The sequence below is a fragment of the Pan paniscus genome, chromosome 3 (genome assembly GCF_029289425.2).
Source record: "Pan paniscus chromosome 3, NHGRI_mPanPan1-v2.0_pri, whole genome shotgun sequence".
NCBI lineage: Eukaryota > Metazoa > Chordata > Mammalia > Primates > Hominidae > Pan > Pan paniscus.
Genome location: NC_073252.2, coordinates 8614302 through 8877955, shown reverse-complemented (window position 1 = coordinate 8877955; position 263654 = coordinate 8614302). Strand labels below are relative to the sequence as shown.

General features: G+C 51.0%; 3 protein-coding genes, 2 long non-coding RNA genes and 1 pseudogene across 13 annotated transcripts; 2 read left to right on the top strand and 4 right to left on the bottom strand.

Moving 5' to 3' along the window:
* Positions 1 to 916: 916 nt before the first annotated feature.
* GPR78 (G protein-coupled receptor 78) lies at positions 917 to 11599 on the bottom strand. Its single transcript, XM_008969494.5, has 3 exons — positions 10307 to 11599; positions 9310 to 9423; positions 917 to 4904 (listed from the first exon to the last, which is right to left on the bottom strand). Exons 1-3 carry the CDS (start codon positions 10972 to 10974, stop codon positions 4595 to 4597), a joined length of 1092 nt encoding a protein of 363 aa, XP_008967742.1. The 5' UTR covers positions 10975 to 11599; the 3' UTR covers positions 917 to 4594.
* Positions 11600 to 78812: 67213 nt separating this feature from the next.
* LOC129397676 (uncharacterized) lies at positions 78813 to 82431 on the bottom strand. Its single transcript, XR_008625296.2, has 3 exons — positions 81895 to 82431; positions 80691 to 81432; positions 78813 to 79856 (listed from the first exon to the last, which is right to left on the bottom strand). It is a non-coding gene; the product is annotated as an uncharacterized LOC129397676 (long non-coding RNA).
* A 139-nt stretch (positions 82432 to 82570) lies between these two features.
* TRMT44 (tRNA methyltransferase 44 homolog) lies at positions 82571 to 150604 on the bottom strand. 5 transcript variants are annotated; one of them, XM_034951963.3, is made up of 11 exons: positions 149986 to 150604; positions 144822 to 144936; positions 141543 to 141762; positions 139381 to 139449; positions 138418 to 138525; positions 136599 to 136670; positions 127335 to 127441; positions 125865 to 126048; positions 123079 to 123511; positions 120168 to 120284; positions 82571 to 82904 (listed from the first exon to the last, which is right to left on the bottom strand). In XM_034951963.3, the coding sequence occupies exons 1-11, from the start codon at positions 150602 to 150604 to the stop codon at positions 82891 to 82893; spliced, it is 2058 nt and encodes a 685-aa protein (XP_034807854.3). In that variant the 3' UTR covers positions 82571 to 82890. The 5 variants fall into 5 exon arrangements, with proteins under 5 accessions (XP_034807854.3, XP_063459787.1, XP_034807853.3 ...); XM_063603717.1 differs by lacking the exon at positions 82571 to 82904 and adding an exon at positions 94362 to 98766; XM_034951962.3 differs by lacking the exon at positions 82571 to 82904 and adding an exon at positions 114822 to 115847.
* Positions 87461 to 89729, top strand: LOC134730252 (uncharacterized). The gene is made up of 2 exons (XR_010111908.1): positions 87461 to 87654; positions 89203 to 89729. It is a non-coding gene; the product is annotated as an uncharacterized LOC134730252 (long non-coding RNA).
* Positions 150605 to 150652: 48 nt separating the features above from the next.
* ACOX3 (acyl-CoA oxidase 3, pristanoyl) lies at positions 150653 to 235936 on the top strand. 5 transcript variants are annotated; one of them, XR_010111907.1, is made up of 19 exons: positions 150685 to 150779; positions 174925 to 175082; positions 175469 to 175702; positions 176542 to 176616; positions 177089 to 177178; positions 180938 to 181081; positions 185207 to 185295; positions 191568 to 191664; positions 194098 to 194280; positions 196484 to 196606; positions 198762 to 198882; positions 201467 to 201589; positions 201915 to 202028; positions 209610 to 209725; positions 215906 to 216080; positions 217421 to 217488; positions 220234 to 220320; positions 224142 to 225763; positions 226472 to 235936. XR_010111907.1 is itself a non-coding variant. In XM_003816442.5 (18 exons), exons 2-18 carry the CDS (start codon positions 174939 to 174941, stop codon positions 224259 to 224261), a joined length of 2103 nt encoding a protein of 700 aa, XP_003816490.1. In that variant the 5' UTR covers positions 150653 to 150779; positions 174925 to 174938; the 3' UTR covers positions 224262 to 235936. The 5 variants fall into 5 exon arrangements, 2 of the variants coding, with proteins under 2 accessions (XP_003816490.1, XP_008967744.1); XR_008625081.2 differs by lacking the exon at positions 150685 to 150779 and adding an exon at positions 163017 to 163183 and having other exon boundaries at positions 226475 to 235936; XR_008625080.2 differs by lacking the exon at positions 150685 to 150779 and adding an exon at positions 163017 to 163183.
* Positions 198091 to 198200, bottom strand: LOC134730330 (5S ribosomal RNA; annotated as a pseudogene).
* Positions 235937 to 263654: the final 27718 nt, after the last annotated feature.

Sequence of the window (263654 nt, the reverse complement as noted above, 5' to 3'; positions counted from 1 at the left end):
TGAGCTTTCCAGCCCAGGTCTGAGGGCGAATTCAGACTCCATGCTTTCCCGAGCCCCAGCTGGCAGTGCACAGTCCCGGGGAGAGTTTTCCTCCTCCTCCCTGAGAGCTGGGGTGGGGACACCGTGCCTCCTTGTTGTCCCCTGCTGTGGCAGGCTTAGTTCTCGCGGACGCTGAGCATTCAGCCGTGAGTGGCCCACCTGTGAGGGTGTCTCCTAGCACAGCCCTCATTCTGGGCTTTTCCTTCCCAGTAGTACCTAAAACAGACAGTTTAAAATCAACGGCATTTTAGATTTGAGGAAATTGAGTGCTAGCTTGTGTCACTTTTTAAGACTCGGGGAGAAGAATTTGGTCATCTTTCCTGGAACCAGCTTCTCTCTTCCACAGTTAAGTTGGAAGGGACAGCCTCTAATCCACAGCGTCTCACCCACGAGGGCCCAATCCACCAAATGGTTCATCAGGGGCAAATCACAAGACAGGGTTAATCGTTCCCAGGGGTAAAGAGGTATCCAAGTCATCCCTATCACACCAAATCCCCAGACACTGTCCAGCCAGCCCAGCGGGCAATGGGCCACGGAGAGAGGACCCAGCCACACCTGTGCAGTCAAGGTGGGGCCAGTGAACCAGCAGGTGTGGCCAGAGCCAAGTCTGCAAGAGCACAGCCCCCGGGGCCGGGTGTGTGGTCCCATGGGGGGTGCCCTGCAGGACAAGTTTCTAGGAGAGAAGCCACTTTGTGTCATCAGAAGAGCACAGACTCACCGCTCAAAAGAGCGGCCCACCTTGGGGCTCATGAGGATGGGGTGGGGTCAGCATGGCAGCCGGAGGAGCCCGTCAGTCGTTGGAAGCCTGCTCCCCAGCTGGACATGGTGTGTGCATGCCGGCATCCCCAGCACTTGCTGCAGAGCGGGTGCTGGGGATAAAAGTGGGTCTGACCCTGTTCCTACCCACCCTATGGCTGGACCCTTGAGAGAAGGGTGCTGGGGCTGTGAGCACCTGAGGAGGGAGGGTTGTGTCTGCCTCGGTCAGGTGGAAGGAATTGGCTAAGCAGAGGAGGAGGAAGTACCAAGAGAAGGCCCAGAAAGGATCCAGGCCCCCTGGGGAGAGGCCAGTAGACTAGGGCACCCAGTACTTTAGCCCGAGGCCACGTAGATAGGAGTGGGGAGCAGTGAGGACAGAGAACAAAGGGCCAGCAATGCCAGGCTCAGGAGCAGAGACCATAGCCTGGGGACTTCTCAGGGCTTCTGGCAGGAACACAACCTGCTCTCAGCTGCATTTCTGGGAGCTGGCTCTGCTTGGTGGAGGGTGGGTGAGAAGAAGGACTGCTTCGGCAGGGACCAGGAAGGGTTCTGGAGGCTTGGCTATGGATGGGTGCCCAGGTGAGGCAGGAGGGCGAGGGTCAGCAAGCACAGAGGGGACGGAGAGAGGGCTCCTGGCTCAGAACCCCTTCTGGCTGAGTTTTGTACCCCATGTGAACAGGAGGGAGGCTCAGGAGAAGCAGATCATGGTCTCAAAAGGACAAGAAGGCAAGCTGAGAGAGAGGACTGTCACTCTGGGCTCCCACAGGGCCTCCCTCTGCCTCACCCGTCATGGAATGCTGCAGCCCTCTGACAGATGGAATCAATAAAAAAACTCCGGTCCCCCAAATAAAATAAATGAGCAGTTATGTCCTGCAAGCTCCCTGCCAGCCTCACAGCCCCCATGGCTCTCTGCTTCCCGCCCACCCATGGGAAAGCCTCCCAAGCTTGCAGCTCCACCGTCAAAACAACGGGAGAAGGCTCCCTCGCTCGCTGCACACAGCGCAGGGCCTAGCCTAGAGGTCTTGGAAGCCCAGCAGGGGATTGCCTGCAAGCCCAGTCATCTAGAAAGCTCTGCTATCCTGGTAATTGGACTGTGGCTAATGCACGGCAAAATTCCCTCCTTTCCATGGAAATGAGACACCCTCTGAATAAAATGTTTATTGATTCACAGCATTCTTGAGACCCAGCATCATTCCACAACACGTTTAAGTGCACACGAAAAATATTTTTCAAATTTAAAAAAAAAAAAAAAGGCCACAAGCCTAAGGCAAGGGATAGTCCAGTGTGGGAGCCACATGGGCTGGCAGAGAAGTGCGGAGGGAATGCCCTAAGATGCCTGCTCCAGAGCATTCCATGGAGCTTCCGAGGAAGGCGAAACATGACAGCAAGCAGTCCCCGTCTCTAAAAAACAGTGTGCCTCCCTCTAACCATGGTGCCTTCCAGCAGGGCAGGGTGCACGCGTTTCCTTGAGTGGCTCTAAAGTAGTGACCAAGGATTTTAGCCTGGCGGAGATGCAATAACACAGAGTGTAGGCCCCACTGGCTGGCAGGCTGCTCGCACCTGGGGAGCTCCCAGGGACAGGAGAGGGCTCAGCGAAGGAGCTCACAGCCTGGGCTCCAGAGCTTTAAATGGGGAACAACCTGCTTCTGCTGTGCAAGTGCCTGCCCTTGTAAGCACAGGGGCACTGGGGTGCAGCACGGTCTCGAGTTCACGTGCCCTCTGTGAACCAGGGCATGACGCCCACCTGTGCCCTCTGTGAATCAGGGCATGACGCCCACCTGCCCCACCTCCTGCCTGGAACCCCTGGGTTTGATTGAACTGGCCAGGTCTGTATTTTAATGATTTTAACTGCTTCCTGACCACATACCTATAGTTGTTATTATTCCAAACGATAATTTGTTTTATTTGAATTACACTTCATGAGTTATACACACTTTTAAATTTATCCTTTTGGGGGAGGCATTGGTGAGTCAGCAAATAACACCTAGTTTTGGCTGGGTGTGGTGGCTCACACCTGTAATCCCAGCACTTTGGGAGGCTGAGGTGGGCGGATCACTTAAGCTCAGGAATTCAAGACCAGCCTGGGCAACAAAGTGAGACCTCCATCTCTACAAAAAAAAAATACAAAAATTAGCCAGGCATGGTGTCCCGTGCCTGTGTCCTCAACTACTCAGGAGGCTGAGGTGGGAGGATGGCTTGAGCATGGGAGGCGGAGGCTGCAGTGAGCTGAGATTGCACCACTGCACTCTAGCCTAGGCAACAGAGTCAGACCCCATCTCAAAAAGTTTTTTAAAAGTATAATAATAACACCTGTGTTTTTGGGGAAGAATCTGTGAAGCCACCTCAGCTGGGTTCTCCACCGTTAATGCCAAGAGCAAGTGACAACCGCGTGTGTCTTTGAAGAATTCAGCCTCTGGAAGGAAAGAATTTGATGTCCATACTCTCCTTGCATTGCTGGCCTTGGGTGTAGGGTGTCATGATACAGGCTCCACGCCTGCAAAAGCCCACGGTTCAAGCCCATCAGAGAGTCCCATGAGGCAGGGGCCTGAGGTCTTGCAGCCCACCCTACCTCTGCAGGGGATGTCCCTGGGCCTTGAAGAAAACAGCAATGACAGAGGCTGAAGAGAGAATCGTGTCCATTCATTCACTCGCTCACTCATTCACACACACACCTCTCCACCGGGCGCCGTGTGCACTGTGCACCTTTCCCCGAGCTGTGAAATAGGACAGATGTCACAAAAGTCCTCAACACTGTCCCATGGGGACATTCAACGACATTGATGGTGGGTGCTCCCACCGGGGAATGGCACCCCGTGATTACTAAACTGGGGGTGATGCACACCGCTACTCAGGGATGCTCCACCTTCTCTTGGCTCCCCCAGCACTGCTGTTGGGGAACAAGGGCCCTCCCCATCCCAGGCCACCCTCTCTGGACACCTGGGCCCTGGCTACTACTTCAATCTCTTGACCGTCTCATGTCTAAGATCCAGAGGCCCAGCGGTGGCCTTCAGGGGGAGGAAACAGAGGTCACATGCTCTGATGATATCTTCACCAGAAAAGGCTCTGAGCACACAGACTCCACATCTTCCGCAGTCAAGATGCCAAACCCCTGGCAAACCACGGAAAGGAAGGCAGGAGACAGGCTCCATCTGCGTGCCCACACACGCAGTCACAGCGGACAGGCCTGGAGCTGGGGACTTCTAGGCTTCTAGAGATGGGCATGTCCCAGGGACTGCCCGTGCCTGCCGGGTCCTGACCACAGACTATCAGATGTGAACTCTGGGAGCCCCCAACCAGACTCCGCCCCAGCATTTATCTCCCAAACCTGGGCAATGCCGAGAACAAATCGGAACAATGCTAATAACCAGGTTGGAGAAACAGGTGTCCACCTGGGCTGCAGAACAGACCCTGAGCAAGAGTGACCACCTCACCCACATGAACAGCAGTCACTTACAGCACGCCCACGAGTACCAGATGCCACACAGGGCACTTCCCTACCCACTGTCTCGAAGCATCGCCATGACCCCAGAACAAGGGTGAGGAAGCTAAGGTTCAGAGAGGAAAAGCCACTGTCCCGGGGCCACCCAGCGGCCAGGCAGCCGAGCCCGGAGCTCTCCTCCGCCACTCCTGCTGTCCACACCCACATCCGGCCCTCTCCTCCTCCTCCTCCTGTACTTCAGCCTCAGCTCAAAGTCAAGCCACTGGTGTCTGGGGGTCCCCAGTGGCATCTCTGTGGCAGGGCCAGTGCCCTTTCCACAGGGCTTCTTAGAAGGTGGGGGCGATGAGCCCTGCCAGGCCCTCAGTGTGTCTGCTGCAAGCAAGAATCATTCTCTGTGTCCACAGAGCCGTTGTGGGTGGACGCTGGGCGCGGGGTTCTCTTCAGCAGCTGGTGCACCACGCCGGCCACATCCAGAGAGCTGTCATGGGTAGATGCTGGGCGCGGGGTTCTCTTCAGCAGCCGGTGCACCATGCCGGCCAGGACTTGGCGGAACGGCCGGCGGAGCAGAGAGTACGTGAACGGGTCGGCCGCCGCCTTGCTGTAGGTCAGGCACTTGCTGAGGATGCCCCACTGGGCGTTCACGGTGACGAAGGGCACGAGCTCCGCCAGCCTGTTGGGGAAGCGGAGCAGCTAACTCAGCCACAGTGACAGCACCTGCCATGCACTCACGCTCCGGGGGAAGGTGCTAGAACCATACTCAAGTACATACCGCAGCCCTGATGCTCACCAGCCAGGGGGCTCTGCACCAGCACCCTGAGCCTCGGGCTCCTCTTCCTAAAATGGGATTACAAGGCCCAGTCCTGGGACTGCGGTGCAAGCCAACATCAGCCCGCATACCACACAGCAGGTGCTCAGTAGGTGGCAGCACTGCCACCGTCACCAAGGCCTTCTCCCACCATCCTCACACTCAGCTCAGTCCACCCACCTGCATGTACACCTGCCGCGGACACCTGCACACACAACCAGCTACCGAGGGAGCCATTACCACTACCAGGTTGCAGACCAACACACCCCAGATGTGAGCTCTGGGAGCCCCCAACCAGACTCTCCTCTGGCATTTATCTCCCAAACCTGGACAATGTTGAGAACAGATCAGAACAATGCTCATAACCAGGCTGGAGTAACAGGTGTCAACCTGGGCTGCAGAACAGACCCTGAGCAAGTGTGACCACCTCACCCACATGAACAGCAGTCACTCACAGAATGTCCACGGGCACCACACACCATGCAGGGTGCTTCCCTACCCACCGTCCCGAAGCATCACTCAGAGAAGCTCGAGGGTGTCTCTAGGACCACCAGGCACACAACTCCCATAAGAAAGGCTCAGTCTCACATTCTGTGTCTGAGCCCAGTGCTTTTCTGAAATCAGATTAGAACTCAGAGTAGAAGGGACTGGGCTCTGCGTGGGGGAAAGCAGCAGGGGGATGGACCTCTGGGGACTCTGATGGACCCCTCCACTCTCAGCACAGCCTAGGGTAGGGGCCATGGAGTCAGGACAAGGCTTCTGACCAGCGGCAGCACAGCCTTAGGTGGGGGCCACAGAGTCAGGACGAGGCTTCTGACAGCTGTCACAAGCACACATGCTGACCAGTGGCAGCTGTTCCACCTCCCAGTTCCTGGCTTTGAACCAGGGCCCCCAAAGGCCAGGGCTTTCCCCCACAGCCTGATGATCTCCCAGGCAGTGAATTTCTGTCCCAGGATGTCCCACCCCCACTCAGAAGGACTGCAGCCCTGTGATTTACAAGTTTGGCTGGGTCACTCATTAGTTTGGACCACCCACAAACACAGCAGCTGCTGGGGTGCAGCAATGGATCAGACTGACTCCCTCCCTCCAGGGCACCCAGTCCGGCGGGATGGGGATGAGGAGGCAGGCAGGCAGCCACCTCAAGCTGAGGGGCAGGGCCAGAATGTAAGGACAGAGAGAAGGTGAGGGGCACAGCCAGAGCAGAGGCATCCAGAATCCAAAAATCAGGGCAGGGACACAGATCCAAGGCAGTCATGGCTCTAACCACCTACCCCAGGCTGCGGTGAGAATCCAGTTACAGTAAGTGATAGTCCAGAAAGGGCTTTGCCACCGGCCAGCACACACACATCAGGTACACTGTCACCCCCACATACAAGGAGCCCACCATCAGGCATAGACTGGAGACTGGTCACAGCCAACCATCAGGCAAGTGGGAAGGAGGGTCCTATCAAAGGATCTGAGGAGGCTGGCATTTCTTTCAGCCACTAGGGGACTGGGCTGCAGGTGAGTAAGAAAGCCACACACATGCCAGAGTGTCTATCCCCTAGTTAAGCCACGGTGCAGGTGGAAGTCATCAGAAACACCCAGCTGACGCTGTGTCTGGAGCCACACTGGGACCAGAACTCATGTATCAACTACCAGCCATGAACCTGCAGAGAAGAGGGCTCGCTCACGTGTCCACTGCTGCTCAACACCTTGTGACCGTATCCATCTGCCCTCCCCCCTCCCCAGTAGACCACAGACTCCACAAGGGAGGGCTCTGTATCCCTGCCCTCCTGGTCTCACTGCCGCACACCCCACGGGCTTCATCTGCATGACTGATTGAGTCAGTAAAACTCAAGAGTGACAACCAAGAAACAAAATAAAAATCCCATGTCCCCCATCTCCTTTACCTACTTTATCTACATGAACTGGCTCAAGGTGACTTGGAGTTATTTCTAACCAGATTAAATTCACCTTCTAGATGTCCACAGAAGAGTCTAACAATGCAGTCCAGTTCTGAAAACAATTCCCAGGAGAAGAGCTCTGAAATATTTTTAGCAATTGCAGGACAATTGGAATGAGTGCACTACCTTTTAAGGGGCAGCACGGACAACACACTCCTGGATCTCTGACTTCCTGTGGGTTAAGCCACCAACTGCATTAGAACCTCATCCACACACACTCAGGAGTGAGGTTCTGATTCGGTTCACTCCTATGATGTGAGAGGCACCTGTCAGGCAGGTCCGTCCAAACTGGTCCAGCTGTGCTGCTCCCAGGCACCAGCCCTCAAGACCCCTCCCCCACTGAAACACCTGCCTGGTCTTGCTGACCTGCATCTCCCACCATCAGAATCGAGAGGAGCTTGTGTTCCATTTGCTTTTGTAACTGCATGACCAGGCACAAAGCCCAGCTCAGAGTAGGTGCTCATTAAATGCTTAGTGAGTGCACAAAGAAATATATAACCTCATTAGTGCTATATTGTACCCACATTTTTCACAGAGAAGAGAGCCTGAGCTGCCCAGATCCCAGAGTTGGTAACGACATTGTGGAAACAATGCTGCAAAGGCAGGCTTCATGACTTTGTTTGGGATTCTTCCTCTTACACTCATGTGCACACTCATAGCTATGCATGCTCACACACATGTTCAGGGCATTGTAAACACGCAGGAAAATAAGAGTTACACCCATGAATCAACATAATATCATGGCTGAGTGAGCCAGTCTCACTCATCATTCATTTAAAATTTCAAAACTAAATGCTGGAGCTCTTGAAATTTTAGCACTCACCTTCTACACATATGTACATGCATGTGCATGTATGAATACACACATGCATGTGTGTATACACATGAACCCTCACAACATACACATGCATGCATGCGCAGGCACATGGGCACACATACACACAAACATGATAATCAGATAAATAGCTGGTTCCCGGGAGAAGGATGCTACAGTTTCCCCATCCACACTTGTGCCCATGAAGTTTCCTAAGAACCAGAGGCCTTTGCCAGGTTTTATGTGAGGAAGGAGGATGCCTGTGATCCACAAGAAACCTGGCTCCCTGTCCCTAAGCCAGATGGGATCAGTGGCGCCAAGAGCTCGTGTCCCACGTGCTCATTCTGAAGAGCTCAGAAGGAACCTGGCAGGCAGGAGAGAGCTGGTGCCACTCAGCATGGGCACTCTGGGGCCTTCCGGGTTCCTGGGACACAATTGTTTCCCCCCCACCACCCCCCCCAACAACATATCTAAGCCACCCGGTAACCTGGGAAGACAAGCAGTCATCCGGGACAGGCTGGCAGACCTTGTAGGGCATTAGATAGCAACCTCAGGAGGACCCTACACAAACAGAGCCAGGATCCTGGTACTATACTCCCTGCTGGCTCCCTCCCCTGGGGTGGGGACCTGGGCCCCTTGAGGATGAGGGCCATGGACCCCTCCCAGGAGCGTCTTCCTTCAGGGCATCCTCCTGCTATGGCTCAACACATAGGGTGGAGACCTCCCAGACAGCCTGAGCGCTTCAGGGGCCTGGCCAGAAATTCCATGGAGATTCCAAGAAAGGCAAAACGTGATAGCAAGCAGTCACCATCTCTAATAAACAACGTGCCTCCCTCTAACCACGGTGCCTTCCAGCAAGGCAGGGTGCACACATTTCCTTGAGTGGAGCTAAGGTAGTAACCAAGTGGCCGAGTGGGTGACCCGGGAACCCCGGAGGCAAAAACTACAGACTCCCCTGCCCCTCAGCACAGCACTGTGATGATGGTACCAGCAGGCCCTTTACACACACTCTTTCCCAAATTACCTGTGACTCCAGGTAATTCTGACCTGACAAGTACTCAGGCCAAGGTCTCCAGGAAAGAGAGAAGCAAAGAGAACACTCACCTGGCAGTGTTACTGCCCCGAGGCTCCAGCTGGAGCTTCCACCCAGATTCCCGACTCCACGCCCAGGAGATGCGGAGTCTGAGGCCTGAGTTAGTCCCAGGTTGCCTGATTTTGAAAACTTTCTAGGTTTAAAGAGCCAGGTGCTGATTCACAGACCCCATATCTGCCTGTGCCTGGACAAGGAGAGTCTCCTCATTTATAGGACAGGTTGGGAGCCAGTGCCACCTCCCTCCCAGGATCTTTCCCAGGAGCTGAAGCACAGCCCTGAGCCCGTCAGGTGTGGAGGAGGGTCCTCTGGTGGTGGCCGCCCTCCAGATATCTTGCTGGGAGACCTCAGAGGCCTACTCAACTGAGGCCAAGCCCACCCAGCTGTTCCCACAACAGGAGCTGGACTGCCAGGACCCACCTGGTCATGACATACGGGGCAAAGCAGATGAGGAAGGTCGCAATAGCAATGCCAATCTTCCTGGTGGCGCGGTGGCGGCGCCGCTTCTGCTGGATGAGGCAGCGCTGCCGCACACTGTGGGGACAGAGGACAGTGGTCAGGATGATGGCAGGGTGGGGACAGAACCCAGGCCCAGAGCCCAGGGGCTGAAGTGAGGGCAGACAGGAGGGTTTCAGGAGGATGTTTAGCCTGGAATCTGAGGAGGAAAGAGGGATGGGGGAGAGAGAAAGAACAAGGGGTAGGCTTGCTTTTTTGTAGGTGAAATAAAGGAAGTCTGGAAAAGAAGGGCCAGCTCCTCCTCCCTTCCCTCTGGCTCATCCTTCTCCACACAGAGGCAACTGAGGCAGGCTGCTGATGGAGGGGCAAGGCTGGGGCCCTCAAGGAGGGAGAAGTCACGTGGCCTGCCCACCCCAGGAGCAGGAGAGCCTCTTGGGTGTTCTGTGGGGGGCCAAGGGGGAAAGGGGAACACCTACAGGAGGTAATTTGGAACAATGGCGACACCAGCTAGAGATTCAGGAGACAAATCCTGCCAAGTAGTGAGCAGAAAGCATGGGGGATGGACCCTGCTCAAGACTTGAAGCCCAAGTCCATGCAAGGGCACTGGGTCAGCAGTGGGCAGAAACAAGCAGATGCCTCAGACCCACAGCCATGCACAGGAGGGGTGTGTCTGGCCGCCCACAGCAGAGCCCGCGGAACCCCTCCCGGAGAAGCACACCCCACCGCTCTGCGCAAAGCTCCCTGTGCACTGTGAGCACATATCCCAGGAGGCAGAGGCCCCCGCAGTGTCTGCACCAATGAACCAACAGGAAACCCCTGCGAGCAGCGTGCAGGGGCAGTGCTGTGGCTGGTGAACTCTGGGCGGAGTAACGGTGGTGATGCCCACAGGCTCCTCAAGCCAACTGCCCAGGGAGCGCCCAAGTCCCTGGCCTGGGCCTGTCGGCAAGCACTGGGCCAATACCTGGGGTGCAGGTCGGCGAGCAGCGCGAGCGCCTTCATGGTGACGGTGTCCATGCGCTGGCAGTGGCTGCGTGCCACCCGGTGCACCTGGAGCGAGGTGAGGCAGAGCACCGCCAGCGGCAGCGCGAATCCCACGGCATGGAGCGTGGCGGTGAAGGCTGCGAAGCGCGGACGCTCAGGCTCGGGCGGCAGGCGCAGCGAACAGGACGCGAAGGCGCTGCTGTAGCCAAGCCACGAGCAGCCAAGTGCAGCGCCTGAGAAGGCCAGCGACTGTCCCCAGGCACAGCCCAGCAGCAGGCCGGCATAGCGCGGTCGCAGGCGTCCGGCGTAGCGCAGTGGGAAGCCCACTGCCAGCCACTGGTCTGCGCTCAGCGCCGCCACGCTCAGCGCCGCGTTGGACGCCAGGAAGGTGTCCAGGAAGCCAATGACTTGGCATGCGCCGGGCGCCGACGGTGTCCGCCCGCGCATCACACCGAGCAGCGTGAAGGGCATGTCCAGCGCCGCCAGCAGCAGGTGGCCCAGCGACAGATTCACCAGGAGGACGCCCGAGGCTCGAGTGCGGAGCTCAGCGCTGTAGGCGCAACAAAGCAGCACCAGTGCGTTGGATAGCAGCGCCACGGCCAGTACCATCACCAGGAGACCCGCCAGCAGCGCCTCGCCGGGGCCCATGGCGCTAGCGGCTCGCCAGGCACCCTGGGGTTCTCATGGCTCTGCTTCGGGCGCGAGCCTGGGAAAGTGAGGCGATGGAGCAGCTGAGCGGCGCGCCCACGGCTTCTGGGAGGTGCAGAGCCGGCCAGCAAGGTCCAGAGCAGCGCGAGGAAAGCCGCGGCAAGTGCAGGGTCCGGGGCACCCGGGGGGAGGGCGTCGCTCTGCGGAGCAGGAGCAGCCCGGGGCCGCCCTGGAGGCAGCGCAACCGCGGTGCTGTCCAGGGTGCTGAATGCTCTCACCGTCCCGGCAGGACTGTCCTGAGGCTGAAGCGAGGCGCAGGGGCGCGGGGCGTAGGGGCGAGGGAGGTCTCTTTCCTAACACTGTATCTTTCCTTCTTCTCTCCTCGTGGCGTGGCAGGATGGGACTCTGCGCTCTTCTGTTCCGGGCCAGGTCAGTCCCTGCCCTGGTCACACCTCCAGCCGAGCCTTCCAGCCCTGGTTCGCGCGCAGCTGAGACGCCAGCAAAAGCCACTCAGTGGATCCTAGGCAGCACAGCCCTCGCCACGCCTCTCCCTCCAGGCGCTGGCACCAAACTGGAGCGACCTGGTGGCTTATAGGGGCGGTAGGGGCGGGAATGAATTGGCAAGAAGCTGTGCAGGCGGGGCAGAGGGAGTGACGGGGCGGGGAAGGGGGCGGGGGCTGCCCTCAGGACTTCCTCCCATCCCCCAGCCTCAGCCCAGGAACTGTGACTGCATCGACGTTTGTTGAAGCAAGAAGAGCGACAAGAAGTGGAAACAAGGTTGAGAAAGGCATGGGGGAAGGAAAGACAAGAAGAAGAAAAAGTGAATAAAAAGTGAAGAGGAAGTGGGGGGAAGAAGAGGGAAGAGGAGAGAAAAGCAACAGAGGGAGACAAAGAAGGGGGCACCTTGGGAGGACCCACCCAGAACTGGGTGCCGTAAAGAAATGCCTGTCCTTCACCTGGCTCCTGGAGCCCCGCGGTGCGAGGCCTCTCCCACCTCCGCCATCCTCTGTGGTGGCTTCTGAGCCTTCTCACCCAGTGGGAATCTTCTAATCCATTCATGGCCACTTGGCAGGACAAGGATATGGTGAAGCCTCCTGGAAGCTGCTTCTTCCAGGAAGCTTTTTGGCATTTTCTCCCCAGTGGCAGCCACAACATGACAGAAATGAAGGGCAGACGATTGCCCACCCCTCCCCACACCCACCCTCACCTGCAGGCTCTGCCAGCCCTTTCTGAGGGACAAAGGGTGGCTGGTGGTGTGGAGGCTCACCCTGTGGGCCTCTCTTGTGCCGGTGCTGCAAAGTGGCCAAGGGAAAAGCCACAGGTGCACAACTGGCATGCTGGGGCACCCCTGGTTCTGTGCCTTGGGCCTCACATTCTCATCTGTCACATGGGGATATTCATAGCCCCACTTAAACCCCTTGGGCCTCACATTCTCATCTGTCACATGGGGATATTAATAGCCAGCAATAGCATCTGCCTCTGGTGGTTGCTGTTAGGGTTAAATTGGCCAACATGCACAAAATGCTGAGGACATCCCAGCAGGCAGTGAAGGATCAGAACACAGTCAACCTTTATTAGGGGGTCCGTCTTATACGTGGGCAAAGGAAGTTTCATTCAAGTGTCTGTGCCAAGTCCCCATAACTACAAACCAGGAATGCCGAGATTCATACCTCAGTCCTTCTGGCTCTAAGTCCAATGTCCTTGTCATCCAGAGAGGCCATTACACCAGCTCCAAGCCATTGCCATCCATCAAATGCAGAGGCTTTCTCTCTCCCCATTTCTCCCTGGCACTCCCACAAACCTGCTTTCCAATTTTCACCAAATTAGACCTTGCCTGAAGCTAGAGCAGCCACGTCAAAGTTTTCCTGACATGTCCAGGAAGAGTGGGCCACTCTGCAGCTTCTGCAGGTCAGGCAAGGTTGCAGGTGAATAGCTGGGACAAAGTGATTGTGATAGTGGGGGCTTGAGAGCAGGGGCCTCCCCCAACCCCTCCAAGGCTTCTGAGCGACCATGTGCAGCTCTGGGGAGCGGTGGAGTTATCACGTGGCTTCACAGGGAGACTTTGGTCTAGCCACTCACAGCAGCCTCTGTCACCTCTCAACTACTCCAAAGGGAGACAATTCCACTTGCAGGGGAGCAGAGAGCATCTCTTCTGAGACATGAGCATGGGGAAGCTCCACCAGCCTGTATTATGAAAGGCAGGCCATTCGCTCATCTGCAAGGATGTACTGGACAACTGCATGAATGAGAAAATGTGTGTGGTGAGATCTCTGGACTCTGGTGAGGGCACCTTGATAGGTCTAGATCTGTTCTGTTTGCTGCTCTCCCCAAAGCCCCAGTGCTTCTGGCCTCAGATCTTGCCAGCCTGGCTGCCCCCCTTCCCTGGGTTGTAGGGGGTGGTTTTGAACCCTGTGGTCTTATCGGTATAATATCGTTTCATCTTCTTACACTCAAATCTCATTCCTGATGAAAAATTTAAATCCTCTGTAGGGTGAAATGCTGGACCTAATCCTTTAATCTTCCAAAAAGAAAAAGTATATGAAAATATTAAATATTTTCACCACTTCTTTAAAAAGTAAGGCAGTACTCCTAACTATGCAATCCTGCCCATTCTTGCTGAGATACGCATTGCAATGATAAAGTTCAGGATTAGTCCCCGAAGGCTCCTCCCCTGCCCAGTGATAGTTCATGGTTCCCCATTGCCTATGAAATTCCTTAGCAGCCCCTCCAAGTCTACCTACATCTGGTCTTAGCCACTCATGCTGGGCCCTTTGCTGTTGCTGTCACTCACACACAGACACACACATGCACACACACGCACACAGGCACACATGCAAGCACACACACACTCACACCATCTAGCCACATCCCGTTTACTCATCACCCATGCACTTAACCCACATTACCTGACTTTGTCTGTGTTGCTGACTTGGCCTGAATGCCCTCTCTGTACTTTCCTTTTCATCTACTCCTCTAAGACAAAGCTCTGCTAAGCCTTCCCCTGTCAGCCAGGGAGAGTCACACCTCCTCAGAGCACCTTCCGAGACTTCCATCTCAGCCCCAACAGAAGTGCTGGGCTGAGATGAAGTGCAGAGGCTGAGATGCCACTGCTGCTTAATTAAAGTGAATGGCTTAACTGTTTCCTTATCTGAAAAATAGGGGCAGGAAGACCCATCTTCGAGGGGTGGGGTGAGAATTAAATAAGGTTACATTCAATAGGTGTAAAAGAAATAAGCTTAGTACTAAAGCAAGTTTAAATAAAATCAAATGAGCTCAGTTAACCATTATTCTTTTCCCGCTTTCCTCATTTTTCCTCCCCAGTTGCATGTAACAAGCTGTCGGTGTATATCTGTGGAAATGAATTTGTCATCAGTGATAGCACTGCAATATGATGTAATTGATACAATTCACTTATCTCACAAAATAAGCTTGCTGTTTCTCCTGGGGGGGCCAGGGTGGTTGTGTTGATCAGATCTGACTTTGTCCACATCTTCTCTCTGCTCAACAAAGTGAAGGAATCAAGCCTTGTGTGATCACCACAGTCTGCTGTAACCAGCATGTTCTCTTCTACACGCTGGGTGCCCAGTACATCCTTGCAGATGAGTGAATGGCCTGCCTTTCCATAATACAGGCTGGCGAAGCTTCCCTGCGCTCATGTCTCAGAAGAGATGCTCTCTGCTCCCCTGCAAGTGAAATCGTCTCCCCGTGGAGTCACTGAGAGGTGACAGGGGCCGCTGTGAGTGGCTACACCAAAGTCCCCTTGTGAAACCTCCTGACACCTCCACCACTGCCCAGAGCTGCACACACATGGTCACTTAGAAGCCTTGGAGGGGCTGGGGGAGCCCACAGCTATCAAGCCCTGACTGCAGGAAAGCAACTGGAAGGAACAATCTGGCATGTTAACAAAAATGATTGCTCATAGACAGGCGGAAAAGAGAAAGGAGGAAGGTGGAAAGACAGGGAAATGAATGAAACTTCCAAAAACGGGAAGGCAGCAAGTGCGTGATTCTATTCCCCTACAGCAAAGTCCTGTGCGGCCATTAAAAAGCAGGTGTCAGCCCAGCATGGTGGCTCATGCCTGGAATCCCAGCACTTTGGGAGCCCAAGGCAGGTGGATCAGGAGTTTGAGACCAGCCTGACCAATATAGTGAAACCCCATCTGTACTAAAAATAAATAAATAAATAAAATACAAAAATTAGCCAGGCATGGTGGTGTGCACCTGTAATCCCAGCCACTCAGGAGGCTGACAGGAGAATCACTTGAACCCAGGAGATGGAGGTTGCAGTGAGCTGAGATCGTGCCACTGTACTCCAGCCTGGGCAACAGAGCGAGATTCCATCTAAGAAAGAAAAGAAAAGAGAAAAGACAAGACAAAAAGGAGAGAGGGAGGGAGGGAGGGAGGAAGAGAGAGAGAGAAAGAAAAGCAGATGTCCCAAGGAAAAATCCCACTGTGGATTGTTTAGCGGAAACCACTGAGAACACTGGGACCTCTGAACAAGGTATGGAAGCACCAGATCCTGATGCCAGGCCACCAGTCATGGTCACCAATGGCTGATGGAGCTAGGAGTGGTTGGTTGTTTTTCTGTGTCTTTACACTTTCCTGTGACTTTTACATTTTCTGTGAGAGCACGAAATGCTTTGAAAATCAGAAAATCACTCAGGAAGAAAAGCCTAGATCAAGCACTCCATCTGGAGGCCTCACCATCATGACTGGATTTAATTTTGTTTTCCTGCCTTGGAGCATCTTAGTTTTGTAAAATCCCAGTCGAAATTATCTTCCCAGGAGGAGGGAGGAAATGTGGAGGGGGGAAGAGAGAGACAGAGAAAAGGAGAGAGAGAAAAGGGGAGGGAGGGAGAGAGGGAGGGAGGGAAGAAGGGAGAGAGGGAGAGAGAGGGGGAGGGAGGGAGAGAGAGAGATCATGAGCATGGAATTCCTTAGAATAGCAGAGAGGTAGGAAAGTATTACAGCTGGCAATATTATCCACACACTTAGAAATCACACATGCCCTCAGCAGCAACACATTCCCACTAATTCCTCAATGAAACACGGAAGGGTCCCTCAGTGCCATGGAGCTGGGACCTGTGACTACAGGGCAAATAAGATCTGTCCCTGTCTTCTGGGAGTTCACGGCCTGGGGGCCAAGGGCAGGCCAGAAACTGGGCATGACTCCTCCAGGTATGACTGAGGCTGGGGGAGGCTCCAGGCTCTGGGGGACCCTTGGGCGGCACCTGACCCAGCCTGGGTCTCCCCAGAGCAAGAGAATTTTGAAGGACAGCAGAGTTTGACAAGAAGGGATGAGTAAGAGATTATCAGATGGTAAGAAGGAGGAAGGGGTCAGCGGGAAGCAAAGTTCAAGGTTGTGGACTATGGCCAGGGCAACCCCTAAAAAACCTGGAATGCCAGGCTAAGTGATTTGGGATTTGTCCTAGAGGCTGTGGGATGTCAGCAAAGGCTGCTGGCAGGGGCTGTGTCCTGACCTTTCAGTCTGGCAGCCCTGGAGGCCTTTGGGGTCTTGGTCTGTGCAGCCTGAGCTCCTGCTGCTAAGAAGCTCTCAGCTGGGAAGGACCAGCTCTGCACTGGCCCCACCCTGTGTGAAGAACCCTCCAGAGGAGAAAGGGGTTTGTGTGGGCTGGTCCTAGAGTCTCAGCTGAAGGTCACGAAGCAGCCCGGAGCCCTGCCTACCTGATCACCTGCACGGGGTCCCTTTATCCTCAGAGACAACCCTGCAGCCAGGGCATCATGCTGGGCCACTCACCTGGCCTCCTGTCCTCCTGAAGCACCTGCAACTCTGGAAAGCTGTTCCCAGAGACAGCCCCAGTGCAGGGAGCCAACTGGGCCCCTTGGCTGCTCTGGCCTCAGGGGTGGCCCACCCTGGCAGACCTCCTGCAACAGGAGGCTGAGGAGGGAGGCCCTAGCCTCAACCAGATGGAGGACATCAGGATGGAAAGAATCCACAGCCAAGGTAAGAGTGTCTCCTGATACTTGGAAGAAAACTCTGGCACTAGGAAGGAAAAGGGTTCCGGCTGAGGAGCCATTCAGGCCTGGGTTGATTCTGCACCTTCTCTTCTGAGCAGTATGGCCTCATCCTCCCTGAGCCTCAGTTTCCTCATCTGCAGCGTGGGAACTCAGAAGCTTCCCCACAGGGTTGGTATGAGGATTAAAAGAGGCATGAGTTGCTGGGCACATGGCTCATGCCTGTAATCCCAGCACTTTGGGAGGCTGAGGCAGGCGGATCACTTGAGCCCAGCAATTTGAGACCAGCCTAGGCAACATGATGAAACTCCATCTCCAGAAAATCATGTAAAAATTAGCCAGGCATGGTGGTGTACAGCTGTAATCCCAGCTACTCAGGGGAGTGAGGTGGGAGGATCACTTGAGCCCAGGAGGTTGAGGCCGCAGTGAGCCAAGATCACACCACTACACTCCAGCCTGTGCGACTAAGCAAGACCCTGTCTCAAAAAAAAAAAATTTTTTTTTTTTTTTTTTTTTTTGAGACAGAGTCTCTTTCACCCAGGCTAGAGTGTAGTGGCATGATCTTGGCTCACTGCAACCTCTGCCTCCTGGGTTCAAGCAGTTCTCCTGCCTCAGCCTCCTGAGTAGCTAGGATTACAGCCGTGTACCACCACGCCTGGCTAATTTTTGTACTTTTAGTAGAGACGGGGTTTCACCATGTTGGTCAGGCTAGTCTCGAACTCCTGACCTCAGGTGATCCACCCGCCTCGGCCTCCCAAAGTGCTGGGATTACAGGCACAAGCCACTGCACCTGGCCCCAAAAAACATTTTTTTAATAAATAAAAGAGGCATAAGTGTCACCACGAGTGTCACAACCGCCCCCACAGCAGTCACCCGGAAACGCCGATGCTCAGACAATGCCACCCACGGTGCACTCACAGAGGGGCTGCAGCCAGGACAAAGGAGACCCACGGGCATCCTTTCATCCACTTATTCCACAAGTGCTTGCCCCTCTTATGCGCCAGGGCTGAGCCAGGAACCGGGAGGTTGATGGCTGCCTCCACACCCAGGGTGCAACAGGGGCCTGGAGAGAGGGGTGCAGGTAAGGCGCAGCAGGCCACAGAGGAGAGGCCATCAGTTCTCACTGGGCAGTCAGAACAGCCTAAGAGACAGGCTCTCCCTTGGGTTCAAATCCTTCCCCTCTTCCCCTCCCCCGCTGCCTCCTGGACGTGAGTGGCCTCAGGCAGGGAAGGTGACCATCTTTCTGCCATCTTATTATCTTTAGTGTGGGAAGAAACTTCTCCTGTCTCTCATGGACGCCTAGGCACAGTAAGTGTGACATTTACCATGAGAACAGCTAGGATTCTCACTAGGTAGAAGGTAAGGGAAACCATGGTGTATCTTTAAGTAGGAATCAAGAGACACAGGGAGGCCTCCATGGCCACAAGGGCCCACTGCTTGCTTGAGGCGAGGCTGTGGGTCCCCGCAAGGTGCAGCCCCTCCACCTAGGACATGGCAGGCCCTGTCAGAGCAGAAACCACCTGCATCATGGTTCCAGGGAAGAAGCTGGATGGTGGACCTAGGTGGCACACACCTGTGGTCCCAGCTACTCTGGAAGGCAAGAGGATTGCTTGAGTCCAAGAGTTCAAGGCTGCAGTGAGCTATGATTGCACCTCTGCACTCCAGCCTGGGAGACAGAGCAAGACTGTGGCTCAAAAAGAAAGAAAAGAAACTTGGTTGAAAATGTGAAGAAAGAGGTTGGGGAGAGGATGTGTGAAGCTTCCCAGGAAGGCTTCAACCTGAGTTTAGTCTTCATGGGAATAACATTTTAAATAAACAGTCCAGTTGTTCATTTAGGAAATGCTGGTTGTAGGTCTGAGGACAAGATGGATAAAACCAGGGTTTGTCACACGACATAAACATGTGAAATGCACCTCTGAGGAGCCTAGAAGGAGCCTACCACACACCTGGTCTGGACAGGACACATAGCCTGGGCACAGGCAGTGCCACCTTTGGCAAAAATGTTTCCAGACATCGCAGGTAATGGTAACACATTATGACCTCCACCAGGAATCATTCTCGTGATACTGGGAGCAGCCAACACTTACTGGGGAGGCCTTCCCATGCGTCACCTCCTCCATCTTCCCAGCAACCCGGTGAGGTGTGGATTCCACCTGCCCAGTTGCTGTGAGCCGTATCTACTCACCACGGCTTATATGCAATGACTGGATGAAGACACAAGGCAAACATTGTCAACAGCTCTTAGAGTGCATTGGACATTTCACCTGCTTAACCCCATCTGATAAGCACCCAAACAATGAGGCAGGTTTTTTTTTCTTCTCAATTTGCCACTGGAGAAACTTGCCCCCAGAGAGACCAGGGGGCTGGCCTGGGGCCACAGAGCTGAAAGGAGCCTGAACCACCCCCACTGTTGGACTCCAAGCCCTGGACCCTGCCCTCTGGCGCCAGCTGGAATCCAAGCAGTCATTAGGCGGGCCCTGCCCACCCTCCATGCTGGTGGCCAAACTGGGAATTCCAGTTGCTGAATTGCAGCTAAGTTGCCTGGAGAGAACTCAAGCTCTCCCTGTCACTCTGCACAGCACCGATTATTTCTGCTTCAGCCACGGTTGGGCATGTCCCCAACAGTTTTTCAATTCTTTGCCTGACAGATACAAGGAGACACCCCAGCCAGAAGGCCTGTCCCACGGCCTCCATAACTGGCCCAAAGAGGACACCAGGATGAGGAGGCGGATAATTAAAACCTGGAGTATAATGACTGCATGAGTCAGGCCTAATTACACTCTGCACTGTGGCTGGTGACTCAGGGGTGCCTATGGGAGGCAGAGCACCAGCTTCTGTAGCCAGCATCTGGCAAAGCGGTCCCGACCCTGGCTCAGACACTGGGTCACTGCATGACCTTGGACAAGTCACTTCATCTCTCTGCACCTCAGTTTCCTCTTCTGCAAGACAGCAGGAGCCATCTGCTTAGATTATCGGGGGTGGCAGGAAGAGATAAAACAAGTTGGAAGCAGCCCAGGCTAAGCATACAGCAGGTGCTTACTAAGTGTCCCATGGTATGGAGCTGCAGCCAAGCATACAGCAGGTGCTTACTAAGTGTCCCATGGTATGGAGCTGCAGCTGGGCTGCCTCAGTCACTGAAGGTCAAAGTCACCAGTGGAATTTGGAGATGGGTCACACTGTTGAGTTGGTTCACTGGATGCATAAAGCAACATACTCAGCCCCTTGGTTACTGTTACCTGTAATAGGTAAACTAAAAGTCAAATGAAATGTTGGGCCTGGGGTGGGGAGCCTTGAGGCTGGACCAAACTCAGATATGGTCTGTCTGGGCTCAGATCACCAGCCTCAAAGCTATCCACAAAAGGAAAAATTAAGCCAGGGCAGCAGAAAGTACCTCTGAGACCTGTGGGTACCAAGAAGACAGTCCATGTGGAGAAAGGGAAAAACCAACTAACTGTGAAACCCAGAGGGTGTGGTGTCAAGGAATTGTTCCATTTTACAGATTGGTATCATCAGCTTCCTGTGAAACTTTTACTAAAATGGGTTGTGAGAGTAACTACTTCATGGACAGTATCTTTAATTTTAAATGCTACAGAATGAAAGGGCACGTTTGGGTTGATGCAGGACCCACAGCTCACTATTGAACACTCCCTGATCAGTATATGTGATCCAGCTGCACAGGAGGTTATGCCTGAGGCAACGGCCAGCCTGTCTGACTAGATGAAAGCCACCGTGGAGTCTGTTTACCCTGAGAAGGGGACTGCCCAACTCTTCCTATAAATGCCAAGTGGAGCACCCCAGATGAAGCAACTGATATGCTTCATATACAAGCCATGTGGGACTGGCTTTATGATGACCAGGATATTCACCCATAGAATATACCCATTACCCAGGTCATGGTAAATGCTGTGGTTAAGGGGGTCCCTTCTATGTGGGCACCCCAAGTGACATTACTCCTGCAGAATCAAACAACAATTTAAGAAGTTCTCTCAAATTTGTTGTTGTAGAGCCGAGTGTGGTGAATCACACCTGTTATCCCAGCACTTTGGGAGGCCAAGGCAGTTGGATCACTTGACGTCAGGAGTTCAAGACCAGCCTGGGCAACATGGTGAAACCCTGTCTCTACAAAAGATAATTTTTTTTAATGTTGTTGCAGCTTTCTTTCAGATCCTAAGAAAATATGAGGATAATTAAGGTTTAAAAAATGGGAAAGTCAAAAGCATGCCAGGTTTTCTAGTACTCCAGCTGGTTACATATGATGGTCTGTTCTTGTGCAGATTTTAAACTGATAGGCAAATTTCATCAAGAAAAATTCAGAGCACAAAGTTGGACCTGCGACTATAGGTTTCCTAAGTTCTCTGCCTACTGCTCTATTTTCTTTTCTGCCTGCTTTAAATCTGCCATCACCTTTCTACTGGTGTTGAGATAACAACTAGTTGGCGTCTTTTTTTTTTTTTGCATACTGGTGAGTTTGTATTGATATCTCATGGCTAGAGTTCTGAAGTAAAAGCTACAGGATCTTTGTATGTATGTATGTGTATGCTCAGATGTGTTTACTTGTATGTATGTATGTTATGGCCACAAGTTACCAAATTGGCTTAAAAATAAAAGTACTCATAAATTAAGTAATAAGCCCTAGTGCTTTTCAAGTTAATATGACTTAAGTAAATCTTTTATAAATAAGCTGGCTTTAAAATTATTAGTAAAATAAAATTAGAGATGTCTTCATAATTATCAGCATATCTTATTGTTTAAGTTTATTGATCAGTTTTATATTTATCTCTGCTAGATAGTATAAGGTGTCAAGGTTTGGCATGAAGGTTATAAAACTATAAATCCAGCCTGAAGCCAAATGACCCTTGAATAACTGTTGATAAGTAAAGTATTTAATATTATTTATTTAATGAAAACAGCTAAATCCTGAGTTATTGGCAAAAATCCCATTTATTTAACCTTAAGTTTCTCATTTAAGTAAACACCTGATATTCACAGGCTATAAAAATGGTTAAAACAGGAAAATAACTTTAAATAATGACCATCCCAGTTTTCATAAGTAATCTAAGTAAACTATTAAAAATAAAAATAATAACTAATTAGGTAAATGTAATAGAATAAATACCTATAAGTAAGCTGGGTGCGGTGGCTCATGCCTACAATCCCAGCACTTTGGGAGGCCCAGGTGGGTGGATCACCTGAGGGCAGGAGTTCGAGACCAGCCTGACCAACATGGTGAAACCCCGTCTCTACTAAAAATGCAAAAAATTAGTCAGGCACGGTGATGCATGCCTGTAATCCAGCTACTTGGGAGACTGAGGCAGGAGAATCGCTTGAACCAGGGAGGAAGAGGTTGCAGTGAGCCAAGAATGTGCCACACTGCTCTCCAGCCTGGGCAACAGGGTGAGATTGGGTCTCCAAAAAAAAAAAAAAAATTTATAAATAAATTTATATATAATTAAGAATCTAAAGTCATATTAAATATTCATTAAAGTTTTTAAAAATTATATTACAGTAAAACATTTTTCAAAAAAAGTGTTATTAAAAGGAAAATAATTTTTGTTTAATTCAAAGTTTATGAAATGAAGTAAAAATAACCGGTAAAAAAGAGAGATGTAAAGAAAGTTATACATATATGCAGGCATTTTTGGCAAGAAAGTTTAAAAGAAAAATAATTTTATATGAGAAAAAAATTTCGTATGATAAATTTTTGTCCTGAAATTAAATGACTGTTTAAGAAAAAGAATGTTTAGGATAAAATGGGAGGGCCAGGCATGTCATAAATGGTTTGTGCAAGTCCTAATAAGGTTTATAAAAAGAGAATTTATACATACATGTGTGTTTGTACGTATATATATATATATAAACTTTATGTGATTAAATTGTCTATAAAGGAGATTATGTATAATAGTCTTTCTACAGATTAGGCTTTGATATTAAAAAGCACTAATACGGCCTGGCCAATGTGGTAAAACCCCGTCTCTACTAAAAATACAAAAATTAGCCAAGTGTGGTGGCAGGCCCCTGTAATCCCAGCTACTCAGGAGACTGAGGCAGGAGAACTGCTTGAACCTGGGAGGTGGAGGTTACAGTGAGCTGAGATCCTGCCACTGCACTCCAGCCTGGATGCCAAGAGCAAAACTCTGTCTCAGAAAATAAAAAAAAATGCACTAATACACTAAAGAATTGGCTAGAACAAAATTGTCTTAAAGTATTGATTTATTCTTAATAAAATTGCAAGAGATTTTAATTTTTAACCCAAAAGTTCAACTTTTATTGCGTGTTGCTCATAAACCAAAAATAAAATTCTAAGCCCCCCAGCTGATGGACCCCCGACCCCTAGTCAGTGAAGGGCATTCCAAAGAAACCTGAAAAACTAGCACAGGCCATGATGAAAAGCAGGCTGGACATGCCTCATAATACTCTCCTCCGTTTGGAATTCGAGCACTGCTAACCAGCATTAACATTAAAACAGAGACTTAAGGAGGACAAACAGACTCTTTATAGCAATAAGACACCAAATTCCAACCTGACTCTCGCCTAGCATCACGAGAAATAGCAGGCCCTGGAAGAAACTGAAGTATTTTACCACAAAGAACATTCCTTTGACATACTTTGAAATGGCCCTACAAAGCTGTCTCTGGTGGAGAAAATCTGCATCCTGCAGAGAATCCCCTTCCTTCCCAGATCTTTTCCCTGATCCAGGAGAGAATTAGCTAACAGTCTGGCACCTTTTCATGTCTGATCAGAGCTCTGGAGCCTGCTACCTGGAGGCTTCATCTGCACCATAAAAACACCTTGGTCTCCACAATCCCTCAGCTTAACACAGACACTCCTTTCTATTGATTCTAGATCTTTAAGTCAGAATCCTAACTGTTTAAACCAATTGCCAATCAGAAAATCTCTGAATCCATCTAGGATCTGGAAGCCCCCACTTCCAGTGCTCCTGCCTTTCCAGACTGAACCAATGTATACCTTCTATGTACTGACTGACATCTGCCTGTAACTTCAGTTTCCCCTGTGAAAGAAAATTAAATCTGGGGACCCCCAAGTTCACTTAGCTAAAAGGAAGAGTCAAGCTGGGAACTGGGTCACGCAAACCTGCCTCCATCTTTTGGTTCCTGAATCAGATGGCTACAGGATGAAAAGCTACCAGCCTCCCCCATATTTTGCCCACAAGTAAATTCCTAGTGAGCTGTTAAAACTTCATCGTGGCAATGCAAATTGATAGCTTATCTTTACGGGTGTAGTCACACTGGCCCCCCACCCCACCGCCAGACCAAATGCATATCTGATTGCTCCCCTACCCCATTTTGGTTTTCTCTTATGTAAAATGCAGTTTCCCCACATTTTTCCTTCGCCCCTTTTTTAATGTGAAAACTGAGCTTCTCAATATCCCACCCTTTCTCCTTTAAATTTGGAGCCCTCAAAATCATCTTCAGAGAAAGGCATAGACCTGTCTCCCAGGCAGATCCTTAATGTTGGCAAATAAATCTCCTAAAATGATTGAAACTTGTCTCGTCATTTTCTTCGACTGACACCCTAAAATGCATAAAATCAGACTGTAACCCAGCCACTTCGGGCACTTGTTCTCGGTGCCTCCTAGGGCTGTGCCAGAGGGACATGATCCTCACATGTGGTTCACAATAAATCTCTTTAAATATTTTACAGAGTTTGACTCTTCGTCGACATGCTGTTTTTAGCTTTCTCTCCCATTTGAGAAGGTCTGAGATAATCTCTCCCCTTCAACTTTTTTCTCAACTCCTCTCACTTTTTTACTCAGATTCTAACTATTGTTGTGATCTGATGCTAAAGATGTTTTATCTTAAAGGTCTAAAGGGAATTTTCTTTTTTTTTTTTTTTGAGACAAAGTCTCACTCTGTTGCCAGGCTGGAGTGCAGTGGGGCGATCTGGGCTCACTGCAACCTCCAATACCCTAATTTAAGCGATTCTCCTGCCTCAGCCTCCCAAGTAGCTGGGATTACAGGCATGCGCCATCACACCCAGCTAATTTTTGTATTTTTAGTAGAGACGGGTTTCACCATGTTGGCCAGGGTGGTCTCGATCTCCTGACCTTGTGATCCAGTCCGTCTGCCTCAGCCTCCCAAAGTGCTGGGATTACAGGTGTGAGCCACAGTGCCCGGCTCTAAAGGGTATTTTCTTCTACTATAACATTCTGTACTCTTTGCTGTTCCTGTCTAAATCATTCTATGAAACCCAACACCTTCTCTTATGACCCAGGACACACACTTCCTGTGTCTAATTAATTCAAGTACCGTTTTCAGTTTTGACTTGCAAGGCCAGCTAACTGGATTTCCCATAGGGAAAAAAATCACACTGCAGAAGGTGGGGTTTTTGTTTTTGTTTTGGCTTCTGGTAACTGGCCTAACAAACATATTTTATGTTTTGGGGTTTGTTTCTCTGTCGCCCAGGCTGGAGTGCAGTGCTGCAATCATGACCCACTGCAACCTCCACCTCCCAGGTTCAAATGATCCTCCCACCTCAGCCTCCCAAGGAGATGACATGACAGGCACATGCCACAACACCCAGCTAATTTTTGTATTTTTTGTAGATGTGGGGTTTTGACATGTTGGCCAGGCTGGTCTCAAACTCCTGGGCTCAAGTGATCTGCCCGCCTTGGCTTCCCAAAGGGCTGGGATTACAGGCATGAGCTACTGCGCCTGGCCATATTTTACGTTTTATTGAAATAATTCCTATGTCATCATTATTAAGTTTTTTATTTGCTTACCAAAACTGAGATTTAAAAAAAAAATTCTTATGTCCATGTAACTTTCTGTATTGCTTATTTATTTTGAGACAGAGTTTCACTCTTGTTGCCCAGGCTGGAGTGCAATGGCCAATCCTGGCTCACTGCAACTTCCACCTCCCAGGTTCAAGCAATTCTGCTGCCTCAGCTTCCCACGTAGCTGGGATTGCAGACACGTGCCACCACACCTGGCTAATTTTGTATTTTTAGTAGAGATGGGGTTTCACTATGCTGGTCAGGCTGGTCTTGAACTCCTGACCTCAGGTGATCCACCCACCTCGGCCTCCCAAAATGCTGGGATTACAGGCATGAGCCACCAAGCCTGGCCTTGTATTGCTTTTAAAGTCCTCGTGCTGTTAAGTTACAAGGATTTGATGGCTGGGTCCAAAAGGACACCAAGACCTGCTAAACCTTAAACACTGACAGCAGTTAAAGTCTCATCTTCAGACCCAGGAGAAGATGATAATCAAAATAAGCTGCATTTATGAGAAACAGGGCCAGAAATTAAAACCGTTCAACCTCTCAAGGCCAAGGGACTATCATGGAAGAGGCGGACGCGTGAGATTGTAAAGACAAATTTTGAGACATAAAGTTAAGTTCAGAGTTTCTCTACAAATTAAACATTAACATCAAACGCACACTGATGTAAGACCAGTATCTGGGCCTCTGTGTCAGATTAACAAGGTTTCTGGGAGCATTAACCCACTCTTTAATAATAATAATAATAATAATTGTATAAATACTGGGGATTAGTTTTTTTAAATAAATTTAAAAAGTAAAAAAATTATAAAAGATTATAAAAAGGTTTATAGAAGGCCAGGTGCAGTGGCTCACGCCTGTAATCCCAGCACTCTGGGAGGCTTAGGCAGGCGGATCACGAGGTCAGGAGATCGAGACCACAGTAAAACCCGTCTCTACTAAAAATACAAAAAATTAGCTGGGCATGGTGGCAGGCGCCTGTAGTCCCAGCTACTTGGGAGGCTGAGGCAGAATGGCGTGAACCTGGGAGGTGGAGCTTGCAGTGAGCTGAGATCGCGCCACTGCACTCTAGCCTGGATGACAGAGCAAGACTCCATCTCAAAAAAAAAAAAAAAAAAAAGTTTTATAGAAACTAGAAACTATATCTTATGGTGAAAATAAATAAAACATTTGTTTATTTGATTAAATTTGGCAGGATAAGTGATATATTCATGTAGAGGTAAAATTTGTCTTTCTCTCTTCTGAAACAGATTTCTGTGTAACTATCCTTTGAGAAAACTAAACAAACAAAAAGAAGGGGGCATGGGGGGACCAGGAGAGAAAGAGAGAGACAAATTTAATTGACTTCATGCTGTCTTCATTAGGTTGTATCGTTTGGGAAAGTAAGCCTTCTCTCAAAGAGTAAAAGTTTTTGCCTTTTTAAAAAAAAAAAATGTTCGAGTCAGCACTATATCTAAATAAATGAATGATACAATGACCTGTGACCCTGTTTTGTGATATCAAGAGTTTTAAACCTTTGCTGTTTGACAAGCTTTCCAGAATTAAATGATTAATTCAGTCTTTTTGACCTCATTAATTATTTTGATATTAAGTCCTGAAGTTCAAAAGAAACATATTCAGCTGATTTGGTATGTTAAAATTATACAGGAAGCAATGTTGAATATGAAATGGTATTTAACTTTCTTTGGATTATATATATATATATATATGTGTGTGTGTGTTATTAGTATGTGTTCCTAAATTGTACCAGATTCCTGTGATTCTGGTATATCTCAATATATGTTATCAGTAGCAATTATGATTATTATGTTAAATTGTTGTATGCCACAGAAATAACCAAATTTCCTTGTCAATTATGTCTTTAACTACGGCTGTTCTAACACTTTTGACATCCACAATAGTTTTACTTTAATCCTTTCAATAGCATGGTTTATAATCAGCTATAGAATTCTGAGAAGTACTCTGATAACTTTAAAGATTGTGCCATTGGAATAGAGATAAAAACTTCCAGGGTCCTCATAAAGAGCTGATGTATTCGTGAGGTTTCCTGACCCAATACCAAGCAGAACAGGAGTTAATTGCATGGACTGAACTAACAGTAGATTGAAATAATCTTTTTTTTTTTTTTTTTAAATGGAGTCTCACTCTTTTGCCCAGGCTGGAGTGCAGTGGTGTGGTCTTGGCTCACTGCAACCTCTGCCTCCCAGGATCAAGCAGTTCTTCTGCCTCAGCCTCTCCAGTAGCTGAGATTACAGGCATGTGTCACCACACACCCAGCTAATTTTTGTATTTTTAGTAGAGGCAGGGTTTCACTATGTTGGCCAGGCTTGTCTTGAACTCCTGACCTTATGATCCGCCCGCCTCAGCCTCCCAAAGTGCTGGAATTACAGGCATGAGCCACCATGCCTGGCCTGAAATAATCTTTTATTTATTAGTTTTTTACACTAAATCTCGCTCTGTCACCCAGGCATGAGTTCAGTGGCACAGTGGCTCACTGCAACCTCCTGGGTTCAAGTGATTCTTCTGCCTCAGCCTCCCAAGTAGCTGGGATTAAAGGCACCTGCCACCACACCTAGCTAATTTTTTTGTTGTTGTTGTATTCTTAGTAGAGATGGGGTTTCACCACGTTGGTCAGGCTGTTCTGGAACCCTCAATCTCAGGTGATCCACCTGCCTCGGCCTCTCAAAGTGCTTGGATTACAGATGTGAGCCACTGTGCCTGGCCTGAAATAATCTTTTATGACTCTTTGTTTAAAACATTTGATTATTTTTGTTTTGTTTTTCTTCTTTTAAGATATTTACACCCTTAAACAATTAAGGTAAATTTTTATGAGCAAAATTTAAAACATAATTCCTTTCTCTCTACTTAATTTCTCCGAAATTTGAAAACTCTCCGTCGGTATTCTTAATCTATGGCAATATAGTTATTTACATGGGTTCAATCAGAATTTGTTCTATCTTATAGCAGGACACAATTGGAGACACTGGGTATTTTACCAAGGCTTTGCTTAGAATGACATCTTCAGATTGCCTTGAGAAAATGAAGCTGACCTATAGAGCCAATAAAAGCCCCTTGAAAAACTGGCCTCATACCTTGTCCTTTACAGGGTTCTGACCTGTGGCGGGTAAGAATGTCACTTTCTGACAGGCCCAGGATCGTTTTCTTGGGACCTCGAAAAGAGAGGAAGTCACCCAATTCATACAGGTATCTGCAGGCACAGATAAATCCTTGGCTGGGCTCAAGCCTTTTGGAAAGGTCTAATCTTAGATTCCTTATGAAAAAGTTTCCAGCCAAGCAAAAATTTTTTAAAGCCTATACGGCAGATAATTCTTGCTGCACTTTATGCAAATAATCAAGCTAACTATAATTAAACTAAAACGTAATTTTACAAATAAATTGGTCCTACTATGATTTTGTCTCTAACAAAATTGAGGAATTGGAAAGAGAAAAATTATGTCTCAAGAAAAACTATAATAGACTTGTTATTAGATTGTAGCCTTGTCCAGGATTTTTCAATTTTTATTATTTTTCTACAATTTGGACTGAATCCTAAAATTTTTCCTGGCTACAAGTCTCCAGAATAATATTTTCAATTTTTTTCTTTCTTTTCATTGTTTTCCTTTCCATTTTTTCCTGATTTAGAATCACAAAAAAATTAAAGCGGTGCCTTTAAGCCCTGTGAGCTGAAGCTAGACAAACCTTGAAAGACAATAACAGCAACCTATTGATATATTAAGACCTAAGCTACTTTCATCCCTGCATACTGACTGACGTATGGACTTCAGAGGGATATGGCCTATGTCAGTTTTCCAGGATTGTTTTCCTTTTTGTTGTTATTCCTCCCATTCTTTTTCTCTTTTCCTCCCCTATTTTTCTCTGTGAGACTCGAGACTACATAACTTACTAAAAGTCAGCTTTCCTAACCACCTGGGACCTAAGCCATCTCAGAATAAACCATCCTAGCCACGAGAGACATCAGACAAAACCCAAGACCAGAGACTCAGTGTTCTTCTAAGAGGCTTTCTTTGAAAGATTTTTTTTAATGGGGGTGGGAGGAGAAAAGTGAAGGGAAAATAACATCTTGAGCACAATTCACTATGTCAACTGGAAGAACATTAGTCTGAAAGCCCCACTGTGCAAGAAGCTGCCTTTCCTCTTGTTCCTAAGCAGATAGAGAGCTACAGATAAAAAGTTATTTACACAGATAGCAACTCTATGAGCACAAGACAAATACCTAATTGACTATTTCCATACCTGCTCCCTTTCTCTTGCAACGTAAGGATTCACTAATGCAACCACACCCTCCCTTTTTCCCCTCCAGCCTGCTTCTCCCTTTTAAATATTGAGGCCCTCAAAATCATTTTTGGAGAATGGCACAGACCACCCACTGTTTTTGTGAATCTGTGTTTTCTTCTGAGAGTGTCCTTAACCCTGGCAAAATAAACTTCTAAACTGATTGAGACTTGTCTCAGACACTTCTTGGTTTACAAGGATGATAGCAACAATGGTGAGGGTGGCGGTGCTGATAATGGTGGTGATGCTGGTAGTGCTGATGGTGGTCATGAAGGTGCTGCTGGTGGTGATGATCATATGCAATAATAACGAGGGTGATATTCACATTTAATTGTCCTCACCGTGTCCCAAGCCCCATGCTAGGAGTTTTTTTTTTTTTTTTTTGAGACAGAGTCTCACTCTGTCGCCCAGGCTGGAGTGCAGTGGTGCAATCTCAGCTCACTGCAAGCTACGCCTCCCAGATTCAAGCAATTCTCCTGCCTTAGCCTCCCAAGTAGCTGGGATTACAGGCGCCTGCCCCCATGCCTGGCTAATTTTTGTATTTTTAGGAGAAACAGGGTTTCGTCATGTTGGCCAAGCTGGTCTCGAACTCCTGACCTCGTGATCCGCCCGCTTCAGCCTCCCAAAGTGCTGGGATTACAGGCGTGAGCCACCGCACCCAGCCTAGGCACTTTCCTGTGTTACCCCATGCAGTCCTCTCGCCTAGCCTATGCAGTAGATATTGTTACTACCTCTATTTTTGGAGAGAGGAAACCAATGCCCAGGGAGGATGAAAACCTCACCCAAGGCCCTGCCTGTGGCCAATGGTGGAACTGAGAGACACGGCTGTTTACCTCCACGGGCTGTTGCAAGAACGCCTGAGGTTAGGTGGGAAAGAGGCTGTGTGAAACGCCAAGCCCAGAGGCCTTCCCTGAGGACGGTCCCAGAGAAGGGGAGGAGGGTGAGAGCAGGAGGCCCCAGGAGGGGTTCAGACGCTTCCAGCAAACAGAGCAGAAAAGCTGGTTCTTTCACACCCAACAGACTGACTCAAAGGTCAGAGCGAGATTTGATTCAATGTCTTAACATCCATCATGCATCACTCAATAAACATTTACTGAGAGCCCCACACAGAGTGGTGAGTGAGTCTTAGGGAAATCTTCCCGGCTGTGCCAGCGAGCCAGGCTGGCTGCAGAGTCCTGGGCTCAGCGGGCCCCTCTTCGCCCCCAGACAGCTCCTCCCCCGGCAGCCCAGCCTCTTCCCAGGGGGAGCTCACTCACCTCCAGCCTCGAACCTGAGAGAAGCCCAGGCCCGGTGGAGAAGCGATTTTACTTACCTCTCTCCAGCTCCACGCACAGTACCCCGCATTGGTAACTGGACATGGGCTGCAGTGGAAGTATTCACACTGTGGAACCGACAGACATTTCCAACCAAGGCTCCTGTCCTGCGGGGCTGGTTGTTCAACATCTACCAGCACAGCACTGTCCAGGCCCTGACTGTCCCCCTAGCTGTGGCCTCTGCAAGGCCAAGTCTGGGGACCCTGAGGCATGGAGGAGGGGTGTCCGAACGGCCTGCCTTAAGCTGCTGACGGTGTTGAGGCCCCACACGGCCCTGCAGCCAGCAGGCCAGTAGGAAGGACAAGACCCCAAACCAGATCCGTTTCCAAAGTTAAGGCTTTGACGTTGATTGTCCTCCATCTGATGCCACAAAGCCAAACCCATGCCAGGACGGATGCTTTTCCATGGGAGCGAGGGAGGGAGGCTGCCTCTCAGCCCCTAGCACAGAAAGAAACTAACCATCTACCAAGCACGGCTCAGGTGCCATCTATTCAGATGGTGGGGCGGGGTGCTGAGGCTCAGAGAGAGTGAAAGGGTGAAAGGGTTTGCGGAGGGCCTGCCTGAATAACTCCAGCCTGTCTGACACCTGTGCCCTCGGAGAGACTCCCTAGATAAGGCTAGAGACGACCTCACCTCCTCAAATACAATGCAATGCCACCTGGTCCACTCTTCACCTCTGGGCTTGTTTAATCATGGGCCTCCCCCTTTAGAGGCAGGGATAAGGGTTTGAACTTTGTGGTCTCTGCTAGACTCTGAGCCTTTCCAGAGACTGCACATAGTAGGTGCTCAACAAATAATTGTGGAATGAAAGAATAGTTGAAAAAGCCTAGTTCTCACAGCTGGATTATGACGATGGTATCAGTCAGGGTTCAACCAGAGGAGCAGAGCCAGTAGGAGGTTTATCACAAGGGATTTATTGCAAGGAATTGGCTTAGAGGATCACGGAGCCAGTTAGGCGAGTCTGAGGTCTATAGGGCAGGTCATCAGCGGGGCTGGCTGGAAATTCAGATGGGCTGCAGCTGCTGCCCCCAGGATTGATTCCACTCTTAGGCCTTTCAACTGGCTGGATCAGGCCCACCCCGGTGATCTAGGACAATTTCCTTTAAAGGCAGCTGATTATGGACTTTAATCACACCCACAGCTGATTATGGACTTTAATCACACCCACAGCTGATTATGGACTTTAATCACACCCACAAATACCTTCAGAGCAACACCTGGATTCATGTTAGACTGGATACCTGGGCTCATCGCCTGACCAAGCTGACAGCTAAGACCGACCCTCCCAATGCCCATCAGAGTGAGCTGAAGGCACAGCTCGTCAGCATCACCACTGCCCCTCACTGGGTGCCTGTTTGCCTGCCTGTCTCCTCTCGCGCTCCTTGAGGCTGGGGTCTGTGAATTGGTCTTCCCTCAATCCCAGGAAGTGAGCATGTGCAAGGGAAATTTGCTGCCCCAAAACATGCAGGATGGTGACTGCCTCGCCCACAGCCCTGCTGCGGGAACCTACAGCCTGGGAGAGACAGATTGGGGGTCTCTAATTTGGCTGATCCTGTGGTCGGTCGGCACCCCTTCCTGCTGAGGCTGAACCAGCATTTCCAGGGGCCCTGCCATCCACGCCACCAGAGATCTCCCTGAACTACACCAATTTCTCTTTCCTCTCTTCCCACCCAAACTCACCTGTCCAGGATCTCGTCCCTGAGGCCTGGCTCTCTGCCGGTCAATGAGGGGCGCAATGTACACCTTCACAGAGAGCTTCAAGACCTGATCCACGGCATGAGGTGTGCAGCGTGCTCCCGACTTGGAGCCAAAAGACCCAGCTTTGGGCAGGCTCTGCAACCTGGGTGAGCCCTCACCCTCACTGAGCCTCAGTGTCCCTGTCTGCAAAATGGGGGAAGCAGCACATCCCCTAGGCACAGCCCGACTCTGGAACAACAAACGTATGCCAAGATGCCAAAGATTCTCACCCGCCCTGTGGCTCGGTGCTGGCCAGGGAAATGGGGGCCGAGCTGTGGCCAGTGAGGGCTGGGCCTGGCTCCACACTCAGAATGATTGAATTCTGCATGGTGGCTCTGGCCGGGCTTCCCAGACAAGCCTGGGTGAGTCAGGAACAAGGCAGGCCTGGGTGGGGCTGGGGGAGGGCAAGAGTGTACAGCGTGTACAGCATGCCACCATGGCCACCATGGCCATTCTAACAACACCTCCCCAGCATGGCGCCCCGCCTCTCCACTGCCCCCAGATCCCAACTCCCACCCTGCAAACGTGGAACAATGGGAAACTTCACCCCCTTCCTTGGGGCACAACTGAGGCTAAGGTAGAGAAGGCGACCCGTGACTTCCTGGAAGGCCGGGAAGCAGAGAGCCCAGCTGACCCTCACTGCCCTTCCACGAGTCCCAGCACTGTCCCTGGCCCATTCTTCATCACTGCCGCCTCTCAGTGGGAAAGCCAGCCAAATTCTGTGCCAAGCCAGGAAGCCAGTCCTGGGGACAGGGTGGGCGAGCTAACAGGTAGGTGGCACCAAACATGCCCTGCCTAATCAGTGCCCCCCCACCGCCCCCCAAGCACACCTGAACCAGCTCCCAGGGTCCTCAGGCAGGTGCTGGGTCACAGCAATGATCAAGGAGGGGTGGCCTCTGGGGTGGACAGACAGACAGACCCGGGCACAGGGAGGTGAGGGATCAGGAGGGGCAGATGGGAGGCCCCCAGCCCAACCTTGAGCATTGGGGCGAGCTCTCAGTGGGTGGGGCCTGTGCCGAGAGCTGTGGGCCAGGGTGGGAGCTGGGAGCAGGCTGGAAGAGTGGCCTTGGCACAGGGAGCGGCATGGGTGCCAAACACTGCTGTGGTGGGCTGGGGGCAGCTCGAAGCCTCTTGTTGGAGCTGGATTCCCAAAGCAGCGGGTCCGCGGGGGCAGATGCTTTAAAGGGTCCTGTGCTGAGCGGAGGGTGTGTGGGAGGGGCACAGGTGTCCCAGAGCTGGGGAAGGGCTGCCCCACTTGTCCCGAGGAGAAGACGCCAAGGGCCTGAGCCCGGATGTGGCAGGGAAGGAGGCTCACAGCACCCACTTCACAGATGAGAAAACTGAGGCTGCCAATGGCCCCTGCCCATTTTGGCTGCCTTGTGATCATGTTGGCTCTGGGATAAGTAACCTCTCTTTCCACATGCCATGAAGGGTTGGCACTCTGAGTACCTTCTTCTTTTCACTAAAAATTCCCTCCCAGAACCCACTTTCTGCTTCTTCACGGGACCCGCTGGCCGGGCCTCCCACCACAGTGAGGAGCCACGAGGGTCCCCTAGTTGGATGCTCAGGTCACACTGCCCTCGGACTTTCTGCACAAAATGCTCAGGCCCCTCCCCACCTCCAGGCCTCGGGACCAGTCACACAAGAAGAACTCTCCAGGTTTGTTTGTTTGTTTTTATAAGAGGAAAAAAATACCCAACAGAAAACTGACAAAGTAAATGAACAGGAAATTCACCAAAAACAAAAAAACGTAAATACTGTATACAGATGGACCATAGCAAAACTGTGTGAAAGGTGGTCGCGGACAGGCGGGGTGGCTCACGGCTATAATCCCAGCACTTTGGGAGGCCAAGGCAGGTGGATCACGAGGTCAGGAGTTTGAGACCAGCCTGACTACCATGGTGAAACCCCTTCTCTACTAAAAATACAGAATTAGCCGGGCACGGTGGCACATGCCTGTAATCCCAGCTCCTCGGGAGGCTGAGGCAGGAGAATGGCTTGAACCCAGGAGGCAGAGGTTGCAGTGAGATGAGATTGCGCCACTACATTCCAGCCTGGTGACAAAAGTAAAACTGTCTCAAAAAAAAAAAGTGGTGTCAATGTCCTAGTCCTTAAAGATAGGGAAAGAAGAGACAGAGCTCTTCACCATGAGGTTGGTAAAATTGCCTCCCGATGGTGATGGGGAAAATGGACACAGGTTTTTCACTTGCCCTGCCGGCAGGGAGGGGCAGTCTGGGCATTGATACTAAAAACAGGCTTATTATCCTTATGCACAATTTTAAATCCATTCCGCAATCATTTATTGAGTGCCCGTAAAGTCTGACAGCTGTTTGTCCAGGCATTTAACACCGAAGAGCCTAGCATAGGAGTCCAATGCTTTGGATGCATAGAGGACGGCAGTGTTTATATAACACACACCTGGAGAGTGGATTCCCTGCCAAGGAAACACCAGGAGCTGTGAGATCCGCGAGCCAGTTCCACATTCATGGGCACAGGAATCTGCCTAGGCTTATGGAGTTGACTTAAAAAATAACACAGGAGATCATACATGGCACATCATATGATCTCACTATGTGTCCACATCTGGGTGTGCACGGGAGGGCTTGGGGTGTGGAGGGGTGTGTGTGTGGAAGGGGGTAACCTTCATGTGCCCAGAGAAGACCTTGAAATCATGTTCATCAAAAGACCAGCGTCCATCTCTCTGGTCATGGGCCTCCATCGATCTCTTTTTTCCTCTAATTTTCTGTATATTTCTTTTTACTTCTTTGATATCCCTTCTTTATGATATCCCTATGCCTTGCTTCCTAATGATATCCCTATGCCATGTTTTAAAATAAAAATGCTATTTTCAAAACAATTTTCTGTTTAGTTACCCCCAGAGAACTCGTGGAAAAATACACATCAGCCCTCTTAGGTATTTTCAGTCTTGAAGAACAGCTTGAAATGATTTCCTCTGCAGGCTGGTGACAGGGCTGGAGTGCCCATGGCAGGCCCCGCCAGCCTCCCCTTGCCAAGAGACACTGGATAGGAGGGAGGCAGTCACAGGTGGCCACTCCCAGCAGCCTCCCTCCTGGGTGCAGGCCTGCCCCGGGGGAACCCAGGGCCTCCAAGCACCAGAGCAATCCTTAGGAATTACAGGTGGCCCTTGAATAATGTGGGGTTAGGGGCACCAAACTCCTGGGCAGCCAAAAATCTGTGTATGACGTTTGACTCCCCCAAAACTTTGTGTGTGTGTGTGTGTGTGTGTGTGGTTTTTTTGTTGTTGTTGTTGTTTGTTTTTGTTTTTGTTTTGAGACAGAGTCTTACTCTGTTGCCCAGGTTGGAGTGCAGTGGCCCAATCTCGGCTCACTGCAACCTCAGCCTCCCAGGTTCAAGTGATTCTCCTCCCTCAGCCTCCCAAGTGGCTGGGAGTATTGGTGCGCACCACCACGCCCAGCTAATTTTTGTATTTTTAGTAGAGACGGGGTTTTGCCATGTTAGTCAGGCTGGTCTTGAACTCCTGACCTTAGGTGATCTGTCTGCCTTTGCCTCCCAAAGTGCTGGGATTACAGGCGTGAGCCACCATGCCCGACTGACACCCCCAAAACTTAACTAAGAGCCTACTGCAGGCCAGAAGCCTTACCAATAACATCAATAGTCCCTGAACACAAATATATACTGTATTCTAACAATGAAGGAAGAATCTGACAATCTAGCTTTAGCGAAAACATTAACAAAATCATAAGGAAGAAGAGATGTATTCACTGTGGAATCGGGCCATCATGAAGGTCTTCGTCCTCATTATCGTCACCATGAGCAGGCTGAGGAGGAAGAGGAAGAGGGCTGATCTTGCCGGCTCAGGGGTGGCAGAAGTGGGTGAAAATCCACGTATAAGTGGACCCACACTGTTCAAACCCATGTTGTTCAAGGATCAACTGTAGTTAAAAATCCATTCATTCAACACACACCGTGGAGGCAGAGCCTGTGCTGCAGTGAGGCTGGCCCAGGAATCGGCAGCGCCCTGGGGGTCGCTGGGGTCGGGGAAGGCTCCTCCAAGCCTGGTCGAACACAGCCTCGCAGGATGCATGGGGCTTTATGGATGGGCACAAGGAGCAGGGGAAGGCCTCGCACAAAAGCAGATAGCACCAGAGAGCAAGGGACACCAGGGCGCCACAGAGGATGTGGAAGGCCAGAGGAGGGAGTCAGAGGTACCCTGTTTACTTAGGTGTTAGTTTCCTATGCAGTGTAAGGAATGATCAACTTCACCCACTCCACATCCACGTATTCATTTCTGCAGGGCAAAATCTGGGCAGGGCTCAGCTAGGTCCTCTGCTCAGCATCTCACGAGGCTGCAGTGATGGTGTCCGCTGGGTTGTGATCTTATCTGAAACGCAGGGGCCTCCTCCAAGCTCTCAGGCTTGGTGGAATTTGGTTTCCCACGGTTGTTGGCAGGGCTTGTTCTCGGCAGCTAGAATTCCTGCCCAGGTCCCTGCCAGGTGGAGCCCCATTTTCAGAGCAGCAAGAACGGTCTCTCCTGTAAAATCACTCCCTCCTGGAGGAGCCCCGTCGGTTTGAAGGCTCCGATGATTAGCCAGGCCCACCCAGGATAATCCCCCGTTCTTAAAGTCCACAGTACCAGGAGATAACCTAATCACAGCCGCCAAATCCCAGCAGATTCACAGCAGGCCCACATCCCCCGAGGGGATTATACTGGGCAGTACACTAGGGGGCGTGATCTTGGGGCCATCTCGGAATTCCTCCTGCCACAGTCATGGCTCAGTCTTGCAGCCCTCGCTCCCTGCCAGGTGGCGTCCTGAGCATTGCCCTCCTAATGGTACTTTGAGCACTTGCCCAGGCTTTTAGTCCTCTGGTCATTATTTGCAGAATTAGTCAGAACTGCCAGTCGGGCCCAGTGGCTCACACCTGTAATCCCAGTACTTAGGGAGGCAGAGGCAGGTGGATCACCTGAGGTCAGGAGTTCCAGACCAGCCTGGCAAACATGGGGAAACCCCATCTCTACTAAAAATAGAACAATTAGCCAGGCACGGTGGTGGGTACCTATAATCTCGACTACTCAGGAGGCTGAGGCAGGGGAATCGCTTGAACCCAGGAGGCAAAGGTTACAGTGAGCTGAGATGGCACCACTACACTCCAGCCTGGGTGACAGAGTGAGATTCCATCTAAAAAAAAAAAAAAAAAAAAGAGAACTCTCAGTATTTCTCTCTGGCTGCCCCTCCCCTTCACAGCCACATCAGGAACAGGAAAAGCTGCTGCCAATGCCGTTGGCCTAGCCATCCTGCCAGAGCTCCAGGGCCAGGAGCCAGGATCAGAGGGGATGCAGTTCCAGGGAACCTGGCCCCCGGGATCCGCTGATGAAGACGCTATCCTGCACCCTCCCTTCTAGCCACCTGCAGCCCCAAGACCACGCTGGCTGCCTGGCAAGGTCCCCAGAGCTCTCTTCCCACCTCTCAAGAGCTGGAGACCTCCCGGGTGGGGTGGCTGATGCAGCTGGTCTGTGCTGGGCACCAATGCTCAGGTGGCAGCTCTGGCTACAAGGGCAGCCTAGCCTGGGGCTCTGGCCTTTGGGGCTCACCCCTGGCCCTGCAGCTCCAGAATCTAGGCCAGGCCCAGCCCTGCAATTCTTGATGCTATAGCTCATGTGCACTTGGAGATGGCAGATGCCATCGCTCGTTTTACAGGTGGGGAAACTGAGGCCCCACGGGCTGTTTATTTTCTCATGCAGGACTCACAACCACCCTGGGAGATGGCACATGCCCCTTTTACATGTGGGAAGCAGAGTCCGTGCTGGAAGAGAACTATGGAGGCTACAGGTGAGTTATTAGGACAAGGACCGGGGTCATCCTTGCATTCACTCAACAGACGTGTGCTGAGCATCAGCTCTGGGCTTGTACCTGCTGGGCCTGGGGGCATAGAAGCAGATGCAGCGCAGTCCCCAGCCCCGGGTTACCCACAGCAGCGATGCTGGCATGTATGAGGCAACGGAGGCTGGGCAAGCTCCTCAACCAGCAGCCTAGAAGCACCTGCCAAAATTCCAATTATCACCTGGGGTCCCTGCATACCTGGCACCAGGCAGGAGGGTGAGAAGACCCCTCCTTGGGTCATTTAAAGGCACCATGCCCAGAGAGACCTTACTGCCAACAGGCCTGAGGCTGTCAGGACCCAGGGGGAGCACATGCCCCAGACTGAGGAAGGGTCTGCAATGGTTCCCTAGAGGTGAGGCCTGGTGGAGAGTCAGAGGCAGTGGAGAGCGGAGGCTGGGGTGGAGTTGGGAGAGCACTCCAGCTGAGGGAATGGCATGTGCAAAGACCTGAGGTTAACAGGAAGAAATTTAAGGCTATTAGAATGAAGGAATGAATTACTATACCAGTAAGTGAGTTCCCCATTCCTGGAGGTATCTAAGCAAAGGCTGATGTCCAAGAACAGGGACAGGACCTGCAGCTGGACTGAGAAGCAAGAGGACGGAGCAACAGAAGCCACAGATGCTTCTGAGGGTTTGAGTTGGACAGTCGGGAGGATGGGGATGCCCTTGGCAGGGAGAGAACTCCAGGAAAGTTGCAGGCATGAAAGGGACTTAAGTCATGGGCAGCTGAGATAAAGCAGAGAAGATGCCGGAGGAGGCTGGGAAGCATTTGGAAAGAAGTGCAGCCGATTAGAGCCACACCCCCAGGAAAGGGGCCCTGCGGTCCAGCCAGCTGGGGGTGCAAGCAGGAGTAAACCCACAGCCTTCACTGTCCCTTCTCCTACTGCATTGCAATCACCCACTCATGTGGGCCACCACACTGAACTCTGGAGACCAGGGACTGTCTTAACACCACCATGCCCCATCCCAGGCCTGAGCTGCTTCCTTGGAAACCCCAACATTAATTCACAGTAATTAATGTGAGCCCAGAAGCCACACCAAAAGTCTTATTCTTCATTCCCAATCAGGAGATAGACAGCTTCCCAGGCTGCACACTCCCACTCCCTTCCTAGGGCAACTGGCATTCTTAAGTCAGGTCCTAGGCCATGGGTGGCCACCCATGGTGCAGTCCTTCCAACAAACAGACTGATAGACATTTCTTACGCCCATCTTATGCAGGGGGTACTTGCATGTCAGTCCTGTAATGTGACAGCTAAAATCAACACACCAATCAGGATTTGGCTCTGCTGCCTATGAAGAGAAAACCCAAATAAAATAGAGGTTTTGTCTCTTGCATATGGGAGTCCAGAGGGAAGAAATCCAGGACCAGTAGGCAGCTCCGTGGTCATCAGAGATGCAGACTCCATCCTTCTGTTCCACTATCCTTGAAGAGTAACTTACATCTTCAAAGTCACCTCCTGCCACAATATGGCTGCTGGAGCTCCAGCCATCACATTCCAAGTTCCAGGCAGAAAGCAGAAAGAAAGGGAAGGCAGAGGGAAAGGATATATACAAATAACCTGTCAATGGCCGGGCACAGTGGCTTATAATCCCAGTGGCCTGTAATCCCAGCACTTTGGGAGGCCGAGGCAGGCAGACCAACTGAGACCAGGAGTTCGAGACCAGCCTGGCCAACATAGCCAAACCCCATCTCTACTAGAAATACAAAAATTAGCTAGGCATGGTGGTGCATGCCTGTAATCCCAAATACTTGGGAGGCGGAGGCAAGAGAATCGCTTGAACCCAGCAGGTGGAGGTTGCAGTGAGCCGAGATCATGCCACTGCACTCCAGCCTGGGCAACAGAGTGAAACTCAGTCTCAAACAAACAAACCAACTAACAAAAACAAATAGCCTGTGCTCCTTTGAAGATTTCCCAGTAGCCACATTCAGTGACTCCCATTACATCTCTTTGACCATCCTGGGTGACCAGGGAAGATGAGGACACAGTCTCTTAAGTGAGCGCATCACCACTGGGCTGGTCACTTGCTGCTTTGCTCTCTGCCTCATTCCTGCCATGAATGATCAGAACCTGTGCACCCCTCAGCCTCCCAGGCCAGCTGGCCTCCGGTTAGGGTCCTGCAGTAGGACGGGGAAGGAGACAGGGGAACTCTCCTGCTCTTTCCAGTTCTTCACGATGTCTCTAGACACCCGCAATGGCAGCAGCGATGTCCTTGATAGTGGCTGCAGCTGGCCAAGGTAGCAGCTTTTCAGTGGCCCCTGAACTGGGCCTGACAGCATCTCCACCAGCAGGCCCAGACTCGGGGTCAGCCCTGCTGCCGCAGCAGCCTCTGATGTTGGAGCATTCCTTGCATTTCCTCTCGCTCCTGCAGTCTTTTCAAATGCTCTGACCACTGCACTGGACTAAATCCCACCTGCTTGAAATTCTTGGATGGGTTTCTGCTTTCCAGGCTGACAGTGGGGCAGCATAAAATCAGGATTCTGTCAGAAAGAAAGAAGGGGGGCCAGGCAACGAGGGAGCAGCTCCCAGTCTCTGCCAGTCCAGCTCAAAATACAACTCACTCTCTGAAAATGGAAGACCCAGGCGCACAGCCCACAGTTCTCATGGACTCACTTATTAGGAATGAGAGGCTGTACCTTGAAAGGAGGTTAACCCAATTTATGGGCAAAACTTAAGGCATGCAATTTCCCTACTGTAGAAATCCCTAGAACATGCCTTCACAGAATGTCAGGGTTCTTCCCCTTGCCATGAAAAATAGGAATAGAAAAAGAAATGTTTTTCCCATGCTAGTCAGCAGGGAAGGTGGCATTAGACTTGGGAACATGTCATTCCTCCAAATAAATCGGGCAACGATGGGGAAGTTAATTTCTTCAAACAGGTGTGCTGTCTTCGTCCATTTTCTGCAGCTATAGCAGAATACTGCAGCCTGAATGACTTATAAAGAGCAGAAGTTTATTTGGTTCCAGAGGCTGAGAAGTCTAAGGGCATGGCGCTGGCATCTAGTGAAGGGTCATCCCATGGTGGAAGGCAGAAGGTGAAAGGGAATGCAGGAGACAGAGCGGGAAACGGGGCCAAACTCATGCAAACTCCTAGAAAGCTCAGGCCAAAAGGCTGAAACCACCAACCAGGGTCCCCAGTGAGGGCAGCTGGCAAAGAGAGAAGCGTGCAGTAGGGTGGGAGGGGGTGTCCAGCCAGGCTCAGCCCCAGGAACAGGGCAGATAGAGCCCACTCCTAGACCCTGGGCCTACACTTCTGGCCTCAGCCTCCCTGCAGTGTGTCCCAACTTGGCAGCCTTTATCGTTGTCACAGCAAAGTGTTGGCAGCAGGTGGGGCAGGGACAAGGGAGGCCAAGGAGGAGGCCACAGCAGGGAGGCTGCAGAGCCCCTGGCTCACTGCTCACGGGAGCTAAGCCCACTGTCAGGTTCTGGGGCAGCCACTGATAAGGGCTAGGCTGTGATCTGAAAACTCCATGCACCTCCCTGACCCCGGACTCCCACCCTCACATGCAGAGGTGGCCGCCGGCTTTCAGCCTCACAAGGCGAACCATCACAGAGCAAGACTGCTGCCACCGACGGGCCCAGAATCCTGCCACCTTCTGGGTGGTGCTGATTCCGGAACCAGGAGCTCTTCAGTGAGAGGCCGTGTCCTCTAGGTTCCAGGAAAGAGTGTCTGGGGACACTTCCTGGAAGGCAGCAGGCCCAGAAGCAAAGAAGCTTAGGCAGGAAGGGCCTGCAAGGTGCTTTCATTCAGCCCTGCGTGTTTTCTCACTCAGCAAACCCTGTGTTTGGGCTCTGGGGGCAGGACAGAGAGCCAGTAGGTCATGGGTTCTGCCTTCTCCTGTCCAGCCCTGATGCCTGCCAGCTGTGGGGTTCAGGCAGCCACTCTATGGCACTGTCATGGGAAAAAGGAGGTACAAGCTGCTCACGTATTAGCAGAAGCTACCAAGCCCCCCAACACACCGGAGACACGGGAGATGCGACCACTCCCTGGGCCCGCCAGTCAGCAGTGCGCAAGACGCATCCGCCAGATGGCACCGCGTCAGAAAAGAGCAGGTGTAATGCGGGCTTCTGAGAGGGGAAGCAGTTTCTCTTGGGAGGAAAAGAAGGTGCTGGGCACAGGTGAGTCACCTGCATCTCCTACCTGTGCAGTGGCGGGGCTGGTAAGGACAGGAATTGTGGATGGCCCTGCTCTGTAACTCCTGCCAGTTTTCATGGTGTAAACACTCTCATCTTGGTCAACTCCAAGCTTCCAACCATGACACAACTGCCTCCCCAGAGGTCTGAGTCAGGGGTCTCCAGAGAAACGGAACCAATACGAGAGAGGAGAGAGGAGAGAGGAGAGGAGAGCGGAGAGAGGAGAGAGGAGACAGATTTTTGTATGGGAATTGGTTCCTGCAGTTATGGAGACCAAGAACCCCCACAATCTGCCGTCTGCAAGCTGGAGACCCAGGAAAGCAGGTTGTATGACTCAATCAAGTCCCACAGCCTGAGAACTGGGAGCACCAGGTGCCAAGGACCGCGGGCAGGAGGTGTGCACGTCTCAGCTCCGGGAGGCAGAGAACCACTGCCTCCCTCCTCCGCTGCCTTGTTCCCTCTGCACCCATAGTAGATGGGATGATGCCGCCCACACTGGGGAGGGCCATCTTCTTTCCTCAGTTTCCTCATTCTAATGCTAATCCCTTCCAGAAACACCTCTCAGGCACCCAGAAATAATGTTGCACCGGCAGCTACCTGGGCACCCCCAAGCCCCAGTGAGTTGATGCATAGCATCAGCCTGCACGAGACATTCCTGAGCGTGTAACAATCCGCTCTAAGGCAGCGGCCGACCCCAGCAACCACTGCCTGTGGGAGACAGAAGACAAACACCAAGCCTTGTTGGGCCCACCCCAGACAGCCCCAGGGTGTGTGTCCAGATGCGCCCTCTGCCCCCCATCTCCATGTGTGGGGCCTAACGTGTGTGTGGCACCAGGCATGCAGTTGCCTCTAGGGAGCCTGTCTAAACCATGGCATGTCCTAGACACCTCCAGGGGCCATGCAGCTAGAGGACAAGGAAGCTCACAGGGCAGGTCCCGCTGCCCCCAGAGGGAGTCCCTGCTTTTCCTTGTCCTCCTCCTGATCTCGTGGGAATGAGACTCCCCTGCTCTGAGAGCCTGCAGGCTCTGCTAGGCCCTGGGCCAGACACTAGCCTCAACGCCACCTCATTGGCCATCTCAGCCCAAAAAAAGGCACAAGCCCATTTCACAGGTGAGGAAATAGAGGCTTTCAGTGTAACCGCTCAAGGGGTTCACCTTGCCTGCTGCCTACACAGAGCTGATTCATCAAGACAGGGGAATTAAAAGAGAAAGAGTATTTCATGCAGGGCCAGCTGTGCGGGAGACCAGAGTTTTATTACTCAGATCAGTCTCCCTGAGCATTCAGGGAGCAGAGTTTTTAAGGATAACTCGGTGAGTCGGGGAAGCCAGTGAGCCAGGAGTGCTGACTGGTCAGGGGTGAAGTCATTGGGAGTGGAGGCTGTCTTGTAGTGCTGAGTCAGTTCCTGGGTGGGGGCCACAAGATCAGATGAGCTAGTTTATTGAACTGCGTGGCGCCAGTTGATCCATCAAGTTCAGGGTCTACGAAATATCTCAAGTGCAGATCTTAGGAGCCGTTCAGGGAGGGTACAACGAGGCACGTTTGACCCCCACTTCCTGTCATGGCCTGAACCAGTCTTTCAGGTTAAACTTTAGAGCACCCTGGCCGAGGAGGAGTCCATTCAGATGGTTGGGGGATCTTGGAATTTTATTTTGGTTTGCAACAGGCTACCAAATCCTCAAAATGGCCAAAGAGGGCGCCATTCGCCCATTTTACAGGTAAGGAAAGTGAGATGCAGTGAACCTGAGGTCGCAGGACCCGTGTATGGAGTCCCAGCCTCCATGTCCTCATGGAAGCTCAGAGGCCCCCTCTCTGTGCCCTTTCCAGGGTCTTCGCCTGGCCTCCTCTTCCACACCCTGAGTTCCCAAACAACTTACCCCAAGAGGGGGTGTGAGAGATGATTAAAACCACCATCCTCTCACAGCTCAGTAAGCCAGGAGTCAGAAACCAAGGTATGGCAGGGCTGGCTCCCGCGAAGCCTCTGCGGGCAGGCTCCTTCCCGCCTCTCCCTGCTCCTGGTAGTCCCAGACGTCTCTTGGCTATGGCCACACGGCTCCACTCCCTGCCTCTGACTCCGTGTGTGGCCTCCTCCTCCCTCTGTGTTGGTGCCTTCTTTTCTGTCTCTCATGAGAACACTTGCCATAGGATTTAGGGTTCACCAGATCATCCTGAAAATCTGAGACAGGTCTCAGTTACTTCAGAAGGTTTATTATGCCAAGGTTGAGGATGTGTGCCCGTAACACAGCCTCAGGAGGTCCTGATGATATGTGTCTAAGGTGATGAGAGCACAGTTTGGTTTTATAGATTTTAGGGAGACACAAGACATTGATCAACATCTGCAAGATGAATATTGGTTCAGTCTGGAAAGGCGGGAAGACTCCAAATGGGAAGGAGCCTTCCAGGTTGTACGTGGATAAGAGACAAATGGCTGCAGTCTTGTGAGTTTCTGATCAGCCTCTCCAAAGGAGGACTCAGATCTGCATTTATCTCAGTGAGCAGAGGGGTGACTTTGAGTAGAGTGGGAGGCAGGTTGGCCCTAAGCAGTTCCCAGCTTGACTTTTCCCTTTAACTTAGTAATTTTGGGGCCCCAAATCAGTCTCATCACATCTGCAAAGATCCTTTTCCAAACGAGGTCACGGCCACAGGTTCTGGAATGTGGATGTATCTTTAGGAGGCCACCATTCAGCCTATGGACTGCAAGCGTATCTTTCCAGGTACAGAAGGACAAGATCAGAAGTCACCTCTCCGCCTGTCCTGAGCCGGATGCACAGCTGTCCCCTCTCCCCCTTCTCTTCACTTGTTCACCTTATCTTACATAAAATGTACATTTACTCAGTCTCACAAGAATGTCAGCATCTGCCTCACTGCCTACCCCTCCCACTTTCCCTCTCCTTAAGTACTCCCTTCCCCTTAAATACTGAGTTCCCAAAACCTTCTTTGGAACGTGCAGGTCACAGATGCTCCTGGGACGTGTGTTTTCCTTGGGCGTGTCCTCACACTTTGGCTTGTGAGCCTCTACTGATTGAGACCCCTGCCCCCGTCACTTTTTGGATAAATGAGGACTCAGCTTCAGCACACGGAGGTGGGAGGAGTCCACACAGGTGTGTTATCCCATTAGCCACAGAGTCCTGCTCTTACCCCACCCCTGGAAGGGAAGATTAGGCTGGAAAAATAAATATTCCTGGAAGGAAAGGCATGTTGGGCAGGCCAAAAGCAAGGTGGGGAACACAAGGGGAGGACGGAATGCATTTCATGAGGGATGGCTGTGTCTCCTGCCAGGAATGCCCGGCAAGTCCTGGCCACCTGGGGGACAAGGCGGAGTCTCAGTGGGGAGGGTGGGGAAGCTGTGGTCCTCAAGGAAGCAGGTAGAGTGAGTCGGGGGGTGTTCTAAAAGGGAGGTCTGGGATGGCTTTGCTGAGAAGGTGATGTCGAACAGAGAACAGAGGAACTGAGAGACAGCACGGGGCTGTCCGGGGAGGAGAAGGACCCCCGTTAGGGACACCCTGGGATGGCCATGTGCCGGGCTAGGGCGAGGAATAGCAAGTGGCCGTGGTGGGCAGGCCGGGGAGGGGGCGCCCCAGGAAGCCAGGTCACGGAGTTTTAGTTCTTCCTCCAGAGATGCAAAGCTTCAGGGGGCTTTAACAAAGCAGGGGAGGCTCAGAGGACCTCAGTGAGGCCGTTGCCGTAGTCCTGGGAGACACAGCAGATGCGGGCGCGGTCAAGGCCCTGGTGGAGTCCGGATGTGGCCAATCGCGCAAGCAGCTGGGAAAAGTCCTAAGGGAGCAGCCATCACAGGAAGCCGTGGGGCCGCGGTTTGCTCTCTAGGCGTTCGAGGAATCTCCAGCAGCCCTTTGGGAAGCAGTTATTGCTCTTTGCCACCGACCTGGGGCTGCAAGGACCAATTCCAGCCCAGCGACCTGCAGACCCTGGTGCCCCCACTGCCGGGGACACGCTCAGCTCCACTCCCATGTAAGCAGGGCAGGAAGTGCAAGCCAACTGCCCTGGGGAAAATAACACTGGGGACAGTCACGCAGAGCAGCGTCATCGCCAGACAGCCTGACCAAGGCGGTGCTGACCAGGATCTGGGAGCGAAGAGTCCCCCGGCCCCCACCATGACTGCGCACCTCCACCCACCTAGGCACCCAGAGTCCAACCCGGAGAATCGCCCTGAACGCTCCCTCCTCAGTGCCCCCAAGCAGCACCAGGCCCTTCTTGTGTTAAATGCCTCAGGTTCCATCCCCCACGCCTCCCAAGAATTTCTCTAGATATGCACCCAGACTCACTCCTTCTATTCTTAAATCCCATCAAGGATTCTCTGTGGCTTTTATAAGATCCAAACCCCACCGCGGGGCTTATGAGGCTCCATCTGACCAGGCCCTGTTCCCCTCTCTGCCCCCACTCCCATTCCTGCCACAGCCCCCCAACCACAGGACCTTTGCACTTGCTGTTCCCATCATGAGCCTACTAACTGTTCCCTGCCTAGCTATGCTGGGTCTCCTTCCAGGCCTCAGGTGACACCTCACTTCCTGACCCTCCAGGTCTGTTGGAGCCCCAACACAGGCTCTCCAGAGACATCCTCTTTCCCCCACTCCAGCACATGGCCTGTGTGGTGTGGGCTGTTGGCAGCACAATTCACAACGGTGGGTTTAGCTCTCCTCTTACTGCCAGACTCCAGGAGGACAGGGGCCACACCTGCTTTCCCAGGTCAGGAACGGAGCCTGAGATGTGTTAAGGCTGAGACTGTTTATTTTAAACCATGGAAGCAGCAGCTGCTTCTGTGCAGAAAGGGATGGAAAGTCACCTTGAAGCTTTGCCCTCTCAAGTCACCTGAGCAGGCTTCCTGGGTCATGGAGAGGTGGGTGCTGTTTACCTCCTGCCCTGTGGGAGGGGTGCAATAGAACCTTTTAGGGCCCTGTATTAGTCCGTTCTCACACTGCTATAAAGAACTGCCCGAGACTGCATAATTTATAAAGAAAGAGGCTTAATTGACTCACAATTCAGCATGGGTGGGGAGGCCTCAGGAAACTTACAGTCATGGTGGAAGGCGAAGGGGAATAAAGACAACTTCCTCACAAGGCAGCAGGAGGAAGTGCTGAGCAAAGGGGGAAGAGCCCCATATAAAAACATCAGATCTCACGAGAACTCACTCAATATCACGAGAACTCACTCAATATCACGAGAACTCACTCAATATCACGAGACCAGCATGGGGGAAACCGCCCCCATGATCCAACCACCTCCACCTGGTCTGTCCCTTGACATGTGGGGATTATAGGAATTTGGGGGATTATAGGAATTATGGGGATTATAATTCAAGATGAGATTTGGGTGGGGACACAAAGCCTAACCCTATCAGTCCCCCAAGGTAGACCCCAATACTATCCCTTGCCAAGCTGGGGGCTCGCAAAGGAGGTGCAAGGTGCATAAGAAACCCAAGGCCTTCCAGAGAAAGGGCCTGCACCCTAGGTTGTGAACAGGGTCATCGAGGGGAAGAACCGGAATGACAGGTGGACATCCAGGTTAACAGGAGCCGGGTGCTAGACAGGAATGCTGATGCTTCTGCCCTGGGCTTCTTCGCAGGCTGGGGTCAGGGCAGTGGGGACAGCCATGGGGTCGCAGAAGCCCATCGCCTCATGCTTTAATCAGTGACACTTCCCCAAGGGACCCACAGTCCAGGAGGGGAGGAAAGTGGCTCTCCTGGTGCCTTGGCAGGGCAGGGGCGGGGAAGTGGGTGGTTTGGATGCGGAGGCACCTCCCCACGCATCCTGCGGTTCATGGCCTGTGTGCCCTGCCCGTACCAGCTCCAGGGGCCTGGGGGAAGAACCCCAGTGTAGTGTCCATCACAGCCTCACTCTTCTGGGCTGGGACTCACCACACTGGCCACTCCCTGTCCAGGGCTGTCAACCCATGCAGGCAGGGTCCATGTTTTGTCCCTTTGTCCCCACAGCCCTGCACACCATCAGCCTGACTCAGTGCTAAATGCATGAAGGAACTCATGACCTCAGAGCCCAAGGAAGTGCGTGCGTGAGACCTCCTGGTGCTCTGAGAAGCTCAGCTATACAGACACTGCTCTAAACGCCAGTCCTCAGCTGCGTGCCACTACACTTATGATCGCTGCACTTGGCAGGCTCTGTGTTCCAGATGCTGGTAATGAAAGTGCTTTGCTTGGTCACCACTCAGGGCCCAGGTGTGCAGGATGCAAACTATTCTCTCTGCAGGGAGTGCCATCCCACTGCTCCAGACCATTCCAGGCTGCTTTGCCCCTCTCCATTCAGAACACAGGGCCTTGTGCACAATCACCTGGTCAGCTGGGAATCTCCAAACACAGACACACATGTGTGCGCATGCACACGCACTTGCACCCAGGAGCGGAAGGGCCCGGAGCTGCTCTGTGCAGATTTGCAATTCCCTCATGAAGTCGAGCCACCGTCCCTGCAGCTCTGGGACCCCTACACTTATCTGGGGGTGTCCATCCTTCTCCCAGGACCTCAAGGCCAGCACCTCAAGGCCAGGGCACAGAGCCAGAATGTCAACCCAACAGATATCACAGTCAGGCTGATATCCTGGAAAAGCCTCCTCCTAGAACCTTTCAGCCCAGCTCTGCTGCCTATCCATCTTCCATGAGGCTCTGGTCACACTGCCTGGCTGTTTCTCCTTTCTGCTGCAGGGTCTTGTCACCCGCTGTGCCTCTTGCTAGCACGCACTGCCTCCCTTTGATTCCCCATGTGACCACACTGCGTCATGCTGTGGCCCTCAGCTCAAGGATCACCCAATCAAAAGCCCACTTTTGAGCACCTGCACCTCTCCCGGCCACCCTCATCCATTGGATCACCTTGATTTCATCATGTTGTGGCCACTATTGAAATCATCGTAAAGCATGTTCAGCTGGTTACTCTGTCACCCCAAACACAAGAGAGCAGGCATGGCCCATCTTATCTTCCACTGCATCCCCAGTGGGCACAGAGCGGGCTGCCAGTGAAAATTAATTTTTTTTTTTGATAGAGTCTCACTGTCACCCAGGCTGGAGTGCAGTGGTGTGATCTCATCTCACTGCGCCACCACACCCGGCTGTCCAGTGAGATTTCTGAGTGTAAGAATGAATGGATGAGGCCATCTGTCATGCTTCCCTTTTCATTCCCAACACTCCCCCTTTTCTATGATCCCCATAAAAGTGAGCTCTGGCCAGGCACAGTGGCTCATGCCTGTAATCTCAACACTTTGGGAGGTCAAGTCAGGAGGATCACTTGAGCCCAGTAGTTCAAGACCAGGCCTGGGCAACATGGCAAAACCCCATCTCCACAAAAAATACAAAACTTAGCCTGGTGTGGTGTGTACCTGTGGTCCCAGCTACTTGGGAGCCTGAGGTGGGAGGATCACTTGAGCCTGGGATTTGAGGTTGCAGTGAGCTGTGATCACACCACTGCACTCCAGCCTGAGTCACAGAGTGAGACCCCTTCTCAAAAATAAAAAATAAAAAATAAGAGCCCTGTATCATTTTTGTGCTCCGACCTCACGAAACAGAGGCAGGGACCTGAGTCCATGTGAACCGGCATATTGGGAAGACCGCTCTCAGATGGGCAGGGTTACTGGATGAGGGGTGATTTGTACCCCAAGTCACTGCAGTGGGTCGGTCTCTGGATGGGGTGCTGGAGTCTCTGGCAGCCTAGGATGGCAGGCAACTCAAGCTGAAGACCCCGAGCAAGGAGTCGGGGCTGGGCACCTGGGCAGGCCCTCCCCACCCCGTGCCTCAGCTTCCCTGCTGTAAGGGGTGGCTTCAGCCAGGGGACTTTGAGTGAATGGGGGCCCAAATGTCACCATCTTTGGAAAAAGCTCTTAGCACAATTAATTTAAGGATCTTGAGATGAGATCCTGCTGAATTGTCCAAGTGAGCCCTAAATCCAGTGGCCAGTGTCACTGAGTCCCGGGCCCAACTGGGGAAGATGCTTGGAGAAGAGAAGCAGGCCCGCAGTGGGGAGACCCTGGGAACCCACAGGCGGAGTACAGGGATGCGGCCACAAGCCGGGGAATGCCTGGGGCCGCCAGAGGCTGGGAGAGGCATGAAATGCATTTTCCTGAAGGCCTCTGCAATGAACCAACCCAGCTGGCAGCTGGATCCCAGAGTTCCAGCCCCCAGAACACACATCTGCTGTTTGAAGCCACTCTGGTGGTGTTTTGTGCGGCAGCCTAGAAACGTGGTCCAGATGCTATCAAGTCTGAAATTCTGGGCTTCTGTACCTTAGAAAGGGACAGATGGATCACACGGGGGAGGTGACATACATGGTGCCCACAGCCCCAGGCCCCGCCCCTGCCCCACCGGAACCTCTCTGTGCCTCAGTTTCCTCCTCTGTAAGGCGGGGATAATAGCCACCATCTTTCCCAGGGCTGCTCAGAGGATTGTGCAAGAAGGCGCAGGACTCTGAGAACTCCCGGCATTCTGTAACCGGCTGTTACTGTGTTGTTTTTTCTTGTTTGGGAGCAGAGAGATGGATGTGCTGACTCTGAAACCAAATAAAACCACAGAGGCAGAGGCCTTCATCGCAGGCGAGGAGTGCGAGGGCGTGTTCAGGATCCAACACTGAGTTAAAGGGAAGCAAGAAGCGAGACAGCCGCCCAGGCCACCCCGGCTTCCTCGGCCTGTGTGTGCACGAGCTGAGCTCATGGGAGTGTGGGTGTCTCTATGCCTCTGCATACCCAGAGACAGGGCAGGAAGTTACTTTCTCTTTGAAAGGCAATTCATACTCTCCTCACAGTGTTTTTCTGTAGTTTCCAAATATCTGACAGTAAATGAGCATTGTTTTGAATGTAGGAAAAGCCCCCTCAATCAAACATTATCAATGAGCCTGTTCTTGTAAGAGCAGAGAGAATTTTCCATGTGGCAGCAAATCTCACTGGGAAATCCCCAGCATCTCTAGGTGGATGCGGTAAGCCCCAGACACTCTTGAGAGTGGCAGTGATGTGCACTGGGCTAATGAGTCTGCTCTGCAGAACATTCGAGGGCAGGTGGTGCCCCAAGAACCCAGCCTCATGGGACCCCAAAGCCTTCTCCTCACTTCCTTCTCCTCTGATGAAAGAAAGACCGAGGTGCCAAGCAGGTGTTGGCTCCTGTGCAATCCTACACATACTCCTTTGGTGCAAACAGGACTGGGGGCAGCTGGAAACCCCCGGGCACTAGGGCATCCCATGTCAGGCTTAAGGCAGCTCAGTCACTACCCTCTGTGTGCACAGAGGAGCTTGGCACTGGAGCTTGCCAGGGCTCTTCTGCAGTGGAACATTCACTGCTTCATCTTCATCCATCATCCACACGTCACTGGTGATGCTGGGTCCCTTCCTGGGTGCTGGTGGCACAAAGTGACCACAGGTGATCTCTGACCTCAAGGGGCTCCCATTGAGTAGGAGGGACAGATGGGAGACCCCTCAGGATAGCAAGGACACCGTGGTGCTGACGTGATGCTGGGGATGGCAGATGAGTGTGTCTCAGGCTGTAGACACTGTGTGGCACAGCTGCTGGTGGTCTGGGAGCCAGGACAGGTTGGAGCCGAATTTCAGCAAAGCCGCCAGGAATTGAATTCAGTGCTCATGACTTCACTCTGGGGCTCCTTCCAGCTCTCCTGGTGGCAGGAACCCAGAAGGAACTCACACCTATCAGACCGGACTGCATGCCAGGCACGTCATACGTCATCCTTTCTGATGCTCACGATAGCCCTGTACAGTTACCATGCCCCTCAGGGTTGTTAGAGAGAGGATCAAAGAGGTTCTGCAATGTGTGTGAAGTCCCACACCGCCAGCAAGTGGCCGTGCTGGGGCTGGAACCCATCTACACCACTGCGGAGCCCATGGCCATGTCCTGGAGCTATTCTTCCTTCTGTCTGGTCCCACCTGCTCTCAGTACCCATCTTATACATCCCCAGAAGTTTTGTTTTCATCAAACGTTGTCTTCAACTCATCCCATGACCCACTGGCAGAGGAAGACAGAGGCCTGAGTCACCGGTGAGCTGGCCACTTGGCACGGTTTGGCCACTGTCTCACTTGTGTCCTTGAGCAAGCCACTTGCCTCTCTGGGGTGAGGATGAGGACTGGAGTGAGCACTCCCCCTTCTGCCTGCCCCACATCCAACCATATTTGCTGGGACCACAGACATCTCCTTGGGAACTCATCCCTTATCATCACCCACAGTCTTGATGAGGTATCAGTGAGCCTCTGCTGGCCTGGCTGGGAGGGGCACACAAAACTCCCCCTGGTCCCCCGTGCTCCCTCCCTGGAGCACAATCTGGAGGCAGAGAACACAGAACACAGAAGTCACACTCCAGCCCTCCTGCCTCCCTGGGGCCCTGCTCTCACTCTGCTCTCTTCAGACCCTGGTCCCGCAGCATCTCCCGCACCCCTGCAAGGGCTCCAAGTGCTCTCAGTACCTTCTTCGTTGGCTCCAGTCAGCCAGGGTCAGCTTCCGTTACTTGTAAGTGAAGAACTCTGATGGGCCGAAGGGACAAAGGTTGTTTCTGGATCTCAACTTCCTCGCTCAAGAACTTCAGGTGGCTTCCCACTGCCCTCGGATCAGACCCAACCTGGCCTCAGATTCCCCACTTCTGTCCCCACTGCTGCTCAAGCTGCATCCTCACCCCACACCTGACTGCAGACCTGCCCTGCATGCGCCCTGGATGCCGCCCTCTGCTCTCACCACCACGTCTTCTCTCCCTGGGCCTCCCAAATCTAGTCCATCCCAGGAGGCCAGGGCTGTAAACCCAGGGTTTTGTCTTCCCCATTCCCATTCCACAAGGCCTTTGGGGAAGGTTTGTCCTGAGGTTTGCCAGATTAAAGGCAATAAAGAGCCAGTCTGAGCAAGAAGAGGCCTTTTCTGGGGTCTCTGGAACATTCCTCCTGGTATCCAGAAACACGTGGCTAATGATGCTGACACCCAGGCAGGGTTTGGCCCTGGGCAATTGGGCCGGGGTCTGATCCACAATGACCTCCAGCTCAGGGGACATGTCACCTGAGAATTTGCCCTTCCTACAAGCCAAGACCCCACCTCACCCCACCTGCCGAGGTTCTCTCAGCTCCCCTGACAGCTTCCTTCTATCAGGAAAAGACAGGTCTTCAGCCCCTACGAGGTTCTCAGCTCCCAGCCCCCCTGACAGCCTTCTCCTATTAGGAAAGAACATGTCTTCAGGCCCTAGGAGGGTCTCAGCTCCCAGATCCCATGCCTGACTAAGAGCAGTGGCGATGGAGCATGCGGCGTGACAAAAGGTCTGCAGGTGGACAGACAGGATGAATGGAGGGGCTGGAAGCAGGCAGCCTGGTTCCTGGTCCAGGAGTCTCTGTGAAACCATTGCCACTGACCTCCTCACTCTGCCACTTTCACTTTTCGATTGAGTCATTCCGCAGTTTGAACGTGTGCCAAACTTCAGCAATCACAGGAAGGATGAGAGCTCTTCTTGGCCCCAGCTCTCCCTTTGTCCTCTGCAACCGATTACATTACACTCGGCTCGGCTAAACCAACCTGAGCAAGCATGGGAAGGGTGGGTGGATGGTCAGTGTTCTGGAAGGATCTCCCGAGAGTCAGCAGAGCTGAGCTAAGGCCCCAGCTCCACCAGCACAAGCAGATCTCCCAGGCAGCTGTGCTGCCTCTGCGTCCCAGGAATACCTGTACTTTCCTGCCTCTCTGCCTTTGCTCAGGCTGGGCCTTCCACCAGACTGCCCTTCCCGTCTCCATCACTGGACCTTTCCTAGATATGAAACAGGTCCCGGCCAGAGGTGATGGCCCCTCCTCCCCTTCTTCCCCCAGTACTTGTGTGTGCCAGAAAGACCTGGATGTGCCAGAAAGACTTGATGTTATAACATGGGGCCAGACAACTGATGTCCTTTCCTTGATCCTACAGCAAATCTGGGACAAAAATTCTATTACCCTCATTAATGAGAAAAGTGAGGTGCAGAGCATTTACCCCCCATGGCTCAGCAGGTGCCTGACTGAGGCAGCAAAGGATGGGTGCCGAGACTGTCTGGCCCCTGCCCTGTCTGCCTTCCCTCAGTCAGTACCAGCCCTCGGTTTAGTTCCTGCCACTTCTTTATCCCACACGTGTTCAGTGGGAGCTGGTTCCTGGGGACTGTGCTGGATGTGGGGCACCCAGGGTGAGATAAGGCCAGCCTTGCTCCCATGCCTCCCTTGGAATGGTGTTGGAGGCCCATGCGTGAATAGGCACTCGCGTGCTGCCAACCCGAGGACAAGCCCCAGCCATAGTGGACAGTTGTGCTGGTTTCTAAAATCACCCCCTTCTCCCATGGGGTGTCCCATCGCCCAAGGACAGGGCGATGGTGACCCTGTCCTTGGCCCTGGTGCCATTTCTCTTGGCTCTGATTAGCCACTCTTTCCACGTTTCCATGCAGCCGTTCCAGGCACAACTACTGCATGCTCTGGGTTTGTGGGGGACACAGAAATTACTCCTTTCCTTTGTAGACTTTATTCCTTCACAGGCAACTAGAGGACTTGGGGGGCTACTTTCAGCTTGATGCCTACCCTCCCCATAAGAACAGGGCCTATTTCCCTGGTTTACAGCTCTACCCTCAACAAGCCAAGCACAGGGCTTGCCCCAAAGAAGCTGCTTAACACACACTTGCAGAATAAATGGCTAAGAGTCGTGGTCTTTAGTCTCCAAGAGTGCATGGTCTAGAGGGATGACAAAATACAGACACATCCCTGGGAGAAGCAGCCGAGCCAGCTGGCATCACCCTCCAGGGCCTGCCAGGGCTGCTGCTGAATTGCTGGGACCTTGGTTTTGGCCAGCCATGGTCCTTTGGCTGGGGTCTGCAGTGGGGAGCTCAGTCAAGGGAGGAGAGAAAACCCAGGGGGCTTCCTGTAAGAGCTCTCTCAGGGGCCTTCCTGTAGGCCCAGAACCCTGGGCAAAATGAAAACACACAGCCTCCTGTTCAAAAAGCAGGAGGAAATCTTTATCCTTCGTTCAGAGTTATCTCTCTCTCTCTCTCTCTAAAGTTGTCATGGTGTTTTAATTTGCTATTTGATGTCACTCTCCCTTGGACATGGATGCTTACAGGGTGAGGACAGATGCAGACAGGAACTCAGGACCCTGCTGTGCAATTCAACATGCCAGGCACCTGATCCCAACTCTGACTTCCCTGCCCCTGAACCCAGGCCCCAGGGCAGAGGACAGCAGTGATTGTCAGGTGAGGGCAGGAGGCATGGGACAAGTATCAACCTATAAACAGAGGCTTGGCAACAAAAAAGAGTCAAACTGTGTAAAATATGTGAAGGGATTTATTCTGAGCCAACTATGAGTGACCATGGCCAAAGGCACAGTCTCAGGAGGTCCTGAGAACAGGTGCCCGAGGCGGTTGGGTTACAGCTTGATTTTACGTATTTTAGAAGGAGAGAAATTACAGGCAGAGACAAAAATCAATACACGTAAGGTGCACATTGGTTCAGCCTAGAAAGGTGGGACATCTTGAAGTAGGGGCTTCCAGCTTGATATGGTTTGGCTCTGTGTCCCCACCCAAATGTCATCTTGAATTGTAATCCCCATAATTAATTCCCATGTGTCTAAGGAGGGACCAGGTGGGAGGTGAATGGATCATGGGGATGGTTTCCCCCATGCTGTTCTCATGATAGTGAGGGAGTTCTCATAAGATCTGATGGTTTTATAAGTGTTTGACAGTTCCTCCTTCACACACCCTTCTCTCTCCTGCCGCCATGTGAAGAAGGCCCTTGCTTCCCCTTCACCTTCGACAATGATTGTAAGTTTCCTGAGGCTTCCCAAGCCATGTGGAGTTGTGAGCCAATTAAACGTCCTTCCTTTATAAATTACCCAGTCTTGGATATTTCTTTATAGCCGTGTGAAAACAGACAAATACACAGGTCATAGGTGGATTTAGAGATTTCCTGATGGCAAGTGGCTGACAGGGTTAAGCTTTGCCTGAAAAGCTGAAGTCAACAGAAGGAAATGTTTGTTGTTAAGAGAAGGGGGAATGTGGAAGCCAAGGTTCCTGTTATGTGTCAGACTCTCCTTAGTTAACTCTCTCCTGGATCAGGAAAAGACTGGAAAGGGAAAGGGATTCTCTACAGAGTGTAGGTTTTCCCAGTAAGAGACAAATTTGCAGGGCCATTTCAACATATGTACATTCTGGGGGTAAACTGCTTCGATCTCTTTCAGGGCCTGCTATCTGTCATGTGATGCTATACTAGAGTCAGGTTGGAATTTGGTATCTTATTGCTACAAGGAGTCTGTTTGGTCAGCCTCAGGATCTCTGTTTTCATGTTAATGCTGGTCAGTCGTGTTGAAACTCCGAAGGGAGGGGGTATAATGAGGCGTGTCCAACCCACTTCTATCTTGGCCTGAACTAGTTTTTCAGGTTTATGTTGGAATTCCCCTGGCCAAGAGGAGGGACCATTCAGTCAGTTGGGGAGCTTAGAATTTTAGTTTCAGTTTACAGGCTCCAAGTCCCCAGCACATGCTCCACTCTCCCTTAGACTTTACACATAAGACACAGATTCAAAGATAAACTGCCAACTCCAGGGCACTAAACCCCAAGCCTAGGGCCCTGTTCGTCTATGGCCGAGCCAGCCCTGCCTCCTTCCACCCCTGCCTGAGGCCACTAGCCAGCTAAGGACCAAGCAAACCCATCCTGCTGTGGTGACGGGCTATGGCCTCCCAGAGGACACTTTGACTCCATGACCCTGCGTCCTGGTATGGCTCCAGTGACTGTATATAAAAGGTGCTGTTGCCTTCATGAAGAGGGTGCGAGCTGTTTTCTTTTTTTGGCGTAGACACAGTCTGTCTATTTCACCTTCTAGTTCAGGTCTTCCACCCCTGCTGCTGTTGGTGTTCCTTTCTTATTTCCCTTTACCCTGGATCTTTCATTTAATTCTTTGAAAATATGCTATTGATGGGGCATGGTGGTGCACACCTGTAATCCCAGCACTTTGGGAGGCAGAGGCAAGTGGATCACTTGAGCCCAGGAGTTTGAGACCAGCCTGGGAAACATAGTGAAATCCTGTCCCTACAAAACATACAAAAATTAGCCAAGCGTAGTGGTGCGCACCTGTAGTCCCAGCTGCTCAGGAGGCCAATGCGGGAGGATCACTTGAGCCCAGGATGTCAAGGCTGCAGTGATCCAAGATTGCACCACTGCACTCCAGCCTGGGTGACAGAGCAAAACCCTGTCTCAAAAAAAAAAAAAATAAATAAGAGAAGAGAAGAAAATCTGCGATGGGTGGTTTTTCTGTTGTTCAGACACTGGTTTATGCTCAGTGCTTCCAGGAATGACCCACCTGCCCCTCTCACCTTCATGTCTGCACCTGCCCTCCAGTTGTTTAAGGTTCTGCCTCTGGATTGTCACTTTTTATTCTTGTTCTTGCTTTCTCATGCTTTTTACATTCATGGAATCATTGATTTTTATCCAAAGTTTTGTGTGGTTATCTCCTTTTTTCAGTTTATCACTTTGATATGTGATTTCAAATTTATTTCAGCACATTGAGCTGATTTAACATTAACACAACATTTCCCTTATTTTATCCTAATAGCTCCTTTTTTTTTTTTTTTTTTGAGACAGGGTCTCGCTACACTGCCCAGACTGGACTACAGTGGTATGACCTTGGTTCACTGCAACCTCGGCCTCCCGGGTTCAAGCAATTCTCCTGCCTCAGCCTCCTGAGTAGCTGGGATGACAGGCATGTGCCACCACGCCCAGCTAATTTTTTGTATTTTTAGTAGAGACAGGGTTTTGCCATGTTCCCCAGGCTGGTCTCGAACTCCTGACCTCAGGTGATCCACCGTCCTCAGCCCCCAAAATGCTGGGATTTCAGATGTGTGCCCCTGTGCCCGGACACTAAAATCTTTATTTCGATGTCTATTCCTGACAGATTACCTAAAAGATTAACTAAGGCTTACTTTACTTTTTTCTTCTTCCTTCCTTATCATATTTTATTCTTTCTTTATAAATGTTTTTTGTAATGAATGGCCAGTGACTTGGTTGGAATAATATAACAAAAAATACCCCAAACTTCAGCAGCTTCATGTGATGAACATTTATCTCCCACCTCCCCTCACCCCCACCCCAGTGCTGATGTTCCTGGTGGTGGGGGCAGGGTACTCTGCTCCACTCAGTCATTTAGGGATGCAGGTTATGGGGACTCTGCCATCTTGCGGTGTGGCCCTAGGTCACACTGGATGACGTAAACTAAAAATTAAATGTTAAGCCCCTCAACTGACTGAATGGGCCTCTCCTCTCTGCCAAGAGAGGACAGGGCATTCCAAAGTTAACCTGAAAAACCAGTTCAGGCCGTGATGGGAAGCGGGGTCAGACATGCTTCATTTTACCCTCCCCGCTTTGGAATTCAGGCACAGCTGACCAGCATTAATATTAAAACAGAGGAGACCTTCAGACTTTTTGTAGCAACAAGACATCAAATTCTAGCCTGACTCTAGTACAGTATCACATGACAGATAGCAGGCCCTGAAAGAAATTGAAGCGTTTTACCCCAAAATATATTTATTTGACATATTTTGAAATAGCGTTACACCTCAGGTGATCCGCCCACGTGGGCCTCCCAAGATCCCAAAATGCTGGGATTACAGGCATGAGCCACTGCCCAGCCTAACAACATAAAATTTTAAACGTCCACCATGTAACCCATAATGATGTGGCCCAGGAAGACCCAGGAAACCCTCAGCTCATGTGGAAAAGACAATCAACAGCCGCCAATACCTGGATGACCCGGATGTTGGAATTCGCTCATGAAAACTTTAAAGCAAGTGTTGCAGAAGTAATCCAAGAGGAAGAGGTGAACACTATTGAGTTCAGAGGAAAGATAGGAGATGTCAGCAAAGAAACAGAAGCTACAAAGAACCACATGAAAAATGCAGAACTTTCAAATGAAGTAATCAGAAATGTGAAAGCCCACTGTATGGGCTCAATAGTAGAACAAAAATGACACAGGAACGGGTGAGTGAACTTGAAGATAGAGCAATGGGCCAGGCATGATGGTTCATGCCTGCAATCCCAACACGTCAAGAGGCTGAGGTGGGAGGATGCTTAAGGCCAGGAGTTTAAGACCAACCTGGGAAACACAGCAAGACCCTATCTCTACAAAATAAAAATAAAAATAAAAAAATTAGCCTGGCGTAGTGGTGTATACCTGTAGACCCAGCTACTCTGGAGGCTGTGGCAGGAGAATCGCTTGATCCCAGGAGTTCAAGGCTGTAGTGAGCTATGATTGTGCCACTGTACTCTAGCCTGGGCAACAGAGCAGGGCACTGTCCCTTAAAAAAAAAAAAAAGAAAAGAAAAGAAAAGAAAGCTAAAGCAATATAATTATTCAACATGAACAGCAGTGAAGAAAATATTTAAAAATGAACACAAAATCCAACTGCCCTTCTTTTTTATTATTATTATTTTTTTTTTTTGAGATAGAGTTTTGCTCTTGTTGCCCAAGCTGGAGTGCAATGGTGCAATCTCGATTCACTGAAACCTCTGCCTACCAGGTTCAAGCAATTCTCCCATCTCAGCCTCCCAAGTAGCTGGGATTACAGGCACACACCACCATGCCTGGCTAATTTTTTGTATTTTTAGTAGAGACAGGGTTTCACCATGTTGGTCAGGCTGGTCTCAAACTCCTGATCTCAAGTGATCCACCCACCTCAGCTTCCCAAAGTGCTGGGATTACAGGCGTGAGCCACTGCACCCAGCCACCAATGCCCATTCTTGATAAAAATTCTTAACAAACTAGGGATAGAAGGCAGCATCCCCAACCTGACAGAGTGTCTGCAAAACATCCACAACTAACTTGTACTCTATGGTGAAAGACTGGGTGCTCTCCCAGTGACAGCAAGTAGAAAGCAAGGCACCCATTCTCAGTTTGGTTTACACTGACTAGAGGTCCTAGCAAGGGCAATTAGGCAAGAAAAATAATTAGAAGACATGCAGATTGTAAAGGAAGAAGTAAAACTCTCAATTTGGAGATGACACAAGCTTATATGTAGAAAATCCTATAAAAGCTACAAAAAATCATATTAGAGCCAATAAAAAGCTGAGCAATTTTGCAGGATGCAAGATCAATATATGAAGTCGGTAGGATTCCTGTACACAAGCAACACACAAGCCAAAAGTGGAATTGAGAAAAAAATAGCATCAATACCATCAAAAAGAATAAAATACTCAATAAATTTAACCAAAGAAGTGCAAGACTTATTTGCTGAAAACTACAAAACATTGTTGAAAGAAATTAAAGGAGAGTTAAATAAATGGAAAGATACTCTGTATTCATAGATTAGAAGACTAGACTTATTAGGATGTCCATACTCTTCAAACCAGCCTACAGAGTCAGTGTGGTTCCTATCAAAATTCCAATGGTGTGTTGCACAGAATGAATAAGCTGATGCTAAAATTCATGTGAAATTGCAACAAAGCCCAATAGCCAAACAATCTTTAAAAAAGAACAACATTGGGGCCAAGTGTGGTGGCTCACGCCTGTAATCCCAGCACTTTGGGAGGCCAAGGCAGGTGGACTGCTTGAGCTCAGGAGTTTGAGACCAGCCTGGGCAACATGGTGAAATCCTGTCTCTACAAAAAATACAAAAATTAGCCAACATAGTGATGCACACCTGTAATCCCAGCTACTCGGGAGGCTGAGGTAGGAGAATCACTTGAACCCAGGAGGTGGAGGTTTCAGTGAGCTGAGATCATGCCACTTCACTCCAACCTGGGCAACAGAGCAAGACTGTCTCAAAAAAAAAAATTAGCTGGGTGTGGTGGTGCACACCTGTAGTTCTAGCTCCTCAGGAGGCTGAGTTGGGAGGACTGCTTGAGCCTTGGAGGTTGAGCCACTGCACTCCAGCCTGGGCAACAAAATTGAGAGTCCAGAAAGATACCCATACAGCTATGCCCAAATGATTTTGACAAGGGTAACAAGATCATTTCATAAGGAAAAAATCTTTTTTTAACAAATGGTGATGGAACAATAGGACATTCATATGCAAAGAAGAATGAATGTGGATCCCTACCTCACATCACGTACAAAGATGAACTCACAACTCTCAAGTCCTAAATGTAACAGCTAAAACTATAAAACTCTTAGAAAGAAATATGGATGTAAATCTTTGTGACCTTAGATCAGGCAAGTTTCTTGGATATTAAACCAAAAGCAACAAAAGAAAAATTTAAATTGAACTTTATCAAAATGTAAAACTTTTGCTGCAAAGGACATTCTCAAGAAAGTGAAACAAGAACACACAGAATGGGATAAAATGTTTACAAATCATATATCTGATAAGGGTCTAGTGTCCAGAATATATAAAGAGCTTTCACAAGTAAACAAAAAAAGCACAAATAACCCAATTAAAACATGAGGAAAGGATCTGAGTAGACATTTCCCTAAAGAAGATCTGCAAATGGCCAGTAAGCACGCACTATGGCCTGAATGTTGACGTCCCTGCCAAATTCATATGTGGAAATTTAACCTCCAAGATTGTGGTCTTAAGAGATGGGCTCTTTGGGGGGCCCTCTGTTCTCATGAATTGGATTAATTTCCTTATAAAAAGGGTTTGAGTGGCAGATTTGTTCCATCCACCTCTTCTGCCATGTGAGGACACAGCAAGAAGGTACCATCTTTGATGCAGACAGTGGGCCCTCACAAGACACCAACTCTCCCGGTACCCTGATCTTATATTCCTCATTCCCTAGAACTGTGATAAATACATTTCTATTGTTTTTAAATTACCCAGTCTTAGGTATTCTGTTGTAGCCATAGGAACAGACTAAGACAGCACATGAAAAGATGCTCATGGTCATGAGTCATTAGGGAAACACAAATCAAGACCACAGTGAAATACCACTTCACATCTATTAAGATAGCTGCAACCAAAACCAGAAAACAAGTGTTGCCAAGGATATAGAGAGGTTGGAACTCTCATACACTGCTGGTGGGAATTTAAAATTATGCACTAGTATGGAAAACAGACGGGTAGTTCCTCAAAAACTTAAACATAGAGTCGTGTGATGTCCTAGCAATTCTACTCCTAGGTGTTCAAGAGAATTGAAAACATGTTTACACAAAAACTTGTGTACAAATGTTGATAGTCAAAATAGCTAAAAAATGGAAACAAATGTCCACCAACTAATGAACAGATAAAAAATTGTTGTATGTGGCTGGGCGCAGTGGCCCACGCCTGTAATCTCAGCACTTTGGGAGGCTAACGTGAGAAGATTGCTTGAGATCAGGAGTTTGAGACCAGCCTGGGCAACATGGTAAGACCCTGTCTCTACAAAAATACAAAAATTAGCCAGGCATGGTGGTGCATGCCTCTAGTCCCAGCGCTTTGGGAGGCTGAGGTGGGCAGATCACTTGAGGCCAGGTGTTCAAGACCAGCCTGACCAACATGGCAAAACTCCATCTCTACTGAAAATACAAAACTTAGCTGGGTGTGGTGGTATGTGCCTGTAGTCCCAGCTACTCGAGAGGCTGAGGCAGGAAGATCCTGGGAGCCCAGGAAGTGGAGGCTGCGTGAGCTATGATCGTGCCACTGCACTCCAGCCTAGGTGACAAAGCAAGACCCTGTCTCGATAAAATAAAATAAAAATAAAAATTATAGCATGTTCATATTCATACAATGGAACATTATTCAACCATAAAAAGAAAGAAGTACTGATACATTTCACAGCACGGATGAACATGTGTGAAAGCATGTTAAGTGACAGAAACCAGACACAAAAGGCCACATCTATTATTCCATTTATATGAAATGTCCAGAAAAAGCAAATCCACAGAGACGGAAATAGTTGAGTGGTTGCTGGGGGTGGGATGGGGGAGGAAGGCCTGGGGAGGAGCGATGATTGGCACAGGCTTTCCCTTTGGGGTGGTGGAGCTGCCCGGGAACTGGGGAATGATGATGGTTGCACAACACAGAATTTACCAAAATCCGCGGACACTTTAAAATGGATAAAAGAGTGACTTTGATGTCAGGAGAACTACATCTCAATTAAAAATACAATTAAAAAATAAACAAAGACGTATGGGATCACAATAAAACATCCAAAGTTTGTGCTCATCAGAGTCTCAGAAGCTGAAGAGGAAGTGGTTGATGCAGAAAAAAAGATACTAAAAGAAATAATGGCTGAAAATGTCCCATATGTGGCAAAAGACATAAACTGGAAACAAACCAAACAGGTAGGTAAATGGATGAACAAAGTAGGCAACACCTACAGCCCACACAGATGCTGCTCAGCACGGAAAAGGAAGGGCCCTTGGCATGGGCAGCAATGCCAAGCTCACAGCCCTGCTACCTGGAGCACTCCTGTAACAGCGGCTCTAAAGTCTCTGTCAGAGGGTTTCCATGTACACCGCATTCTCTTGTTCTTTTTTGTTTTCACTGAGACAGGGTCTCACTATGTTGCCCAGGCTGATCTCAAACTCCTGGGCTTAAGGGATCCACCTGCTTCGGCCTCCCAAAGCACTGGGACTACAGGCGTGAGCCTCCCTGCCCGGCCATGTGGCATTCTCAATAAGGCAAAGCTAAAGTGACAGAGAGCAGGTCACCGGTTGCTGGATGACGAGGGGTGGCATGGGGAGTTTCTCTGGGGTGACTAAGCGGTTCTGCGTCCTCACTGCAGTGGGGGGAGGCGGGTCACACAAATCCATACACCTGTTAAAATTCATAACTCTGTGCACCGAAAAAGATACGTTGAGAGCATGAGAATCTAAAAAGTAAAATATACAAATTTTAAAAAATTATTTTTCAACCTCAGCTCAGGAAAAGACATCCTGGGGACCCTGGATTGAGAGAAGGTGGAAGATCATCACGGCTAGGATGCTAGGATTTTGTTTTCACAAAACACACTCCATACGTGGAGGACTTTGCCGCTCACAGAGCCCAGTTCCACCATTTCCCAGTGCGTCCTTCACATCCACTGGGTGAATAGGTGAGCAGAAGTCCACTCCCCAGTGAGGGCAGAGGGGCCCCTGGAGGCACGAAGAGGAGAGTGCCCAACACGCAACCACGTGTGGCTGTCCATGGTAGGGCAGGTTCTCTGCCTCCCACATTCAGCTTTTCCTGCACACACCTCATCTACCTGGACAACCTCGCTTTACCCCTGAGGCCTGGGCTGCGGGAGGGCCTTGCCTGTGCTGAATAAGGAGGCTGGAGGGAGCACGGGTCCCTTTCTCGAGGGCACCGCCAGGGAGCTGGGTTCCCAAGGGAGTCCCAGTCTCTCCAAATACCACCCTGGATCCATGATGTGTGGGCACCACGCTGGATCCTGGGAGGGAGCTCATACCCAAGCATTTCCCCCTCAAGCTAGGTGACCTAGAGCAGCCACAGGCTCTCCCCGTGCCTCGGTTTCCTTAGCTATGAAAGTAGAAATAAGACATGAAGATACAGAAATAAAGAGACGTAAAGATCCCAGCTCATCGACTGACTCTCCCACTTCCCGTCTCTGAGATGGGCTGCACCCAGCACCCTCACACTTGAGCCTGTCGTCGGCTGGCAAGTCCTATGCACTTTTGGCAATGCATGAGTGATGTTTCATTGCCATTTACAATGTCCTCAGATTGTCAGCTGGTGGCAGAAGGAAAAGCGCCACACATGCTTTACTTGGCAGCAGTTTTTCCTCTTAGTGATGTGGAGATGATGCCACCACGTCTTGCAGTGGGTCGTGTCCAGGAGTGGAGGGCATGTGGTATTTATTTATTCTTGCAGCCTCCTGCGAGCCACCCACTATGCTGGCCTGGGGTGTAAAGAAGAAAGGCCACCCCCAGCCAGCCAGGAGATGGCAGCCCAGCAGGATGGCCACACACAGATGATGCAATTCTGCCCAAGCAGCGGAGATGGGGAGCGAGGCCCACAGAACCTGTCCCAAATGCTTCCCGTCTTGAGGCTTGGCTCCCGCTTCCACACCACTGGGTGCCTGGTTCTGCCGCAGCCCCCTTCAACCCCCCCACACCTGCTCACGTGCTCCCCAGAAGTGCCCAGGCTCACCACCTCACTGCAGAGCTGCCCCTCTGGAGCCGGCAGTTTTGCCCCTAAAACGAGAGCCTAGGCAAGCTGATCTCCAGAGGCCTCCTCGGCCCTCATGGCCCAGGAACATAAATTTTCATTTCTTATAAACTTGGAATATTTGGAATTCCACAAGTTGCCCCATTGAACTTTTCCAGAAATATTTCCCAAGCTGCAAATTCTTGGGCCTCCTTTGAAATGCATCTTCCTCCAATCCTGCTTCTCTATGCCCTTGGCCTCCCCTGAGGCCCAGAAACTCCTGAGTTTCACTGGGAGGTCTTTTGAGTGGGTCTCCCTGAGGGGTCTCCATGAGAAGCTGTGAGCTTTCAACCCCCATGCCAGGGAGACTAGGGTGATGGGGCTCCAGGAGGTGGAATCTGAAGCTCATGTCACCCTGGAAACACCTCTTCCAGGAAGGCCCCCTGACCACCACCCCTTCTCCCAGCAGGGTTCCTTGGGCCAGCACATGTCCAGCCATCTGTGGGAAGAACTAACCTACCCTAGGTCGTCTGCAGTCCTTCTGAGTGTGACTAGCACACGAGACTCACTGCGTGAACAGGTGTGTGCACACGCTCCAGCCAGGTGAGCCATCTCCCAGGGATGTGCCCGGGTGATACCGCAAGGCCAGGCCACAAGAAAGTCTCCAAATACTCTGATTTCTGTACTTGTTGTGGGCCTGGAACAAACATTTTTCAGACAGACCCCAATCTGTCAACTGTACTGTGTCACCCTGTAGGGGTCCCTTAGCTCTGTGGCCAAAGGGCCCACTCCAGCAAGGTCACCACATCCCATTCAACCCCACATACCCAGCCCCCCAGGACAGGGTGTCCTGGTAAGGGAACGGCAGGAGGAATCAGCGCCTGAGAGTGTGAGCCAGGAATAAGTGCACGGAGGGACAAGTGCAGGGATGGAGCTGTCTTTTCCTCGCTGATCTCTGGAAGTGTGGTGTGGGTTTGGATGCCAGTCCTCCGGTTCCTGTGTGGGAAGCATTCTCCCATCTGTGGTTTGTCTTTGCACCTTCCTTGTGGCACGATTCTGCACGCAGAGTATATAAAATCCTTTATGGCTTGAACTCTTCATGTCCCAGTTGAGAAATCATTCTCTCTTTTTTTTTTTTTTTTTTTTTTTTTGAGATGGAGTCTCACTCTGTTACCCACTGCACAGGCTGGAGTGCAGTGGCGTGATCTCGGCTCACTGCAGCCTCTGCCTTCTGGGTTCAAGCAATTCTCCTATCTCAGCCTCCCGAGTAGCCAGGACTACAGGTGTGCACCACCACACCTGGCTGATTTTGTAGTTTTGGTAGAGATAGGGTTTCACCATGTTGGCCAGGCTGGTCTTGAACTCCTGGGCTCAAGTGACCTGCCTGTCTTGGCCCTCCAAAGTGTTAGGATTACAGGCGTGAGCCACTGCGCCCAACCCTTCTTAACATTTTTGAGTTTTGCTTTTCACGTTTAGATCCCTGATCCACCTCAGGTTTGTTTTTGTGCGTGGCGTAAAATAGAGCTGAAACGTTTTCATTGTCCGTACAGACAGGCTATGACTCCAGCCCTATTTCTCAAAGTAACTGCCCTTTCTACACCAAATGACATGGAAAAGCCACAGCCACTGTCTGGCGAGGAACCTGGTGTGCTCTCCCTCACCTCCTCCGCTGGCCAACTCCTGTTCATTCCTCAGTACCCAGTGGTGTGCTTAGGCCTCCAGGAATGCCCAAGTTTGGTGCCTCCTCTGGGCTCCCACTAGCTCTGTGTTCCCATCTGTCAACAGCAGAAGATAAGTGGACAAGCCATCCAACCCCCTGGGATCAGCCGTCAGAGGCTGGAGCTGTTTCTCTTATAGCTGTGTGACTTTGGGCACATTCCTTGACTCCTCCAAGCTCAGTTTCCTTGTCTACAAAGACAAAACAAAGATTTTAATGTGTGTCATGAAGTTTGAGGCAAATATTAAGTAAAATCATCTTTATAAGCTTTCTGGCCTATCAGGAGGTCTTTAGAAATTATTGTTATTATGGCCCCAGTGCTGCTTGCAGATGTGAGAGCCACCTCTTTCCTTGGCTGCTTCCCCACAAGACTGAGCACTGCCTGGGCATAGGAGCTGGGGCTGCCCCCAGGCCTGCCTGTGGGGCGTTTTGTTTGCTGAACTGGGTGTACACAGCCCTGGACGAAGGCGGGAAGAAGGGAGGGTGCCATTATGGCCATCGATGGGGAGAGGAACATCGAGAAGACAGAGCAGCCTCGGGCTTGGCAGAGAAAGGGGGTTCCAGTCTACGTGGCCACCTCGTCCCTTCCAGGCGTTCCTTTCACTGTGGAAAATCAGACCTGGCACCCTCCCGGCTCAAGGCACAAAGCCCTGGCAAGTTCTATGAGGACTTCTCCAGATGGCCCGGGAAGGCCTTGGTCGCATTCTGGCTAAACACTCTCCAGCCACCCTCAGCAGCCCTGAGCTGGGCACAGAGTTGGAAGCAGCTCAGCGCCGTTGCTGGGAACAGGAGTCCTCCCCTCGGCACCACCCTGGCCTCCCCCTAATCCCCGCCTGCCTGTCACCCCACCAGGGACATAGCTGAGCAGGCTCAGCATTGAGATCTCAGCCTTCGATATCCTCTCTCCAACTAAAAGTCAAAACGGGCAACTTCAAATGTTTAAAAGGCATCAGTTTTCTCAGCAAGGTTTCCCCGGGCCCTCTCGGCGTCCAGCCCTGTGATAAAAGCAGGAGGTGGGAGAGGATGGAGACCCCACCCTGCCCTCTACTCGGGGGCAGTGACCCAAGTCCTGGGCCACGACATTATGTGAGAAAGGAGCTGGTGAGGCCGACAGAGCAAGTCAGTCACAGTGTCAGGGCCACTGGCTCTCCTGTCCAAGGGTCTGTCCTCACCACCGAGAACATTCACGACCAAGCCAGGCCCAGCTCCTGCCCTGCTCCCTCCGGCCAAACCAGGCTCTTCCTGTCAAAGGCAGTCTCTCATTTCAAAGACCCTGAGCTTTGGGGCCAAACTGTCCATTCATTCATTCATTCATTCATTCATTCATTCATTCATCTCTCTGTGCTTCAATGTCCCTATCTGCAAAATGAGCATAACCTCAGCACCCACCCCACAGGAATGCGACGTGGATTTCCTTCGTGGGTGAAATCTCAGTTAATCATACTCTCTCTTTTACCTTGCCTATGATTGGAACCTAGGGATGAAGACATCAGGCATACAGGAATGAATATAAAATATCACCTTTATCAAATGAGAAAAAAAAAAGGCTGGGTTCAGAACATTTGCAGATGTGTGGCAATGACTTCCTAATGCCACCAGGGTTAGGTCACCGCCCAGCCGCAAGCAGCACAGGCCACACAACCTCCCCGAGTGGGCTTCCCCAGGCCTGGCGGCTGGAAGGAGCTGACCACGCCCAGAGCTGGGGCAAAGAATGGAGAAGCAGCAGATACTCATGGACAGTGTCCTCCCCGCAGACAACACCCTCCCCGCCGAAAGGCAGGGCAAGGAGCAGGGCAAGGGCCGTCCAGTGCCCTGGAAGGTTTAGGAAAGGTGAGGAAACCAGGCAGAGGAAGATGCATTCTATGACCACCTTCACCCACATTCCATCCAAACAGTGTCAGGATATCAATAAAGTGCTTAGAACAGTGCTGGGAAGAGAAAGTGCACAAGGACCAATAGCTATCACCATTATTACAACTTGTACTTTTCAAGCCCTTGCTATGTGCCCAGCACCAAGCAAGAAGCTGAGGATACAGAAGTGTGCAGGGCGAGCACGGCCCTGCCCTCTCGAGCCTCAGCCCCTGGCACTCACTTCTGTGTGATGTTGAGTAAATCAGTCACTTTCCCGAACGTGTTTCCTACTCTGTCAAAAACCAGCTACCCTTTAGAGCTGTTGAAAGGATGTCATGAGATAAAGGTGTTATAACACCTGTCTTCTTCAAGTCATGTTAATCCTGCAACTTTGTTATTTTTCAACATGTTTTAGACACTTTAGGTCCGTTGCACTTTCATATGAATTTTATTTTAGTTTAGTTTAGTTTATTTTTTATTTTATTTTATTTTTTCCTGAGATGGAGTCTTGCTCTGTCACCCAGGCTGTAGTGCAGTGGGGTGATCTTGGCTCACTGCAACCTCTGCCTCCTGGATTCAAGCGATTATCCTGTCTCAGCCTCCTGAGTAGCTGGGATCACAGGTGCACATCACCATGCCTGGATAATTTTTGTATTTTTAGTAGAAATGGGGTTTTACCATGTTGGCCAGGCTGGTCTCAAACCCCTTACCTCAAGTGATCTGCCCGCCTTAGCTTCCCAAAGTGCTGGGATTACAGGTGGGAGCCACCGTGCCTGGCCTCATATGATTGTTAGAACTGATTTATTGATTTTTACAAAAAAAAGCCTGCTGATGCTGCGCATGGTGGCTCAGCATAGAAGTTCTCTTCTATTCCTACTAAGCTGAGAGTTTTTATCAAGCACAGATGTCAGATTTTGTCAAAGCTTTCTTGCATCTATGGAGATGATCAGGTGGTTTTTCATTATTAGTTTGTGAATGTAGTAAATTATATTGATTGCTTTTAAAATGTTAAACCAACCTTGCATTCCTGGGCTAAAAATGCCTTGGTCATAATTTATTATCCTATTTTTATATTATTAGACTCAATTTGATAAAATTTTATTACAATTTTTGCACTATGTTCTTAAGAGGTATTCGCTTATTTTCTTGTAATGTCTTTGTCAGGTTTATGTATCAGAGTAATGCTGGCCTTACAGAATGAGTTGAGAAATATCCCTTCCTTTTCCATTTTCTAGAAAGCTTGGGTATAATTGGGGTTATTTCCTTCTTAGATTTTTGGTAGAACTTGATAGTGAAACCACCTGGACTTCAATTTTTTTATGGGGAAGTTTTTAACAACAAATTCAATTTCTCTAATAGATGTAGAGCTATTCAGGTTATATTTTTCTTCTTGAGTGATCTTTGGTATTTTATTTTTCAAGAAATTTGTCCATCACAGCTAAGTCATTGAATTTATTGGCATGGAGTTGTTCATATTATTTCTATTTTCTTTTCAATATCTATAGGGCCTGTAGTGATGTCATCCCTCTCATTCTTGATTTTGATATTGTTGGGCTTTGCCCAAACAGGATCTCCTACAAAACAGTAATAATATTTCAAGCAGACATGCTCCATTAGCTTTTCCAATAGTTATTTCACTTTCTTCCTGGAATCTCCCAAACATATTCTCACTGCCTTCACCTCTATTTGTACCATCAGGTCCTGCATGGAGTTTTGCCCCATGGGATGGTAGTGCAAGGTAGGGCTAGGTACAACTGTATACAACAGAGGGCAGAATTAAGTGGCTTAAGCAGATGAAAGGTTTACTCTCTCAGGTAAAATAAAAGATATCAGGAGATGGGCAGTCTGGGGCCAGTGTGACAACCCCACACTGGCTGCTTCTCTCTTTCTGCTTCAACATATTTGGTATGTGGTGCCCATCTTCAAAGTCACAATCTGGCTGCCAGAGCTCCAATAACTACATCTGCATCCCAGGCAAGAAGAAGGGAAGGGCAGGGGTCAGAAGGGGTGAGCACCACTTATCTATTCCCTTAGGGAACTTTCCTGGAGTCCGCTCAGGTAAATTCCACTTGCACCCCATGGGTCCCACCCTACAGATTAAACTGCCTGACTCTGCCTTCAGCCTGGGGCCTCTTCCACGCCTTACCATCCCTAATACCTCCCTTTGCCCCTAGTACAACCCCACACCCAATGAAGCCAGGGCACCTTCTGTAACTAAGGCCCAGAGGATGGTCTTCATTCCTCTGTTCTACAGATGGGGAAACTGAGGCCCAGAGAAAAGGTGTTTGGCCCAAGGTCACTCACAAATTTAGTGGCCAAGCAGGGCAACCACAGCAGCCACTCTTCCTAGCCAGAGCTCCTTCCATTGCATTCCTTCTGGTTCTTTGAAGATGACATTCAGGGAGATTGACCAGGTGGACCCAAGACCACCCAGTAAGCAGCTGAATGAGTCATCTTAGGGTAAGTGTGCCAGGTGCCACTGAGCCCCCCAGAACATGGCTGGGTGTGGTCTTACTTATCACGAGTGATCTCTCATTCACCCCACAGGTTTGCTCCACCCTGACCCAGACCAGAGCAGAGCTGCAGATGGGGCACCCCAAGAAGGTTCCTTTTGTCTTCCTAGAGCAGGGCTTCAGTACCTGACACTGCTGACTCATGTTCCCATCTCCCAGAGTGAGGGATCTCACACACACACGCAAGTGCATGCACAAACACAGACACACGTGCACACTCTGGAAGAAGCAGGGCTGTGCGATTTTGCATAGAGGCATCTGACACCTGGGAATGAACGATTCTAATTCCACAGGCACTCACTGAGTGCCTCCTGGGCTTAACCTCTGGGCCCTTGGAAGCATGAGTGTTGGCCACAGGGCTGCCCCAACGGCACCACTGAATAGGAGGGAGTTGACAGCCCCTGGGATGGCAGCCAATTTGCCCTTCTCCTCAACTGAGATAATACTGGGACAGAAAAGATTTCGAGGCAAATGACACCCCATGCATGGCACATCCCACCCCACCTTCAGATGATCAGAGTCGGAGAGAATGGGAGAAAATATTAGATGAAGCTGCAGCTGCCTCCGTGTCTCCCCGCACCCCTGCCCATTTGACAGGGGCAGCCCAGGAGTCCCTGTCACATCTCTGCTGGGCTGGTGCAGCTAGAAGAGGAGAGGCAGCTCCCAGAGGGGCTGTGAGCAGAGAAGGGCCTGTATCGAAGGCCATTCTTTTTTTTTTTTTTTTTTTGAGACGGAGTCTCACTCTGTCACCCAGGCTGGAGTGCAGTGGTGCGATCTCAACACACTGCAAGCTCTGCCTCCCGGGTTCACGCCATTCTCCTGCCTCAGCCTCCTGAGTAGCTGGGACTACAGGCACCTGCCACCACACCTGGCTAATTTTTTGTATTTCTAGTAGAGATGGGGTTTCACCGTGTTAGCCAGGATGGTCTTGATTTCCTGACCTCGTGATCCACCCACCTCGGCCTCCCAAAGTGCTGGGATTACAGGCGTGAGCCACCACGCCCGGCCTGAAGGCTATTCTTGACCCAGGATGTGGGGACACCCTCTGACATTTCCCAGCCACCCCGTATGGTGAGGGCTCCTTTCTCATTTTGCAGAGGATGGCTAAGGTAAATTGCCTGAAATTAGCTGGGGGCATGTGAGACCTGGTACCCAATTGTCCAGGCCAGAGCCCACACTCCCCAAATCTCAGCATCTTCACTGCTGCTTCTCTCTGGGGCAAAGAGAAGCCCAGCAGCTTCCCGTCCTCCCTTCTGCCCTAATGCCCAGCTGCAGCCTGCATGGACAGAATCAGTTCCTTCTAGGAGTGCCGGCTCAGAGAAAGGTCACTTTCAAAATAGAGAGATTCTAGAATGCGCCTCAGTTCTTGGAAGTCACTTTTTCCTTCTCAGCCAAAAGAGCGAAAGCAGTTGCCCAGGCCCCCGCCCTCTCTTGTCCACGCCAGAAGTTTGTGCCTCGTGCAAACTCGAGAGAAATGGGCGCCTCCCAGCCATGGCCTACTGCTGACGTGGCCTCAAGTCCGGGCCACCACAGGGAGAAATGGGACCTTCCAGAGCTTGTGCAGGAAGAAGCTGGTCATGCCAAAGTGTCAGGCCCTGCCCTGGCCAGAGGGACTGGGCTCCGGCAGTCGTGCCTTTGGGGACTCTCTGAGTGAGGGGCTGGAGGTGGAGCAGGAGAGGCCCTCGGCTGTGCTGGTGACCCTCTCATGCTGTCACTCAGCTCCAGGGGTACGCAGACCCCACAGGGCCCCACCCAAAGCTACCCCACTGGCCCCACTCCACCCTCCCTCCCTGAAAGCCAGGAAGTGCCATCCAAGCGCCCACCCTGTGTAGGCAAGGACAGGAAGAGCCTAGCACAGGTTACTCAGGTGCATGGGCAAGGCCGGGTACCAAGCCAGGTGTGTCTGACCCCAGAGCTGGTGCCTTCTCTCCTGCATGCCCTACCCTGCCCTGAGCCACAGCCTCATGGGGCCAAAGACAGACTTCTTGAAAGGGCATAACATCCAGCCAGTCATCAAGGTCAGAGGACTCAGGACAACTAAGCTGGAAGGACCCTAGAGCCACGTGGCCTGTGTGCAGGTCTCAGATGAGGATTCAGGGGCCCAGAGAGGACACGACTCCTCCAGCCTCACACGGCAGGTTGAGGAACAGAGTCGGGACACACCTGCTGCCCCCTCCTGAACCCTGGAGACATCAAGCTCCCTACCAGATGGCTGTTGCTTCCTCTGCCCCCCTCCCTCTTCTGCTCCCTGGCACTGAAGGAGTGGCAGGAAACTCAGGAGGGCCCTGTCTTGACATGCCATGATCACCACTAGATACAAATGAACTTTTCAAATAAATTTCTGGATGAATCATTATACCAGGAAACCTTGAAAACTGCCTATTTCTCCTGGAGGCTTCTATCCTCTGTCTGGTCCAACAGCTGCCTGCAGTCTCCTTTCTTGAAAACTTGTAAATAATTCATTTGGCTGACGGGGCTGTTGACAACTATGCCAGTGTCTGCTGCAGCCCCAGCAGCTGGAACCCCAAGTCCAGCGAAGTCCCCTGGCTGTTAAAATCAGCACTGAGTCCTTAGCTCCTCTTTCAAGTCCATTCTCTCCCCAGACACTCATGAACTGGGCAATAGAGCATGGCCCTCATGAGGCTCCATCTGCACACCAATCCTTCACTGGGGTTTCAAATCAGCCAGAAGAGATATCTGCAAGAAGCTTGTTCAGGTTACACTGTTACAAGGTTACATTGTTACAACCGTACATCATTGCCAAGGCCACATTGCTCATGAGAAGATGGGTGAAACTCTAACAACCCTCTCTGATGAGTTCTGGGCTGGTGGTGTTGTTGTTTTTGTTGTTTTGTTTTTTGTTTTTTGAGACAGGGTCTTGCTCTGTTGCCCAGGCTGGAGTGCAATGGTGCGATCTTGGCTGACTGCAGCTTCAATCTCTTGGACTCAGACTCTTCTGCCTCAGCCTCCTGAGTAGCTGGGTCCACAGGCACACACCACCAAGCCTAGATAATTTTTTTTATTCTTGGTAGAAATGGAGTCTCACTATGTTGCCCAGGCTGGTCTTGAACTCCTGGCCTCAAGCCATCCTCCCACCATGACCTCCGAAAGTGCTGAGATGACAGGCATGAGCCACTGCACCTGGCCTGGGCTGGGGTGAGGTTTTTCAGGGAATGGTGAAGGGTGAGGGGCTAGAGAATTAGGCTTGTTGATTGGTCAGGTCAGGGAAGGGAGATGAGTCATCAGTATCTGGGACCATGTTCTTGGGCGAGTCAGCTCCTCCGGGGTCCTCAGGACAGCTGGCGTCAGAAGTGTCCTTGGCACGCAGAGCCTGGAGGGGTATCTCAGGGGAAAACACGTTCCCAGTGCTCAGGCTGTCGTCTGCAGAGCACTCGAGGGGGTGATGGTCTTGTGGCCGGGCCTGCGTGACTCTGGGGCCATAGCAGCAGATGGGCACGAGGTGGTGGGTTGGAGCGTGGCCACCCAGGGACGAGCGCAGAGGGCGCCGCGCTGAGTTCATTTTTGTTTCCCCCCCTCTATTCTTCCCTGGTTAATTTTATGAAGTTTACAGGGACGGTTTCAGACCCCCAGCGTACAGCTGGGCAGAACTTCCATCTTGTCGTGGGGGAGAGACCACAGACAACCATCTCACTCCCAGGAATGCAGGCGCTCAAAGGAGTGTGTCACACAGAGGCGTGGAAAGCCTGGCGAGCTCTTCGAATATTTTCAGGCACTTCCCACTTCTTATTGGACTATAACAGACATGAAGAAGTACAGATGTCATCAGAGGACAGCTTGATGGACTTTCACCAAGTGGGCACAGCCCTGAACCAGCCCCATGTCACCCCGCACTGGGGAGGGAACGTTTGAGCGGAGGCTGAAGGCACTGGGAGTGAGCTGTGTCAGTGCCTGGGGAACAATATTTGGGCAGAGGGACCAGCCTGCTCCTTGGCCAGGAGCACCCCAACCCCTAGCCCAGCCTCCGCTCCCTGCCCCGCTTCCTGCATGGCCCTCAGGCCATCCCAGGGGTCATATCCCCCTGAAAGCCTTTCCTGACTCACCCGACTCGGGTTGGGTAAGGCACTCCTCTGGGCTCCCACAGCCCTGGCCCTGCCCCTGGTGACACTTGCTGTTCCTCTGTCTCTGTCAGGCTGGGAGCAGCTTGGGAGCAAGGGCAGCATCTGCTCAGGAAATGCTGTGGATGCCAACTGCTCTCGTCATTCTATGGGCCTGCCGCAGGGGCAAAGCCAGGACAGCCCTTCACCGCTGCCCTTCGGTGGACCGTGAGTTCCCAGTGGTCAGCCCGAATCCTCCAAGACCATTTCCTCTGAGCCTAGAACAGGACCCAGAACAAATTGGGTGGTAAATAAATAAGTGAAGCCAGGTGCATTGGCTCACACCTGTAATCCCAGCACTTCGGGAGGCCAAGGCGGGAGGATTGCTTGAGCTCAGGATTTCGAGACCAGCCTGGGCAGCATGGTGAAATCCTGTCTCTACAAAAAAATACAAAAATTAGCTGGATGTGGTGGCACACGCCTGTACTCCCAGCTCCTCGGGAGGCTGAGTTAGGATGATCACTTGAGCCCAGGAGGTGGAGGTTACAGTGAGCTGAGATCATGCCACTGCACACCGGTCTGGGTGACAGAGTGAGACTCTGTCTCAAGATAATAATAATAAATAAATAAATTGAATGGTGCCCCGCCAAGTGCCCAGTGCACGTGGAGCAGGCATCACTCTGCGGCTCCACACCCTGTCTCCTCCCAACACGCCTGTGTGCTCCACACTGCTGCTGCTCTTACTATGTGGGCCTGAGCCTGGGGGCCTTTGCAGGTAACTGTGTTAAGTACAACATTTTTAGAGAAAGTATCAAAACCGTTCAACTCAGTGAATTCTTATCAAGTGGACACATCCATGTAGCGCTGCCCCCCAACTGGGTCCCAGATCAGAAACTGTAGAACATGACCTCACTCTGAGGTCCCCTGCTACTGCCTCAAAGGATGAGGGCAGCCACCGTTTCACCCTCCATCCCCACAAATGCTTTCGCCTGGCTGGAGGGTTGAGTAAAAGGTAGTGCACGCAGTGGCTCACATCTGTCATCCCAGCACATTGGGAGGCTGAGGCGGGCGGATCACTTGAGGTTAGGAGTGTGAGACCAGCCTGGCCAACATGGTGAAACCCCATCTCTACTAAAAAAAATACAAAAATGAGCTGGGCATGGTGGCGGGCACCTGTGATCCCAGCTACTCAGGAGGCTGAGGTTGCAGTGAGCCAAGATCGCACCACTGGGCTCGAATCTGGGAGGCAGAGGGTGCAGTGAGCCGAGATCACACCACTGCACTCCAGCCTGAGCAAAAGAACGAGACTTTGTCTCAAAAAAAAAAAAAAAAAAAAAAAAGATCAGAGCCTAGGCCTCGTCCTGTGGGTGCATAGTCTGCTTGGCTTGTTGGCAGTGATATGTGCCAGGTGCCCTGTGCAGAGGTGGCTCGTCCCTGCTCACCTAAGCTTCTGTTGCACGTGTGGACCACATGTAGTGCCTCCACTCCCTGTGGACGGGTGCATGGTGGCTTCCAGTGGGCTGGACTTGTGCTTTCGTGCACATATGTGTATGTTTCAGTTGGGGGTTTCGCCAGGAGTGGGAATGCCCAGGCACAGCGTGGCTGATGCTGCTAGATGGTTTGGGTTCAAACCAAGTGGTTCAAAGCATTGAACCAATCCTTTCCCACCAGCCCCACCCAAGAGTTCTGGCTCCTCCACACAGCACTTGCAGGTATCTGCCGGGAGGGTTTTGGGCACCCTGGTGGGTGTGTAGTGATCTGGCATTGCGGTCTCAATCCTCATTTCCCTGATGGCTGATCACGATGAGACACTTTTCCATGTTTATTGATGATCTGAATATGCTCTTTTGTGATGTGTCTTTTTAAAAACCTTTATCCATTTTTATGTTTGATCTACTGTTTTCTTATTGAATTGTAGTGATTCTTGATATATTCTAGGTTCCAATTCTTTGTCAGGTCTATGTACTATTAAGATCTTCTCCTGCTCTTTGACATCTGTTCATTCTCCGTGGTGGCTTTTGATGAGCTGACATTTTTCATTCTATTAGGGTCTGACTTATCCATTTTCACCTTTATGATTAGACTTTATGTTTCCTGGTTGATACGGTTTGGCTGTGTCCTCATCCAAATCTCACCTTGATTTGTAACTCCCACATTTCCCATGTGTCGTGGGAGGATCCTAGTGGGAGGTGATTGAATTATGGGGGCCAGTCTTTCCTGCGCTGTTCTCGTGATAGTGAATGAGTTCATGAGATCTGATGGTTCTAAAAAATGGGAGTTTCTCCACACAAGCTCTCTTTTTGCCTGCTGCCAGCCATGTAAGATGTGACTTGCTCTTCCTTGCCTTCTGCCATGATTGTGAGGTCTCCATAGCCATGTGGAACTGTAAGTCCAATAAACCTCTTTGTTTTGTAAATTGCCCAGTCTCAGGTATTTCTTTATCCTGAAGTCAGGAGTTTGAGACCAGCCTGACCAACATGGTAAAACCCCATCTCTAAAATGCAAAAATTATCTGGGTGTGGTGGCGGGCAACTGTAATCCCAGCTACTGAGATTACAGTCTGAGACAGAAGAATTGGTTGAACCCAGGAGGCGGAGGTTGCAGTGAGCTGAGATTGTGGCACTGCACTCCAGCCCAGGCGAGAGAGTGACATTCTGTCTCAAATAAAATAGGTTTATTTACATTTTTAAAGGAGATTTATTTAAGAAACAAAAACACAATGGAACACCTCACAGGCTACTTTACACAATAAAATAGGCAGTAATAACAGACATATTTTTGCAAGCATAGACACTCGGTGATGAGCAGACAAACCGTATTCATAAAGAAATTCCTGAGATAACAGCTGTCATTTGAAAACCCATGAAGGACACCCTACGTCTGGTGACGTGATCAATCAGACACTGATGGGTCAGCACTGCACATGCAGCTGCCCAAAGAAACAAGATCTCGAGAAATTTACCTTTCATAAATTCAGGCATACAAAAAGGACATCTCTTCATTTATTGAGGAAGTTTTGACGATTTTATGTACACACACACACAATGCTTACACATAAAGTCAATGTTGTGATAATCATTTTCATGGAGTCACATTTGTAAAAAATGCATACAACAAATTAGAACTCTCAAAGTCTTTACACAATTTGTACCTCCCATACTGGAAATTATGCAAAGATGAAATACATAGAATAACAAATTGTAAAAAATTACGTTGATAATTAAAAACAACGGGCCTGGGTGTGGTGGCTCACGCCTGTAATCCCAACACTTTGGGAGGCCGAGGTGGGCGGATCACTTGAGGTCAGGAGTTTGAGACCAGCCTGGCCAACATGGTGAAACCCTGTCTCTACTAAAAATACAAAAACAGGAGGCTGAGGCAGGAGAATTGCTTGAACCTGGGAGGCAGAGGGTGCAGTGAACCGAGATCACACCACTGCACTCCAGCCTGGGTGACAGAGTGAGACTCTGTCTCCACAATAATAATAATTTTTAAAAATGGGAAAACAACAACAACAACAACAACAAAAGAAAACTAAAAACTAAAAAGAAAATTCAACATATGACAAAGTGTATTAAAGGGATCTATTACAGGGATAGATTAGAGCAATTGCACGAGATGGTCCAGAAAGGCTGGCGGACTTTCACAACCATTGACTATCTTTGAAGTCTCTCATCTCAACGAATAGTTGCTTCTTATCCTTTAGGACATGACTCTCCTAGAATTTCATCAGCTGGAAGAAATGCCAGTGCAGGCAAATAATGCAGTTTTAAACTGAAGTTTTTGTCACTACCATACTGCCTGGCCAATCCACTTATCTGGATTTTTTTTTTTTTTTTTTTTTTTGCCAAATGCATTGGGCTGAATGGAAAAAAACAAACTTTATTGCTAACACTTGAAATGTGCTTTTAGAAGCCTCGATTGAACCGAATTCCAAATCTGTCATTATGGTTTAGGGATTCAATTAGATGTTAGGGATTTTAGACTTTAGGGATGTTGATCTTTCAGGATTTTGACATTCCGGATCGTGGCTTTTGGGATTGTGTCTTTTGGGGTAATGACCAGCACCAAGCCAGGATAACCTCCCCATCTCAGATCCAAAATCATTTCTGCAAAGTCTCCGTTCCATGTAAGGTCCTAAGTACAGGTTTTAGAGATTAAGAGGTGGGCATTTTGTGGGGGAGGGGGGACATTATTCTGACTCCCAGTCAGTGAAACTGCAAGTGCAGACCACCACGGAGAAGGGAAGCACCTCCACAACCAACCCCCAGGATCGCAGTGCTCTTAACATTTTCAGGCCTGTCCCTCTGGACATTTTTCAGACTGTGTGTGTTTTCAGGAACGGGCCCACACACTTCTGTAACTCGCTGTTATTAAAGCTCACGGCACTCCGGGCATCTGCCACATCACTAAGCATAGACACTTCCCCCACGCTGCCACGAGGCTGCCTGGGGTTCTGCTGGACCAGATTGGAGTAACCAGTCTCCCGCGGGGCCACCAGGCCGTTCCTGACCTTCTGCGCCATGCACAATTACAGGCAGCATGCTCCCAGCCCATCCATGCTCACCCTTCACCTGTGGGACTCCGGTGCCAGCTCATTCCCCAGGACATCTCAGGCCAGCCTCAGTTTCTCTCCATCCTCATTGGGTGATGATGGTCACTGCTGGTCACTGCCGTGGGTGCTCAGGCATGGGAGGAGGGGTGCGGAGTAGCAGCGGCCCTGAGGCAGACCCAGGACCTTGGGGAGCCCTGTTCCCCCTCCACCCCACGACTCCCTCCTTGGCCTCCATGTGCTAGAGCCCCAGGGCAGCCCCCCAGCTTCCCCCACCAGCTCCACCCTGCTATTCCATGGGCACCTCACACCCAACACGTCTAAACCAAATGCTTTCTCCCTCCCGGGCCCTCTTCCCCTGACACCCCCTGAGGTCCACGCCTCTCTCTCTGAACACATCCTGGTGTTCTCTTCCCCTCCCACCACTCCAGTTGCCATCGGGGGTCAGCAGAATAATTCCCCTCACCCAAGATATCCCAGTGCAAATCTCCAGGACCTGTGACTATGTTAGGTTGTGTGGCCAAGGGTCAGAGACACCATGCAGGCATGAAGGCAGCTCACCGGCTGACCTTGGAGGGAGGCCACCTGGATTGGCGGGTGGGCCATGTGATCACAGGGGCCTTCAGTGCGGAGCGAGGGCCAGAAGCAGAGCTCCATCGAAGGGGGACATGGCTGCAGAAGGTCAGGGGACACCCCATGGCCGGCTCTGAGATGGAGGAAGGTTCCCTAGCCCAGGAACGCGAGAGGCTTCCAGGAGCTGGAAAAGGCAGGGAACGGATTCTCCCCTGGAGTCTCCAGGAGGACCCAGCCCTGCCGATGCCTTGACTTCAGCCCACAGGACCTGGATAACCAAGTCCAGTGAGAACCGATCACGTGTCTGGACATTCCCACTGCTGAGGTCCTGGTGATTTGTTGTAGCTGCAAACAGAAGCAGGCCACCTCCACTGTGTGGCTCCCCATGTCTATGTCCAGCCCGGATCTCGCTCTGCAGCTGCAGACACAGGTACTCATTCTCCCTATCATCTCCACGGGGATGCCAAATCACTCAAACTCACACTCCACCCCACCTGGCCACCCCCTTGGGTGCCACACCCAGGGAGCCAAAACCTTAAGGCCTGGCTCAGAGTCCCGAGTGCGGCAGAAGCAAGTGAGCACGTCTGACATCCAGATGGCAACACCGCTGCTCTCGCTTCCCTGTGAGGCCTCGCTCATAGCTCACCCCCGGCTGTGTCCTCCTGCCTGCAGCATGGAGATGGGGTAGCTGGATGCAGCAAACAAGGGCCTTCTCCTGGTGAGAACAGCGACGTGGTGCAGGACTCCAGCGCCGCCCCTCCTGGGTGTGGTGTGGGGGCCTGGGCAAGGACCTGGGTCTCTCCAAGCCTCAGTTTCCTCATCTGTGAAATGGGGACAAACACACCACTGCCAAGAAAACTGTTGGTCCTGACCAGGCCCCTTCAGGGCCACTGCCCCTCCCCGGCAGCTGGGAGTGCCCCCTGCAAGGGAAAGTTGCCCATGGTCAGTGCCGCCCTGGCTCGGAGTTGGGGCAGGGAGCAACTTCTTAGGAAGCACCTCCAATCGCATGAACAAGAATCCCCATCTCAGCTCTGCTTCTAGGGAACCTGGCCCAAGGCTGCCCGCTTCACACAGGGCTGCCCACATGCTCCTGCCTGGGCACCTTACACAGCCACTCACTCGCCACTGCCACTCCGGGGCAGCTGGCATCTTACACATGAGGCCGGAGAGGCTCAGAGGGATCAGTGCCACTTTCTGCAGTGGACTCCCTCCCTCCCTCCCTCCCTCCCCACTCCCTTTTCCCTCCCTCCCTCCATCCTCAGGGCTGCAAAGGAACTCTTTGGTTCCTTCAAAGCCTCAGCGTTGCATTTGCAATGAATGTCCTGATGTTTTTTGGTTACCAGAGAAGAGTTGCAACTACAAAATCTCAGATGCATCTGTGTTCTCTTTTCCAGTGTCCATAGTAACTCCCAGTGTTACTCTGTCATCTGCTCAAGAGAGGGGTGATGGCTGGGCCCTCTCTGGGTCCTGCCAGCTGCCAGCCCTCCAGGGCAACGGCCGGGATGGTGCATGAGGCTGGGCTGGTCAGTGGCACTGCTGAGAAGAGGAAGGGGCCCCAAAGGAGGCGGCGGGAGGAGGAGGAGGAGGAAGGCAGCCAAGGACACAGAAGAGACACTTGCTCGGACAGCGACGTTCTCCCTCTTCACAGGTGAGCATCTGTAAAGGAAGGGAAGGGTCTCACCCCAAACCCAACAGACCAAAGCCTTGGGATGTATCAGCAAACACGGGGTTGTGTTTCTGTGTCTGTAGGCTCATGGGAGGTGCAGAAGCCAGCACCTCACACTCATGGGGGATCTGCAGCCCAAGGCACCGCAACCCCATGGCCACAGTCAGTCAGCCAGACCCCGGCCATGAAGGCTGAGGATGGGGTCCCTTCCATCCAGTCCCACGGACACTTCCGAATGTCTGCACCACTCAGAGGTGACTCTGAGCAGACATCAGGTTCAACTCCACAGCCCAGCAGAGGGGGCGAGGTGGCCAGGCCTGGCTGGGGGTCACTTGGGGAGGGGGCTTGGAGATTCCCATGGGCTCCCCAGGCCCAACCAATAACCCACACAACAGACACAACCCATGGCACCCAGACCCACCCGCAGGGCCCCGGCAGGCCAAGCTCCAGCTGCAGCCCCTGCTAATAACAAGGTCACGTCCTGAAATCCCTCCTCACCCTCCCACAGCCATACGAAATTGCCCAGGGGCTGCCTCGGGACCCCACACAGAAACCTGAGCTGTAAAACTTGCCAGATGTGAGGCTGGGTGTAGTGTCTCATGCCTGTAATCCCAGCACTCTGGGAGGCCGAGGCAGGCAGATCACCTGAGGTCAGGAGTTCGAGACCAGTCTGGCCAACATGGTGAAACCCCATCTCTACTACAAATACAAAAATTAGCTGGGCATGGTGGTGGGCACCTGTAATCTCAGCTACTCGGGAGGCTGAGGCAGGAGAATCACTTGAACCTGGGAGCTGGAGGTTGCAGTGAGCCAAGATTGCACCGTCACGCTCCAGCCTGGGCGACAAAAGCGAAACTCCATTTCAAAACAAAACAAAACAAAACAAATCAAAGCAAAAACTGCCAGATGTGAGGCCACACCTAAGCTTCCCAGGGGGCCTGGGCTTTCTGGGCTCAAGGCTCTGCCTGCTGCCGGATCCGTCACTAGGGGACAGGGCAGGGGTGAAGGAGCGGGGGCCGGAACACGCTGTGTCTCCTCAAGTTTTTCCTGGACTCCTGTCTGTACATGGAGTGACAGCCCTGCCTCCAGGTGACGAGGGGCAGGACCCAGGATCCCAGCATGCTTGCTTGTTTGAATGCTTTTTGGATGCAAGTAACAGAAATGAATTCTGGCTTCAGCCAGGAAAGAAGAAAACAGAAAGAAGGAGAAAGAGGAGAAAGGAAAGGAGGGAAAAGGGGAAAGAAAGGGGAGGGAGATGGCAGGATGGTCCCAGAACCCACAGGCAAGGATGCACGCTGAGCTCCGGAACGCCCAGAGCAGGCGCTGGGGGAGGATGGGAGTGCTTCCGGCACGCAGCCTCCCCTCCCGGGGTTTTCAGCCACGTCCCTCTGGGTACAGTGTTACTCAGCAGAATAATTCACTGCCAAGCGATTCTGGGCTTCTAAACTATCAGCCAGCCCCTCAAATAGACTTGTCCTTCTTCGTTCACTTCCCCAATGTGGACACGCCCTGGCCTCGCCTGGTCGGGGGCCCCCATGGTGTGAGCACGTTCTCTGCTGTGCCCACATAGGCCAGGGCTGAGGTGGAGAGAAAGAGCCCCCAGTGCCTGCTCGGAGCCGGCCACACTTCTGCAGGGAACACAGCTCCATCCAGCTGTGGGGGCTGAGCTGGGAAGCCCTGAAAGGTGCCTGCTGGCCTCCAGGCCCAGGCCAGGTGGGAACCTGCTGTGGTCGCAGGCCTCCTTGACCCTTCAGGCAGCAGCTGACTCCCTGTCCACAGCCAGCTGCGTTCCAGTGGGGAAGTTCCATCCCAGGCCTGTCTGATGACAATTCCACAATTCCACCCACGCTGCCTCCAGGAAGCTCTGCTGATGAGGTTCCCGTGGCCCTGCCTGTTGCAGGCGGCTGACCGAGGGCCAGCAGCCCAGCCAGCCCAGCTCACCAGGCAGCCAGCCCAGCTCACCAGGCAGCATTTCTCACTTGGAGCACGGGAGAGCTGGAGTTGTTTTTATATTTGTGCCAAGAAATGGCTCCAAGCACTGCAGACGTGGGCTCTGGCAGAGCCTCCAACAGGGCAGGCCACGCGGGGCCAGCAGCCTCCTTCCGCCCAGGGGCTGGCCCAGGAGGTGAGAATTCCACAGAGGAAGTGCACACGTAGCACTTGGCCCGCTCCCCCTGGGGCAGAGCCATCACCTCCCAGCCCGAGAGGACCCCAGGCTGAGGGGGGAAGGGGCTGCCCAGGTCACACAGGGACCCTGGAATGCGGCAGAGCCCAGCACCAAAGGTTAAGTGAGGCCAAATCAGCACTGAGCGTGGAGTGGTGCCCGGGCTGGAAGGACAGTCACTACCTCCCACCCCAGCAGGCGGCTGAGGGCTTCTTTGTTTTTGGTGGAGTCAGGATCTGGCTAAACAGACTGTTAAAGAAATGCGGAATTCCAGTCCATGCCGTTTTCTGGGTAACAGAGGGTTTAGGAGAAATCCCTTCTGCTCCACTTCTGTTGAAAATATTTCTGCACTCCAAGCGCCCTCAGCAGTGTCAGCAGGGCACAGCCCCTCAGCAGCTTGTGACACCCACGTGCCCTGGTCTCAAGGAGGTCCCCAGACATTGCACTGAGCACCAGGTCTCCTTGTGAACGTCCCCATGAGAGCAGGGAGTGCCCCTTCTCTAGCTGGTGTCCCATGTCCTCATCAGGAGCACATACTCAGGGCCACACAGCCCTCGTCCCCAACTATGGTGCTGTGATTTGCTGTGTGTATTCGTCCATTTTCACACTGCTGTGAAGAAATACCCAAGGCTGGATAATTTATAAAGCAAAGACGTTTACTTGACTCACAGTTCCACATGGTTGGGGAGGCCTCAGGAAACTTACAATCATGGTGGAAGGGGAAGCAGGCACATCTCACATGGTGGCAGGAGACAGAAGTGCAAGAAGGAGGAAGAGCCCCTTACAAAACCATCAAACCTCATGAGAACTCCCTCACTATCACCAGAACAGCATGGGGGAAACCGCCCCCGTGATCCAATCACCTTCTACCAGGTTCTTCCCTCAACACCTGCAGATTACAATTCAAGATGAGATTTGGGTGGGGACACAGAGCCCAACCATATCAATGGCCTTGAGCAAGTGTCTCAGACTCTCTGTCTCTGCTTCCTCATCTGAATGAGAGGGTGACAGTGAGGACTCCCATCTCTTAGGGTTGCATGGGCATGAAACAGTGCAGCTAGTGCAGCGGAGGGCAGGCACATTTGCTGCTCCCCTTCCCCCACAGGGCGTAACTCGTGCCCCCCACACCGGCTCCCTGTCCAGGGCCACGGAGGAACCCTGGGGATCTCCATCCACCCTACCACGTCTTGCAGATGAGGATGCCCAGGCTGCAGAGGTGCTGGGAGGTCAAGGTGGCAGAGCTGGGGCTGAGTGCTGGCCTCCCAGGGCAGGAGGCTCCTCCTGCGCCCTTGAGCCTGGAGCACCCTCCCTGCATCTGGCCTCAGTGCATCTGACTTCCCACAGGCAGAGATGCCACCTCCTCAGGGGCTGCAGGCTCCTGTTTGCAGATGGAAGATGCAGCTCTGAGGGGTGAGGAGTCACAGCCGGAGCAGCACCCAGTCAGAAGCCTGCTCCAGCCACAGTTTCTGCCACCTCTGTCCTATCTCTCCTTTGAAAGGTGGGGGACAGGGACCTAGAGAGGCTGCCAGGGCCCTCAGTGTAGCACCGCCTCTTCCTGAGAGGTCACGCAGCCAGGAGAAAGGACAGATCAGCTGTTGTTGGTGGAGGGAGTGGGACATGGAGGGGGCATTCCTCTGCGGTTGGGGGCAGCACGCAGGGGAGGGTGGGTAGAGCAGAAGGTGAGTAATGACCAGAATCAGCAGGACCCAGACCAGGAGGCTGGGGGAAGCAGTAGATACAGCAACAGGTACCCTGCGGGGGCCTATTCAGAATCCAGAGAGGTGGCATTCAGCCCCAGGGAGCTCAGGGACTGGGGTGGTGAGGCACAGGGGGCTGGCACTGGCAGGGCAGGGCTGCCACCATGGAGTGCAGTTTGCAGGTGTGGCCAGGGTGCCTGGATTGTGACAGGGGCAAGAGCAAGGGTTTGGAGCAGACCCTTGAGACCCCAGGAAGAGCTCTGCCAAGCCTCAGTGCCCTCTTCCCCACAGGGAGGAAGAAGGGAACTTCCTCCCGGGTGGAAGAGATGAGCTATTGCAGGTGGATACAGACTCGGCGCAGGTCCACACCCAAGGGATGGCAGGACCTGCGCACACTACGGACTCGGCGCAGGTCCACACCCAAGGATTGGCAGGACCTGCGCACACTACGGACTCGGCGCAGGTCCACACCCAAGGATTGGCAGGACCTGCGCACACTACGGACTCGGCGCAGGTCCACACCCAAGGAATGGCAGGACCTGCGCACACTACGGACTCGGCGCAGGTCCACACCCAAGAAATGGCACGACCTGCGCACACTACGGACTCGGCGCAGGTCCACACCCAAGGATTGGCACGACCTGCGCACACTACGGACTCGGCGCAGGTCCACACCCAAGGGATGGCAGGACCTGCGCACACTACGGACTCGGCGCAGGTCCACACCCAAGGGATGGCAGGACCTGCGCACACTACGGACTCGGCGCAGGTCCACACCCAAGGGATGGCAGGACCTGCGCACACTACAGACTCGGCGCAGGTCCACACCCAAGGAATGGCAGGAGCTCCGTACACGCTGGGGGTCAGCATGGAGCCCAGGTCTGGACACAATGAGTGGGGCGGGGCAGGAGCTGCTGGCTGAAAAGCTGGAGCTGGCACAGCTCCAGGGGAGGAGGGCAGCAGCGCAGGCCCGGGAGGAAGAGGGAAGGCAGTAAAGCTGGCGCGGGTACCTGGCGGGGAAGGGAGCAGGCACGGGCAGAGGGGATTCCCTGCCTTAGTGAATGGGGGCCATTGCTCAGCCCTGCAGGAGCTGCAGGAGACTCAGGTGGGCCATGGGGAAAGCCGAGGAGGTGGGGACATGAGCAGCATGGAAACGGCGCTGAATGTCAGGCTGAGGGGCTTACACCACGCCATGTCCATTCCATGCAGTGCAGACCCCTGATGCAGCCCCTGCCCCGCCCTGAGACCCTCCCAGCAGCCACCACCAAGATGCCCACCAACCTCAGAGGCTCAGAGGCTGGAGGGGGAGCAGGAGAGAGCAGGTGTGGACGGGTGCGGGGACTGCAGAGGGCACCACAGGCTCGGGAGCCTCGGGGGAGATGCTCTGTCCCATAGCTTGGGAGCGAGGCCAGGACAGGCTGAGGTTTGCAAGCCTTGGCACCGAGGTGCGTGTGAGGGCTTGCTGGAGACGAAGCTAGCCAGGAGGATAAGAACAAGAGGGGCTCAGAGCCTCTCGGAACTCCAACATTTAGGAGGGTGAAGGGGAAGCAACCAGGGCATTGAAGAACAGCCAGAGATGCGGGGACATAGGACTGAACTGGGAGCCAGGGCCCAGGCCAAAGCAAGAGAAGAGGAAGCTTCTGGAGGGGAATTCTTTTCCCAAGAGAAGCCCTGTGTCCACGTGACCCCCGTTGATGGCAGGAACCCTGTGTGGGCATCGGGGTGGAAAGTTCTCTGCACCTTACTGGGTGCTGACTCTTTGCTGTGTTCTCTGAGGTATGTGGCCCAGGAGCTCCACCAAACCCTCCATCCGGGTGGCTGCCTGAGATCATTCTGCAGGCTGGGGCCACAACAGAGGCCACCTCTGGGACCGAGTGCTGTGTCCCTTGCTGGTGGGTGCATGGCCCTGTGCACACTGTCAGCCCAGTGTCCTCCACACCGGGGTCCGGATTCCCACGTGGGTGATTCTCTTGCTTTAGGCTGCTTCCCCGGGGCAGATGCTTGAGCCGGTCCGACTGCTGCAGCCACAGCCTAGGGTCTGCTGGGATAGAGTGCCGCCCTTTCCGGGGCTGTAGGGGACAGCTTGCCTTGCAAGGTGAATGGAGTAGACCCTCAAGGGTGTGTGTGCAGAGCGGGAGAACACCCCTAAATGCGGCTCCTGCAGCCTGGGGAAGGGGACGGGTTTCTTTGGCTGAGAATTGTCCAGGAACCCCAGCCAAGTCCAAGTCCTCCCTCTACAGATAAGGAAGCAGAGACCCAGTGGGAAAGCAGCCCAGGGTCACAGCCAGAAACCAAACCTTGGCCTCTGCCTCTCATGTGGGAGGTGAGGGGTGGGGAACGCCCCCTCAACCCATGACATTACCTCATCCCGATGGTATTCAAGCCTGTGCTGAGTCTGTGTGTGCCTGTGTCTGTTGTGTGTTCAAGGGTGAAGAAGAAGTGGTCTTGGGCCAATCCAGAGAGTGGTGGGCAGACCCTGTAGTGGCCCATGTTCCCCACCTCCTGGCACTGACACCTTTGATTAATCTCCCCTGAGTGTAAGCCGGATCTGGGAGCTGGGAGCTGGGACCTGGGACCTGCGTCTCACCAATAGCATCCACCAAGGCAATGGCACTGCTTCCTTGACAGCCCTGAATAAGATCATAACTGGTTGTGCTGCTGTGTGTGAGCTGGCCCTGGGAGAGGGCCCTGTGGCCAGGAAAAATCAACCCCACTTTGCCAAGGAGGAAACTGAGGCACAAGAAGTCTCTGGCCAACAGCCTGCAAGGAATCGAATACTGCCAACATCCTGGTGAGTGTGGATGCAGAGCCTGCCCCAGCCGAGCCTCAGCTGAGACCACCACCCTGGCTGGTACCGTGATTGCAGCGTGATGTGACCCTGAGCAGGGAACCTTGCTAAGCTGCACTCACACTTCAGACTCACTGCACCATGAGATAAATATGTGTCCTTGAAACCACTAAGTTCGTTGTAGTTTTTTAAGCAGCTGAAGATTAGAAATATTCAGAAGCTTCCTCTCCCTCCACCTGACCCCTTGCTTCATCAGAGGATTGCAGATGTGGTCGACAAACACCAACAGGAAGCAGGCAGGGCAGGGCGTCTATTTCATGGCGGCTGCCTGTCCTGAGGACCATTCCCATGGATGCACTCAGGGCAGTTTCTGGAGTCATTCCTGGCAGAGTATTCTGAAAACACACCCATTAACCTTCAGGGCTGATATCAAAAGAAGCCCTCGTTTTATGGGTCAGAACCATTTTGGAGAATGTCACGTTATGACTCACAGAACCAAATTTATTCTCCCTCTTTGAACAAAACAATCAATAGCCCTTCTGTAAAATTCAGCTGCTGCTCAGAGGACCAGTTGTGTGTCTCCTCCTGGGAGAGGGGTTACTTCCCCAGGGACCCGGGAAGAGGTGAGAAGCCAGCTGTCCCCAGAGTGGCACCAGTCTTCTCAACAGAGAGATGTGGGCAGGGGTCAGGACCAAGAGCAACTTCTGGAACCTTCCAGGCAGCCTTCTGGTTTTTGGATGGAGAGGCTGGGGCCCAGAAAGGACAGGGGTTGCTGAGCTCACAGCAGATAGCAGCAGAGCCCGTGAGACTCCAGGCGCTGAGGGCCCCAACTGAGCACCTCCCAGCTAGCTCCCCATAAGAAGGAAGAAGGGAAGAAGGGGAAAGGAAAAGGGAAAGGGGCAAAGAGGGAGAGGAAGAGTCCAAAAGCATCTCAAATAGCAAAGGAATGTCCCATCTGCCGGAGCCTGGTGAGAAGGCCCTTGTGTGAAATCGCTAACCCTCACTGAGTTCTCACAGTGGCCAAGCGCCCGCTAAAGCTGTTAGGCTCCAAATGTACTCAACCTTCTCAACAATCCTCTGCCAAGATTATCCTCATCCCCGTTTTTCCCAGGAGGAAACTGAGGCACAGGAAGTTGAGTGACTTCCCCAAGATTGCAAGTTTTTGAGGCAGAGCTGGAATTTGAACCCAGGACATCCGGTCCCAGAGCTCATGCTGCTATTAATAGCAGCAGCCTACATACCATCTCTCAGACTTCGAACTGCAGGGGCCAACTGGGGGTGGGGTCTCTCCTGCCCCACATCCCCGGATGGACCAGGGCTCCCCTCAGGCCACCTGCCAGCTCCACCACAGGCCACCTCCCGCCCTGCACATGCACAAGCCATCGCCTCTGCTGTCACTCTATCCCCAGCACATGGAATTGCCGGCCATGCAGTAGGCACTCAATTGGATCCACTGAGCAGTGGCACGGCCACCTGCCCCACAGCTGGGGGCCTGGCAGGGCTGCATCCGGGTTTCTGGCCCAGGGCAGAGCTCCCTCATACAGTGCTTCCCAAGCGATCTCACCCCCACACTGAGGAAGTGGTTCTATCTGTGGGTGCTACAGCACAGGGAGGGGGTCCCAGCATCACAGGAAACACACTTGTCTTCCCAGCACCTTGGGAGGCCGAGGCGGGCAGATCCCTTCAGGCCAGGAGTTCAAGAACAGCCTGGTCAACATGGTGAAACCTCCATCTCTACTAAAAATACAAAATAATTTAGCTGGGCATGTTGGTGCACACCTGTAATCCAAGCTACTCAGGAGGCTGAGGCACAAGAATTGCTTGAACCCAGGAGGTGGAAGTTGTAGTGAATAAAGGTCAACGCCACTGCACTCCAGGCTGGGCAACAGAGTGAGACTCTGCCTTAAAAAAAAAAAAAAGTAAACAGTGCCCGCCAGACACTTGTGAAAGGTGGCAAGACTGGCTTCATTCAGACCCCTGGAGTGGGGAAGAGGTTCCAGGACACACTGAGCTGAGTCTCAACTAAGACTAAGGGGACTAGGGCTTTTATTTTATTTTATTTTATTTATTTATTTATTTTTTCGAGAGGGAGTCTCGCTCTGTTGCCCAGGCTGGAGTGCAGTGGCATTATCTTGGCTCACTGCAACCTCTGCCTCCCAGGTTCAACCGATTCTCTCTTATGCCTCAGCCTCCCGAGTAGCTGGGATTATGGGTGCACGCCACTAAGCCCAGCTAATTTTTGCATTTTTAGTAGAGATAGGGTTACACGATATTGGCCAGGCTGGTCTCGAACTCCTGACCTCAGGTGATCCACCCGCCTCAGCCTCCTAAAGTGCAGGGATTATAGGCATGAGCCACCGCACCCAGCTGTTTTTATTTTTTTAGAGACAGAGTCTCACTCCATTGCCCAGGCTGGAACTCCTAGGCTCAAGCAGTCCTCCCTGCCTCAGCCTCCAGAGTAGCTAGGATTACAGGCACATGCCACCACTCCAGCTAATTTTTAATTTTTTCATAGAAACAGGGTCTTGCTATGTTGCCCAGGCTGGATTTGAACTTCTGAACTCAAGCAATCCTCCTGCCTTGGCCTCCCGAAGTGATGGGATTACAGGCATGAGCCACTGCGCCCATAGGCTGAGAGCTCTCTCTCTCTTTTTAGCTTTTATTTCTTGTCCAAGGGTACATGTGCAGGTTTGTTATATAGTAAACTCCTGACTCAGGGGTTCAGGGTGCAGATTGTTTCATCACCCGGGTACTCAGTGTAGCATCTGACAGTTTTGTGTTTTCTTCTGAACCCGTCCCTCCTCCCAACCTCCTCCCTCAAGTAGGTCCCCGTGTCAGTGATCCCCCTCTTTCTGCCCACTGTTCTCATTATTTAGTTCCCACTTACAGATGAGAACACGCGGTATTTAGTTTATTGTTGGTTTCATCTTTGGTGGTGGTGGTGAAAGAGGCATGACACTAAATTGACCCTCAGGACACTCCCCTCCCTCCCCACCCCACACCCCCCCACACACATGCCCTCACCCCTGCCCACCCCCACACTCAATTCTAAAGGGAGAATAGAGAGGAAACCAAAATTGGAGGGTTGAAGAAGAGGGAAGGCAAAGGCCTGAGGCTCCGTGGATGGAGAAATGTATGGCAGGTGCAGGAGGACAATTCCTGGAAAGGGTTTGGCCAGGCAGGCTGCGGTTTGGCAGCATTGCATTTTCTTGTACAACACCTCAGCTCAGGGGCTGGGGTCACCTTTAGAGACACGGCCCAGGGCAGGGGGCCCAGGCTGAAGATGGGGCAAGTGTCTCAGCACAGTGTTGGGGCAAGTCTCCTGTGCCGGATGGGAATTCACAGCTCACCCCAGAGCCCCAGGCCCCTAGAACCCAGAGCTACATCTCAGGAGGCCACCTCTAACCCAGGCCTCCTTGATGGCCACACTCTGAAGCTCCTGGGGAACTGAATCTCCAGCCCCTCCTCCTGGGCCGAAGGCCACTGCTGCAGCTGCCCCTGCTGCAGCTGGATCTGCCCCTGCTGCACCTGGAGCCACATAACCACAGAGAGGGGAAAAGACAAACTCACCTCCCACGAGGGACCCCCTTACCTCTCAAGCTCCAGCTCAAGGGTACCTCCTCTGGGCAACTGGACCACACAGGGACCACCATTCCCCGACAAATATAGAGGGCCCCGTGGCTCTCACTGTAAAGGTGGGGTTCACTCCCATGCCCCCTGCCCCTGCATCTGCTGACTCCCCACCCAGAACACATCGCCCCTGGCATCTCCAGACAGGGCACAGTGGCATCGCTTCTACTCACAGACCATCAGCCAGACCTGTGGCCCAAGCTAACACAGGCAGCTGGGAATGAGGGGAGGTGTGGATGTTGGGTGGGTGTGGCTGTCTCAGCATGGGGCCCTCCTTCAGCACCCTGGCAGGGGGAGACACCGCATTTTATCAAATCTAAGTAAACAGCAGGAGGCATCATCCTTTCCATAACACTGAGAAAGAAAATCGCTGCCCCTCTCTCTCTTCCTCCTGCACTGGCCATATGGAGACATGCCTGCTTTCCCTTTGCCTTCCGCCATGATTGTAAGTCTCCTGAGGCCTCCCCAGAAGCTGAGCAGATGCCAGCATCATGCTCCCTAGACAGTCTGCAGAACCCTGAGCCAATTAAACCTCTTTTCTTTGTAAATTACCCAGTCTTGGGTATTTCTTTATAGTGATTTGAGAACAGACGAATACAGGAGAACACCCCTACAAGAAGGGAGGTGCACGAGGTAGAATCTGCACTTACTTGGCTTTCTGGAAGAAACTGCCAGACCGCGCAGTGCACAGGGTGCAAATCAAGCAAAATGTCATCATCTTCATACCCTGAGGAGTCAGGGGATGGAGTTCACAGCTGCCCAAACTACTGGAAATTGAGGAGAAAACCCCGGAGAAGGAGAACCCACAAAGGGAGGATCTCCAAAACCTGCATGTCCACTCTCCTGACGTCTTCCACTGAGTCTTGATTTGCACTGGAGTGGGTGGGAGTCCACAGAGGCTGGGGAGGGACAGTGAGAAGCATAGCTGAGCAAGCCCATGCTCTCAGCCCAGCAGAGGGCACAGGTTCTGCTCCCTGCCCCTGGGATTTTCCCAGCCCCCCCATGCCAGCCCCAGTGGCACAGCTCCCATACACCATGCTGTGCAGGTAGCTCAGGTGGGCAAAGGGCAGAACCCTGAGGGGAAAATCCTCACTGCCTCTCACCTGAGTGGCATCTGAAATGTTGTGGGAAATAGAGAACTAGAGAGACAAAAGAGACAGACATGGAGAACAGGAGGATTGTTTATTTTAAGGTACACACCAGCTCAGTGGACTCACATCTAGAAAGCTGAGCCTTGAACAAAGACAGAGCAGGGATTTTTGTTTGTTTGTTTGTCTTTGAGACAGAGTCTCGCTGTGTCGCCCAGGCTGGAGTGCAGTGGCGCGATCTCGGCTCACTGCAAGCTCCGCCTCCTGGGCTCATGCAATTCTCCTGCCTCAGCCTCCTGAGTAGCTGGGAATACAGGCGCCCGCCACCACACCCAGCTAATTTTTTGTATTTTTAGTAGAGATGGGGTCTCACTGTGTTAGCCAGGATGGTCTCGATCTCCTGACCTTGTGATCCACCCGCCTCGGCCTCCCAAAGTGCCAGGATTACAGGCGTGAGCCACCGTGCCCGGCCCAGAGCAGGGTTTTTATAAGCTGGCTTACAAAAGCAAAACAAAAGCAGTTAATCATATAGGGCATAGCTTTTGGACTTGCAGCTGCATCAAACAAAAAACAAGAACTGGCTAAATATAGACATTTGTAAAACATAATCATGCTTAAGAGACTAAGGAAAGGAGTAACAGTAAAGGAATTTGTCTTTCTCTTTTTTTTTTTTTTTTTTTCCCCTCAACCTTGCTCTGGAGAAGGAAGAGTTGTCTAAAGCCCATTCCTTTAGCCTTGGCTTTTCAGACAGCATTATCTTATAACTCCTTGAAGTGAGCTGCTAAATAGAAAACACTTGTTCTTTTATTTTTAGCCCTTGCCTTGCCACATTCTAGGCCTTAGCTTTTACTTTTCTTAGAGTGAAGAAACGCAGTATTTATTTTTCTTTAATTTCTGCCTCAGAATAAGTGAGAGGGAAGCCCAGGGCCCCATCACAAAGGCCTCTTATGGGCTCTTTTCATTAAAAATCACTAAACTTCTTTTAAAAATCAATTTTTAAAAATTAATTTAAAAAATTTAACCCCATTTCGTGCTTTAAAAAAAAAAAGAAAGAAAAGAAAAAGAAAAAAAAAAATCACTGAACTCCTAATTACCCTAGAGGCGAAAATTTACTGGCTGCCCCTGAGGCTCAGTCCTCTCTCTCTGAGGGAGCCACAGTGACCGCCTGCATCTGCAGGATAGATTAATACGCGTTTCTAATTAATCACACAGCTCTGTGACCCTGAGCAATTCACTTTCCTTCTTGGGGACCTCTACATCTCATTTAGAGGAGCTGCCTCTGGTTAACTGCCCAGAGGTCTTTCTACTGTCAAGTGCCCTGTAGCAACCGACAGTCCCAACTGCATGGTTGAGCTCCCGCATGGGGCGGGCTTGAGACGCAAACACCCACTCCTGCCTTCCATTTCAGCTGCAGCCTGGCCAGCAGGTGTTCCACCACCGTCTAACAGATGAGGAGACCAAGGTGCTGCTGCAGGCCGGGATGAGAACAAGGAAGTCAGAGGCTACCGTTACTGAGTGAGGGTAGTCGTCCAGGTTCTTGGTGTTTTGAACAAAGAATTGGACACAACGTACAAAGGAAAGAAGTAAAAGCAGAGATTTATTTTAAACAAAAGTACACTCCACAGTGGGAGCAGGGTTGAGCAAGTGGCTCAAGAGCATCTGTCACAGAATTTTCTGGGGTTTAAATACCCTCTAGAGGTTTCCCATTGCTTCACTCTATGCAAATGAAGGTTTCCCACTGCTTCAGTCTAGCGGCCTGTGACCCGTCTGATTGGCTGCAGGAGGGAAACAATCAGAATGAAGAATAGGCCCCGCCCACGACCAGTCTGATTGGTTGTGGGAGAGGACCAGAGTGAAGAGTAGGTCCACAACCAGTCTGATTGTTTGTGGCAGGGAACCAATCAGAGGTACTTTCATGTTTCAACTGCCAGCAAAAAAAGGAGGGGTTGAAAAGAGGTTGCCTCTGGTATCCAGTCAGCACGAATCGGCCTCAGGTTCCCTGCCTCCAGACCCGATTCTCCTGCCTCACTATCAGGCGCAAGACAATGACAGGGTCTGCGCTGAGACACGGGTGCTGCCTGCTCCTGATTCTGGAAGGAGATATGAGGCAGTGGTTTCCAAGCTTGCATAATTTGAGGGCTGCCTTTGTGATGTCGTCCCTCTCCATGCACCAAATAAACTGTCACCTAGTTAATACTTTGTATTTAGTTGACCCACTTTTTTTACTGAAATGGATTCATTTTGAAAGCTCCACTTCATCATCAATGAGAAACCACCATGCACCATGACTGGAGGGTGAAAAACAAAGGCATGCCCCCCAGACTAAACCCCAAGTGTCCCTCTGGTCAAGGGCCTCACAGGGAAGAGCCCTGCCAGGAGGCTGCAGCCCAGCGTGGAAATCCTGACTCTGGCAGTTGCTGTGTGACTCTGGGCAAGTCACTTAACCTCTCTGAGCCTCAGTTTGCTCCTCTATGGCATCAGGTCACTAACACCCCATGGGTGTTTACCTATGACAACGGATGCAAACTGCCCAAGTGCAGCAGGACTGTGAGGAACAGACAGGGGCACAGCTGCCTCCTGTTCCAGGTGTGAACAGTCTCCCTACCCTAACCTGGGGTCTCCAAATGTTCTGTCTTCCCCTGACTAAGGACTCTCATGGTGGACAAGTCAGGTGATTCCAAACAGCCATGGCAGCCATTTCCTGGATGAAAGCCTGTGTTGGGAAAGAGCAGCTGGGAGCTGGTGAAAGCACACCGTTCACCTGTGTTTAATGCTTACCATGCACTGCATCGAGATGTTTCAGTCCACCACAGAACACACCTACGACGGTGCTCCCGGAACACAATCACCAAGCCACAGGGAAGAGTCAAGCTGGGAACTGCATCAGGCAACCTGCCTCCCATTTTATCCCTATATAAGACAGCTGCAAAGACTGGAAAAAAAAAAAAGCTTCATACCTCCCTTGGGTATTTGAACCCAAAATATCTGAGACAGGCCTCAACCAATTTAGAAAGTTTATTTTGCCAAGGTTAAGGACACACCCATAACACAGCCTCAGGAGGTCCTGATGACATGCGCCCAAGGTGGTCGGGCACAGCTTGCTTTTATACATTTTTAGGGAGACATGAGACATCAATCAACATATGTAAGATGAACACTGGTTTGGTCTGGAAAGGTGGGACCACTGGAAGCAGGGGCTTCCACGTCACAGGTAGCTAAGAGACAAACAGTTGTGTTCTTTTGAGTCCTCGATCAGTCTTTCACTGAATACACAACTTAGTCTGGCTCAGTGAACCTGCATTTCTACTAAGATAAAACAAATGTAGGGCACAGGAAGCCATCAGGTAGGTATGCATTTGTCTCAGGTGAGCAGAGGGATGACTTTGAGCTCTGTCCTTTGTCCTGTACCTGTGAATATCAGCTATCCATTTACATTGTGAGGGTGAAATTTAACACAACTGTTTTAGGGTGAAGATCTTGGGGCCCACAAGGAATTTACTAGGGAACCAATTGTGAGGGAGGTATGCAGCTTTTTAGAACCTATGCAGCCATCTTATTTAGGAATAGAATGGGAGGTTAGCCTAATGTAGTTCCCAGCTTGACTTTTCCCTTTGGCTGAGTGATTTGGGGGTCCCAAGATTGATTTTCCTTTCACACTTTGTGCGTCCCATCACCCCACAGCTGCCTCACACACCTGGTGTTTTCTGCATCTCTCAGTTGCACACTTTTCTCTTGTGCCTGATTTAATCTCGTGTGGTTAGTTCATCATGGTCCCTAAGCATACGAGATCCACAGCTAATGTTGCTGGTAAGAGACCAGTAAGAGTCATTATTGCCAGTGACTGACCTGAAAACGAAATGACAAGTGACTAAGGACCACGAAGGTGGAAAATCAGAGGCGGTTATGCTCGCCAGGCAGGCAGGTCCCATTCCACCAGAGCTGTGGCCCTGATGAGCAAGGACAAAGCGACAGCTGCTGAAAGAGCCCGCCTCTGTGAAAGCAAGGCGACCAATGGAAAGTGGAGGCCAAAAGGATCCGCTGCACTGAGAGCAAGGTGACTAACGGAAAGTCGAGAGGTGCCTGGATCCAACATAGACTGAAGACCAGACAGAGGAGTGAATGCCTCTCAGCATTGTAACTGCCCAGAGGGTTCTCCTTGCCCACTGCCTACACAGAGCTGATGGATCAAAACAGGAAATTTGCAATAAAGAGCTTAATTCATGCAGAGTCGGCCGTGTGGAAGACCGGAGTTTTATTATTATTCAAATCAGTCTCTCTGAAAACTCAGGGATTGAGGTTTTTAAGGATAACTTGGTGAGTAGAGGGCCAGTAAGTCGGGAGTGCTGATTGGTCGGGTCCAAGATAAAATCTTAGGGAGCTGAAGCTGTCCTCTTGAGCTGAGTCCATTCCTGGGTGGGGGCCACATGACCAGATGGGCCAATTTATCTATTTGGGTGATGCCAGCTGATCCACTGAATACAGGGTCTGCAAAAGATGTTAAGCACTCATCTTAGGTTATCACAGGAGCAATTTAAGGAGGTTCAGAATCCCACCACCTCCAGCTGCATTACTCCTACACCATAATTTCTAATCTCATGGCAAATTTGTTAGTCCTATAAAGGCAGTCTGATCCTCAGGCAGGCAGGGACTTTGTTTTGGAAAAGAGTTGTTATTGTCTTTGTTTCAAAGTTAAACCATTGTGAACCCCAAATATCTGAGACAGGTCTCAGTCGATTTAGGAAGTTTATTTTGCCAAAGTTAAGGATGTGTGCCCGTGACACAGCCTCAGGAAGTACTGACGACATGTGCCCAAGGTGGTCGGGCACAGCTTGGTTTTATACATTTTAGGGAGACATGGGACATCAATCAATATATGTAAGGTATACATTGGTTCTGTCCAGAAAGGTGGGACAACTCGAAGCAGGGAGGGGACTTCTGGGTCATAGGTAGATAAGAGGCAAACGGTTGCATTCTTTTGAGTTTCTGATTGGCCTTTCCAAAGGAGGCAGTCAGAGACGCATCTATCTCAGTGAGCAGAGGTGGCTTTGAGTTCTGTCATTTGTCCACAAGGAATTTCCTTGTGAGGGAGGTATGTAGCTTTTTAATCTTAGTAGCTATCTTTTTTAGGAATAGAATGGGAAGCAGGTTTGCCCTAAGCAGTTCCCAGCTTGACTTTCTGCTTTGGCTTAGTGATTTTGGGGCCCCAAGATTTATTTTCCTTTCACACTGTAAACTAAGTTCCTCCCAAAGTAGGTTGAGCCTACGCCCGGGAATGAACAAGGACAGCTTGGAGATGAGAAGCAAGATGGAGTCGGTTAGGTTAGTTGTCCTTTCACGGTCGTAATTTTCTGTTATAATTTTTGCAGAGGCGGTTTCAGCACCACGGCGATCATGGCCAGAGCAAAAAGTATGTTTTTGATGTTGAAAGGAAAGGCTGGACCTGACTTTGGTATCAGATTTACTGCCAGTTCTGGGTGGTTTACATGATTTGAGGATCGTTATGCATTACATAATGTTAAGATGAATGCTGAGTCTGTGGGTGCTGATGTGAAGGCAGCTGAAGAGTTTTGGAAGCTTGATTATGGAGGAAATTTACTTGCCACAGCAAATCTTCAATATGGAGGAAACCTCCCTATTCTGGAAACAGATGCCTGAAAGGACTTTTGTATCTGCCCAAGGGGTTTTTCCTGACCACTGCACAAAGAAAGACCACGGCATTTTTGTAGAGAAAGAGTTTAACAGACACAAGGGTGGCCACGCCATGTGGGAGACTGAGTTGAGAGGTGACAGCGTGCTGGCAGTCCTCACAGCCCTCGCTCGCTCTCGGTGCCTCCTCTGCCTGGGCTCCCACTTTGGCGGCACTTGAGGAGCCCTTCAGCCCACTGCTGCACTGTGGGAGCCCCTTTCTGGGCTGGCCAAGGCCACAGCCGGCTCCCTCAGCTTGCAGGGAGGTGTGGAGGGAGAGGCGCGAGCGGGAACCGGGGCTGCGTGCAGCCTTTGGGGGACAGCTGGAGTTCCGGGTGGGCATGGGTTTGGCGGGCCTGCACTCAGAGCAGCCGGCCAGCCCTGCCAGCCCCAGGCAGTGAGGGACTTGGCACCCAGGCCAGCGGCTGCAGAGGGTGTACTTGGTCCCCCAGCAGTGCCGGCCCACCGGCGCTGTGCTCGATTTCTCGCCAGGCCTTAGCTGCCTTTCCATGGGGCGGGGCTCGGGACCTGCAGCCTGCCATGCCTGAGCCTCCCACCCACTCCATGGGCTCCTGTGTGGTCCGAGCCTCCCCGACGAGCACCACCCCCTGCTCCACGGCGCCCAGTCCCATCGACCACCCAAGGGCTGAGGAGTGCGAGCGCACAGCGCGGGACTGGCAGGCAGCTCCACCTGCTGCCCCAGTGCGGGATCCACTAGGTGAAGCCAGCTGGGCTCCTGAGTCTGGTGGGGATGTGGAGTCTTTATGTCTAGCTCAGGGATTGTAAACACACCAATCAGCACCCTGTGTTTAGGTCTAGGTTTGTGAGTGCACCAATCGACACTCTGTATCTAGCTGCTCTGGTGGGGCCTTGGAGAACGTTTGTGTCAATACTCTGTATCTAACTAATCTGATGGGGACATGGAGAACCTTTATATCTAGCGCAGGGATTGTAAACGCACCAATCAGCACCCTGTCAAAACAGACCACTTGGCTCTACCAATCAGCGGGATGTGGGTGGGGCCAGATAAGAGAATAAAAGCAGGCTGCCCGAGCCAACAGTGGCAACCCGCTCGGGTCCCCTTCCACACTGTGGAAGCTTTGTTCTTTTGCTCTTTGCAATAAAACTTGCTACTGCTCACTCTGGGTCCACACTGCTTTTATGAGCTGTAACACTCACCGCGAAGGTCTGCAGCTTCACTCCTGAAACCAGCGAGACCACGAGCCCACAGGGAGGAACAAACAACTCCAGATGTGCCGCCTTAAGAGCTGTAACACTCACCGTGAAGGTCCGCAGCTTCATTCTTGAAGTCAGTGAGACCAAGAACCCACCAATTCCGGACACAGAGTCACTACTCAAATCATTCTCATCCAAAGCTTGTAGGTTAGGGGTTTTTCAAAGGCAGTTTCAGGGAAGGCGTGGGGGTGGCCAGGTAATGGGTGCCTGCTGCTGATTGGTTGGGCAGAGATGAAATCACACAGGATCAAAGCTGTCCTCCTGCGGGCTGAATTGCCTCTGTGGGGGCCACAGGAGCAGGGGTTGATGGGTCCAAGTGGAGCCATGGGTGTCAGACATGCAAAAAGTCTGAAAAGATATCTCAAAAGGCCAATCTTGGATTCTACAATAGTGATGCTATTGGCAGGAGTAATTGGGGAAGTTGCATGTCTTTAACCTCTGATATAATGGCTGGCAGTCATTCATGTCTGTGCCTTAGCAGGACTCCTCTCCTCCCCCAGTCTGACGGCCTTCCATTAGCTTTACAAAAGCAGTTGAGTTTGGGGCAAGGCCTATTATAATTTAAACTACAGCCTAGGCTGGGTGTGGTGGCTCACGCATGTAATTCCAGCACTTTGGGAGGCCGAGGCAGGCTGATCACCTGAGGTCAGGAGTTTGAGACCAGCCTGGCCAACATGGTGAAACCCATCTCTACTAAAAATACAAAAAATTAGCCAGGCGTGGTGGCTAACACCTGTAATCCCAGCTACTCAGGAGGCTGAGGCAGGAGAATCGCTTGAACCCGGGAGGCGGAGGTTGCAGTGAGCCGAGATTGTGCCACTGAACTCCAGCCTGGGCGACAGAGTGAAACTCCATCTCAAACAAAACAAAACAAAACAAAACAAAATGAAAACAAAACTACAGCCTGTCTTCCAAAGTTAGCCTAGCCCTATGGCCCAGGAATAATTGAGGGAAAGGTAAGATGGGGGTGGGTCAGCTCAGATCTCTTTCACCATCATCACTTTCTCACTGACAGAATTTTTGCATAGGTGTTTCACTATCATCCTTAAGGAGGCCAAGTCAATGCCAGGTTTCCAGGCTTTTAAGGACTGGATACCAGCCTTGCGTGGTGGCCATGTTGCAGGCTATGAATGTGATCCCGTGCAATGACAGCCCCAGGGCCTTCAAGCGAAACAGTGAGCACATGGGGCCAGGGCACTGCAGGAGCCAGGCAGTCAGGAATAGCCCACTCCTCTTCCAAGAGGCCCTCCTGAGTTGCCGGATGACACAGTTCCTTTCAAGGTCTTGCTTGTGGGTGGTGCTGCTCCTGCACATCCTCCTCTTACTGGTGATTTTCCTCCCTACGTCGCAGTGGTTCCCCCTCCAAATACCACTCCCTTGATCCCATGGACACAGCACTCACAGCAGCTTTTAAGTCTTCCTGGCTGAGGAGGTCCTTTGCCTGGGCTACAGCTTCAGCTGAAGAGTCTGCCGAGAAGGCACTGACGCAACTGTGGAAGGATGGCATCTAGGGCTGCACCAGAAACCTTGTTTGAGCTTGGGGTTGTCAGGCCTCTGAGCCCAAGCCAAGCCATCGCATCCCCTGTGACTTGCATGTATATGCCCAGATGGCCTGAAGTAATGAAGAATCACAAAAGAAGTGAAAATGCCCTGCCCCACCTTAACTGATGACATTCCACCACAAAAGAAGTGTAAACGGCCGGTCCTTGCCTTAAGTGATGACATTACCTTGTGAAAGTCCTTTTCCTGGCTCATCCTGGCGCAAAAACTCCCCCACTGAGCACCTTGCGACCCCCACTCCTGCCCGCCAGAGAACAAACCTCCTTTGACTGTAATTTTCCTTTACCTAACCAAATCTTATAAAACAGCCCCACCCCTATCTCCCTTCGCTGACTCTTTTCGGACTCAGCCCACCTGCACCCAGGTGAAATAAACAGCCATGTTGCTCACACAAAGCCTGTTTGGTGGTCTCTTCACACGGACGTGCATGAAGTTTGGTGCCATGACTCGGACCGGGGAACCTCCCTTGGGAGATCAATCCCCTGTCCTCCTGCTCTTTGCTCCATGAGAAAGGTCCACCTATGACCTCAGGTCCTCAGACCGACCAGCCCAAGAAACATCTCACCAATTTCAAATCCGGTAAGTGGCCTCTTTTTACTCTCTTCTCCAACCTCCCTCACTATCCCTCAACCTCTTTCTCCTTTCAATCTTGGCACCACACTTCAATCTCTCCCTTCTCTTAATTTCAATTCCTTTCATTTTCTGGTAAAGACAAAGGAGACACGTTTTATCCGTGGACCCAAAACTCCAGCGCCGGTCACAGACTAGGGAAGGCAGCCTTCCCTTGGTGTTTAATCATTGCAGGGACGCCTCTCCGATTATTCACCCAGGTTTCAGAGGTGTCAGACCACTCAGGGACACCTGCCTTGGTCCTTCACCCTTAGTGGCAAGTCCCGCTTTTCTGGGGGAGGGGTAAGTACCCCAAACCCTTCTCTCTGTGTCTCTACCCCTTTTTTGCTTTTCTGAGGCAGGGGCAAGAACCCCTCAACCCCTTCTCCTTTACCCTTAGCAGCAAGTCCCGCTTTTCTAGGGGGCAAGAACCCCCAATCCCTTATTTCCACGCCCCAACCTCTTATCTCTGCACCCCAATCCCTTATTTCTGCACCCCGACCTCTTATCTCTGTGCCCCATCCCTTATTTCCATGCCCTGACCTCTTATCTCTGCACCTCAACCCCTTATTTATACGACCCGACCCCTTTCCCGCATTTCTGGAGGGTAAGAACCCCCGAACCCCTTCCCTCCTTGTCTCTACTCTCTCTTTTCTCTGGGCTTTCCTCCTTCACTATGGGCAACCTTCCACCCTGCATTCCTCCGTCTCCCTTAGCCTGTGCTCTCAAGAACTTAAAACCTCTTCAACTCACACCTGACATAAAACCTAAATGCCTTATTTTCTTCTGCAATGCCGCTTGACCCCAATACAAACTCAACAGTAGTTCCAAATAGCCAGAAAACAGCACTTTCAATTTTTCTATCCTGCAAGATCTAAATAATTCTTGTCATAAAATGGGCAAACGGTCTGAGGTGCCTGACGTCCAGGCATTCTTTTACACATCGGTCCCTTCCTAGTCTCTGTGCCCAATGCAATTCGTCCCAAACCTTCCTTCTTTCCCTCCCGCCTGTCCCCTCAGTCCCAACCCCAAGCGTCACTGAGTCTTTCTAATCTTCCTTTTCTACAGACTCATCTGACCTCTCCCCTCCTCCCTGGGCTGCTCCTCGCCGGGCTGAGCTAGGTCCCCATTCTTCCTCAGCCTCCGCTCCTCCACCCTATAATCCTTTTATCACCTCCCCTCCTCACACCCGGTGCAGTTTACAGTTTCATTCCGTGAGTAGCCCTCCCCCATCTGCCCAGCAATTTACTCTTAAAAAGGTAGCTGGAGCTAAAGGCATAGTCAAGGTTAATGCTCCTTTCTCTTTATCCCAAATCAGATAGCGTTTAGGCTCTTTTTCATCAAATATAAAAATCCAGCCCAGTTCACGGCTCGTTTGGCAGCAACCCTGAGACGCTTTACAGCCCTAGACCCTAAAAAGTCAGAAGGCCATCTTATTCTCAATACACATTTTATTACCCAATCTGCTCCCAAAAATTAAATAAAAATCCAAAATTAAATCCAAATCCAAATAAATAAAATCCAATAAATAAAAATCCAAAAATTAAATTCCAGCCCTCAAACCCCACAACAGGACTTAATTAACCTCGCCTTCAAGGTGTACAATAATAGAGGCAGCCAAGTAGCAACATATTTCTGAGTTGCAATTCCTTGCCTCCACTGTGAGACAAACCCCAGCCACATTTCCAGCACACAAGAACTTCCAAACGCCTAAACCGCAGTGGCCAGGTGTTCCTCCAGAACCACCTTCCCCAGGAGCTTGCTACAAGTGCCAGAAATCTGGCCACCAGGCCAAGGAATGCCCGCAGCCCGGGATTCCCCCTAAGCTGTGTCCCATCTGTGTGGGACCCAACTGGAAATCGGACTGTTCAACTCACCTGGCAGCCACTCCAAGAGCCCCTGGAACTCTGGCCCAAGGCTCTCTGACTGACTCCTTCCCAGATCTTCTCGGCTTAGCAACTGAAGATTGACACTGCCTGATCACCTTGGAAGCCCCCTGGACCATCACCGACGCCGAGCTTTAGGTAACTCTCACAGTGGAGGGTAAGTCCATCCCCTGTTTAATCGATACGGGGGCTACCCACTCCACGTTGCCTTCTTTTCAAGGGCCTGTTTCCCTCGCCCCAATAACTGTTGTGGGTATTGACGGCCAAGCTTCAAAACCCCTGAAAACTGCCCCACTCTGGTGCCAACTTGGACAACACTCTTTTATGCACTCTTTTTTAGCTATCCCCACCTGCCCCGTTCCCTTATTAGGCCGAGATATTTTAACCAAATTATCTGCTTCCCTGACTATTCCTGGACTACAGCCACATCTCATTGCTGCCCTTCTCCCCAACCCAAAGCCTCCTTCGCATCTTCCTCTCATATCCCCCCACCTTAACCCACAAGTATGGGACATCTCTACTCCTTCCCTGGCAACCCATCACATGCCCATTACCATCCCATTAAAACCTAATCACCCTTACCCCGCTCAACGCCAATATCCCATCCCACAGCACGACTTAAAGGATTAAAGCCTGTTATCACTCGCCTGCTACAGCATGGGCTTCTAAAACCTATAAACTCTCCTTAAAATTCCCCCATTTTACCTGTCCAAAAACTGGACAAGTCTTACAGATTAGTTCAGGATCTGTGCCTTATCAACCAAATTGTTTTGCCTATCCACCCTGTGGTGCCCAACCCATACACTCTTTTGTCCTCAATACCTCCCTCCACAACTCACTATTCTGTTCTTGATCTTAAAGATGCTTTTTTCACTATTCCCCTGCACCCCTCGTCCCAACCTCTCTTTGCTTTCACCTGGACTGACCCTGACACCAATCAGTACCAGCAGCTTACCTGGGCTGTGCTGCCCCAAGGTTTCAGGGACAGCCCTCATTACTTCAGCTAAGCTCTTTCTCATGATTTACTTTATTTCCACCCCTCCACTTCTCACCTTATTCAATATATTGATGACCCTCTTTGTAGCCCCTCCTTTGAATCTTCTCAACAAGACACACTTCTGCTCCTTCAGCATTTATTCTCCAAAGGACATCGGGTATCCCCCTCCAAAGCTCAAATTTCTTCTCCATCTGTTACCTATCTCGGCATAATTCTTCATAAAAACACCTGTGCTCTCCCTGCCGATCATGTCCAACTAATCTCTCAAACCCCAACCCTTCTACAAAACAACCCCTTTCCTTCCTGGGCATGGTTGGATACTTTCACCTTTGGACACGTGGTTTTGCCATCCTAACAAAACCATTATATAAACTCACAAAAGGAAACCTAGTTGACCCCATAGATCCTAAATCCTTTCCCCACTCCTCTTTCCGTTCCTTGAAGACAACTTTAGAAACTGCCCCCACTCTAGCTCTCCCTGACTCATCCCAAGACTTTTCATTACACACAGCCGAAGTGCAGGGCTGTGCAGTCAGAATTCTTACACAAGGACCGGATCGCATCGTGTAGCCTTTTTGTCCAAACTACTTGACCTTACTGTTTTAGGCTTGCCATCATGTCTCTGTGCAGCAGCTGCTGCCGCCCTAATACTTTTAGAGGCCCTTAAAATCACAAACTATGCTCAACTCACTCTCTACAGCTCTCATAATTTCCAAAATCTATTTTCTTCCTCACACCTGACGCATATACTTTCTGCTCCCCGGCTCCTTCAGCTATACTCACTCTGTTGAATCTCCCACAATCACCATTGTTCCTGGCCCGGACTTCAATCCAGCCTCCCACATTATTCCGGATACCACGCCTGACCCTCATGACTGTATCTCTCTGATCCACCTGACGTTCACCCCATTTCCCCACATTTCCTTCTTCCCTGTTCCTCACCCTGATCACACTTAGTTTATTGATGGAAGTTCCACCAGACCTAATCGCCACACACCAGCAAAGGCAGGCTATGCTATAGTACAAGCCACTAGCCTGCCTCTTAGAACCTGTCATTTCCTTTCCATCCTGGAAATCTCAAGGAAATAACTTCTCAGTGTTCCATCTGCTATTCTACTACTCCTCAGGGATTATTCAGGCCCCCTCCCTTCCCTACACATGAAGCTCAGGGATTTGCCCCACCCAGGACTGGCAAATTAGCTTTACTCAACATTCCCCGAGTCAGATAACTAAAATACCTCTTAGTCTAAGTAGACACTTTCACTGAATAAGTAAAGGCCTTTCCTACAGGGTCTGAGAAGGCCACCGTAGTCATTTCTTCCCTTCTGTCAGACATAATTCCTCAGTTTGGCCTTCCCACCTCTATACAGTCCGATAGCAGACCGGCCTTTATTAGTCAAATCAGCCAAGCATTTTTTCATGCTCTTAGTATTCAGTGAAACCTTTATATCCCTTACAGTTCTCAGTCTTCAGGAAAAGTAGAACAGACTAATGGTCTTTTAAAAACACACCTCACCAAGCCCAGCCACCAACTTATAAAGGACTGGACAATACTTTTACCACTTTCCCTTCTCAGAAGTCAGACCTGTCCTCAGAATGCTACAGGGTACAGCCCATTTGAGCTCCTGTATAGACGCTCCTTTTTATTAGGCCCCAGTCTCATTCCAGACACCAGACCAACTTACACCGTGCCCCCCCAAAAAAACTTGTCAACCCTACTATCTTCTGTCTAGTCATATTCCTATTCACCGTTCTCAACTACTCATACATGCCCTGCTCTTGTTTACACTGCCGGTTTACACTGTTTCTCCAAGCCATCACAGCTGATATCTCCTGGTGCTATCCCCAAACTGCTACTCTTAACTCTTGAAGTAAATAAATAATCTTTGCTGGCAGGACTATGCTGAATCTCCTTAGGCACTCTCTAATTAGATGTCCTGGGTCCTCCAATTCTTAGACCTTTCATACCTGTTTTTCTCCTTCTCTTATTCCATTTAGTTTTTCAATTCATATAAAACTGTATCCAGGCCATCACCAATAATTCTACACAACAAATGTTTCTTCTAACAACCCCACAATATCACCCCTTACCACAAAATCATCCTTCAGCTTAATCTCTCCCACTCTAGGTTCCCATGCTGCCCCTAATCCTGCTCAAAGCAGCCCTGAGAAACATCGCCCATTATCTCTCCATACCACCCCCCCAAAATTTTCGCCGTCCCCACACTTCAACACTCTTTTATTTTTCTTATTAATATAAGAAGGCAGGAATGTCAGGCTTCTGAGCCCAAGCCAAGCCATCGCATCCCCTGTGACTTGCACGTATATGCCCAGATGGCCTGAAGTAACTGAAGAATCACAAAAGAAGTGACAATGCCCTGCCCCACCTTAACTGATGACATTCCACCACAAAAGAAGTGTACATGGCCTGTCCTTGCCTTAAGTGATGACATTACCTTGTGAAAGTCCTTTTCCTGGCTCATCCTGGCTCAAAAAGCACCTCCACTGAGCACCTTGCGACCCCCACTCCTGCCCGCTAGAGAACAAACCCCCTTTGACTGTAATTTTCCTTTACCTACCCAAATCTTATAAAACGGCCCCACCCCTATCTCCCTTTGCTGACTCTCTTTTTGGACTCAGCCCGCCTGCACCCAGGTGAAATAAACAGCCATGTTGCTCACACAAAGCCTGTTTGGTGGTCTCTTCACGCAGACGCTCATGAAAGGGGTGATGACCCAGGTGCGCCTGCCAAGGTGTGCGTGAGTGGCATCCAGAGGAGGACACGCAAGAGTTCACCCAGGACTTCAAAGGATTTGCCCAGGATGAGGAGGCTGCAAAACTCAACACGGCTGTGGCTAGGACGGCAAACAACTCCAGTCTAGGGTGGAGGAGGATGCCGTTGAGGAGCGCCTCCAGGCGGCTCCTGAAGAACTGACAAATGAGCTGCTGGAACTGGAAGAGGGACGCAGAGCTGAACAAGGGGCAAGAGAAGAGGCAACTGGCGAAAAACAAGATGAGCCCCAAGAAAATTTACAGTGAAGGGTTTAGCAAAAGCTTTGCAGACCTCGACACGCACCTTAACAAGTCTGAAGCATAGACCTCAACACGGAAGGCTTTCTTTCATAGACAGGAATGTTCATAGTGCCTTATCTGCTTACAGGCAAATCTATGATGAAAAAAGGAAACCAAGCACATCACCATGGCCATGTTTCTGAAAAGAGTGACAATTCCTCAAGAAGAGCCTCAGACAGGGCTTTCAGGATGGATTCAGAAAGCAGCCCTGTTATCACAGGCGGTGACTGCCCTAGGTGTGCTAGTCCCCTAAAGACCTTCTGATGGGACAAGACGAGGAGGTGGGAGACAGTGATATTGATGATCCTGACTCTGTGTAGGCCTAGCCTAGGCTACTGTGTGTGTTTCTGTTTTCATTTTTAACAAAAAAGTTTAAAAGTAAAAAAGCATAAAGAGAAAAGCTGATATAATATAAAGAATATTTGCCTGTAACCCCACTTTGGGAGGCTGAGGCAGGAGTGACATAGTAGGTTGGTAGGCAGGCAGCAGCAGGACAGGAAAGGGCTACCCCAACCCACCAGGAATGTCAGGTGACTGAGCATCAGGTTGTCGACGAAGAGAGTAGATCCCTGTAAAGTATTTGTTTTCTGTAAAATATTTGAAGAGATTTATTCTGAGCCAAATATGAGTGACCATGGCCCATGACACAGTCCTCAGGAGGTCCTGAGAACATGTGCCCAAGGTGGTCGGGGCACAGCTTGGTTTTATGTATTTTAGGGAGGCATGAGACATCAATCAAATACATTTGAGAAATACGTTGGTTTGGTCCAGGAAGGCGGGACAACTCAAAGGTCGGAGCAGGGGAGGGAAGCTTCCAGGCTACAAGTGAATTTAAACATTTTCTGGTTGACAATTGGTTGAGTTTGTCTGAAGACCTGGGATTGATAGAAAGGGAATGTTCAGGTTAAGATAAAGATTGTGGAGACCAAAGTTCTTTGAAGTCTAATAGTCGCTGCCCTTAGAGACAATAGATGACAACTGTTTCCTATTCAGATCTTTCAAAAGGTGCTAGAGTTTTAATCTCCTCAGGATTGGGAGGGTCTGGAAGAAAAAGATCTAGCTATGTTAACAGAGATTCTTTACAGATGCAAATTTTCCCCCACACAAAACAGCTTTGTAGGGTCATTTCAAAATACGGTAAACACATTTTGAGGTAAACTACTTTGATTTTTCTTCCTTGACTTGTAATGTTATGCCAGGGTCAGGTTGGAAAGTAAGTCATAATATACAGGGTTAAATAAAACCCATCTGATGAGAATTTCTGATTTGCAGGGCAGGACTCCCCAGACCCCTTAGATAGGAATCTGGGCAAGATAAAAAATCAGTTTAGTCCTCGAGGTGATGGTCCCACAGTTGTTAACACTGGCTGTCTAAAAATGATCATTGGTCGCAGGCGCCAGGGAGAGGCAATTTCCCAATAGATAAAGGCACTTGAAATTGCTCACCAGCGGCTTCCAATAAAATCTCAGGAATTGCGTAAGTGGGCTAGAGCAAGCGCATTAAGAGACAAAATGGCAGAGCATGACCTTCTGGGGGCGTCCTACCGGAAAAGGGAAGCAGCCTCAGGCGAACATACATACAACTTCACAAACCCACTGCGAATGCTCACGTCCCGAGTGCAAGGAGGGCACCGTGCATGCAGGCAGCCCACCCTAAGGAAAGCATCACGGGAAAAGGGACACAAGACCCCAGAAGTACGCCAGTATATAAGACCCCAAGTCAAAAGGTCAAATGCTGCACTCCACCTCCACAGTGCATGCTTGGGTCTCTTCCAAGTGTACTTTTTCTTTCCTGCTCTAAAGCTTTTTAATAAACTTCCACTCCCGCTCGGAAACTTGCCTCAGTCTCCTTTTTCCGCCTTATACTCTTCAGATGAATTCTTTCTTCCAAGGAGGCAAGAGTTGAGGCTGCTGCAGACCCATGTGAATTCACCACTGACAACTCAGATATTCGCCACCCCTAACAGGAGGACCGCTTCAGTCCAGGAGTTCAAGACCAGCCTGGGCAACATGGTGGCACGTGCCTGTGGTCCCAGCTACTTGGGGGGCTGAGGCAGGAGATCAATTAAGCCCAGGAGGCTGAGGCTCACTGTAGTGAGCCGAGATGGCGCCACTACACTCTAACCTGGGTGACACAACAAGACCCCGTCTCAAAAAAACAAAATAAAAAAAGGAAAAATATTTTTGTACAGCTGTACAATGTGTGTTTTAAGCTAAGTGTTATTTAAAAAGAGTCAAAAATGTTTTTAAAATTCATAAAATTAAAAAGTTAGAAAAAAGCTCAAGTGAATGTGTTATTGAAGACATTTTTTTAGTATAAACTGAGTGTGGCCTAAGTGTGCTGTTCATCCAGCCTGCAGCAGGGCCTCAGAGGCACTCCCTCTCCCTCACGGACACCCATAGCCTTGTCCACAGGCCCCAATCAGGGGGAGTGCCCTCCACAGCTGAAGCATGTTTTCTCTTTTACATCATATTTTCACTGTACTTTTTCTACGTTTAGATACACAGACACTTACCGTTGCGTTACAACTGCCTACAGCATTCAGCACAGCTAATGTGCTGTGCAGGCGTGTGGTCCAGAAGCAACAGGCCGTCCCGTCCCCCACAGCCTGGGTGTGGGGCAGGCTGTCTCATCCAGGAGCGCGGGGCACACTCTGATGTTGCAGGATGATGAAATCACCTAACAACGCATTTCTCAGAATGCGTCTGCACTGTTAAGTGACACATGACTGTGCTTTCTCGTGAACCACCTTTTCCCAGAATGATGAGGTCCACAATATAGTTTTCCAAGCAAAAACGGCAACAAGGAAAGGTCAAGCAGAAATGAGCTGGGGGCAAGTCAGCAGAGGGCTCAGCTTCTCCTCTGGGACTCTCTTCTCAGTCCACCTATACAAGGCTCTTCTGCACGAGGCCCGGGTTCCTCGTTCTGTGACAGTTGTGGCCCTGGAGAGTAGCCGCAGCGGATGGCAGGATGAGAGGGAGAATACGCAGCCTCAGCCCCTCCTCCAGGAAGCCTGCCCCTGCCAACCCCGACAGACCCCAGGGCTTGGCCATGCCACGAGCCAAGGCCTACGTGACCTGGTGTCTGAATCCCCAGCACCAGTCCAAGGGGCTGCGGTCACCATGGTAACTCCACAAGGGCGCCTGCAGGCCCCAAGACCACAATGCTCACCACAGGTGGGCCTCCTCTGCAGCAGATGGGGCAAGTCGGGGCGCCTGGGGACAGAGGCTGCCCCTCAGCCAGTGAGACCTAGTGCCTGCGTGGCACTAGTCTGAAAAGCAGTGTAGACGCACTGTACCCCTGGCGAGATTCCCCCTCATGCCCACCTTCATGGCATTCCCTCGATCCCACCTGTCCAGGGGAGACATTCAGGCTCCGAGAAGTCACCGGGAAGCCCTTGGGGCTGGCCACAGCAGGCTGCCATGATCAGTGCCCCGCCCCACCCCCCGCCAAACCTCTATCTGCCCACCTTCATCCACAGATGTACTGTTCATTGCTGCAAAGGAACCGTGCCCGACACCCAGTCACATGACCTGTGGACAGGGGCACAGTGCTGCTGGGGGGCAGTAAGAAATGGTACCTGGAACCTGGAGATCAGGTCAGGTGATGTAGTCCCCAAGGGCTGTTTCTACCAGCTGATTATGCCAGGTGACACGGAGGGGCCTATGGCCATGGTGGGCCCCACTTAGCATAGCTCTTGGCCTGGCAGGACCCCACCTGGGAGAGCCAGGGCCACCCCACATGCCCCCAGCCCCATCTGATGCTCCTTTGAGACTGTGTCCTTGCGGCTTATGACTGGAAACTGCCGTACCAAGTGTTGGGGAGCTCATCTTCCCCAGGGCCACCGCCCTCACCAGGACTGCAGCTCCAGAGCCAGGTTTGGAGTCCAGCAGCACCAAGCGCAGAACCAGGCTCTGTGGCCACTCTCCTGTCTCCCCACACTGGAAAACTAAAGCAGGGGCTCTGGGCTTGGGAAAGACCTGGGAAGGGGAGAGGAAATGGGAGTCCAACCACCTGGAGCCATCCTGGGCCTGGCAGAGGCCACACACTCTGGCATGGGGGACACCTTGGGAGGCCCCGAGGCTTGGGCGGCATCCTGGGCTTAGCTCAGGAGGTGTGCCCCTTCCAGGAGGCGGCGGCAGGGCTGGTCCTCTGGGCCAGGCTCCCTGCACTTCCCTCTCGCTCTGCCATCCCTTGATGTCGCCCCAAGCCCCTTTGTGGTTGGCCTCAGCCCTTCCTGCTGCAGGGAGAGCTCCAGCGAGGCTGCAGGGCTGGGGGGCCGAGGGGCATCAGGTGGCTTGTCCTGAAGTGCATGACCCTGGATGTGCTGAGCAACAAAACCTGAAAGCCCTGGTGCAGCCTGGCAGGAAGATGCCTCACGGCCTAACACAGGGGCTGGGGAACGGATGCAGCTCTGCGGCTCGTCTTTGGGAAGAGAGTTCTTTCCATCTTCCTGCTCCACCACCCTCAGTGCTGGGCTCCTGGCTGCTCCCTCGGGGCTTCTACACCAGGCGTCCCCTGCAGGGAGAACTTCCCAGCGTGGGGACCCCAGAGGCCTCACCAGAGCTCCCTTGTGCCTCACTAGTCAGAGCTGCAGCTGCTCGACAAACTGGGGCCTGCCCCAAAGGGCCACGGAGCGCCAGTCTCCCAGTAAGATGAAGGGTGGACACTTCCAGGGCCAGGCACCTCCTGGCACATCCTCAGCCTGGGATCTGCACTCTGGGACTGACTTGGAACTCAGAGGGCAGGGTCTGGGCCCGTGGCAGCGCCGCCCCGTGGTGCTGCAGAGCTGAGGTGCCTTCAGAGAAGATGCCCGTTTATTCTCACTGCTCAGGAGTGATGAGTGCGGCGCTGCCACGGAATGCCACACGGCTGCTGCCAATAACCAGGCGGATATACCCAATGGAGAGGCACCAGGGTACACTGCAGAAAGTCAACGGCAGAAAAGTGTGGACTGCATGTGACCTTTTGTATAAAACCATAGAAGTAACTTTAAATAGAAACATCGGGGGTCAGACGCCATGGCTCGCAGCTGTCATGCCAGCACTTTGGGAGGCTGAGGTGGGAGGACTGCATGAACCCAAGAGTTCAAGGCCAGCCTGGGCAACATAGCGAGACCCCGCCTCTAAAATTTTAAAAGTTGGCCAGGCATGGTGGCGTGCATCTACAGTCCCAGTCACTTGACAGGCTGAGGCAGAAGGATGGCTTGAGCCCAGGAGTTCAAAGCTGCAGTGAGCTATGATCTTGCCACTGCACTCCAGCCTGGGCAAGAGATCAAGACCCTATCACTTCATAAAAATAAAAGAGAAACAAAACAGGATTTTTTTTTCTGGAAGGACTAAAAAGGACTGCTGCAGTATTTCTGGGGAGAGGGTCTCATGGAGGAGGGAGGAAGGTGTAGGTCTTACCTTTGTCATCTGTGATATTTACATTTTTAAAGCCCTGTCAACAATTCACTTAGGATTTTTTTTTCATGCCACTTAGAGTGGCCCATGTCAGGAAATTATGAGTGTTTTTATTCTCTGTAACTCTAAAAACAACCTCAACATAGCAAGTCTTACACCTTTTTTAAAAATACCAATCTGGTGGATCCCTGCTCCAGAGCAGCTGCTCTCCAGTGTGGTGAGAAACGCTGGCAGATACGGTCTTACTTCTCGAGGAGCCCCATCCTCTTCACAGATGTGGACATGGTGGGGCACGCGTCGGACAGCGCCCTGGGAAGGGCCTGTGCAAGGCAGCCTCAGCCGCTCTCCCCCAGGAGACACTGTAAGGATCCGTGCACAATCTTTATGATATGAAGATGCTGTGCACGTTTCAAGCGGCTGCATCTGAAACAAGCCAGGCACCTAGCTGGGGGCTTCCGAGTAACTGTGGCTTCTCTGGCGTGTGATGTTTATGAAATACGGTTCATCACTGTGAGGATGTGGAGAAAGCTGGGAGGAGGTGGGCTGAAACACAGCCAGAGCAGAGACCACAGCACTGAGGACTGCCGGGGAAGCTCTCCTTGGTTTGGCCTCCCCGACCAGGCCTCGGCTGGCAAGGATGCAGCTCATGAAATCTTCTTCCTCGGGGTGGTCCGGGGTGGCCGCAGCTCCGCAGGCCCATGGGCAAACGGGCAGCAGTCCGTGGACAGAGCACAGCCATCAGGGTGATGCATGAAGAACCAGCAGAGGCGGGTTTTGCAGGCTTCGGAGAGCAGTCTCTGTTTCGCTTCCGGTTGCTTTGTCTTCCACAGTGTCTCCTCTCGCCAGTCGCGGATGTGAACTCTCCCATTCACAACTGTGGTTTGGAACAGAGAAGACACACTGAGAAGTAAACCTGAAAGTTCCTTAATTCACCAGCCTCTGTTTAGCTCCCACGCCACGGGAGGTGCCAATCCAGGGTCAGGGATACAACCGGAACACAGCCTAGAGTTCCCGCTGGTCACAGTGAGTCTGCCTCCAGTGGGAGTGACTGAGGTATGGGATGTGTCTTCAGGCAAGGCCGGGGAAGGTGAGCCCTGCGGGAGGTGAGCAGCAGCCCTGCGCAGACCCAGGAAGAGCATTTTAGGCAAAGCAGCAGCAAACCCGAGTGTCCCAGGACAGACTGCACCAGGACTGGCCGCATTCGAGGGACAGCCAGAGGGGAGGGCAGAGGACAGAGCTGGGTCCCTTGTGGCCTCATCATTGAGGCCACCAACCTTCCCTCTGGCTGAGAGGCAGGTCCTACAGAGCCACCATTTTAGAAGGATCACTTGAGTGGAGGAAGGAGGGACCATGGTGTGAGAGCCGAAACACGAGAAAACATCTGTGCTGCAGCCCCGACCTCTGAGGACTGTGTCAGCATTACGGGCAGAAAGAGGGGCAAGGCGCAGGTCCCTCCATGCAGTCTAAGGACGGGGCTGGTGCAGGGCAGCCTCTGCTCCTTGGTGCCGTCCCGGTGCACTGGGTTTACATGCGCCTCCCAACCGGAGCCCCTCCAGGTGCAAGTGTGGAGTAACAGAGGCCAATGAGCTCTGGAACAGGAACACGAAGGGGGACCTGCCTATGTGCAGTAGTTTAGATACCCCCTCTGAAAGTGCCACTGGGACCCAATGGCCAGGGCTGATCTCCAAACTGGGGAGCTGGAGGGACATCAGAGTGGGGTGGGGCCAGGAGAGGGCTGCTGTGGGCCCACTCGTCACCTGGGTCCCAGGCCTCGCGGGCCTCCTCTAGGCTGCCTCCTGACCCCGCCGCCCAAATTGGGCCGAGATACCCCCCTACGCTCCCATTTGGCCGTTTCCTTGTGGGAAGCCAACAACTCCCCGTGAAACATGGCCAAAGCAACCACCTCCTTCCTGGTTCTCGCTGGAAGCTAGGAAACCGCTCGCGACAGAAGGCTCGGGGGAATAAAGGAGCCTCAGTGAGGAAGTCTGGCTCACCGACTTCCAAAGAGAACTTGAAAGTGTAGGAATTAAAGCTCGAATTCTGCCTTCAAATCACCTTGTGTGTGGCAATAACGAGCCTGTGTGCTTTTGACAGACTGATGTTTTACAGTTTCCCCTGAAACTACAGAAATGAGCCCAGAGAGCGGCGCCACAGTTGGGGGCTCACCCTCACAGCCTGGCTGGAAGCACCGCCAAGGCCAGGCCTGACCCTGTTTGCCCTCCCACGGCTGCCTCTCCGTCTCGCCTCCCAACATCGGAGCTGAGGATTCTTAACCTGAAGGCTCCCGTTAAAGCAGTCCCGCGACATTCTGCCCATGTCCCCACAGCAGCACCTCCTGGTGCAGCACAGAAGGGCACATCCTGGCCACTGAGGGACCTGGAACCCTCTAAAGGGTGCTCAGGAGGAGCCCCAGGGGCCAGAGCTTCCCCCCAACTCCCCATGATCCCAAACAGTGAGGGGCCTCTGGCCTGATGCCCTGACCTGTCAAGAGAATGGGGGGTGGGGATCACTGAGGCCAAAGGCTGAGTACAGATTCCCCTCAGAGCCAGCCTCGGCACCCCCTTCCCCACCGCAACGTGACAGGCCAGCTGGCGGCAGGCCCTCCCACGCGGCTCCGGAGTTAAGAGCACACCCAACCATGTTTTGGAAGCAGGACCTGCAGGGTGTCTAAGGACTGAGGAGCGGGCGCTGATGATAGAGATGAGGCTCCCGAACGGCGCAGGCAGGCTCCAGGCTGGCCCAGCCTCACTAACCCACTCCCCGTGTCTACAACCCTGGACATGGCAGGTAGCTCCTGGCCACCCCTCTTAACACCTGAGCCCCCATCTGGCCAGGTGCCAGAAGGGGCGGCCTTCCAGAGGCACTTGCTCTAGCCAGTTAGAAAGACAACCAACAGCTAGAAAGACTCTCCTCCTCTGGAAATGTGCTCCTCATTTTGAAATGGAACCACAGAGCCACAGTCTGCTCGACCCAAGTTCCTGTCACCTCCTCCCTCCTTACCGTGCGCATCCCCTGGGACTCTACCTCAGCACAGGAGCCGCCATCTCCACCACTGCTTCTAACAGCAGACACTCCCTTTCACCAAGTTGCTCTGAGGAACGGGTTGAGGATTAGAGTCCTCGGATGATGCCATAGGCTCAGGGGTGCCAGTGCTGGGTCAGACCTGGCCCGGACTGTGGCGTGGCCTCTCCACTCACTGGGAGACGTCGGGCCGGCGCACTGACCTCTCTGAGACTTGTCTGCATGTTCAAGGAGGAAAGGCCTGCTCTGCCATGAGTGCAGGATGAGATGAGGCCCCGCGTGTACCCAGCAGCACGGTGCCAGGCTCCATACCAGCCAGCATGGATGGAGCGCGCCCACCCCTTGGCGGCCTCAGGAAGGGGGAGGGACAGAGGCAGGGCTGGCCCTTGTGGCCCTCACGGGTCATGCTCAGGGCTGGCTGACCTGAAGCCACCTGGAAACATTTCCAATTCCTCACTCTCATAAACATTTTCTGAGACTAGCCACGTTAGCTTAAAACAAAACCTAAACCTCATACAGAGATAAGACCCAGCTTCAGAGCATAGTTTTCGCATGACTGGAGGAGAATGTTTATTTGGAACCCAATTCCCAGGCCTCCTACTCAGAAGCGTTTCCAAAAACAAGTTTGCCCCCCAGGGTGACCTGCACAGAAAAACACTGACATACAAGCAGACTCATCATGGGTGAAAAAGACAGTATTTCAGGAAACCAACAAAAACAAGTGTTGGGAAAGACAGAAAGAGGCCCCATGGAGGTGGGAAGTATTCTAACTGCCTAAAGCTCTATGCAAGGAAGAGCAGACTCCAGGCAGCAGGCCCAGCCCAGCCAGCAGGCCCAGCCCAGACAGCACTGCAGGCCCAGTGTCTACTCTGGGGGCAGCCTCAGGGACACGCTTCTGCGCCTGCCCCGAGAAACAGAGGCTCCAACCATGCTCACGGGCCCCCCACCCAACAGCAGCTCTCCCTAGAGAGGCCAGTTCAGCTGAAAGCCAAGTTCAGCTCTCCAGGAGCAGGCAGGCACACAAAGGCAGTGTGTGTGTGTGCACAAACCCACACGCTTGCACTCTTGTGTACACATGAGGAATGGCACACACACCTGTGCTCTCTCACACACCCAGAGAGCCAGACACTGTACTGCACCTGACCCCCACGGCTACCTCATGGGCAGGGGACCCAGAAGCTAGGGTGTGAGCCAGGCCACTCCTTCCCACTGTGACTTCGGTGTCATCCCTACCCATCAGAGGCCCAGTCCTTTTCCTGGTCATGGCGGCTGTAACCCGACCAGCTCCCACTCTTACTCCTCCCAACCCTGGCTCTTTGCAAATGCTGTTCGCTCTGCCTAAAGCTGTTCTCTGTTCCTGACTCCTCTTTTCCTTCCAGGCCCAGCTCAAGTGTCATTTCCTAAGTAAAGCCTTCCTGAGCCCACTCGGGCCAGGCCAGCTCTCCCTGCACATCACAACTCACAGAAATGTGTGCTTAGGGCATGGTGGTGACACAAGAAGACACCTACTATTCTTAAAGATGCACGTGGAAGTACTTAGGGGTGAAAAAGCATGCTAGCTAGAATTTGCTTTAAAATACTTACAGAAAGAGGAAAAAAAAAAAAGCTCCACGAAGCAAGTTACGGCAAACTCCCCCAGCCGCTGGCGCTGGTAAACCATGGCTCCCTGCCCTGTTCCTGCCCCCTCTGTGCACACCTGGAAGCTGCAGATGATGAAACTGTGTACACCGCTGGCACCTAGGTGAGCACCTGCTACATCTCCCCCTCCCTCACTGCACCACCGGCTCCAGAAGGCCAGGGATGTGTCTGCCTTGCTTTGCGGGCTGAGTGAATGGACAAGCGGGTGGAGGGCCCTCCTGCCTCCCCATACCCTGGCAGTCCTGGAGTCACAGGGCGTTGGGGAGCAGGGGAACTGGGTACCAGGACCTCCGCCTGCCCAGGCCCGCGGGGCAAGGGCCACAGGAGTCCAGGCCTCCGCCTGTGGGGCAGGGCTCACTCTTCCCACTCCCCAGCCTGGCTCTGTGGCTCGGGATGCTTTCAGTTTGCAGCAGCTAAAGATGACGCCAAACAATGACCCCCAGCCAACAGGGGACTGGCCAGCGGCTGCCCGACTTGCTCTGTCCTGCGTGGAGCAAGTGGAGCTGAGGTGTCAGCAAGCACAGCATAGGGGGATAGAGACCAGCCTGGGGACATCGCATGGGACGAGGTCCAGAGGAGCAAGGAGGGAACGGGGTGACCCACGTCCCACCCTGAGGTCAAATGCCACCCACGTCAGAGCTGGGTGGGGCACCGCGGAACTTGCTGCTTCTGTCAGATTCTTCTGTGAGTCTAAACCACTCTAAAATAAAACATTATTTAACTGAAAAAAGGGGGAAAAAGAAGGAAAGAACGGCGGGGGAGAGGCGGACTCCGTACCTTGGAACACCTGGTGGCTGTTCCGGAGCAGCGTCTGCAGGCCCCCACACTCCCGCTTCAGCCTCCGCAGGGTCTCCGTGTCCAGCTCATTGGCTACTTCTGCCAGAGATAGGCTCTCTGTGGAAAAACGGTTTTTTTTTTTCCCCAAAACAACAACAAAATATTACGAACCTGTCACACAGGCAGAAACAGTCCATTTCAGTTCCATACACTCACACGCTTTATGCACTCCAGCACGAAGGACCACGATTCCATCTCACCTAACCCACACCACACCACAGCCAAACCGTGAGGGCCGTGGTGTCCCCACCCAGCTGAGGTGGCACAGCCTGACAAGGCGCAGCCCCACACATGCCCCATGCCCGCACAGGGCCAGGCGTCAGGTGATGCTGCCTGCTCTGGGTGGTCACCTCAAGCTCTTCTCGCTGGTGACCCATGAAGGGGGGTGGCTGTTTGGAGCCAGGGTTTCTCAGACTAAAGAAGGAAGGCCAAGCTGGCAAGCCTGGGGCCTGAGCCTTCCCAGTGGCTGCTCCAACCATGGGGCAGCCAGCCTGGCGCTACCGGCTCTAGGGTGGCCAGCAAGGCCATGCTAGGCACTAAAAAAAGGAACAGCACAGACACCACAGTGATGGTCTCTTTCCCATTTGAATTTCTGCTTTGAGAGCCTGCAGGTATTTCAAAATGCTCTCATCAGAAAACCTGGTGACATTAAAGTCATTTATTACCAAAACATCAAATTGGATATGAATGAAAGCTGGTTTTCCTGCATGTATTTGCCAGGAACTTCCTATCTGCCAGGCGCTGCACCTCACATCTTATCCACACCCTCCCAAGCTGCAGGAGAGCGGAGGAGACGGCGCCTGTCTGCATGCAGCTGAGCCTGTCAGACCCCTACGGATCAGGACACCACACTCCTGACCCAGGAGCCTGGTGCTGGCAGCCGCTGTCGCAGCTGCTGCGAGAATCCTGCCCACCCAGCCTGGCCAACCTTCTGAGTCCACCTCTCGGCTGTCTCAAATCCATTCTGAGAGGAGTGGGAGTGTTTTAAAAAAGATAACATATTGTCCCAGTCAGCCTTCCCTGTCGCCCCGGCTCTGGCCCAGCACGGACTCCATAACAGGGAATCTCACACTCAGCCATGGGTGCCTCCTGGCCTGGCATATCCGGCCTCTTGGTTACTCATCCTTTGACGTGTGCGGTCTTGACTCCTAGCCAGGCAGGACTTGGAGCCTCTTGAGGGCAGGGCCCTTTCCTACCCTATTTCTCAGCAGTGTCCCACATGGACAGACGCCGAGCTAGGATGGGTGAGGTCCTGGAGACAGAGCCACACATGGCCCACAGGCACAGAAACGCAGAGGTGCCTGCCTGAGGACAGGCTGGGTGGGGGCGACCAAAGGCCCTGAAAGGCCGCCTGTGGGCAGGAGGGAGGCAGTGGGCTGAGAGGCCAAGGGCACAGCTCCTCCCTTCTCACAGCAAGGCCACGTGGAGAGTCCCTAACAAGCCCCAGACCCATGGACACCCATCTGGAGGGGACGGGGGTCCAGGGCCTGTTAGGCGCCCTGGTTCCCAAGTTCCAAGGGGCAGGCAGGACTGAGCCCACCGCTCACCCATCCCCGCTCTCCATCTCCAGGTCTGTTCCTCCTTCCTCCTCACCCACCGAAAGCCGTCCATCCCAGGCACAGCTGACATCTGTGTGCCCGTCATCTCCTGGGAATTTAAAGGTCAAACTGCACTCAAGAACTGTCACTGTTTACTGCACGTGGGAACTTTCAGACCACACTGATGTCCCTGGGGCTCTGGGTCCCAGTTGCCTGTGGTGGGCCCCAAGCTCTGCCAGCCTCAGCCTTCTTCCTCTGTGCTCCAGCCCCACCACAGCAGGGTGCCTTTAGTCAGCAGGGCCAACCCAGAGGCCCCACGGTGCCTGGTGGTTTGCAGCTAGTCGGCCCCATCAGCCACTGAGCCAGGGCCACTCTCGCCAGATGGCTAGAGGCTCTGCTGACCAGGTACCATCAGGTTCGAATGATTTCTGGAGGGGCCGTCTGTGCTCCATGGCCCGGTCCCATCCCACGTACACATGGTGCAAGAGGACAAAGGATGAAGAAGGAAACGGGCATGATTTTGTCCCAACATTCACAGGTGAGGAAAGCAAAGCCTGGAGAAGAAGGGTTTCCCTCAAATGCGCAGCCAGGTAGGAGTCACCGACGGAGGGGCCAGGAGGGGATGCGGCTCCGTGCTCTTCTCCAGTTCCCAAAACTGCAAGAGAAGCCAGGCGCTGGCTGCAGCTCTACACCACCCTCTGGCGGCCAAGCAGCATCCCTGCCCGGAAGGAGGCGAGGTCCTTACAGCCCTGGCTGGCTCTCTGAATGCCGTTAATTTCAACACACCACTCACCTGAGAACATAATTTCAGCACACCACTCACCCCATGAGAACAATCGATGTAATTTTCTCCTTCTGCCATGGATGATTGTTGTGTTTTGGGGATTTCAAAGAGAATTAAATTATCAAATCACAACAGCTCCAAATCTTACCACATACTCAAGGGGACAGTGCATTTTGCTTGCACTCAGTAACCTGTTTTCTCTTTGGATAATTTCTAGATTGAAAATGAGTAGTTCTAGCCCCTAAACCTGCATGTTTGGTAAAAGTTAATTAAGGGTCCAAACTCTGTCACTCCCTGGCCTGGCCTCGGCCTTCCTCCCTGGAAATAACAAAGTCCTTTATGTTTATAAGAGCTATTTGGAAAATTTTAAAGAATTTGCTTGAAGAGAGCCTATGCACCCACCATCAATGGCTTTTTCAAAGTGTGTAGTCACAGGGCCACACCATTTCATGTCGGTTCTGAAGACGTGAATTCCTGCCCTCAAGCCTGGGAGCGTGCTAGCCCCTCCCTAAGATGGTGGACAGCTTACCTCCCCCGTTCCAGGTCTTCAAACTCCCATTTCGAGAACTTCTTGTGTTTAATTGCTTTCCACCTAACAGTAAATTCGCTACTTGCAAAACCACTTGGTCAATAAAATCTCGTGGCAGGGCGGCACAGTTCCTCACACGCTCAGCCTTTTCTCTGGGATGAAATCCAGGTAGCCAGGGTCCTTCAGCCTGGGGCCCTGCTCCATGCTCAGCGGCCCAGGCCCTGGCTACACACCCGACCCTGGCGTCCAGAGCTTGCTGACCGTCACAGTGACCAGCACTGCCAGCAGCAACCCAGGGTGGAGAAGGGGAAAGCTCCTGGCCAGGTGGGCTTACAGGGCAGCCCCGCCTGCTCTTAATGTACTGAGTCCTCTTTTCATCCACGGAAGCTTCTCTGGAGGAAGGGTATGTTCTGGATTTTCCAACGAGACAGACCTGTGTTTGAAAAAAGCAAAGCAATTATTTTAGCTGGCTAGTCTATTTCAACGTTCTCCATGGAATTCTCTCATCCTGGAGTACAAATCACAAGTTTTCAATGTCTATCATGAAAAAATCCTGATTTAAAAAACTGACACCAGCCAGGTACGGTGGCTCACTCCTATCATCCTAGCATTTTGGGAGCCCAAGGCAGGCGGATCACTTGAGTTTCAGACCAGCCTGGACAACATGGCAAAATCCCGTCTCTACTACAAATACAAAAATTAGCCGGGCGTGGTGGCCCTCACCTGTAGTCCCAGCTACTCAGGAGGCTGAGGCAGGAGAATCATTTGAACCCAGGAGGCAGAGGCCAGTGAGCCAAGATTGTGCCAATGCACTCCAGCCTGGGTGACAAGAGCAAAAACTCCATCTCAAAATAAATAAATCAATAAAAATAAATACAAAATAAAAACTGACACCAATATAAGTAACTTAAAAATTAAAAAAACAGTAAGAGCCCATGGTTCCCTCTCATCATTGTTAGATCTTGGACCTTCACAAGATCTAACAAAGGCGCCTAAACTCAAGAGTCCACACTCCCGGGCCCGGCAGCCGCACCGTCCTAGTTTCCCGCTGCCGCCCCTCATTCCACCCCTCGGCCGCCCGGCGGGGGCACATGCTGATGGTAACACTGCAGAGTTGCAGAGTGCCCCAGGGGCTGGGAAGGGAGGCAGCTTTGTCCCCACCTTGCCAGAGCCAGCGAGCACATACGGGGGCTGCGCAGAGGGCCTGGAGCCATAGAGGTGCTCCATGCGTGCTTGCCTCCCTTGGCGGCACACCCCGATGGAGGGTGCCCTTCAGACAGTCCCCTCCGGACAACCAGGCCCTGCCCAGCCCCAGCAAGGGCACCTCATTTCTGGGCTTCCTCTCCAGGCATCAACTACAAGGCCAGGCGCGGGTGATAAGGAAGCCGACCTCCTCACTACGTGACAGCCACACCTCTGCTCCCCAGCTCTTCCAGCGGGATTTTAAATTCTCAGTGCCTGTCACACACCCAGTCCCCACCAGACATGTGCTGTGTGTGAACTGCTTTAAAAATGACAAAGCACGTTCACATCCACTCTTACATTCGATCCCCAAACCTGCCAGTGATAAGAAAACTGAAGCTCAGAGAGATGAAGCGACAGTCCACGGTCTCTACCAATTAGTAATGGAGAAGCAAGTGCAAAAATCAAAGCCACGGGCTCCTCGGACCTGCCTAGAGGACCCAAACTTTAGCAGTTTCCCCAAATCAATTCTGAACTCAGAAGACCAAGACTTGCCAAAAACAGAGGACACTGAGAGGATAACGGGACGGTTCAGCAGCGAGTCCTAAGGTAACTTCCCACGGTAGCAGGGCAGTGACAGCGCCAGCGGCCCTGAGGCCTGTGCCACAAGCCAACGCTGCTCCTGGTGCACGGCTATGACGGCAGCCAGCCAGCGAATGCCCACGACATGCCCTCCCCGCTGTGGGCTCTGAAGACATCATCCCGTCCAGCCCCCACAGAGACCCGGGCAGCCTCCTCCTGGTCTCACAGGTGAGGACAGGCTTGCGGAGCTCCGCGATCAGCCCGAGTGCACCACGGGCAGCAGCAAAGCCGAGGCTTCACTCAGATCAGCTGGGCCCTTTCTTGCTAAGGCAGCCATCAAATTCTGTGGCCTGGACACGGCGGGGTTATTTTTTAAAAGCACACTGTCTGCCAGCCACAGTCTTGTCAAATAAAGTTACCAGAGACTGAGGTGAGCTGCTGTAAACACTTCCACGGTACTTTCAAAAGGTCAAGCCTTTGGAGCGGCAAGAGGGCATAAGTCTGCCCTGTCCACACAAAGGTCAGAGGCACAGTCCCACTGCTTACAGAAAGCCCCCGGGCCAACTTCTGCCCAAATGACATTTCAGGTGAATCTGAATGAACTAGGCCTTTAATGAGAAAATGGGAAATCATTGTGAACTTCTGAAACACACTTCAATCGCAGCCAATTATCTGCGACTTGAAGGAGCAGGAACTTTCCACAGGGAGTTCAGCCACAGGCCACACTGAGGCCTCCTCTGGGCAGGTCCCCTGGGGCCACTCAGAGCTTCTGGAGAGGCAAGGGGGGCTTGGCGAGGACTCCTGCAGGCCTGGAGGAGGGAGCACCCGGGTGCCTTTAAGGAGGGCACCATGGGACAGAACAAGCCTCTGGGCCTCATCAGTGACAGAGCACAGAAATCAGCACCGGCACGTTCTAGAACATTTTGAACGTTACAGCATGGTTCATGGCTCTGTGACAGGGCCCTGAGCTGTCCATCTGAACGCCGACACACCGCCTGGAACAACATGAGAATCAGACATACTCTTTTGGTTGAAGGAATCCTGAGGCAGTCTTCGTCCACGTGAAACCCACAGGTGAAGCCCACTTCTTTAATGAAGTCAAGGTATTCCCGGTACTGAGTCTTCTTACTCTGCCTCCGGGAGTATCTTCCAACGAAGTCAAAGAAGCAGCAGGGGAGGACAAAGAAGCGGCAATTGTAGGAAGACCTTCAAAAAGAACCAACAACCACAGGGTCAAGCATCCCGAGCAGACGCAGTCCAGGAAATTCGGAACAAAGCCACATGGCAATCGCGCATCAGGGCAAAATAGGGAAGTGATGTTCCTGGCCAATATTGTTTCTTTTTGTTGTATATAATGTCCACTTTTATTTCAGCTTCAGGGGGTATGTGTGCAGGTTTGTGGCATGGGTGTACTGCAAGATGCTGAGGTTTGGGGTAAGACAGATCCCATGACCCAAGAAGTGAGCATAGTAACTACCAGGGGGTTTTTCAAACTCTGCCCTCTCCCTCACTCCCCACTCCAGCAGTCCCCAGTGTCTACTGCTGCCATCTTGATGTCCCTGTGTACTCAATGTTGAGCTCCCACTTATCAGTGAGAACATGCGGCATTTGGTTTTTGGCTTCTGCAATAGTTTACTGAGGATAATGGCCTCCAGCTGCACCCCATGTTGCTGCAAAGGACATGATTTCCTTTTCTTTGTGGCTGTGTAATATTGTTTTTCATATTAAAAGATGAATTACAGCCTTCCCCAAGTTAATTTCTAGAAATAAAGCAACACAGTATATCTTTTCAATAGAATCTAATTACTTTTATAAAAACGATTTTTTTCACAGTTCCTGTTATCAAGTGTCATCTGAAACTTCTTGAAGTACTTTAAGACGTCAGCTTTTAATAGGAACTGTTAAAGGGAAGCACAACCAAGCCTGAGCGAAGACCTGATCTTTCACCTAGTTACTCCTTGAGAATGAAAACAGCTCAGAAGAATCTGAGATAAGGAGACTCAGCAACGAAACGTCAACGAGGAGCAGCACAACCTGCTTTGTGACCAAGTCTCTCGGACACACACAGCTCCCCGTGCAGAGGCAACTGTGGCTGCAGAGGGTCTATCGATGGGTAGATTTCCCCTTTAAAGGCAAAGCCTCATGTTTTCAGAAAAAAACTTCCAAAAAGGACACCTCTTTTGACACCGGATATAAATACCGTAGAAGTAATCACAGTGCCAATCAGTGCTGGCCAACAGAGATATAATGTGAACAATCTCAGTAATTTTATATTTTCCAGTAGTCATATTTTAAAAGGTAAAATAAAACAGGTGGAATTTATTTTAAATTTAACCCAATATAGGCAATATGCAAACATTTCAAAAATTGGAACTACCCACATTTCAAGTGCTTGACAACTGCACGCAGCTAGTGGCTACCCTTTTGGACACCACTGTTTAGAAGATGAAGCATTCCCCAGCCATTCACCTGATAACTCCTCTACTTCTCACCTGGCTGCAATGACAGGTATCCATGGTGTGAGTTCATCAGAATGGTTACCGATTAACCAATCAACATCAGGGAAAAGGGTCTTATCATTGGGTGTGATTGCATCTTCCTAAGGGAATAACAAAACAAGACAAAATGTTTTGTGAATCATTGTAGAGCTACTGCGTGGGCAGGACATGGCGGGAGGGTATAGGCTCTGGAGTCACACAGCGCAGAGCCGCAGTTCACCTGCTGCATGACCAAGAGCGGGGAAGAGCGGGGAAGTCGATGTATCCTCCCTAGGTCTGCCTAGAGGGCAAGAAATGCTGGCAACTTTTAGGGAAATCACCGGAGAAACTAACAGCACTTTTCTGAGTGCTAATCGCCTTTGGATCATTTAAAAGCTGATTTTTCCACAGGCATAAGAAGGAGCTCCAGGAGAGACGGCCACGGAATGGTTTCACCTCTGGCAGAGCATGGGAGCAAGCAATGGCTTCGGAGGAAGTGAATGGAAGGCAGAGAGGTCTGAAGGTGATTTAAGTGCATAATACAACACAGGGGTCTAACCTCACAGGCCTTTCAATCTAGGAAACCAAGTCTATGAATAGACAGAGAGAATTTACATATGTAAATACACGAAATTCTTTACCATTAGACTCTTACCTTTTGTAAACTGTCAGAAAGTGATTAAGATCCCCCTGAACAGGCACTCTACCCATTCTGACAAATTCTGCAGTTAGGCTGAGGACAGCTTGCTTTTATGATTTAAGAACTTTAAATAGGCACCCTACCCTTTCTGATAATCAGCAGGCCATCATTAATTACTGAAATCAACAGTTTCAATAGCAATTCTGTCAGTAAAAACTGGAAAGAGAGAGGGGAAAGAGAGACCACACAACCATTGAAAATCTTCTTAATTTTCCAGCGGTAGGATGAGTCCCCAAGATAAGTGAACAGAAGTTATTCCCTGATCATAATGGGGAAGACATTCTGAGAACACTCACTCTTCAAGGCTATTCTTTCTAACAGCAAAACTATAACACAAGAATGTTTTACAGACATGGTAAGTAAAAAACTAAAACTGAAATTCTGTCTCTCTCTGGTTCTTCAATAAGCATATGTGCTTCTATTTACATAGATGTTAAAATACTGAAAATAGTATTGTTCAAGGGTATACGTATAATCTACAGAGATATCAAACCTTTGGGACTATTTATTCTTGATTCCCATTCATTCTAGATTTAAGTTTGCCCATCTGTCTCTTTAAATGGTGTGAATAAATTAAAGCATAACTGACATTTAGTAAAGACCATAATCATATTTTATATTATCTTGCCAACAGCACTAGATATCAAAGCCCCACCTGTTTTATGAAGTTTTTTTGTTTTGTTTTGTTGTTGTTGTTGTTTTTGAGACGGAGTCTTGCTCCGTCACCAGGCTAGAGTGCAGTGGCGCGATCTCAGCTCACTGCAACCTCCACTTCCCAGGTTCAAGCAATTCTACTGCCTCAGCCTCCTGAGTAGCTGGGATTACAGGCACCCGCCACCACACCCAGCTAATTTTTGTATTTTTAGTAGAGATGGGGTTTCACCATGTTAGTTAGGCTGGTCTCGATCTCGTGACCTCGTGATCTACCTGCTTTGGCCTCCCAAAGTGCTGGGATTACAGGCATGAGCCACCACGCCCAGCCGTTGTTTTTCTTTGAGACGGAGTATCGCTCTTGTTGCCCAGGCTGGCTTGCAGTGGTGCGATCTCGGCTCACTGCAACCTCAGCCTCCCTGGTTCAAGAAATTCTCCTGCCTCAGCCTCCCGAGTAGCTAGGATTACAGGCATGTGCCATCTCACCTGGCTAATTTTGTATTTTTAGTAGAGACAGGGGTTTCTCCATGTTGGTCAGGCTGGTCTTGAACTCCCGACCTCAGGTGATGTGCCCACCTCAGCCTCCCAAAGTGCTGGGATTACAGGCTTTTATGAACTTTTCACTGGCATTTTGAACACAGCAAATTCCAATATTCCTGTTTCATATAGAGGTTCACACAATTAAGACAATTGTGATCACCACCAGGCTGTTGTTATAAACAGGTGTTTTGTTTTTAGTTTTTTAACACTCTCTTGCTTGCAATCAAATGAGGTTTTTGAAAGAAAGAAAAAAAGTTATATTCTACGCCTGGCCTTTGACTTTCTAGATTGTACCTGTTCGTGGAAACCACTCAACTGCAGCTGGAAGGAAATCATTCACTAGAAAATCCACAAACACCATGTGCACGTCAACAGAACCACCCTCATTCTGGCCACGCTCCTCCAAGGCAGAAAGCATGACAGAACTCCTGGCATTTATTTAACACTAGAATAAACATGGCTATTTTAGCACTGAGACTGAAGGTTGGGAGGTAACAAGGAAAAAACCTACACACTTGATTAGAATACAGAACTCTCAACAGCAGGCCTTTCCTGACTAAGTGCTCGGGGTAGGGTCTTCCCCAGGTCAGATGACCCTACAGAAAAGTCTGATGCAGGCTGCTGGGGAACCTCAGCTAAAGAACTAGAGCCTCCGCCCGTTCTCCAAGGGGCACCCTCAGCAGCCAGCTCTTCCCTAGGGTCTGGGCTTACACAGATGGCCTACTCACTGCTGCCTGAATTTCCTACCCAAAGGTGCTTTTTCACCTGGGGACACATGGAATTTTGAAATCAGCCACATCACTACTGCTTTAGCTTTGGTCATTAACTTCATAGCCAAGTTTAGAGCCCGATTCTGGGACATGTGTGAGAGTCTATAGTCTACACACATATTTGCAGAGCCTCCCCAGTGCACTGGCTAGATTACCAACATTCCTCAAACCTGAGGTTTTGAAAACATTTCCTAATGTAATATATGAGTGGACAAGCAACTGCCAATCACTGTAAAATAAAGCAAAGAGTAAATGTACAACCAAAGAGTAAGCACCCCGGCCCGGCGCAGCGGCTCATTGTCATCCCAGCCCTGTGGGAGGCCGAGGTGGGAGGATCACTTGAGCCCCAGAGTTTGAGACCAGCCTGGGCAACATAGGAAGACCCTGTTTCAACAAAAAACAAACACAAAATTAGTCAGGCATGGTGGTGTGCACCTGCGGCCCCAGCTACTCGGAGGCTGAGGTAGGAGGATCACTCAGTCCAGAAGGTTGAGGCCACAGTGAGCCGTGATCACATCAGTGTACTCCAGCCTGGACAACAGAGTGAGACCCTGTCTCCAAAAAAATAAAAGGGGGGCTGGGCGTGGTGGCTCATGCCTGTAATCCCAGCACTTTGGGAGGCCGAGGCAGGTGGATCACTTGAGGCCAGAGCCAGATCAGCCTGGCCAACATGGCAAAACCCCGTCTCTACTAAAAATACAATCAGTCAGGCGTAGTGGTGGTGCACGCCTGTGGTCCCAGCTACCCGGGAGGTTGAGGCACAAGAATCCCTTGAACCTGGGAGGCGGAGGCTGCAGTGAGCCGAGATCACGCCACTGTACCACTCCAGCCTGGGTGATAGTTCTCAAAAAAAAAGGAGTGAGGCCAACAGAAAACATAAAAATAGTTTTGGAATATTTTTCTACTTATTTTTTATTTTCTATTTCTATGAAATGATATGCCTGAGATTTGTTTCAAAATAACAGTGGGAGCTGCTTGAGGGTAAGTGATAGAGAAAAGAATAATCCTTGCAGCTGGCTGGGTGACTGCATGGAGTACCTACATTCCTCTCTCTACTTTTGTATATTCCTGACATTCTCCATGATGAAAAGTCAACATTTTTTCATCTCATAAAACAACATTCTGCCCTCTGGCAGATGAGGCTCTGTGACCTAGTCACACCCAGAGGGAGAGGCCACTCCCACACCACCCTGGGAAAGTGAGGCCACGCCCACAGAGCCACTATAACCTGTCCTAGGACTGCTCCTGAGGGCTACTCATGACTTTTTTCCCATCAGGGAGTCATTTCTCTGTCCTCAGTACCAGGAGAAGCAAGCTACTCTTGACCAAGATCTGACTGATCTGAGTGCACTTTAACCCCACGGTCACATGGCTCTAGTGCCCAGGGCTGGCTGACAGCGTGGAATAGATGTGCTGTCAGGCCCAGACCCCCAGGTGTCTTGATGTCTGTAGCCCACCCTGGCCCAGCCTCTGTTCTGTTCTCTTCTCCAGTGGCGGCCACTACACAACACCCCCAGCCTCCTCCTCAGCACCTGCCACCACCCTCGAACCTGCTGCACACACTGGCTGTGTGTCTGCAGGTTGTCTGCCTCCCACCCCCTTCCCATGACCATAAAGGCAGGGGCTCTTGTCACTGTTGAATCGTCAGCACCTAAGAGTGCCTGGCAGGTAGGGGACACTCAAATATGTGATAAATGTGTACAGCTGTTTTTTCTCCCATTGGATGCATCTCTTGTAGTGCTCAGAATTCTTGCTGAAATGAAGCATATCTGAAGTAGGACCTTTTCGAAAAGCATTATGGCAATATGTATTGAAAATCTTTAAAGTCCAGGTAGGAAAAATATTTTTTAAGTGCACTATGATTTACACACAAAGATTTATGTAGCGTAATTTGTCATCTGAAAACAGATGGTCAAGAACAGAAGAGCTGAGTAAATAATTCTGCCTTCACCGCTTGCCGTACACATGGCTGACCTAACCTCCCCAAGGGTACGTCGGTTTCCTCGCCTGTAAAATGGGGATAATAAGAGAATCAACCTCCCAGTGCTGTTGTGCGGATTATGGTAGGTTACTGTACATAAAATACATTTACCTTTAGAAAGGCATCCACACACAGCACTGGATGACTGTCAGTTTTTATTACTATACAGCTGGCCCTTGAACAAAGTGGGAGTTGGGGGTTCTGAACCCCTACAGATGCAGTTAAGAATCTGTGTATAACTTTTGGAGACAGAGTCTCACTTGCGTCGCCCAGGCTGGTGTGCAGTGGCACAATCTTGGCTCACCGCAGTCTCAACCTCCCGAACTCAGGTGATCCCCCAACCTCAGCCTCCCGCGTAGCTGGGACTACAGGTGCATGCCACCATGTCCAGCTAATTTTTTTTTTTTTTTTTTAGTAGAGATGGGATTTTGCCACGTTGCCCTGGCTGGTCTCGCACTCCTGGACTCAAGTGATCCTCATGCCTTGGCCTCCCAAAGAGCTAGGATTGCTGGTGTGAGCCACTGTACCTGGCCCATGTATAACTTCTGACTCCCCCAAAACTGACTGCTCATAGCCTATTGTTGACCAGAAGACTTATCAATAATATAAACATAAAAGTCGATTAAAACACATTTTGTGTATTATATACTATATCCTTAAAATAAAGCTAGAGAAAATGTTATTAAGAAAATCGTGGCTGGCTGCAGTGGTTCACACCTGTAATCACAGTACTTTGGGAGGCCGAGGTGGGTGGATCACTTGAGGTCAGGAGTTCAAGACCAGCCTGGCCAACATGGTGAAACCCCATCTCTACCAAAAATACAAAAAATAGCTGGGCATGATGGTGGGCGCCTGTAATCCCAGCTACTCGAGAGGCTGAACTGCTTGAACCTGGAAGGCAGAGGTTGCAGTGAACCTAGATCACACCACTGCACTCCAGCCTGGGCGACAGAGCGAGACTCTGTCTCAAAAAAAAAAAAAAAAAAAAAAAAGAAAAATCATAAGAAAGAGAAAATTTACTATTCATTGAGTGGAAGTGGACCGACCATCACAAAGATCTTCATCCCCATCCTCTTCACATTGAGCAGGCTGAGGAGGAGGAGGAAGAGAAGGGACGGGTCTTGCTGTCTCAGGTGTGGAAGACATGGAGGAGGTGGAAGGGAGGCGGGAGAGGCAGGCACATTCAGTGTAACTTCATGAAATACATCATAATTTCTGTCTGCTTTACTTTTTAGTTTCTCTAAAAACGTTTCTATCAGTGCCAATCCTTTTTCCATCATTTCCTTTAGTTTCAGTGCATATCACGGAAGAGTCTATGGCATAAAAGAAGTCAAATGCAGTCTGGAATAATCAGGGCCCTTCTGCCACACTGTCTGATGTCAATTTGCTTTCTGGCACTGTCTCTTTTACATATTCTTCCTCATCATCTGGCGCTGGGTTGGCAGCACTCATCTCCATCAGGTCGTCTGTAGTTAATTCCTCTGGAGTGGAGTCTATTAGCTCTTGAATTTCTCAAGATCCGTATCTTGCACCCTTCATCTCTTGCCTTTGTTTGCTATATCCACAGTCTCTTTCATGATTTCCTTGACTGGCTCTGTTGTAAATCCTGTGAAGTCAGGCATGACACTTCCACCCTTCATCGCCCACCTTTGCCATATCCACAACTCTTTCACGATTTCCTTGACTGGCTCTGCTATAAATCCTGTGAAGTCAGGCCAACATCTGGACACCATTTTCTCTGGCGGGAATTTGTTTCAGGCTCGGTAGCTTTCATGGCCTTTTCTGTAGCAATGACGGTGTCTTCAATGGTAAAATCCTTGCAGGATTTTCATGATATCCTCTCTTGTAGTTCTCTTCCACAGCATCCAATCCTTTCCATTGAATACTGTGCATAATGAGGCTTAAAGGTCCTTGTAACTCTCTGATCTAGAGGCTGAAAAGAGAAGCTGTGTTTGGGGTCAAGCAGACCACATCAACACCAGTGGTGTTAACTCAAGAGGTTCTGGGTGGCCAGGAGCATTGTCCAATATCAACAGAACTTTAAAAGGTAGTCCCTTACTAACAAGGTACTTCCTGACTTCAGAGACAAAGCCTTGATGAAACAACACTAGAGTTCTTGCTGCCCAGGCCTTCTTGTACAATCAAGCGACTGGCAGCTGGTGTTTCTCTTTTCCCTTCAAGACCTGGGCTTAGCAGCTTTACAGATAAGGGCAGTCCTGATCATAAATCTGATTCCATTTGCACAGAACAGCAGACCTAGCCTGTCCCTTCCTGCCTTAAATTCTGGGGCTTACTTCTCTCCTTTTTGGCATTTTTTCCAGAATAGGGTACTTTAATCTGCATTAAAAACCTGTTCAGGCAGACATCCTTTCTCCTTGATGATTTTCTTTTTACAATGTTTTATTTTTTGTAGAGATAGTTGGGGGGGGGGGGGTGTCTTGCTATATTGCCCAGACTGGTGTTGAACTCCTGGCCTCAAGCGATCCTCCAGCCTTGGGCTCCCTAAGTGCTAAGATTACAGGCATGAGCCACCATACCTGGCCTCTCTGGTGATTTTCTTAATGGCATCTGGGAACTCATCTGCTGCCTCTTGGTCCACTAAAGCTACTCCTCCTGTTATCTAGATATTTTTACAACCCAAGTCACTTTCTAAAACTATCAAATCATCTTTTGTTGGCATTAAATTCTCCAGCTTTAGAACCTTCACCTTCTTTCTGCTTTGTCATATAATGACTTCACCTTTTCTCAAATCATATTAGAGTCTGTATGTATGCTTTTCTTGTAGCAATCCTGCAACCACATCAAAGCTGCATTCTAAATATGAGATGAATACACCCGCCTGCTGGTGTACCTGCAGTGACAGTTTCACAAATTTCTTTCCCTCTCTTGCTCTTTTTTTTTTTTTTTAACAACAGTTCTTACACTGGATTCATTTATCTTGAAATGGTGGGCAACTGCAGCTGCAGACTGAAATCTATAAGACATATCAAGGAACTCAGCCTTTTCTTCTAATGCCATAACTTTTCTCTGCTTCTTGGGAGACTTCCAGCATCACTAGTGGCATCGTGTATGGGTCCTGCAGTGCTACTCGAGGTTTACAGTATTGCACCAAACACGTTGAAAAATACCAGAGATCACGTTTCACTGGGCTATGCAACTGACTGGAGGAATGAGCTGGTGCCACAGAGGTGATCGGTGCCACATAGCATTTTAAATGGGCACTTGAAACACTTGGGCTCACTGCAGTAGGAACGAGCAGTGACCAGGAAATTTTACAGTAGCACTGAATGGACTACAGTTAGTTTCATGCAATTATGATTCAATACTGCATCTTTACGTTCGCGTTTCTCTTGACAGAGAATGACACCACATACAGTCTGGGTTTGTGTAAGTTTTGATAGATTTTAACTTCTTATAATAGATTTGTATGTATTTCATGGTTGTAAATGGTAAAATAGACTAGTATGTATGTATATTTAATGCATTCAGGACATATCTAACTTTTTCTGAATTTTTTTCAATATTTCTAGGTTATGCATTTCATTTGTCAGTTTTTTCAAATTGTTGCAAATTTCCAACAAAATTTTCCAATGTATTTATTGAAAAAAATTTGTATAAAACTGGCCCACAAAGTTCAATCCCGTGTTGTTCAAGGGCCAGCTGTACTTGTGTTGTTGTTACCTACAATTCAATGGAACATTGTACAGCCATTAACAACATGCTTGCAAATAATTGTCAAAGACTTCAGAAAATGCCTAGAATGGGATGTTAAATGAGCAGAAGCAGCCAGGGTCAAAGTTCCGTATACACCATGGTCACAAATATTATTTTTTAAAACTGTAAATGTGTACATATTGATTTCCCTAAATAAAAGAGAGTGATTATCTCTGGGTAGGGGCATTAAGAAAAGTGAGACTGTTTCAAGTCCTAAAAAAGGGAAATGTCAAGGGTAAAGAGGACTGGCCCAAAGATATGAGAGAAATTACGTGGGACTGCACAGTCTGCCCTACACATCATCTGTGTGCCCGGAGGTGATCCCGCCAGGGGGCATCTCGCTTCCGTGCTGGGCACCTGGCTGCCTCCACTTGCTCATGGGGGTGCTCCAAGAAGTCTTCTCAGAGGCCCCAAGTGGGGTCAAGCCCCTCCTCTGAGTCCCCACAGCCCTCTAAACCTTCTATCCCAGCCCTGGCACAGCCACCGCCCTTTGTGGCTCATCTGCAGGTGTCCCCATCCCTGGCGCAGTCCTGGCAGGCAGGGTACTAACTGCTTGCTGACCAAACGAGCAGCCTTTGGGAGGCCTTGGAGAAGACTTCGCAAAATGCACCGGGCACAGCCCCCACCTCAAGGCTGCAAGGGAGCACCCCACACAAGATACAAACGGCACCAACAAACTCAGGGAGAGACAGCACTTCTGCCTGGAGATCAGCGCCCTTCAGTCAGTTTAACCAGAAGGTTCTGCAAAGTCTAGTTTCATCTCTCTTTTTTTCCCTTCTCTAATTTCAGAGCACTTAGATTAATGTGAAGGTTTACTATCAGCATGTCTGCTTGACCTATACAAAGAGACACATTCATTACAGCAATTCCCACCGGGAGCTAAGCCAAGCTGAGATCAAGGGCATGCGTAATAAAGACGGTACCTCTAACTGAGTTTGTGGTCCATACATGTCCCAGATTTTTCTTCTTCGGACATCAATCCCTCTGCCTGGATGCTGAAAAAATTAATTTTAGAAATCAAAGGTTAACCTTAGTACTTCATAATAAGTTAGCAAGAACACATTAAAGCTCTGCAGGCACTGCCAGCAGGACGAAGGGCAAGAGAAGAGCTTCCTGCCAGCAACTCATACCCGTCCTGATGCATCCAGCGCACCAGGTGCCATTACCCTGTGATACGATGGCCAGCTTAGCCACTTCCTGCTAGCAGCAACAGCTGGAACCTGCAGCCCAGTCTGGTGGTACCAAGCTGATTTTCTTGCTGCTGTACTGCACAGTACTGTACTGATGGACTGCACATATTTGCCTACGCCTCTAAGAGCTTGGAATGGTTGTTACAATGCCCTTTTTCAAGTGTGTCATTAGCATTCATGGATGACACCAGAATTTCTCAGCTGTCTGAAACAGATACCCACATCCCTGCAAGGCAGGTAAGAAGGTGTACTGCGCTAATGGTCATTATGATGGGACATGGAGTTCAAGATGGGACATGGAGTTGAGTGACCACAGTGGCCTTTAGTGTGGGAACATTTCCAGGGCCAGTGCCCCAGGGAGCACACCTGAGAACGTGAGCCAATTCTCTGTTCTCAGTCAAGGTCAGCTGCTGGCTCTTCTTGCACCTTGGCCACACTCATTGGCTCTCATAGGGCAAACTTATTTATTCCAAGCCTGCAGAAGAGGAGGGGTGCACGAGACACCTCCCAGCAGTCTCCAGGTACCAGCTACCAAGCTGCCACCTGATACACTACCACCCCCACAACCAGCTTATAGGTATTATGATTAAAAACTCATTCTTTAATAACACACTTGAAAAAGGGCATTGTAACAACCATTTCAAGCTCTTACAGGTGTAGACAAATATGCGCAGCCTATCAGTACAGTACTGTACAGTACAGCATAGCAGGAAAATAATCAGTTTGGTACCATCAATATTGGGCTGCAGGTTCCAGCTGTTGCCCCCTAGCAGGAAGTGGCTAAGCTGGCCATCATATCATGGGATAATGGCACCTGACGCGCTGGACGCACCAGGAGGGGTATGAGTTGCTGGCAGGAAGTTCCAGGCACAAGACACCCACCCCTACTGACCGTGCTACCGGGGCAGGTGCCGCTCTCAGCCCAAGAGTGCTTTCACTGCATCAGCTGAACATCCAGAAAATAAGGGCAAAACCCAGTACCACACTGTTCCATACTGTTGTCTGTGTATACATGACTGGCCGTCCGAGCCAGAACTGAAGCTTCTCTTATTTGTTTTCCTTTTTTTTTTGCAGAGATGGGGTTTCACTACGTTGCCCAGGCTGGTCTCAAACTCCCGGGCTCAAGTGATCCACCCGCCTCGGCCACCCAAGGGTTAGGATTGCAGGCGTGAGCCCCGTGCCTGGCCTGAAGCTTCTCAAGGGCAGAACCTGCCTTGCTTTTTATCTCCCTCCAGCTCCTTGAGATGGTGGGTTTCAAAAGAAAAATCTGACAGCAAAAAAACTTCCATGCTACTCAAAGCCTGTCAGTTTATAGGTCCATGCCGGGGCCTGGGGACTTCCTCTTAGGTCCAATGAGATCACCACGTTTCCCTTGTTTTAGGAGCTGTTTGTTTATCAAATTAACAGAAATTTATAAGTCTCTACCTACTCTGATAGCTGGCTGACTCCAAATCCAGGCTGTATCAGCAGAAAAAGATGTCAGTGAACCCTGTGCCTGACTTGAGGAAACTCTGGACAAGTTACCAGAAAAGGTGATGGAGCCGGGCCTTACCCCCTCACTGCTCAGGATGTGGACCAGGAGGCCATTTCCACATCCCAGGTCCACAAAGGACTGCCTGGCAGTTAGTCCCCTCTCAGCCCTTTCTTCTTCCCATAGAATCTAAGTGAAAAGAAAAACAAAACAAAGTCAGGTGGTAATTCACTCTACGCAAGAATAATTCAGACACAAACTGGTCAAAGAAAACTCTGAGTGAAAGGAAACTTGAAATCATCTACACTAAACATTCTTTTTTTTTTTTTTCTTTTTTTGAGATGGAGTATTGCTCTTGCCGCCCAGGCTAGAGTGCAATGATGCAATCTCAGGTCACTGCAACCTCCGCCTCCTGGGTTCAAGCAATTCTCCTGCCTCAGCCTCCCCAGTAGCTGGAACTATGAGCACCTGCCACCACGCCTGGCTAATTTTGTATTTTCAGTAGAGACAGGGTTTCACCATGTTGGCCAGGCTGGTCTCAAACTCCTGACCTCAAGTGATCTGCCTGCCTCGGCCTCCCGAAGTGCTGGGAATTACAGGCTTGAGCCACCAAACCCAGCCTACTCTAAACATTCTTATAGATAAGTAAACCAAGATGATTAAATCAGAGGGCATGTCCAAATGTAGCCAGCTAGCGAGCCAGCTGAGGAAAGGGCTAGAAGGTTCTAGGCCAGGGCCGGAAGACACGTGTTCCTCAGTGCTTCCCTGTGCCAGCCGGTGCCTCCACGATGACTGCTGAGTGTGGACGTACAGTTCCACCTGCAGATCAAGTTGGAACCTGAGGTCAAGTTTCAACCCAAACTTGTTGTATACGCATCAAAAGGACCACATGAAGTCAAACCATTACACGAGAAACCAACCTTGGCCAGCAGAATTGTGAGCACCGGCAGTTATGGATTTGGAAAATGTCCTTCACTACAGGGAACATCTGCCTATAGCAAACTCCACCCACTCCAGAGAAGCTGAGGTCGCTTACACCCTTACCAGCAGGTATGCTGCGATAGCCACATCTTCATACACGAACTTCTCAGGATCAGTGACTTCAGGCCACACCTAAAACAGTTTCAAGAGCAAACGTAAATTGTTCGGTTTCCCCACCACCATTTCCCAATACTTTAAGTATCCCTAATAAAGCATAAATCAAACTGGACTAATCGTACACTAAAATAGGAAACATAAGCTCAAAGGCAGGAATTCACAACTGGTTTCTTACAATAAAAGATTTACATAAAGAAACAAGGCATGCCAAGAACAATCCAATCCAAAGCAAGATTTCACAATCAACAGAATGTACCTAAGGCATTTAGCTGAGGCAGTGGACACAGAGGAAACACTTAGCTACACTGTGCTCATTGTCTATGCAGATAAGGGCAACAAACAAGGAAACTAGGCATGGGAGTGAAACTAGGGCAGGGAGAGCCGCGAGCCACAAACTAGGAGACCAGTGCTCCAGCCCCTGGTCCATCAGTGGCTGCTGTCGCCCTACCTGTCAAACAGGGATAAAGCCATGCCTCAACTAACACACAGGATAATCAAGGTGCTCTGAAAACTGTAAAGCACTAGCTGTGCAAACATGAGCTCTCATTATTAAAATTAGTCATGTTCAGAACTGGCATTAGGCAAAACAGGAAAAACCAATGGCCAATGTTAAAAGTTGAAATTTCTATTTCCAGTCACAGCGCCTTAGACAATACAGATGAACCATCCCACTAGAAACAATTTCAAAAGCTGGAAAAACATAAAAAGTACCTTCTGGGCGGTACCAAATAGCTAACAAGATGGCAAAGGACCACGAGGCCAGGATGTGGGAGGGAGCCCAGCCTCAGTCAGCCAACCCCGGGGACCCACAGGTGCTTCAGCAATAATGAAAGGTCACAGCTTTAAGCCTGTGACCTTTGGGGTGCTTTTGTTACAGAGCAAGACGTGACTGATTAAAAAAATACATGGAAGCCGGGCAGTGGCTCATGCCTGTAATCCAAGCACTTTAGGAGGCCAAAGCAGGCAGAGCACTTGAGCCCAGGAGTTCAAGAACAGCCTGGGAAACATGGCAAAACTTTGTCTCTACAAAAAACACAAAAAATTAGCCAGGCATGGTAGCATCTGCCTGTGGTCCCAGCTACTAGGGAGGTTGAGTTGGGAGAATCGCTTGAGCCCGGGAGGTTGAGTCTCCAGTGAGCCAAGATTGCACCACTGCACTCCAGCCTAGGCGACAGAGTGAGAGCCTGTCTCAAAAAAAAAAAAAAAAAAAACATGGAAATGACAAATTGTGGTTACTCCTAGGAGGGGGAGGAAGATGGGAACTAGGAAGAATAGTAAGTAGCTTTGACTCTACCAGCAATGCCTTCTGCCTTAAGCTGGGCATAAACACACAGATGTATTGGGGGAACCCGCCCCCAATTCGGGGTCCCTGACTTCCCGCAACACAGATGTTTCTTGTTATACTGTTTTTACATCTTAGATAGAAAGTTTAAGCACATGTTATTATGAAATGTATCTCCTTTTGGGAACTGCTCTTTTGTACTTTAACTTTTCACATTCTCTTAAAATATATTTAAGTTTATACAAAGAATTATGGTAATTTAGCCATTTTTTTTTCAAGGTTCCATTACTTTTCAATTAAATATTTCCCTTTAGGTCTCTTGAAAACAAATAATATACAAGTAAAGATCAATCCTTTTCCATTATATATCTGTCTATGTTTTTGTTGTGTGCACCCCTAAGTATGTCAAAGTACAGCCTGCAACAGGAAAAACAATTTTACCTGGAAGAGTTTGATTATTTTACCTCATGTAAATTAAGGGTGAGCTGGGCACGGTGGCTCACACCTGTAATCTTAGCACTTTGGGAGGCCAAGACCAGTCTGGGCAACATGGTGAAACCTCATCTCTAATAAAAATACAAAAAATTAGCTAGGCGTGGTGGCATGTTCCTGTAGTCCCAGCTAGTCCAGAGGCTGAGGCAGGAGAATCTCTTGAACCCGGGAGGCAGAGGTTGCAGTGAGCCAAGATCACACCACTTCACTCTGGCCCTTTTTTTTTTGGGTGACAGAACAAGACTGTCACAAAAAAAAAAAAAAAAGAAAAAAGAAAAGAAAAGAAAAGAAAATCATGAAGGGGGAAAAATCAGATATTCTCCACCAGAATTACCTTAACCATTTCCTTATACTTCTCTTTAAGTTCCTGGTAAGCCTTGCTATACTTCATAATGGAGATGAGGGAAAGGGTGCTTTTAAAGTCACTCTTCTTGTTCTCTACAGACCACTTGGCCAACTTGGCCAGCAACTCTTCTCCAAGCCACGTGGGTTTGGGATACACGATTCCATCTGAATGCCATCTTTCTGGACAGAAAATTAAAACAGATATGAACCTTTAAAAATAAGAGAAATATGAATAAGCACAGATATGTTCAATTCTTATTTTAAAATTATCTATTTATTTACCTAATGAAGAAAACAGAAGCTAAGACATCTATATTACCAAAAACATAAAACGAACTAGAACTAGTTACAGAACTTTCATCTAATAGAGAAAAACATGTAAAAAGCACAGAGAATCCCTCTTTTCTTGCAAACTTTGTTAAGAACATATTTACACACTGCGAAGCCCCTGAGGCAGCTGAACAAATAAAGGCCTCTCTCCTGCTGCTTCATGCACAAGGAGCCAGAGTCTAAGCGTCCGAGGATTTTCCTAACATTTCTATTCTTTACCATTTTCACAGGTGCAACTCAAATGAGTATACTAGCTCACCGAATAGCTACTTGCCAGAAGGCGAAGTGCTCGGCCACAGAGATAAAGGCTGCTGTGCATTTTGCCGGCTTATTTTGTCTTTCACATGTCTTCTGCCATCAGAAGGTTCATGACAGCGGGGGGCTTCTGTCTGTCTTGCTCACTGCTCCGCCCCCAGGTCCCAGCAGTGCTGACACATAGCAGGCACTGTTCATGGATGCATTTAATAAATGAGGAAAAGCTCACAATCCTTGGGAGGACTGGCGGGACAGATACAAACCCAGATAACAATACACTGTCCAAGGGCTGCGTTTGGGGCAGCACAGGGAAGGGGAGGGCATTAAGTTTGCTGGGCAGATGAGAGAAAGCTACGATAAAAGTGACATTCAACGGACATTCCTAAGAACAAGCAGATCCCAGCCACTGGGTGAGCGGGGCAGAGCCGGAGGGCCTCACAAGTGTGCTGAGGGCGCAGCAGCAGCATGGCCCCGCTGGAGGGGACAATGGCAAGTGGTCCGTCTGGTGAGAGCTGTGGTTTCCAGGTTTTCTGCCACCACGGTGCATTAGAGGGACACAAGTCACTTCCAGAAGATTCTCCAGAGAGTCAACCCCAAAGTGGGTCTGAACCTTTCCCCTGGCCCAGCTCCCTGCTCGGGACTGTGAGGTCTGTCCTGCTCAGTCCAGAAGCGTTCCTGCTGGGCCTGACACTAACTTTGGTGGCCCCTGCGCGCTGCAGAGATTCTGCCCAAGGGGCGTTCCTCGCTCTTCCCTGGGCCTCATGCTCTTCCCCAGGGTCCCCCAGAGGTCCATACGGCCTCCTCCTTCATCCGCCTCTCTTCCATGTCCCTTCTCAGAGGCCTTCCTACATACCTCGGCCACACTCTGCCATTTCTATTGAGGGGACACAGTCCTGCTTGGCTGAGTTTTCCTCCCTACACCACCTAGTATGGGAGCAGATATTCTCCACTGCCCCAGGAGACTCACTTCCCGCTGCGTGCCAGCCCTAACACATGCTGGGCACACAACAAATGTTGCCGAAAATGAATCCAGCTGCGAAGAAGCACGCACATCAACAGTGGAGCCCCTCATTTGTGTTCAACTCAGAAGGCAGTACATCTGGCCCCTGAAGTGTGACCTGTGCCCAGAGACTGCAAGGAACAGCGGCCCGGTGAGGCTATGACTAGAAATGCCACCCTGGGAAGGTGGGGGCAGCAGCCACGTCCTCAGTAGCTCGTTAAAGAGCAGTGAACATCACTCCGATGCCGACTAGAAATGCCACCCTGGGAAGATGGGAGCAGCAGCCACGTCCTCAGTAGCTTGTCAAAGAGCAATGAAAGTCACTCCAACGCAGCAGGCACATGCCAAGCACCTCCTGCAACCCCGCCCTGCACCAGGTGCCCATTGCCCCCAAGACAGGCACCACTTTCTGGCTAATGGGCACATAGCTCAGCATCGCCGAGCACAGAGGTGCCTGGCACAGGTAAGCATGGCTTCTCCTAGTGTCTGCTCTCACTCCTCACTCTCCAACAAGGGCATGCTAGCAGGAAGGGACCTCAGGGCAGGATCCCCTGACAACTCGGGGCAACCTCTGGATGGTTCTCAAAGGGCTTCACGCTACAGGGCCTGAGCACCCCTTTCAAGCACGAAGGCTGCAACAGATCCATGTGAGGCCCAGCCCTGCCACCTCCTCAGAGGCTCAGGAATGATTAAACCCATTTCAAGGTGAGCAGACAGAGGGCCAGGAGGTAGAGCACATCCCCAAGACCACACTGCTAGTGGGAAGCCCATGCTCTTCTCGCCACACCCCTCTGCTTTCTAGGAAGCCCCGGGCAAACTCATTCCAGTTACTCAGACATTATCCCCAAGACTGTTTCGGAAAGTACAGCTTGGATGTGGCACTCAGGAAAATATCAGCTGACAAGTCATGAATGAATTCACCCCTCCTCTGACTTTTTCGTTTTAAAAATACCAAACGGTATGAATTAAATTTTATACTTTCTATACAGGCCCAAATACCATATGGAATTAAGGGTGCTTATTAAACTGCTACTTTATAATAAGTATCACTGAATTCTTACTACAGAAGGAACCATCACCTATTCCCCATTACTAAGTCATAAAAAATAACAAAATAGGCTGGGCTTGGTGGCTCATGCCTGAAATCTCAGCACTTTGGGAGGCCAAGGCAGGTGGATCACCTGAGGTCAGGAGTTTGAGACCAGCCTGGCCAACATGGCGAAACCCCGTCTCTACTGAAAATACAAAAATTAGCCAGGTGTGGTGGTGGGTGCCTGTACTGTGGAGACTGAGGCACGAGAATCACTTAAATGCAGGAGGTAGAGGTTGCAGTGAAATGCGATGGCACCAATGCACTCCAGCCTGGGCAACAGTGTAAGACTGTCTCAATAATAATAATAACAATAACAATAAAGAAATTTGAGTTTGACTTCAGAGCTAATGCTAAGGGCTGCTGATCATCACAGCCACAGGGAAGGTAGAGATCAGAGACCCCAGCCAGGCTGTGACCACCCAGACTCGAGGCCAGGCACCAACAGGAAGAGCAACATGGCCTGGGCACATAAGCTAGCAACTGCATTCCTACAAACCATAACCACCTCAGAGACAGGACCTTAAGCTCTCTGGCAACCCAGAATCCTTTGGCTACCTAAAGAAATCCTCAATGGAAACCATAGCTCTTACCATTCTTCTTTGCTATGATTGAGCTGAATTTGATACACATTGCTCATCTTAACCTTTAAGTTCCCCTCATCATCTTCTTCCAAAGGCAAAAACGTTACGGTTCCATTGAGGACATCTGGAAAGAAAAAGAGAAGGACAAATTACAACTGCCTAGCTACCGTCTCATCAGAAGCAGTATTAAAAATAGGGATGAGTCAAGCACGATGCTTTCAGTCCCCCAGCACTCTATTCACAATGGCACTCCAGGAGAGGAGCTTTTGCCTTTCATTCACTGCTACAGCCCACAGCCTAGAATGTGCCAGGCATACAGCAGCCATTCTCTGCAAGTATCTGTTGAGAGATGCATGAGCCAGGACCTGAGGGAAGAGCCAGCCAATGTGGACTCTATTGGAACTTGAGAGCTACAATCAGAGAAAACAGGGGACCTCTGCCCTAAATGAGTGTCTGCCACAGCCTGACCATGATCTTCGAGTGTGAGCAAGGCACAGAACACTGCTCAGCCATCAGAGGCCAGTTCAGGAAAGCGGATATCAGTCCAGGCCTTCCTAACAACCGCTTTATGTTGTGTGGAGCCCTTGCTGCATGTAGGGACTTCACAGTCACCTTCCCATTAAAATATAAGCAGAGTGGCATATTCCTAAGCTAAATTTACAGCATTCTGTCAGTTTGTGTGGATACTTAAGGTTTGGTTGTATAAAGTTCTATCTCTAAAATCAATCGTGTTTACCTTTGATATTAAAAAAAAAATTGCAAACTCTGTTAAAGAGGAATATACACTTCACAGGCCAAATATGCACAACTGTGGTTCACCTTCCACAGCAGATGAAAGAACAAGACCTGCCAAAAGGAAGCAGAGGCTGAAGGGGCTAAGTGGATTCAGATGGAAAGCAAGCAGTGTGGGGCCGAGAAAACTCTAACAATCAGAGTCTACTGCTATGGAATACAGGGTGGCCAGGGAAGTCCTCCCTAGTTAGGTGACATTTGAGCAGAGAGCCGAAGGAGGTCAGGGAGTGTGCCATGGGGCACCTGGAAGAAGAGTGTTTCAGACACAGGAGCAGCAATTGCAAAGGCCCTAGGGCAGGCGTGTGCTCAGGTGCATGGGGAATGGAGGTGAGTGGCGTGGACAAGGTGACAAGTGGTAGAAGGTGAAATCAAAGGGTAACAGGGCCCACCCAGGTCACATAGGGCCTTGCAGTTCATAGAAGTACAGCTTTTACTGTGAGTGAGACCAGAGAGAAGAGGACTGACACAATGCATCATTCTTTCCATGAATTATCTCATTTAAAAACTGCAACAGGACCAGGCGTGATGGCCCATGCCTGTTGTCCCAGCACTTTGGAAGGCCAAGGTGCGAGGCTCACTTGAAACCAGGAGTTAGAGACCAGACTAAGAAACATAGTAAGACCCTATTTATACAAAAAATAAATAAAGTAAAATAAAGCTCACAACTTTATCATCCAGTATTATTTTCACCATCCTCTGGATCAGGGTTTCTTAGCCTCAGTGTCACTAGCATGTGTGGCTGGATAACTCCTTATTGTTGGGAGTTGTCCCGTGCACTGTAGCATGTTTACCAGAAGCCCTGGCCCCTACCCACTAGATGCCAGCAGCATCCTCTCCCTCCCTGCCCAGTGTGGCAACCCCAAATCTGCTGTCACTGTTGTCGCTACACAATGATAAATTTCGATTTTTAAAATTTTTAAATTTTTCATTTTTGTGGGTACATAGCAGGTATATATATTTACAGGGTACATGAAATGTTTTGATTCAGGCATGCAATGTGAACTAATCACATCATGGAGAATGGGGCATCCATCCCCTCAAACATTTATCCTTTGTGTTACAAACAATCCAATTACACTCTTTTCGTTATTTAAAAATGTACAATCGTGGCCGGGAGCAGTAGCTCACGCCCGTAACCCCAGCACTTTGGGAGGCCAAGGCAGGCGGATCACATGAGGTCAGGAGTTGGAGACCAGTCTGGCCAACATGGTGAAACCCCATCTCTACGAAAAATACAAAAATTAGCTGGGCGTCGTGGCACATGCCTGTAATCCCAGCTGCTTGGGAGGCTAAGTTAGGAGAATCGCTCGAACCCAGGAGGTGGAGGTTGCAGTGAGCTGAGATCACACCACTGCACTCTAGCGTGGGCCACAGAGCGAGACTACTCTCAAAAAAAAAAAAAAAAAGTACAATTAAGTTATTATTCATTATAATCCCCCTGTTAGACTATCATATACTAGGTGTTATTCATATTCTATTTTTTTTGTACACTTTAACCATCCCACCTCTCCCCCAACCCTCCACTCCCCTTCCCACCCTCTGGTAACCATCCTTCCACTCTCTATGTCCACGAGTTCCATTGTTTTGATTTTTAGACCCCATAAATAAGTGAGAACATGTGATGTTTGAATGACAAACTTCTGAGGATCAAAACTGCCCCGACTGAAACCTCTGTTCTAGATGAGAAAACCAGGCGTTCAAAAGATTAAGTAATCTGTCTCAAATCCACATAGCCTCAAACTGAATTCTGTTCTTTAACTAAAGAAGTCAAGTTCTTAACCACTGTGTCATCCTGTCACCTGCTACTAAGTTAAGATTTCTTAGTCACATTCCTTTTTTTTTTTTTTTTAGACTGAGTCCCCCTCTGCTGCCCAGGCTGGAATGCAGTGGCACGATCTTGGTTCACTGCAACCTCCACCCACCGGGTTCACGTCATTCTTCTGCCTCAGTTTCCTGAGTAGCTGGGATTACAGGCACCTGCCACTACGCCTGGCTAATTTTTTGTATTTTTAGTAGAGACGGGGTTTCACCATGTTGGCCAGGCTGGTCTCGAACAGTCACATTACTCTTAAGACCTTCGTGATCTTGCCCAGAATAGGGCCAAGAAATATACAAAAGTTGCAAGAGCATCTCCACTTCACACAAACAGCAGCTAGCATTTATTAGGCACTTACCATGTGCCAGGAACTATTCTAAGCACTTTACAATGTATTAATTCCATTTAACTCTTCCAGCAACTCCAAGAAATTTTATTATTATCCTATTTTACAAATGAAGACACTGAGGCACAGAGAGGCTCTATAACCTGCCCACAGCCATACAGCTTGTAATTGTCAAGACCAAAATTCAAAGCCAGGCTGTCTATATTCCATGGAGGATACAAGTCCTCTGGTGAGCCTTCCTGGCGGGAACTGAATATAGAAAGCAATCCTGAAAACGTACTCCTTGTTGAGAGGGAAAACTGCCTCCCTGAGAGGAAGAAAGGAAAAAATTCAGTCCTATCCCTCTGTTCAGCGAAGTCTACACATGAAGGCCTCACGGGCACTGCCTCTCCGATCCTCAGTCCAGTGGATGGACAACGTAAAATGGTTAAGATTAGAACACAGTTGATAAGAGCTGGAAGAACTCCTAAACTAGACTGGACTGGCAGAGAGGCCCCCTGGAGGAGAGGACACCTAGAGTCTTACAAAGGCACAGAGGCAGACAGTATTGGGAGCCATGAGAGGGGACTATGTACCTCCCAGCAATTGCTGCCTGAGGTAGGCAGAAGAGCCTCCCAAAAGTGTCCATGCCGTAATACCCAGGACTCGTGAATATACTGCATTATATGGCAAAAGGGACACTTGCAAACATGACTATGGTTACAGAGCTCAAGAGGGAGAGTACTCTGGATTATCCAGGTGGGCCCGGCCTAACTCCATGGGCCACAAAGAGCAGAGAATTTTCTCTGTCTGGAGGTGGAGGAGAGAAGCAGGAGGAGAGAAGCAGCAGGAGAGGAAGGCAGAGAGATTCCAAGTATGAGAAGGATTCAACCCCATTGCTGGCTCTGAGACGTAGGAAGCTGCATGAAAGAACCAGAAAGAAGCCTCCAGCAACTGACAGCCAGCAAGGGAACAAGGACCCCAGTCCTACATAAAAAAATTAGATTCTACCAACAAACTGAATGAGCCTGAGAACAGATTCCTTCCCAGAACCTCCAAATAAGAGCCCAGCCGGCAGGCTGTTTGATTTTGGCCTCGTGAGAGAGACCCACAGCGGAGAAACCAGCAGAGCCAATGGGGATTCCTGACCTACAGAACTGAGACAATCAATTTTTTGTACTGACCAATGAATTTGCAGTAATTTGTTACAGTGGCAATACGAAACACATGCTGCTGAATAAAGTTTCAGGTAAGAGTGGCTGAGGCTGAAGTGTCAAGGTCACGGGCAGTAAAAATAAATGCCAGAGATTTAACGAACGCTGAGGACTAGTAGGTTCCCATCCATCCAGTCTCTATGCTCTTTCACAGTTATTTGTCTCAGCATAAATAGCTCTCTTTATGTTGGGGAAAAGGCTTATGGCATGCCTGTATAAACTGGCCATAAAAATATGAGACAATAAGTTGTGGAAAGCCACAAGAGGCCTCTGAGAAGGAAAGCCTTCTTATTGTCATGATGTTCCCATGCTCTGCGCGAGACCTACTGTCTTACCTATAAACACTGTGTTCAAGGAGAAAGACACTCCTTTGAATCACTACAATGTGGTCAGACATGCAGGCTCCTAGTTAAGCACGCTCCCACTAGTTATTCTCCGACAAGTTAAAGATAACGCTGTTTGAGCACAAAGGAGATTCATTTAAACCGCCACTGCTATAGATGACATGTATGATGCACTGTCTCCCTTTCACCGTTTCGCCCCGAACGTCCGCTTCTTAGATCTAAGTGATTGTACTCAATAGTGTGGAGACCAGAGCTCCGAGGCTTTGGCAGCCTCCATTTTGCAATTGGCCCCCTGGCCCCCATTCTTTATGCACTCTTAACCTGTCTCGTCTCATTCCTTCGTCGCCACCGGACTTTGAGTACCCTACGGGTGGTGTTGAGGCTGGTCCCCAACACTTTTACACCTACAGCTTTACCTGCTAAACTCCTAGGTATTAAGCAATATCCAGCTAGTCCTTCACTGTCTCTTTGAAGCCTTCCAGACACCGCCCCAATCAATTATCCCATCTTCTGTACTAAGGACACACATTTCTATGCGCCCACTCAAAAAACTATCAAACACCTAACAACCTCCCTAGGACATCGCAGAGGAACTAGTACCCTTAGGACTTTTTCATTGACCCGAGGTTCTATGATTGCTTTTTTATCTAATCGTCTCCGTCCACTATCAAAACACTCTTACCTTGCACGACTATTTCCCTCCTGGGAGTTGTAAGGGGGCAATGTGGGCTAGTTTTCGGGATGACGGTTCTGAGAACCACGTCGAGCTCACGCTGCGCCTCTGGCTGCGATCCCGCCCCGGAGCTGGTGAGGAAGGCCAGCATCTCCGAATTGCCACGGGCGAGACTTCGGGAGAAATCCTCCCAGAGCGAATCCAGATCTGCGGCGGGGAAGTCGCCCTCCCTTCCTTCAGCATGGCCGGGGTGCCCGGAGTCCCTCAGGGGCACTGAGGCGGCTTCCCTCTGTGCCTCCTCTTGCTGGCACTGGCCCTGGGCCTCCTCAAGTTCGCAACATGCCGTGCCCTGCTCGGGTCCTGATAGCGACCTGGGACCCGGGCCCCCTCCGGGGGAACCCTGGCCGGGTCCCGGACCCCGCTCCTTCTGCTCCGAGCCTGCGCTAGTCCCGGGGCCGCGGGCCTCGGCGCAGGGCAGGGCGGCGCTCCAGCGGGCCTCCAGGCGGGCGCCGCAAAGCCGTTTGTTTGCCACCTGCGGCCTCTCCAGCCACACTTCGACCGCAGCCCAGAAGCCTTGTGGGAGAAGCACGCCTGGGTAGCTGATCCCGGTACGGCCCACCTCAGCCATGGCAGCCAGCAGGTGTACAGCCCTGGCCGCGGCGCGCCGAGATGACGCAGCCCGGTGGCGCGGTGCGTTGACGTCATGGAGGCGGGGTGCTGGGACCGGAAATGAGAATGGCGCCGCTGGAGATCCTTTCCTGCTTTTGGTTTCCCTGGCAGGGGTTGAACTGTGGAGTGTGTGGGTGAGGAATTTGACCTGTGTTTTATTCCCTTTTGAGAGAATTCTGGATGTGGTATAGTTACAGAATCAAACATCAGCCAGCCAGCGGGTGTGGAACGCATTGTCCTCAGTACTGATTACCGATAAAAGTCAGGGAGCCTAAGTTTGTGAACGTAAAAGATGAGTCCTCTTATGAAAGCTAACTTTTCTCCACTTGGGTTCTGGTTTGCTTTTAGTGCTGGCATTACAGCCAGTGCCTTCCTAAGTCTGAGTGCAGCCATGGCTGTTTCATAAGAATGATGTAACGTTGTCCCATGAGGGATGAAAGTCATCTGTCACCTACTGTAGCAGGACAAGCCACAGACAAAACTCCTCAGACACCGGATTAAAGAAGGAAGAGGTTTATTCGGCCGGGAGCATCGGCAGACTTGCGTCTTAAGAGCTGAGCTCCCCAAAAAAGAAATTCTTGGCCTGTTTAAAGGCTTACGACTTTAAGGGGTCCACGTGAAAGGGTCGTGATAAATCGAGCAAGCATGGGAAACGTGACTGGGGGCTACATGAATCAGCTAACAGAACAGAAAGTTTTGCAATGCTTTTTTCATACAATGTCTGGAATTTACAGATAACACAAGTAGTTTAGGTCGGGGGTTGATGTTGTTATTATTATTATTTTTAACTCCTAGGGCCAGGTGGTGGTGCCAAGGTTGTCTGGCTATTTATCTGACTTTTGTTTCTTTCTAACTTTTTGCTTTCTCTCTTTTCCTCCTGTCTTATGAACTGGGCAAGATGGCAGGGAGGAGGGCAGCAGGAGTAGTAGTGGTCTCCTTATCCCTTCCTTTGAGAATTTTCACAAATTAGTGGGAGTTCTCGCTTTTATTTTTACTTTGAGTCTCTTTGGGAGACAGAGTGATAGTGTTTTATGTAATACACTTGCAGTGAGGGTTTTAAATTCTCTTATAGCTGGAAACTATCTTTTAAATAAAGACCTAGGACCAAACCTGTGTTAAACCAGTACAGGCACATGTGCCAACTTTGTCATGTCCTAAGCAGGTTAGTTTTTTTGCTGGGTCTTAAAAGCTTTTTTCCTAGCAAGCAACACAGTATTTCTTAATAATAGGAGTTTTTAAGAGCCAGATGCTTGAACTTGGCATCTGCTTGGGGAAAGAGTTAAAGTAATCTTGAGGCATTAAATCTTTTGCTTCTCAAGGCCATTGGTCTCTCATGTTAGCCTTTTTATAAACATAACATGAAGAAACGTCTAGGCTGCTGGCAATGTTTTCAGCCAGCTGAGCAAATAGGTTGTTTGTTTGTTTTGCTAAAGGAGGAGGCTCTTGTAACTTCTGGTTTATGTGTTTAAAGAATGACTTAAAGACTCGGAATTGTTGCTGGGCTGGACGGGTCTGGGTTTCCTGACTAAGTAGTATGTGTACAATGGGGACACCTTATATAGGTGTTTCTTCTAGCATGGTTATGGGGGGTAACAATAACAAAACAATATACAGCATATTTATATCCAGCAAGGACAAAAGAGGTCCTTACCTGGGAAAAAGATTGAATACAGTGACAGAACAATAGGAAAACCGTATTACAGGAAAACTATTAGTCTTAAGATTTTTAACTACGTTTACTTGCTTGACAAGTCCTCAAGCTTCAGCCATGTGTAGACTATTCAGCTGCCAGTGTGTGACTAGAGCCGGGCTTGTTGTTTCTTCAAGCTTCAGCCGTGTGTAGACTGGTCAGCCTCCGGAGTGACCAGAGCAGGGCTGTCGTCCTCAGCAACAGCTTGGTCTCGTCTCAGGATCAGCCAGGTAGGAAGATCTGTGTCCTGCTGGCTGGTCTACTTGTCCTGAGCTGCCAGTGTTAGCTGACTGTGATGGATCTAAGACACAACACCTGCAACTTTTAACAGCAGTGGGAGTGGAAAAGATTACAGTATAAGGCCCATCCTATATGGGTCCTAGAAAAATTAGATTTTAGTTTTTAACTTAAACAGAGTCACTAGATTTAAAGGGGTGTCAGGCTTATAGGCATTTTTATGTATTTAATTATAAACACTTTGTATGGCTATTTCTAAAGTCTGCATTTGCTTTCTTAAGGTTAATTCCTTTAGTTCTTGGAGGTCACCTTTAATTTGACCTATGATTTGGGGGTGGCCGACCAAACAAAATCTTATAGGGCAAATACCTAGTTTGTTCGGTGAGGGTGCAGCTGACTTGAAGGAGGACCATAGGCAAAAGCCTGATTTTATCTTAAATGAATTTCCTGGCAATATTTTTTCAGTAGCTACTCGAGTGTCCAGTTCATGCACTCCACTTTTTCATGAACTTTGCAGCCAATAGGCTGTGTGTAACTTCCGTTTTATTTTTAACAGTCTTGTTAAATCATGCCCTATTTCAGCTACAAATATTGTCTGACTTTAAAGTTAGAGGCAGTCTAAACCTGGGGATAATGTCTTTTAACAGTACTTTAGTCACTTCTTGTACTTTTTCTGTCCTGGTGGGGAAAACTTTAACTTACCCTGGAAAGGTGCAAACAAGCACTAGCATGTACCGATAGCCTCCAGCATGAGGCAGTTCTGTAAAGTCTATAAGCAAGTTTTCACAAGGTATGGCTCTTTCTCCTGTTTAAGTTTCTTAGAGGAGGGGTTCTTTTTCTTTCCCCCCTTTGTAACTCTATCTAGTGGCTTAGCCATCAGTGACAAATTGGAATCCAGATATGGCAGAATCCTGCTGCTTTTAACTTCTAATGTGACAATGGGCTCCTGGGAGCCTAATAAGAAGGTGCCTAGTCTGCCCTAGTCTTTACATTCTTTAGCTCCTGCCAGCCTGATCAGATCAGTATTTGGTTCCTCCAAGGTGCGGCAGCCCTTGGCCAATGGCCTCTTTGTCTTGCAGCCTTGGCCATTTCCTTTACTGCCTTCTGAACATTCACCCTTCTAGTGTCCTTTCTTTTTTCATCTCACACATTAATGTCTCTCTAGCCTTGGCCGGCTCTCGAATCCTTGCCTAACTTGACTTCTTCCACGTCTACATCCGTGTCCACGTCCTCTCGCATTGCTAATCTCTCTTTTTATAAGAGCTGTTGCTAACAGATTGGCCTTTTTTCTTAAGTCTTTGTTTTTCTTTTTCCTTCCTGAGTTCTCCTGCTTCTATGGCCAGCTGGCGGGGCCAGGCAGTGGCACAGGCCCTGCCCCCGCGCACTGCTGTCTCTCCCATTTTCTTCTGATTCTCTTTTTTACACTTACTGTGAGTCTTTCTTTTTGTTTTGCTCTTCTCTTGGCACCGGTCTGTAGCCTCCTCTTTTTTTCTAGATAGAGCTGAGCTGGGGAGAGGAATTTAACCCTTGGCGTGCCTAGCTGCCGCACTTGTTGCTTTTGCTCTTTCCTGTTTTGTTCCTTGGTCACAGTTAACATACGCCTTGGTGGCCACTTTTATAGACTGGGTGATATTCATGCCTGTAGCTTCTGCTTGATGTTACCCTGGGCTTGCTTTACAAACGAAGTATTCACTATATATATATTTATATATATATTTACATATATATTTTTTTACATATATATTTACATATATATTTTTATACATGTAAATATATAAAAAATATGTAAATATATAGAAAAATATATATGTAAATATATATATTTACATGTATATATTTCTATATATTTACATATATGTATATATATATTTATATATATATTTTTGAATATATATATATATGCTGATTTTTTTTTTTTTGAGATGGAGTCTCGCTCTGTTGCCAAGGCTGGAGTGCAGTGGTGTGATCTCGGGTCACTGCAAACTCCGCCTCCCAGGTTCACACCATTCTCCTGCCTCAGCCTCCCGAGTAGCTGGGACTATAGCCACCCGCCACCACGCCCAGCTAATTTTTTTGTGTTTTTTTTTTCAGTAGAGACAGGGTTTCACCATGTTAGCCAGGATGATCTCGATCTCCTGACCTCTTGATCTGCCCACCTCGGCCTTCCAAAGTGCTGGGATTATAGGCGTGAGCCACCAGCCTCAGGGTTAAATGGGGTGTAAAGCCAGAATGCTTTACAGAGTCTCTTATAAAACTGACTTAGGCTCTTGTCAGCTCCTTGAAGCACTTCTTAAATCTTTTTTATATTAATTGCTTTTTTTCTACTAACTCTTAGCCTCTGCAGAAGTGCCTCTTATACTGCTGCAAATGCTGAAGCTGAGTTGCATTCTCTGGGTCTTTTTTCCCCTTTTTCCTAGATCTTAACAGGCCCTTTTTTAAATATAATTCTCCATGCAGTTGGAGGGTTAAACAGGCATACTGAGAGTCAGTGTAAATGTTTAGTCTTACCTTCACTGAGTTCTAAGGCCTGAATTAAAGCAATGAGCTCAGCTTAACGACAGTGTCCAGGGTTATCACTGCATATCCTGCACATCTCTCTCCTTGTGGGTTGATGAAGCTGCTCCCATCCACGTATAGCTCCCAGTCTACTGATGCCCAAGGCTGGTCCCGGAGGTCAGGGCTGCTAGAGTAAACTTGAGTCCAACACCTCTACACAGTTATGCTCGACAGGGCTCTAGCTGCTGGGAACAAGGTGGCGGGTTCAGGGTGTTTCCAGTTTAGTAGATCAATGGTTAAAAAGGGCTGATAGATGAAAGTCTGTTGCCCCACCCCCTGGATGTGGGCTTGGTCATTATAATAGACAGGTCCTAGTGTCTCCCTGAGAGGCATTTGCATAGCTCCAGCAAGACCAGATCTGAGAGGGCCCACTTGACTATCTTGACTTCCTTCCTTGGCCTCTTGAGGCTCCGATTCTCCCCTTCGAGGTGAGACCTGGGGCGTGTTAGCTCCTTAATCTCGTTTCTCAGGGGGCTGCTGGCCTCGGTAAAGGCCGGTAGGCTGGGACATATGGAGAAAGAATTTCTGTTATCTCTGGCGGCTCCTGCAAAACTGGCTTCTCATGCTCTTTCTGGGACTCCCCTTTTCAACTCTGTGTCTGCTGGTGCAGCTGTTCTTACTTTCACTTTTGGCTTTTTTGCAATAAGCTGTTAAACAGGGCTACATTTATGCCGGTTTTTGTCTATATTATATTTAACCATGAATCAATGTAAAGGAATTGATCTAGGTCCACTGGCTGTCCTCCAACCCCTGTCACCACCTTAAATACATGGCCAATTGTTCCCTGTCTGTAGTTCCTTCGGTGGGCCATCCAACACCAAAAGAGGGCAATTCTTTTTTTTTTTTTTCTTTTTTTTTTTGAGATGGAGTCTCGCTCTGTTGCCCAGGCTGGAGTGCTGTGGCACAATCTCGACTCACTGCAAGCTCCGCCTGCCGAGTTCACGCAATTCTCCTGCCTCAGCCTCCTGAGTAGCTGGGACTACAGGTGCCTGCCAGCACGCCTGGCTAATTTTTTGTTTTTGTATTTTTAGTAGAGATGGGGTTTCACCATATTAGTCAGGATGGTCTCGATCTCCTGACCTCGTGATCTGCCCGCCTTGGCCTCCCAAAGTGCTGGGATTACAGGCGTGAGCCACCACGCCCAGCAAAAGAGGGCAATTCTAATTCACATAGAGTTCTTAACCTCTGGGGGCTTAACTCTGTAATCCCCTGCAAAACCTTTCTTAAGGTTCTGTAACATGCATTTTAATAGAGTAAGTTTTGATGATTAGATGACTTTCCTTTTATTTTTCTTCTTGAAAAATTTTTTTTTAACACAGTTTCTAGTGGAGTGGGCTTACTTTGTGTTTGACCTATTTTTCTCTTGAGACAAAACAACATTCACACTACAAGAAGGAAAGGGTAAAAGGTTACTCACTTGTCTAATTCACACTAAATGAAAATCAAAACTAAAACCAAAGTGTCATTAAAGGCACACCTGTTTGTCAAGGAATTTAAGCCAAGTCAAAATCAGAACCAAAGCCAAAGTGCCAATAAAGGCACGCCTGTTTATCAAGTAATTCAAGTCAAGTCAAAAACAAAAACCAAAGTATCAAGCAATTCAAGTCAAGTCAAAAACAAAAACCAAAGTGCTGGTACAGGCACGCCATGGGTGATCAGGCCACGCTTCCACTCAAATGGAGTGTGCAAGTTCCAAAGACCAGTCTTACCAAGTTTCAAATGTCCAGACTTAAAGTGCTAGTTCCTTCCCAGTGTTCAGCCACTGCATTGATCCTCCACGGGGGCTTGCCATGCACCGCTCTGACGAGGCATTCCACGGGGGCAAATGCCTACCCGGGAGCACTCTCAGGATCCGCATCGCGCAAGCTGGCTGGAGTGCCCCGCAGGGATGCTCTACAGGGCAGGCATAAGCTGCCTAAGGGGCTGGCTTGAATGTCCCTTAATCACCTCGCTTCTCAGTCAGGGAACCAAGAAATGTAGCAGAACGAGCTGCGGACAAAACTCCTCAGACACTGGATTAAAGAAGAAAGAGGTTTATTCAGCCGGAAGCACTGGCAGACTTGTGGCTTAAGAGCGGAGCCCCCCGAAAAAGAAATTCTTGGCCTGTTTAAAGGCTTACAACTTTAAGGGGTCCATGTGAAAGGGTCGTGATAAATCGAGCAAGTGTGGGAAACGTGACTGGGGGCTACATGCATCAGCTAACAGAACAGAAAGTTTTTCAATGCTTTTTCATACAATGTCTGGAATTTAAAGATAACACAAGTAGTTTAGGTCAGGGGTTGATGTTATTATTATTATTATTATTATTATTTTAACTCCTAGGGCCAGGTGGTGGTGCCAAGGTTGTCTGGCTATTTATCTTACTTTTGTTTCTTTCTAACTTTTTGCTTTCTCTCTTTCCTCCTGTCTTATGAACTAGGCAAGTTTGGGGTTAGGAGGGCAGCAGGAGTAGTAGTGGTCTCCTTCCTTACTACATGTCCCCAGGAGGAACAGAGAAGGTTGGATACTGCCAATTTAGCCCAACATCATCAGCAGCTGGTCTGCAGAATCTCTAGTAAAATCCAAAAACCTCCAATATTCTTAATTACTTTTGTACATTAATCCCTCCATTGGGATTTTGCCATTCCCTAAAGGATCTCTGTCGGAGTAAGAAAAGTGAAAACTAACTCAAATCATGTGATTTATTAGAGAGAAAAGCACAGACCAAATGTTGGTAGAATTAAGTAAAAGGCAAATGAGACATATCCTCCCAGACACAATGGCTCACCCTAGCCCATTCAGTGTTTGATCACATACAGTAATTGATTTCTATGCTATCTTAGTTTTCCAGGGCTTCCATAACAAATTACCATAAGTTTGGTGGCTTAAAACAACACGCATTTATTCTCTCATAGTTCTAAAGGCTCTGAGAATCCATTCATCTCTCCTAGTTTGTGGTGGTTGCCAGCAATCATTGGCATTCCTTGACCTGTGCCTCCAGCACTTCAATCTCTGCCTCCCTGGTTACGTGGTGTTCTTGTTTCTCCAAATCTCTTTTCTTCTTCTAATAAGGGCAACATTCATATTGGATTAGGGCCAACCCTAATCCAGTATAATCTCATAGTGAATAACTGCTGAATGAAACAGTCACTGAGATTAGGGAGCGTGTCAGGAGAATGGTGCAGATGGCAGAACTATCTCAGACTTTCCTTTTGGGGAAGCAGGCCCCAGCCAGAGGCTGCTGGGTCCAGGGAGCAGGGAGAAAGCTGGAGATATCCCGGCTTAGGTCAAGGATCTGACCCACTGCCTGGGGCTGGAAATAGTGTCTACATAGCACTGTCCTGTAGGACTTTCTGTGATAATGGCAATGTTCTATGTCTGCACTGTCCAATACAGTAGTTACTTTTGGCTACTGACCTGCACTTGAGTGCAGCTAGTGCAACGAGGGAACTGATTTAAATTAGATTTATGGGAAATTGAATGTATTTAACTACTGCACATTTAAGTAGCCACATGAGGCTAGGGGCTACTGTTGAACAATGCAGCACTAGAGACACTCACCTGGGACCCTTAAAGCCCCTCCATTCTGAGTTGTCAGCGTCTAAGTGCTGGAAGCTGGGTGGAACTCGAGAAGCAGCAGTGGAGGCTCCAACCGGAAGTCCCTGGCTGCTCTGAGCGCCCTGAGTGGCAGCCCTGTTGTGCTGATCAGAATGATGGCTCCAGCCACTTCACAGCAGCCCCCATTACCTTCCAGGGCCTCAGCCAGAAACTCATCTGATGCCAAGACCTTAACAGCATAGAAACCCATTAAATTCAATATGTTGGGTTTATAATTAAAAAAAAAATCAGGCCGGGCGCGGTGGCTCACGCCTGTAATCCCAGCACATTGGGAGGCCAAGGTGGGTGGATCACAAGGTCAGGAGATCGAGACTATCCTGGCTAACACAGTGAAAACCCGTCTCTACTAAAAATACAAAAAATTAGCCGGGCGTGGTGGTGGGCGCCTGTAGTCCCAGCTACTCAGGAGGCTAAGGCAGGAGAATGGCTTGAACCCGGGAGGCAGAGCTTGCAGTGAGCCGAGATGGCACCACTGCACTCCAGTCTGGGCAACAGAGCGAGACTCCATCTCAAAAAAAAAAATTCATTGGCTCAAGCCAGTAACATTTGCCATAGGGACAGCCATTTGTATGTGCATCTTGTACAAAACCACATTTATGTTCCACAACTCTTTCCCAACACCGTTTTCAGCTGCCTACCACTTAATGTGATGTGACTAGGGGAAGTGAGGTGGCTGCTGGGTGGTGGTGACGACTGTGGCTGAGCTGTGATGGATCATTCTTGGTGCCGAATCATCAGAACCCATTCCCTTCCCAAGGACCTGGTGACTTCTTCCAGCCACTCTTCTGGGAATGCAGAACCAGCCAGGGAGGTGGTGGTGGGAAAGACAGAAGGGATAAATGGAGACAAATGACCGGAGGGTGGGAGGCAACTTTAGCTTTAACAATGTGTGCACATAACAGCAATGGCCAATGACGGTCAATAGCACCAAGGTCTAAAACTGAGCAGGGAATGGGTGTGCCGAAGGGAGCAGAAGTGGGACAGAAGTCAAGATAAACAAGAGAGGGGGTGGGTGAGGCCCTATGGCAGTGCTCCCGTGGGTCATTGTCCACTGAGTTACTGAGGACACTCACCCCACCCCTACTGTTCACACTAGGGGTCCACGTGCAGCTCCTGGTGGTTTCACCCAGAAATAGCTAACAAACATGTATAAAGCCAAATTCCCTTATTTTTTTCCCCAAATTTGCTCCCTTGGTGCCAGTCCCAGTGGCATCTCCATCCACCCAGGTCCCAACAATACAACAGAGTGTAGCACGACCCCTTCCTCTCTTCCTACCTCCCCACCACCCTGACTCACAGAGAGGCCCGTGTTCCCTGTCAGATGCAGGTCAGCAGTGTCCTCAGGCCCAGGAGGGGAGCACGGTGGATGGAGAGTGCTACAGCGTGAGCAGGCAAATGCCAGAAGGTGGCCCCAAGGTGAAGCCATGGTCAAAGCTGAGAACTACAGTCTTACCTGCAGATGCCAATCTGGGAAACTAAATGGAGAGAGTGAAGTCAGGGGGCCAAAACTTGCTACAGGCCAGCCCTGACAAGCCAGAGGGTAGAGGAAAACAAGTGTGAAAAGAGGAGGGCGAAAAGGGACAGGCAGAGAAGGGAGGGGAGCCGGAGGACTTGGCCAAGGCTGGAAACCTGTGCTTTGTTTTCTCCATGTCATTTTGTGATGATGCCCTAACTTAAATAGAACCAACAATAAAAAGCCACTCAGCTCCCTCTCCACCCTCCAGCTCCACCAAGATGGCCTTATCTCAGGCCCTTGTCTCTTACCTGTACTGGCTACCAGATGCCCTGAGCTCTTCCCCTTTAGCCTGCCTTCCAGTGTCTACCTAGAAATGGCTTTCCTCTCCCTCTCACTCCTGCAATGGACCCAAATCATTTCCCGGTGGGAAGATATTTTTATTTTTATTTTTTGAGATGGAGTTTCACTCTTGTCACCCAGGCTGGGGTGCAATGGCGCTACCTTGGCTCACTGCAACCTCTACCTCCTGGGTTCAGGCGATTCTCTTGCCTCAGCCTCCCAAGTAGCTGGGATTACAGGCGCCCGCCACCACGCCCAGCTAATTTTTGTATTTTTAGTAGAGATGGGGTTTCACCATGTTGGCCAGGCTGGTCTCAAACTCCTGACCTCAAGTGATCTGCCCACCTCGGCCTCCCAAAGTGCTAGGATTATAGGTGTGAGCCACCACACCCAGCCAAAAGATGTTTTTCTAATGTCAGTAACACATGGGAACCCAATTGATTAGTAGTTGTAATTTTGGCAGAAATTGTGACCTAAAGGAGGTGTGAGTTCTGCAATAAATGGTTATTTTACTACTCTCAACAGTATCTCCAAACATTTGAAAAACAGTGGTGTGTATTTTTTATTAGACCATGATTGCTTTGTCTTCAGGCAATCCTTGTTGCTCCTGGGGATTCAGGGACCTTTGCAACAACACAATAGACCTCTGGCTGGGAAGGCTAGTCTAGACTAAGGATCACTTCCGACTGCTTAGCAGGGTACCTGCCAGGCCCGAAATGATCTTTCAGTCCCTTCCTTCTGCTTTTGCAATCGGATGCTCCCACTGATACCCATAATTATATGTCTGTTTAAATAAGAGTAATAACTGTGAAGAAAAATGTTGCCATGGAATCAAGGAGAAGGTATTTCAGAGTAGAACAGAAGTAGACAGATTTTCCAAACATGACCTGAGTATCCCCACCCAGATGTCCTACCAACATCTTAAACTTGACACACATTTAAAATTGTACTTATCTTTCTCCTCCCCGTAACTGAGCTGCACTGCCCATCTTTTAGTTCCCTATAAATGCAAACCTTTGGATTTAGTTTTCCTTGTGCTTTTTTCATTTTTTTTTTTTAAACGCAGAGTCTCACTATGTTGCCCAGGCTAGACTCAAACTCCTGGGCTCAAGTGATTCTCCCACCTCAGCCTCACAAGTAGTTGGGACTGCAGATGAGAGAACAATGGCGCACAACGCCTGGCTCTTCCTTGTTCTTTATATGGCAAATTGCTAAGTCTAGTTGATTCTGTTGTAATGCCCAACCTTGTTTTTACTAACCCTGTTTTTAGACTCTCCCTTTTTCTTTAATCACTTAGCCTTGTTGCCACCTGAATTAACTCTCCCTTCGCTAAGAGAGCCAGACAGACTCCATCTTGGCTCTTTCGCTGGCAGCCTCTTCCTCAAGGACTTAACTTGTGCAAGCTGACTCCCAGCACATCCAAGAATGCAATCAACTGATAAGATACTGTGGCGAGCAATATCCGCAATTCCCAGGAATTCGTCTGATTGATAACGCCCAAAGCCCCGCGTCTATCACCTTGTAATAGTCTTAAAGCCCCTGCACCTGGAACTGTTTACTTTCCTGTAACCATTTATCCTTTTAACTTTTTTGCCTACTTTATTTCTATAAAATTGTTTTAACTAGACTCCCCTCCCCTTTCTAAACCAAAGTATAAAAGAAAATCTAGCCCCTTCTTCGGGGCCGAGAGAACTTTAAGCGTTAGCTGTCTCTTGGCCGCCGGCTAAATAAATGCACTGTTAATTCGTCTCAAAGTGTGGCGTTTTCTCTAACTCGCTTAGGTACAACACTGTCTCTGTAAATTTCATAAGAGGTGTGTGTGTCTTAGTTTGGATCTCCCCAAACAGACCTTGAGACGAGGCTTTGGGTGCAGGTAATTGAAAATGGAGCTGATCTCGGAGTGCACGAGTGAGGAAGTGGAAAGTGTGAGACAAAGAAAAACAAGTAAAGGGTGGGTGATTGAGCTGGTTGCTGCTCTGGTCAACGAGGGCCCACTTCCACTAGGGGCTCTCTGAGAAACTCTGCAGAACCACGGTTCTCAAACTTCAGCAAGCTCTTGGGCATGCCGGGTCTTACTATGTTGCCCAGGCTGGTCTCAAACTCCTGGCCTCAAGCGATCCTCCTGCCTCGGCCTCCGAAAGCGCTGGGATTACAGGCATGAGCCACCATGTAGAGCCTGCTGATGAATTTGAAAATGCCCGGCCCCAGACTGGGGGTCCTGATCCAGTAGCCTTGGAGTGGGCCCCAGGAAGGGCCGCATTGTGAACTGCATCTCAGAACTACGGCGCTCCAAGAGGTCAGCGACTCGCCAGAGTCGGTCAGCCAGGCCTTGCCTAAAGGCAGAGAAGCCAAGAGTGCCCGGGAGCGCCTGCCGAAGCTTCGTGGCTTCCAGCCCGCCCGGGTGGCAGCGGCGTCCGCGTTTCCAGGGCAACGAGGGTGGCGCGGTTCGATGACGTCAGGACGCCCGCGGCTCCGCCCCGCCCATGGGACGGACGGAGGCCGAGAGGCGTGGCGGGGGAGCAGTGAGGCCAGGCCAGAGACAGCTACGCTGTGCCGGCAGCTAGTCCTAGTACTCTGAGTCGGTCGCCGGCCGACAGGCATCACCTGAGCGCCTGCTGGGCGAGTTGGACGGTGCAGAGCAGCGAGGACCGCGGAGCCGGAAGGTGGAGGCTGCGTTAGCCCCAGGGGCGCGGACGCGGCGGGGCGGGAGCGGGGGCGCTGAAAGTGCCAGGCCCGGGGGTGTGGGGGCTGTGCGGATTCGCGGGCGGGGGGGCCAGGGTTACCCAGAGCAGGGGCCAGGAGGGCAGGTGGCCCACGTGCTGGGCGTTCGGAGGACTTTACACATTGAACTAGGCAGCTGTTCACGAAAGGGAAGTGATCGACATCGCAGAGAAGACTGGAGGCAGCTGTTGCCAGAATAGTGATCTTGAAGCCCCACTTCCTTGCCAGAAACTGCTCCAAGCGTCTCATGTGAATGACAGCAGCCTAGACGGTAGACCCTGGGCACTAGGCAGGCGTCACTGTATTTGGATGACAGTAGCCTCAGACAGTAGACCCTGGGCACTAGGCAGACATCACCATATTTGGAATGCAGCAGCCTAGACAGTAGACCCTGGGCACTAGCCAGGTGTCGCCGTATTTGGAATGCAGCAGCCCAGACAGTAGACCTTGTCTAGACGCTGGGCCCTAGCAAGGCATTGTTACTGGCCGGTCTTTGCTCCCAGGGTGGTGGCGGGCCGCTCCCAATGGCAGCAAGGCCTTGCTATCTGACCTGGGGTTCTTGGCCTCATCGATTCCAAGGAATGGAACCTTGGGCCATGCGGTGAGTGTTATAGCTCTATTAGAAGCTGTGGGTCACGGAAGAGAACTGTGGAACCCAGCGACTAGTGTTCACCTACTTGAACCCAGGATGAACCCAGGCACTTAGCTGTGCAGGAACAATGGCGAGTCTCTAGCCCGGGAGCAGAAACCGGTGCCTCGCTGGATCAGAAGCGCAGCGGACACCCTGCTGGATCTGGAGGGGGGGTGGGGGTGTGGAAGTCAGCGGGGGGTCTGCGACAGCAGCGATCAGCAGTGGTGGACGGCAAGCAAAAGCTTAGCTCAAACCGGAACAAACATGGACCAGAAGAGTGTGCAGTTGCAAGATTTAATATAGTGAAAACACAGCTCCCATGCAACGGGAGGGGACCCAAAGAGGGTTGCCCGATTCGGCTTGAATGCCTGGGTTTATATCCTGATCATTGTCCCTCCCCCTGTGCTCTCAGGCGACAGATAATCTGATTATTTCTTTACCACCTGTTTTTAGCCTCATTAGTATTTTAGTGAGCTCTCTTTACTACCTGATTGGTCTGGTGTGAGCTGAGTTACAAGCCCCATGTTTAAAGGTGGGTGTGGTCACCTTCCCCAGCTAGGCTTAGGAATTCTTAGTCGGCCTAGGAAGTCCAGCTAGTCCTGTCTCTTAGTCCCCACTCTCAACAGGAAAACCCAAGTGCTGTTGGGGAGGTTGGCCGATGACTGCTCTAACTGCTTCCTGCTGAATTGGGGTGTAGTAGGGGTCACGCAGTTGAGATTTCCTTGGGAGTGGTGCCTTCGATGTCATCAACATCGGAGCATGGGCTAGCAGGCCAGTCCAGGGGTCCAAGGTAGATCTTAGTCATGGACTGCATCTGGGGCTCCATTTGAAGAACATTTGTAGTTTTACAGCTTTGATTCTGGAAGAGACAAACTTAACAAGGAGGTTAAAGATACAGGGATCGAAATGTATGGCCCGAAGTGCAGGGGCATATGGGTGTGGATGGTGAAAGTGGGGTTTCCTTTAGAAAAACTCCTATACAATGGGGCATCAATATTTCTGGGAAGTCGCATTCTCCATAGAAGCTCTTGGTAAGGGGAGCTACTGGTAGTATAGCGGCATGGAGGGGGTGCGGTGATAGTGAAAGGGGGGTAAGACAACAGTAAAGAGAAAAATATGATGGGGGGGGCCATGGAGCTCTACGATTCCAGTTACTTTCCTTGCAGTTGTCGCTTGAAGAGCAGGTGCAGATCCTGTAGAGGTTCACAGGAATAGCTAGCGTTGTCTCCTGAATTTTTGGGTTCCTTTGGCGGTATCCAGGGTTTGATGTGTCTGAGACTCCACTCCAGACACTTTAACTGCACTCAGGGTAGATAAAATGACTGGGTAGGGCCCTTCCCAGTATGTATCTAGGGGTGGGGACTTAGAGGGAAGGGACTTGACTAATACCATGTTACCAGGGTGGAATTCCTTTCCCTCCTCTCGGGTACAGGTTCCCTGTAATGTTTTAAGAACTTGTTGATATTTGGCTAAGGAGGTGATGTCTGCAACTAAATTGGCCGTCTCTCGGTCAAGCACAAGGTCATTGGTTAGGAAGGGCTGTCCATACAGCATTTCGTATGGGCTAAGTCCTGCTTTTTAGGGGGAGTTTTGTATTCTTAATAAGGCTATAGGCAACAGAGCAGCCCATGCGAGGTGGGTTTCCTGAGTTAGCTTTTTTAGATGTTGTTTGAGTGTTTCGTTCATTTTCTCGACCTTCCCTGAGGATTGTGGCCTCCAGGCGCAGTGTAAGTGATATTGTATGCCTAACTAATGTCTGCGATACTCCCTGGGTTACTGCAGCCTTGAAAGCGGGGCCATTGTCACTCTGTAAGTCTCGGGGAAGTCCGAATCTGGGAATTATTTCATGATTTAGTGCCTTTATTACCTCTTCGGCCTTTTGTGTCCTACAAGGAAAGGCCTCCTCCCAACCAGTGAAAGTATCTATCCAGACTAGTAGATACTGAAATCCCTGAGATTTGGGCATGTGGGTAAAATCTAGTTGCCAGTCTTCTCCTGGGTAATGGCCTGTTCTTTGTTCTCCTGAAGGAGCTTGGCGATAAGGCAGGGGATTATTTCTTTGCCACACTTCATAGGCCCTATCTGTTTGATAGTTTTGAAAAGTCCTGATCCAGTTAATAATGATTTGGCCGTCTGATAGGTGCTATCAGTGCCTAAGTGAAAGGTCTGATGAAGGGTTTTAAGTAATTTCAATAGGTTAGCTGCAGGCAAAAGTATTTTTCCTTCTTCAGTGGCTAGCCATCCTGAGGGGAGGAAACTATGTCCTCGTGAGGTTCCCCATTCTATTTCTTTTGAGTACTGGGGCTTGGTTTCCTACAGGGGATTACCCCATACTAGGGGTCCTTCTATAAGCATTTCTAATGGAGGGTCCCACCTTGCGGCTCTTTTGGCTTCAGTATCCGCTTTGCGGTTCCCTTCTATTTCCCTTTCCTTTCCTTTCTGATCACCCCGGCAGTGTAAGACTGCCACCTCTTTAGGTTTCTGTACAGCCAATTGTAATCTCCTAATGGCTTCCTGAGGTTTGATAGGTGTTCCCTCGGAAGTTAGGAATTCCCTTTCTCTCCATATTGCTGCGTGGGCATGGAGGACTAGGTAAGCATTCTTAGAGTCTGTGTATATATTTACCCTTTTTCCTTCTCCTAATTTTAGTGCCTGAGTGAGGGCTATTAGTTCTGCCAGCTGAGCGCTAGTTCCTGGAGTGAGGGGATTACTTTCAAGTATTCCATTATCACTGACCACTGCATACCCCGCTTTTCGGAGTCCTTTTTCTACAAAGGAACTTCCATCAGTATACAAGTTGAGGTCGGGATCAGTCAAGGGAACCTCTAGAAGGTCCCCTCGAGCGGCGTAGGTTTGAGCAATCACCTGTTGACAGTTATGTTCTATCTTTTCTTCATTGTCTGGAAGAAATGTGGCTGGATTAAGAGTTGCACGAGTGCGCAGTCGCAGCACTGGCCCTTCAAGTAATAGAGCCTGATATTTAAGCAAACGGTTGTCTGACAGCCGTAAGTCTCCTTTAGCAGTGAGTATGCCGTCCATATCATGAGACATCCACACGGTAAGATCTCTTCCCTGTATCATTGTAACTGCTTCAGATACTAAGACTGCTACTGCTGCCATTACCCATAAACAATGAGGTCAACCCTTTGCCACTACATCAGTTTCCTTACTCAGGTATGCCATGGGTTGCAACCTGGTCCCTCGGACCTGTGTAAGGACTCCTAGAGCTATTCCTGTTTTTTCTGTGACATATAAAGAAAAGTCTTGCCCCTTTGGCAAGCTTAACACTAGGGCTTGGATTAGGGCCTTCTTTAGGGCCTGAAAAGCCACTTCTGCTTCAGGTGTCCGTCTTACTAAATGGGTATTCACTTTCTGAGTTTCCTTAATTAGTGTGTGTAATGGCCTGGCTATTTCACTGTACCTGGGAATCCGTATTCGGCAGAAGCCTGTTATGCCAAGGAACCCTCTTAATTGCTTTATGGTTTGGGGATAAGGATAAGCCAGTATAGGCTGGATGCATTCCTCACTGAGGGCCCTGGTGCGTTTGGATAATTTTAGCCCTAAGTATTTAACCTGCTGTGAGCAGAGCTGAGCCTTTGGTCTGGAAACCTTGTAGCCACAGGTGGCCATGAAGTTTAAGAGCGCTTGGGTGGCTTGATGGCACAAGGTTTCTGAATGGGTGGCTAAAAGTAAATCATCCGCATACTGAAGGACAAGAGTGCCCAAGTATGAGAACTGGCTCAAGTCTTGGGCTAATGCCTGGCCAAATAGATGGGGGCTGTCCATGAACCCTTGGGGCAAAACAGTCCAGGTGTGTTGAGACATTAGATTCAAAGGATCTTCAAAGGCAAGCAAGAATTGAGAGTCAGGATGTACAGGGATGCAGTAAAAGGCATCCTTAAGGTCCAGGACTGTAAACCACTCTGCTTCCTCTGGTATTTGGGAAAGCAGAGTGAGTATAAGGTTAGGTACAGCTGGGTATAGAGGAAAAACAGCCTCATTGATAATCCTGAGATCTTGCACTAACCTCCACTGTCCACTGGGTTTCTGTACTCCTAAAATTGGAGTATTGCAGGGGCTATTGTATGGTTTTACTAGGCCTTGGGCTTTTAGGTCCTTAACAATCTTTTGGAGTCCTTGTTGGGCCTCGGGTCTAAGAGGGTACTGCCTTTGGTGGGGAAAGGAGGCGGAATCCTTTAGTTTAACTTGAACGGGACGGGCATTCTTCGCTCATCCATATTGTCCTTCTGTTGCCCAGACTTCAGGATTAATTCCTTCCTCAAGTAGGGGACAGCAAACGGTGTTCCTTCTCCCATGTTCAGGTGTATAATGGCCCCTGCTTTTGCTAGAATGTATCTCCCTAACAAGGGTGTGGGGGTTTCAGGCATAATTAGAAAGGCATGTGAAAAGAATGAAGTTCCCCAGTCACAACTTAGTGGCTGGGAGAAGTATCTAGTGACTGCCTATCCTAGGACCCCTCGGGTAGTGACAGATCTGGAGGACAGTTGTCCAGGACCAGAGATTAAGACTGAGAAGGCCACGCCAGTGTTCAGGAGACAGTTAACCTTCTGGCCCCCAATGGTCAAGCATACCTGGGGCATGGGCTGGCACTTGCCCCGGGCACCCTCAGTCCTGCTGCTGACTCATCTGGTTAGTGGCTTCTGACTGAAAGGACCTTCATCCCCTGGGGCAGTGGGCCTTCCAGTGATTCCCTTGACATGAGGGGCATGGACGAGGGGGCAGCTTATTTCTATTCAGACAATCTTTTTTAAAGTGTCCTTGTAGACCACACTGGAAGCAAGCCCTATCAGGCATTTGATTTGCCCAGCGTTTCCCTTTTCCAGAGCCTCCAAAGTAAGATGCTCTCCTCCCCCAATTTCTACCCAGCTTACCTCCACTGCTGCAATACAATCTCCAAGCCTTGGCTCCTTGGCCAGGGCCTTAGAACTGATGACCCAGTACTTTAACAACTGGAGCTATGCCTACAACAACACAATAGATCAGGATGAAAGCGAATTGAGTAAATTAAAGGGAGGCGCATATTCCTATAGTGGCAAATGGGGGCAAGAAGTGAACTTCTGCTTGCCTGAGGGCCCGTTTGTCCTGTTCTGCCTGCTCCTCCTGATCTCTATTGTGAAAAAAACCGAGGTTGCCAAGTTCAATAGAGTTTCTGTGTTTTGCTCTGGGCCTAAGGTGGACTTTTGAAGTTTTTTTCCTAATGTCTGCATTACACTGTTTAACTGACAACAAAGTGGTATTGGAGTGTTATAGGGTCATAGAGAAGACCTTCAATTATCAATTATAGGTTTTAAATTTACCCTGGCTTTTAAAGGAATAGGGTACACTGTTTTTTTCTTAACTACTTATATATCTCTCTCTTTCTTTCTTTCTTTGACTTTCTGTCTCTCTCTTTCTCTTTGACTTTCTGCCTTTCTTCCCCCCTCTCTCTTTCTCTCTCTCTCCTCTCTCTCTTTCCTTTCTCTCTCTGTTTCTCTTTCCCTCTCATTGTCTCTCTTGGTAGATGGATTTTGGGAACACAGCGGAAGAATGTTCGCTCGTTGCCCCCATTTGCCTTTATAGGAATATGCGCCTCCCTTTAATTTACTCAATTCGCTTTCATCCTGATCTATTGTGTTGTCGTAGACACAGTTCCAGTTGTTAAAGTACTGGGTCATCACTTCTAAGGCCCTGGCCAAGGAGTCAAGGCTTAGAGATTGTATTGCAGTGGGGGAGGTAAGCTGGGTAGAAATTGGGGGAGGAGAGCATCTTGAACAATGGGAGAGCAATCCTCCTAGCCATTTACAAACTTGGGGCCCTGGCAAGGGTGGTAGGTCCCACATAACTTCCCATGTCGAGAGCTGTATATCTAAATTGGGAGGGACACCAGGGACAAGACTCCCTGGGTTCATACCCTAGGTGCTTAAGGACACAGCGTAGAGCTTCCTTAGATCCCTTTGGAGATACAACTTGCTCTAATACTTGGGAGAGGAAGTGAGTCTGAAGCATTAGTACCTAGGAGGCAGGGATCAGAGGAAGTAGATTCAGAGGTAAGGAGAATTTTGGGGCTACACTTTCAAGAAAGTCGTGGTTAGGACCCAGGAGGTATGGGCCAGAAGGAGAGATAGGGGTGCACGCATGGGCAACTGTTGAGTAGAGACTTCTGGCTGCGCCATGATCTCGACCGGCCAATGCCGGGAATTTGGGACGACAGCTTTCTGCCTCTAGTCGGCCCTCAGCTTCTTCAAGAAAACTGTAAAAGTGGAGGCTGGTTCCAGGCAGACCAATGCTCCTAACCCAAAAGGGTTGGGGGTTGTTAGAAAGTCTTTTCCCAGAAAGCCTCACACCTGAGTCTTAAGTCCGGTGGCCACACTAATCATTTTTAACCAGCCAACAGGTGCCCAGTATTTTCCTCCAATTCTAAGGAAGGATAGGACAGAATAGCAAGTGAAAGTGGTTCAATATTACTCACCGCTTTGGAGAATCCCCATACGAGCCCAGCAAATGTTACCGATGAGTCTTTGCTCCCAGAGCTCCCAAGATGGTGGTGGGCCGCTTCCAAAATGGCAGCAAGCCTCTTGCTCTCTGACCTGGGGTTCTTGGCCTCACGGATTCCAAGGAATGGAACCTTGGGCCATGTGGTGAGTGTTATAGCTCTATTAGAAGCCGTGGGTCACGGAAGAGAACTGTGGAACCCAGGGACTAGTGTTCAGCTCAATTAGGACAAACCCAGGCACTTAGCCACGCTTGTGGCTTAGCAGCAATGGGTGCCTCACTGGATCAGAAGCTCAGTGGACACCCTGCTGGAACCGGAGGGGTGGAAGTCAGTGGTGGGTCTGCGATGGCGATGATCAGCAGTGGTGGACAGCAAGTGATAGCTCAGCTCGAGCTGGAACAAACATGAACCAGAAGAGTGTGCAGTTGCAAGATTTAATAGAGTGAAAACAGAGCTCCCATTCAACGGGGGGGTACCCAAAGGGAGTTGCCTGATCTGGCTCGAATGCCTGGGTTTATATCCTGATCTTTGTCCCTCCCCCTGTGCTCTCAGGGGATAGGTGATTTAATTATTTCTTTACCTCCTGTTTTTAGCCTCATTGGTATTTTAGTGAGCTCTCTTTACTACCTGATTGATCTGGTGTGAGCTGAGTTACAAGCCCCATGTTTAAAGGTGGGTGTGGTCACCTTCCCCAGCTAGGCTTAGGAATTCTTAGTCAGCCTTGGAAATCCAGCTAGTCCTGTCTCTCAGCATCACTGTATTATCACCCCCAAGGTGCACAGATCTTAGGAAGGTCGCCCAGCTAGGAAGCTGTAACATTGAGATTTGAACCCAGACAGTCTGGCTTCAAAATCCTTATCTCTAACAGTTGTACCATAATGCAGTAAGGTTGGTGACTTCAAGTGGCATGGGCCCATAGGTACTTGTTAGGATCTGGGGATTTGGAGCCAGCTGTGCTTGATAATAGTTGTATGACCATGGTCAATGTCTCTAAGAAGCTCCAGTTTCCTCACCTGGAAAAGGAGACTACTGATAGTACTTGGGCTTGGTGGGCACAGTTGAGGTCTGTGTAGCTGCTTAACACAGTCACCTGCACACAGCACCAGCTCAGTAACTGGAGGTTGTTATGAGGGTTTTATCAGGCTGGAGAGAAATGAGAAGATTCCGTAAGGTGTTAGAGATGCACTGTGGACTTGGTAATGTACTGAGGTTATGGCGCATGGAGAGGGGAATTCCAACATGACACTGGGGTTTGTAATTCCAGTAATCCTTGGGTGACTGGCAGTGTGGAACTGGGGTGCAGGAGGCGAAGCTGGGTCAGGGCTGAGAGGCTGAATTCAGTGTTGAACACTCAGTATGGGCATCTCCAGAACATGAGAGGTGGGGAATTGCCGTTGACTGCCAAATGAGCTCACAAGTCTGGAGGTGTGAATCGGGGAGCCTTGCACACATTGAGGACGTGATGTTTTCGGTTCTCTCGCGTACATACCTCAGAGTGGAATTGCTGAGTCATGTGGTCACTCCATGTTTAATCACTTGTGGAACTGCCACACTGTTCTCCAGAATGGCTGGGTCACTTTACATTTTCACTGGAAGGGCATGAGAGTCTGATTTCTCCACATCCTCTCAATACTTGTGATTATTTTTCTGTTTCTTTTTTCTTTTTTTTTTTTTGAGACAAGAGTTTCACTCTGTCACCCAGGCTGGAGTGCAGTGGCGCAATCTAGGCTACTGCAATCTCTGCCTCCCGGGTTTAAGTAATTCTCTGCCTCAGCCTCCCAAGTAGCTGGGACTATAGGCACCTGCCACCATGCCTGGCTAATTTTTTTGTATTTTTAGTAGAGATGAGGTTTCACCATGTTGGCCAGGCTGGTCTTGAATTCCTGACCTCATGATCCACCCGTCTGGGCCTCCCAAAGTGCTGGGATTACAGGCATGAGCCACTGCGCCTGGCCTATTTATCTGGTTCTTTAAGAGATAAGGTCTTGCTGTATCACCCAGGCTGGTCTCAAACTCCTAGGCTCAAGCTGTCCTCCTGCCTTAGCCTCCCCAGAGTAGCTGGGACCACAGGCACGTGCCACTATAGCCGGCATTTAGTATCTTTTTGCTCATTGCCATCCTAGTGGATGTGAAGTGGTCTCTCATTGGGTTTTTGGTTTGCATTTTCCTGGTGGCTAATGATGTTGACCATATTTTTCTGTGTTTTTGTTGTTGTTGTTTGTTTGTTTTGTTTTCTTTGAGACGGAGTTTCATTCTTGTTGCCCAGGCTAGAGTGCAATGGCACAATCTCAGCTCACTGCAGCCTCTGCCTCCCGGTTCAACCGATTCTCCTGCCTCAGCCTCCTGAGCATCTGGGATTACAGGCATGCGCCACCATGCCCAGCTAATTTTTGTATTTTCAATAGCGATGGGGTTTCACCGTGTTGGCCAGGCTGGTCTCAAACTCCTGACCTCAGGTGATCTGCCCGTCTCGGCCTCCCAAAGGGATTACAGGTGTGAGCATGCCTGGCCTTTCCTGTATTTTTTGGCCATTTGTCTGTCTTTGGAGAAATGTCTATTTGAACCCTTTGCCCATTTTTTAATTGGTTTTTTGTCATTTTATTATTGAGTCTTAAGAATTTTTTTTTTTTTTTTTGAGATGGAGTCTCGCTCTGTCACCCAGGCTGGAATGCAGTGGTGCAAACTTGGTTCACTGCAACTTCTGTCTCCCAGGTTCAAGCGATTCTCCTGCCTCAGCCTCCTGAGTAGCTGGGATTACAGCCATGTGCCACCATGCCTGGCACATATAATCTTTTTTATATGTTGCTGGATTCAGTTTATAAAATTTCATTCAGGATTTTTGCATCTGTATTACAAGAGATGTTTATCTCTAGTTCTCTTGTGATGTCTTTGTCTGGTTTTGGTGTCAAAGTAATACTGGCCTCATAGAATGAGTTGGGAAGTATTATCTTCTCTTCTGTTTTTGGGAAGAGCTTGAATAATTGATCTTCTTTAAATGTTTGGCAGAATTCACAATGGAACCCCTGGTTTTTCTTCATGGACAGTTTATTGATCGCTAATTCAATCTCTTCAGTCATTATAGATCTGTTCAGATTTTCAGTTTTTCATAAGGCAGTTTTGTTAGCTGTGTCTTCCCAGGAATATGACCACTTCATGTCATTTGTTGGCATACCATGGTTCACAATATTCCCTTACAATCCTTTTTATTTCTTTAGGGTCAGTGGTGATGTCCCGTCTTTGATTCCTGATGAGGAATTTGTGTTTTCTCCTTTTTATTTGGCCAGTCTAGCTGAAAGTTTGCCAATTGTGTCAGTCTTTGCAAGGAACCAACTTGATCGTTTATTGATTTTTCTCTATTTTTCTGTTCTCTGTTTCATTCACAGTTGCTCTATCTTTTATTATTTTCTTCCTTCTGCTTTAAGAAGGAAGGAAATAATTTAAGTTTACTTTGTGTTTCTTTTCCAGTGTCTTAAGGTGGTACTTGAAAGGCATGACTCTGAGGTTAGACATTGCTGGGCTTGGAGTGCTTCTCCCCACTTCTCAGCGGAGGGGGTTTGGGAAACACAGCCTCTCTGAGCTTCCGTTTCTCCAACTTTCAGGGGGGGCAGTAGTACTTGGCTCACAGCTGTTGGAGGGCGACATAAGATAAGACTATAGAAGGCAGGATTCCTGCCGCCGCCCACCAGCAGGTGCTCAGACCTGCGGCTCCCACCTCCCTGCACAGAGGGGAGTCAGCATCCTGAGCGGCCAGACTCAGGCTCCAGCACCGCAGGCTGTTTCAGCTCAAAGGACTCAAAAGTTCCTCTTTCCTCTAGGCCTTAAAGAGTGAAGGTGGGCGGCCCATGCCCAGGACTCAGACAGACTTGGGTTCACCAGCCATTCCCTTCATTGCCTTCATCAGCCGAGCCACTTGGAAAAGGACCCAGTCTATCCAGAAAATTCCAGAATGGTTATTTGGTCAAGAGAGCTGAGTTCTGGGAGGCCTCGTGTGTTAGCGGGAAGCCAGGTGTCTATATGTCGAGGAGAAGCCAGTGCAGAAGCCTGTGATCAGAGGTTCTGTGCTGGAGGCCCTGTGTCCAGGTGGACCGCCAGTGGGTGGAGACGTGAGGTACCATTGTGTGTGGCCAGAGTGGACTGGCTGGCACTGGCTGGATTCCAGAGTGAATGCTTCCTGACCCTGGGTTTAGTGAGCCTTGGGGATGAGTCTGGATGTCCAGGGTGCTCCCAAGAGGGCAGGGTACTCTCAGGCAAGGCTGTGTGACAGAAAACAAGACCTCTGACGAACCCTCTGCCCTGTGTGCCTGATGACCCCCAGGCTGTGCCTGGCTCTCTTCTGTGTCCTTGGCATCTGTGTTCAGGAGTGGACGAGGGAATTCTTCTCGCCTTTTCTTCTCGGAAAATGATGCTAGCCATTCACAGAGTGATTCTCTTTTGCCATCCTTTTGGATTTCAAGTTTACTTTTCTCTGATTTGTAAGGTGTTGCGGGCTCTCCTGTTGGTGGGGGTAGTTTGAACCCATAGATGGGAGAGCATGGATTCAGGTTGCATGTTTTGTGCAGGCTCTTATCACGCGATGGCATCCACTGTGGAAGGAGGCGACACAGCTCTGCTCCCAGAATTCCCCAGGGGGCCCCTCGATGCCTACCGAGCAAGAGCGTCCTTCAGCTGGAAGGAGCTGGCGCTGTTCACGGAAGGGGAGGACATGCTCCGCTTTAAGGTGAGGTGTGCGGTTGCGCGGTTGCGCGCAGCTTGTCTTTTTTCCCAGTGGGGTCTTAGTTCATTAGCAGAATGGGATTTCTGGCTCTCACAGCTCCTCCTCTGCCGGGCGAGGCTCATCCCAGGCAGCGCGGCCTCTCTCCTCTTTGCACCCCAGGACAGGCCTCAGGGAATTGATGAGGAGTCTGGAGATGAACACGGATTGTTGATGTTTCTTAAGCCTCCAGTCCTCTAGTCCATTGGGAATGATAGTCATATCTCTGTCTGGGTGTCTCCGGGTCAGACTGTGTCCCATGAAGCCTGTGGCCTGGAGGTAAACTATATAAGGGCACATGGAGAGTCCATCTTTTACTCCAAATAAGCCTTCCCCATCTCCTGCGTTTCCAGAAAACCATCTTCTCAGCTCTTGAGAACGACCCTCTTTTCGCTCGTTCCCCTGGAGCCGATCTGTCCTTGGAGAAGTATCGCGAGCTAAACTTCCTTCGATGCAAGCGGATCTTCGAGTATGACTTCCTCAGTGTCGAAGACATGTTCAAGAGCCCTCTGAAGGTCCCCGCCTTGATTCAGTGCCTGGGGATGTATGACTCTTCTCTGGCTGCCAAGTACCTCCTCCATAGCTTGGTGAGCATGCGGCCCAGGGGAGAGGGAAACGGCTTTCATGATGCGCTGAGCCTTGAGGGATGCCTGTCCCAGGGCCAACCAAGAGGCAGAGAAACACCAGTTTGTCCAGCTATATTTGCAAATTTTAAAAATTATCTTTTTTTTAATGTTTTTAAAAAAATTTCAGTCCCCCTTTTCATTTTTTTATTTTCAAGCCCATCCACCATCATGTAATTGTAAATTTACACACATAAGTCCTTGAATAAAATACAATGTGGTGAAGCTTCAAGTCCCATCAGAAGAGGAGCTGTTGGGACTTTTTTTTTTTTTTTACCTCATACAAAAAAAGAGACAAATGATTAAAAAAAAAATTTAAAAATTTAAAAAGTAGGCCAAAGGGAGAAACCTGTGTTTTTCCTTCCTTTGTAACATACCAGCAGAGCTGAGCTTGGGCAAAATGGCTTTGCCCTTAGCCTTGCCTGCATTGTTTGATGGGCTGGTGGGCTCTGCTCTCCTTACAGCTCTCCCTGCTGTCCTCAGACCCCCAGGACTCCTTGCAGGCATCTTAATTCCCAGGTGATTTCTGTGTGCCTTATACAAGGTGCTCGGCACAGAGATGTAGGTCTTACCACTCACATGAACTCAGGGACCCGGGGCAGCTGTGTGTCAGGAGACCCTGGCCTTGGGCATCCAGGCTGCTGGCTAACCTCTCAGCACTTGTTCTCCACCTTGTGGAAAGTGCAGTGTGGCAGGGAACCAGCGTGGGCCTGGTGTTGAGTGCCGTTGTCTGTTGTGATGTTCCGGAAGAGCAGTACTCTTCTTACCTGCCCCCCGTTGATAGGACGATGTTATACTTTCAGGTTTTTGGATCAGCAGTTTACAGTTCTGGTTCTGAAAGACATCTCACATATATTCAAAAGATCTTCAGGATGGAGGTAAGTTCTGGTTCATGGTGAATTGTGAGCCTGGTTCTCTTGCTTGATCTCTGTAGAGATTTGTGAAAAGAGAAGATTGTAGAAGGGGGTGCCCAGGGGGCTTATGCTCTTCTTGTTTCCTAGTGTTCTCAGGCTTCTCACCAAATAGCTAGCACTGTTCTTTAGCAAACACAGGCACATTGACTTCCTAGCACCAGGTGAATTGTCACTGAGGCCTTCCACTGTCTTTTCCTGACGAGCAGTTCCTGCCACCTTGCTGACGTGGAGCAGCTGCGGTCAGCTTGGTGTAGGCTGCTGTGGTTGCCAGCTGAGTGTGGCAGCATGACTCAGTCAAGTCACTAGTTGGGTAGATGGAAATTTGGGGCTTTGATATGTGGTTTCATCTTTAAAGGAAAGATGGCAGTGAGGTCCTTCTGGGAATGTGCACAAAGAACTTTTCTTGCTTTCCATCATTTTGTGCTTTGACGTTTAGATTTTTGGATGTTTTGCTCTGACCGAATTAAGCCACGGCAGTAATACCAAGGCCATTCGCACGACTGCCCACTACGATCCTGCCACTGAGGTAGGTATTACCTTCCCCCGGATCCCTGGGTTTGGAGCATATGAGACGTCATGAGTGCAAATGCCGTTGCCAAGAATAAGAAAAAAAAACATTAAAGCAAGAGGCCTGTCCACATACACATGTGTAGAAATACCCACTGAGATTCATCACACTGAAAAGTGGGGCCCAGGAGATCAGGCATTGGAGGACAAAGCCTGTGCCCACCATGAACTTTATGGGGAATTGATCGTGGTTTGGATTTGTGTGTAATTTGAGTGCAGTGAAGAAGCCCTCATTCTGTAAAATTTATTGCCTTGTTTACCTGGCTGCCTACGCGTAGTGGATTCATAAACCGTTCGCATGGCCCTTGGTTTCTACGATGGGCCCCATGGAGACAACATGCTCCCTGCCCTCTGCCCTTTGTGGCTGTCCCTCTGCGAAGAGCCTGCCTTGTCCATTTCCGCCACCGCAGTCTGACTCCTCGGGTCCTTGCCATCCTCTTGACCTCTCTGGTACCTGCATTGTGGCCGCTGCCTGGGAGCTTCTGGTGTGGTGCAGTGAGACGGGCCACAGATGGATGCACTGGGGCTGTCAGTGCTGTGGAGGGGCGCAGGGTGCAGTGAGACGGGCCACAGATGGATGCCCTGGGGCTGTCGGTGCTGTGGAGGGGCACAGGGGTGCAGTGAGACGGGCCACAGATGGATGCCCTGGGGCTGTCAGTGCTGTGGAGGGGCGCAGGGGTGGAGGGAGATGGGCCACAGATGGATGCCCTGGGGCTGTCAGTGCTGTGGAGGGGCGCAGGGTTGCAGTGAGACGGGCCACAGATGGATGCCCTGGGGCTGTCAGTGCTGTGGAGGGGCGCAGGGGTGCAGTGAGACAGGCCACAGATGGATGCCCTGGGGCTGTCAGTGCTGTGGAGGGGCGCGGGTTGGAGGGAGATGGGCCACAGATGGATGCCCTGGGGCTGTCAGTGCTTTGGAGGGGCGCGGGTTGGAGGGGGAGGGGCGCGGGTTGGAGGGAGATGGGCCACAGATGGATGCCCTGGGGCTGTCAGTGCTGTGGAGGGGCACAGGGGTGGAGGGAGATGGGCCACAGATGGATGCCCTGGGGCTGTCAGTGCTGTGGAGGGGCACAGGGGTAGAGGGAGATGGGCCACAGATGGATGCCCTGGGGCTGTCAGTGCTGTGGAGGGGCGCAGGGCAGGGAGGGAGGATGGGGAGGGTCCCCACCCACCCTGTTCTGTTCCCTGGCCCTGCCTCCCTGCCACCACGTGACTCTCCTTGGCCTCCGCTTGTCCCTGAGGCCTAGGTCTCCCTGCCAGTCTTTCCTCACCCGCCTTCCACCCTTCCCCATTGGCAGTGGTCAGGGAGGACTGTTGTGTGGCAGGAAGTGAAGCTCTGCACCTGCAGATGTGCTCAACGGTCATCCATCCATCATTCTTTCATCCATCCATTCATTCTTCCATCTATCCATTCATTCTTCCATCCATCCATTCATCCTTCCATCCATCCATTCATTCTCTCACCCATCCATTCATTCTTTCATCCATCCATTCATTCTTCCATCCATTCATTCATTCTCTCATCCATCCATTCATTCTTCCATCCATCCATTCATTCTTCCATCCATCCATTCATTCTTCCATCCATCCATTCATTCTTCCATCCATCCATTCATTCTTCCATCCATCCATTCATTCTTCCATCCATCCATTCATTCTTTCATCCATCCATTCATTACACAGCCTGGGCTGTGTGGACTGTGCCTGGGGTACTGCATGGAAGAGCCCAGGAATGAACTCAAGCAGACCCGCAGCCCAGCAGGGATAAGAGGTGGTCCTCGCACAGGGTGCCCCCGCTGTGGGGCCTTGGGAGTGGGGCCAAGGCTCCTGCTCAGAGTGGGGCTAGGAGAAAGTAGGGCATGAGGCTCTTTTCAGAATTTTCTTTTAAGCCATAAGATATCTTTATCTGAACCCAGGTCTTTCTGGCCCCATGGCTGCTTCTCCTCCTGCTGTCCTCTTTGCCTGTGGCCTGCAGTGCCAGGAGGCGGGGCCCTTTCTGACAGGCAGATGGACAACGGCACCCAGGTAGCCTTGGGGTGGGGCATCAGAGGACCACCTCCCATTTCCACCTCCTTCTTTTTGGCATTTGATCCCTAAGCAGAGGTCGGAGTGTGGCATCAGATCCGTAGAGTTGGGGTGCCCAGGATCCAGGCTGGGCTGCTGGCTGAGCATTTATTTGGACAGCAGGCATTGCTGGGTACCTGTTGTGTGTGAGGCACAGCTTTCCAAGACTGGGCTGGAAGTGGCGAGCACAGCAGACAGGTCTCTGCTGTCCTGAAGTTGTGGGCTGTGGGGGAGACACAGACACCAACAGAAAGAAGTGAGATGTGCTGGGCACCATGGAGGCCCTCCAGAGAGCAAAGCTGGCATGCCGGGGCGCAAGAAGGCAGCCAGACAGTCGAGACAGTGGGAAAGATCTGTGTGGAGCAGTGCAGGCCCCGAAGAGCCGGCTTGGGCCGGTGTTGCAGTGCACACCTGCACTGCGGAGAATGAGTGACAGGTGGAGGTATCAGAACTGCCGCGTGCTGAAGAATGAATGGGGAGGGCCTGGCTGAGACTGGGAGCCCTCCTTACCCTGGCAGGCGAAGAGCTGGTGGTCCCCTGAGAGAAAAGAACAGAAGGCATGGCTGGCAGCCACCCCACCTCCTACTTCTCCTCAGTGAAACTTCAGGATCTATAGGATGATTGTTCACTACTCTCAGTTTACAAAATCCCACTGGTTAGACAGGAGGAAGCCCTCCCCGGCACGTTATTTTGTAGCCTCCCACCCTGCAAGGGCTGGAACCAGAACCAAAACTTAGCCACGACAGCCCCTAGCAGTGACTGGCAAGCTCCGCGTGGAGGATCAGTGTCTCCCGAGGCGGCCCAGGGCAGCTCTGTGGGCCACCTGTGGGCTGTCTGCCTGAAGGCGCTCATCTTTGTCCCCTTGCGGATCCCGGCCACATTACGCAGCACTGCTGGTCCGCATCCTCCCTCCCAGCCTTACTCGAAGGGTTCCCAGCAGACGCCCCTGGGGCAGGCCCAGCCCCAGCGGCCCAGCTCCTGCCTGTTCCCACGTGCTCTTCGCTTCTGACCCATGCAGCACCCTCAGTGTTCCTTGGGGATCTGTCCACACCCCTTCTAGCCAAACACCGAACGCTGTGATGCCACAGCCCATCTGCTAGTTCACGCATGCGTTCATTCCTTCCTTTCTTCTGATGTTCTGAGCGGCTGCCTTGTGCTCGGGGCATTTGGGATATAACTGTCAATCACGGAGCTGTGGATGGGAGAGACAGCAAGGGGGCAGCAGTGTGTTGTGAATTAGAGGTCCTAAAGGACTGAGTGGACTGCACGGCATTCCCACAGCCCTGCCCACAGGGCACAGACAGCCCCGCCCACAGTGCACAGACAGCTCCGCCCACAGTGTATCCACAGTGTTTCTACCTAAGGGGCGTGGTCAGGGACTGAAGACTATATGATAATGAAAACTCCCTGGAAGCGTTTGCCAGACTGCGGAGTATTTTGCATCTGAAGGTTCTTTAAGTCATAAGGCCCAGGAATAGGCTGTGTTTAAAAAATAGGCCTGCCTGTGCCATACAAGAACTAAAATGTGCGATTAGTTTCAACTCTTGCCTCAGAGATTTTGAACGTAGAAAATGGAATCTGTCTAAAAGGAAAACACCAATTCTGCATATGCTTTAGTTGCTAATTATAACTAACCTAATTTTTCCCTTGTGCAGGAATTCATCATACATTCCCCTGATTTCGAAGCTGCCAAGTTTTGGGTTGGCAACATGGGCAAGACAGCCACTCACGCGGTGGTGTTTGCTAAGCTGTGTGTGCCGGGGGACCAGTGCCATGGGCTGCATCCGTTTATCGTGCAGGTAGGACGCTGGGGTGGCCCTCAGTGGGGGCAGTGTTTACCCCCAGGAAGCACTGGTAATGTCTGGAGTCATTTTTGTCATAACAAGGGTGGGGCATGCTTCTGGCATCTGGTGAGTGGACCAGGGACACTGCCCAGGACCCCAGTGCATCCCATAGCCCCGCCCACAGTGCAAACAGCCCCGCCCACAGTGCATTCCACAGCCCTGCCCACAATGCAGATAGCCCCGCCCACAGTGCATCCCACAACCCTGCCCACAGTGCACAGACAGCCCCGCCCACAGTGCACAGACAGCTCCGCCCACAGTGTATTCCTACAGCCCCACCCACAGTGTATCCTACAGCCCCACCAGCAGCGCACAGATAGCTCTGCCCACAGTGCAGACAGTCCTGCCCACAGTGCACAGACAGCTCCACCCACAGTACAGATAGCCCTGCCCACAGTGCACAGACAGGCCTGCCCAAAGTGTATCCCACAGCCCCGCCCACGGTGTATCCTACAGCCCTACCCGCAGCACACAGACAGCTCTGCCTACAGTGCAGACAGTCCTGCCCACAGTGCACAGACAGCTCCACCCACAGTACAGATAGCCCTGCCCACAGTGCACAGACAGGCCTGCCCAAAGTGTATCCCACAGCCCTGCCCACAGTGTATCCTACAGGCCCACCCGCAGTGCACAGACAGCTCCACCCACAGTGCAGACAGTCCTGGCACAGTGCAGACAGCCCCGCCTATGGTATATCCCACAGCCCCTCCCAGGGTGCATAGGCAGCCCCACCCACAGTGTATCCCGCAGCCCCTCCCACGGTGCAGACAGCCCTGCCCACAGTGCACAGACAGCCCCACCCTTGCCTTAGAAAGAACCATCCAGCCCAGTGTCCCCCAGTGACACAGCTGAGAGGGCCTGGCCAAGGCTCCTGGCCACAGGAGCTGCAGGCCTCTGAGACCATCTGGTTGATTTGATGCACAAAGTTTTTCAATTTCAATGAAGTCCAGTTTTACGTTTTTTTCTTTTGTTGCTCATGTTCTTATTTTTCAGTTGACCTGACGTTTGAGCTATTGCAGACCAGAGAGATTTTTTTCATTGTAAGGTTACAGGACAAAACCAAAGTGTTTTTCCTACTGTCATGCAGCCATCACAACGCTTCTGACATTAGATGTGTGTGGGTTTCTCCCCACCAGCAGGCAGCTCTGCAGCAGAGAGCAGCTGGGCGTCCTCTGATTTAACTCCATACTGATGCTGTTCACCTGGGGTGAGCCTCAGAACCCGCCCCCCGCCGCAGTGAGGGCTCAGTCCCACAAGAAGCTCCCCAACCCTTTGGATGCCGATGGCAAGTCCAGGTTGTGGCCTGTGCCTCTGATCAATCCCCTAATTGTACCTTGGTCTTCATCCTGAAGCTATTTAGGGGTCTGCAGCCATCTCATGAGCACACAAAAGACTGTCACCACTGCAGAGAGTCCAGGGTTTTAGGAGTCGTGTGCTGGGAAGCAGGTACAAGGCCAAATATGTATTTATCACAGCATCGTAGTTACCTGAGGCCAGTGTGCCTTGTTTCTGTGATTATAGATTTCTACCTGGAGTGGACTTCTTGCGGGAGTTGCCTGGACTAGAATTCAGCAGCTTTCGGCGTGTCTGATTTTGGGGACATAGAGCCGCAGTGTTTTAGACTTGTTTATGTTGTGCTAAAAACACTCCGCAGGATTGTGTCGCCCCTCTCGCCACTGCACCAAGTGCTCAGGGCACCTGAGTCCACCTCCCAGAGCCACGGCCTCCTGCCTGATAAGGAGGGACGGAAACAGTGGTCTTGGGGTTATTTGGACAGGATTGTGATCTGCGCCCCAGACCTGAGCTGGTGGGCGGAGGGGCAGGCATCTTTTGCAGGTTTCTTTCTTTTTTTCTTTTTTTTTTTTTTTGTGAGACAGTGTCTGAATCTTTACTGGGCCTTGCTGAAAGATTTTAGAAAAGGAGAGGATGTTTACATTTGGGTTTTAGCCCTTTTTTAGTGTTTCTTTATTTTAAAGTTCAGTGAAGTTAGATGGTGAATTGACAGACATAAACAGAAGCCAGCTAGCAGGTCATGCACATAGCTAAATTCCCCGTAGCACCACCTCCATGTGTCTCTAAAGCAGCTTTTCCACTTTGGCACTGTTGACAGTTTGGGCTGGGTAGTGCTCACTGGGGCGCCCTGTATGCCCAGGGCTGGGCTGAGCACTTCTGGCGTCTGGCCATTCTGTGCCATAGCTTCCTGCAGTTAACACAACCAGAATCTCTCCAGACACCACCCGTGTCCCCTGGTGGGGAAGGGGAAGGCGGCGCGTCCCATGGTTGGGAATCCCTGCTGTAACAGTGCCCAAGGATGAAGCTCCACGTCCTTCCGTCGAGTTCCCACAGTGCGCAGCCATTAGCTGGCTGGACCTGTATCTTGGGGAGCGGTGATTGAGCAGAATATTCATAGCCGTTTCTCCCACTACACCTATTTGCACAGCCATTTTGTCACTTTACTAAAATCTAGCAGGGAGTCCTGTGTCTAAAACGTGAATATGAAATTCCCGACGTCCTCCCGGCTGCACCGGCCCCCGTGTTAGTCTCTCATGGCTGCCACAGCAAAGCACCACAAAGCAGGGCGCTCGAAACAGCATAACGTACTCTCCCAACTCTGGAGGCCGGGGTCTGAAATTGAGGAAGGCATTCCCTTTAAAGGCTCTAGGGGAGGATCCTTCCTATCTCTTTCAGCTCCTGGTGGCCCCAGGCCTGTGGCCCCATGTGGGCGGCAAGCCACCCAGGTGCCGAGGCAAGAGACTGAGGACACGAGCTGTTCCAGTGTAATAAAATATAAAATAAGAATAGTTATACCAGATATAGATCTTAGATATGATTATATATGAATATCAATAATCATTAGTTTATAGCAATTACTCTTTATCCCAATATTATAATAATCCTCGCTCTATAATCATAACCTAGGAAAAACCAGGCCATACAGAGATAGGAGCTGAGGGGACATAGTGAGGAGTGACCAGAAGACAAGAGTACGAGCCTTCTGTTATGCCCAGACAGGGCCACCAGAGGGCTCCTTGGTCTAGCAGTGATGCCAGCGTCTGGGAAGACGCCCGTTGCCAAGCGGACCGTGGTCTAGCAGTAGCATAAGTGTCAAGGAAAAACACCTGCTACTTAGCAGACTGGGAAAGGGAGTCTCCCTTTCCCTGGGGGAGTTTAGAGAAGACTCTACTCCTCCACCTCTTGTAGAGGGCCTGACATTTGTCAGGCTTGCCTGCAGTTATCTGGAGGACTAACTGTCTCCCTGTGATGCCGTGCTTCAGTGGTCACGCTCCTAGTCTGCCTTCATGTTCCATCCTGTACACCTGGTTCTGCCTTCTAGATAGCAGTAGCAAATTAGTGAAAGTACTAAAAGTCTCTAATAAGCAGAAATAATGGCGTAAGCTGTCTTTCTCTCTGTCTCCTCTCTCTCTCTCTGCCTCAGCTGCCAGGCAGGGAAGGGCCCCCTGTCCAGTGGACATGTGACCCATGTGGTCTTACCTATCCTTGGAGATGGCTCACTCTCCTTATCCTGCCTTTGTCTTGTATCCAATAAGTATCAGTGCAGCCTGGCCTTCGGGGCCACTACTGGTCTCCGTGTCTTGGTGGTAGCGGTCCCCCGGACCCAGCCGTCTTTTCTTTTATCTCTTTGTCTTGTGTCTTTATTTCTATGCTCTCTTGTCTCCACACACGGGGAGAAACCCACTGACCCTGTGGGGCTGATCCCTACAGCCCCAGCGCTGTACTCTGTGCCTCCGTCTCCACATGGCCCCCTCTTCCCCACACTCACTCCTCTTCTGACTCTCACTGGACACTTGGCGTGGGATTTAGGGCCCACCTGGGTGATTTGGGATGACCTTATCTTGATGCTCTTAAATTCATTATATCTGCAGGACCCTATTTCCAAATAAGCTTCCATTCCCAGGTCCTGGGGTTAGGACTTGGATGTATCATTTCTGGAGGATGGTTTAACCCACAGCCGCCCAGCGTTGAGTCCATGGCCCACCCTGTGGGTTTCTGAACACATTTGTTTTGATTTTTGTGTGATTGTAACAGTTGCTGTTTGCTGCTTTCTGTGGCTTTGTATAGATCCGGGACCCGAAGACCCTTCTTCCCATGCCTGGAGTGATGGTCGGCGACATAGGAAAAAAACTCGGGCAGAACGGTCTGGATAATGGGTGAGTGACGGAGGCTGCTGAGCCCTGAGCTTCCTGCCAAGGCCCAGGCTGCGTTGTCGCTCATGTCTGAGATCTCACTGGCCCCATGGATGCCATGCCCTGCCCTCTTAGACTCAAATGCGGTGGGGACCTACGCCTATCCCCTGTGCATGCACTGGCCACGTCCTGCTTGAACTCCACTTTGGGAGGCCAACTTGATCAGAGACCTCAGCAAACCAGCTTCACCTTGGCAGGCGGCTCCACACTCTCAGATCAGACCCAGGCCTCTGTGTACAGCTGGTGGGGCCCCTGCCTGGGGGGCTGCCTCCTCTGTGTGAGGTCCTCCTCAGCATCCTGAGCCTCCCCCGGCTCAGCCTCTGCACACATCCATGCTGATCTCAAGGGACCCATATCTGCAGTTTCTGCCTCCGGAGTGGGCTTGCTCCTTTCCGGGTAATCCCAGTGTCACAGCACTTAGAAAGAGAATTCCGCTGGCTTATTTGTTTAATCAGCCTACATATATCTATTTAGCAGCACACATGTGACACCGGGTTGGTGTGGCCAAGGCCTGGCTGAAGGGTTGGATGGGGCGTGCAGAGGGGAGGGGCCTAGAAAGATTAATGAATGCTTGATGGCCACATGGAGGCCTGGGTGGCCGGGGAGAAGTGGCTAGTGATTTTGGAATGTGCAGCGTTTCAGGTGGAGGAAGCAGTGGGAAGTGTCAGGCCCAGGCCTGTGCTGGGATGCAGGCGGGGTAGGGAGGCCAGGCCACAAGGGCCTTGAGGGTCTTTGAGGGATTGGATTTTGGAGCTCTAGGTCGTTAGCAGCATGACTTTTGGAATGAGACAGATGTGCAGCCGGCCCTTTGTGTCACCTTGACCAGCTTTCTTGGCATTTCCTCATCTGTAAAGTAGGTGACAAGAGAGGTCCCTGTGCCAGGGCCCTGCCAGGCCCTGCCTGAGCAGGCCGGGTTTGAACTTCCTGGCCACTGGCCCGGTTGGTGCCTCCCTCACTGCGAATGCTGGACTCCACACGCTGTCTCCCCGAGAGCCTGATCCAGCAGGGTGTAGACCCCTCTGTGCCCACGAGATGATTTATAACTTGGGGGTAGTGGGACAAGGTATGACCATGCCTGAGCCTGATGGCCTGAAAGATGTCTCAGGAGTGTTTCTAGATATGCATGTTTCATATAGTGTTTCATAGCGAGGCTGGTGGAGAGGAGAGGAGGCTGCCTTACAGGAGTTGGAAATAACTGGTTATCGTGACCAGGTTGTCTCCAGAGGGAGAAGATGGGCCAGTGGGCATCTGAGCGCTCAGCGATGGAGAAACCTCCTTCTGCCTGTCTCTTCTGAGAAGTCAGGGTGATGGGCAGGGAGTGTCTTAAATCTCTGCTTGGCCCTTTAAAACAGGCAGGGCCCCAGACTGTACTAAAGAGGAAAATCTTGATTGATTTTTATACAGTGTCAACTTGAGAAGAAAGTAAAAGGACATTGTTAAAAAGCAAATTCTTGTGATTTCAGGCAAAAAAAAAAAAAAAAGCAAAACAAGACACATATGCACAGCCCTCCTAACTCCACCTGTCCTGCAGAGTTCTGGGTTCTCACTGGCTTATACTAAAATAATACAAGGAAACTGCTAGTTAATGTTGGAGTTGGCAGGGAGGAGAGCGCCACCCCGACCTGCGGCTGTCAGTTCTCTTGAATGACTACTTTCGCAGGGTGCCTGGGAGGCGCTTGGCATGGACGGTGCCCGTGTAGCGGGTATGGAGGGTCGCTGTTCAGGCCCTTCGCCCTCAGGGCAGCGGGAAGCCCCAGCCATCTGGAGGATGTAATGCGGCTTGGTCTGTTTGAGAAGGATGGCTCTGGCCTCAGGGTGAGAAGCTCTGAAGCGCTGTGCAGGAAATGGGGTGTAGGAAGCACTGTTGTTCTGGAGAATCTGCATCCTTTTATTAGACCCGGCTGATCCCTTTCAGGGCTCTGCAGCCACAGGCACTGTTACCCATCTACTGAAGTGTCCTATGTGTGCACGTAAGGCCCGACAGGCATCTCCACCCGGGCATATGGAGGTGGTGAATTGTCACATCCAGTGGGTGGCCTCGGGTGTGAGCAAGGCTCTTCTTCACTGCTCATTCAGTTTCATGAATGAGAGGCTTTGACATTATTTTGGAACATTGCAGAGAAACCCTGCACTTGGTTCCCCCCTAATAAACGTATTTCTAGAGATTGAATCCACACCTCTTACTGGGATAATATTCGAAGGAGCATTAGATCAAACCATTAATGATTAATACATCACACTGATATGGTAAAGCCTCTTGTAAGACTCAGAAATACGGTCTCCTATAGGATCGCCACGAACACGATAACGACAGCCCTTTGACGCTGCTTCAGAGCTGCTCCACCAAGCCAGGTCCCTGTGCCCCCAGAGCCTTTCCACCGTGTCTCTCTGCAGGGTGACAGGGATGCAGTGGGATTCGTCCATCTTTGATCCCTGAGCCTTTGAAGGCCTAGGTTGGGCTGGGATGGGTGATGCAGGCGGCCTGCTCTCCGCCCCTTTCCAGATATGCACATTTCCCATCCAGGGCTGGAGGGTCTGGGCAGGGCACCCAGCAGGGGGCGCAGTGATACCAGTGTTCCCTCCGCGTTTCCCAGCCAGTTTCTGCCTGGATGTCTGTCTTTTCCAAGATCAGCATTATAATTTAGTGATTTTTGTTACCAATGTTGAAATCATTTATCTTGAAAAAAGTGGTTACAATTTGTAGGTTAGATTTTGTCACTTTACAAGAACTCCTGAGTATGTGGGATGACTGCCTACAAATCCAAGGTAAACGTAAATTGTGTGGATTAATTTTAGCCAAATAGCTCTAAAAGCAAAATCATAAAGATCTTTTCAAGTGATAGTTTCAGCCAGACTCTTAAGGTGGGCTGCACCTTAAGGGTCTTTCTTCGTGCGTTTGCCCTGAGCTGAGGCGGTGGCTGGGAGGATGCCTGCCGAACTCAACGGCCTGCTCTGGCAGGCTTGGCTGGGCTGGGCTTGGGGAGCCCTTCCAGGCCCCAAAGGAGGAAGGAAGCTGCTGTAATAAGAAGCAGGATGTCCAGGGCGCGGGGTGTGTGCTGAGGTCTGGGCGCTTCTGGGATTGGAGTGAGGGTTTCTGTGCCACACTCAGGCCTCCCGTGCCACGTGCATGTCCAGTGACACACACACACACCTCCTGTGCTGTGCACACACCTGTGACACACGCACACGTCTCCCGCTGGAGACACTGGATCTGGCTTGCATTTGAGTTGGCCACATGTGACCACCACTGTAATAGCTTTTGTGGAACAGAAGGGATCCCCTGAGAATTTGTGGAAGTTTGCTTTCCTTTGAAACTCACGGGAATGTTTTTGCAAGTATAAATATATTCTGTGTGGTGAGAATGGGGGAAGAATTTCCACTCCTTAAGAAGGGCGCTGACTGTGACCGGATCATACTGGAAAAGGCATTCCTTGGCTTTCAAGTAACAGGCTGGAGCACGCTGGGGCCACTGGCACCGAGGCAAGGTTTTTCTCACGAGGTGGGGTGTTCTGAGTGTGCGGCTGTGGCATGGGGGAAGCTGCCACCAAACTGGGCAGCTGGGCCTAGGGCTTTGGAGGAGCTGGCCCCCCCGCTGCCTTTCACTTCCTGCAGGTGGGCAGGGGCCTGGCAAAGCAGCTGAGAGCTCTTCCCTCACCAGGTCACCCAGGTTTCCCTAAGGAGCTCCAGCCCCGTCCCCACTCGGCCCCAGGGCCTTGCTCCTCCTGGGAGTGTGGAAACTGTCGCTGTGTCTTTCCCTCAGGCTGTCCTGGGAGTCAGGATCATGGCCTGGCCCTTGTGCCTCAGAGGATGTCGTCTGCCCCACCTGACTTGTTCATACCATGCCACTTACGTGCCCGTCCCTTAAGTCTGGCAGGCCCCATGCACGGTGGCCCCCTCATGGAGGGGGGTGAGCCCCGGGAGACTGCTGAGAGGCAGCTAGCTCACCCAGGAACCAGGAACGGTGATGGTTGAGGGATCCCACCCTGGGGTCCGCCTCATACCCTTCCCAGGGTGGGGCATAGAATTCCCAGGTGGGCCGAGGGCTGCCTGGTGTCAACAGTGACTGCATGGAGGGCATGAGGCCAGGAGAGAACCTGGCGGACGGGGCACCACAGGCAGGCAGGACCACCTCATGGCAAGGCGGTGATGCTGTTAGAGGGGCAGATGGGGCACCACAGGCAGGTGGGACCACCTCATGGCAAGGTGGCGATGCAATTAGAGGGGCAGACGGAGGTCAGCTTGGGGGGATCCTCCACATTGGCCTCCACCATTCCGAAGGCCTTTGGGAAACGGCCCAGCTCCCACAGGGAGGACGGGCTGAAGAGGCAGAGTTAGGAAAGAGCCAATATGGTTGCTGCAGGAAATCAGCCCAGGAGAGCTGAGTAGGGATGGAGGTGCTGGGTCCTAGGCGGGGATGGAGGGGAAAAAGTGAATCGGGCCAGCACAGCAGAGCTGGCAGCCCAGGACCGGGTGACGATGGGGGTGTGGGGGCATCCAGAGCAGGACTCAAGGAAGAGCCCATGCAGGAAACGGGTGCCTCTGGTTCCCTTCCAGCATGTGAGATTATTCTTTATAGATGAGTCTTCTGTGGTTTAGTAAAAGACTATTCTGTAGGCAGGGGTCCCCAACCCCGTGGTACTAGTCTGTGGCCTGTTAGGAACTAGGCCACCCAGCAGGAGGTGAGCATCGGGTGAGCCAGCAAAGCTTCCTCTGTGTTTATAGCCACTCCCCATTGCTCACATGACTGCCTGAGCTCCACCTCCTGTCAGATCGGTGGCGGCATTAGATTCTTATAGGAGCGTGAATCCTACTGTGAACTGCACATGTGAGGGATCTAGGGTGAGCGCTCCTTATGAGAATCTAATGCCTGATGATCTGTCTCTGCCTCCCATCACCCCCAGATGGGACCATCTAGTTGCAGGAAAACAAGCTCAGGTTCCCACTGATTCTGCATTATGGCGAATTGTATAATCATTTCATTATGTGTTACCATGTAATAATAATAGAAATAAAGTGCACAATAAATATAATGTGCTTGAATCATCCTGAAACCACTCCCACCTCCCCCTCATTCGTGGAAAAATTGTCTTCCATAAAACCGGTCCCTGGTGCCAAAAAGGTTGCGGACTGCTGCCCTAAGGCATTGCAAGTGATCTTAGGAATCAGACAAGTTGCTATAGGAACTATTGATATTTTGAAGTTTGTTTTGGGGGGGTTTTGCACAGTTTATGTAATATTCTTAACCTAGCATAGCCTTATTCCCTAGACTGTTGTGTAATAGGTTTTCCTGACCAGACAACCATAACAGGTATCTTTGGTTATTAATACATCATGATCCATAACAATGTGTGTGTAATCCTATGCTCAGCTGTTCAAAAGAAGTGAATTTCCTTGCCGAGGGAGCACCAATGTCATCACACCAGTTATTTTGTTTGACTGAAGAGTTTTAAACCTCATTTTGCCAATATTATTACACTGTGGGTTCTGGTTTAAGATTGAAATATGAGAATCAGAGATTCCAATCTTTGGAAACACAGTTCCCGTCTTTTCTTTTGAATGTCTGGAGTTCTGTACTTGGAGTACAACTTACCATATACACAATGCTTTTATTATTATTATTATTATTATTATTATTATTGAGATGGAGTCTTGCTCTGTCACCAAGGCTGGAGTGCAGTAGTGTGATCTTGGCTCACTGCAACTTCCGCCGCCCGGGTTCAAACAATTCTCCTGTCTCAGCCTCCTGAGTAGCTGGGACTACAGGCACATGCCACCACTCCTGGCTAATTTTTTTTTGTATTTTTAGTAGAGACGGGGTTTCACCATATTGGTCAGGCTGGTTTCGAACTCCTGACCTAAGGTGATCCACCCACCTCGGCCTCCCAAAGTGCTGGGATTACAGGCGTAAGCCACCACACCCAGCCTATTTTTTAACCTACATTTTTTTCTTTTTTAGAAACAGGGTCTCACTGTGTTGCCCAGGCTGGTCTCGAACTCCTGGGCTCAAGCAATCCTCCTGCCTCAGTCTTCCAAAGAGTTGGGATTCTGGGCGTGAGCCACTGTTCCTGACTAGACTACTTTTTTGAATAGAAAGTTGGTTGAATATTCCTGTCTACTTGCTCTCTGCCATTTTCTTTGTCCTCGGGGATTGCATCACCTTTTAGGCTGCCCTTGGAGAAGAGAAGAGCCTTAGGGCAGGACCCCTGTTTAACAGAAGCCCTGCTGCTTCCCCACAGTTTCGCCATGTTCCACAAGGTCAGAGTTCCTCGCCAGAGCCTTCTGAACCGGATGGGAGACGTCACCCCCGAGGGCACCTATGTCAGCCCCTTTAAGGTACAGGCATGGGGGGCCGTTCGTGTGCCGTGCTTCCCAGGTGCCTTCCTCTGCAGGGCCTGGCTCTGTGCTCCTCCCTGCACCTGGAAAGGAGACCCCTCCACGTGGGCCAGGTGTCGCTGGGGCATACTTCTCCTGGCTCGGGTTCTGGTGCTCCCGCTAGAAGGGGACTCTTGGGGCAGCCACAGCACCAGGTGCTGGTGTCCAGGGGGTGAGTCCGGGCCTTACAATGCCCACTCCCCGTCGGGGGCTGCGATTAGAGGACTGCCCGCTTCCAGTGATGCTTCCCTGAGGATTTGAAGGAGATGGGTCTCCTGGCGAACTGTCCACAAAGGGGGACAACAAACAGAGTTCCCCGGTGTCCAGAACTCACGCCTGGCTTAAGTTCATGGAGAGCAGAAGAGAGACCGTGGTCCTGGGGAGCGATGGCCCAGGTCATAGCTGATGACCTTCAGGAATCATGAGCTCACAGCAGGTGGGCCACCCCGAGCATGCACCCTTGGAATAACAGTCCCCAGCAGCATGCAGCATCTGACATCAGGAAGCACGGATGGAAAAGGAGCATGATGGGGATGCCCAGAGACACACAGGGTGCGCAGAGTGGGAACAGCAACACGAGACCAGGAGCTGCTCACAAACAGAGATGTTAATCCAACATCAATTAAAAATAAATGATTGGAAGAACAGGCACAGCATTTGGGATAACTATCTCAGGAGGATGAATTAGGGATTGGAAGCTTGTCCTCTAGAAGGCAGAAGGAGAGGATTAAAGAAAATGAAGGCTGGGTGCAGTGGCTCACGCCCGTAACCCTAGCACTGTGGGAGGCCAAGGTGAGCAGATCGCTTGAGCCCAGGAGTTCCAGACCAGCCTGGGCAATATGGCAAAACCCCGTCTCTACTAAAAATGCAAAAATTAGCCGGGCATGGTAGCGCGTGCCTGTGGTCCGCTACTTGGTGGGAGGTGGGAGGATCACTAGAGCCCAGGAGGTCAGGCTGCAGTGAGCTATGATTGCATCACTGCACTCCAGCGTGGGCAACAGAGCGAGACCCTGTCTCAAAAGAGAAAGAAAGAAAGAAATGAAGTTTAGAGAAATAAAGGAGAGAAATGTCTCTAAATGAGAGGGGAAGAAGGCTTTTGGTTGAAGGGACTCTTGGAGGACCAAAGAGGAAAAGTAAGGAAGCACCTGTGCACGTACCCAGGCACACGGTAGAGAAATTGAGGAATTTCTAAGAGAAAATTCTAGAATCTTCCAGATCTGACTCCAGTGGAATAAAAAACACTTGAACTTCAGATTTCTCAAACATGACAGTGAATGCATGAAGACAGTGGAATCATATTTTATACCCTTAAAGGAAAATCACTTTAAATATATATTTATATATATTTTTTGAGGTGGAGTGTTGCTCTGTCACCCAGGCTGCAGTGCAACAGCACGATCTCAGCTCACTGCAACCTCTCCTCTGCCTCCCGGGTTCAAGTGATTCTCCTGCGTCAGCCTCCTGAGTAGCTGGGACTACAGGCAACCGCCGCCACACCTGGCTAATTTGCGTATTTTTAGTAGAGACGGGGTTTCACCATGTTGGCCAGGCTGGTCTTGAACTCCTGACCTCAGGTGATCTGCCCACCTCAGCCTCCCAAAGCGTTGAGATTACAGGCGTGAGCCGCCACACCCGGCTTAAATATGTTTTTAAACACGAGACTGTGATTCCTATGTGAGAGTGTGATTAATACGCTCAGACACACAATTACCATGCTGCCTTGGAAGAAGGACCTAGATGGTCAGAGGAGTGGCCCGATGGGGCAGCAAGGGGCAGGGCAAGAAGGACGGTCAGATCACGTGGCAAGGGCTGTAGATTAGATGTGCCCACCGCAGCCTGGACAGGCCTTAGCAACAGCCTCTGCTGACACCGGTGATGCGTGCGAGGAGATAGTGGACGGAAGATTCCAGCTAGACGCACGTAAAGGAACTGCCTGTTCACAGGCACACAAGGAACAAGAGGTGTCCGTGAAACCCCCTGGAATGGCTGCCTGTAATGGACTCCGCCCCTGCCCTCTGGCAGTACAGGCCACATCTGATTCTTGCCAAGGTTAAAGGTGGGCCTTGGAATCTCCAGGCAGACGGTTTGCAAGTCCCCAAAGCGGGAGCACCCTTACCCAGCGCTGTCCTACCATTCCCTCTGCTAGGACTGTACCTTCTCCAGGCAGCTGGGTGCCCCCTCCCCGGCACCCCCATTCCATCCACGGTTCATCAGTGACATCTCTACCCGCCTGCCGCACCGTCCTGTGTCTTGGGCACCCTGGGGATGGGGCCTGGGCAGGTGGGCACAGGTCTACTTTGGATGAACAAACGAGGGCACCTTCGCCTCTGAGCCACTCTGCCCAAGGTGGCCGCGCAGCCGGGCTTGAGCTTATCATCTGTGTCCCTCCCGTAGGACGTCAGGCAGCGCTTTGGAGTGTCCCTGGGGAGCCTGTCCTCGGGCCGGGTCTCCATCGTGAGCCTGGCCATCCTTAACCTAAAGCTGGCCGTGGCCATCGCTCTTCGCTTCTCAGCCACTCGGCGTCAGTTTGGACCCACAGAGGAGGAGGAAATACCAGTGCTTGAGTATCCAATGCAGGTACGGGGTTTTCAAGCATCCTTTCACTGTCTCTCTATTTTATATGCAAATTCACTTCTTTTACATAGTTGCCGTTTGGTTACTGGGAGTTGATCAAAGCTCTTAAGGCAATTAACAGGATGATTAGTTAGCGGGAGTGCGGCATCTCAGGCCGCAAGGCTTCCAGCAAATGGTTTTTAATTTAAAAAGAGTAGATACAAAGTAGCCAAAAAAGGAAGATGGAAAGAAGCAAGTCTTTTTTTTTTTTTTTTTTTTTTTCCAGACGGAGCCTTGCTCTGTCACCAAGGCTGGAGTGCAGTGGGCATGATCTTGGCTCACTGCAACCTCCGCCTCCCAGGTTGAAGTGATTCTCGTGTCTCAGCCTCCCGAGTAGCTGGGATTATGGGGATGCACCACCATGCCCGGCTAATTTTTGTATTGTTAGTAGAGACAGGGTTCTGCTGTATTGGCCAGGCCGGTCTCGAACTCCTGACCTCCAGTGATCCACCTGCCTCGGCCTCCCAAAGTGCTGGGATTATGGGCATGAGTCACTGTGCCCGGCCAGAAAGAAGCAAGGATGGGGCGGCTCTGGGAGGTGGGTGTGTGCACGGCCGCACGTTCAGGTGAGGCCGCCACAGCTTGGCAGGCAGTGGCCTTGCATGCCCTGTGCACACTCTTTGACACTTTCATCCCATCCCTAAGAAATGATTCCTGGCAGGTGATCTGGAAGAAGCAGCAGCTGAGCGTGCAGCCCTGTTCACTGTGATGGCATTTAGAACAGTGGCGTGGGCACAGAGCGTTGGCCCTACATGTCCTCAGAGATGGGGCAGCTGTTGACATGCACAGATGCAGCCCAGGCAGCAGCGTGGAAAAGCACGGACATTGTTACATGGAAGGGGGATGAACTGTCACAGCGAACATGCCCTGTGCTCTGGGTTTGGTCTTCACAGCTAAGAGGGTTGGGCTTAGTCCCACTTTACAGGTGAGAGAACTGAGGATCAAATAGGAAATCCAGTTAAAGTGCACAGGCTAACTCAGGCCCAGGTCCCAGGCCAAGCTATGCATGAATAAAGGTAGATTTGGGTGAAACTTCCAGGAAATTGTAACAGAATTGCAGTTGTTTCTTTCCACATCCTTTGACCAGGGCTATGAGCCTGTTTAGTAAGTGTTGCCATTCATGCCTGTGTGGCACCCATCCCCTCCCGTGTGTGGTCACAGCACTCTGGGTGCCAAGGGCAGCTCGGCGGTCAAGAGAGCACACTGGGGCCACCATGCTTGGCCTTACCACCAAGGTCCACCCCCAGCTGGCTGTGTGCCCCCAGGCAAGGTCCTTAGCCTTTCTGTGCTCTTGTTTTATCATTTGTAAATTAGAACTGATGATAAAACTTCTTCCTAGGATCAGTGTGAGGATTAACAAAGTTAGGGCATGGAGGCAGCTGGCGCCATGTCTGCTCAGCACTCTTGACACGTTAGACCATGGTGGTGATGGCGGTTTCCTCAGGATCCTCTCAGGCTTGTCCTGCCATGTACCCAGCCACCCACCCACCCATCCATGCATCCACCCACCTGTCCACGCATCCCCCCTCCTGTCCACGCATCCACCCGCCCATCCATCTACCCATCTACGGATTCATCCATCCACCCACCCACACATCCACCTACCCACCACCCACCATCCATGCATCCATCCACCCACCCACCCACCCCCCCATCCAACAATAGGTGGACCCTATCCTGTTTCAGACAAAGTGAAAAAGACATGCACTCAGCCTTTCGAGGGGCTGCCAGCTCTGTGTGGGCCTCAGCTTTCCCATCTGTCCCAGGGTGACGGCCTCATCCTCACAGGCTCATGAGGCACATGCTGTCAACCAGTCAGTCCGTGTGCCGGGGAGTTGGCCCCTAGCAGTGCTGCCTTCTTAATTCACAGATAGACTGGCACTTTGTTCTGTAGTGACTTTGATGGGACAGCTGTGAATAGCAGCCGTTTAGCGAATTGCGTTTGAGCTTGTCCGTCAAGGGCTATGGGTGAAAGCCAAACTGGCTGAGTTGAGAGCGTGTCAGGGTGAAGGCTTTCTGATGTGCCGGGAAGACATGTGGAGACCTTCAGCACTAGTGGGTGCGTGGCCCTGACGGCCTCTCCCTGCACTGGCTTTCATGGTCCCTGGGATGGGCTGCCCTTCATGGGAACCATGATGTTTTCACACAGGTGTCTTGTCTGTTCTAGCAATGGCGCTTGCTTCCATATCTGGCAGCTGTCTACGCCTTAGACCACTTCTCCAAGTCGCTCTTCCTGGACCTGGTGGAGCTCCAGCGAGGACTTGCATCAGGAGACCGCAGCGCCAGACAGGTGAGGTGGTGTCTCCTTCCTCAGCAGCATCGTTTAAATCTCACACGGTTGGAGCAGCATAGATTCAGCCTTCATTTCAAAGCAAAATCAGTCCTTTGATTTGCGAGGACAGAGCATTCCTCCAGTTGTTCCCATCCACTCGGAGCTCTCGGCCTCTGCTACGATTGAACGGGCTGGGCACGCGTCCACACTCCTGCCTCTCAAGGATGTGCTGACACAACTCCCGGTTCCAGTCTGTGAGTTCAGCTGTTGGTCTCCTTTTGAGAACATGACGGTTTTGCAAAATCCACATTACCCGCCCCTCAGTGGATTTCATGGTTCTGAGCCTTTTGTAAACAGCTGCACAAAGGTCTGAATCCCACTGACTGGATTTGAGTTGACAGTCAGAGGATTTGTGCCAGAAACGAGCGTGCAAATCCCGAGATCAGCCTCGGCATAAAGAGACATCGGGAACAGATTTCTTTGTAGATGATTATGAACTGATTTTCCGTTGTCCCTCCTGCTGCCTCCTGAGCAAGAGTGAAATGTGAATCAAAAGAAATAACCGTGTTTGAAAGCAGAGGAGAAACGCCACAGATTGCTGTTATGTACAACATCAGAAAAAGCCTGTATCTAATTAGCATATCTTGAAATATTATCGGTGTCCACATTCACGGCAGATGATGGCGAAGGGATGACCTGCAGGATTGATGGCAGAGCAAACCCCAGGCCTGGAGGCCTGAGGAGGGAGCGCTTCTGACCACTGAAGGGGTTAAGCCTGTGTTTTCCCGGGAGCGTGAGTCAGTGGAGCTTTTGCCAGCTGACACTCGCATTGTTCTCCTGTGAATAATGTTGTAAAGGGTGACCGGGCTGATTCTTTCTGAAACTCAGTGGTTTAACCCAGGCAGAGGAGGGCCTCAGCTCAGCCCCTTATGTGAAGTTGAAAACACTCATAAAATGGGTCACTGGACTTAGCATGCGTGTGTGTGTGTGTGTGTGTGTGTGTGTGTGTGTGTGTGTCTTCCTCTTAATTGTTTTTCCTTTTTAATGTCTTTCTTTTTTAAAAGTAAAAATTCTTCTTTTACCCTGAATCAGTCTCTTAGGTTTTTGTTTGTTTGTTTGTTTGTTTGTTTTTGAGATGGAGTCTCGCTCTGTTGCCCAGGCTGGAGTGCAGTGGTGCGATCTTGGCTCACTGCAATTTCTGCCTCCTGGGTTCAAGCAATTCTCTTGCCTCAGCCTCCCAGAGTAGCTGGGACTACAGGTGCCCGCCACCACACCTGGCTAATTTTTTGTATTTTTCAGTAGAGACAGGGTGTCACCATGTTGCCCAGGCTGTTCTCAGACTCCTGAGCTCAACTGATCTGCCCGCCTCGGCCTCTCAAAGTGCTGGCATTACAGGCGTGAGCCACTGTGCCTGGCCCAGCCTCTTAAGTTTTCATCATTAGATATCAAGCAGAAGCAAAGGAGTCTTCTTTTTTTTTTTTTTTTTTTTTCCCTTAAAAAAAAGCCTGCAGCACCTGGTATTCCCAGGCGGTCTCCCATCCAAGTACTAACCAGGCCCGACCCTGCTTAACTTCACGAGATCAGGCTCATTCAGGGTAGTGTGGCCATGGACAGCAAAGGAGTCTCAATAAAACATGTTAGGCCTGAGGGAGGCACGGTGAGCCCCCACACAGAGCAGACCATCAGTTACCGAGGCGCTTGCAGCCTTCTGGGAATGGACTGGTCCCGGCCCTTCCCTGTCCTGGGAGCGAGCACTGTCTGCGGTGCTGGGTCTGGTTCCCTGGCCTTTCTTCATGGTTTCGCTGCAAACAATTGCAACCTTCCATGGTGTGTCATTCACTTTGACGTTTGTGAACTTTATATAAAGTGGGCCATGACGCACATTCTTCTGCAGTTTGCTTCTGGGACCCGTGTTAGGGCCCTGAGAGCTATTTGCTGTGTAGAGCTGTGTTTTCATTGTTGTGAAATGGTATGAGCGTACCACAGTGTACCCATACTTGGATAAAGACCCTTTTTCATTTCTAATTACAATTAGGTTTCCTCTTCTGTCATTTTCGGGATGTCTTGTATTAGACTAGAGGTGATATGGTGGTTTGATGTTATTGCTGACTTATGACTTTTTGGTGTCAAAAGTCTCTTTTCACCTGTTCTTGTTGGATTCCCTCACCCAAAGGCAGAGCTTGGACGTGAGATCCACGCCCTGGCATCGGCCAGCAAGCCCCTGGCCTCATGGACCACCCAGCAAGGAATTCAGGAATGCCGGGAGGCGTGTGGAGGACACGGCTATCTGGCCAGTAGGTTTTGGAGAAGCGCATGGTGGTTTCCTGTCCTTAGCCCTGCTGTTTGACTCTAGACCAGGGGTCGGCAGACTGCGGCCTGAGGACCAAATCCAGCCTGCCACCTGTTTTTGCAAATAAAGTTTTATTGGAACACAGCCAGCCACCCCCGTTCATTTGCACATTTCCTGCAGCTGTTTTCGCACTGCAAGGGCAGAGATGAGTAATCGCAGCTGTGACAGAGACCATGTGGCTTACAGAGCTGAAAATATTTACTCTCTGGTCCATTGCAGAACAAGTTTGCCAACCCCTGCCCTAGATAGATCCCACTGCTTTCAGATGCCTGATGCTTCTTGGCCAAAATATAGGCAGAGAGCAGCTGATCTGCTCATTTGAATTTTAACTATTTGGTTAACAGCTTGGTAGTAAACTAGCACCATGTTTTGTTTGAATAGAAAATTCTTACACTTAGATAAAGAGTTAGTTATATTGGCATTGATGATGACTGAGGCAGCTGTTATGTGGTTAAGAGCAGAGGCCACCAGCTTGCCTGGGATTGAGTCCTGGCTCCATCTAACAGCCTGGTAACTGTGGGCAGGTTGCTTAACCTCACTGTGCTCAGTTTTCTTATTTTTAAAGTGGGGGTGATAATAGTGTACCCACAACATAGGTTCTTGCCAGAATTAAGTGAATTACCACGTATGAAGTGTAAGCATGGTATCTGGCATGTAGTGCGTGCCCAATGACTTTTTTATTTGCTAATGCTGTTATTATTAGAATTATCATCAGCATTATTTACAGCTTACCTGCAAAACTTCCCGTGTGCTAATCTTAAATAATTAACTGGCAAAAACTGGTTGCTCAAAGAAGGCCATGTACACACTCAAAACAGCCACAGCATCAGCAAAACTCTCTTGCCCTCCAGGAGCACTTGGTCCTTGCCAAGTTTGTGAGAGTTTTTGTGATGCTCTATCTAGAACTACACACACACTTTCAGCGATCATCCGCCCACCACTGCAGTTCTAACTCGCACCTGTTCCAGCATGGGCTGTTAGCAACGTGGCCCCTCACTCCCACCACAATCTGTCTTTGTCACTTACTGACATGTGGGTAGCCATGGCTGTACACAGGTTACTCATTTGCATGCTTTGTCCTCTGCGCAATGCCCTTAGTAGTTTTTGTCTTTGTAACTCATCGGGATTCTATAAATAGTTGAATAAGGAAATTGAATCTTGCAGTACTGCAGACAACAAAGACGATGGAATCAAGATTAATCATATACATATACATATACATATACATATACATATACATATACATATACACATACATATACATATGCTGGGATTGAGACCAATACGACCGAGGCTCCATCTAGGTTTAGAAAATCAATTGCAAATGTTTCTGCTGAGGCCTCTCCCAGCTCTTGTTCAGTGGCCAACCTGTTATGTGGCAGGAAGCTCGTGACATGATTTGACAGCAAGTCAGGAGAAAATCAGGTGTTCTAGGTGTTCACAAGGCTAATCACAAGCCTGTTGGCAGTATGGCTGCAATAGGACTCCTTTCATGCTCTCAGGATCCATCAGTCACAGTACATGAGTGTGAGAAGTCAGCTCCACTCCCTTCCTGCTAGGCCCATCCCAGCCTCACATTCAGAGAACACTTTCCATCAGAGTAGGCAGGCTCAAGTGTGTGAGGGTCTGGAAAGCAAGCCTGACAACATATGTGAAGGCATCCAGCTAACTGATAGGAAAGACAAAAAAAAGTTAGCTTGAAATTTCCTGTGTTAAAAGAAGAGTTCATTCAGTTATGGACGGAAGAAGGGCAGCCCTGGGGGCATCAGCTCGCTGAGATGGGTCCCTCCTATCAGCGACCCCATGCCAGGGGAGGCTCTGCAGGGCTTGCTGACAGCAGTGAGGAGCTGGACCTGGGATATGAAGCACAGGTGGCAGTTCTTTGTGTCTGGTCAAGCTGAGTTCAGGGCTTTTTTTTTTTTTTTGGTCAGAGTCTTGCCCTGTCCCCGAGGCTGGAGTACAGTGGCATGACCATGGCTTACTTTCACCTCAAATGCCTGGGCTCTTAAGCAATCCTCCCACCTCAGCCTCCTGGGTAGCTGGGACTAAAGGTGCGTGCCACTATGCCCAGCTAATTTTTTTTTTCATTTTTTATAGAGATAGGGTCTCACTGTGTTGCCCAAGCTGGTCTCAAACTCATGGCTTTTTGTTGTTGTTGTTGAGACAGGGTCTTGCTCTGTCACCCAGGCTGGAGTGCAGTTGCACAATCTCGGCTCACTGCAACCTCCGCCTCCCAGGCTCAAGCGATTCTCCTGCCTCAGCCTCCCGAGTAGCTGAGATTACAGGCACACACCACCACACCTGGCTATTTTTGTATTTTTAGTAGAGGTGGGTTTCACCATGTTGGCCAGGCTGGTCTTGAACACCTGGCTTCAAGTGATCCACCCGCCTCGGCCCCCCAAAGTGCTGCCATTACAGATGTGAGCCACCGCACCCAGCCTCTTAGGGCTTTTTAAATTCTCACATAGTGACAGGCTGCTTCTCAAATATGCGTCTTAAATGATGGTACTATTGTGGCTTCGTTGCAGTGAACCGGTTGGGTGTCCTTAGAGATGACAACGATCCCAACTGCACATACGAAGGTGACAACAACATCCTGCTGCAGCAGACAAGCAACTATTTGCTGGGCCTCCTGGCACACCAGGTCCAGGGTGAGGCTCTGCTGCACATTGGTGGGGGCGCTGGAACCCAACTGGGGCGGGGGTGAGTTCTCCTGGCCTCACTGATTCAGCTGTTCTGTGAATGCATCCGAGGTTTGCAGAAGGAAAGAAATGTTATTAGATAGTGCCAACCAACTCCCCAAGGCATGGGCAAAGGCTGGGGTGGGGAGGGTCCTTGAGACCCAGACCCTCGCCTGTGGGTCTGTGGCCGTCGGGTCCTCTGGACACTGTTTGTGCTTCGGGGTGCCCCCAGCTTGGGGTTCCCAATGGTTTGGGTTCCTGTCTTCCACCAAAGTCACTGGAATGTGTGTCCTAGATGGAGCTTGCTTCCGCAGTCCGCTGAAGTCAGTGGACTTTCTGGACGCCTGTCCCGGCATCCTTGACCAGAAGTTTGAGGTCTCCAGTGTTGCCGACTGCTTGGACTCTGCAGGTAAACACACAGGTGGAGGGCTCCCCTGGCCTCCTGACTTCCTGTCATTCCCACCAGGAAACGCACCGTGCCTCGGTGAGGGGACCCTTGGCAGTTCCAGCCGGGGCAGCAGTGGTGGTGGGAGGCCCCGCATGCAGCTTGTCCTGGGCTGGATCATGGACTATCTCTTTGTGCCTGACGCCGAGTTAGGCGCTGACTCCACAGATGAATTGAAGGATGCCCACTTGCCACCTTATACCTTGCCTCTTGCCTTCCCCTCCCATAGGATAAAGGGCGTGAGAGGCCACCTGGCCTGGTCTCTGTCCACTAAGCAGCCTCTGCCCTCTGCCCTGGTGCCTGGGCTGCTGCTGTCCCTGGGCCCTCCCAGCCACCTCACCTGTCAGTCTTCCCCACTCCCAGGCCCTGCCGACTCCCCAAACAGCAGATGTCCCTTCCCGCCCTGGTGCATCTCCCGCACCTCCTTCACTCGGCCCCTGTGGCACAGGCTCATCTCCTGTGGGTGCGGTGGTTGGGGTGGGGCCTCCTCCCAGGGCCCCGCACAGAGCTGGCCACGGACAGCCTCCTGCAGGTGTGTCATGGGAGCTGCTGCAGGCTCCGCCTCACCCACATGGGGTCTGTGGCTTAGAGAGGTGGGAGCGAGAGCTGGGAATGAGGCACCTGGCCGTGCTGGCAGCATCGAAAGCAAAGCAGCTTCCCTGTAGACTGCGCTGGATCCTGACAGGGGATCCCTCTCCGGAGAGCAGCTGCTCTCGCGTTCCTGGGTTAATTCTGCACGTGCTCGTTACGTGCTCACTCTGCAGTTCTGGGGCTGACGGCCAGCATGATGGAGAACCTGTGCCTGCCCTCATGGGACTTTACAGTCTAGACCAGCAGACACAGAAACATCCCAAGGCCTCAGTCTTAGGGCAGCAGGAATTCTGCAAAGCAGTGATCCTGGCTGGTGAGGTGGAGCGTGGCTGGTGACCACCTTGCAGGGGCCTTGGCCTTTGAATTGAGGTCAGTGAAAGGCGGGGGCAGCCATGGGGACCCCCGATGGACGGGTGTGTCAGGAGGAGGAGGCAGCAGGGCCCAGCCCATGCCGAGCTCATCTCGATGTGAGCGTTCATCTCGTTCCCCTGCTGTGAATGACGGGAGGTGAGCGCAAGAGGCCCGGTGGAAAGGGGTGTGCTGTTTGTTTTGATGATTCATATTTTTAAAAATGTTCCTCATGGGAAAAGGCCACTCTGGCTGCTCTGTGGAAATGGAGGTGAGAGGCGGCTGGGACAGGCGAGGGGGCCTGCCCTGCGCCCACACACAGAAGCACCCGGCCGAGCTCTGCGTGTCCTACAGGGCACTCCTGAAGGCTTCCTTGGTGCCAGCTGCCTGGGCGCAGGGAGGGGCAGAGCGAGGATTCAAACCCAAGCCTGTGGGACCGCAAAGCTCGGGATCTCTCGTTACTGCTCCTGGATGCTTCTTGCCCAGTGGTCTGGGTGAGATTTGACAGAAAGAGCAGGGCTGGAGCTGCCCCTACCTCCATGCCACCCATGTCCCTGTCAAATGCCTTCCTCCCACCACAGCCCCCGTCTGTAAAGCTGCGTATTACAGAGAACAGCTCAAAGCCGCAGCGACGCCTCCATCTCGCCATCGCCTCACTCAGCAGTATTTAGTGAATGTCTTCACTTTGCCACCAAAGCACCTATTTGTGCAGAAGAGAAGGGCCGAGAGGGGTCCCGATGCCCTGTCCCGGCGGGCCAGGTAGAAACTGACTGCTCCCGTGACACCCGAGACGTGGAAGAGTAGCCCACCTTCCTGAGTGAGAGAGACGTCAGCTCCCGCCAGGCTGCTGGGGTTGATCCCGGTCCCTCCTCCTGCCGGCCGTGGAACCTACAGCAAGTCCCTCAGCCTTCCTGCCTCAGTTTCCTCATCTGCAGCACGGGGACGGGGATGGTACCCCCTTCATAAGGTGTTTGTACCGTGGACTGAGTTCATGCACGTAAAGCACTTAGTGCAGCACTTGGCGCCACATGAGTGCTCAGCTCGGCAGCCACAGAGTTTGGACAGGAACCGCCCTCGAGGTGCCACACGTTCAACTGGGCAGATAGAGCGGGGATTTGGAGATGGAGGACGCTCCTGGCTTTGCATTCAGGAGACCAGAATGTGAGGCTCCCCTGGGGTTCTGGGAGGCCCCTGGATCCTCGGGAGGAGGGAGCACTGGCCTCCCTCATGCAGGGGACAGGCACACATGGAGGACGCGTTCCGGCCGTCAGGACCGACGCCGTGGATGTGATAGCAGCCCCCGAGCGTGTGTCCTTGTCCGTCTCCAGCCCTGCAGGCTACTTCCTTGTTCACACGGCAAAGAACAGGACAACAGCCGTGGCCGAAGCCAGTGTGGAGCCTGGGCCGGTCCGGCTTCCCGGCGCCTTCCCCTGCCCGCACCGTCAGCATTGTCATCAGGAAGCGTCAGCATCGTCATCAGGAAGCGTCTGCATCACTGCTTGCTTTCTCGTGGTCACTGCGCTGGGTTACAGCTTCTGACGGTAACTAACCGTGCAGATCTCAGCCTGCCTTTTTGGGTGCCAGTGGGAAACGGGGACACGTTTGATGACCTATTTCTGATGTTTGCAAGTCACTTTCTTTTTTTTTTTGAGACGGAGTCTCGCTCTGTCGCCCAGGCTGGAGTGCAGTGGCGTGATCTCGACTCACTGCAAGCTCCACCTCCCAGGTTCTCGCCATTCTCCTGCCTCAGCCTCCGGAGTAGCTGGGACTACAGGAGCCCACAACCACACCCGGCTAATTTTTTGTATTTTTAGTAGAGACGGAGTTTCACCGTGTTAGGCAGGATGGTCTCGATATCCTGACCTCGTGATGCGTCCACCTTGGCCTCCCGAAGTGCTGGGATCACAGGCAGGAGCCACCACGCCCGGCCGCAAGTCACTTTCTAAGCTTCCCAAATGTTGCCACAGAAAGAACTAGAAAATGACCTAATCATTGTGGTAACTTCAACCCAACCAATACCTTTTTCCTAAAACCATCACTCCTTATATTAATAAAATCAAAACATAAATGGGACAGCCAGCTTCTCCATGTGCCCATCACGCTCTGCTCTTCCCTCCCCTTCCCCTGAGACTGAAAGCAAAAGCAATTTTACAGTCTCTCCATCATCGGGAAAGACACCAAAGTCATCTGCTTTTCTGCAACTGCTCTAATATTTACAAGATGCAACAAAGTGAAAACATTTTCCGGAGTAACAAAGGCAAATGGCTTTCACTTGTTCAAAGTGGTATGGGACAGAGACCGCCATTATCCCTCACGCCGCAGGGAAGCTTGTGGGTTCTGCCAGCCCCATTGTCTCAAGGGCATTTGGTCACAGATCCCAGGTCTCAGGGCTGACTGCAGCCTGCGTCATGTGGATCTTTGGTAAAAGCTGTTGAAGTGATGTGGGGCCCTCAGGCTCTGCAGGATTGGAGAGACACAGGCCTCTTCCAGGGTTGCGCTTGCCTGTGAGGAAGGGTGGAGGATTTGCCAAGCCAATGGCGGGTCCTTCAGGGGTTCCGATTCTGACTTGGGTAGGGGAGGCTGGGTTTTCTGTTGAGTTCCTCTGATTTTTGCACAGGCATTTTTGCACTGAGCTGAGTGTCACAGCCCTGTGCCTTGGGGGCCTGTGCTGTTGCTTCCTGCAGTGGGCCCTGTTGTTTAGCTGGCTCATATGCATTCGTAGTAAGCAGTTACAGTGTTCACTACTCGGACACGTGTGTATTTGTGGACTGCAAGGTCATGGGATGTGGGCCAGAGGTGACATAGGGTCATGTGTGAGCAGTGGGGTCACATGGGGTGAGTGGTGAGGTCACGCGGAGTGCACAGTGAGGTCATGTGAGGTGAGCAGTGAGGTCACAGGTGTGCGGTGGAGTCACGTGGGGTGAGCGGTGAGGTCACGTGGAGTGCATGGTGAGGTCATGTGAGGTGGGCAGTGGGGTCATATGAGGTGAGCAGTGGGGTTCGTGGTGCAGACAGTGCTCCCAGAGGGTGGGAGCACAGGCTATTGGGTCAGCACTGCCCCCCGCTGTGACCTTGAGCTAGGCTTTAATCTCTCTGAGCCTGTTTTCCTTCTGCGAGACAGTGGGGAGGGAATGCGGTCACCCCATGCCACCTGGCAGGGGCCAGGCCATGCCCTCGGTGGGGGGCTGCTGTGTGTGGGGGGCCACAGTCCTGAACACTTCCTTGGAAACAACAGATGCAGGTGAGGTCTGCCTTGGTGGGTCAGGGAATGTCTCCCACAAAACTGGCACCTGAGGGTGTCTCAGAGGGTCCGTGCGTTGTGCTTTTGGGGAGCACCGGCCATTCAGGAGCACCAGAGCGGCGGGCATGGTCAGACCCGGGCCTGTGATCTGGCTGGGGAGTTGGGGCCGCCGTCCAGGCCTTGCTTTCCAGGGCTTGCCTGGGTCAGAATCTGAGTTAGGAGTGCTCTGATGCTGACGCAGAGGGGACTGGACCCAGAGATGGGAGAGGAAACCGAGACCCGAAAGGCAGGCAGTGCATGCGAAGAGCTCACCATGGGGTCAAGGACAGAGCCCCAGCTGGGGAGGGGGCAGATCGAGGGGCCGTCATTGGGTGCACAGGGCGGCTGGGGGCACCTTCGAGAGTCCGTCTGGTGTGAGGCACATGGAAAGGCCGTGGTGACCCAGGATTCTGGGAGAGTCTTGAGGACAGAGGTTGTTGACGCTGGGTGTGTCCTCAGGCTGCCAGCAGCCACATTCCGAGCAAAAGAATTCACTGCCCGTCAGTGCCCGTTTTCCTGCCTAGTTTGTTTCAGCGATACTTTTTCACTTCCAAATTAACTCTGAAAATGACACACACAACACCCACCTTTCATTGTTTGCTTTCATGTGCTTTTTGGGGATCTTCTCCCCTGCACGTGAACACATCAGACTGACATGATTTATTTTTTCACGAAAAACCAAGAACCAAAAGTAGAGTGTAAGGAAAAAACACAGTGCAAACATAACTCATTTCTCAAGCGTCCCTCTCACTTGAAGCCCACAGCACAGTCTAACTGGCCGTTGACATGACGCCTCATGGGTTAATTCTGGTTGCAGAGACAGATTGGAAAACTCGGGTAACTGCCGTGAAGTGTCCACCGCAGAGGGACACCTCCTGGGGCAGTGTTTGGGAATGGCCAGGACAGGCTGGGAGGGAAGCCCAGCCATGGCTGATGCGTGGTGGGACACGGGGGCCTCTGGTGTGGTCAGAAGGAATTTGCACAAGTGGTTTCTGGCCAGACCGTTTCCTTGGTTTTGTTGCTGTGTAAATAAGTCATGGAAAGCACAACTGTACAGCGTCTACCTTTCCTTGCTGTTCGTGACCATCTGCCCTGCTGGGGAGAGCTTGGGATGTTGCAGAGCCTTTAGGAACAGGCGGTGGTCACAAGGGCCTCCCCTCAGCAATGGTTGCAAAATGGACCTGAGTTTTCCAGTAAAGTCCTGAAGGGTAGCATGTGAGGCTCAAGGATGACCCCTGGGCAGCCTGCCAGCAGCAGAGGGCCACGGCCTGGGCACTGAAGACAGCAGTCAGTGACTCTCTTGGTGCAGAGGCAGAAACCCCAAGTCAGGATGGGGCAGGGCTACCCGTCTCCCTCTCAGGGTCGGGGGGCTCTTCCCGCCCAGGCTCCTGGCAGCTCCAGGAGTCCTTGGCTGTGGCTGCATCATGCTGGCCTTTGTCTCCTCTGTGACTTTGCTGTCTCTGCATCTTGTAAGGACACGTGTCATTGGATTTAGAATCCATCCTAGTCCAGGAGTCCCTGATGACCTCACCTCAATACCTCAACTTCATAACATCTGCAAAGACCCTCTTCCCAACAAAGGTCACATTCACAGCTGTGGGGGTCAGTTGGGGCCACCATTCAGCGCCCCATGCCTGGCAGGACTTGGCGAGGGGAGCCTTGGCTCCCTGAAGATGCCTGCATGGAGGAAGCCTCCGCCCAACCCTGCCTGCGCCCTGCCTGCGGGGTCAGCAGCACCCGTCTTTCAGTCCCACTCCCTCTGGGGAGCTGAGACCTCCGGCAAGCCGCCTGACATGTGAGCCTGGGAAACGGCCTGCTCTGGTTTGTGACGGGCTTCTCAGTTATGCCGTGAGGGTGAACAGATGTAACAGCCGAAAGCAGTCGGGTGTGCTGTGGCAGGAACTGCAACGTTGGGTATTTTCTTTTTTTTTTTTTTTTTTTTTGAGATGGAGTCTCGCTCTGTCGCCCAGGCTGGAGTGCAGTGGCACGATCTCAGCTCACTGCAACTCCACCTCCCGGGTTCACGCCATTCTCCTGCCTCAGCCTCCCGAGTAGCTGGGACTACAGGCGCCTGCCACTGCGCCCGGCTAATTTTTTGTATTTTTAGTAGAGACGGGGTTTCACCGTGTTAGCCAAGATGGTCTCGATCTCCTGACCTCGTGATCCGCCCGCCTCGGCCTCCCAAAGTGCTGGGATTACAGGTGTGAGCCACTGCGCCCAGCAACGTTGGGTATTTTCTTCCCAGTGACCTGGGCTGTGTGACATAGAAGGAAATCCCAAGCCCCCCTGAGTTCAGCCTTTGGGCTCAGACTCAGCGTGGCTGATCCCCATTCTCCTGCCTGGGATCTCTGAGCAAGACCGGCTGCCAGGCAGAAGGCCCCTGCAGCCTGGAGGCGCCTCGTGTCTGGGCGCCAGGCCCTCTGTGCCTGGGCAGGGGGTGGGTGTGAGCGTGGCCTCCACATGTGGCTGGTCTGCACCCCTCCCTCACATGCTCGCCATGTACCTGGGTCCCTGGGCCCATGTCCTCATCAGTGGGGTAGTAGCAGTACAGCCTGGTGGGGTCTCAGGACCACGCCTGGTCCATACGGAGTACTGTGGGAGGCCAGCTCTGGCTGTGCTGTGGGGGGCCCCGCAGATGTGGGCACCACTGCCAGGGGAAGGGGAGGACGAAGAGGGGTCTCCAGCTGTCCTGCCTGACACCCCACCCCGGGGCCTCCCTGTCTGCAACATCTGCTCCCTCCTGCCCTTTTGAGCTTTGTGGGAGGGGCCGCGCCAGGGGCGAGGCCTTAGGTTCCCCCCTCCCCCACCATGTCAGTCCCCAGTTCCACAGCTCCAGCATGCGGTGAGGTCCAAGGGCCAGGCAGGGGGAGGCGAACGGAAGCACCCCTTCCTCTCGCCACTGGGTGCCACCGCCGGCCAGTTGTCCTGCTGCCCATGCAGTCCTGGCTGATGCTGCGGAGGCAGCACCACGCTTCACACAGACTGAGCCTGGTGCGTGCGAGAACGTGCAGCCGTCCCACTCGAGGGCCCACTCTAGCGGCGGCACCGTGTTCCTGTGGCCTCCAGGTTGCTGGAACAGTGTAGAACTCAGGACAGCCCTGGGCTGAGCCAGGAAGTGCCTCCAGCCAGGGGGGCCCTGGGCAGGTGCCCTCCCTGTGCCTCAGTTTCCCTACCTATAAAATCAGACCCACCCCATACACTTGCTCGTCAATGAAGACAACCTGGTACCTGCAGGATGCTGGCAGGGCCTTGTCCCTGGGGGTGAGTTGTGACAAATGCTGTGTTCTCTATTGTTACTTTTTCTCCTTCTGTTTCTCATTCCGAAGTCGCCCTGGCAGCATACAAGTGGCTGGTTTGCTACCTGCTCCGAGAGACTTATCAAAAATTAAACCAAGAGAAAAGATCAGGAAGCAGTGACTTTGAAGCAAGGAACAAATGCCAGGTACGTATTTGTTTTCAAAATTCCCTTTTATATTATTTGCTCTTAATTCCCCGGCCGTTGTGTCCCTGGGAGTTTGAACATCCTGGCAATTCAGGCCCCAGACCCCGAGCTCCCGTGACCTTGGGCAGATGACTTGATGACTTTGCTGCTTGCTCAGCTCCTCTGTAACACAGGGATGGCGGCACCTGTCTTGCTGGGCTGGGGAGGTCATGGATGTTACATTTACCGTGCCTGACGGTTCCCAGCCCGTAAACCAGAGCGGTGAAGCTCTGGGTTGTGAGAGCCTTGGATGCACAGAGTGGCGGGGACACCATTGCGGGCACTCAGAGCACTCCCTCCTGACTCGTGTCAGTGATGCCAGCGCCCTGCTTGGTTTTCCACAAGTTGCTCTCGCCTTCCCGAGGGGCTGGGGTGGCAATGGTGAGTGGGTCATCATTGGCCTTGGAAAGCGCTTTGGTTCTCACACTTGGACAGGGCTGTCTCTCATGTTCCAGGAAGCCACAGGGAAAAAATAGCCTGTTATAAAACACCTTGTCATGCCAGGAACCTTCCAGCCCTGTCCCAGCTGTCTGCCCTAGAGCAGAGCCCAGCCCCCACCCTGTCTAGGGGGCAGCCGGTGGGGGCAGTAGGGCTCCCGGATGTGTCTGTGGGTGCCATGAGCACTCTTGGCTGGAGTGCGCCAGCCCTAACCGTAGCTGTGGGGAGACTCAGGCCATGAGTGTTGGGCAGGGAGGCCGTGGATACGGAGAGAGCTGCTGTCACCCCTTCTCCCTAGCGTCGGTTCATGAGGTTATGGGTCACCTTCAGTAATGAAGCCGCTATGGGGACCCAGGTCCACGTCTGCCTGTCTCTGGGAAGGCCCAGCACCCCACAGCCTGCTGCTGGGGGGCAGCCCTGCCCCTCAGGCCAGCGCCTCTAGGAACCTGCTGGACACACCTGCCCTGGGATGAGGAGAGAAGGCAGGAAGGATGGGCTCCTGTCAAGCTCAAAGAAACCCAGATTGGGCCAGGTGCAGTGGCTCACGCCTGTAATCCCAGCACTTTGGGAGGCTGAGATGGGTGGATTACAAGGTCAGGAGATCAAGACCATCCTGGCTAATATGGTGAAACCTGGTGTCTCCTAAAAATACAAAAAATTGGCCAGGCATGGTGTCATGCGCCTGTAGTCCCAGCTACTTGGGAGGCTGAGGCAGGAGAGTCGCTTGAACCTGGAAGGTGGAGGTTGCAGAGAGCCGAGATTGCACCCCTGCACTCCAGCCTGGGCGACAGAGCAAGACTCCATCTCAAAAAAAAAAAAGAAACCCATATTGAATTTATAACTGAAAATAAATGAAGTCAGCAGGTGGCCAGGGTCAGTAAAACTTGTAGTTTAGGGCCATGGTGACCAAAGCTTGAAGTGACCCTTCCAGAACAGGCCGCCTTGTTTACCCACCCTGGGTGATACACAGCAGGTTGGGTCATTCAGAAACCAGTGGATGCCTGTCAGCTTCCACTGCTCCCTCCTCTGCAGGCCACATCCTTGCGTTAAGGTGGAATAGGCTGCTGCACTGGCACATGTCTGTAATGCCACTTTAGGAGGCTGAGGCAGGAAGATCGCTTGAGCCCAGGAGGTTGAGGCTGCAGTAGGCCGTGATCACATCACTGCACTCCAGCACGGGCAACAGAGCAAGACCCTGTCTCAGAAAAGAAAGAAAACATTTTTTTAATGGAATAGAGATTCTCCAAAGAGTTATGAAACAAGACCCCCAGAGACGGGGGGCACAAAAGGACCCCCTTCCTAACAACACCTGTGTCTCTTAGAACTGCCTGGTAGGTCCTTAGCACCCCCTTCCAGCCCCGATCTATGCTGGGGACCTGGCATGTGTGACCCCACAACACCCCGAGTGTGTGGCTCAGCTGCTGAGAAACCCCTCCTCACCTGTAGCTTTTCCTTCGAGAACTTCGTAGCAGAATTTCACGGAGGGCTGCGGCAGAGGCCAGGAGGGGTCCTGGGTTCTGATCCGGCTAAGACGGTGACCCTGGGCTGAGCTGTGGAGCTGACAGACACCCACAGACACCAGCCCCAAGGCCTTGGAAGGAAAACAGTTGCCAGGGCAGGGCTTCGTGTTCCAGACCTGCTCCGGGTCACGGAGCTTTTAAGAGCAGGGGACATTTGTGATAGCTGAGAGCCCCTGGGGCCCTGGGCTGGATGCTACGGGGGCCCAGGGGAGACGCAGCCCCTTCCCCTGCAATACGGCATGCCAGGAAAGCCTCAGCCTAGACCAGCCTTTTCAGGAAGATGGGAACTGGAAGCTGTTAAAAAAACCATCGGATTTGGCTGCATAAAGGTTCAGCATTTCTGCATTGCAAAAGATGCTCTAAACAAAATCAGAAGACACACAGCAGCCTGTGGAAGCCCACGTAACATGTCGCCGACGGAGAACACCCCCAGGAAGGAAGGAATTCCTTCAGATAGATGCCAGCCTGGTCGGAAACCAGCCCCAGCAGCCACTGACCTGGAGCCAGGGCCAGGAACTGCAGGTCAAAGCCACACTTCCACAGGCATCAGGCTGGGCTCGGGCAGCAGCACCATTCATGGAGAGGGTGATGGCTGTGTCCTTTGGGAAGGTTACTGACCATTTTTGTTAAAAGTGTGCTTACTCTTTGACCTGGTGGAGAAAATTTATTAACTTTTAAATATTTTCTGGCTCCTGCCAGTAACTGCTATCCACCATTTACCCACTGTAAGCCAGGCATGCACAGAAAGGTCTTTAAAAATGCATTTCTCTCATTTTTTGGCTGAGTGACACCTTTACATGTTCAACAGCCAGTAGATACAAAAGATGGGTGGTGGCGTCCCCGCAGCCTGCCTCCAGCCTGGGACCAACCCCTGCCACAAGGGCTCGAGGTTTCCTTCAGGGATTTGCACATCAGAAGGCGGACAAGGACGAGGACATTTGTTCTCCCTGAGCCACATGCTGGATTCTGTACCTGGGTCGTTTCATGTTGTCTACTTTGGGAGTGAAGGAAGTTGAGGCCAAGAGAAATGCCCAAGGTCCCCCAGCTCACCCGTGCCGGGGCCAGGATTGCACCCGGGCCAGCTGTCACAGAGTCCAACCCTTTCCCCAGGCTGTGTGGCTGCAGTCTTAATTTTGACAGTTTGGGGTTTGTTTTTTTGCCTGAAGTATGCGTTGCCTCTTAAAATGTACTTCACCAACCAGAGTGTACCAGACTGGGACCCTCTCCTCTCTCCTGTGCTGAAGGTTTACGGACAGCTGACCTTAGCTGCATCGAGCCTGAGAAGTGCCTGTCACAGTCCTAGCTGGGGACAGTTTGGCAGCTCTGGAGGGGCAGCTGAGGTGGTCCAGAAGATCCCCCTAGAGCAGAGCCCAGCCCCGCCCTGTCTAGGGGGCAGCTGGTGGGGGCAGTGGGGCTCCCGGATGTGTCTGGGTGCCGTGAGCACTCTCGGCTGGAGTGCGCCAGCCCTAACCGTAGCTGTGGGGACACTTTGTCCGTGGGGGAGGGACTGCACCTGAGGCATTACTGTCCCCCCGGGTCGCCGGAGTCCATACCGCATGGGATGCTTCCTGGGCCCCAGCCCACCTTGGTTAATGCTGTGGTCAGCTCTGCTGGTTGCCATGGCAGACACTGTTTAGGGAGCCCATCCCCAGAGCCTGTGTCCCCCCCGGTGACTGCTGGCCTTACGTGGACCTTTCCTGGAAGAACAACGCAGTATCATGCAGGCAAATCCTGGGGACTGAGATGCCGTTGAGTACAATAGAGCTGCCATCGCTGGCGCTTCCTGTGAGAGGGCCGCCCTGACCCCAGCAGCACCACGCAGGAGACAACGCTGAGGCTTGGAGCCATGACGCCTTTTGCTCACGCGCAGAGCTGCAGAGCCGAGTGATGCTGTGTTTCGAAACTCACTGGCACTCGCGATGCATTATTTGACAGCAGCGAGGTTCCAGGAGGGGCTGTCTTTCTGGCCCCTGCAGCATGTCTGGCCTGTGCCATCGCTGTATCAAGCTGTGTCACTTTCATGGAAAAACACTGAAGCAGCGCCGGTCTAACACAGCAACTGTGCAGGCGAGGGGGAGAGTGGTGCGGAGCACAGGGCTCACTCAGATTCGGTTCAAGGACGGCCTCTCCGTGCCTGGGCCCTGCTGGGATTGGCCTCATCTCTGGGTTCGCAGAGGACCCATGGCGAGAGGAGAGGCCCTCGTGGTGTGGGAGCACGTTTTGGGGTGTGGGCAGGATTCAATGGAATTATCGTGTTCTCGTGGACACAGGAGCAGCCTACGGGGGTGCAGGTGCCGTCACCCGCTTGTTTCATGGAAGGTGGAAGGAGGAAGGGCTGAGGCCTGGAGCTGCAGCACCACACCTGTCAGCTACCCCACAGGCCTGTATTAGCCTCCTGCCAGAGGCCTCAGGTGGGAGCCTGAGGGCTGCCCCACCTCATTCGGCAGGGCTCTGGGAAATTTGGGTGCTAGTGCTAGCTGGGGTCTGTCAGGCAGTCCCCACTGCCCCAGAGCAAGTCCAGATCCTGCCACCAGCCCTCACTCCAAAACCAAGGCCCAGGGCTATAGCGCATGTGAGATCAGGAGAGGGCAGGAAGCCCCAAGGCCCCAGGCTGGCATGCTCCATGCTCAGACAGCAGGGAGCAGGACGGGCCTTCCTGGCACCGACAGGACGGCCCACCCAGGAGCGTGCAGGGCCCAGCGGGGGTCTTGGGACAGGACCAGTCAGGCTGGCACGAAGCAGAGCGGGAAAGGCGCTTCTCCCGGTTTCTGTTTTCCCGAGGCTCCTGATCCCAGCAGGGCCCTGGAGAACACTGGCTTTGTGACTGGAGACCCTGCTGCCGTGTGCTTCATCCTGCTGTGTTCTGGGAAGATTTGGGGCAGCGTCATAGCAGCGTCATAGGCCAGGCATGCAGCCGGGTCCTCCTGCAGCCATCAGTCCCCCATACACCATATTTCATCACTTAGCTGGATTTTTTTTTTTTTTTTAAAGTAGCACCTGCTCATCCTAACAAGTCAAGCAATGTGTGTGTTGTTTTCCTAATTTAAAAAATCTGGTAAGATGATAAATGGGAGACAAGGAAAGAAAGGCTAATAAGTGAAGTTGATGATTATCAGCAAATGTTTTTGATATTCATTAAAAAAGAAAAATAACAGATGCTGGTGAGGCTGTAGAGAAGAGTGACACAGATACACGGTTGGTGGGAACGCAGATTCGTTCAGCCACCATGGAGGGCAGCTTGGCAATTTCTCAGAGAGCTAAGAGTTGCCCTTCCCCTCGACCCAGTGATCCCATTACTGGGTATACACCCCAAAGAAAAGCAGTCATCCTGCCAGCCAGACACATGTACCTGTATGTCCATCGCAGCGCTATTCACAATAGCAAAAATGTGGAATCAACGCAGGTGCCCATCAGCGGTGGACTGGATAAAGAAAATGGGGTACATAGACACCGTGGGATACCGTGCAGCCATCACTACGAACAGTCAAGTCTTTTGCAGCAACATGGATGCAGCTGCACGCCATTATCCTCAGCAGACTAACGCAGCAACAGAAAATCAAATGCTGCATGTTCACATGTACAAGTGGGAGCTAAACATGGGGCACTCATGGACATAAAGATGGGAGCAGCAGAGCCTGCGGGGGCCGTACAGCAGGGGGAGAGGGAGAGAAGCCTGCTTTGGAGGCTTTGGAGGACGGGGTGGCAGTTCCTTTGGAGAAGTGAAGTCAATTCTGAGCTCAGGGAGGAGCTTGACAAGCCCCTCCAGCTCCTCTGTGTCTTCCCGTGTGGAAGAAGCCAGGTCCTGGGCCCTTGGGGGCCTCCTGGTGGGCGCCCACGCTATAGCCGCAGAGCATCCCGAGGCCGGCTCCAGGCTCCGTATGCAGTGCCGGTGCCAACCCCAGTCCCAGACGGGAGCTGAGCTGAGACTGAGGCCTTGCAGGGCGTCGGTGGAGCCAGAGCAGTCCCAGCTCCATCTTCATAGGCCTTTTCCATTGTGTTCTGGAAACATGTCTCGTGCTGCGCCGCATCTGTGCGCTGCCTCACCTTATGTTACTGTCCTAGGACATGCACGGGAACGCAGACCCGCGTTCGTGTTTCCTGAGAACTTCCTCCACCGGGAATCTGGGCGGGGCTGGGACCCTCACGGTCCTCACGGTCCTCACGGTGCCGTCCTGTGTTCCAGGTGTCCCACGGCCGTCCGTTGGCGCTGGCCTTCGTGGAGCTCACGGTGGTCCAGAGGTTCCACGAGCACGTGCACCAGCCTTGCGTGCCGCCCTCGCTGCGGGCCGTGCTGGGGCGGCTCAGTGCTCTGTACGCCCTGTGGTCCCTGAGCCGCCACACGGCCCTGCTCTACCGAGGTGAGGCTTCTGACTGCGGGCTTGCTGTCCTCCCCAGAGTCAGGGCCCCCCTGATGTATCTAGGAAGCTGCTTCCTGCACCATCGTCCTCCTTCCACGGGACTTACTGAGCACGGCGGATGGCGCTGTGGACAGATGAGAAGCATATGGGGCAGAGCAGCGTCAGGGTGGCGCCGAGAGACCCAATTTTTCTTTCAGTTGGGGTTCGGTTCAGAGAACGCTTCCAGAAGGCCGCCTCATGCCAGGCAGCCTGCCGGGCTCTGCAGAGAGCAGAAGCCCACCCCCTAGGTCCCATAAGGCACAGACAGACACGAGCCAGGAGTGCCTAGACTTGGGAACACTGGAAGGCTTCCTGGAGGAGGGGGTGCTGGGGCTGATTCCTGGAGGATTGGTGGGAATAGGGTAAATCAAAGTTTGTCAACTTTTTGTTCATTGTTGCCCCCCAGGAAGTCTTTTTAGGTGGTTTTTCCCAATGGCTGGCACCCATGCATCTTTGGTACTAGGATACACTGCATATCCATTCATGTCCTGTGTCTCTGGGCTTGTGAAGAATAAGATCCTCCCCACTCCAAGAGCCAGCGTTTACCCCCTGGAGGGTGGTGCTGACCCCGTGGAGGCCTTGACAGTGCTCAGGTGCACCAAGGAAGGGACACAAGTGTCTGCCAGAGAGGGCGGGCACAGGGCAGGAGCCCCACTGCTGCCTGAGAAAAACCCTAGGTGATGAGACACAGTTCTCTCCAGCGGAAATCACAGCAAACGCAGATCCCACCACAGATGTGCTCCCGAACGCACAAGGCCACGGCCTTGGACCTCTTAGGGCCCTGCCAGAAACCACAGCGGCTGGAGGTGACACCAAGGGCCAAGTCCCCCTGCAGCCTCTGAGTCCCTGCAGGTGCCCACCGCCCCCACCCCCCCAACTCCCCTGGGTGGTCCCAGGCACCCCCTCGCCCCTGTGCCCCCTGCCGTGCACCCCTGCTTCACTCTGCCCAGGAGCCCCTTCCTCACTTTCTCCTGAGGAAGGAACCCGCCCAGCCTCCCTGAACCCCAGCAGGTATGAGCCCAGCGGCCACCTGTCACCTCTGAGCCTGAGACCTTGCCTCCCTCGCTGCCCCGGGCCAGAGACCATCAATGCCTGAGTGGGAAAAGGGTCTCAGAACTCGGCCCCTGAGCAGCACATTCCTTGGGTCACAGCTGGGCTGGGGACAGCAATGACACTGATGTGTTCACCCAAAACAGGCCTCCTATATGGCCGATTTGGAAAGTGCACTCAGGGCATGTTGGTATTGGGGGTGGTTTTGGACTGAGGACCCAGCCCCCATGTGACCCAGGCTGTGCTTGCAGGAGGATACTTCTCTGGTGAGCAGGCGGGAGAAGTGTTGGAGAGCGCCGTCCTGGCTTTGTGTTCCCAGGTGAGCCGTGGGTGCTGTCACGTTCTCTACATCCATGTTACACAGCCGCCCAGAGCAACACGCATCCCCTTAGCATCACCCAGACCGACACGCACCGCCTTAGTATCACCCAGACTGACACGCATCCCCTTATCATCACCCAGACCGACACGCACCGCCTTAGTATCACCCAGACTGACACGCATCCCCTTATCATCACCCAGACCGACACGCACCGCCTTAGTATCACCCAGACTGACACGCACCGCCTTAGCGTCACCCAGAGCCTACACGCACCCCCTTACCCAGACCGACACGCACCTCCTTAGCCTCACCTAGAGCCGACACACACCGCCTTAACGTCACCCAGAGCAGACACGCACCCCCTTAGCATCACCCAGAGCTGACACACACCGCCTTAGCGTCACCCATGAGCCGACACACACGCCTTTGCAACCCAAACATTCACGTGTGTTCAGTGTTTAGTAAAAACTGTAGGATTACAAGAAAATATGGCTACATCAGAAATTTTTGCAAAAGAAACCTGTCGGGGCGTCTCCAGATCTGCACACACCCAGGCCCTCTCACACACCTTTTGCAGCTACTTTGAGAATTCTCTGAGCGTTCGGGGGACTTAGCCTCCAATTTAAATTTGTTTCCTGGCAGTTTCCTTGTTTATTATATTCTTTTACCTATGTCACCCAGGAAATCAGAGGGCCCCAACCCCACGTGCTGATCCGGGAGCTCTCTTCCATCCAGGGACAGAAGCTACAGTGCTGTGCTGTTTAGCACGGTAGCCGCTGGGTTGGGGGAAGGCCGCTGGGTGTGAGTGAGGGTCTCCGATTTCCTTTCATTGCACTGATTTTGAGGGGCCACTTGTGCTGGTGCTGGTGCTGCTTTGGTGGGCAGGGCCACTGTGTCCGTGGAGACGTCACTCCACTTTTGCTGCTAGGAACTGGACTGAGTGCTGCTGCATTTTAGCACAATGTCTCAGGTGACTGCAGACGTGGCCTTTCATCTCGCCTGTCGCTGCTTTCACACTTGATCTGAGACCAGTGGAATGTCCCTGTGACTGGCTCTGAGCCTCTCTCGGGATTCATTGTATAAAGCCCTTCCCTGAGCCTGCGGTTCTGGAGAGGGGCGTGTCTGATTGTGGCGCACGTATGTGGCCACATTTACTTGTCTTAACATCGAACTGGCCACAGGGAGGGGTTTTCCTTGGCTCCTCCAAGAGCCAAATTTTACCCCCTTGGGGCAGTGTTGACCCCATGGAGGCCTTCAGAGTACGCAGGTGCACCAAGGAAAGCACGGGGGTCTCCTCGCCAGAGAGGGGGGCATAGCGGGGAGGTGTTGTTGATAAAAAGTGTCCGGGTGTGGTGGCTCATGCCTGTAATCCCAGCACTTTGGGAGGCCAAGGCAGGAGGATCACTGGAGGCCAGGAGTTCGAGACCAGCCTGGGCAACGTAGTGAGACTTCATCTCTACAAAAAATAATTTTAAAAATTTAGCCAGGCTTGGTGGCACATGCCTGTAGTCCCAGCTACTCAAGAGGCTGAGGTAGGGTGGCTTGAGCCCAGGTGTTCGAGGCTGCAGTGAGCCGTAATTGCACCATCACGCTCCAGCCTGGGCAACAGAGCAAGACCCTGTCTCAAAAAAATAAAAGCCACAACTGATTTCCCAGTGAGGCTATGGCCAAGGCTGGATGACCGTTGTGTGCCACTCTGTGTGTGCCCATCCATACTGCTGTCTTGGGAAGGCCAAGGTCAGCCAGGTGGAGAAGGTGCCAGCCATCCACTAGACCAGGGCCAGCAAACTCAGTCCAATCCTGCCGTTCACCTGAGTGTCTTCTGTGGGTGCCTTTGTGCTTCCACAGCACAGTAGGCAGTTGCCAGAGACCATGGCCCACAAAGCCAGTAACATCTCCCACCTGGACCCTTACGGAACACGTTTGTCGGGCTCAGCGCCTGTGCTCTGCCAAGAGCTTCTCTCCGGGAGCAGTGGCGTTTCCGGCCTCTGTGCTGAGGCACGTGGACCAGGACCAGGTGACCACGCCCTGCAGAGCGTGGCGCTGAAACGCAGAGGTGCACTCAGTTCCTCCGTTGTGGCCTTTGTTACTCTGTACTGACTGATTGCCTTTGATCCATATCATTAATGGTGTCTCCCATTCCTGGGTTCTATGCGGTGTAGCCACGGCATTTCATAATATTTTAAGGATAATTTTTTTTTTGCATTTTAAGAAAATTCTTGAGAGTCCACTCATATAAATTTCATGTGTCATATTGAAGAATAATTTGTCCAGTGGAATGGGAGAGTAATAAAACCACCGCCAACCGAGGAGGCTTCATATGCTTATGGCTTTTCCAAGTGCTCATAAATGCCTTCTCTATTACATGTTTTCTGGACATATTTTCCTTTACTGGAACAGCAGTTGCCTAGATAAGCCAAGGCTTAGAAACGAGCCTCTGAATGCAGTTGCTAATTCACGAGCTTCAGGGTCGTCACTTTTAAGGGCCTTTTCTACCTTGTTGGGAAGAAACAAGCCCTGGAAGTCCTGAGTGAAAAGCAGCATGGTGAGAACATTCCAGCACACAGCAAGGGCCTCGAATCCAGGCCGGTGAAGAGATCACGCATGGGCAGCAGAGCCGCACGTGCCACTCAGGTGACCCGTTGCTAGTGGGTCCTGGCAACCACACACGGGGCTGTTATGCTTTGGTCACCATGGAAATTCCCGGGAGGTGCCAAGTGTCTGGGCTTTGTTTTCCAACAGCTGAAAGACGATGCAGTTGCCCTGGTAGACGTGATCGCTCCTCCTGACTTTGTTCTGGACTCACCGATTGGCAGAGCCGACGGCGAGGTAAAGGGAGGACAGGGCCTCATGGGAGTGCCCCAAGGGTTGATGGGCATTTCTGCGGAGCGGAGATGCTCCTGTGGGTCAGGGGTCTGGTGTCTTCTGGAAAGTGGTCACACGTGGGGGAGCTTCTTGGGGAGGGCCCGGGACAAGTCAGGACTGTCTCACTCTGGTGCTTCCCCATGCTGGCTCTGTGGTTGCAGGGGACTTGCCCATCCCCTGCCTGCCTTTTCCTCCTGAGATGGGGTGGTGGCACTGCCCGCCTGCACAGGCAGAGGTTGGAGGTCCACACACTGTGACCTCTGCCCTCCTCCCACTCCCCCCGGCCTCCCCGGTCCCAGGTCTTACCCCCATCTGACCATGCTCCTGGCCCTGCAGGCCTCTCCCCCATCCCTGTCCTGGAATCCCCAGGCCCCTCTGTCCCCTCTGACCATCCATGGTTGTCACCGGGGTTACTCTCCCCTGCCCCGCTTTCCCCCAACCGCCTCCCTGTGGCTCCTCAGCTCTCCTCCTGCCCCCCATGTTCCATAATGATTCCTTCAAAGCAGATGGGGTCAGGCCGCCCCCCTGAGGGAGCCTCCACCAGCCTCCTCGACTGCCTGCCACGCCCCAGCCCCACGCAGCCACTGAATCCCTCCGAGGCCCTTCACCCCACGCTCCCCTCCTGCCCACCAGATCTAGCCTTACTGGCCTCCCCGTCTGTCGCGCCAGGCCCGTGCCCACCCCAGGGCCTTGTGCCTGCTGCTCGGGCTGCCTGGAGTGCCTTCCATTCTTTCAGTATAAGCTGACTATTGCTGCCTTGGAGAGGCCTTCTCTGGCCTCCAGCTGAGGCAGTGCCCCCAGGCACTGTAGTGCTGCCCTTGCTGGCCTCATCACTGACCTTGTGTCTCCCTCCCACCTGATGATGCCCTGGAGGAGCGATGCTCACAGGTCCACTGGGTGCCTTCCAGCACCCCACTGCTTATGGGGCTGTGTCTGTCTTCTGCTAGAGGGACTCGGCGTGTCAATGCTCATGTCCCGTGCCTGAGGTCCCCTGGCTGTGAGTCACAGAGGGGTTTGACCCCATCCCTGCCCCCTGGCCCCGCGACTGAGTTATTTCTGCTGAAGCACCTGCTGAAGCACCTGGGTCTCTGCCCAAATGGAGATTGAGCCTTAGTGGGCAGGACCCTCCCTCAGTCCTCAGGGAATGCTGAAGTCTGTACATGAGCCCTTACCGGCTTAGCCAGGGAGGGCCCAGCGCCTGGCCTCAGCGCAGCCCAGGCTACACCTGGGTTGGGCTAGGTGTGCCAAGAGGCAGGTAGTGCCAGGAGCCGGGTGGGCAGGGCAGGAGGTGAGAGTTCCCCGTAGTAGGAGAGGCAGGGATGGTCATCTCTGCAGAGGGCCTGCTGTCCTGCATCGGGGACTGACCACTGACCATCCCCAGAGCCCATACAGCCCAGATGATCACTGCTGCTGAGAGCTGAGAGCCAGAGAAGCCCAGTGGGTTTCCCAGCCAGGGAGTGGCAGAGCCAGGATTTGAAGAGACTGTGCCCTGCTGTAGGGAGAGAAGATTTGAGGGGAGCCTTGGGTCCTGGGGGAGCGCATAGGAGGGGGACTTGCCCTACCCACCTCCCTGGGAGAGGCAGTCTCCCCAGGAGGTGGGGGCTCACCAGGCAGACAGGCATTCGAAGAGACAGTGGAGCCAGACCCGCCATGGAGGACCCCCGAGCACACGGGACTGTCTGCCCCGTGCAGGAGAAGCCGGAGCGGCCTTCAGCATCTACCTGCTGCACCTTGCTCTGCAGAGGCAGGCCCGTCTCTGAGGCAGGGAACGACCAAGGAAAGGAGAGACCTTGCCCATGATGGAGGGGCCCCCTGGCTCTGGGTTCCATAGTTAAAACCAGAGCCAACTGGAGGTGTCGCTGGCAGGATGGTTTATTAAACATGCATTCCTGGCTGAGCATGGTGGCTCACACCTATTATCCTAGCACTTTGGAAGGCTGAGGCGGGCAGATCCCTTTAGCCCAGGAGTTTGAGACCAGCCTAGACAACATACTGAAACCCCATCCATAAAAATTACAAAAACTGAGGTGAGAGGATCCCCTGAGCTTGGGGAGGTCGAGGCTGTGGTGGGCAGTGATCGCGCCACTGCACTGCAGCCTGGCCAACAGGGTGAGACCTCATCTCAAAAAAAAAAAAAAAAAAAAAAAGTGCATTCCTTCCGGTTGCAAGGAACTGGTGTGTTAACCAGGAGCTGCCAGGTGAGAAATTCACTATAAACGAACAAACAGAGCTGCAGGGGAGTTGAGACCATCCTTAAACCAAGCCCGCTGCTCCAAACTGTGAAACATAAGCTGGAACCTAGGCCCTGTGGAGCAGCAGCCTGGGTCTGTGTCTGTGGAGCCCAGAGTAGCAGAGTGGGGAGGAGGGGTTGCTAAGTGCATTTAGCGGGTGCAGGCAGAGGGCTTTCTTCTTAATAAAATGGGTCAGCGTGAGCTGGATGCAAAATAGACCACCTCCCCAGGCCCTGGAGATGGTCTGGGCTGCCCCTTTCCACCCTGCACGGGTGAAGTGTCTGCTCAGCTGCCCTTCGCCCTTCATTTGTACAGCCTTCCTCCAAGACAGGAGTGTCTCTCCCCATCTTCCCAGTGAGGCCACTTAGGCTGAGAGCAGTGAAGTCTGCACCTCCCGTAGGGGAGTGCTGGCCCGGGGCAGGACCAGAGGAGCAGGTTGTGGTGGCCCAGGTCCAGGAATCAGCCAGTAAGGGCCACTCGGCGAGGGCATCCTGCTGCTGGTGGCCACGTGCCACCTGTGCGGCCGGTAGTGGCCTGGGGTGTGAGAGCAGATTTCAGAGCAGCAGTCGATGCAGCCTTGCAGAATCCTGCGGTGGCTGCAGTTACTAAGAAACAGCGTGTCCACTGCCACGATCAGTTCCTTTTTGTGTGTGTGAGATAGGATCTCACTCTGTCACCCAGGCTGGGGTGCAGTGGCATAATCTCGGCCCACTGCAGCCTCAACCTCCTGGGCTCAAGTGATCCTCCCACCTCAGCCTCCCAAGTAGCTAGGACTACAGGTGAACTCCTCCATGCCCAGTTAATTTTTTGCTTTTTTTTTTTTTTTGTAAAGATGGGGTTTCGCCGTGTTGCCCAGGCTGGTCTCAAGCTCCTGAGCTCCAGTGATCTGCCTTCCTCAGCCTCCCAGAGTGCTGGGATTACAGGAACGAGCCACCTCACCCAGCCAATAATTTCCAAAGAAGAGGGCGAGGGGTGATTTTCATTATAAATGTGTTTTATAGTACTTTATAATTGAATTGTCCTAATTGTTTTCTACTAGAAAAAAAAGAAAATAATCATATAAATTTAAACCATTTTAAAATTTCTCTAAAAAGGGACAGAGAATTTCCTGTGCTTTTTTGTTATTGTTGTTGTTGTTGTTTGTTTGTTTTGAGACGGAGTTTTGCTCTTGTTGCCCAGGCTGGAGTGCAGTGGTGCGATCTCGGCTCACTGAAACCTCTACCTCCCAGGTTCAAGTGATTCTCCTGCCTCAGCCTTCCAAGTAGCTGGGATTACAGGCATGCACCACCACACCTGGCTAATTTTGAATTTTTTTTTAGTAGAGATGGGGTTTGTCCATGTTGGTCAGGCTGATCTAAAACTCCCGACCTCAGGTGATCTGCCTACCTCGGCCTCCCAAAATGCTGGGATTACAGGCGTGAGCCACTGTGCCCAGCCGAATTTCCTGTGTTTTTAACAAAAACTTTGAGGAGTTGCATTTGCACACTCAGCCGTCTAGGAATCTTTTCCTTCTTATTTCTTCGTCTTCACTTGCTGTGTACGTGTTGTTTGCAGCTCTACAAAAACCTCTGGGGCGCTGTCCTGCAGGAAAGCAAGGTGTTGGAGCGGGCATCCTGGTGGCCAGAGTTTTCTGTGAACAAACCTGTCATAGGAAGTCTGAAATCGAAGCTCTAGTGGGACTGGCACACATTCAGCCAAGTCTAATGAAACGAAGGGAACTAATCAGACGTGGACCTCAACTTCTGATTCCAGAACACGCCGGAGATTGCTGCTGCTTTCTGAGCCCGCACCTCTGCGCCTAAACTGCTGATTGGCCTCAACCGCCCAGGCGGACGGGAGGGAGGCGCCCGGCCGGCTGGACTAATCTGGGATCGCGGTGATTTGCAGCGTGGAAAAGAAATGCAGATGATCATGTCTACCTGATGCGCTGTGGGTTTTTTGATAATTAGAATTTCGCACATTCAGTTTTCAGGGTTCAGCTCCTTTCTCTAAAGTAGACAGCCCATTGTCAGGGATCTTCTGGTCAGACAACCTGTGATTCATCTAGATTTTTTACCGAGCTCCACTTCATTGAGAAGTCAATGATGCCAGTCTGGTTCTTTGTCAACTCTCCCTCGGCTTTGTCACATAATCGAATTATGTCATAACCTTATTAATTTGCATATAGATCATCTGAATGTCATGGTTTAAGACTTAAGGAGGAACATCTGTTTGATTACTTTCTTTTGTGGAACTGGAAATTTCCATCGAGGAAATGTTTTTTTAAAAAGTCTAATGATTTGAATGGGCAATTCAGTCTCCAACCGCCCCCCTCCCCCTGCCGCCAGTTATATACAAATCACTTTATTCGTAACATGTTTGATCTGTTTGTCCCTGCAGAGTCTGCCCAGCAAGTCCTTGCACACATGTGGCCTGTCCCCATGGCACTGGCCACAGCCTGATTGCAGCAGACCGGGGCCATCAGTGCACGCCTCCCCTGGTCACTCCTGCTCCCCGCAGGGCCATGGGCTTGGCTGCCCTTCCCAGTGTTAGGTTCCCGGAGCAGTGCTGTCTTTGCATCTGGGTCCTGCTTCTTAACCTCTGATCAGCTCAGGGCACGGAAGGGCTTCGTCATCAGTAGCAGGGAGTTGGGTCACTCTGGTGCCCCCTGACCCCCGTGGCCACACTCGTATCACCACAGCCCATCAAACAGATGTAACCCAGCGTGTCTCAGGACGGTGCCGAACCAAATAAGACCAGTTCTTATTTTTCCAGGTAGCCCAGAGAACTTTTGAGCGTCTGAAGGGCATGGTCCAGAATGTTTTTAAAAACTGAATTTCCAGCACTGGAAATCACTTCTGAAGCTCTCATGTTAGAAAAGGGGCAGGACACCACCCCCCCACCACATCCCACCCCTCTGGGGCTCCAGGGGCATCTGAGGGGTAATTAGTGACTTCTTTGATGAGCACCTACCACCTGCCAGCACCTTGCTGAGCACTCAGGATTCATCATCTCGTGGGACCCTCAGCCAACCGTGTGGGGTGAGTTGTGCCGTTTGCTGCATCTGCAGAGGAGGAGACTGGTCCAATAGGCTGGACACTGCCGCAGGCAGACAGCAGGAGGTGGCCAAGCGGGACCAGAAGCCATGGGACCTCCCTGGTGCCTGAGTGCCCCAGCACAGGGCTGAGACGCAATAGGTAGGTGCTGGTATCCATTGTCACTCGAACCCAGGAGCATCCCCACCTGAATTCATCTTACTCTGGTTTAGAAGCTTCCTTGGGTTTAAACAAACTCTTCGTGGGTTACATGTGTTTTGTCTATGATACTCTTCCTGCTTTCAGAGAGAATGGGAATGAGAGTGCTCAGGCCCTTGGTGAATTAGATGGAGCAGTTCCGAGTACAAACCCAGAGAACACGTCAGTGGTGCCTGCCAGTGTCGGAGGGGCTCATTCCCCACTGAGGCTGCCACCCACAGGCCTCACGGGCCCGGGGTGCCCAGCCCCACTGCCTGGGGGTCCCAGCCCAAGAGCAGTTGGGCCTGGGTGGGCTGTCAACTGGGGTCACGCAGATTTCCACCAGGGGTCCCCCTCACAGGACGCCTCAGGCCGTGTGTGTGTGGACGGCTCCTTTACCTAGACCTGTAGCTTTTCTAAACGAGAAGGAACAGGCTCCCAAGTCCTCTGATGTGCCCGCAGCTAGATTCTAGGTGGTGGCCAGCCTGAGTTAGAGTCACGGTCACTCCTGCCTCACCGCCCTCCAGAGCAGGCCCCAGCTGTCCTTGTCTCCCGAGTAACAGCTTTGGGCATCTCCGGAGGGGTTTTCATGTTTTGCCTTTTTTATCACTTGGGACTTTGGTTTGTGGTCTAGTCCAGCCTTTGGTCTGAAACTACCTGTTTTTCCACCAGCAGGTCACAGAAGTTGTTCAAGGTCAAGGGTATGTTCAAGGTTTACAGAAAAAAACACATTTGACTTCGGTGTCACATATGACGGGTTCTCATGCAGGAGAGCTTTGTGATGTCACGTTGTCACCATGTCACACATGACGGGTTCTCGTGCAGGAGAGCTCTGCGATGCCTGTGGCCATGATGTCACCATGTCAGACACAATGGGTTCTCGTGCAGGAGAGCTTTGCGATGCCACGATGTCACCATGTCAGACACGACGGGTTCTTATGCAGGAGAGCTTTGCGATGCCACAATGTCACCATGTGGTTTGCATTTTCATATCCACCTGTTGGAAAGGTCCTCATTCCCCAACTGTGGGAGCTGGCACACTTTACTGGCAGTGTTGACAAAAAGCCAAGCTCTGTGAAATATTTGAAGAGGTTTATTCTGAGCCAAATGTGAAGACTGACCTGTGACACAGCCCTGGGAGGTCCTGAGAATAGCTGCCTAAGATTGCTGGGTTACAGCCTGATTTTATACATTTTAGGGGGACAGAAGTTAGAGGCAGAGAGGTCAGTCAGTACATGGAGGGTGCACATTGGTTCAGCCCAGAAAGGTCTGAAAACAGGCTTCTAGGTATAGGTGTGTTACAGGAAAAGGGACCCCATCTGGACCCCAAGAGAGGGTTCTTGGATCTCATGCAAGAAAGAATTCAGGGTGAATCCATAGAGTAAAGTGAAAGCAAGTTTATTAAGAAAGTAAAGGAATAAAAGAATGGCTACTCCGTACAGCAGCCCCAAGGACTGCTGGTTGCCCATTTTTATGGTTATTTCTTGGTGATATAATAATCAAAGGGTGGATTCGTGCCTCCCCGTTTTAGACCTTGTAGGGTAACTTCCTGACGTTGCCATGGTTTTTGTAAACTGTCATGGCGCTGGTGGGAGTGTAGCAGTGAGGACAACGAGAGGTTACTCTCATGGCCATCTTGGTTTTGGTGGGTTTTAGCCGACTTCCTTACTGCAACCCATTTTATCAGCAAGGTCTTTATGACCTGTATCCTGTGCCGACCTCATCTCATCCTGTGACTTAATGCCTTAAGTGTCTGGGAATGCAGCCCAGTAGGTCTCAGCCTCATTTTACCCAGCTCCTATTCAAGATGGAGTTGCTCTGGTTCACATGCCTCTGACATTTCTCCCCTCCCTTTTATAAGACAACCTTTAATCCTAAGGGTTGCAGAGGGATGAAGATCCATCTTCTGTAACTTCTTCAGGGTGAATAGGTTCCATGATACTCCTGCCTATTAAGGTCTCTTCTGTTCAGGGTAGAGAAGAGCTCAGCCAGAAAGCCTTGGAATGGTGAGAGCCATTCATAACTCTTGAGTTCTCACAAAAGGTGATATCTGAAAGATTATTAAGTGTTTAAGAAAACATTCAGTAAGCTTGTCCTATATTCCTACACAAAGAGTACAACAGCAATATAACAGAATAAGCAAAGCTATCCCAAGTGAAGTAAATTAGAAGGCTTTCCATGAACTGGGCATGTTGGAACTAAGCTGACATGGGGCTGTTAGCTGATTCTAATGTGCCCAGAATTAGAATACTGATCCAGATGTTTACATTACCCATCCCTCTTGTTTCTTCTGAGCAGCAGCCAGAGATCACTGGTTGGTTCACAGGAATAAGCAGGGTTAGCCTAAATTGCAGAAACAAACTTAAAAACAACGATGAAACTAGAATTTAAGAAGTGTACCATAGTTCTTGAAACATAATTTCTCTCTCTAGTTTCCCATTTTCCATTTTTACTAAAAACAAATCTTGGTAAGACTGGTTTTATTATACTTGGCCTGATTGTTTGTATAAAGTACAGCAAGAATAATTATTTTTCACATAAGCTCTTTTTAAATTGGCTTTGATGGAACTCTGTTCCATAGAAGGAATCTCAGATAAGACTTTTTTAGAGCCAGGCCCTGCCATGGGTTTGTACCCTCAAATACCTATGAGTTGAGTAAATTCCTCTCCTCTTGAGCCTCAAGATAGCTTGGGGCTACTGGACCTGTTAGAAAGTGACATTCTTCACTTACCACAGGTCAGGAACCCCATACAGGGACTGTGAAGACAAGGTATGAGGCATTTCGCCAAGGGGCTTTTACTGGCTTTACAAGTCAAGTTTGATTCCTTAATGCAAAGCATCCCATTCCAGTTAAAGCCTTGGTAAAATAACCAGTTTTTCCAATTGTGTCCTGTTACAAAAGAAATCAGATGTTTATTGCACTTATGCAAATAACTATATTGCCATTAAATTAAGAATACTCACAAATAGTTTCCAAATTCTGGAGAAAACAGAGAGAAATATGCTCCAAATTTTGTTCACAGGAGTATATTTTACTCAATTGCTAAAAGCTGTACATAGCTCAAAAGAAAAGTTTCCTTGACTCTGAAAAACGAAACAAAGGATCAGCAACATTTTAAGTAAAGTTAAAAACATTACTTCAGTTTTTTATTGGTTCAGTTAATTTAGTTAACTCCTGTTTTGCTTGATATTCATGAACATTTCAGCTCTCTATGAGAGTTCTGAAAGTTTTTCCTCCATTCTAATATCACAATTTCCAAAGTTATTAAAAACCTGCTTTTAAGAACCACTGTGAGAGCTCCATAGTTGGTTATAAACCACCTTCTAAAAAGGATTAAAACAAGATAACAATTGTCTGTGGATAACAAAATATTTTAGGGCAGCCACAATCAAAAACATGAAATTTGGTTACCTTTGTGGCATGCAATGATTTTATGTAACAATTATAATTATTAATAACATACAGTAAGTCACATTAGAATTAGAGGATTTTCCCATACTTTTGGAACATATACCAATAACACATTTATACAAATAACAGCCCAAAAAAAACCAAACACCATTTCACATTTGATAATGCTTCCTGAGCGATTTTTGTACCAAATAAGCCAAACGTCACTGTTGCATTAGTGCACTGTTGATGTCAAAGCCAATTAATTCTTAATGAAATCTTATAGACAAATGTGTTCAAACTTAATCAGTTTGGCCATAAGGTAAGTTTCTCATAAGCCTTTGATAACCCTTTACACATTTTTATTAAAGAGCAGGTCATAGGCAGGTTTTTGCTCGAAGAAAAAACCTGTTATGCTTTTATTCCCATGTTCAGTTTACAGAAAAACTGAATAATACCCCTTTAACTTTAGCCCATTTGTTCACACCCAGAATTTTTTTACAAGATTAACTTATCGCAAACCTTCCACAACTTGCGTAAACCTTCAGCTTGATTCTAATTTAAAACAATCCTTTTTTTTTTTTTTTTTTTTTTTTTGAGATAGAGTCTCCCTCTGTCACCCAGGCTGGAGTGCAGTGGCATGATCTCAGCTCACTGCGAGCTCCGCCTCCTGGGTTCACGCCTTTCTCCTGCCTCAGCCTCCTGAGTAGCTGGGACTACAGGCGCCCACAACCAAGCCTGGCTAATTTTTTTTTGCATTTTTAGTAGAGACTGGGTTTCACCGTGTTAGCCAGGATGGTCTTGATCTCCTGACTTCGTGATCTGCCCACCTCGGCCTCCCAAACTGCTGGGATTACAGGCGTGAGCCACTGCGCCCGGCCTAAAACAATTCTTTAACTCTTTAATCTAGGTAAGAAAAATCCACATTTCCATGTCTTCTTATAATCTTTTACCAAAAGACGCATTTCACTTTTCTTACACATCTTGCATGTAAAACTGTTTTTTTTAGCAGTCTTAATTACATGTGACGATGTTAATTGTTAGTGACTTTTACTCTTGGTGAAAACCTTGGTAAGTTGGGGATTCTAATTGTGTACCAGTTGTGGAACTTAGCCTAGGACACACCAGGCAGAAGTGCAGATAAGGGGGCTGACTCCAGCATAGCTAGGGGCGTGGCTAACTCCACATGTCCCTGGCCTTATCTAGAATCTAATGCTCCAGAGTAGGAAACTGAATAATTTTTAAAAGTCAGGTTGGGCGCAGTGGCTCACCCCTGTAATCCCAGCACTTTGGGAGGCCAAGGCAGGTGGATCACAAGGTCAGGAGATCGAGACCATCTTGGCTAACATGGTGAAACCCTGTATCTACTAAAAATACAAAAAAATTAGCCAGGCGTGGTGGTGGGCGCCTGTAGTCCCACCTACTCGGGAGGCTGAGGCAGGAGAATGGCATGAACCCAGGAGGCAGAGCTTGCAATGAGCTGAGATCACACCACTGCCCTCCAGCCTGGGCAACAGAGTGAAACTCTGTCTCAAAAAAAAAAAAAAAAAAGTCAAAGAAGCAGTTTATGACCTTAAAACATTTAGCAAACTTAATATCTCACCTGCGTAATTTAGACCAAATGTTTACATGTTTGAAGATATTTTTATTTTGCCAATAATCTTTAAAACTCCTTATTTCCCAAAGATTACTTAAGTCACATGAACTAAAAGGCATTACACTTTTTACTTTTCTGACAAAATATTTAAGCACTTATTTTTAAACCAATTAGTTAAAGCTGTTTCATTCATAAACATCACACACAATACATATAAATACATAGAAGATAAAGAACTTATTTTCCAAGCCAGGAATTGAACCCTGAACCTGGACCACCATTGTGAAAAGAGAAAGCATGGCCGCATGGTTACAAGGTCAAGCTCCCAAGAACGTAGAAGACAAGAAGGAAACCTCATCCAGTTTTTTGAGGGACCTGCAGCAAAGTTTGTAACTGACCAGTTTGCTGAGCTGTCTTGAAAAGCAGGCTTAAAGGTGTCCTAAGTCCGTGCTCTATCCTAAGGTACTCCTCTTTATGACAGAGCAATACAGAAAGACACGCAAAGCACACCAGACCTGGTTGGCTACAGCTTAAGACTAGCCTCACAAATCCTTTATTCCATTAATCAAAACTTTACAGGACATAAACAATTATTTTTACAATTTATTCAACCAGTTTGCACAGAGAGAGAAAAGCATTGCCTGAGGCAGGATGGGGAAGGCGAGGCGCTCAGGGAGGTCAGAGAAAGACCCATCCATTGCAGCAACAGTGAAAAGTTTAGGTGGCTGCTAGTCAGTCATGAAGGGATCTTTTCCAGCAGTCCTGTCAGCTCCCAAGTTTCCCCGTTGAAGGAGGAAAAAACTTCCCAAGTCCTACAATCCTGTACATGGCTAATTCTGTCACTCAGCAAAGAGTGCAAGGCAGATTAATCCCAAGAGAATAGCAGTTAACATCCCATAGTGCCAAACCTGTTCTTAGCCAGAAGGGACTTTACCAAGAGGGACCTTACTGAGAGGGGCCTTTAACCCCCTAAATCTGAGAAGGGACTCTAACCCTCCTGAGGTGGGCCTCTAACCCAAGGTTGAGGAAGCGTCCTTACCTTTCCTTAAGAGGGGCCTCTAACCCACTGTGTCTTAGGATAGACTCTAACTCCCCTACGTTGGGCCTCTAACCCAATCCCATCCTTTACCCAGGTACCCCACCACTTATTCAAAGTCGGCCAACCAGTGGTGCAGTCTACTTCTTTTGGGTTGAGGGGTCTCCTCAGTATCATCCCTTCCATGATTCACCAGAAAGACGTTACCAGACCCTACCACTTACCCAAAGTTACCCTTTGGGTCGGGGCTTTCCACACTATAGTCACTTCTGTGGTCGCCAGAAAGATGTTACAGGACCCCACCACTTAACCAAAGTAAACCTTTGAGTGAAGGGTTTCCACACTGTGGTTTTTTCCATGGTCACCAGAAAGATGTTACAAGAAAGGGGTCCCAATCCAGACCCCGAGAGAGGGTTCTTGGATCTCATGCAAGAAAGAATTCAGTGCAAGTTCATGAAGTGAAAGCAAGTTTATTAAGAAAGTAAAGGAATAAAAAAAGGGCTACCCATAGACAAAGCAGCCCTGAGGGCTGCTGGTTGCCCATTTTTATGGTTATTTCTTGATGATATGCTAATCAGGGTGTGGATTATTCATGCCTCCCCTTTTTAGACCATATAGGGTAGCATCCTGACGTTGCCATGGCACCTGCAAACTGTCATGGTGCTGGTGGGAGTGTAGCAGTGAGGATGACCAGAGGTCACTCTTGTGGCCATCTTGGTTTTGGTGGGATTTAGCCAGCTTCCTTATTGCAGCCTGTTTTATCAGCAAGGTCTTTATGACCCGTATCTTGTGCTGACCTCCTATCTCATCCTGTGACTTAGACTACCTAACCATCTGGGAATGCAGCCCAGCAGGTCTCAGCCTCATTTTACCCAGCTCATATTCAAGATGGAGTTGCTCTGGTTCACACGTCTCTGACAGGTAGATTCAAAAATTTCCTGATTGGCAATGGGTTGAAAGAGTTAAGCTTTGTCTAAAGAGTTGAACTCAGCTTGAGTTAAGGTGGGGGCGGGGGTGGTTGTGGAAGCCAAGGTTTTTCTTATGTTGATGAAGCCTCCGGATAGCAGACTTCAGAGAGAATAGATGTGCATGTCTCTTATAGGCCCTTAAAAGGTGTCGGAGTCTCCAGAAAAAGCCTAATAAGGGAAGCAGATTCTCTGCAGAATGCACATTTCCCCCATGAGAGACAGCTTTGCAAGGGCCATTTCAACATATGTCAAGGAAGTATATTTTGGGGTAAAATACTTTGATTCCTTCGGGGCTACTATGTGTCATGTGATGCTATACCGGAGTCCCGTTGAATTGGGTATCTTATTGCTACAGAGAGTCTGTTTTGTCAGTCTAGGATCTCTGTTTTTATTTTAATGTTGGTCAGCTGTGTCTAAATTCCAGAGCGGGGCAGGTATAATGGGGCATCCCCAGCCCTCCTTCCCATTCATGGCCTGAACTGGTTTTTCAGGTTTCTTTGGGTCCCGGTGGCTGCAAGGGGATGCACTCAGTTGGCTGGGGGACTTAGAATTTTAGTTTTGGTTTACAGCAGGATTTGATGGGCATGCATATTTATCAATGTGAAAGTGTTGTCTGTGGGCGGCGGAGGGCTTGGGCCGTGTCCAGGCCACGCGCTGCAAGGGTGCAGCCCCCACACACGGTCCCTGCTCCTAAAGCTGTTGCCCCCACTGCAAGAGTGGAGTAGGTTGAGGTGTAGCCATGACATTCTAGAAACTACATTTTTTGTAATAGTCATTTTGAAAATAAGACATTTGAAAATACTGTGCAGCAAAAACTTGAATAATTGGAATAAAAATGTTCAGTTTAATGTCATTGCTTGCTGCCACCATTTTCTGATTGTAAAACTAATGTGATTATTAGGTACTATTTTGGTAATGTAGAAAACTTTAAAGATGAAAATAGATATCACTTATAACTCCACATGGAGAAATAGTTGCCCCTCCAATTTAATTGATTTACTTTTGGGCCACAGGGGCCCAGAATTTGATTCATTGTACTCCTTGGTTCATGCCAGTGTTCCTGCACCCAGCACTGAAGCTGAACATTGACAGTGACTTGCCCCTGCCCCAGAGTCCTCCCTGCATTCCCCTCGAGGGCCCCCGTCTCCTGGCCCTGGTGTCCGCTTTCCTCTCAGCTGCCAGGAACGTGTTAGTGTGCCCTGTTCTCCTTTCCCTCACCTGCTGGCTTCATGTTAGCATGCACCGTTCTGCTCACTTTCTTCCCCTCACCTGCCGGGATCATGTTAGCATGCACCATTCTGCTCACTTTCTTCCTCTCACCTGCCAGGATCATGTAAGCGTGCACCGTTCTGCACACTTTCTTCCTCTCACCTGCCGGGATCACGTTAGCATGCACCGTTCTGCACACTTCCTTCCCCTCATCTGCCAGGGTCATCTTAGCATGCACCATTCTGCACACTTTCTTCCTCTCGCCTGCTGGGATCATGTTAGCGTGCACGGTTCTGCATACTTGCTTCCCCTCACCTGCCAGGAACAGGTTAGTGTTCCCCATTCTGCACACTTTCTTCCTCTCACCTGCCGGGATCATGTTAGCGTACACCATTCTGCACACTTTCTTCCTCTCACCTGCCGGGATCATGTTAGCGTACACCATTCTGCACACTTTCTTCCTCTGTGTACGTGTATGTGGTTTTCCTTTCAGAAATGGGTCATACTCTGTGGACATCTTTTTCCACTTAAAGTGATGGCACCGCCATTTTCCCAGTCAAGTAACATGAATGTACAAGATTAGCAAACTTCCTCCTGAGAGATGGAGAGTTCAAGCCTTCTGCTCCATGGCAGCCATCCGTGCACATGCTGCATCACTGTGCGTGAGCTGGTCCCAGTGGCTTGCTGAGACACGCTCTGCACAGGGGAGATTTCTGATAACCACCAGGGTGGGAGGCAGTGGGGCAGGTAGAGTCACAAGTGGGGATGAGGGAGCAGAGTCTAGGGCAGGCTCCTGGATGGACACCAGCTACACTATCTATTGGATGTGGGACTTCCCTCACTGATGAAATGAATAAGAGAATCTTCCTCATCCTGCTGTTGTTGGCGTTAAAACGGGTTAATGCATGAAAGCAACAAAGCCCGGCCTGCAGACAGCACTTGGTAAGTCTCCTCTTCCCAGCATGTTCAACAGGAAGCCCTCATTCCCTCTAGAATGTAGGAGTCTTGCCAGCGGTGGCCTGTTTGTTCTCTGCCTGTTGCCGACCTGATGAGAACATAAAATTGGTGTCTTCTGTATAGATTTCCTTCTTATTGCCCCTCCTGTGGCTGAACATATCTTCCCCTGTGCTTGAAGTCTGTTCATATATGTTCTGCTGTGATAACTGCCCATTCTTGTTCTCTATCTAAGAAGGCATTTAGTTTTGAAAATATTTTGTTGGCTTGTAAGATATTTGTACATATTAAGCACAGCAAACCTGTAACATACTCACTATAAATCATTATTCCTCATGCATCATTTGCCATTTAACTGTATTTTTTTTCCTTTTTGATGTAACCTGCTATAGTTTACATTTTTAAATCAGAAATACATGCACATTTTAAAACGAAGACTCTTATGCTCTAGCCTTTGAGGTCATGCTTGGAAAGTCCTTTCTCACACCAAGATTATTTACACTTTCATCTCTTTTTCTCTGAGTACGTTTCAGTGTTTAATTGACCAGGAATGTATTTCGAGGTGTGATGTGAGACAAGGATCTGAAATGCTTCGCCCACTGAATCATCATGCACTGACCGAAATGCCACCTGTATGAGTGCTAAAATAATTGTCGCGGGACCTGTGTCTGCACTGTTTAATTTTACTGTTGTTTCTCACATCAGCTTCTGTTGTTTTCATGGTTGTGGTTCTCATACTTTTAATATCTGTTGGAGCAAATCAAAAATGTCTTATGTATGTGAACTTTGGTGTTATTTGTCAAGTCTGGGCATTCTCCCACCCCTATATTAAAGAATGTTCTCTGGAGTTTGTCTGGAGGTTTTGTTTAACTTTTAGATTCACATCAGGAGAATCTATGTCTTCATGGTAAGTGGCCTTCCCATCTAAGACTATTTCTTCAAGCTGTTTGTAATAAAAAGCTGTGTGGTTTTTGTATGTTTATTTTGGTCACCTTATTGAAACCTTATTTTAATTATGACAGTTTTTCATTGATTCTCTTTGGTTTTCCTTCTCTATCATTGGCAAATAGTGATGGTTTACCCTTACCCTTCTGATATAGTTTGGCTGTGTCCCCACCCAAATCTCATCTTGAACTGTAGTTCCCATAATCCCCACGAGTCATGGAAGGGACCTGGTGGGAGGTAATTGAATCACGGGGTAGTTACCTCCATGCTGTTCTTGTGATGGTGAGTGAGTTCTCATGAGATCTGATGGTTTTATAAGGGGCATTCCTCCTTTTAATTGGCACTTCTCCTTCCTGCCGTCTTGTGAAAAAGGACATGTTTCCTTCCCCTTCCGCCATGATTGTAAGTTTCCTGAGGCCTCCCCAGCCATGCTAAACTGTGAGTCAATTAAAACTCTTTCCTTTATAAACTACCCAGTCTTGGGCAGTTCTTTATAGTAGCGTGAGAACGGACTAATACACCTTCCAAAACTTTTACCCGTCATTTAACTTTCCTGTCTAATGACATCTGCTGGCCCTGCGGGATCAATCTTTCACACCATGCTGGGGAACCATTGCTTGGTGTCTGACATTATGGGAATGCCTTCAGCCTTCGCATTAGTTTGATGCCGTGTGGACGGTGGACTGGAAAGACAGTCTTGCTTGGCAGTGGACACAAGTGTGTGCCCATGGTTGTGCCCGTGGCCAGAAATCTCTGTGACTCACCAAGGGAGATGCCTGCAGAATGAGAGAAGTTTCTCACTGTGAGCTTAAACACAGAGGGAGCTTCCTGCGGCTACACGGGGCCAGCTGGGATGCATGCCTGCAGAGACATCTCAAAACCACAGGCGGATGAAGAAGATAAAAATCAGCCAGACCCCATCATCTGTGAAAGCCCAGAAATATCTTGGGGTTGAGGTCTTTGTGGCTGTCACTGCTAAGGATCTTGATGGTGGTGGAGGCGTGGGAACTCTTTCATTTTAGGATGTGTAGTTGACATGGAGCAGCCTCTTGGAAACTTGGTTTGGATGCACTTCTGACGGCTCAGCCCAAGCGTGAATCACGTTCCCCCATCATAGTGTATCCACCCCACCCTCCAGGTTTTAGGTGGTTCCAGCCCCTGGGCTGCCGAACAGCAGGGAGTGTCCATCTGACCAGCGTTTAGTGAACACCTAGCTACACGTAGCACTGTGTGGGGACAGCATGTGCCATAGGACCACCTCCTCGTCACCAGAAACTGCCTTCCTGCTTGACTTTGTTCATGTGGGCCTTTTACTAAGACACTTCACAGGCTTTTCATGGGTCCCATGGGGCCGTGGTCCCATCTGAAGCATGCCCCAGCCATGGGTCCCCTGGAAGTCAGGGGGTCTTGGCTTCTCTCCTTGTGTGGTGGACCCTGTGGGCTTCCTGTCCAACTTCCAACCCTTCCTCCTCACTAACAGAACCCCAGTTCTGTCCAGATTTCTCCCCAGATGTGGACAGCCCCAAGCCTTGGGAAGCTGCCCTGCCCCAGCACTGGCACTGGTTCACCTTAGCTGAAGTGCCCTAGCACCTTCCATTCCCTTGGCCCCAAGGACTGGCTCAGTGATGAGGCAAAGTCCAAGGGTCCTGTTGAGTCTTAAAGACTGGCTGGGGACGTTGGGACAGAAGTGGGCTCTCACTTCCGGGGGACGTTGCCCTGGCCACTGAGGAGCTTCACGTGGCCTCAGCCATGTTGCCACCACGATGAGACCAAAGCCACCCTATGGAGTGGGGCATGCCATGGGATTCACGGACCACAGTGGAAGCACAACTACAGGCCGTGACTGCAGGAGGACAGGGCCCTGGATGGACGACAACTCTTCCCTCTCTGGCTTGCAATTCTCCTGCAGAATTGACCGAATGCAACACCCTGGAAAAAGGAGGAAATGACCCGAACAGCCCAGGGTGTGGCCTTGGTCCTCCCAGATAGGATACTCTGCAACACGTCTGCTCGGTGAGCCCAGTGGTGCCCAGGGTATAAAAATCAGGGCAGAGCACTTTTGGGTCCCTCTGCAGTGCAAGGTGGGCATGCACAGATGCGACTCCGTCCACCCTGGGTGGCTCTCCTGAGCCCTGGGGCCATGGCTCGAGTGGAGCCCAGGCTTCTGTTTGGACTTGCTGCCTGCCTGTGAGCATCCTGTCTCTCTGGATCAGACCTAGGAACCCTGGAGGTGGCCTTCCTGGTGTGGGAGCCACCTCCTAATTGCTCGAGGCAGCTGGGCGGGGTGCGACAGACTTCTTGCACGGAGCCCCAGCATTGGCCATGGTGGGGACTGCTTGGCCCCACAGGCACGTGCAGAGGAACCCAGCTGGGTGGCTCCCCTGTGGCCCTGCCGGAGCCTCTACTCTCCATGTGAGGAGGGGAAGATGCGCTCAGTCTCTGGCCTGGGCGGGCCTGTGCCGCATGTGCTGTGCCGTGGTCCCCGGCACTCTCGCCTTTGCATTCCCCTCTGGGGCCACTTGCTGTCATGCAGCTTACATCAGAGGGTTTCCCTTGGGCTCTGGGCTTTGATCCTAAATCTGGGAAGTCAGGGCCGCTCTGCATGAGAACCCAGAACCCGGTGTTCCTGTGGCTTCCAGGGAGGCCCCACCCACCTGCACCCATTCAAGCGCAAGGACTGACCTCAGCTCATTTCCATCCCACCAGCCTGTCCAGCAGCCGCCCAGGAAGGGACTTGGTTTGCTTTGTGATGCTTGGAGGAGGATGTCCCCAGCTCTGCAGTGGTCAGTGGGAGCCCCGTGTTGTGTTGTGAAGGGAAAATGTGCAGTGACTTGTGGAAGGACCTTCCTCCATTCACCCCCTCCATTTACACCCTTGCCTAGGAGATAGACGAGGAGGTTTGCTCAGTCCCGGGCGGCTCTGTGCCCAGCCACTGCACTGAGTTTGGAGCAAGGTTTGCTCAACCTTTTATGTGGTTCACAAGCTCCATCTGAATTCTTTCAAGCAAGGAGGCCCACATTGTGCTGAACTGTTTGCTATGCAAGAGAAAATACACATCTAGTCTTACAGGGCCGAGCACTTGGGGAATGAAAACAACCCAAGAACAGCTGCCCACGCATCCTCCCTGGGTGTTTGTTCTTCGATGCATTATTTGTTTGCCAAAAATTCTTGACATCTCTTGAATTGTTTTTTTCTTTGCTTCAGAGCAAGGCTTCTAAAAACAAAATAATTTTTTAGGAACATTTTCCTACGTCGTCATCCTTAAAGACCCTAGTCGATGTCTTTTCTGCCAGCCTTTGAGACGTGGCACAGGAGCGTATAAAGCAGACAGGCTTGGGAGTTAGGCCCAGGTTCAAATCTTAACTTTGTCATTTGCTGTGAAATGGCACATTGGGAATGTTTCTTAACCTTTCCATATTGGTTTCCTCCTATGTAAAGGTTGTAGAACTACCTGCCTTCCAGAGTCCTAAGCATAGGCTGAGATAATATATGTGAAAGTCTCTAACAGTCCTGAGCACACAGAGGGGCTGTGGCTAGACTGGACCCTAGGAGCTGGGCCCAGGAATCTGTACTCCTTCTTGTACCCTTAGACATTTCTGACGGCCAGTCTCAGGACCTATGCCTATTCACTGGGCCTGAATTCTGAGGAGGAAAGGGGGGTGGTCAGTGTCCCTGGGGGCAGGAGAGGGGCCATCCGTGCGCTGGTGAAGCTGCTGAGGTGAGGACAGCAGTCCCGCCCTGTGTTCTCTGTGTCCTTGCCCGTGTGTGCCCAGGCCGGCTCTGCTCTCGGCTTCCGGTTCTCCCTCCTTAGTGTGGGGCTTTCTCAGGATCTAGGGTGGCCGCAGTGTGAGCTCTGGGCGGACCCTTGTCTGCGCATCCCAGTCCTGCACAGAAGGCCTGGCCCCTGCAGAGCCTGGCCTTTGTATCTGCGTGAGCACCACCCCCACACACCCGGCCATCTAGCCCTTCCCAACTCAGGACGGCTGGGAGGCGCTCCCCCTCTGTGCCCTCCCCACCCTTCCCCACGTCCCTGACCAGCAGCCTCTGCATGGATGTGAAGATAGTATAGGCGGCAAGACTCGAGTTTCCCCTGGCGTCAGGGTGACAGGAGCCTGTCACCTTCCGACCCAGCCGTAGCCTGTTCTCCAGAAGGAATCACTTGGTGGGCCTCTGTCACCATTGGCTGCAGCAGCCCCAGCCCTCAGGACAGCACTGACTGGGCCTGGCCACTCCTCTCAGCGGCCTGGAAGCTCGTGGAGCCCAGGACCCAGGTCTGGAGGGTCCCTGTCTCCAGCTCCCAGCACAGGGCCGCACACAAACACTGGGAAAGCACTCAGCAAGCCCTGGAGTGGAATGGGGGAATGATGAACAAGTGAGGTGAGTGAATGAAGAAGTGAGTTAATGAATTAAAGGAATGAATTGGGCAGGTCTAGATGGTGAAGCAGGAAGGGGGCCATGCTGGCCACCGCGCCAGTGCCGGACTTCCAGGCACGGCCTCGCCACTCCAACCAGTGGGTCTCTGCCCTCCCCACAGGAGACATGGGCTCTGCTGTCCCCCTACTATGGGCTGTGCATGAGGGGCCGGCTCCCCTCTGTTCCCCTGACCAGGGACGGGTGTCTCCTTGCTGTGCCTCTCGTAGGACCCGCACGTGAGGGGCTCAGCTGAGGTCAGTGGTGAGCCGAGGAGCTTGGACGGAACCACCTCTACACCAGGCAGGACGTGTGGGCAGCCGCAGAAATCTTGCTGCAGTATGCCATGGCTAGATGGAGTCTGCCAACCAGGGAAAAGTCCACTCTTCCTCTTGCAATATCATTGCATTTTAAATTCTTTAAAAACCATCACCAGGAAAAAAAATTTAAAAAGCTGCAGCTCCCTTCCAGTCCTATTAAATGAGCAAATGCTCTTTCCAGAGATCCTTACTTGCCAATTACAGTAACTGAGGAATTTTGTAAGGTATGCATTTCTTTTCGCATATAGGAATCCTGTATAAAATAACAGAGCACTGAAGAAAGACTCTGAAACTGCCAAGGGAGGTCGGCCCGCTGCCCTCAGCCTCTGGCATTCTTCTGCATGGGATCCTGGCCTCTGGGTGAAATGTGCTAGAGCTGGGCTTCAGAAACGCAGGCAGGTTCCTCCTGGCCCCTCCAGAAGTGAGGTCAGCATGGGAGAAGCCACTCCAGGGAGGAGATGACCCTCTGCCTTTCCTGAGGGAGAGGAGGTCGGCAACAAAGACCTTGAAGGTCCCGGGTCTTCCTTTGCAAACACAATGCTGTGGGAGTCCTGGCTCTTTACATCCTTCCCTGGAATGATGACCACACAAGGTGTTACAGGTTCAGTTGCATCCCCCTACAATTTGTATGTTGAAGCCCTAACTTCCAGGAGTGCAGTGGCGCGATCTTGGCTCACGGCAACCTCTGCCTCCTAGGTTCAAGCGATTCTCCTACCTCAGCCTCCCGAGTAGCTGGAACTATAGGTGTGTGCCACCACGCCTCGCTAATTTTTTTGTATTTTTAGTAGGGACAGGGTTTCACCATGTTAGCCAGGATGGTCTCTATCTCCTGACCTCGTGATCCGCCCACCTCTACCTCCCAAAGTGCTGGGATTATAGGCGTGAGCCACCACGCCTGGCCAAGACAGGGCTTTTTAAGAGGTGATTAGGCTGAGCGCGGTGGCTCATGCCTGTCATCCCAGCACTTTGGGAGGCCAAGGTGGGTGGATCACCTGAGGTAGGGAGTTTGTGACCAGCCTGACCAACATGGATAAACCCCATCTCTACTAAAAATACAAAATTAGCCGGGCATGGTGGCCCATGCCTGTAATCCCAGCTACTCGGGAGGCTGAGGCAGGCAAATCACTTGAACCCGGGAGGCGGAGGTTGCTGTGAGCTGAGATCGCGCCATTGCACTCCAGCCTGGGTGACAAGAGCAAAACTCTGTGTCAAAAAAAAAAAAAAGTGATTAAGGTAAAGTGAGGTCATCAGAGTGGGCTCTAATCCAGTCTGACTGGTATCCTTATAAGAGATGAGGACACAGACACTCACAGAGCGATGACCAGGTGAGGACACGGAGGGAAGGTGGCATCTGCGGGCCGAGGAGAGAGGCCTCAGGAGAAACCAATCCTGTCGACACCTTGGTCTCAGACTCTCAGCCCCCTGAGCTGTGAGAAAATAAATGTCTGTTGTTCCAGCCCCCAGTCTGTGGAACCCCACTATGGCAGCCCCGGCAGACTGATAATCATTCATTCCCTGTGGGATTTTTGTGAGCCCAGCCAGGGACCAGATGATTCCACCCACTTTATTTTATTTTATTTTATTTTATTTTATTTTATTTATTTTATTTTACAGACAGGGTCTCGCTCTGTCACCCAGGCTGGAGTACAATGGCACGAGCTCAGCTCACCACAACCTCTGCCTCCCAGGCTCAAGTGATTTCTCCTGCCTCAGCCTCCCGAGTAGCTGGGATTATAGGCACCCGCCACCATAGCCAGCCAATTTTTGTATTTTTTTAGTAGAGATGGGGTTTCACCATGTTGGCCAGGCTGGTCTTGAACTCCTGGCCTCAAATGATCCACCCGCCTCGCCCTCCCAAAGTGCTGGGATTACAGGCATGAGCCACGGCGCCCAGCTGATTCCACCCATTTTAGATAAGGAAACTGAGGCAGAGAGAGGCTTCGTGGCTCATCTGAGGTCCCTCTGACAGTGGGGCACACCATACCCTGGGACCAGGTTTCAACTTCTGGTCCAGGCTGTCACCTCCCAGAGGAAAAAATCACACGGTTTAGGGCTGCTGGATGATACAGGATGTTCAAGGGAAGCTGTGAGGAGGCACGTGCAAGACTGGGAGGCCCAGGGTACAGTTGGGGCCTGATGCAGAAGCCAGCGAGCTGCCATCTCACTTCCTCTTCCACCAGCCCTCCAGCCTCCAGAGCCCATCCTCCAGTGAGGACGTGGGCCATAGGAGGTCAGGAGCTGGCATGCAAACTCAAGTTCACCAGGCTCCAAAGTGTACTAGGCTGTCGCTGGAGAGAAACTGCAACCAATTTATGATTTACAGGGTCGTTCGTGCACATTATCTGATACCATCACCTCATGCCCATCACAAGGTCGGGATGAGCCCCGTTTTCCAGATGAGGAGACTGATTTCCAGAGAGCTCAAGTGACCAGCCTGTAGCCCCTGAGTGAGGGAGGAGAGGAGCCCTCGCTGCCTCTGCCCTGGTCTCTGCCCCAAATGAGGAGTTCCCACGGGACTGGGCACTGGGCACTGGGCGTGGGGTAGGGGACCTTGCAGTGCTGACACTCAACGCATCAGAAGGAGGTGCTGCACCACCCACCCCCCTGCCATGTGCTACAGAGAACCACAGGCAAGGGGCATGGAGACGACTCAGTGCTGTGGGCTCTGGATGTTCTGCAGCAAACTCCTCCTTCTAGAAGTTTCCTTCCCTCCGCCCTCACTTCTGAGATGGCGCTGAGTCCATGGAGGTACACAGGGAATTGATACCTGGTGCCACAGAACACAGTTGGGTGATTCTTTCTGATTCTGAGTACTTGGGACAGGCAGGGTTTTAAAGACTCAATCTAAGGAGCATGTCAAGGAACAGATTCAAGGTAGGCTTGGGGCGGTCCACCCTCACCAGGACCCATGGAGAAACAGGCAGCAGCTGGAGGCTCAGACCTCCCTCGGCTCCCCTACGGGGCGTGTTCTCTGGCTCTGCAGTGAGGTAAGCCTACCCTAACCCTAACATTAACCCTAACCCTAACCCTAACCATCACAGAAAGTGCACGGGGCAGAAAGGCAGAGGCTTGCGGTTCTGGTGGCATCTCTGTAGGGACCTCGGTTTTAGGCCCTGCCTCAGTTCCCCTGTCTGCAGCCACAATGATGAAGAGGATAACAGCTCTGGGGATGCTGCTCCCCTACCCCCAGCCCAGGCATCCCACCCCAGGCCTGGCCCACCTACCAGGAGTTCCGGGAGCCGAGACGACACTGCTCAGGAAGCTGTGACACCATCCCCAGCCCAGGGGACAGGAGCCCTTTGGGGGGACAACATGAGGCCGGCGTGGCTCCCTGCCCAGCTGCTGGCCTCAGCCCCGTCTGGTCTGTGTTTGCTCACGGTCTTCCTGAAGCCAGGCTGGAGAAGCGCCCCCGGGCCGGCCGCCGGGCAGTGATTTCCTTTCCCTGATGTGCTCCAAGACCAGGCTGGTTTCCACAAACTCCAGCCCCCACCTGGGCTCCACACTTGCCTGACGTGACCTTGAAACTCTAAGATAAGAGCTTCAGAGGCACAAGAGGGCTGTGGTGGCCGCCGTCCATCAGCGCCAGCCTTCCAGCCCCTCCCCACCTACCTCACCCTCCCGAGACCCCTCCCCAACTTCTCCCAGACGCTTCCCCCATTTTAACCCAGTGTTCACCCCTCATGCCTCCTGACCCTCCCCTACATCTACCCAGTTCCCCTCCCAACCATCCAGCCCTTCCCATCATCTCCATCCAGTGCTCCCATCCCCTCTGGTTCCACCCCCACATACACCCAGAGCATCCCCACATACACCCCAGCTCATTGCCTGGACACATCCAGCGGCTTTCCCACCTCCATCCAGCCCCTTTCGCAATGAGCCATTTATCCAGCAAATACCTACTAAGTGTTTGCTATGTGCTGGGCTCTGAACAAGTGAGTAATTGGGGGTGCTACATGGTACACCGTGTTTGAACTCCCCAGCAGAGGGCCAGCCTCCGGAGGCGCAGGTTACCGCGGCTCCTCATCTCCCGCTGCCTGGCTCTCAGTAGGCAGGGGAACCCGAGGCAGTGTGCCAGGAGAGGTGGCACCTAAGAGGGCCTTTGGAAATCTTCTGGCTCTCCCACGGTTCTGTATATGGGGAAACTGAGGCCCAGAAAGAGCCAGGAACGTGATTCCCATCATACAGCAAGGACCTGAGCCCCAGCCCTGCATCCAGTGCCCCTTGCCAACGAGAGGGTTCTGACGACAAGTGTGCTCGGCCACAGGCCAGAGCAAAGTCCAGGGCCGGCCGGCGAGGTAGCACGCGTGTCACAGCGGGACGTGTCAGGACTGTCCTCTAAACAGTGATCCCAAACACGCCAGCCAGCCCGAGCGGCGCCGACCACGGGCGCGCGGGAGCAGGGCTGTGCGCAAGCAGGGCTGTGCGGCGTGCTCTGGTTTTGCCGCCCTGCCATGGGTGTGCAGGGTGGACGCAGAGGCCGATGGCCGTTAAAGGGGCACAGGAAGAAGCCAGCCCCCTTCAGGGACGGACGGGGAAGCTCAGCGAGGCAGGGGCTCCTCAGAAGGGAAAAGACGCACAAAAAGGGCCGTGTGTCCTTCAGCCAGGGGTAGACGCCGCGCTGAGCGAAGCCCTCAACAGGCGGAACTTCTTGCACCCAACAAGACATCCGCAGGGTGTCCACCTGCCCAGGACACCTGTGAATGTTGGGTGGATCCTGCCAAACAGTCCTCCAAAGCACTCATTCCAGTTCCCACTCCCAGCAGCTGCACCCTCCCCCAGCTCCCTCGCCCCAGGATCTCACCGGCACTTGGTATGTTCCATCCGCTTCACTTCATCCTTTCCGGTGGGCGCGCAGGATGATCTCGAGGGGTTTTAATTTGCATGCCCTGATGGCTGACAGAGCCGAGCATCTTCCCAAGTTAATTGGCTGTGGGACGCTTTCCTTTGTGAAATGCCTGCCCAACTCCCTCTGTTTGAAATCAGGGTGATTTGGTTCCACGGCCCATGCCTCTTCCCTGCCCAGGCTGATGCCACCTCTGCAAAAAGGGACTCGGCCCATTTGTGTTCTGTCCACCTAAGGATTGGAAGATGGAGCCTTGAACCCCTGAAGCTCCTGGGGCAGGGCGTGGAGGAGCGATTCCAACTCAAGGCAAATCGTGTTCGGGCGCTCATCCCTCCACGGCCAGGCTGCCCTGGGAGGCTTTTCCTAGTTCCCCCCGACTCCATCTCCATCCCTGCCTGGCCAGGCCTCTGGAAGTGAGGCTGTGTCCTCCCTGGGACCCCCAGCTGCTGGCCCAGCCTTTGTGGTGGGAACAGCACCACCATGCATTAAGAGGCCTGGATCCTTCTCTCTGCTGTGGATCCTTGAGTGACCATATCCCTCTGGGCCTCAGTTTTTTCCACCTGCTTAGTGAGGGCATTGGAACGCAAAGTCCTTTGATTTTAGCCTTCTAGCTGAGGTCATTTCTCTCCGTGAAGTTTTCTTTATAAAATCATAAACAAAATAAATACTTCATGTAAAATGTTAAAATCAAGGAAAAGAATCTCCCAGAGTCCCACCTGCTCACCCCCAAACAACAAATGCCGTCATTCTGGGGCGTTTCTTTCCAGACTTGTTCTTGGAGTGATTTTCTGAATATAATTATGCTCCTGTCACTCATGTGCCTTTTCCTCTCTCTTCCTCTATTGACCTCGGCTCTAAGTATTTCCCGTGGCACTGCGACGTCCTCATTCGCCTCTTTTTAAATGGTGACCTCATATCCCATGAAACCAGTGATCACCAGCACTCAGCCCCTCCCCACTACTGGACATGAAGCTGCTTTCCAAGTCTCATGATGACACACGGCACAGCAAGGGTGGACAGACGACCCAAATATGTGTGGCATGCTCTGGGTTTGCCGCCCTGCTGTGGGTGTGCAGGGTGGACGCAGAGGCCGGTGGCGGTTACAGGGGCACGGGAAGAAGCCGGCCCCCTTCAGCGAGGGATGGGGAAGGTCAGTGAGCTTCCCTGGGCTCTGTGCTTGGGAGCTCAGCATCCCTGAGCTCTCAGCACTGATGCAGGAATCTAGCTGGACTCCTGTTCTGGGTTTTCCAGGCCTGCACCTTTTCCCTAAACCCACCGGCTCTTATCCCTTTCCTGGGCCTGACCTGGATATCTAGGAGGGAAATATCTCGTGTATTGGTGTCAGAGTTCCTGGCCGGCCATGACTCCAGAACCCCAGCAAGTGACACAGACTTTCGGAGCCTCAGTTTTCTCGTCTGTAAACTAGGTACAGCATCGCCTACATGGCAGGGCTCCTGTGAAGACTCACTGTGATGCCGGACCCAGCTCATATTGGGGTTCAGTAGATGGTGACGGCCACTGCCATGCAGCCACCAGAGTGAGGCAGGAGGGTCCAGCCTGGGGAACCCCAGGGCACACAGGGCCAGCTCCACTCTCAGAGGTATCTCAGAGGGCAGAAATCCCCAGGCCGGATGCTATGGCTATGTCCGGGGACCCTGCCTGCCCAGGGGCTGGGCTCCCGGCAGCGCGTGGGACACCCACAGAGCGTGCTGGGTCTGAGGCCCCTCTGCCGGGAGGACTGTGAGCTTGTCAGAGAGGAAGAAGGAAGGAGGAGTTTGTGCGGGCCTAAGTCTGGGGCCTGAGGAGGCAGGCCTGGCACTGCGGTGGCCGGGTTCTGCTTCTGATCCCGGACCAGGCAGCTCAGCCCCGCGGTATGTGGGCTCACCGTGGCCAGCCCTGAGTTTATAAGCATCAGAACTTTTTCCAAACATTCATTCTCTCTTGGCCTTGCAGCTGTTTCTTCTTAAACACACACACACACCCAAACCAAAACACAACAGCGGAGTGGGATTTGGACACTTCCAGTCCTCCACTCATCCCCAGTGGGCCCTTGCCAGGTCGCAGCGGGACCCATGGACAGCACCGACAGCTGCTCTGGAGCGGGTCGGCTCACAAGCGCCCGGCCCTCCCTGGCTGGAATTCTCTGTGCAACGGGTCCGGCCAGGCCTTCCAGAACCCCCTGAGGCTGCTCCAGGAAAGCGGGACAGCGGGCCTCCTGCTCAGAGCCTCTGCACAAGCGGTTCCCTCCACTCCAGAATCGTTCCTGTCACTGTCCTCCCTGCTTCTCCTCATCCAGGGGCTGTTCCCAGACCAACCCGCAGTGGTGCCTTCAACTCCCCAACGCCCTGCCCCCCACCCATCTCTGCTGCCCCAGGAGCCTGCCTCTGTACAAGGGACCAGCTCTCAATGGAGATGAGGGCCGGGCCATGGCTCTGCTGTTCTCCTCTGGGTCTTCAGAACCACATGTATGACAAGCGTCCAATGAATACTTGTTGGACAAAGGCCTCCATGGATTGGGTACCTGTAGTTCCTGGGGCTACAGCGAATTGACAGACCCCTGCCCTCTGCAGAGCCCAATTCGCAGGGCAGTCAGACATCCTCAGGGTCTCTGAATGTGACAGCAACTGCTGGCTCACCTCCTCCAGGGGGCCGTCCTGAACCCGCCAGGCCAGCCGCTCCTCCTCCATGCTTCCCTCTAATCTACCTTCAATCTAATCCTGTTCCAGTGTGGGCTCCTTAGAATAAAGATCAGGTCGCGTGTCCTTCCTGCGCCCTTCATCACCACCAGGTCAGCACGTGCGCACCGCACACTAACCCACTCTGGGCACCGTTCCGGGCTGGGTGCACACAGCGGGCAGAATGAATAGCCTGCTCTTCTGAAGCTTACATTCTAGTGGGAAGAGGAGGATTTTAAAAACAAACATCGCAAAGTGGTTTCACAGATAACTTCTTTCTAGTTTTTATTGTGGGATATTCGGTTTTTCACTACAGGTCTCAATGGGCTCCGAAATGTCCACTCGCAGATTCTACAAAAAGAGTGTTTACAACCTGCTGAATCAAAAGAAAGGTTTAACTCTGTGAGATGAATTCATACATCGCAAAGCGGTCTCACAGATAGCTTCTTTCTAGTTTTTATCTCAGGATATTCGGCTTTTCACTATAGGCCTCAATGGGCTCCGAAATGTCCCCTCACAGATTCTACAAAAAGAGTGTTTCTAGTCTGCTGAATCAGAATAAAGGTTTAACTCTGTGAGATGAATCCACACATCGCAAAGCGGTTTCGCAGATAGCTTCTTTCTGTTTTTTATCGTGGGATATTCAGTTTTTCACTATAGGCCTCCATGGTTTTTATCGTAGGATATTCGGTTTTTCACTATAGGCTTCAATGGGCTCCAAAATGTCCCTTCGCAGATTCTACAAAAAGAGTGTTTCCAGTCTGCTGAATCAAAAGAAAGGTTTAACTCTGTGCGATGAATCCACACATCGCAAAGCGGTTTCACAGATAGCCATAACATGGGAAGGCTCATCACCTGGCTCAGAGTCACTGTTGTTTGTAAAAGGTATAACTGTCCTGCTGCTGCTGTGCATTTGGCTTGCGCCCAGAGAGAGAGAGTGAAGGTTTTGACCCTGTAAGGGAGAGCCAGCCTTACAGGCCAGGGAATGCAGCTGCAGGCGTGGGAGCGACAGGAGACTCAGGGCCAGAGCGGGCAACCGAGACAGAGACAGACAGTGTAAGGGAGCCACTGAATAAAACCATACTTCAGGCTGGGCACCATGGCTCAGGCCTGTAATCCCAGTACTGCGGGCTACAAAATGCCCAGCACAGAACCAAGTACATGTTAAATCCCCTCCACGTCCCCCTCACCACCCAGGAGCACAGTCACTTCCCAGGCACACAGGGGTTAGGGCAGATGTAGGGATTTGAAAACTGGACCTGGTATATCTGGCCATAGGGCTTATAGGGAGAAAACAAAATATTTGCAGGCTGGCTCGGTGGCTCACACCTGTAATCCCGGCACTCTGGGGGGCCGAGGCAGGTGGATCACTTGTCAGGAATTTGAGACCAGCCTGGCCAACATGGTGAAACCCCATCTCTACTAAACATATAAAAATTAGCCAGGCTTAGTGGCAGGTGCCTGAAATCCCAGCTACTTGGGAGGCTGAGGCAGGAGAATCGCTTGAACCCAGGAGGCAGAGGTTGCAGTGAGCTGAGATGTCACCATTGCACTCCAGCCTGGGAGACAGAGGGAGACTCTGTCTCAAAAATTTAAAAAAAAAAAATGTAAAAACAACAACAAAAAAATTAAGTGTTTGCAGCTGTCGTGGGAACTGGAGAATTTGCCAGTAATTTGGAGGAAATTCGCCCAAAGCCTGAAGACAGATGGGGCCTGGGATCATGGTTCTGGCCGCTCCCCCATATTGAGGGGTTGTTTCTTCCCACACAGGGTGTAGAGAGACCAGAACATCATCTTTTTCTCAGAATACAAGTGAGCCTTGGCCTTCCCTCTGTTTGTGGCCTTCAAATAGAAAAAAACAATCACTGGCTTTACATCTGGTGGAGGAAGCAGGACAAAGTCCCCCACAGAACACAAGAGCTGGCCAAGTCAGCCAGCCACGCAGGGCTGAGCACCGGCAGCCAGCCCAGGCCTGTGTCCTGTCCAAGGCTGAGGAAAACATGGCCCCTCCCTCAAGGGCATCCATTAAGACCTAACAGGGGAGGCGAGGCCAAGATTCTGGAAGCTGTCAGCGGCCACAGCCCCACACCCCAAGCCACTACCTCCTCTACTATGACTTCCCCGTGCATCTGGGACACTTGGGCCCGTGTTTTCCTCCTCCTGAGGTGTAGATGGGAGGGAAGGGTCTTCATCTGCTGCTGCGGCAAACTTCCCTTAGGCCACCATTTGAGCTGTCCCTTAAAAAAGTTGATGGCTCATCATAAAGCCTTTTCTTTAAGTTTGTTCTTAATCAAAGTTGAATGTGCATTCTGCTAAGATCATACCAAATGGGAAAAGTTGAAAGTATGCCCACTTTCACCACTTTTATTCACCTTAGTACTGAAGTCCTAGCCAGAGCAATGAGGCAAGAGAAAGAAAGGATTAGACAAATTAGAAAGTCAAATTTTCCCTGTTTGCAGATGACATGATTATATTTAGAAAAACCCAAAGATAGCCAGGCACAGTGGCTCACACCTGTAATCCCAGCACTTTGGGAGGCTGAGGTGGGTAGATCACCTGAGGTCAGGAGTTGGAGACTAGCCTGGCCAACATGGTGAAACCCCATCTCTACTAAAAATGCAAAGATTAGCTGAGCGTGGTGGCAGATGCCTGTAATCTCAGCTACTTGGGAGGCTGAGGCAGGATAATTGCTTGAACCCTGGAGGCAGACGTTGCAGTGAGCCAAGATCGCACCATTGCACACAGCCTGGGCAACAAGAGTGAGATTCCATTTCAAAAATAAGAAAAACCCAAAGATGCCTCAAAAAACTGGTAGAACTGATCAATTTAGTAAAGTTGCAGGATACGAAATCAACATACAAAAATCAGTAACATTTCTATATGCCAATAGTGAGCAATATTAACAAATCAAGAAAGCAATCCTATCTATAATAGCTGCAACAAATGAAATGCCTAGGAGTAAATTTAACCAGAGGTAAAAGATTTCTATAACAAAAACTGTAAAGCACTGATGAAAGAAATTGAAGAGGACACACAAAAAAATTGCAAGATATTCCATGTTCATGGAATTAATTTTGTTAGAATTTGAAAGAATTAATGTTGTTAAAATGTTCATATTACCAAAAGTGATCTACAGATGCAATATAATCTCTATCAAAATACCAATAACATTCTTCACAGAAATAGAAAAAAAATCCTAAAATTCATCTAAAACCATAAAGACCTCGAATAGCCAAAGCAATCCCTAGAATGAACAAAGCCAGAGGTATCATACTACCTGACTGCAAATATACTATAGTAACCAAAGCTATAGTAACCAGACAACTTGGTACTGACTTAAAAACAGACATATCACTCAATGGAATAGAATAGAGAACCCAGAACTAAATCCATGCATTTTCAGTCAACTGATTTTTTGATGAAAGTGGTAAGAATATATGTTGGGGAAAGAATAGTCTCTCCATAAATGGTACTGGGAAAACTGGATATTGATATGCAGAAGAATGAAATTAGACCCCTATCTTTTACCATATACAAAAAGCAATTCAAGAAGGATTAAAAACTTGAACATAAGACCTGAGACTATGAAACTGCTAGAAGAAAACAGAGGAAATACTTCAGGGCATTGGTCTGGACAAAGATTTTTTGGGTAAGACCTCAAAAACTCAGGCAACAAAAGTAGAAATAGACAAAGAGCATTATATCAAACTAAAAAACTTTTCCACAGCAAAGAAAACAATCAACAGAGAGTAGAGACAACCTACAGAATGGGAAAACATATTTGTTAAATATTCATCCACCAAGGAATTAATATCTAGAATATATAAGGAATTAAAATAACTTGGTAAAAATCAGATAATCCAATTAAAATGAGCAAATGTTGGTCTTGGCTGTGATATGAAAAGAAAAATAAGAAAAAATAAAAAGTACTAAAAAATGACAAAAATAATTTTTAAATTAAAAAAGGGAAACAAAAAAAGAAATAAATGGGCAAATGGTTTGAATAGACATTTCTCAAAAGAAGACATACAAATGGCGAGCATATGAAACCATGCTCCACATTGCTAATCATCAGGAAAATGCAAATCAAAACCACAGTGAGAAGTCGTGTTGCCCCAGTTAACATGACTATTCAAAAAGACCAAAAAATGCTGTCAAGGATGGGGAGAAAGGGGAACTCTTACATATTGTTGGTGGGAATGTACATTAGTACAGCCATTATGGACAATAGCATGGAAGTGCTGCAAAAAAACTAAAAATAGAATTACCATATGATCCAGCAATCCCACTACTGGGATTATGTCCAAAGGACATGAAATTAGTATGTTGAAGACATATCAGCACTCCCATGTTTACTGTGGCACTATTCCCAATAGCCAAGAGACAGAATCAACATCAACCCAAGTGTCCATCAACAGATGGATGGATGAGGAAACGTGGTATATATAATGGAATACAATTTGTTCAATTAAAATAATGAAATCCTGTCATCTCTAGATACGTGGATTTTGTAGGTCATTATGTGAAGTGAAATAAGCCAGGCACAGAAAGACTAATATTGCATGATCTCACTCATAGGTGGGAGCTAAAAAAGTTGACCTCATAGAAAGTAGAATAGTAATTATCAGAGGCTGGTAAGGGTAAGGAAGAGTGGTTTAGGAAGAAGTTAGTGAATGAATGGAAAATTACTAGGGTGACTACAGTTAACAATAATGTATTAAATATTTAAAAACAGCTAGAAGAGAAGATTTTGAATGATTTCAACGCAAAGAAATGACATATGTTTTAGGTGATGGCTATCCCAGTTGCCCTGATTTGATCATTACACATTGTATACATGTACTGAACTATCACATGTACAAAATAAATAGGTATAATTATTACATATCAATTTAAAAATTTTAAAGATCTTAGAAAAAAGTTGCATGTGCATGTAATCTAAGAAGTTAAATAATCCCCGAGGCTTGCTATAAAAACCAGCGGTGCCCTGCCCCTCTACCCCACCCACTCAAATTATTCTTCCCCATAGGCAACCACTTCCTTTATTTTTTTTTAAAAAAAAGCCAATTTTGTTGGTGTAAGAATATCTCAGAATATTGCAGGTTTTGTTCCAGACCATTGCAATAAAGTGAATATCACAATAAAGCAAGTCACACAACTTTTTTGGTTTCCCAGTGCATATAAAAGTTATGTTTACACTATACTGTAGTCTACTAAGCATATAATATTAGCATTCTGTCTTAAAATGTATATACCTTAATTTGAAAATATTTTATTGCTAAAAAATGCTGACACAGACACCAAGTGAGCACATGCTGTTGGAAAAATGGTGCCGATAGACTTGCTCAATGCAAGGTTGCCACAGACCTTCAATTTGTAAAAAGAAATGTAGTACCTGTGAAGTGCGATAAAACAAGGTATGCCTGTATTTTCCTAAATAACATTCTTATATTGCTGCTTTTCAATTTTCCAGTTTAGTCAAGACCTATTGACTTCCTTTCATGGAAGAGGAGGTTTTAGCTTTCCCTCATTTCCTGCCCCCAACCTCACACCCTCCTTCCCATCAGCCTACCCCCAAGAACAAAGAGAGTGTGATTCGTGTCAGATTGTTTTAGTTTAAGATCTTTGAGATGGAAAGCAGCCTTTCAATGATTAGGAGAAACACAAGATGGAAATAAAGATTTTATTACTTACAGGTCCTGAGGGTACACAGCATGCCCAGAGGCCACACACACAGAAGTCAGGGAGCATGTGAGGGAGAGAGACAGAAGGACCCTTGCCTTTATTGGAGTCTAGGGCATTCTCTATACAGATTTCCTGCAGGGAGTTTTAATCGGTGGGTTTGAAGCAAGCAGGCACAAGTTCCAGAAGTCGTGCTGTGACTGAGAGGTGGCTACTGTGGCATATCTGCACGGTCCATGCGGGGTGAGTCAGTGGGATGAGTCAAGAAGGTTATATCTGGATGTTCCATATGGAGGTGTTCACCAGGAGGAAGTTGCATATGCCAGATATCTGGATTGACACATCAAGGAACTGGGAGGAAGTGGAGAACTGGAAACCGTGTCGATGGTGATTGAGCCCTGCTTCTGTATGAGAAAGTCCAATTTATATTCAAAATCAATGTTGAAGCAACATAAAATTATAAGAACTCACCACATAGATAACCATGATTATATAAATGTAACTCAGAGCAGAGCTGTGTAATATACTATGGTTACTTTTCCCTTCTTAACTTTTCCCCATAAAGATATTGTGTGTGTGTGTGTGCGTGTGTGCACATGCGCATGCCTAATGCTAATGTAACCCCAAACTCTCTGCCTGTTGTCTAAATCTCCTCTCTAGACCTTGGGACACATCAGCTATTCCATATCTCCCTTGTTTTTATGCAGCTCATTCTCTATTGACTTTCTAATGAGGGTTCTGGAGAAGTAAAAATTATTGCAATCCTAAATGCCTGAAAATGACCTTATCAGATCTGCAGGCTTGATCGATAGTTCGGCTGGGTATAGAATTCTAGTTTGGAGATCACTTTCCTTCAGAAAAAGGCAGGCAGAGGCCAATTTTGCAGGAATTGCCTCATCATCTTCTAGTTGTCAGTATAGCTATCATCAAGTCCGAAGCTGTTGTGATTCCTAATTCTTTATATGTGACCTTTCCCTCTTCTGTTACCTATACAAAATTTAAGTGAACAAATAAATGATTGATTTTTAGAAAACTCTTATTTGGCCCTCATTCATGTGTTCTTTGGATAGAAAAAAAGTTAAGTCTTGGTTTTACATATGGTCATGGAGACTAGACTAAAAAAAACTCAGAATAATTCAAGGCTGAAATAGTGGCTTTGTTTTTTCCCTCAATTTCATCTAATGTGGAGCCACTGGGGCGTTACAATGTAAGGGAACGAAAAGTACAATCAATTTATTATTGTCACAACTATCTCACCTGTCAGCTGTGAGAACTGGCTGAGGTGGTTTCTGGCACACTGAACACAGTGCCTGTTGTGAAGTAGGCCCATGGCAGGTGGTGCTTCCAGAACTATCTTCTCCTGCACCGCAGCACTGCTCTCTCCCCATCCACCCGCCTGGAGCAGGAGGTTTTCCTGAGACACCTAAAACATACCTAGCCCTGGCCCTCTCCTACAACAGCCGCCTCTTGGGTCTCCATGGCCCTTAGTCAATGGTGTCCTGGTGCCGGCTTCACCCTGCCCAGCTAGCAGAGCCAACTGTGTGCATCTCCTCCCAGCTCTGCACCAGCGACCTTGTGTTGGCAACGTAGGGGGAGTATTCACACTGTGGAAACTGGGGAATGCTGCATGTCACACTGCCCCAACCAAGAGCCAGTTGTTAAACATTTACCAGCACAGCACCACTTGGGACAACAGCTAAGTGTCTCAACCCAGCGTGTCTGTGTCCACATCCCCAAGGTTCGCATTGCCGGTGGCGTGGAGTAGGACTCACGAAGCGAGTGTTGGCTGTACATGTGGTGTGTTCAGTGGACACTGGGCACAGCACCAGGACGATCACTGTAGGGGAGGAGTGGGAGGGTGGTGGGTTCCAGAAGGAACCCTGACTGGGAAAGACCCAATCGTATAGTGCCACAACCCCAGGGGCAGGTGAGCACTGACCACTCGCCCAAGGCTCCAGAGAAGCCAGGAGGGTCCCTGGGAGGAGTACGCCCTGCATTGCAAAGCCCTGGATATTTCCAGGAACTTGGAGAAGGATTTTTCCTTTTCAGAGGCTGCAGCTGTTACCCCAGGAAACCTCTTTCTTATGGAGTCAGGAGACCCAGGCTGGGTCCCAGCCTCACCAGCACCCAGGACCTAGCACACAGCGTCTGTAGAGTAAATGAACAGATGTCCCGCTGGGAGTCAGGCATGTTGCTTTGTGCTCTGAGCTTCCCTTTCTCATCTATAAAATGGGGGTAAAAACCTGACTTCCCAGGTGAAGTCAAGAGGAGAAACAATGTAAGCACCTGAAACCCGGCCCCAAAGGGTTAAGAGAATTTGCTCAATAGCAAAATTTTCTGAGCTGGTCTTGCAGGACAGCAAGAGAGAAAAGTTTGTTACCGTGCCTTCCATCTGCAGCAAAATTCGCCCATGAGCTGAGACTCCCGGGAACCAACATGGCTGACTGGAGTCTGGGCAGAATAGACTTGCGCACCCCATGAGTGGCTTTTTGACGTTAGAGGGCCAGAAACTCCACCTCCAGATTAGATGTTGCCATTTTCTGAACATGCAACCCATGAAGAAGCATGCTAGGGCAACAGCCCAAGCCCCAGGGACCCCCCAGACTCCCTTCCTTCTAGCCAGTCACTGCCCAACCACGAAACTCCAACCTCAGAATCTCTCCCTTAAATCCGTGGTGGCAAGGCAGGTACGGGGGCAGACAGATTTGAGCTCAACTCCTGTCTCCTTGTTCAGCTGCCTGGCAATAAGCCTTTGTCACTGCAAAAACCTGGTGCTTCTGTGTTCAGCTTTCCCTTGCACATAGGCAAACAAACCAAACCCAGTTTGGTTCGGTGACAAAACTTGTCAACTGCAATGCTAATGCTGGATTTCACCTTTCAGCCCAGAGGCCTGCACTCATTGTGACCTCCAGTGGCTCTGGAGGGTTCAGCCATGAACAGAGCCCCCCCTCCCTGCCCGTTGGCTTTCTTTTGGCAGGAGGGGGAGGGGAGTCAAGGGCAGCAGAGATGACGTGACCCTGACCCAGTGGAACATTGAGGATGCATTTGCCAAATGCATCCCAGTGTCTCTTGTGCCTTTCTCTGAGAATGGACCCGGAATGAGGTTGTAAGATACTGGGGGGCACTCGAGGCTCCAGAGCCTCCCGCCGCTGCAGGTAACTCTTGGAGAGGAAGCACACTCTGTCCCCTCCTGTCTACTTTGAATTGGAAGTGGCATTGTCTTGGTTAAGAGCACAGGTTATAAGGTTGAAATCACAGTGCTGCCTTTACAGCTACATAAACTAAGGTTAGGAGATCTGGAACCCTGGGCCTCAGTTTCCTCATCTGCAAAATGGGGAGAAGAGAGATATTTTGAGAACCAAAACAATAATGAGATGCGGTTTGGCGAGCACTGAGCAGCACACAGTGGGTTCCCATATTTGCTATTATTCTTCTTACTGCCAGGTGTTGGGTGGCGTGCAAAAGAGCCAGGGGAGTTTCGTTTCCCTGGGTACTCATGATGGACACCTCCTGAGGTTCTGCTTGGAGCAGGCCTCTAGTGCATCCTCAAGAAGCTGAGGCCTCATGCAGACTGTGGCCCCCTGGTCCCCACCCTAGAGCTGCAGCATTCTGGGATGCAGGAGCTTCCCTCAAAGCCGAGCTGGGCCTGCCGGCTCCCTGTGGTTCTCATGAGGACTTGGCACCTACCCTGCCCCTGCCCTCCCTGTTGGGCAGCATCACTCACCGTCCTCCTGGGACCATCATCACAGCCAAGTCCAGTGTGCTCGCCAGTATCAAGCCAGGGAACCCACACCTTCTAGAAAGTGGGTGCAGAAACCCAGCTTGTGAACGCTGGCCAGATCCAGGCCCTGGGCAGGGCTGGGCCATGGATGCTGTCCAGCAACCTGAACCAGGTAGCCTGGGGCCTTCCAGACGCAGTGAGGATTGCTCCAGACGTCTCTCTCTTGCCAGCAGTTGAACACGGCTCAGGAAGGTGGCCATGAGACAGAGACACGCAGGGCAAGAATGTGGAGGGCCTGGAATGCTGGGATAAGGGCCGTGGAGGTGTGGATTTCCTGGAGGTGTGGGGTGAGGGAGCCAGGTGTCCAAAGTGATTTCTGGGTGCCAGGGATGGGGCTGATGGGTGGAGATGGTGAGGAGGTCACTGGGCACCTGGCCAGGTACTCTGCAGGGGGCTCCCTCTACGTCTCCAGGGGCCACCTGAGCTACTAGCATCACCTTTTTCTGATCACACCTCTCGGATCTCCATCCTTGTGGACTTTTCTTCCTGTGTGGTCCAGTGGTCTCACTCTGCCAGGCCATCCTGTGCCAGTGCCCGTGGGTATTTTAGCAGGTGTCCAGCAACCCCTTGTCCCCTTCATGGGCTCCTGCACAGTGTGCCCAGTGGGCAGTTTGCCTCGGCAGCAGGGTTGCCCTACGTTTGGGGTGTGCTGCAGGATGAATACGTGTCTTAGTCCATCCTGGCTGCTAGAACTAAGTGCCATACACTGGGCAGCTTACAAACAACATTTCTTTTTCACAGTGCTGGAGGCTGGAGGTCTGAAGTCAGGGTGCCAGCATGGTGGGGTTCTCGTGAGGGCCTCTTTCTGGCTGGCAGGCAGTTGCCTTCTCCCTGCATCCTCATGTGGTGGAAGGAGCGTGAGCATCTCCCAAGCCTCTCTTATAAGGGCACGAATCCCCTGCATGAGGGCCCCACCCTCATGACCTTATCACCTCCCAAAGGCCCCACCTCCTAATGCAATCCCATTGTGGGTTAGGGTGTCAACACGTGAACTCTGGGGGACACAGACATTCTGTCCATAGAATATAACATCTGAGTCTCTGAGGGACCAACCCTCTCGGATCCTGACTAGGTCAGGGCTGACTCCCCATCTGGCTGGGAAAACACACATGGTAATGTTTCAATTTCATTCAAAGTCAGAAGAAAAAGTGAATATAATAATGATGCATGTATAATAGTGAATCCAGCCTGGATACTGTTCATCTTTGTACCAACACAGCCATAAAACGCAGTTTTAACTTTTGTTTTAATGGAGGAAGATGTCCACTGAAGCAAACGCTCCTGGGGCCCATGGGAGTCATCGCGTGGCCTGGGTCAGATGGGCAGAGGGGGCACAAGGGCTCAGCAAGATTCAAGCACCTGAGGCTGACTCACTGGCAGCTGCTTCCTCCCTGGCATCCTCGGACCAAATCTTCAGATCATGACTTTCAGATACAGAAAACCCTCACCAGTGATTGAGTCTGTCTGGACTCTCTTGATCATAAGATGCAGAAGCACAATTCAAATCACCTTCAGCCAAAGGGGCCATTGATTGACTCAGCAATGGATAAGACTAACAGGAGATCATGCCTTATCCAGGCACGGCTGGATCCAGGGATGTGTTGGCAGGGCCCTGGCCACACCTGCACCTCAAAGACAAGCCTCCTCCACTCTCGGCAGCCTTGTGGTAAAGGCCGCCCCTCTATGGTCCCAGGAGCTCCTGGCTGACAGTGAGAATTTTGATCCCTGATGCCCTCAAGTGACCAGCACTGGGCCAGGCACACAAATGGTGCTTAAGCAGTGCTTTCGGGAATGCTTTCACTGCGAGTACCTGGGGGCCTGTCAGCCCCCTTCCTTCCTTCCTCTGGCCTTCTGCCCACCACAGTGAGCCCTGGGAGTCTACCGAAGCAGCCTTCTTGGTTCTGACAAGGTTTCCAGGGGGAGGTGGCTTTGCATGTCCAGAGCTACGAGGACAGATCCTGACCTCCTGCTGACGTGGACATGATGTTCTCACTCCTTCCTCTAGACACTGGAGCTCAGAGACAGCATGTGTGGGACACAGTGCCAGCTGGCGGCTGGAGAAGGCTCCCTGGAGAGTGGAGGGGGAGCCACCCCAGCAGCTGCCCATGTCTCCCCAGGGCTTGGCTTTCGAAGTGGGGTGAGGCGTGTGAGTTCAATGGGTGTGGACACGTGAGTCCAGGGTGTGTGTGGACACGCATGTCACAGACACTGACAGTGGTCTCCTGCCTGCCCCACAGCTCCCTGGCCCCTCTGTCTGTGCCCAGGCCACAGGCCACAGCTTGGATGCCTCTCATGCCCAGGTCACAAGCTTCAGTGGCTCCTTCTTTAAAATGTGAAGGATGAAGCCATTGTGTCTGCTCCTCTCCTGGTATCCATGGGGGAGATGGAGGCCACTGTGGTCTCGGCTCTGCCCCGCCTCAGCCCCACCTCCCCCAAAGGCCTCTGGGGTCTCCTTGCCTGTGGGTCTGGGGCAGCTCAGCTCACTGTGGCAGCTCCATCCAGGGTTCCCTGCTGCGCCCCGTCCCCACACGGCCTGGGCCCCATCCCCGGGAGCACAGAGCAGGAACCGCACAGAGCCAGAGGGAGACCATGAACCTCAAGCCCGTATCCAGTACTGGCTCCTCACAGGAGACCAGGTGTCACTCTTGTTGCCGCCAGAGCCTTCTGCAGACGCGCCGGTTGATGACCAGGCCTCCCTGCTACGGCTGCTCCCAACCAGGCCCAAGTACCTAGGCCCTGGGGCTTCTGAGGCTGCCTGGTCTGCCCAGGGCCAAGGGTGCCTCCAGGTCAGTGTGCCTCTGTCCATGGGACTGTGTGTGACTCTCTGTGGCGTCTCTGGCTGCAGGTGTTTTGCTGTAACCAAGTGACCTTGTTTTTGCAAAATCAAGTTTTGCTGTCTGTCCCTGTGACCTTGAATGGTCTGGCTGGCGGGACCCCAGGAGTACCACTGGGCCTGAGGACCTCCCACCCACGTCCCTCTCAGTCCCCTGGGCAGGAGGCCAGCTTGGGGCTTTCTCTCCCATTGCACAGGTTGAGGGTCCCAAGTGGGGAAGTGGCTCAGGGGGACTGGCTTGTGTCATAGAGTCTCCCCGGGGGCTGCCCCATGCACCACCCAGCCCTGCTTTTGTTGCTGTCACCATGCAGGCACCAGACCCGGGCCCGGCACCAGACACTACCTCACCCCGCCCAGGTCTGCCAGCCTGTGGGACCTCAGCCATGGCCAGCTGGCCAGTCTAGGAGCAGGGACAGCCATTCATAAGTCTTCCTTGAACAGACTTGTGTGTGCTGAGGGGTTGGGAGGTGGCCTTCTTTGCTGTTCATGTCTCAGACTCACGCGCTGGAGAAGGGAGGAGAGAGTGGACAGAGTGAATGCCCGCCCAGCCTGAGCTGAGCAACTGTGCATGGCACTTGCCCACAGGGAATCTGAGACTCCGGCACTTGCCCACAGGGAATCTGAGACTCCCCGTGATGAGCCTGTGAGGTGGAGACTCCTATACCCATTCGACAGAGGAGAAAGCTGAGGCCTGAGAGATCCACTGACGCATTCAAGGTCTCACAGCTGGACGAGGGGGAGCCAGGATGCCAGGCCAAACCTATCTGCCCCATCCTGGTTGGTGCCCAGGCTAACTATCCCATCACACACTCCCTGGCATCTGTGCCAGTTCTGTGCAGGATGTCATTTGCATCTTTGTGCTGGGGCTGGAGCTCTGCAGACAAGTGGCAAGGGGTCCTGCCCTGGAGGCCTTACCTTCTAAACGGGTCCTTGTTTCCCAAGTCATTCCTGCCTATCGCACCCTCCCTACACCCCCATGCCCTAACTAAAAAACTAGGTGGCTTGTGTAGGGCTAGGACTAGAGTGGGCCCCAGGGCCCTAGTTTAAGGAGCTGCCCACTCTCAGGGCCATGGAAGTGCAGGATGTCATCTTGCGATGCCTTGCGCCGCCGCAGCAGCTCTGCGCCCCAGGGACTGTGGCGCCCAGGCCCAGAGGAGGACAGAGCCACCTGGCCTGTGCTGTCTCCAAGGTCCAGTTCCTCTGCACAGCCGTGAGTATGAGGGAGATCGCTGAGGGGGGACCCAGTGACCCTGTGTGCCTGTTGGGCCTGTTCCTGGCACTGCCTTCCCCAGACCTGGTACATCCCTTCCTCCCCCAGGCCAGAGTCCAGTCTCCTGCCTTCCTGGGAAGTCAAAGCGGGCAGAGCTCTAGAGCATATGACCAGCCTCCTCATCCCCCTGGTCCCTTGAGTTTTGCCAGCCTCCTCCTGGCCTCCTCCAGGGATTATCCTCCTCCTGCCTCTCTAGCCATAGACATCCCTGTCATGCAGCTCACCTGTTTCCAGGTCATTCACAGTGCTGGGGAGTCCTGGGGCTGGCCGGTGCCTCCTGGGCCTATCTCTGGGTCCCCAGCATGGGAGAAACACCAGGGATGCCCACCCATCACTCCTCCCAGGGCTTCTCAACTTTGAGAGAAAGCTTTTCATGTTTCCCAAGAGCCCCTGACCCTGTGGGGATCCCACCATGGTGAGCTGCTTTGGTCCCTGGGGGAGCATCATCCTGACTTGGCAGGCTTTGAGGCAGGGGTGGCATCATTTATTCATCCCCCTATTTATTCATTCATAACCTTGGAATGTCTGTTCTAGGTCAGGCACTATTCTGCATCTGGGCTGGAGCGAGGGGTGGGAGCCACCGGGGAGCTTTGGCCCTAAATCAGGCAGGATTTGATGAGAGTCTGGATTCACTTGAGGAGAAGATAGGAAGTAACCGATGAGAATCAGAAGCCGACTCTGTAAGACAAAACCTACCCAGGCCCAGTTGTTGGATTAAATGAAAACCAGCCTGACTAGCACAACTAGTCTAACTATTCTAACTAGTCTGTGCAGTTAGAAGTTAGGGTAGATTTGAACTGGGTTTCCTAACTTCAGTGCTTTGGACATTTAGGGCCAGACAATTCTGTCTGTGGGTCTGTCCTGTGCACCGTGGGATACTGAGCGGCATCCCCAGCCTCTATCCACTGGATGCGAGCAGCATTCCTCTCAATTATGACAATAAAAAATGTCTGCAGACATTGCCAAATGCTCCTGTAGGCAACATTGCCCCTGATTGAGAATCACTGGGCTAGAGTTTACTTGGGAATCCCCGGGGGGCTGGTAGTGTTCTCTTTCTGATCAGGTGCTAGTTACATGGAGTATTCACACTGTGAAAATTCATCAAGCAGCACATTTACAACTGGAGCCCTTTTCTGTGTGTAGGTTACAGCCAGTAAGAAGTTCATTTAAAAAAAAATCACAGGAAAATAGGATGAAGGAATTGTTCTAAAGTTTTAGGGTTTTCAGCAACAGTGAGTTCTGAAGGTGTCAACAGTGGAATAGAGTCTCATAAGAGCCCCCAAAGAAATCAATCTGAGGCTGTTTTTGAAAAATCATAGATCATCCCTCAAGGAAGTGGTCAGCCCCATACACTTAGACTGGTTGATCATTGGCAGATGGGCCCTTGCCCTGATCCCATACTTTTTTTTTTTTTTTTTTTTGAGATGGAGTCTCGCTCTGTCACCCAGGCTGAAGTGCAGTGGCATGATCTCGGCTCACTGCAAGCTCCGCCTCCTGGGTTCATGCCATTCTCCTGCCTCAGCCTCCCAAGTATCTGGGACTACAGGTGCCCACCACCACGCCCGGCTAATTTTTTGTATTTTTAGTAGAGACAGGGTTTCACCATGTTAGCCAGGATGGTCTCGATCTCCTGACCTTGTGATCCACCCACCTCGGCCTCCCAAACTGCAGGGATTATAGGCGTGAGCCACCACGCCTGGCTGATCCCATACTTTAGGAGCTTCCTGGGCTCTGATTCTCCCAGGGCCCGACATACAGTAGGTCTCAGCGATGACACTGAGTGGGTGAAGATTGCACAGTAATATAGATGGCTAGTTGAGTGTGCGTGAGCTGTTTTCTGAGCTTTTTGCTGAACTGCTTTGAAATTTTAATGAACAAAAGTCAAGCATGATTTTATTATTGTTTTTATAGTTAGTGACAAACCTGAAAACAACCTAGAGG

Excerpts from the sequence above, each read along its gene's own strand:
- GPR78 (XM_008969494.5), bottom strand. The coding sequence starts at position 10,974 with ATGGGCCCCGGCGAGGCGCTGCTGGCGGGTCTCCTGGTGATGGTACTG. Across the intron at positions 9,424-10,306 it reads CTCGCCGACCTGCACCCCAG|TGTGCGGCAGCGCTGCCTCA; the intron begins GTATTGGCCCAG and ends CTGTCCCCACAG. Across the intron at positions 4,905-9,309 it reads GCCCCGTATGTCATGACCAG|GCTGGCGGAGCTCGTGCCCT; the intron begins GTGGGTCCTGGC and ends CTTCCCCAACAG.
- TRMT44 (XM_008969495.5), bottom strand. The coding sequence starts at position 150,604 with ATGGCTGAGGTGGGCCGTACCGGGATCAGCTACCCAGGCGTGCTTCTC. Across the intron at positions 144,937-149,985 it reads GAGGGAAATAGTCGTGCAAG|ATGTCCTCAATGGAACCGTA; the intron begins GTAAGAGTGTTT and ends TTTTCTTTCCAG. Across the intron at positions 141,763-144,821 it reads AATCATAGCAAAGAAGAATG|GTTCATATCTGTTTTAATTT; the intron begins GTAAGAGCTATG and ends TTATTTTTAAAG.
- ACOX3 (XM_003816442.5), top strand. The coding sequence starts at position 174,939 with ATGGCATCCACTGTGGAAGGAGGCGACACAGCTCTGCTCCCAGAATTC. Across the intron at positions 175,083-175,468 it reads AGGACATGCTCCGCTTTAAG|AAAACCATCTTCTCAGCTCT; the intron begins GTGAGGTGTGCG and ends CTGCGTTTCCAG. Across the intron at positions 194,281-196,483 it reads TGCTTGAGTATCCAATGCAG|CAATGGCGCTTGCTTCCATA; the intron begins GTACGGGGTTTT and ends TGTCTGTTCTAG.